Source organism: Sinohyriopsis cumingii, chromosome 10, assembly GCF_028554795.1.
Source record: "Sinohyriopsis cumingii isolate HCF-2022 chromosome 10, ASM2855479v2, whole genome shotgun sequence".
In the NCBI taxonomy this organism is placed as follows: domain Eukaryota; kingdom Metazoa; phylum Mollusca; class Bivalvia; order Unionida; family Unionidae; genus Sinohyriopsis; species Sinohyriopsis cumingii.
Window position 1 is genome coordinate 68443742 of NC_142970.1, and position 216169 is coordinate 68659910.

Below are 216169 nucleotides of genomic sequence, written 5' to 3' on the forward strand. Positions count from 1 at the left end.
ATCAAACCCCAAATCTACTCTCCCCACACGTCAAACAGCAAAAAACATCATCATAATCTACTATCCACACCAACGTACGTGAGCACTTACAAACACACAATCATATACACAAACACATACACTCACACTATAAAAAAAGAGTCAGTGTTTATATTCACACTACTCTACCTACACACATTGACAAATGGATTGCTATTTCTTTTCTAGAGTATTGGGTAGCCCTGAAAAGGGCTGGGTTTTTTTTGTTTGCTATGGTTTCTAAGAATGCGATGTCCTCTGACGATAGACTTTCTGACGATAGGTCTGCTTCTTCGGAAAGAGAAGAAGAACTCTTTGGTGTCGACACGACAATCGACAAAGCCTCTGTCAGGTTCAGGTTGCTGATGCTGCTATTGCTGCTGTTGCTGCTCTCTCTGCTGTTTCTGAAGTCTGTACTTCTCTGTCCATTCTTCTTTCTCCCTGTTCACTTCTTCTCTGAAGAGTTCTTCTATCAGGTCTTCAGTGACGTTTAGCATTCTCACATTCTCTATCTCTTCTGGCTTCGGTATCAGACTGTGTCTGACCCTGTGCAAATTCACGTAGGCTTCGTTTAGCTTAGCTAGTTTGGAGCACATCTTCGTAGGAGGATGAGTCGACAATGGATGGTTAGACTGGAGGCTACCCCAGCTTTAAAGTCAAAGCGCGGACGTGACGGAAAACATCCCTCCACGGTTTTCGAGCCGGAGCGTTCAATGAGTGCTATGAGAGGGATAGTAAGAAGTCAAAGAGCATGAATCAAAATTCTTATAGCCAAACAAACCACAAAGACATTTTGTTCTTCAAAACAACATTTTTTAATTCAAAATCACTTAACACTAACAAACAACTCTAACATTTTTTAACAATAACCCAACAACATAACATCAAACATTTTTTTCTAATGACAAACATTTTTTTTTTCAACTCACACATTATTTTGGACAAGGCTGACAACGTTGTGAATGAAATTGTGATTTCCACTGTTGGAAGTCATTAGGCCATTGATGGACACTACGTTTCCTAGCTTGAGACAAAAGATAAGCATAATGGTCACAAAACCCTCGATTTACTTTCACATCATTTCTAGAAGAAGAACGAGGATCAAAATGAGTCACTAAATGTTCTAAGGAATAGCCCAGGCTGCGATGATGCAGAAAATACACACAATATTGTCCACACACCAAGGAATCTGTGCCTTGTAATTTCACATTATTGAATCGGGTGGTCTGAGCATTTCTTGTCATAAAGTCAATGATATCGTCTTCCAGAGGAGGTAATCCATACGAATCGAAATATTCCACACATCCTTCTTGAGGAAAGTAGACGGCTACCCAGTGGGTTCTTGGTCGATGACTGTCGTCCGTGTTGATCACATAAGCTAGATGGTCTTGAGGTTTGCGATGAGGGAGTTCATCTTTAGCACAGACGACAGGATTCCATGAAGCCGTGTACGAACTGTGGTTCAAAAGATAATAAAGTTCCCAGGTATCCATTGATTTGTGTAGGTTTTTTTCTTCTTCTTCACAGGTAATGATAAGTGATCAATTCGATCCTGACCTTTTGCTTGAAAATGTCTGACAAGTAAAAGGTGTTTAGATCCGACTTCTTACTCTGGTCAAAGAGAGATTCGATGCGACGGCACTCCAAAGACGTTAATGCAGGAGAAGAATGTTTATCCAAACCTTTATATTACTCGTTCAACACGAATTCTATCTCGATGTGACCCCAAGCTTTGTCCAGATATTCGTCCAATTTTTCTTCTTGACTCAACATCAGACATTTGTCGTGTTGAATTTGACTGGGATGATCGTTGTGACATCCATAGCACTCTTCCTTGATCAGTTCTTTCATTATATCTGCCAGGACTGTAACAAAACAGGAGACTAAATGGGCTTCTTGTTCTGGCCATCTTGACTTCATCATGATAACTTCTTCGTCTTTGTCTTGAGATTCTTCTTCCCCGGTCTCCTCACATTCCATCTTCAAACTTTCTCCACTAGGCAAAGAGGGATAACAGTCTTCCATGGCGTCTAATAGTCTAGAATGACTTCTCTCAAACTGTTGATTTCTATGGTATTGTCAAATTCTGCATACAGGAGGACGTTCACTATGTGATCTGGAGGTGGATTTGCAAACTGAAGTTCCACACGAATCTGACCCGATTTTATAGGGTGGAAATGTCCCTCGTCGCTGCCTTGGTCTGGAGTGAAATCAAAACCCCACAAAGCATAGCCTCCTGCATAATCGTCGTACGAAATACCGTGACTGGTGTTGGTTCCTAACTGTCCCGTGGCTTCGTACAGGGACAAGTATGATCTCGAATAATTCTTCGCGACACCAAAGATGGGCTCAAAGGGTCGGGCACACAAGGTCTTGCCATCGCGACTGACTTGGCTCATGGACACACTGTAATGTTGAAACTCAAAAGAATTTTGATCGTGGGTTCCGTTGAAGGCTGAATTCCTGACGATACCAACAATCAAACGCTTGGGTAACTGTCCTTGTAACAGATGATCTTCGATCATAGATCGCTGTCCAGCGGGAATGGTGAACGTTTTCACTTCTACGCGTCGTACCGGATACTTGGCGGTCGTTCTGCTCAACGTCTGACTGACGTCGTTTCCCACTTTAGGTAACACTTCCACACGACGCACGTAAAGTCGGGCTTCTTGAATGATAGTTTTGTATTCATTGGCATGGGCCATCAAATGGAAAGCGGCACTGCTACGATTCAGTCTCAGACGGATATCCACCCCGTTCAGCAAATACTTTTCTTGTAACCACATGTCCAAATGTAAACGATCCATCAGTTCTAAACTTCGCCCTTGCAGAATTTTCTTACGACGGTCGTTAAACCCCACATTGTGAGGATTGTCATCTTCTGTCAGGACTGTGTCGTTAAACGTGCCTACACCTGCCGTGTCAGGTTTCCATACCACGCAAGCATCCAGATGAGTATTCTTGGCTTCTTATTTGGTGTCCAAATACGACTTGCTGACAGGCAAATAGTGAGGATGTACAAATTCGCGGTGAACGTGGTAAGTGTTTCCACCTTCCTCGTCAGTGATCGTGGCAGAATCCACTTTGAAAGGAATGACACGCAGTAACGGCACAGAGGTGTGTCCCACCACGTTATACTCCACCACATCGGAGTACACAAACATCAAATTCAGTCTTTGGTTCAGTTCTACCGGGGCACGAAATAACTTGCTAAAAGACTCGTTGTCGTAAATGACTGGTAATTCGTTTTTCTTGAGCATGGCCTTTCTCATGTCCATGTCTCCGCCCAACATGTCAAATAATTCAGGACAAAATAAAATGGACACGATTTTATCCCCGTCAAATTTCATCAAGAAGCGACGAGCTGCTTTGTGGTATTCCATGGTGACACTTTTTTTGCACTTTCCAAAGCTTTCAGAAACACAACATTAAACCTGGAGGTTATGGTTCTCACCAAATGTTGACCACTAAAATAATAGCCTGGGGAAACGAACAAGTGATAGGTGGTGTACTTTTGATATTTTGTGCCAGGGGTTTTCTTGTCATATTTGCCATAGGTATCCAAGTACTGTTGCAATTGTTCGTCATGAACTTCCACATCAAAAAAAATTTTGATTGGGAAGGACATTGAGGACTTGAGTCGGGTGAATGATTTCTACTAAAGCCACTTCCCAATGGGCTTCGTGGTCTAATGGGATGGTCTGAGGTAATTTGGCCGTGTAACAGCACAACGTGTTCTTGGGAAACACCTCCATGGAACTGTCGTTGGGTAAGGTTAAGTAAAATTGGTTTTGGTGACTCATAATTCCAGAGTTCTGTGGCTGTCCGAGGGGTTACTGGACGTCAGAGGCGTGTCTCCGCCCAAAATAGGGTTGTTGTTGTTGTTATTGGAGTGGTGACTGACACTGGCACTGGACACAAGGTTCCCGTGGTTCCCGTTGGAAGAGAATTTCAGGGAGGGATTGGGAAGCAGGTAACCGATGCAGCTGCTCAATAAAATGGTCCACAATTGTTTGTCTCCTTGTTGCAAACTTAAATTGGCGATGGCTGCCCCGATGACACAATACACCACGAAGATTTGGCACAAAAAGAGGATTTGTGTTTTAGGCACACGTTCTCCACACCACACCCACAAGGGTTGTTTTTGCAAATCTTGCAAAGAAGAACTGGATGAAGGAGTGGTAGCAGTAGTAGCTGCGTCTGTGTGAAAGGGCATGATGGTCACTTCTTTTTATAGTCGATGACTTGCGAAGCGTCGATCCAAGAATCAAAACTGGGTGGATATCCTTTCCAACGTACTTTGACTTCTTTGACACGTCGTTTGCCCACTTTACGGGTTCTGCGTTCGAGAATGCTTTCGATGTCGTACACGTCGTCTTCTTTTTTGGTGACACGTTGTAACTCGGGTAAGTAAAACGTTCCTTTGAGCACTTCTCCGTTCATGTCTTCCAATTTATAGACGGCAGGATGACGGCCATGCACTCGTTCAGTGACACGAAACAATTCGGTCGTCCAGTTAGGTAAGTAACCTTTGTCGAAAGTGCGTTTGGTTTTGCCAATGCGCACCCAATCTCCTACGGTCAACACTCCACTTTTCTTGGGGGCAGCCCTCGTCGGGGACGTACCAAACAGGCGCTCGGGAGTCACTTCTTGCGGGGCACGTCCGATGCTTCGATGCTAAGATTGGTTGTACGCTTGCACCAGGTGCGGTAAGATGTCGATGTACTTCAGAGTGTGGTGATGCGTAAAATATTTCCACATACGTTCTTTCAAAGTGAGTTGAAAACGTTCCACGATGCTGGCTTTGGTTTCGGGATTCTCGGTGGTAAAAAATTGAATGCCACGTTTCTTTAATACTTTTTGGAAAGCTTGGTTCAGAAATTCGGTGCCTTTGTCCGTTTGCCATCGAAGAGGGTGACGACCGCTTTGTTTCAACACTCGTTGCAGGGCTCGCACTAACTCGCTGCTCGATTTGGAAGTCAAGGGTACGTCCCAGGCAAATTTGGAAAAGGCGTCGATGACACAAAACAAATATTTGTAGCCACGATTGTAGCTGGCCAAATGAGAGACATCGGCTAAATCGGCTTGCCATTGATGATCGATGCCTTCCACTTGGGTGCGACTTCTGGCAAACTTGCGTCGAATGGGTTTGTGTAAAGTGTAGGTAGCTTGTTCTTGTAACCATCGTTGCACTTGAGGTAAACGGAGACTTTTCAGTCGCATTTTGGCAGCACGATACAATTTTTGAACTCCTGCGTAACCTGCAGGATGAGAGAGATCGTAGTAAATGCTGGCTAACACTTTTTCCATTTTGTGTTTGTGTGTTAATAAGATACCCACTCTTGGAAGATGCTACTCTTTTTCTCTTGGGGTACTTTCTTGGATTGCAATGCTTTGCGTGTGCGACCAGCAATGGGTGTCGCAGAGGAGGATGTCGGAACAGGGGATATCGGTTCTTGTTTCACTTCTGTCTTCACTTCTGTCTTCACTTTCTTTTTCTCTTGTGATGAAGAAGGGGTGGTCATCATCTTTTTAATCCATCCAATTCTGGAGGTAGGTGGTGTTGTTAACTTGCGTACTTTTTCTGGTGGAGTTTGAAACCCTTCTTCTTCTTCTTCTTTTTCTGTCTTGGTCACTGGTAGTGGTGGTGGTACTGGTGATGGTGCTCGACTTTTCATCAAGGTCTTAAAATATTTCAGAGTGGGTAGAACTGTTTCGTAAAAAGCTTTCTGGTGAAAGAGTTGTAGTCGTTGCAAGAGCTGACCGTAGTTTTGCGATTTTTCTGTTTCGGTCAAATCTTGGCGATCCATCAAGGACTGCAATTCGTGTTGTAACTGGGACATTTCGCTCAAATGGGGATTAGGAGGTAAATGCGGGGTGCGTTGTTCTTGCCAACGATGGTATTCCATCCATCGTTTGTAAGGCACTAAAGCTAGTTTTCGTCCTTCCATGGGGTTGTCAAGGGTCGATTCTGAGATCTTGGGACTTCAGAGGGCCTTTTTATCTTGCTCCCATCAGTCCTCCCAACATGGTTCCCAAGACTCCTTTCAGCAAGGGGCCTAACAAGAGGGGTAAAATGCCTCCACGTTGGACCAACATCTTCTTCTTTTGATGAAGGGGGATTTTCTTTTGAACCATTTGTCGAAGAACGTGACGGTGTTTGCCTAAGCATTGTTTCTGGTGTTTGGACAAAGGGATCGTACCTTTCAAGACGTTCAAACAACATTCGCACACGGTATCGATGACCTCTTTGGAAGCTGATTGAATGAGGTTTTTTTAGTAGGGGTGGAGAAGCTTTGGACAGGACAGATAACATGTCCCCATGTTTGACTAAACGTGGTGGCAGTCCTTTCCTTTTCTTTCCTTGGGGTTGTTTAGAAGAGGGATGTTTTTTGGAGGGTGACATCTTTGAATCTTCAGGAGCACGAAAACACTGATACCCCGACTTGGTCACACACCTTTTTATACTGGAACGCGTCGTCACTGATTGTCTTTACGTCGTATCAACTTCAGGACAGGCATGACACGTCGTGCAGGGGTACGCAACGGACTAAATCGAGCCAGTTCTTGCTTGGACAAATCCAGTAAACTTTGTAACATGCCCGATCTTTCTTCGACTTTGATTTTGGGAGAAGGTACTTTGTAAGCAGCAGCCACTGCCACTAAATTGGAGGGTCCTGGCACTGGGGAAGTTCTTGGGGTCATCAACGGAGAAGTTCTTGGTGTGATCAACGTCTCCAAGTACTCTTCAGTTCTTGGTGTCATCAACGGAGAAGTGGATGAACTTGAGGCTGCCGGAGACGCGGTCACCGCCGTGGCAGGTCGTGATTTGCGAGTGTAAGGTTGCGTCCTGGCCGAAGTGCCTCTCTTGCGACTAGTTTTCTTCTGTGGACTTTTCTTTTTCTGGGGACTTTTTCTCTGTTTGTTTTTCTGGGGGCTTCTTTTCTTTTTCCGGGGTGGTGTCTGGTAAGAGGAGGGTCCCGCCACTGGAGAAGTTCTCCTTGGGGACCTGGTCTTTTTCTTCTTCTTGGAGCTTCGTTTGACTTTTTTCTTGGGGAGAACTTTGGGGGCATTAGGATCCCATCTTAAGAGAGAGCGAATGATGACCCCTCCTAGAGTACCGCTCCCTCCAGGTTTCAAAATGATTTGTTTTTTGGTTTGAGTGTCGATGCGGCGATCGGCCAGTTGGGTCAAAGCGACTTTGTTTCGATCAAAAAAGCGTTTGGTTTGATGAGGAATCTGAATGATCCCTTGAAGTAATTGACGTGCCGTCACCGTGAACCATCGTAAGACTTCTTTGAAACTAGCTTCTAAGACACGAGCTCGTGTTTGTGGATTTTTTTCTCGACTGATGCCATACAAGGCACGAATCAATTTGACGGGAAGATGCGACTGAAGGGACGTGATGTTGACGTTGTGTGAGACAGACGAAAAGGGTCTGAGGTTTTTATAGATTTTTTTTGTGGAATGAAGTTAAGTCGAGGACGGAGACGTGTACAGGACAGGCCCTCCGTCTTGGCACCAGTGGTGAAACAAGTGGGTACGAAATCGCAAATCATCGGGGGTCGTAGGTTTCAGATCGACAAGTAAATAGGCGTGTGGAGATTGAGTGGCATCGTCGTACGCCTGAGTTAGCCAAGGCGTTCCTAACTGTTTGGCTAAGACTTGCACTTGAGATTTATCTCGAGGGCTTTTAAACAAGACCACGTACGTAATGCGCATTGAGACTGATGGTGCGATGGGCTTTACTTTGTTGAAACAAATTTTGAGTGATGTAAACGACACTGGCATTACGATGATGCCCTTTGCGCGTGAACCACAGTTTAATTTCTTCTTCGTCTTCTCCTAACATGTCGTCGAAAATGACCAAATGGGTTTGACGGGAGTCAGAGACGATGTCGTCGTCTTCTTTAGGAATGCCTTCCACAAACACGATGGAATCGCCTTGACTTTCTCGCAAGAGGCTGTACGTCGATTGCCACTCTTTGTAACACCACACGATGCGCTGAGGTGGTCGATCGATCAAATGATGTTTATGTTGGATCAAACGTTTGACGAATTCGGTTTTGCCTGAACCGCTAGGTCCAGCAATGAGCATGTTAAAGGGATGGCGAAGATACAAAGCCTCCCAACTGGTACGATCTAAGTGTTCGTCGATGACTTTGACAGTGGAGGAAGAGGGAGCAGAGACAGCAGAGGTAGCCATAGTGAGGAATGTCACTTGTGATACGAAAACAAACAAGACAAGAGTTTATATACTTTTTTCAGGACACGTTTATTGAATGTTTTAAACATGAACACGAAAGACAAAAATACATAAAAGCCAAAGGCTTAAGTACAACGATAAAAGGCACATGAAACCCATCAACATGGAATAAAAACAAGTGTCTGTACAACATGTTTTGGGTAATGTTCTGACCAGTTCTATAAGGGGTAAGGTCACACAAGTGTTCTCCCGAAAGGGTCTTTCAGGGATGTCCACGACAGTCCTGTCCTGGGTGACGGGTTCTTCTGGTACTGTCACTAACACAGGTTGAAAAGTCGCAAGGCTCACAATCGCATTCCACTTCAGAAGCCCCACACTTGAATTGTGCCCTTCTGAACTTATTGTGTATTTCTCTGAAAGTATTCATCTTGTTCACTTGGTCCTGGTAGTCACAATGAACTATCGATCTTGCCTAGGGTTCCTTTTTTTATATACAGTCCAATACCGGCGTGTCCATACGCAAGGTGAAATGATTGGGAAGTCGCACTCGCTTCTGGTACACGATTTGACAGACTTTTTCCAAGGGTCGACTGACGATGTGGTGAGTGGGTAAACGTACAATCTTGTTCGGTTGATAGGTGGTCACTTTAAAGTGTTCATCCTCTCCAGATTGCACGGCTTCTTTCAATACCCCAAAGTTGACCACACGACTGGTACGATAATTCAGAGTCAATACTTTCACTTTACACTTCGTGTGCACTTCTCCTTGTGGGACGCGGTATTCGTAGCCGTAATTTTTTGGACCGCCACTGACGAAACTTAGAATCTTGTTGTCGGGATGCTCGTCTGTCCAGGCTCCTAAACGGTCTCCTTCGATGTCAGGGTGCTGTTGACTCGGGTGATGGATGTAAATGCAACTGTCCGTGTCAAAGTACAGGACGCGTTCCCCTAACAGTTCTAAAGCTTCGTACAATTTTAAGAGAGCATGAGCTGTCACGTAAGCCGCAATGATGACATTTCCAAAAGGGTCGTCTTGTACAAAGTCCAGATCTTCTTCGTAATTGACCAAGATCAAATCCTCGCGAACGAAGTCCACGTGTTTCATGAATTTGGTTTTGTCGTGAATCATCTGAAAGTAGCGGGAAGGTTCTGTCAAATATTCCGTCTTGGGTAAACAGGGACGTTGTACCATTTTACCCCACAAGCAGTTTAACATCACTTTGGGAAACGATCGCCTGCCTTCGTTTTTCTCGATGTGATCTAAAGTAATGCCTTCTTGTGCCCAGTATTTCTCTTTGAATGTCTTTTGGTCTTCGGGAGTGTGACACCAGGAAGGATAGCCACTGGCTTCTTGTTTTAGTTTCAAAAAGGCATCCACGTAGTCGGCGAAAATGCCTTTCTGAGTAGGGTCACCCTTGTGATATTGTTGTGTCTTGGGAAAGTGCCAAATTTCGTACACTTCTAACAGTTGGTATCCCATGTCCAGAGCTTTGAACAATTCTACGCTGACCCAGGTTCCCGTCAAAGCCCGTTCTTCCTGGGTGTGCTGACAAGGTTGATCTTGGTTGTACGTTTCGGCACAAGTACGGCACAAAGGAAACATCAGTTTGCCTTGGCAATGGTGAGGTAAGACGGGATGGTACAAGTCCTTGGGAGGCAAAACTTTGCACTTGATCAAGCCTTTGTATTGTCGAATGTTTTTCAGGTCGATGTGTTCCGTGAACAATTGTGGGTGCCCTACAGGAAAGCGACACTATTTGCACACGTAGGGATACAGCGAACACACGTACAAGTATTTGATTCTTCTCCTTTCTCTTCGTCGGCTTGGTACAGCAAACAGGTGGCATTGGTCCTTCCTCCGTACAAACTATCCCTCGGGTTCAGCGGGTCCATGAACTGGTAACTTTCCACGAGGCGTTTAAACTCGGGATCGGTTTTCAAACGGTGATCGTATTCGTGTTCCCACATTTCCACCACTTGGTATCCTTCCTGTTCTAACTTTAGGCGTCGCTGACAAGTGGCCTGGTACAAGTCTTCCATGGTTCGTTGTAAAAACTGATTTTTAGTGCCACGGTCAGGACAACAGACGGGACATCCGTGAAATAAGCAGCCGTTAAACTCGTACACGATCTTGAGGTTTTCTAAGTCCCAGCCATCGACCGAATGCGTTCCGATGGTCTTTTCGCCCCCTCTGTTGCCGGAATGCTGAATCCACTTGTCTTCCTTGTCGCACAAGTAATGTAACCAGCGTAGGGCTTTGACCGAGTATTGACGTTTGACATAGTTGGTCGTTTGAGGACTGATAGCTACGGTGTTTTCAGGCATGAATCGTTGCCGGTACACTAAGGAACACGCTTTGGCAATGGTGCAAACTTCTTTCAATGGATCGACCCCTCCGTGTTCCATGAACAGTTCTCGAAATTTTCCACAGCAACGTCGTAAAATGTCCACGTCGGAACGACAATACTTTAACATTTCTTCCTGAAAGTCGAAAGAGTCGGAGGCGAGAGCCTGGTACCAAGCGTAGAAAGCTTCTCGTTGTTCGGTACGCATGTTGTCGGGGTTGTAATAGTGAGCCTCAGGTAAATGGGGTAGAACGGCGTGATGATTGGCTTCCGTATTGAAAAAGTGTGGAAAGTACCTTTTAGCCATTTCTGTCATTCCAAACGTTTTAGGCATTCGGCTCAAAGGCATGGCCAAGTAACTCATCGAATCTTTAAACTGTACTTGTCCCACTTGCATGAAAATGATTTTGGCTCCGTTCAAAGTCACTTTAGGACGCTGGGTGCCTTGTTCCGTATAGTATCTCAAAAGAAACTGTCCATCGTATCCGGAGAAACTGTGAGCCATCACCGTGGCATGACGATGACAATCTCCGTAACGTTCGATGTTCTCTTGGCTCCACGTCTTGTCGATGGGGTCACGTCCTCCAGAAATCTTGCTGCAGTGAGGGCAATGACTGAAGATAGGTTCCTGAATGCACTTCTCGCACGCGCGATGAGCCACGCAGAAATTAGGAACGTGAATGCCAGTCTCTTGGATGCATTCGAAATCGAAAAAGATGAAATTGCCTTTCTTCTTGCGACCGTCCTCTTTCTCTGGTGGGGGTTGGTATTTTTGCACGTAGCATTGGTGTTCCAAGTCCACGATGTGGTGACAAATGTGACATTTTTTCTTTCCTGAACATACGTGTGCCTTGGCATTATTGGTACGTATGCCTTGCCCACACGTAGGGCACAATCTCAGCAGTTGACAAGCACATTTCTGCTGTGAACCTTGCGTCTTCAAATGTTGTTGGTAACAGGTAGGGCTGACAAACGTGCGCAGACAAGTTGAACAAGGCACTGGTCCTTCGCTCAGACAGGGTGGAGAGGCCAAACATCCTAAGCATTTCAATCCACAATGCTTTTGTTGCTCTCGATTGTTATAACCATGGTCACATTTCTCACAGTAATAAACATATCCCAGGAATCCGGTGATACTGGTAATGGTATCGATATGGTCATCGTGATAATAGACATGAATGTATTTTCCGTCCTTAAAGTCTTTCCCTCGAAACAACAGAGGTCCGCGCACTTCTTGAGGGTGCACTTTCAAGGTGTATCGTGGAGCTAGGGCATCTTGCAATTTTTGCATCTCAGGAATGCCACAGGGTTTGTCTTTGGACAGTCCGGCTTGTTGTAACAGGAGTTCTGCTTCACTTCGTTGTTTGGCTCGGTCGGATTGTTGAATAGTTTTCCAGGCTCTTTTCCATTCTACCGTGTCATTCTTGTTAACATAGGTTCGTCCCACCACGATGGCCCTGGCTAAACACATCTGGTCTTGAGGGTTGTGAATTCGGACGAGACTCTTTTTGGTGTTGCGAAGGTCGTTCATCAATAAGACTTTTTTGCGGCCAGTCCCTTGAGGAGGAGAGACGTGGGTCATGTCCAGTGTGGCTTTTCCATCGGTGATGTCAAACTGGTCATTGGATTGTTGTACGTGTTGAATCTTGTCCATGACTTTGGAAGCAGTCAATTCTGCAGGAGTGCTAAACTCGATGCAAACAGGGGATTTCAAACCGTCGTGTTGTATGGAAAGTCTCAACCGATCGTCTTCTTTGGGTTGACATTGTCGCTTGAGTGTGGTGAGCAAAGAATCCCACACCCCGGTGATGAACCCTTCTGCTCTCTCTAACGGCATTTCGGACTTGAAATCTTTAAACTTCACCGTGTATTTGTAAGCCGTGGTTCTAAATTTTCTAGAGGAGCGCTTTTCTGTCTCTCGAATGGAATAGTACTTTTCAGGGTTAACTAAGGGTGGTGAACTTTGTTTAGAGGGTTTGGATTCTGGTTCACTCATGTCCTCTTCAAAATCACTGGCATGAATTTGTGCCAAGACTTCAGCTCTGGTACGAGGCGATAGATCACGTTTCTGCCTCTTACTTTCTTCTTCTTTCTTCTCAAGTGAATTGGATCGTTTCATCTTGAAAGCAAAACGTCAAATGACTAAAGTTTAAACACCATGGACTAATTTATAGTCCTAGCAAACCAGCGTATATAAAAGGGTGTGTGTCTTGTCCTTTCACTATTCATTTCACTCTCAAACCGAGCACAACGATGGAAGAGACTAGACAGATCGAACGTTTCATCAGAGCTTTGCTAGGGTCATCCGAAAATTTTCTTCAGACCAGCCGACGGACTAATCTCCTTCCTTTCGAGATAAAAGTGAAGATACTTGCTATATCTGTCAAAAGAAAGGGCATTGGTCTTCAGAGTGTCCAGACCGTCAAAAAAGAAAAACAGGGGTTAAAAGAGACAAAAGTCAAGATACCTGTTATTATTGTCAAGAAAAAGGACATTGGTCTCCAGATTGCCCAAAATAGAAACAAGAGGAGTCAGAAGAATAGAGGGATTCTTCAGAGGAAGAAGAGGAGGAAGATAGCAGACAGGTGAAGAAAAAGAAACAGGAGAAGAAAAGAAGAAGGGAAGAAAGTGAGGAGGAAGAGGAGGAAAAGACTATGACGGTGAAGAAATTTAAAAAACAGAGAAACTAAACAGTGAGACAGAAGAAGTGAATGTACTTTTTAAAGTGCTCTGTTGTGAATTGTGAATTGGATTGTAACTATTGATAAAAGAATAAATTAGGTATAAAAAGATAAGTGTCTTTGAGTTTTGATTTTAAATAAGCAGCTACACTCACGCACTCATATATACGTACTATAGGGGTAAAATGTTTTTTTTTTTTTTTTTTTTTTTTTTGAGTTATTGGCAATTGAAAGTCTATCTCTTTTCGAGAGAAGTGGGTGGCCCTGAAAAGGGCCTTTGGTTTTTGGTGTAGGGGTGAGTTTAAGCAATCAACTTTAACTGCCTTAAGCCTTTGCCACGGCCGAGGCCTACTTCTGATGATGATGATTGGGTTGAAATCACTAAGGGTGGTACGGTAGGCTTAGTCACAGGGTTGGCGTGTTTAGCTCGGAAAGGTCGTATTCTCTTCGGTCGTGATAAAGAAGTCTGATACATTTGTTTCAGACTTCTTAACTCCGCTAAAATGTCTAACAGTACCGTGACCGTTTGATTTTCACCCTCTTGTTTCTTTGCTGCTGCTTCTTGTTGTTGTTGTTCCTGTTTTTTTCTTACCTCTTCTTGCTGTTGTTGCTGTAAAAGAAAAGCTTGTTCCGCTTCCTTTTGTCGTTGTATAAATTTCTCCAATTCTTCTTTCTGTCTCTGTCTAAAATTCTCCACGTGTGGTAATGAAGGTGACGAAGGTTCCGGAACAAATTCTTGCGAGGTAAGAAAATCCACAAAATCCCAACGTACCTCTTCTGAAAGTAAGTCCGGGTTCCCTTGTGTGGTCTCCACTGCTGGTGCATCCCAATGGATCGTTTTCTGAGTTTCCTTCATGTTGAATCACTGTCTCGCATCGATTGACTGCACACAGGCGGTAGCGAATCTATATAGACCACGTGACGTCACAGACTGTTCTCTTCGGATTGGATGCGAGCTGACTGAATTTTGTAACGCGTGTTTGGATTGGTCAATGAACTCAATCCGTTTCAATCCTTCCTCTACCTATAAATAAGCGCAGTTCACTGCATTGATTTACCTGTTCTCGTCGCCTCAGCATGTGGACTGACGTTGAATCTTCCACCCTTGTGTCAACAATGATGTTCAGGACGGACATACCGATGTATGTCCGATCCGAATGGACAGTTGTCCATAGGACCGCCAGCAACCTATGGATACGTAGGATTTACGTGGAGAGGCAAGGATGCCTCAAAAGAGTCCTGATTTACGGTCCTACAGTGAGACGAAGCCTAAGGACAAGAAGAAGTCACAGATGCCCTTCATGTTAAGGGCATATATAAACCCAAAGGCCCTTTTCAGGGCCACCCACATTTCTCGAAAAGAGATCGACTTTTAATTGCCTACCCCTTTTTTTATTTTTTTTATTTTTTTAAAAAAAATAAAAAAATCCCATGTTCAATTCCCCTTGTCAATAGAATTGCTTTTTTTCTCCCATGTTAAATTTCCCTTGTTGCTCAACAGACCCACGATTTATTCCCCATGTTAATTTCCCTTGTCGCTCAACAGACCCAAACTCTATTCCCATGTTAAATTTCCCTTGACGCCAAAGTGACCCAGGGGTTTTCGTAATGTTAAATTTCCCATTGACGCCAAAGTGACCCAGGGTGTTTTTTAATGCTAATTCCCCTTGACGCTAAAGTGACCCACTTTACTACTTCCGGTATATTTATTGGTGCTGTTGTAAAATAATTTTACACTTACATGGGTTTAAAAAAATATTAAAGTCTTCACCATTTTTTAAATACTTTTGTGACATTTAGAAAAACATCAAACGAAATAGCTTGTTCTTGCAGAAATTTATTATCATTTTTCTTTATGGTAGCGATTGCCATAAGGGAATGTATCTGGTACTGAATGTAGTTAGAATTCGATACAAATATATTTCAAATCAAATATATGGATTGTTTTAATGTAACTATTTTCTGTGTGCAAAGAAAGTGGAAAAACCTTCACGTAGTAAGTGAGAATTGACCCTCTCTTGCTTCTGTACTGTCGATCCATACCTTTTTCACTTTGTCCAACTGTCTTGTAAGCGAGATGACTGATTAGTTATTTAAGAAAAGAAGACAAAATGTTATATTTAGATGCTATGGATGGATCCCATGACCTCATTTTGTTTAAGTATCGTTGATTTTACTTTTCAAGCCTTTATATGTATTTGAAATAGTATATATTTTTATTTTAGTACTGTTGAAATATTTGGTTTAAAGATATTACGGTCTGAAATGTTTCCTTACATCTTATCCTCTATTTATCTGTAAAATGATATCAAAATATATTTGGCGAAAACTATCCTGAAATCGTACAGCGATATTTTTAATGGTTGTCGATTTGATGATCCATTTGAACTTGAACAGTAATTAAATAAAAGATACATCTCTGCGTATGACAAACGTATAGCTATAATATAACAAAATTCGTTTAAAACTAACATGATTTCCATTCTTTCCTTTGTTGTGACAAGATACCGAGTTAGATATCTTTCATGTATGGGAGATAAATCTTCCATGCTTTAAATGAACTATTACTTCTCAACGGTATGATTTCCCTTAATTGACTTGCCAAAATGAAGCGACTGATCGTCATTCCAGTCCAACACCATCCGTGTGAGGCATTCATAGTATATGCTCATAATGAACACTGATACATTTGGCAGTTATTTTATATTTAAATTTAGTCCCATTCAAGAGTTAGTTGAAAATAATAATAATAATAATAATAATAATAATAGTAATCATCATCATCATCATCATCATCATCACAAGTAAATAAATGAATATGGTTACTCATTACTTACTAACAACGATTATTTACATTTGAGAGGTATCTTAAACTAGGAAGAACCTATCATACTGCATTATTACCAATAAACAGAGACATAAGACTAGAGGAAATCTGGCTAAATAAACAAGTAACTGGTCTTTACCGGACGACGTCTGCGACAATCTATTGAGAAAAAAAAAATATTTGATCAAAGAGATCAAAACATTAAGAAAGCATGAGAACAAATAAAACGTAAATAAGAGATTTAAAATGGTTAGAGGCAAGTATGGCAAAAGTCTCATCTCGTACAGATACATCAACGGCTGAATTGTGTTCATATGCAGTAGCTTCTGGTATAGCCTCATCTCGTACAGATACATCAACGGCTGAATTGTGTTTATATGCAGTAGCTTCTGGTATAGCAGTTTTGCCGCTAACAATGACACGATTCAACACAGCAGTTCTAATAATTGTTTCAAAAGCCCTAAATGAAAAGATCATTTGCAATAAAGTTTTAATAAATTATGGAATTGTTACGTCAGCCTTCGCTAAGCTCAATTGCTACGCCGAATGGCTCGTCACAGAGTGACGTGATAAGCACTCAGGTAATAAGTACTGATGGTCACTGAGAATTATATACTTTCTTCGCCACCTGCGGTAACAAGGTCTACCGAAGTGGTGATCATACGCCTTGTTATTCAGCATAAAGCTGACGTATCCTGGTGAGATGGCTTTTTCATCATTCCTTTGGGACGAGTCTCGTCACGAAGAGACGATGTGTAAAATGAAACCAAGGATAGATTCTCCACTCATTTATTTCAAACCGGTGTTACGAGTATGCAGACGTGATAAAACATGTCAGGAAGCAAACAAAAATAAAAATAAAAAAAAATAAAAGAAAAAGATAAAGAAACTGAAACACAATCTTTCATAAAAGCGATCTGAAAGAGAAAAATCTATACAAATAAACTGCTTAAATCAAGAAAGCTATATTCTCATTTGTTCACATCCTGAAAAAAAAAACTTTCTTTTAACTCACTCGACAACTCTAGCTTAAACAATAAACAGGGACTGAAACCTACAGCGTAACTGTGTCAACAATTTACATGACTCATATAAACAAGTTGATCCAGCAAATAAAAGATTTGAATAAGGGAAGTTGATAATCAAATACTGAATGCATTTAAAGAAAGCGGTTTAAAATACATCAGGAAGTGGAAAGAATAAATGTACAATTAATAATCTGATATTGAACATAATGGCAACGAAACAGCTGGCAAAATCTCAGAGTTAAAGAAACAGATCGACGAGAACATAAACATTTTGATGAAACCTACTACATGCTCAAATAGAGATTGGTGATGAAGGTGACGCAATATGTCGTGGACATTGCGCTCTTTTCACCGCTCGTTATTATGATGAAATAAATCCAAATTCGACAGTGTTATTTAATTCTGATCACATAACTTAGATTGAATTGGGGTTGCCTCTGTTAATTATTATTGATTAAATTTTTTTATTTTTATTGTCTAAGGGGGTTCGTATTGCATTATTTCTTCCCAATAGCCTTTCTGAATTCTCTGTTGAAATTCTGTCTTTCCACTCCCACCTGGCTTTAGTATAGAGGGAGGTCATCCTCTAGATAACGCCAGCCAAATCCAATTAACCACCCCTCTTACTAAGAGGGTGACATTACAATATGTAACAATATGTTCCTACTGTTCTATCTTTATGTAACCAGGGAGACGCGAACATACTAAAAGGACTGGAACAACAACAACACAAAAAATCCTTCAGAATTCAACGAAAGCAGAACTTAGACACCTAACTGTTTGAATGAAGGATTGCGATCTCAAGTCTTTACTGACTCAAGGCATAAACAAGCTGGTTGGTGCTTTTATTCTCTGCATGCGTCAGCTCTTGGTTATGATGGTAGAAATGATTTAAACAATGAGCCAAAAACTGGAATACAAGACAACATAAAATAAATGACGGTTACCATACATCTAATGACCAAACAAAATTCACTTTCATTGTACTTGTGACGACGATATATTCAGAATCACGGGAAATAACGTAATTTGGTTTTAAATGATAATGGCAGTTTCTAAAGACAACTGATCTCTCTCTTGGATTTAAGTCTATTGACCTGTCTAAACTGTAGCATAACCTCGTGTGGTCGTGAACAAATTTCTAGTGTACTTGGTATTGCTTTGTCTGTTTCATGCCATCAATCTGGAGAGACCTTTCATTCCAACCTAATGGTACTTTCCACGTGTATAATTATTAGGATCACTAGAATCGAATATAGTCGGCGTGTCAACTTGTCTTACTATCTCAGTCTCAGTTGCACTGTTCAGTTTGATGTAATTTCTTTCATTGCCTATATTAATTAGGGAATTATTTCCTGTTGCTGTTCTTCGACTGGAATAACCCTCTCTAAATGTCATTTCCAATATTGGCCGATATATCAAATTCATTTTCAAACTTTATTATGTCTTTAATTTTTATCTAACGTCGTCTGTCAAACCAAAGACTATATCGATACAAAATTGTATTTTGACAGTCAATCTTCATGATCACGATATTTTAAAATGATTAATCCAGAGGATTGTTACATGAGTTTTCGGTACTACTTTTGAAAAGTTTTATACTTAAATTTATCTGCATTCAGCAGTCGTGATTAATATTTGTGGTGCTGAGTTCCAGTCTTTGGATGTTTGTGGCTGAAAGCTGAATTTGTAACACTCAGTTCGTGCGTGCGGTATCATAAGTTTATTCATTTAGATTTATTATTCTTTTTGGTTTGGTGTTTTTGCTTTTTATCTGATGTCATTGTACAAAATATGAATCTATTTTTAAATTTATATTCTCTTTTAATGATTTCCATATCAACTTAGTTATTATTAAGGTCGTACTTCCGGGGTATAGCCATAATTGGATAATACAAACCTGGCTCTTCGGTTTTGGACTTTGTTTCTTCTTCTTCAAATTCGCGCACTGTTTAAAATATTTCTAACTAGACTCCTGAAAGATAATTCTTTCGCATCTTTTGAGCAAGGTGATAAGCTGAGAATTAATAGGTCTAAAGTACGATTTTCTTTTGTGCATAAGTTTTGAATTTGAAAGTTCCATTTCGGATCACAAGGTTTTTTCGACCCCTAAATATTGTATTTTTATTGATTTCTAAAGAAGAAGCTTCTGCTGAATACAACATATTGGTTTTATGACATTTCGTTCATGTTCTTTGCATTATGTTGCAACTTGCACGTTTCAGGCTCTATCACAAGCACAATTTGGTGCCCGCTGTCCTAGTTTATTTTCGAATAAATTTAAATCATTATCATTAATAAGCAACGAAATATGAAGAAGAAGGGAGAAAAAGAAAAAAAAAGACCCCCCCCAACCCCCCCCAACCCCCCTCTGGTTTAAGTACTATGCCTTAATGTACTGAAAGGGCTACTGTGGACCAGCCATATGTGGAACCGTTTGTTTAAATTTTTAGTCCAGTCGTCAATAACTCAACAGAGTTGTGTTTTCGCAGCTGTGTAATTTCCGGAAGGCATGTTGTTGATCAGATATGTAAGAAAATTTATTCCGGTGCTCTGTGATGTTAGAACATACAATATGCTCAAAACTTTGCAAATAACCCTGGTGAGTAAAATTGGGCGTTCATACCTGACCATTGCAAGATGAAGTTTTCAACGTGTTCATATATTAGCTATAGACCAGTCCAAAGATTGTGTATAGAAGTGTATAAGCACTGGTCCAAATTTTGAAGATTGTTCCTAACGTAATGTATATACTTGCTCATGAGTCGACTCAAACTGCAAACAACAGAAATCTTGATATACCGTAGCGTATTGCGCTTGCAGAATTGGGTCTTTGTTCTTTGTTCTAACGATTACTTCTAACAAACTGCACAGACCCAGATCTGCCTTATCAGTATGCAACGGCAGATCTGGGTCTGTGCAGTTTGCGGTTAGATTCCTCTTATAAGCGAGTACATACGTAAGTATAAGCTTTTGATGTGTTTAAACAGTGTACACATTTTTTAATTTCCACACATATTACCCATGTATTATTCACTCTTTTGTTCTTTTGGAAATATATATGGTAAAGCCCTGCCACTCAAGTGGTACAAAATCCCAAACAACACCCCTCCCCAGACCCCACTCCAAATCCCAAACACCCTCCAAAAACAACAGTAATGGGCATTTAGTGTTACTGCTTTCTCTGCATCTGTTTTTTTTTTTTTTAAATTTGGGATCTGTCTTAATTGGAGAGATGCACAGGAATTAGTGTTTTTGTTGTTTGGTGTTGATATATTTTCATAAAGTTTGGAATCGGAGGTTTGGTTTCCAATCCTGAAGTTAATATAGTTGTTAGGAGAATTTTAAACATTTTCTTGAATCTTAGTTCCATACTGTTTCCGCTGTGTTGTTAACTTTCCACTCTGATACGCATTGATTTAGCAGAGACTGTTTTGTGTGTGCTAAGGGCTATTGTTCTGATGTTGTTTGTAATCCAGTGCATCGAGACTACTAATTGACTCAATTCTGAAAGAACATTTTTTTTTTACTGTTGAAGTTTTAAAGATTTTATGAACTTCCGGTTATTTTCCAGTCTACATCGTTATTCCTCTTATTTTCTAGATCGTTAAAATAATTAAATTGTTACAAAGGCGTTAACTTTCAATTGCAGTGCATCAGCATTTCCTTTGGCAAACATATTTTTGGGTGATACAGACTTAATATTATTGCCACTTATCGCAAGATTTACTCAGCTACAATTTTGTCCTGATTTGTTATAAGCAATATATTATATAATTTATACAGTGTGATAGGTATACATAATGTATTAGTATACATAATCCATGTCGCGAAGTAAGGGTATAAAACAAACACTGTACGAAATAACCCTTAATATGGAACTCTGTAGTGCATAGGCTATTTATCCTGGATATAAATTATAAGGCAGGTTTCTTTATAAGCACTCGAACTGTTCAGACTGGAAGTCTAATGATCTCCTTAGTCAATTAATTCATAAAAAAAGTACAGAGAAGGCGACAAATTACATCTGTTCATAAATCGGAAATATTCTGCATGAAACAATGGTGACTTACTCATCGTTATGGTAGATTTCAGATACAGTACGAAAAAATGAAGAAGTCGTTGTACAGTGTATGGGGATTTTAACAGACAATTATGGCAAGTGACAGCAGGAAAAGCTGTGGACGTTCGAATATGAAAGAAGGTTGGTTTCACAAACATGCTGAAATGATTAATTTTGATGTCAACCAAAATAACAATGTCTACTGAATTTATACCCATTAACGTCCCCATTTTATTAAATAGATATGTGAAATACAATCAGATATAAAATACAGAATATAAAATAATAAACACAAAGGAAGACAAGAAATGTAGATTTGAAGATACCATTATAACATTGTAGACGAATATCATCGTTACATTATGATAGTTTCACTTATATCCATCAGTGCCTGTAAACCTAAAGGAAAGAATTGTCGGTACTTTTCAGGAAATAGTATTTAATAACATCGGGTAATTGTCAGGGGTGACTGCGACGACGTACCAGAATGACAGACCTAGATAGATATCACGTTTGTTTTCCTGACATGACTGGTGGCGGAGAACACAAGTCTAAGACATGATTTGCTATGGAGTATCAGTATGGTTATTCAAGTAGATTATTGGACGGTTCACGACTAATTAATAAATGTATTTCGACCTCTGTATACAAATGATAAGTATAATTCTCCTCTTCTTTTTAGCTAGACATAAATTGTTTAGAACAAACACATATTTTTTATTATTATTAATCCCTTAGAAAAGAATCCAGTGGCTATTGACCTCAGGTATGCATTATGTGTGTGTAAAGCAGAATAACACGACAGCAAATGTTAATGACGTAACTTTCCCATGCAATGGTGTGCCCATGTTTTGATAGCGGCTTTGCTATTTGGTTGTCCAAAAAAATAAAAATCAATGCCTGGAATATGATGAATTCAAATCATGGAAGGCAGGGCAGGTAGATAATGACCACAGTGATTAATGTTTCAGATTTATTAATGGTTTTAAAAAATATTCATTTTATAGCATTATATACACCAAATCAGTTGTTGAGATAGACTGTCAAACGTTTTTCTACAGTTTTCGTTTTCACTAAAATAATTGTGTGCTGAATAGTGCAGAAAATTGTGGAAAACTAATGTAGTCTGATTATTCAATGACTGACAATATAATACTGTAAATTTTAATATTTATTGCAGAAATTAAAAAATTAATGACACAAGTGCATATAGTCATGACATGCCTTTGAATTTCTTGACTAAATTTAAAACAGTTAAAGATATATAATTCATGTAGCTTTTTATTTATGACCCTGCTTTTTGAACAGGAAGGGATCAATGAGACCCACTTAGTGAGGGTTCATTGGGTGAAAGTAGGTATCACAAATTCATTCATTTATGAAGAAACATGGTGCTAAATTTATCTTTTTAAAATGTAATTATCAAAAACCAAATAATAGAAAAATGTATTGCCTTCATTGAGAACCAGTTTCTTAGGTTAAGTAAGACATTACTGTAGTTTAATATCCGTTTCTATTGGTAATATGTTAAATGTTCTGTGGTCAGGCATTCCAGTTATTTATTGATTTATTATGAAACATTGAAGAAGAGAAGCTGTTTACTCTTGGTACTTAAGAAGTGCTTGATCTTGTATTATAATATGGTTTGATATTCTAAGGAAATTGCTAGATAAACATGCTTGACCATTATTAATCGTAATGTCGTATACATGTATAGAGTTTGGTCTGGGTTGTCTAATTCCATTTTCCACAATTATAATCCTTGTACTTAACATTCAATTCTGAAATCTTTGATCTTTTCAACTTTGACTTTTAACCAAAAAGAAGAATATACGATGGTTAATTATTAACTAGCCACTGGTTACACGAGCCAAGTTCTTGTCAGTTTTGAATATAATGATTTTTACCCTGATGTCAGAGAGCATGGTCGTATGGGGTGTTTCCAGGACTGGCTGGCAGAAAGACCCGGAGGCTTACTCCATGTTTGGTGGCTAACTGCAATGTTGTTTAAAGGATTATAAATCTCCTTTTATAACAATAATTCAGTCGGACTCTGATAAAATCCATGATGCTGATTATGAAGATGTCAATGTTCCACAATAAGATTCAAGGTTTTCTACTAATGCTTAAATTGATATGCATCCATCCTAAATTATTATCATACTTGTCAAATAATTTTTAATGGGAGTTTTAATGCCAAAACTTGTGACATCAGTGACTGTTTGGAAAAGATGAATTAATTCTTAAATATTGAAATTTTTGTGGCAACTGCATTAAGATTTTCAATGATACAGTGGAAAAAAATCTCCATGCATTTCAGTTTTCTCAACAAACAAGCATCACTAAATTAGGACTATTTATACCGCTGGGAAAATACTGATCGACAGATATAGAAATAATAATCTTAATATATTATGTGCAAGATCTGGCAATGATACAAGTTTTGTTCTTCAACTTTCCAAAATATATCTGTTATAGACTGTTCATTTTTTTTTCTAGCATCACTCTGCATACTTGAACATGATCCATTTTTTTACAGTTGGTCACTCCTTGTTAATCTCTTGTTTTAGTTTTTATCACACAGTCAGATTTTGCTTGATGACAATGATACATTATAACAAAAACAAAGATGTCAAGAAAATAGGAAGGATGGTTTTATATAAAAATAATGATAATAACAAATTAAAAGAGATAGTAAAGAATGCATGGGATGAATATAGTAGTTTCTAATGTACATATCTTAAGGTACTAGGAGTCTATAATCACCAGTCTCATTATTTAATGATACTGATTTTAAATTTGCTTAAATAACAGCAATTTGTAATAAAAGCAACATGTGACCATATAACTATAAATGCCAAAAGTCTCACAGAATAGATCACCATGTACAAGATCTAACTAACAGCAATCCAACACAGACAAATAGAAGAGATTTGCCTAACACAGACAAAAAGGACAAATCTTATCAATCCTGATTTGTGTTTCCAAGGATTAAGTAGTCCCTTGTAATTGTGTAGCTGGCATACAGTTCGTTTTGGTAATTATATTAGTTTACATAGCATGAGTTTGGCTCATTCCTTCGCTACCATAGTGGTTCTGCCAACCATTGATTTGCACATGCTTAATTGTGATGTAATACTTGGATTCTTTAATGATTATTATTGTAATTATAATCTCAGTGTGAAAATATTTATTGTACTTTTATTCATGATACAGAAGTATGAATTGATGCTCATAACCATATCGTTGATGTAACAATGGATGGACGAAAAATGTTTCTAGGATATTGCACTGAGGCATCCACTGCATCCCACAATGGAAGACAAATGTCCCTAGGATAATGCCCTGAGGCATCCGCTGCATCCCACAATGGAAGAAAATGTCCCTAGGATATTACCCTGAGGCAGCTGCTGCATCCCACAATGGAAGAAAATGTCCCTAGGATATTACCCTGAGGCATCCACTGCATCCCACAATGGAAGGAAAATGACCCTAGGATATTACACTGAGGCATCCGCTGCATCCCACAATGGAAGAAAAATGTCCCTAGGATATTACCCTGAGGCATCCGCTGCATCCCACAGTGGAAGAAAAATGTCCCTAGGATATTACCCTGAGGCATTTGCTGCATCCCACAATGAAAGAAAAATGTCCCTAGGATATTACCCTGAGGCATCTGCTGCATCCCACAATGAAAGAAAAATGTCTCTAGGATATTACCCTGAGGCATCTGCTGCATCCCACAATGAAAGAAAAATGTCCATAGGATATTACCCTGAGGCATCCGGTGAATCACATAGTGGAATAAAAATGTCCATAGGATATTACCCTGAGTCATCCGGTGCATCCCACAAGTACAGATAGTATTCCAACTATTTTAACAATTTGCAGTGTTTGTTACTGTGTATCTAAGTATGAATAAAACCAATCATTTGAATTTACTCACACGGATAATTTCTTGCACAAGATAGAATGATTATAAGTGTAAATTGCCTCTTTGTTTGTTCAATATGATCAACCTCATTGTATTTATATAAAAAAACTTTGTAAGTCTGTTCTGATGTAGCAGTTTGAATTTGATTTTAACAGCTGCTGTACTGTCCACAACATCAGTTATGAGATGGATTGCTGCTAAAGAAGGATGGTTCAAAATAATTGAGTGTGTGTTTTGGATTTTTAACATAAATTTGTTAGTTTTTCAGTCATATTGCTACAATGTTTGCAGTGTGGCAGTTTATAGTGACATATAGCACTGGGGAATCATGTTGCAGACATGTAGTGTAATGTCCCACCCAATCAAGTTATTCTGACACCAAGCGAGGCAGCTGCTAGTACCATTTTTATTAGTATTTGGTATGACTATGCTGCAGTTCAGACCCACAGTATATTAATATGAGTCATTAAACTTTTTCCAGAATAACTGAAACTGTTGTACACTACTTTAGATCCTAACTTTTAGTATTTGGACCATCCATGCATGACATGAAGCTGTCTGTTTTTTTGTGCAGTGAATCTCGGCTTTGGCCAGTGATGTAAGAACATTATTAATTACAGGGAACAGATTGTTCTCCTGTATTCCTTGGATCTGCATCTTTGCACACAGTATCACTGCACTATCAGTTTAGAGTAATTGGATTGCAACAGCCAGAAGGACCATTAAGGCACAAGTGGCTTTAAGTGGTGGCAGAAGAAAATGAAGGTTGATGCCCCTTATCAGTCATTCTAATATCAGGCAATATGTAGAGATGCTTTAGATAATTCCAAATAGGAAAGTTGAATGGCTGACGCAGATGTGAAGCAGGTGTTGACAGTTAACACTTCTTTTAGACAATTCCAAGTAGACAATTTGCCATAACTTCAACGTTCACTTTATGTCATCTTCTACCATTAATTCCTGACTACATAAGACCACCTAACTTGTAGGCTTGGTGTTCTAGTCTTCAATGGTCACAAACATTTCTGAAGTAAACTTTTCTTAGCGATGTTATGCCATAATAATAAAGAAGTGTGTGTGTGTGTGTGTGTGTGTGTGATTTGGATTATTAACATAGCTTTAAAAAAATTTCAGTCATATTGCTATGATGTCTGCAATGTGGCAGTTTATAGTGATATCTAGTGCTGGGGCATCATGCCGCAGATACGTAGCATAATATCCCACTTTGTCACATTATCCTGATACCAGGCTGAACAGTCCTAAGACTAAGCTGTTAATGCTGAGCACCTGGCGAGGCAGCTGTTTGTACCATTTTTATAAGTCTTTGGTATGACTTGGAGGGGTGGTCGAACTCGTGACTTCCTGCATCCAAGACAGGTGCTCTAACCACTAGGATATGATGGTCCATAATAATAAGGGAATATTTAAAGAAAGATAATAATCATAAACATGAAATAAAGAGCTGTCAACTAGAATGTACAAGTACTGAACTATTCAGATATTTAAGGTATCATACATTTTTGTTTTCTGTATGCCACTCAGTGTATTTAGCACGGGCTTTGGAACTTGGACTCTGTAGATCACAAAACAATTCTTTTTTTGTTTAGAGTTGATTTGAGTTTACATAACAGGAAACATTACCTCATTATGGAACTATTCTGTATTTTGATCCCTTTTGGGAGTTGGGGTTATTTTCTGTTGCATATATTGAGGTTTTAATATTTCGTTCTTTCTTCATTTAGTCGTTACTACAATGCATTTGTGTGTTAATATTATGAACAGCAGCTGTAATCATACACTCATCACTAGGCACGAATATAATACCGTGTGCATGACAAATATGGAAAATATTTGCCTCATTGGGGAAGGGGTGCATATGCTTCTGTTATGTCAAACATTGCATTGTATTTCATTAAGCAATGTAGGACTCATGGTGATAATTCAGTCACCATAGTAAACCTTGCCAAACACCATGATATTAAAAATTCAATAACTTTAAATTTCTGAGTGCTCATGATCAAACCTTTATTTATCTGTATAGATGAAACCCGGATGTCAGCTTTTATGTAGAGGAAAGGATATGAGTCATGTCATTTTCTGGACCTAGATGTGTTTGAAGCAAGTGCTTTCAATTCCGCACCAAAGAGTTATTCAGGTGCTAATTTCAGTAACGATTGTTCCAAACTCCAGACTGTTAAAGGACTGAAATTCAATCAAGAAAACAATGTCTCTAATTCTTTTAATTTACAACTAGGATAAGCTCTCAAAGATTCTTTTTCCTACAAAAAAAAAATTCATTATCAAACAATCCTGGCCACCCAAACTGATATATACTCTATTTTGTGGCACCCCTGCCCCCTATTTCCAGCCTTGTTGCCATTTTTAGATACAATTATTACTGCATGTCCTACAGAACTCACTGTACGTATATCAAGGACTTCAGATGCTAGCCCTGGACTTCATTATCCTCAAACTGTGTATCCAGTGGACTGATAGTAACTATAGTCCTTGATACTTGAATTTCTGAATTGTCATTCATGTGGATGTAATTTGTTCTCAAGAGAGATTATAGTAAAACTCTTAGTTCAGAAAGAAATGAACAGAAATAGTGAATTTTCACACTTACAAAGTGATGGAAGTTAAAAATGTAAATGAATACAGATCATAGTAATAAATAAAAAAAAAATTTAAACAAAAATTCCATTTAATTGTAATGTTAGCAGACTTCCTCATTCTCAACTGGTGGGCCCTGAGTTGTCTAAAGCGCTTTCCGTTACGGATCACTGCCATCTCACCTCTGTCTGCGTGTGTTCTAGTCTCGGATTCGGCCAATGTGGGTATGTGAGAAAGCTTGCCAGTAGCTTCTCGTGGGTTGCTGGTTCTTTCCAGGGTTTACCCGGGTTCTTCCTCCACCATTAATACTTGCTGCCATTTAAAGCCGTGTGCTGAAAAATGGTGTTAAACCCTACAACAATAACAACAACATTCTTAACTGGACCACTGGTCTTTTTATTAGGGATCTCTGTTTCTGAAGACTGAGATTCCATGTCTACCACTTCTTTGTCAAAAGTGAAAAAAAGCTTTGATCATGCACTCACGCATTATATTATGTATGGAAATTAAATAGCGATCAAAAATGTAATATTGCAGTTTAAACATCAGTGCAAACTGTTGATATTAATATTGTCTTTTTCAGAAAGATATGCTGGACGTGCATTGTTTCTCTTGCCCATACTCCTATGTGTTGATGCATGAATTTCATATTTGACCTGAAACTGACACTTGTGCATTCCCCTCATGTATCAATTTCACTTGTATCAGCACTACCTTATAATTCCAATGACAATACCTATACACCTGTTTGATCAGCTAATCAGTCAACATTACCCTCACCAGAAGTTGTTAAGTCACATGGGATTATCTATTAATTGATATAGATGTCCACTCTGATCTTAGTTCTGAGAAGATAAACAGATTACTTAACTGACAGTAATTGAGATAATTGGAAGTTAACACTTCTTCATAAAGTAAGATGGCTAATCAGCCCCAATGACTAGAGATCAGAAATAGCAGGTGGAAATCAGAGATAAGTCTTATGGGGTAAGCACCACAGTCTGTTTTTTAATGTTATACTATCCTTGATTTTTTTGTTGTAATTTACGATTTAAACAGATTATATGTTAATTGGTTGCACTTATTATATAAGTGAATTAATTCGTATCACTGCTTAATTAACAGTTGCACATCATTGTATTGTTGATTGTACAATATATCAAATTTATTTTTATAAAAACCATGGCTTGGGAATATTTCAGATTAATTTTAATTGATATACCAGTATGCTAAGGATGGAGACATTGAAAACGTAGTAAGAAATGAAAGTAAGACACTTCAAAATGCACACACAAATTTGGGGATGCTTGGAGGAAGGAAAATAAAGTTGATAAGTGATCTTATTTATTCACTTGTCATTAGATAAATTTTGTTGTCTCAATCAAACCTTGTGGGAAAAGTGACCAGGTAATACCTAAATATGGGGTTTGTAAATACAGCATTTCAGTTTTTAAATTTCCTTTTTGGTCTCGTTGATGTTTTATGCTATAATTTTGTTGCTTGTTTAGTAACCACGACGCTTGTGCTTTCTGTGGTTTGTCAGTAAAAGTTGATGAGTTTTAAAAGTGTTGTCTTTTGACTCTTTGTCTTTAGAGTTTGATTCTTAATTTTCAGATCGTTCCTCAGGTTTTGACTTTTTCTCTTTAGGTTTTGACTTTTATTCTTTAGCTTTCGACTTTTATTCTTTAGGTTTTGACTTTTACTCTTTAGGTTTCGACTTTCATTCTGCAATCTTGACTATTAGTCTTCAGACTTGACTACAATTTGGGGACCAGACATAAACAAGAATGTATGGTAAAGTCATACATATACAGTCAGAGAGATGTAATAAATATGCATGCCTGACGAGGCATGAAAGTCATATAGCTTTACTGTGCATCAGATTACTCACCATCAGATTCAATTGCATACAGTGTAACTGATTTATTCCAGCACAAGCCTTGTTTTTGAACCTCAGGTGTAGGAATCGTGCTAACTGGGTAGTTAATTTATGTGTGACATAGCTTTAACATTTTTGGTGCATTTAATGCAGGATATTGGATATTTCATCGTTATTTTTCAGATTGTTGTTGTTGCTTTTCTTCTTGCAACCGGATAATAATCCATGCCGGAGGGAGGTTGCAGGTTCAAACCCTGGCTGAGTCATACTAAAGACCTCTAAAAAAATGGTATTAACAGCTGCCTCGCTAGGCACTCAGCATTGAGGTTAGTGTTAGGACTGGTCGGCCTGGTGTCAGGATAATGTGATTGTGCGGGACATCATGCATGATGCCCCATTGCTAAACATCATTTTAAACTGCCAAACTACAGACATAGCAATATGACTGGAAAATTGTTAATGCTATGTTAAAAATCTAAATCACACACACACACACACACACAACATTGTCTAAAATCCACTACATAAATTCCTTTCTTCCAGAACACCTGCTTTTTGTAGAATTGAATGTGCTGTTACATATTTGTTCACATACCATGGTCATGTCAGTAGTTGAAAGGTCAAGGTCATTATAAAGGATATTTTGTTTTGATATGTATAAAGTGTCATGTACCATCAAGTCTAACTGCAAACAGTATGTTCCTAAATCTGCGATTGTACAATATGCTTGCAGCAACAGAATCACTGTTGTTTGTTTTACTGATTGCTCCTCACAAACTGCTTGCAGATCTGCTCAGGTACAGTATTTAATGTCAGATATGGACTTCAAGACGTACAAGTTAGTATATACAGTACTTCCCATATTCGTTATGCAGCCATATTTTCATGTACTGAATGCATTTATACCCATTTTGAAATTCATATAGACATTTTTTAGATGAGCAAGGTCATAACATACATTATATACATGAATATATATCATCTAATCTTTTGTGTAGTTTTTAATGTGTTGAAAGATTATGGTAACTTGAATGAATCATAATGAAGCAAAGACACATACATATGATTTCTTTGTCAAGGTCATGTTCACAGAAAATTGGTGCTGAGATGTTTTTGTTTTTCGTTATATTTAGTAAAATCCATGTTGGATTCTGTTCATAATGGTATCAATCTACTAAGCAAGATTATTTAGTCTTGAACACATTCAGCGCTTTAGACCACTCGGCCACTCGGGGCCCCCTTAAAATTTAATGAAAGTTGCACAAACATATCACCAATACTACAAAAGTCTATGATGCAGGATGAGGAAAGATGTTCAATCTTCCTGGACCACTCCAGTGGCCTATTATTTAGAGCATCTGCCATGGAGGTTGTGGGTTCAAACCCTGGCCGAGTCATACCAGAGACTTATGAAAATGGCACTAAAAGTTGCCTCACTAGGTGACCAGCATTAAGAGGTTAGTGTATTGGACTGGTCAACCTGGTGTCAGGATAATGTGTAGGACTTCATACTACATGTCTGTCACATGTAGACATCACTATAAACTGCCACACTGCATACATTGTAGTGATATGACTGAAAAATTGTTAAGCTACGTTAAAAATCATAATCACACCCACACTTATTACTGATCCACGTGTATTAAGCCAGTAAGTCGTCTTTGTGATTGTCTTCCATTAATTATGTATTCAGTTGTTGCTCAAACAATAGCCAACATTTGTTTCTTCTGTAACTGCATATACAGCCAAGCAGCAGACAATGTGGTCGTTGATAGTGATACAAAAAAATAAACGTGTTGATTTATTAATTATTCTTACTGTAGTCATTCAAAAGAATAGGCATACACATGTTAATTATTGGGAATTTGCAATTGATAACGGTACACGGAAACGTATATGAGAAAATTTTAGCAGTGTGAAATTTATACAGACACCGTTCATAGATCCTGGAACATAATGAACCTTATATGTGCTTCGTCTTTCTTAACCTAATTTAGCTACATTAAAAATCCAAATCACACACACAGTCTTCCTATGTTCAGTTTAGTAACTTGCACATGCTATAACATATTAACCCCTAGCGACGAGTTAACGTGGCAGGAGGTAGAAGTCTTAGCAAATGTCGAGCTCTGTAGTGTCATGGTCATGCATGATACACTAAAGTGGGTGGTATTATAGAAAGGTAGACAGATGTAGCTCTACAGTAATATCAGATAATCTGGAATTTCTAGTTACACTACAAAATACAGACGGTAAAATCTAACTTTTACCCTTCTGCTCATGCGTGAGCCAAATAACCAATGAAAAACAATGTTTATAACACAACTAGGCAGTATGTTATTGAAAGATCACCTGGGATTCTGGGATTTGGTCTTTTTGGATGCATTTAGAAATAGCTTTCAAAATGTGTTTCCTACTCGAATTTCAGGCAAAAAGGATATCAGATAATCTGGAATTTCTAGTTACACTACAAAATACAGACGGTAAAATCTAACTTTTACCCTTCTGCTCATGCGTGAGCCAAATAACCAATGAAAAACAATGTTTATAACACAACTAGGCAGTATGTTATTGAAAGATCACCTGGGATTCTGGGATTTGGTCTTTTTGGATGCATTTAGAAATAGCTTTCAAAATGTGTTTCCTACTCGAATTTCAGGCAAAAAGGATAAAAACCTCCAGGGGTTAATGTGTTAATAAGATGATGCCCTGTATTTATTAAAAATCCATTAAAAGCATGTGTTGAGTAAACATACATCTATATCCCTGTGTGTCACATCAGAGCAAGGGTAGAAAATCCATTGTCTGGGAGCCTGAGACAACTAAACGTGAATGTTGGGCAGCCATTGTTATAATATGAAAGTTCAATCATGCAACTTAAAAATGACATGGTAAAATATTATGCTGAAATTTATACATTTTTCTATAAAAAGTATTAGTTTATATATCAATTTGCCGTTTTTTTGTTCCAACATTAGGTTTCCAGAATTATATATGTTAGGAGTACATTGTACAAATTATGTTGAATATGGTATATAAAGAAGCTGTTATTGAAAAGGATATACATGATGTCTTCATTAATATGTCCAAACACTGGCATGCCATGTGCATTACAAAGTTAGATGGGTTTATTTTTTTCTCAGGAAAAAGGTCCTCAATTAAAATATGATGTGTCTTTTAGAGAATGTTGTCATTGCCTTATTCTGATGGAAGTGTGCTAAGGGGAAATAGTCACATGCAAGCAGGTCTTTCTTTTCCACATTAAATATATAATCCTAACGCTGACTCCCTGTCCCATGTTTCACCCTAGCTTATAAACAATCCTAGCCAACTTCAGAGAAAGCTTTCCCTAGAGCTGAACTTACGGACTGATTGTGTTAATTGCAGTACCTTTATCTGACCCCAGTCTACTCAACAAAATGCACAAAATCTAAATTATATAATCCAAATTAAGCGGTATATCCATGCGCCACACTCCTTTGCAATTGTTAATGTATAAATAATAGTATTTTATGTTAAGTAGGTAATTACTCGTAAAATTTTCCTTAGTAGCTGATTTGTTCCAAATTAAACTTTAACTACCCAACTTTAGTTTAATTCATTTTATATCTACTAAAAGACCTTCAAATTTCCCAACAACTGGTCAGTAATTTGAATGTTAAGGAACAAACGTTATTGATTATTAGTAGGTTTACAATCACACAGTTTCACTGCTTTAATGACTTTTTTATGCCTCAGCTAGCACTGTAGGACTTGCGATAATAACTGTATAGAAAAATGGGAACCAGTCTGTACTTATGCCTAGCTTAAATTGGATGTGTTTTGGTGGAATGTTAGGTAATTTCTGTCATTTAAATCTCTTGTTCTATGATCATAAATGCACATATAGATGGTCACCAGCTGTGTTATTAGTTACTTATATAAATATGACAAAATTGGCAATAATATATTTCAATCTTAAATTGAGTGTTTGTGTGTGTGATTTGGATTTTTAATGTAGCTTTAACAATATTTCAGTCATATTGTTATGATGTCTGCAGTGTGGCAGTTTTTAGTGATGTCTAGCACTGGGGCAGGCATCATGCTGCAGGCATGTAGCATGATGCCCTACCCAGTCACATTATCCTGACACCAGGCCAGCCAGTCCCAACACTAACCTCTAAATGCTGAGCACCAAGCAAGGCAGCTGTTACTACCATTTTTGTAAGTCTTTGGTATGACTCTGCCAGGGATCAAACCCACAACCTCCTGCATCCAAGGCAGACTCTCTAACCACTAGGCCATGACAGCAGTTCAGTCTTAAAATGAAGAGAGATAAATGTTTAATGTTGTTGTTATAGGGTTTAATGTCATTTTTCAGCACAAGATAGGCTATACATGGCAGCCACTATTAATGGTGGGGGAAGAACCTGGGAAAACCCTGAGAAGAACCACTGACCCACGACAAGCTGCTGGCAAACTTTCACACATACCAACATTAGCTGAGCCAGACATTCAAAGCCATACAGACAGAGGTTAGATGGCAGTGATCTTTATTGGTGAGCGCTTTAGACCACTCCGCCACTCAGGGCCCCATAAATGTTGTTAGTAAAATGGTGAATATCGATTGGACAGCTATATTTTATTATTTTGTCTGATTTTCTTAAATTAAACTCACATACTTAAATGTTTCCATAATTCCACCATAGCTATATAGGTGTACATTAACATGCAGTATATTTTTGATATTCACTAATGTAATCTTTGACAAGCTAAAATATGCACATTGTTTACTTATTCATTGAACTGTTCCTCAGTCCGTCAAGTAAATTGAGGGTGGATATAGGACTCGTGATACTAATTGTATGGAAAAACGGGAACCAGTCTGGAAATGGGTGAAGATAAAAAAGAGTATATATGGGTCTGGCTGGTCAGATTTTGTTGATAATGGCAGCTGTATTTTTGTTAAAAGAATCTTTTGAGAGCTTATCCTAGTCGTAACCATAAAAAAATGGAGACGTTGTTTTTGGAACACTCATTACTGAAATTAGCACCTGACTGGTGTGGAATTGAAAGCACAAGTTTCAACCACACATAGATCCAGAAAATGCTGAGGTTCGTAGTTTTCTCTGGGTAGAAGCTGTTATCCAGGATGCATCTATGCTGATAAATATAAGTTTGATCATGAGCACTCCAAAATTTCAAGTTATTAAATTTTTAATATGGTATTTGCATAGGTTTACTATGGGAACTGAATTAGTACCACAAGTCCTATAGCATAAACTCCATTGGCCCCCCCCCCCCCATCAGTGGCTGCTTATACTACCAGAACCACAGCCCCTAATTTTAACAGTAAAAAAAGATATATACTCCTCTATCATAGATGTACAGTTATTAAATTTATGAAGAGAAATTAGAAAATGTATGTATAAATATCTTCTCGTCAGAACCATGATAAATAGTATACCACATTGAATAACTAAATTAGCCCTATAATACTGCTGGCTTGGTGCTTTTTCTCAGGCATTAGCTTATACAATCATACAAGTTGTGATACAGAGCTTATTACTTGCACCTAAAGGTAGTTACTGAATTGATAGGCTTAATGCTTTGAAGTTTATTTGGAGATTTGAATCTAAGAGTGTTTGAATAAATTCAGGTTCGTTATCAGAAGCAGGTTTGTTTTTCTGATCTTGCCTGCAGTATGTATCATTTTAACAGTGGCAGTGCATCTTTTGAATCCCATATGTGAACTGGCAGTCACTGATAATCAGTTATGCATAGGCATTCAAATACAAAGATTGGTAATGGAATTGATATCATAGTGAGTTTCTGGCATTAAGATGAAGACTTTTTCTTAAAGGTTTATGTTCAAGTTTATGTGAATCAGATGTGTTAGGCATTATGGATAGATTTTACGACAGTGTGCATGCATGACACAGCACTTTGCTCAACCCTTTTCTACAGGTAATAGGATAGTGTGGAGGCACATCACTGCATACTGCTGAACCCTTGCCTGGGTGTAATAGGACATTATGCAGGCAGAACACTGCATACTGCTGAACCCTTGCCTGGGTGTAATAGGACATTATGCAGGCAGAACACTGCATACTGCTGAACCCGTGCCTGGATTTAATAGGAACGTGTGTAGGCACAACACTGCATAATCCGGCACTTTTGCCTGGATGTAATAGGTATCTGTGCAGGCACAACACTGCATACTGCTGCATGTTTGCCTGGATGTAATAGTACATTATGCAGGCAGAACACTGCATACTGCTGAAACCTTGCCAGGATGTAATAGGAATGTGTGCAGGCAGAACACTGCATACTGATGCACATTTGCCTGGATGTAATAAGGCATTATGCAGGCAGAACACTGCATACTGCTGCACATTTGCCTGGATGTAATAGGACATTATGCAGGCAGAACACTGCATACTGCTGAAACCTTGCCAGGATGTAATAGGAATGTGTGCATTCATAACAATGCATTCTGCTGCACTTTTACCTGGAGATAATGTGCAATGTGTGGGCACAGCACTTTATTCTGCTGCACCCTTGCAATGATGTAATAAGACATTATGCAGGCACAACAATGCATCTGGCTTAGCAATTGCTTCAAGTTAATGGGACACTGTCCAGACATAATACAGCATCCTGCTCAACCATTGCCTAGAGGTAATGACACATTTGTAAAGGCACAACACAGCATCCTGCTTAACCCTTGCATACAGGTAATGGGATACTAAATTTTGCAGTACCTAGCCAGTGGGTGATAGGACAGTGCAGGAACAACATCATATGAAGCTGAACCCTTCCCAGGAGGCAACACAACAGTTTGCAGTTATGACACCCTATTCTATGGAACCTTGTCTTGGAGGTAATGGAATGGTGTGCAGTCAAGACACCACATTCTACTTAACCCTTGCCAAGATGTAATAAAGCAGTGTTGGGGCAGAGCTTTACATTCTGTGGAACCCTTGCCTGTAGGTACTGTTACAGTTTTGCAGGCACATCACCACATTCTGCAGAACCAATTTTTCAAGTTCTTGGTAGATTGGATCTACACCAGTGCTTATGGGGAATAATCCATTGAGAATAAAACATTAGAAATTGCACATTAGTTTGGACTGTTTAATGATTTGCAAATTATTTTGTTTGGAGACTGGGATCCATTTGCAGTGGGGATGTTATAGTGGCTTTTTGATGTAACTGTGCTATGGAGAATTAGTCACAAGCAAGAGGGTTTCTTCTTTTCTACATTTAATAGAATTCTGTTACCTGTAGTTCTTCATGCTGACTCCCTGCAATAGGGTAGGTAAGTTAAATTAACATAGATTTCACCCGTTAGGTTCATGTTCAATGGCTTATTCCAGCACAGCTGAATGTTTAATTACTCCTGGGGGAAGGAATTGGTGCTCATGCCCCAGGCATTTATGTGTTCAAAGAATACTGATTAATTTGGCCATCAGATCGTGGGACTAATTAGTAATGACCAGAATGTAGGGCCGTCATGAGTGGGAATGAACCCAACACGCGCTCATGATTAAAATGTTGGAATTCAGTTGCGATTGAATGTACCAGGTGTCAACCCAATCATTATGTAACATCCACTATGATTGGTCGGCAGCGATGATGTCACGTTAGGACACCTGGTTTTTTGACATGTGGAAATGGTTCCACCTCTCTGTCAATGTATGGTGTCTGAGAGAGGCAAGGAACTCAGCAGGCCAGCCATAGATGTTGTGTACTCCCAGAAACGCCAGCTCATACTTATTGGAAATCTAGTCCAGTTATTCTAATGGACAATAAAAAATACCAATAATGTGTTAGCCACCTGTGCAATTAGATCAAATCCAGCAAGACTAAAAAAAATCCTGCTTCTTAACAAGTCTAATTCTAGTACATAATGTACATAATAAATGGCCTAATTGTCCTATTTAATTAATATGTCTAAGTGACATATAAAACATTTGTTCATTATTAGGTCATAAGAAGTTTTAAGTTTCGTTGTGGCAGTCCAGTAGATCAAATTTGTGTAAATATAGTGGTATCAAAATGGGATACCAAGCCAAAATGATTCCCTAAATATAAAAGGCAATTCAAGCCCTTAGAAGGGCTATTTTTGTGGCTAGAAGGTGCCACGGCGGTCCTCTGCAATCTTGAGCTTTTCAGCACTTCGTCTATCTTGTCCTTTAATTTGCTTGAAAGTGTATTGATGCAGGGTGGACACGATGCAGCTTCTACTAGTTACCAGAGAGGATAATTGGAATAGGCGTGGTGGTAGTACGGCGTGAGTATCTTGACACCATAATACCATTGGTCAGGATTTGGTTTGTTGGTTTCCAAAGATTTATAGGCAATGTATTTTACAGCATTAATGAAATGTTCTGCTTTCTTTACATCCTTCATCGTTCTGGTGCTAGGCCCATTTCTTTGTATTTATTGATTAGGGGGTCAGTTTCCTCTTCTTCCTCCTCCACTTTTATGTCTATTTCTTCCTCTTCACTCTCATTGTTTGTGATATAAGAATCTTCTGGACTATTGTTGGAAGTTGAAGACATGTCCAGGTCAGCTCCAACTGCGTCCTCTGTTTCGCTCGTGGTTTCTTGTTCTAGTGGAGTTGCCTGTATTACAGAAATACGTGTTACAATTCTCGCAAAAGTCTCCTGTGGTGTTTGTTGCAGTCGAGCTGTGACATTAGTTCAGGCCCCATGTTGTTGTACCACTCTTTCTGGAGTAGTTTGTTTGGTTGCTACTATTGGCTGTTGAGTTGACCTAGGTGGGCTGCATACTGGCTGGGTCTGATCTGACTGCTTCCTCTGCTGTTACACATTCTGCAGACCACGGCGACTCCTGGGCCTTATTCGTTTATCTTCTTTATTCTCCCAGATTAAGAAAAGTGTTGCTCTACTTTGTTGGTCTCTTAAACTGTAACCAGAAGCAACAAATAGGCCTTAGCTTTTCATTGTCTTCAGTGCCCCCCGGGGGGGGGGGGGGATTAATTCCATCATTAGCTCCATTGTATGTGTTACCTCTTGCTGTTTGCTGCACTCCACTCCCTGCCCTAGTTAGTTATTAGTTAATTTAGATTGAAGTAGTTTTTGCATAGTCGTGCATGTACCACTGTTTTGTGCCTACACGGTAGGCTGTTTGATTACTCATAGGGTAAGGAATTCGAGCCACTTCCCCCAGGCTTTTATGTGCTCACAGAGCACTGTTTGATTGAAGCCATCAGGCAGTGGGACTAAGATTAGTCTGAAACTGTCTGAATGGAGGGCTTGATGGTGAGTGGAATAGACCCAACACACACTCGACCTATTCAGTTGCTACTACTTGGTGCATTTAAGTATGTACGATGTTGGAACTGAATTTTCAGTAGTATTAAGGGCGTGCAAAGCACACTATTTATTTTGGGGTCTCGCCATGCAAGGCAGGATTAGGTGGAAAGGTGGCTCCAAGATTACAGGTGCTCCTAGACTTAAGGGTATTGGGTCTAAATTGTCCTCCTGACTCCCTGCCCTAGGTTTGACCTGGCTTTTTAAACAATCATGTTGGACTTCAGAGAGAGCATTCCCTGAAGACCTATTCAATAACTAAACTTCTTGTCTGATTATGTTAGGTGCAGACCCTTTATCTAACTCTAATCTACATATCAAAATGCACAGAATCAAAATTATGTAATCCAAAATAAAGCCATATATGTACTCTCCATGCACATTCTTTTTGCCACTGATACTGTATGTTAGAATTTCAAAAAATATTATTTTGAGTAGGAAATTACTTGTAAACGTTATTCTTATGAGCAAATTAATTCAAAATTAAACTATAATTACCCAGCTCCATTTTAAGCACTTTATACCTACTAAAAATTATTCAAATTTCCCTTCAAATGGTCACTTAAGTTTTAATGTTTAAGTTATAAGGCAAACTTGCTATAATTGATTTTAATTAGCTTTACAAACATATTATCCAACTGTACTGCTGACTCCTTTGTTTCAATTCTGTAAGCTGACACCATAGCATTTGAATAGCTGCCGATAACATATTATTGACCACAAATCTCTTACCTCTAAATCTAACAGCGGACTGTAGAGTTACTCTATCATAGGCATACTGTTATTAAATCTATGGAGAAAATTTAGAAATTTATACACAAATTTATCTTTTCTTCTAAAAGTTATATAAATACCATTGCACCTAAAATAAATAAATTTAGCCCTATAACAGGGATATGGCACAACTCAAAAAATTCATTGATTGTCTCTTTTCTTCCCCTATCAGATTGTGACCTATTTACTATTGCAGTACACTGGTGTCTAAAATATAGACAGAATCTAATTTTTGTATTAGCTATTGATTAATATTTTGGCAATGTTCAAATGTTGGCAGGGAGTTTAGCTGGCTACAGATACTGTTTTAGATACAAGCCTTTACAGTTGTAGATGGATAATGAATGTGTAGTGTGTGTGCTCTTTCCACGTCCCAGTACACAATTTATTACCCAATTTACAAGCATCTATCAGTTAAGATCATAAGAGCACATTCTACTGCCTACTTTTTCTCCTTGATCTAACATAATTTTATAGATTTTGTTACAGGACTTATCCTATTACAACCTCTTTTGAATTGTCTCACTTTTTTCTAGGTGGAGTTTTGGTTACAAAGTCACAGATTTTGTTACAGTTCATATCCTATTACGACATCTGCTATATTGTCACACTGTTGTCTAAGGTGGAGTGGTGCTAGTCAAACTGCCTGGCCTGTTGTCAATAACAGCTTTCTCAATTATTATATATTGTCATTCTATTATTCTCCAGTACAACTGCGAGCAACATAGACCCTGATCTGCCGTATAGCGTTAATTACAATTTCAGCAGATTCTTAATGTTAACAAAATCTCCAAAAGAGTACAATATTCATTAGTCTTTATAAAATTAAGGGACTGAATGTACATGTAATTTAGACTGGTTTAATGGGGCAATGTGACAAATTGAGAGTAATTTTATAGTCTTAATGGTCTGCATGGGTTCGAGTCTCTGATTCGTCCAATGTGGGTATGTGAGAAAGCTTGCCAGTAGCTTCTCGACGGTCGGTGGTTCTTTCCGGGAATTTCCCGGGTTCTTCCTCCACCATTAATACTTGCTGCCATGTATAGCCTATTGTGTGCTAAAAAATGGCATTAAACCCTACAACAACAACAACAACAACAGTCTTAATGGTCTACATTACAGACAGTACAGGCCTTCCTTTGAGAATAGCATGTCAGATTTTAAATGTGAACTTTGTAAAAAAAAAGAAAGCAGTAGAAAAATCATAATAACCTATCAATGTTCATTGGGATAACGACTTTTTAAAATGAAATCTCTCCATTGAACTTGTTAAGACTTTTGCATGATCAGACATTGTGCTAGGAGATTTTACTTGACATATATCAAACAGTTTGTAAGCATGGACTTCAAATCTTATTTATATGAACAGTCAGAAAATACACATAGCTTTACAAACACCATCAGGCCTCAGCTAAAAGTTATTATTTGAAGAAAAAGATACAAGTTAGTAAAGGTTCCGCCTCTTTTTAATGAGGTTTTCACAATATTTTAAATATATCCCCACAATTTTGTGATATCCCCTGTCCATTACCAAATCTCCTAAATTACTACATTGAAAGTCAAGAAACTTTCTTTTTATGTTGTTTTTGAGTAGACCATCTGCACTTAAGGGTTTTATATACGCCTGGGATCAGTTGAGAGTCAAATGTCAGAGGTACAAACCCTTCATCAAGACCAATGTTTAGTCTTAAAACAAGTTACAAGACGGCAAATTCTACCTGCGTAGAAACAAATGGTCATCAGTGTGTGTCAAGTCAGATCCAAGTACTGACTGCATAGACCCAGATCTGTTGTGTTGTCATATTATGCATCAACATTTCTGGGTCGATGCAATTTGTTAAAATTAATTAGGACTACTTTTACATTTAGCCAGATAGCTGGCAATGTGCTGGCATGTCAGGGTTTGCAGATGGATCTGATTTACATACAAGTATATGCAAGTTTGCCAAAAACCTTGAGAGCTGCACGATCATAGAATCTGAAAATGGAAGCAAATTCTGTTTCTGCTTTTAGTTTTAAAGGCCCTCCATGTATTTTAAATAGTATTGATAGAAGCTGTCAAAAGTGCTTGAGAGTATGATTAATTGTTGAAGTGGTCACAAGGTCGTGTGGACTGAGAGGCTGATAATTTCGCTTCTTGTTTTTCAGGTAAAGAAAAGAGCCAAGTCAGCAGAATTAAGAAGCTGAAGAAGAGATTGTCGGCCAGCTTTGGCAGATTGTGTAAGTATTGATTGAGTTTGATCAAGCATCCATGCTGCAAGCAACCAGTAGAAATTACCAGTACAGACAACCAAGAATGGAGAAAATGTTTTTCAGATATGTTTGAGGCAGTTTGAGGACATGAACGATCCCATTATCACTTACTTTGTTAATTGCTTAAGACTAGTGGAAAGCTAAATCCATCAATTTAGTTATGAACTGTCATTGATAGAAAGTCTCGGTGTCCTGGTTAATGAAATCAAAAAGCAATGGTGTTCTAATTGGATAAAAGGTTTCACTTTTTGACTTATCTTTATATGTCATTGCCATATTCTGTGGTTGGGGATTATAGAACCATATTGGTCCATATGTGCGACAGAAGTAATTTCTTGTGAACTTGATGAAAAAACTTTACAATGTACCACTTGAAAAAAAAATTGTTTTGAGGGAATGCGGTATATATATATATATGTATATATATATATTAAAAATGTTTTATGGATTTTATGTGTTACTTTTATCTTGTATTTTTTTCTCCCATTTCTTTTAGGATTTTAAAATCTTAACTATTATATTTTACCTTGTTATTCGTCGTGTTTACATTTATTTGGAAGGGATCATATTTCTAAAGATTTGGTGCATTTTTCCTTATTTTTAAACTTGATCTCTTGTTGGTGCCATATAGCCACTATTTGATGAGGTCTGTGTGTGTGATTTGATTTTTAATGTAGCTTTGACAGTTTTTCAGTCATATCGCTACGTTGTCTGAATTGTGGCAGTTTATAGTGATGTCCAGCACTGGGGCATCATGCCGCAGACATGTAGCATGATGTCCCACCCAGTCACATTATCCTGACACCAAGCCGACTAATCCTAACACTAACCTCTTAATGCTGAGCGCCAAGCAAGGTAGCTGTTAGTACCATTTTTGTAAGTCTTTGATATGACTCAGCTGGGAATCAAATCCATGACCTCTCGCATCCAAGGCGGATGCTTTAACCACTAGGCCACTGGAGCGGTGCTGAGGTGCAGTTAAACATGTACAGTGCACTACATATCATCTGCATTTGTCCATCCTTTTGCACTGGTCGGGGGGCCCCGAGTGGCCGAGTGGTCTAAAGCGCTCTTCGTTACGGATCACTGCCATCTCACCTCTGTCTGCGTGGGTTCGAGTCTCGGATTCAGCTAATGTGGATATGTGAGAAAGCCTGCCAGTAGCTTCCAGTGGGTTGGTGGTTCTTTCCGGGGTTTTTCCGGGTTCTTCCTCCACCATTAAGACTGGCCGCCATGTATAGCCTATCGTATGCTGAAAAATGGTGTTAAACCCTACAACAACAGCAACATGCACTGGTCAGGTTATATGTCAGTTGTTACTTAAGTACTTTGGACTTTCAGTTTGCAAATACAGTGCAACCTCACTATAACGTGCCCCGAGATAACGCGAACTGGAGTTTGTGGGTTCAAAACCCCGACCGAGTCAAACGAAAGACTTACTAAAATGATACTAACAGCTGCCTCACTAGGTGATCAGCATTAAGAGGTTAGTGTTAGTACTGGTTGGCTTGGTGTCAGGATAATGTGACTAGGTGGGACATCATGCTACATGTCTATGACATGATGCCCCAGTGCTAGACATCACTATAAACTGCCACACTGCAGACATCGTAGCGATATGACTGAAAAATTGTTAAAGCTATGTTAAAAATCCTAATCAAACACACACTTATTGCTGATCCACGAGTAAAGCCAGTAAGTTGCCTTCATGATTGTCTCCAATTAATTATGTATTCAGTTGTTGCTGAAACAATAGCCGACATTTGTGTCTTCTTTAACTGCATATACAGCCAAGCAGCATACAATGTGGTGGTTGATACAAAAAAAAATAAATGTGTTGATTATTAATTATTCTTGCTGTAGTCATTCAAAATAATAGGCATACACATGTTAATTATTGGGAATTTACAATTGATAAAGGTACACAGAAACACATGTGAGAAAATTTTAGCAGCATGAAATTTATACAGACACCGTTCATAGACCCGGGAACATAATGAACCGTATATGTACTTCGTCTTTCTTAACCTAATTTTGCTGTTAATTTTTCCCATTGAATTCAGGCACATAATGATGTGTGAAAAAATTATTGAATAGTTTAAATATGTATGCAGTTTTTGCAATGGAATTATGTGTATTATGGATTAACTGCATGCTACGACATTATGATGTCAGACAGTAACTAAAAGGTGTTAATACTCTGTTCACGACATCAGTAGACATTAAATTCCGACAATGATCAGTGACAAAATTATTGAATATTTTATATCTGTGTGCATCTTTTTTTTGTAATTACGTGCATTATGGATGAAGTGCATGCAATGACAGCAAACTGTGTTGATACCTATTCATGATATGCATTAGACATGAATACACGTATATGTGCCAATGCTTTGTTCTCTGAAAAAGTAAGTTTATACTGTAAAACCCCACATTAACACATCCCCGCTATTACGTGATCCAATTTTCTGGACCCTAATTATTGTGTTATAGTGGGATCACACTGTACACCTCTTCCCATATAACTCAAGAACCCACATATAAAATGGGATCAGGTTTGGATCTCATATTTTTTAGAATATAGAAAATACCAAAAGAACTGGCCCCATTTCATTATACTTGAAGAAAGTCGCAATCAAATCTTTAAATGAAACATTGATATATTGCTTATTTACTTCTAGAATTAGCAATTAGTTCCTGGAAATTTGTTGTTGAAACATGAAATTTGCAACTACATGTATTAATAACAAGTTATGCACAGGATCTTATTACATTATCTTGAGGATAAAAATTATGACTAGAATGGAAGTAACAAAATTCAGTGGAACTTTGATCCATGAGAATGTCAGTAATGCCCACTAAATACCAACTAAATAAGTTATGTCAAGTGAAACTTGTGTTTTAGTTCTATATTTTAATTCTGTTTTAGTGGAATCGTAATAATTTCAGTGTGCCCCATACTCAGGCCATAATTGATAGTAGTCATATTAAGTATATAGTCTGTGGTTTTATTACCTTCAGTGCAGATGCTATGAAACCAGCACAACAAGTGGATTTATTAAAAGATTAGATCCTTCTTATTTATCCAAAGGATTATGATTTCAGTGCATTTTGTGAGCATTTAAAACAAACCTTTTATCACAATCTCTCTTTAAACTAAGAAATACAGTTAAGGAGAATGAAGTTTGTTTTTCCCGTAATTTAAATCGATTGCTTGTAAGTTAATATGCATTTCACTAACTATTCTAGTTTCTAGAGGCACATCCTGTTGTTGAGTACATGGTCTTATGACTAATTCAGATTTTATTTAGAGAATCTTGAAATGGAAATTTCTTTTGATCTTAACAACAACTCCTATTCTGCACCATGGTTTTTATTTAAAGGTTATATGTAAACCTTGAAAAACAATCTGGGATATAACCTGTAAAAGAAACTTCAACATTTGTGTTTCAAAAAGTGTTTAACCTTTATTTTTGTTTTGTATGCCATTTTAGCAAATTTTGGTTATAGACCAGAAGAGTTTACAGGTTGGTCTTTTGTTGGTCATATGTTTCTTTGTCTGTTTCTCTGTCTGTCATTTAGCACAAGTTTATTGTCACTGTTCCTTGCATGGTTATAATGTAACTTTACACGCTTATCCATCCCAAGGTCTGGTTGAACCTTAATGAAACTGGTGGCACTAGGATATCCAATATGGCTGCCACATTGGCCATGTTTAAGAACTTGTTATCTCTACTTCTTTTAAAAGCCTGTTCATATCTTCATGGAGTTTTCACTGACCATAGCAGCCATCTTGAAAATGTTATTGCTATTAAGTAAGTCATATCAACACACAGAGACCCACTCATGGTGTCTGCCACTGTAGCAATCTTGAAATTGTTGTTATTGCTACTCCTTCTATTTGGAAAGTCATTTCAGCATGTGGTTTTCACCAGAAAACTTTGTACGCCATCTTGTTTGACATGGAGGAAGATGATCTGACCTTCTGGTTGTTGCTGCATCTCCAGAATTGATGATCACATCATCGTAGGGTTTTGGCAAAAAGACTTGATATCTAGTTTGTCCTAAATGCAAATTTTGCCAGTCCTGTATCAAATATGTCATGATGGGCATCCTGAAAATCTTGTCTGATTTATCCTAAGGGAAACTGGTACTCGGCTTAATATCCAATATGGCCACCACAGTGTCTGATTTTAAAATCTTGTGTCTGAAGAATATTGGGTATACACTTAGCAGATATAAAGAAGGAATGGTCTTTTCTTGAATTCTTTGAAATTCATTCCTGACTGCTGTATGGGGAGTCCCAAAGAAAATCATGGGAGTCCCAAATAGATCACATGGTGCTAGATCCAGCATGAGAATTAAGTTTGAGCTATGCTGGAAAAAAATACAACATTTTAACACACTCATCATCAGCTTTTATTTGAAGTAGAATCATTATTTACATATTTATTCCACCGATTCCTCACTGCCAAGTCATGTACATGATCCATTTTGATTTTATGTCAGGTAAATGCTCAAAACTGAACATTAGTACATGTACTTTCATTAAGAGAAGAGTTCATCAGTATTGAGGAAGAAATGGTACTTAATCTGTGACATCATTTTTCCTTCTTAGCTAAATTAATTTCTCTACCCAGTCTAACTGCCATTTTTGTTGACCCTCTGACCATCATGTACCTTGTGTCATTTGGGACTCTTTGACCCTCAGGCAAACTATTTGCTGGACATTTCCCAAAAACACTTAGAGAGAACTGTGTCTTATGACCACTTTGGATCCTGAAAAGATAATAATGGTAAAATCAACTAATTCATGTGGAACTCCTGACTTTATCAGTTTCTTGTCTGAAAGTTTTTTTAAAATAGAAACTTCTTGTTGTCTGCCTTCAAGATAGGTTTGAAACCAAGTTATGCTTTCATGATTAACTTTATATAGGCAGAGGTTTTCCAGCAGGATTTTGTAATTTGCAAATAGTTGGTGGTTGTTTAATGGCACATCACCCCATCAAAAAACTATCTAGTGCTAAGGTAAAATGAGTAGTGCAGCATGGCATTATATTGGTAAGGGATAGGTTGAAATTTGTGGTGGCGAAAAATGCTGATCACGTTATTTACAAGCACATTTGAGCCAGGGAGGTAAAGTGAAAGTATGTGTATGCATTTATAAATTAACGGAGAAAATTATTTTGTAACTTAATGTACATCCACTGCAGAGCGGAAAACAATCGGGGAGTGGGTATAATTTCTAAGTCTGCAACTGTGCTCTTGTTGTAACATTTTTTCTTTTATATTTTTTATTAAAACTGTTCAGTTCATTTTGAGGTGACACTGTTTGTACATGTTTGTAAGTCTGGACCAACTTCAGACAGCATAGAACCTGATCTGCTTTTGCAGAATGTGCTAGCAGATCAGGGTCATTTTTGCTTGTTTTACTTTTTACTCTTTTCAAACTGCATAGACCCAAATCTGCCAGTCATTATATGATGGCAGATTTAGCTATGTGCAGATTGTAGTTTGACTTGACTGATAAGTGAGTGTACATAGTTTTATTATTTTTGAATGATTGGGAATAATTTTTCAATTCTTGTAGAAAAATAAGATCTACTGAAATTATATTTTCAGATTAAATTGCATTTAAATTATTTTGGGTGGGGTCAGTATTTAAAGTGCCCTCTTTGCATTGGGGTTTAGTTTTGGGCCTGTTTTCATCCTCCACTAACCCATTCATACACCCTGACTGGAAACACATGGAATGGATCCTAATTCCTAAAAATAACCTTTTTATTTGCCATCAAGAGTCTTTTAGCATTGTACATAAATATTGTAAATTCTTGCAGCGTAGTAAGGGTTTAAAGAAATACTACTTTTGCATATGATAATAATAATTCATGGGAGATTTATATAATGAAGTTTACTTTTCCAGTAGAAGGTGATGATTTTCAAGATAAATCATGGGATTCAATGGTCTTTCCAAATAAAAATGATGACAGCACTAACAATACTAAAAACTGATCTCAAAGTTAAACTTTCAGAAATAACTGACTTCTCAAGCAAACAAATGTTGATACCTTCATGAACTTAAATCACAGGAAGTTTTGACAGGAGGAATCTTGTGCAAGTGCTATACATTAAGGCTGAGAGATAATTTCAAAATTTCAAGACTATTAGCCATTGACTTCTGTTGACGAGTTGCAACATGCTACATTGTGGAAATCCCTTTAGGCTTTTCTTAATTACCTTAAATCTGCCAATTTAATTAAATTGTCCAAGTGTTTGCAAATTTCAGAGCCACCAAGACAGCAAAATCAGCTGAGATAAATAGCTGATATTTCAGTTTCTTTGATGTACTGGATGTTTTTTTACTCCTCAAAAGCTGATGCTTATTTGAATATTTGAGGCCAAAATTTGTCTTGAATCATGTGTGTCTTATGCTGGATACATCCAATTTGAAACAAGATTTTGTTTCCCCAGTCATTTTAATATCAGCCAATTATTTTTCTTCCCAAAATGATATAGCCCAACAAAGACAGTGAAGTTTTAGAGTTCCAAGCTGATTTGATTATCTGAACAGCTTCATGTACTTTCACTAATTGTTGCCAGATACATGTAGGGCCAGTGCAGTAGTAACCCAGGTATTCCTATCATAGAGGTTGTTAGGATTCCCTGGGTTGGCTTGGTGTCAGGATAATGGGACTGGGTGGGACATCATGCTGTATGTCTGTGGGATGATGCCCCAGTGCTAGACATTGTAGCGATATGACTGAAATGTTTTTAAAGCTACATTAAAAATCCCAACACACCCATGCTTGTGACAGTGGGGATGATGAGAGTGTATACAGGCAGCAGCATCTGGGCCTAGTATTGAAATAGCACACACAATATTCAGTGCTTAGTCAGTACAGCTGTTTTCAATTCCAGTTCAGTGGGAAAGTTGGAAGCCACTAACCCAGTTGGCTTCATTCATCCTGTACACAATTTGAGAAACAAATGCCAAATTATAAGTTCAGGCCTACCTCTGTAAACTGATAACATGCACATAGCCACACACATAGCCACACACATAGCCACACACACACACTGATCATAACTCTGCTTATGGGAGCCATAGTTTGGACTGTGATATTAAGATAGTGTCTTATAATGTAGCAGATAATGCATTAACATGATACAGTACTCTTACAATGGAATATTGAACGGGAATTCATGACAATACTGTAACTCCCTTATAACAGGGCTGTGTTGTAATGAAGGGCCTTATAATGAGGGGATTCTTTGATAGGTTTTGAGTTCCTGATATTTTACAGCATTCCCTATTTATTTCTGATTATTAGATGTCAGTGAGGTATGTAATACTAATAGAAAGAGCTCATGATGGTATAAACTTAATCATCTGATGGTATAACTTAATTATCTGATGGTACAACTTAATCATCTGATGGTATAACTTAATCATCTGATGGTACAACTTAATCATCTGATGATTTAATACTAGTATACTTTGTAAGTAAGGTACCCATTTTTTGTGGTCAATTCCTTGTTGTTATTTTTATACAAATCACAATATTAAAACCCAGCAAAAATAGTTCTTTCTATAAGTTTTGAGATAGGCAGTATATCTGCATATTTTAAGCAAACCAATGTACTTAAATTATGTGCCAATTTTTATTCATTATAATTAAGCAAAGCAATTTAATTTGAAGCAAATAGTCCAAAATTGTTGTTGTTGTTCTAGGGTTTAATGCCATTTTTCAGCACAAGATAGGCTATACATGGCGGCCAGTATAACTGGTGGAGGAAGAACCCTGGAAAACCCAGGGAAGAACCACCGACCCACGAGAAGCTACTGGCAGGCTTTCCCATGTACCCATGCTAGCCGAGCCTTGGACTCGAACCCAAGCAGACAGGTGAAATGGCAGTGATCCGGAATGGTGAGCGCTTTAGACCACTCAGCCACTCTGGGCCCCCCAAAATTGTCAATCTGTAGCACCAGCCAGCCATAAGCACAATCCATGTTTGCTACACTGCATCTGATCAGTATAAACTGGTGGTATGCTATGTGACAAGTTCAATGTTTAATTCATGTTTGAAATGATTGTGTTTGATATCTTTAAGAACACTCACTCACTGAGACAAATCAGTGATTGCTACCTCAGTTAGTCTTGGTCACAACTCGGTTTTTCACACTACATGTAAAAGACGCAACTAACAGCTTGCTGATCCATTGTCAGTCTGTTATTGGAACTTGTGTTTGTCCTTGCTCAGTGAATTAGAAAAATATTGGCTCCTAACCATGGATTTCAATTTGGTTTCATCATGTACAGCACATAAGCACAAGTAGCTCATGGAGGTCATGCCAGAAGCAGAAAAAGGTGGGCCTAATAGCCTGAACTGGGAAAAAACAGTAGGGAAATTTAAGGGAGAGAAAAGCCAGGGGCTGTCAGTACCACTCCTTTGTCTAATGTTGATTGAAGAAATGTCAATATTTTTCATAACTGGTATTATTATTATTTCCTTCATGTAAAAAAATTCACTTTTCAGCATTGTATATATACTTTGATTCTGTCAATGAAGGGTCAGACTGTATAATTGCTTTCTACAGTTTCTTTGTCCTCAACAGTTTTAATGTCTCCTGTTACGTCATACTTGTTTTGACCACAATGGACTTTTTGTTGCAGACTGTGTTATTGTCTGACCCAACCATGACTAATTCCAAGTATGTAACACTGGAAAAGTGAATATAAATTGCAGAAATGAATAAATCCATGACCCAGACAACTGTGATCATTATCTGCCTTACCTGTCATGAGCCTTTCATGCTAGGATTTGAATTCCTCATGCCTGAGTAACTGTTACCCCCTCTAGAATTTATTTTAGACATTTGCGTCAGCATTTTTTCTTTTCTGTACACTACCATACTTGGAAATAAAAACTGTTGTTTTAACTGAAGATTTCATCTTATCTTTACATTTTCTGCCATTGATCATGGACCATGTGCTCTTGGTGAGCTGAGGCACAGGTAACCAGAATGTGTACCATCTATACTTGCTTATAAGTTGAGTCAAATTTTGTTCAACATAGATCCTGATCTACCAATGTATAATGAGCCCGCAGATCAGGTTTATGTTTTTTGTTCTACTGATTTTAACTCTTAACAAACTGCACAGACCCAGATCAGATGGTACAGATCTGGGTCTATGCAATTTGTAGATGGACTCAAATTATAAGTGATTATATACAGTAAAACCTTTCTCTTAGGCAATGAAATGTATCATCTTGTGTTTTTCTTTGGCAGTGAGCAAATGCAGCAAGCTTGAAATGAATACAGTTCAGTCTGAAATGGGTTGTAATGATCTTTTATATTTATTTTCTTGGATCTTTTTTTTGTTGCCCTATAGGCTGCCTGTTGAGTGAAGTTTCTTGCAGGTTATGTAATGCTAAGGCAATCACAGTCAGTTATTTTGCCAAAGGAAATGTCACTGTTGCTGACCAACATTCAACCTGCATCCTTTCAGATGCAAGTCTGCATGCTAACCACTGAGCAGCACAAGCAAAATCATTTAATTCTTACTGTATCTGGAGCTCTTCTTATCCACTAGGATTATCTCAACTGTAATACACTATTATTATCTCACATGTCCAGGAACCGATTATGATGCAAATTGTTTCAAAATCCATAAAAAAAATTATACTAGTTTTAATAAATTCAACGTATTAGTTTGTTCATTTAACACATTAACCCCTGGAGGTTTTTGTCGTTTTCACCTGAAATTCGAGTAGGAAACACATTTTGAAAGCTATTTCTGAATAGATCCGAAAACACCAAATCCCCATTAATCTTTCAATAACATCCTACCTAGTTGTGTTAGAAACATTGTTTTTCATTGGCTATTTGGCTCGCGCATGAGCAGAAGGGTAAAAGTTGGAGTTCTTTTTTTGTGTTGTTTTTTCGCTAAATGGAGCCATTATTTTTGTTTTGAGACCACTCTTTATTCCAAATGCCCATCTTGTCCTACTTTTTTGCAAAGGTTCATATGTCTGTTTGCAGTTCATACTGGTTTGCCTTAGATCTGAGAACAAAAAGTCTAAAATCTGGACACAAAATCGTATTCCAACCACGGGCGAATTTTAGGTAGAAATAAATTGGGTCCAAAAAACGAGGGTTTTTCCCTCTGTATTTTGTAGTACAACTAGATCAGTGCTGTCCCACCTGCGGCCCGCGGGCAGATTTCAAATGGCCCGCCAGACCTTGAGCAATGTTTTTGCATTTATGTTAAAAAAAGTCAATGGCCTGCATTCATAATATATCTTCTTAACCAGGTAAACAATTGTGAATAATTTTTATTGTCGTTGCTTTTAAGTTTTCTGCTGCAGCCGTCGGCTTCAAGAAAAATTGTCATTGGCACATGGTGTCAAAATGGTTGGACAGCACTGAACTAGATATTCCAGATTATTTGGTATCATTGTAGAGGTACATCTGTCTACCTTTCTATAATACCACCCACTTTAATGTATCTTGCATGACCATTAGAGGCCGACCGAAATTCGGTTTCGGCGCTGAAAGTTGGCAAATGGCCTCTTTCGGCATAGTTTCTGTTTCGGCCAAAGCCAAAAGGTTAGCTTTCGGTTTGCTTTCGGTTTCGGCTGAAACTGATACTGACTTTCAGTCATCAGCCAAAGATCTATCTTAACTTTCAGAATGCAACGCTAGTGCTGCGTCTCTTACTCTGCTTGTCGGCCGGTCAGTCGGCACTAGGCAATTCTTGGCACTGTTGCATTTCAGTCTACTCGCGTGTTGAATACAGAGATTTCGAAGTCTGACAATATTGATAATTTCAGTTAGTTAAACTGTAGCGAATTAATCTGTGTGAAGTAGAAAATTGAAGTTAATAATAAACGGAATAGTTAACCACCGCAAAGAATGTCGAAAAATGCAGTGTGGGATTACTTCACAAAAATCTATTCTGATGCAAGCAAGGCACAGTGCAAAGAATGCAACAAACTGTTATCACTTGGCAGCGATAAACCAAGACTTCAGACAGTTTCAGGCTTGAAAGGTCATCTGGCCAGCTGCCACAAGGAGCTCCATGGTACGTATCTCAAGAGGTCCATGAACGATGGAGCAGAGTGTGCCTCGGAAAAGATGATGATGGAAGAGAAAGCGACTAAACATGCATTACCGAATTTTGTGCAGACGTCCTTGACATCAATGGTCGAGAGCAGAATGGTCTGGCCTGATGACCACGTTGCAGTTCAGAGAATTGATAAGTGCATCATGGACTTGATCGTTGTCGACATGTTACCCTACTCAGTTGTTGAAGTTTAGCATTGCATCATGACCCAGGCCTATTTAATAAATCTTGTGTTCAGCAACTTCGGTTTATCTTTCGGTTTCGGCCAAAGGTGTAGTCAAACTTGTGGTTTCGGCTTCGGTTTTAGCTGAAAGTCAATTTATAACTTTCGGTCTGGTTTCGTTTTCAGTCGAAACCAGAAATTTAGTTTCGGTCGGCCTCTAATGACCATGATGTTACAGAGCTCGGAAGTAGGCTACTTCCTCTTGCCACGTTAACTCATCGCTAGGGGTTAATTTGTTAATGAAAGCTTTATTTACAGTCGTCCCTTGTTATAAGATGCCTCATTATAACATGGACCCTTTTATAAGACAGATATGGTCATGAATCCCATGATATCATGTAATAGTAATATTATTATAATGTAGTGCATTACTAATGTAACATGTTCCATTTTCATTATTCGGGTCATGGAACCTGTTATATTATGTAATAGCAGTACATCTCATTATAACGCACTTCTGATATAACATGCTTCTACTATGGACCCCTTGACGAAATTAATACCAATGTTTAGAAATATTGGTTTATGTTTTTGTTTTAATGCCATTTTTCAGTGCAAGATAGTCTGTACATGCTGGCCAGTATAACTCACTTACCCAGTGGAGGAAGAACCCAGGAAAACCCTGGTAAGAAACACCAAACCACAGGACGCTACTGGCAAGCTTTCTCACATACCCAAATTGGCAGAGCCTGAGACTCAAACCCACATGACAGAGGTATACCTTGGTTCAGTATATTACACTATTCACAATATGTCATGGTTCTCAATATAACACTGTTTGTTATACAACACTGTAAGCAGTTATGGACCACAACTTCGCATTATCATGAGGGAGCAGTACTACATAAAATATACTGCAGTATAAGGCATCTCACTTTATAGCTCAGTATAATTTTATGGCTCCACAGGGAAGGGTAATTTCATTATATTTATGTACTATTGATAAAGTAAAACCTGTCCTGAAAGACCCCCTCCTCCTTCTGCCTAACAACTATTGTCTCTTAGTACAGGTCATACCACTGTATTATCAATCTGTGCTCTGGAAACCTGGTCTCTGAAGAGGGGTGGCATTTCAGGACAGTTTTACTAGGCTATGTATAATGATTTACTATACTATGTATAATTTACTGTATAAGGTGACCTCTTTTGTAATGCTCTATACTTGCAGGGTTCCACTGAGCACCACAGCATAAGGGAACATTGTTTCTATTATAAATTCTGTTAATGATTGCCAATGTATACCATCAATAATTCAGTTATGTACTGTATGGTGTGCACCTCAATACATGCATTCACAGCTTTAATACTGTATTCTATTGTTGGATTCTCATGGGTATTGGCTTTCTTTTTATGTACTGGAGATGAGGCTTTATGCTGTCATTAAATTCTGCATACTGGTAATAAACTTTCTAGATAATGCGAGTTTACTTTTGTCAGTATTCGACTTTTCATGTGAAATATATGGTCAAAACTATTTATCTTTAATCACATGTACATAATTGTTGACCATTTTATTTCTTCACTCCAAATGCCTTCACACTTAATGACCTTTTTTGTTGCTTTTTTGGAGAAAACCCAAACCAAATTAACAAAACTTGTTATATACGATATATACTTATAAGTTGAGTCAGACTGCAAACAACAAAGATCCCGATCTGCTGTAGCATAATGTGCCTGCAGACCAGGGTATATGTTGTTTGTTTTCCAGATTACTCCTGACAAACTGCACAGATCCAGATCTGCACATTATGTGATGTCAGATCTGTGTTTTTGCAGTTTGTAGTTGGACTTGACTTAAAAGCAAGTATATATGGTATGTATAAGGTTTTGATATATTCAAACAGTGTATATTTTTTTTTAACTCCTAAACATATTTCCTCTACATCTTATTATTATTATTATTATTGTTTGAATATTGGTTTGGTGGCTTCGTATTTGTTGCCAACAAATTGTTTAAGCAAAAACTGAATTGTAGGAATTAGATCGAGTCTTTCCTACACACAGGTACATATTTTTAAGGTAATTTTATTAAACATTTATTGATGGCTATTACATTTCTATATTGGCAATGCTAGGGAACAGTCCACATATAATGTCAAAAATATGCTCACATAGGAACCTTCCACACTGGAAAAGTTTTTCTTCAAAGATCAGGGGTATTTCCTGTCCTTTCCATCACTCTGCAATTTCCCACATATGTAAAAATTATAATTGCAAACATTATATTTTTTTAATATTTTTGTTTCGCAACTTGGTTTGGACACAATATATCTATCGTAATACTACTTGTGATCACAGACTGTGAACTGGCTTAAACAGGGCAAGACTGTTACCAAATTGCTATTTCACCCTTTGATCATGTCAGCAGGGTCATCTGGCTTAAAAGAGTGATAAACATTACAATACTTAGATTATCTCCGCATGGTCTGTTCTGCATTAGTGCTTAAAGTTTTTGAGATCGATCATAGTCTGTACTGTGTATGATCAGTATAATTTGGACAGGGTTATCTCCTAATGCCAAAAGCACAAAAATCCAAGGAACTGAAGCATTGTTAAAGCTACATTAAAAATCAAAATCACACATGCACACTTTTCTCTTTTGAGGTCTGAACTCTTTAATTTTTTTTGAGATTTCTTGATTTATCCTGACCTGACCCATCTTTACTGTCATGCGCATGAAGTTGGGGGGGGGGGTAGGTGGGTTGAAGGGAGTGGGCTTATTCTCAATGATTTCAGTAGAAAATATTTGTACAAATAAAGTGAGGTTATTACCAAGCATGGGTTTGTCATTAGTAAATGTATTAGTATGTTTACCATTTAATGTGTGGTGGTGGCTCAGTGTTTAACATTTTGGACTTGTGACCTAAATGGTACAGGTTTGAATCCTATGATCAGGCTAGTCTAGGTCAACTAACATAGTGTGTCCTTGGGCAGGGCACTTTGCTCCAATTGTGTATGCACTAAATAACTTACTTGTGTTGCTGTGCCAGAAAGTTCTAAATCAGACCAGAAACTATTTAATGTGAATTAACCACAATTGAGTAGGTGTCACTTTTAGCTAGAAGTAAATACCAAATGCAAACTTGCGTGTTTTCCATTAGTAATATTTCCATAGAAATATGTTCATGAATCAAAATATCTTCAAAAATGTAATTGGATCACTCCAAGTTGTGTCTAAAATGGTCACATGAGTGATTACAGAAGTTAAGAATTGGCAAGGGAAATGGGTAAATTAATTGTTTGCCCTTTGGCAACTTTGATAATGAATAATAATGTGGCAAATAGAAAATGGCATCAGAACTTCAAAATTACATTAATTCCCCTCTTAGTGAACTTCTGCTGTCTGTGTCTAAACTGACAAACTTAATTAGGGCTTTGTAATGTAAACTAGGAAATGGCTGCAAGAAATTTCAAAGTAGGCCATACCACAACATGACTTGCTAAGAACTTGAGCTTTTACTTCCAATTCATCTGACCTGGTCCTGTAAACAGTTCTGATATGAGCTCATCTAAACTGTCCTTGGGGCAGTTTATACAGCAGATTGTTGTAAGGCAAAGAGGTCAGGTATTAACAACCTTAGTTTCACATATTACTTAATTGGTTGACAATATTTAGATCTGATTTGTAAAGTCCTTTAAGTACTTCTTTGGGAGAGAGCCCATTGTGTTAATTTGCATAAGTAAAGGTAACAGCGTGGAACAACCCAATTCATTTTAAGTTACTGGTAAATCAAAGTGATGTATGATGTGTGTTGATGAACAGAAGTTATTACACATCACTGCCTTGAATGAGAGGTTTTAAGCCATCTGTATTAAAGATTATTTAAGCAAGTTTGTGAACAGCGACAGAGTTTCTTTGAAGTTGAATTTACTCCATATATTAAGCACAAAGCATGAAAGTTTCAGCTGTCGGAATAGTGTTAAGTATGATTCATTTGATTCAAGAAGTAGTAAACTATCAGCAAAGCAAGCAGAGCCCAGCAAAAATACATTTTAGAGCTCCTGGCTGATGGAGTTTTACTTTGTGAAATACAGCAGTTAAGGGAGAAAGTTTAATTCTTTGCACATACTGCAAGCAACATAATAGACATAAGTCATTCTGGCATGTAGGACATCTGTCAGAATAGGAACAGCACCTGTATGTAACAATTCTTTGACATTCAGATTAGTTCTTTTATTATTATTAATAGGCTTTTGTAGGACGATTTAACCATGAAATAGATTGATTGAGTGACAATAATAAGCAAAAACATTTGCATAGTTAATTTGTGTTGACAAAGCATTAAAACCCTGCAGTGGACAGAGATGTAATTCTAATGACATTTGCATTACCTTCAAACCTGCTATCATCTGTTGAGAGCAGTAAAGACCGAATATACATATAATTAAGCTTATTATTTGTTATCTAATGGATTTTAAAGACAGAAACTTGGTGTGTGGTTTTATTTAATGCCTATATGGGTGTGATTATGTGAGTGTTTGCACTTTACATGTATGTGCATGGTGATGATATTTGACAATGCTAAGTCATCCAACTGTCTTTTTCTCTGTTAATGTATAAAATGCTTTGGAAAAAACCCACTGGACAAGTTATTTCTATGTTAATGTATAAAATGCTTTGATAAAAACCCACCAGACAAGTTATTTCTATGTTAATATATAAAATGTTTTGGGGAAAAACCCACCAGACAAGCTATTTCTATGTTAATGTATAAAATGCTTTGATAAAAACCCACCAGACAAGTTATTTCTATGTTAATATATAAAATGCTTTGGGGAAAAACCCACCAGACAAGTTATTTCTATGTTAATGTATAAAATGCTTTGGGGAAAAACCCACCAGAGAAGTTATTTTATTTATTCAGATTTGAATTTCTGATAAATTTCTATAGGTGTGTATATAAAGATAACTTATTTTCAATTGGATGACATTGTTTTGTTGGGTCACGTACAATGACCCCTCTAGGGATGTGAAAACACACTTTTTAATCCCTACCCCCCCCCCCCCCCCCGAAAATATGGCAGGTATGCATAGGTTGCCCAGTGGCAAAAGAAATTTGATAGGTATTTGGAACACTAAATTCTTGACAAAACCAGGAAATAAATGAATTTATTGTAAGCTTAAAATACTGCAATTCCTCCTTGTGAGTTTGCGTGCCTGTAATAATAATAATAATAATTTCTTTATTTTTAGAGGATGACACAATTAGTTTTGTAGAACTATATTCTGTTATTATACTGCTAATATTAGAACTGTACTAATAAAAATAATAATGGCTATTTTTTTGAGGATGACAGTTTCTTTGTGATCTGATCTACCTTGTGTTCCACAATATGGATACATATAGGTTACTTTAACACCTCTTGCATACATTTAATGGGACAAAAGTGAAAGCATATTTCTTTCTAAAATAAAATGCATGCAGTGTTGTGGGAGTGGGTTTATTTGGTACATGATGTTACGAAAAATACAGTCACATTCTTTTATATTTGTATGTGAGCACAGAATGTTAAGTATATACAAGTGTTAGACCATGCTTTAATTTTGCAACATTATTTATTTAGTGTTGCTTGGCAACATAAATGAAGGAGGTGGTGTTCATACATAATGGAGGTATAAACTTTTGCCAACAGGAAGCTTAACTTGTCATCCAATTTGTAAGATAAATTGTGAAATGAAATTTATTGTTTGAACTTTTCCTTATTTCCTTTGCATTACACTGCAACTGAGTGAACATTATAGTAGTGAAAACTTATTTGAGTAATTTAGTTTGTAACGACAATAGTTGGCTGATGACTGTAAATTAGGTGTGTTGACTTGCTGTTTCACTTGACATGTATGCAGATATATTAATTGTTAGTCAGTTTTGAGATTAATCATTTCTTTTTTAACAAGGATTTGGCATTCAAAATTAAAAAAGGCAAAATACAGTATATCCATTTCCCATACAAATAGATTTTACTACTGTGCTGTAGAAACCATGGTTAGTGGTAACTGGCATTGTGATGAAAATGCATTTGGATTTAAACAGACTGGTTCTTCATTTGCTATATTTAGCTTCCATTTCATCACCACTTTGTGTGCTAAGTGAGCTTCATGAAATGGATATTGCATGTGTATTTTGATAACACCAAAGAGTTTTGGCTATGGCCACCAGGGTCAAGGATGTACCCATCTTGAAGCCAACTTCTATCAAAACAAAATTCCAGAACCTCGAAACATGTTTATTTTTTATGCATACATGTACATAACTAATCAGAGAATGTACGAACAAAACCAGTAAAACATTGAAACTACAAAGCTGTTCCTTCTGAAATTCTGTATAATGCCTCTTTCAGAGCCAGAAATGTGGGAATATCTCTAAAGCTTGTAAACTTCAACTCTGTAAAGATCGGACAGATTTAGTTATATAAGTTGGTGAGAGTTGGGTCCATATATCATTAAATTGAAGAGGGAAGAGAAACATGAGCAGACTGATGCTCCACAAAATCAGTTATGAGCATCTTAGAAAACAGAAACAACTCCAGTAAGATGTGCAGTCAGTCATTTTTATTGTGGGCCAAAACATGATTAACATAACTAGCATAAATGTGTGTACTAGAACCATCCTTTTGTGTGTATGGTATCAAATAATGCATTCCTGACAGACCAGTAAACATGAAGGTAAAATAAGAATGTATCATCAATCAAAAATTGATCCCTGAAGCCAATCATATTAAACAGTGTAGGCTACCTTCATGGAGATTTGACAGTTTGTCAGATCCCCTAGACTCTTCCTACAGTGTGATGATACATACTCTACCTGTTATTTTCTGTTGCTGCACAAATGAGCTACATGCTGGCGCAGCTAAGAACAGTTTAGGAGTGCATAATGTACATGTAATATATATACATGTATGGGAAACTTCCCAAGAACAAAGAAAAATTGAAAAGCAAACATAAACACAATTGAAATAGTGCACTGGATATTATTTGAACATAAAAGATAGAAAGAATTTTTTTTTAAAAGTGTACAGTAATAGATTTCTGATCTGGTATGCCTCACATTTGAACCTAAAATAGTGACATATGCACATGCAATTTATTACTTTTCACCTGGTAGCCATGTTTTATGTTTATTTAAATGGATTTACCTTTCTGAAGTGTTTTGCAGTTCTTTATATTCACATTTCTAGACTTTAGATTCTAAAGTGCTGTATAGTTTTGCAGTGCCAGATGAATTGTTTGAGAAAAGAAATGAAAATTGCACTCTGTTTTTACTATACCTATAGCTCAATTACTGTTTTTAATAGATATACAAACCCCATATGAAAAACTTGTTAAAGTCTGAAATTCATTATAAGCATCAAGTCATATGAATACTGATACATATATACAACTTTAACATAATTTTGCACTTACTGGTGCACTTACAGGTAAAATTACAAATGAACTTTTTATTTCATCTGTATTTTTTTTAATAATGAAAATATGCGTGCATGTCCAAAAATGCTGTTATTTATTCAACTATATGCACATATACTGTTGAAACTGTTTTATATTAATCAGTAACAGCTAATAGCGGCAGCTCCAATTCAGTCTAAGTTATGTCAACAGAATTTAATAGCAGTGTCTAGTTTGGATTTATTTCATCATAATAACGAGTGGTGAAAAGTGCGCAATGTCCATGACTGATTGCATCACCTTCCTCTTGCAACCTGTGTGTCACATGTTCCTATTCTCTAGTCTTCCTATTCTGAACGTTTCAACTCTTCCTGGACCTCCTAGTCTTTTGTTCTGAAAACATCATCAGTTTCCTTACTTACGTCATCGGACTGACCTGTCTCTCCCAGAAAGCTGTTCAAAAGGACAAAATTACCCATAACCACTTTCCACACTTACATAAAATCCCTCACTTACGTTACTAAGAATCATAGAAGCTATCCACACTGCATAAATTCTGATTTAATCTGATAGAACATCACCCTTGCTTCGCAGCGACTGACCATAAATTAACACTGAGTGGTATATCTAACTTGACCATATCTCTTTACCTACGCTACCACATGCTCGATTACTATTGCATAAAGTTCACAGAATTCTAGCTCACAGCAATACCATACTTACAAGATTATTTAAACATTACAAAATCAGATATAAATATGCGATTATCGTTAACTCACGATAATTAGTATCGTCCTAACAAAGGAAATTATTTCATATAACCCTATGAAATCCTACACATATGAAAATTTGGAAAGAGTGCACTTATCAGTTGTATAAATGAACATAAATTTATTACAATATGGGTTTATTACAAAATTATTACAGTATTTATTACAACCAGAAGCTCATATCTTTATTGTTTGTCTGCATTATTGTTGTTTGACAAAATTTGATCGATTCTGTGCTTTTACTTTGATTCTGCACTAAACACAGTCAGTGGTTATTGACCACAGCAGACAATTGTTATAATGCGAGTTGAAATTCCATCTTATGGAGGTATATGTAGTTGATACACCTAACAAGAGAACTGGTTTCAGATTGTGACACTGTACCATGCATGCAAAGGTTGTTGTGCTAAATGTAAATGGTTTTCTGAAATGGACAGAAATAAGATGATTTATTTTGATGTTTCTTTCATTGACTCCTTTTTGCAGAGTTTAGTTGTTGAGGATTTTTGCATTTTGAACCAATATTGCTTCTTGGCATCTCCTAGTAACCTTTATGGCAGGGCCTTGAGTGTCAGACTGGTCTAAAGTGCTCCGTTCCGGATCATTGCCATCTCACCTCTGTCTGCGTGGGTTCGAGTCCAAGGCTCGGCTAGCGTGGGTACATGGGAAAGCCTGCCAGTAGCTTCTCGTGGGTTGGTGGTTCTTCCCTGGGTTTTCCAGGGTTCTTCCTCCACCAGTAATACTGGCCGTCATGCATAGCCTATCATGTGCTGTAAAATGGCGTTAAAACCCTAGAATAACAACCTTTATGGCTGTTTCCACCAATCAACTTGTCAGATAGCAGTGAGACTAATGCCAATCAAAATAACCACCTTGGCTGTGAAATAAAAGTCATATTTTGTCCTATTAATATTCCTTATATCATATTTTAGCTTTAAAAGTGCCATATTGATTACAGTATATCCATACCAGAGCTCATACACCAGAGCTCATACTTAAATACTGAAGCTCTTAATACAGGTTGTGCAAGAGTCCTGCAATATGTCCATATACCAGAGCTCTGAATATAGGTTGTGTAAGAGTTATTACAATAGAACCTGTCTTGAAAGACCACCCCTTTTGCCCATAGTAATGGTCTCTCAAGACTGGTGGTCTTGCAGAACTGTTAATAACACTATATAATAAATAAATCTTCATTGAGATCCTGGTCTCTCAAAACAGGTTGTATCTCATAGATGGTCTCTTAAGACAGGTTTTACTGCATTCATACAAGAGTTGTGGATAGCAAGTGTCGCACAAAATATATACTAGATTCCTGCAATATGTGCATATAACACTCAGACTAAGTGAGAGTGCCACAATATAGAGAGTGTCTCACAATATAGTGAGAGTCCCACAATATAGTGAGTGTCCCACAATACACATGGACAAGAGCTTTTAACAGTTTCAAGTTATGCTGGTGGGAATGAAAGTTCCTGATGTTGGACTCGCTCAGGTTTTCAGAGTTGGACTGCTGTGTAAAGTTTTTACCTGGTCTTAGATACCAATCAATGAATTACATGGAAGCTATGGCATGCATTGAAGTGCAGAGCATTTATTGCATGTTGTATATATATTCCAGCTCAGATGAAATTGAATTTTTAGCAGCAGTGGGTATGAGCGCTTTAGACCACTCGGCCACTCGGGGCCCCATCATGTGCTGAAAAATGGTATGCACTGTTTAGGGACCAACCATTTAATTTTAAGGTGGAACCAAGTAATTTTCTTTTGTGCCAGGATATTGTTTTATTTTATCTCATACATACATAATAAAATAATAATAATGAGGACTTTGTATAGCGCCTGATCTTTAGAAGCTCTAAGCGCTTTACAACATTAGACAACACCTATAAGATAAGAAACATAAAAATATCATTACTAAAACAAACAACACGAAATTAGAAAAACATTAAAAAATAAAAAACATGCTGAGAATATTTCAGGTAGGAAACATTATTAGGCCTTTAAGTTTGTTCTTGCAGTCAAAATAAGTGAGTTTTGAGAGCCCTCTTGAATGTGATCACTGTGTCTTTGTGTCTGAGTTCAGTGGGCAATTCATTCCACATTGCTGGGCCCTGGTATGCAAAAGAACGCTGTCCATATGACTTTGTTTTCATAGTGGGAATAATGAGTATACGATTGTCAGAAGAGGAGTGTAAGTATCTTGCTGGTGAGTACACATGGGTGAGGTCAGATAGGTATGTTGGACTGGAGTCTGACATTGAAATGTAGCACAGAGAACAAATTTTGTGTTTGATTCTGGATTGAATGGATAGCCAGTGTAGGGTACAGAGCAGCGGGTAGGTGTGCTCTGATCGTGGTACTCTAAGTATGATCTGAGCAGCTGTGTTTTGAACTTTCTGAAGTTTCTGGAGTAGATATTGAGATGAATCAGACAGAATTGAGTTACAATAGTCCAGTCTTGAAAGTACTAATGAACACACAAGTGTTTTAGTGACATCAACTGAAAGATATTTGCGAACTGAGCTGATGTGTCTCAGCTGAAGATATGCAGCCTTGCATATGTTCATGACATGTTGGTGCAGTGTGAGAGTACTGTCCAGAGTAACACATAGGTTTCATGCTGATTGTGTGAATTTAATGTTGGCGTTGCTGATATTTATTGTTTGAGGTAAAGGATGTGAATGAGAAAGTCTTTGTGTTGTGATCAGAATGACCTCAGTTTTATCATCATTCATCTGCAGCTTGTTACAAGTCATCCATGATTTCACATCAGAAATGCACCTCTCTACACCTTGGATGGTGCATCAACTTCAGTTGGGTGGCTAGATTTGTATATTTGGGTTGTCATCAGCATACAATTGGTGAGACACTGGATGATGATCGATGACACTAGAGAGCAACTGAGTGTACGGAATGAAGAGAACAGGTCCAACAACAGACCCCTGTGGAACATACATACATACGTACATACGTACACACACACACACACACATTTATTGCACTCTGGAGAAACCTGGTGTATGTTGAATTTGTGCGCTTCAAATCCATCCATCAATGGTGAGCTGCCTCTCCATCCTGGTCAAACACATAAAATACGGACGTTCCTTCTTGGAATCCCATGCTGCATTTTAACATGTATATACGAATGACATACCTCTCTGTTTTTTCCTCTCTGGTGCAAATATTAATTCACATAAACATGATTTAAATCATTGCAGGAATATTGTTTTCAAGCGTTTTGGGCCAAAAACAGTTTTGTCATTAAAAGCACCCAACTGTCCCAAAATTGAAATGGTTGGTTTGTTAAAAGGTACTAAATTTCAGTTTAGCAGGGTTTGGCAGTTCTCATGCTGGATTTCAATTCTGAACAAGTAAAATCATTGTTGGGTTATTATTAGTTTGATGTAACAAGCCAAATCTTTATATTAAAAGAAAGATCAAAATTATAAATTTGAGATAGATTTCCAGGTATCTGCAATGCAGGTCCAGTACAGTAGGTAAACATTTTTACTGCAGCAATTTTGTTAAATAGCACTAAAGCAGAATTTCTGCTTTGTGTCACATGATTGATGTCAAGTCAAAGTGTACAATGGCAGCTTTATAAAACAGTAACAGCTAGTGTCAGATTAACTAAATTATTGATTCAGTTGAATAAAAAATAAGTTGGTTGATATGCATATAAATGCCCAGGGGATAGGTGTTTAATGTTGCAAATGTACGTAGTCAGACTGTCAATTAGAAAATATTGACAGTTAAGACTGATGGATAATGAACTGAGTAGAGTAACAAATCCCTATACATTTAATTTAAACTACAGTTTTAGACCATTCCTTGGTTGCTCAGTTTCCTGTGTCATTCTCCTTAGTAAAGGGAGTTATAATCAATTCAACTTAACATTTGATTTATTTAGGTCACAATCATTTATCAATTGATGTTTTTGTACTTTAAATACATGTAGTTATTTGTTGATTAGTCAGTCCATCATGTCTTTTGTCCTGTACTACTGGTCACATACATGTAACTGTTTTGCCAGGGTCATGTAAAATATTTTTTCTAATGGTCAGCAGGCCAACTTGAATAGAATCAGCTGTCCCTGCAGAAAATCAGATGACACTTTCAATCAAACAAAAATAATTTTCAGAAATTGTTATTGGTCCCACTGGCCTTCAGCTTTCAGTGCTTTGAGTGATAATTCAAAACCCACAGGCCATGGACTGTTGGGCCAGAAGCTAAATTGACTTCACATGTTGGTACCTTATTGTGAGAGTAACAGTATTTTCCTCAAAAGTAGGTCACTCAGATGTATATTTCATGCTGTGCAGACTTCAAGTTTTGCATTATTTAGGTCAGTCATTTTTGTGTGTATTGTTAGCTGCAGTCATGCATTATTTAAATGAATGCATGTGTTTTAATTTATTTCACTGACTTGGGTTATATTTTTTTATCCTAGTAATTTTTCTGACTACTGTAAACTGTTGGATCATGCAACTATTGATGTATGCATTGGCATGAATCTTAAACAGATGAATGAAAACACTCTTCAGTTGTTATTTGGGGATGGGGGCCATTCATGGTTTTATGAACATGCTCTAGTCTCAAAATGCAAAATGATAAATAAATGTACAGTGTAACTTGAGTCACTCATGTTCATGTGCTCATATAAATAGACACGAGAACAGCTCATGTGGTAATGGAATTGATCTGTTTGTAACAGCTTGTTATATCAAATAGGATTGCGGCTTCCAGATCTAAACTTGATATTCTTAGATCCCCAAAATCCAGCGTGCAGTTGAGCAGAGGAAGACTTTTAATTTAGGCATATTATTTGGGAGTTTTTACTTGTTTTGGAAGGGTCTCCTCTTAATGCTGAAGATCACATCAATAGCAGACATTTTACCGTACTTATCTAACGATATGTCCATTGTTGATTATAAACCAATCCCCCCGTTTTTATAAATAATTTTAAATTATACCTCTGTCTAATAATAATAAACCCCCCGCACCCATCTTTTAACAAATGTAATAAACTGTTCCACTAGTTTCACCTTTGGAATAATCCTGTAATAGCCCCTTAATGATATATAATTTGAATTTGCCTTAAAAGGTAAGCATGTCTATCTGTTTAGGAAAGAAGCCTTATCATTCATGCAGTTCATTTTGTGAATCAAAACAGTTTGAAATTGAGAAATTTACAAACTAATTATCCTCCCAATTACACTGAGAACGCTTCGGTGGCCTAGTGGTTAGAGCATCCAACTTCGATGCAGGTGGGGGGTTGCAGGCCAAGTGATACCAGGCACTCAGCATTAAGAGGTTAGTGTTAGGACTTGTCAGAATAATGTGATTGGTTGGGACATCATGCTACATGTCTTCGGCATGATGCCCGAGTACTGGACATCACTCTAAGCTGCCACACTGCAGACATCGTAGTGATATGACTGCAAAATTGTTAAAGTTGTGTTAAAAATCCAAATCCCACTCAAACACACTATCAAACACACACACACACACACACACACATCGAATCATGGGGATACTTTCATTCAGATTGTCTCTGTGTAACATAAATTGTACATGCATTGTATGTATATAATGCATTTTAGCTCCTCCTTCACCTTGGGTGTAGATGATATTCCAAGGGGTGGGGATAGTGGGGTTGGTGTAAATTTACATAGAGCTGTAAATTCAAGATATGTGACAGAATTCACATATGCAATAAATGACCCAGATGTCGAGACCAGTGAGATTGGGACCCCTGGGCAATGCCTAAAGGTCTTTTCCAGACCACAAAAACAGCTCCTAGTCATAACATAAAAAACTCAAGATTTCTAGTTTGTTGTTTCATATATACTTCGTTGAAAAGACAGATCTATACATGAAACTGACATTGACATCGGTCCATCCCTAAACATATGGAACTGTCTTCTTCATATTTGGAAACTGTTAAGACCCCCACCCCTTAACAACATGTACTGGGCATAAAAAACAACCTTTTGCATGCAGCTGAATGGCCCAGGGGTTCATCCTTACCTACCAAGGACTTTCATGTAGCACCCAAATCATAGCTTGAAAATTACCATGATCTTTGTGCTATAACCATGTACATTGTTTACTGGTTTTCTTGTACAATATGCTCTAAATTTTCATTATCTAATGGTATCATAATTATTGTGTATGTACATGTACTTTTACAGATCTGACGTGCTAGGTCATGTTTGTATGTGTTCATCAGTCAGTTCATCAGTCCACCTGTCCATGTATAACTGTTTTTTCCTTGTTAACTGAACTTTATGTGCACTGACATATAGAGGATGGTCATGTTTCGTATTATGTTTCTTTAGCAAAATAACAACAAAGGTGTCAGGTGCTAGATATAACTTGCTTCAGGAAGGGAGTAGACTGGATTAGAAAAAAGGGATAGGGAAGCAACAAAAACATGTAAAATGGGGAAAATATATGTGAAGGCTTCCATCTGTCTTGTATAAAATAATTTCTGTATAATTACATTTTCTTGTCTTCAGAATGAGTTAAAATATTTGTAGTTATAGCTGATGAATCAAATAACAGAAGGAAGAAAAAAAAAGATAAAATATGTGTAAAAATTACATACAGTACAGTCTTGCATTTTTTGGATAAGCCAGGCTTTAATGTGACTGATTTGTAAGATCAGTTTTAAATATACATCATGTGTGTGTTTGTTTGTGTGTGTATCTGTTTGTGTGTGTGTGTGTGTGTATATATATATATATATATATATATATATATATATATATATATATATATATATATATATATATATATATATATATATATGGGGGGGTATAGGAGCACATCAATTAATTGAGCTTGCATGAGACTGTTACTTGTTTGTTATGCTTTTGCACTTGTCCTTCACTATCAAGTGCTAGAACAGATTAAAATTCAGAACAGGACCTGTATATAGATGACACACATTGGAAGACCATAAGAGTTTCACTTATATTCTTTGATAAAAAAAGTTAAATTTGCAGGTAAACAAGGAAAGAGTTTGTAAGTGTTGTCATCTATGAGCATGTGTTCCTGTTATAATGGAAGTGTCTCTTAATAGGAGATTTCACTAGCAAACAGATTGTTTGGTTTAGTTTGGTTCTTTATGTCACAACAACACAGGTAGGTTATTTAGTAGTGGCAAGGCGTTCAAAGTAAAGGACCTTGCATTAGGAGATAGCAAGGTAACTGACCCAGCTTGGTCCAATGGTAGGATTTGAATCTGCACCATTTTGGTGTGTGTCCAGCATGCTAACCAGTTAACCACCACATCTCCCCATACTGAGTACAACACTAGACACTATTACCATCATTATTATAATTAGTTCGTTATTACTTTATGGTTGTATCTGTTACAACATCAGAATATATTCAGATTAAAAGAAGTTGATTTAGTGCAACCTCAGTAATCTACTCGCAGTAACACTGTTAATGGAAACCATACATATGGACTGCCTTGTAAAGGAGTTTGTCTTTATATTGAGGTATTTTATACATAATACATATTGTATTCCAGTGTTGAAATGGGATCTATGACCATACCCACTGTATAAAATGGACAAACAATTAGTGAGCAACTGTTATTGTCACTGAAGCATTTTATGGCATTGCTCAAATGTTATTGCTTTTAAAAAAGCATTTCTTGCAGAAATGAATGATTATTTTTCATTTTGGTTCAGTCAGCCACTTGATTTTAAACTGGTCCTTGGTATATCATTGTCATTACATGTAGGTACTGTTAAACATGAAGAGTGACATCCTTTATGTACCTACTGCTTCTTGCACATCCTGGTTGGAGACAATTATTGAATTGGTATTAACAGTGATAAACAGAGATAATTATTACAGCCTTAAGTGCTTGCCAGAAAGTGCTAATGGGTTGGTACTAATGGAAGGTCATTCCAGAAAACTTGCAGCCTCTGACATTTGGCATTCCTCAGGAGGCTGCAGATTTGTAAACATACAGTAGCAAGTGTTTTCTGACCTTTTTCTAAACCTTTGTATTGGCTCATTAATTCAGCACAGAAATAATGTAATTGAGACCAGTTATGAAAAAGTAATTGGGGAGAGGGACTTTCTGGAAAGAGACAAAGACATGTCTCAACATTTGTAACTACGTGTAATAACTGATAAAAGTACATTCTTTTGTGTTGAACATACGTGTATTTCAAGAAGCATAATCAGAGATTTTCTGAATATTCAACATTTAAACAAACTTACAAAATCACATATCCCCCTATCTTGTCCCCATAAAACCTCTTCAGGCTTAAGACTGCCTAACCAAGGCTGTAGTGGAGATGCTTTTAAAATTAATGCAAGCCATTGTAAGACCCCAAAACCCAAAAAAACCTTTTGATATCTTTTACTTGTTTTCTGTTAATTTTGCTGCTAATCTTGTTCTTGATGCTTGGAGTTTGGTTGTATATATTTGGTCAGAAAGAGGTTAAAAGCAATGTTCCCAGAGATTACTGTTAATGCTGAAGATATACCATTAAAGGTACCATATATCATCACTTGCAAGTCAACTTCACCTGCAAACTGCAGAAACCCAGATCTGCCATCGCATAATGCATTGGAAGGTCTGGGTCACATTGTTAGGAATATTGAGTAGAACAAGCAGGATATACCCTGATCTACTGTATTATTTTGTCATGGCAGATCAGGGTCTACATGGTTTACAATTGACTTGTAAGTATATCTATATGATATAACTGTATGAATATAATGAAGACAGAATTATGTTGTTTTATTTGGTTTGCCATCTCACTCCACAGCCAGGGGACTTGTGTAAAATATGGGAGATCTCTCATCCCTGATAAGGGAAATCATGTAAAGGGTTTTGATTCAAGTTTGTCATTTTTATATATCCCCTAATTTTACCCCTTGATAAATTCTCACCACTATTTCATGGAATCATTATGAAGTTCAGGCTTTTCATGCAGCTCTTTCCTTTCTGATGGGATCAAGGACTTATTCTTAGAAAATGTTTGTTAAGGTTTGGTTCTTTTTTTTTTCTTTCTTTTTTCATTTGCTTGTATTTCTTAAACTGAGGATATATTTTGTTCATACTCTTGATGAATCATTACAAGCTAAGACAGTTCATTGTACCAGATGTTCATTACTAATTTGACCTTGGGATCAAAGACAGAGTCAGAGAAAATTTGTGTTGAGGTTTAGTTTTGAAAAAAATATTTATTTCCTTATATTTCCTAAAGTTTTCCAAGATGGATTTTGTTGTGATACTGGGTTGGATTGGATATAAGGATCACAAAGTTGCAGTACAGTAGTTGGAATACATGAATGTGCTGGTGGTATGACAATTAATGAATCAGAGGAATCAAAGATTGATTGGAATGACCAAATGACCTAATTACTGCATTTATTTGTAATTATAATTAATTGGTTATTATGATTTTCATTAGTCAGTTATATATTATCAGTTAGAGAATCTTGGTAACTCTATCAGTAGAGCATCATATTTGCAAGGCAAAGTGCCCTATCCCACCCCCCACCATGAACTGATCACAAGGAAAAAAATATTGCACCAAACTATTTTATGGATGTATGTAGTGGATTTATTGGCATTATAATACTGACTAATTATAGTGCTGACTTACAGGTAACTTTTAAAATATAAATACAAAAAATTATTACACAGTCCCAAAAACAACTAAAAATGTATCTCAGTTACTATTTATACATATTTTCTTAATTACCTCTATATAACAAGTATTGTAATGAGATACCATGCAAATGATCTCATACATAGATTCATTAGTTTGGTGCATTGTCTTTTGCCTCATGTATTATTAGTTCAGTGACCATAGGGAGTTAGAAGGAATGGCGTTGGAAATGTTTTTGTTGATTTTGCTAAAATCAGTACATAAAATTGTATGTTACATTTTTTGAGACTAATTAATCATTAACATTATTTTATCTTTTATTTTTTTGAGAATTAACTCTGATATTTTATATTTCAGCAATAGGAAAGGAAGACACAATAGTTGAAAGTGATCAGGAGGTATGGTACATTTATGACTTTTTTTAGTTGTTAAATTTGACAGTAAAAATGCATGCTTTCATTGTCTATGTAGATGTGGTTGCTTTTGAGATTAAAACCACAATCTTTCCCAAGATTGAGTTCTATATGCCCACTGCTAGGCCACATGTCCAAGAGTTTATTTTATGCTGATTTGTCTGTCCAACCTGTCAGTCCATCCATCTGTTAACAGTTTAATTTAGCACAATGTGTTCTCCACTGTATGCAGTTACCAGACTTTGTGGATGGGTTGCACATGGGTAAGGATGACTTACGTTTATTATTGGGTTCATAAGGTCAAAGGGGTCATGGTCACTGATGGAAAGAAGGCAGTTGTTTTGTGCAAAATAACATGCATTTTACATCACCTACATTTCAAAGCTTTGCTTGTGGCTTGCACTTAAGATAAGGAAGAAGCCTTGGATTTTGAGTCAAATGTCAGGAACGAACATGGTTTCCAGATGAAAATTTTCATTCATTCATACATTTACATAACTGTGCCAAACTTTGTAAATGACTTGCATTTGAGGTGACTCACACAAAAAATGTTATCTACACAATGACTAAACATATCAGACCTGCTATATGGATGGGTTTGCACATGGGGTAAGGGAAAAGCCAATTGATTTTGGAGTCAAAAGGTTAGAGGTCAAGATCACTGTGACTGGATGACAAATATATTTTTTTGCACAGTTACTTTAGTTTCTGACAATGTATCTTGACTAAAGTTTGTGTAAGGTATTCAAAGGAGATGTGGAACTTGCCTATCAGTTTCTGGTTAAAAAGGGCAAATGTCTAGGACATGTGGCTCAAAGACAAGCCTGATTCTTCATAATAATTTTTGTCCTATAGTAGGTTCTTTTACAAGATGGTTTGCACATAGGGTGGTAACAAGGAAATAATGATTTCTGTACAGTAGGTTTAGTTTAAGATCACATACCTTGACCAGAGGTCAGTGTCATCAAGACACATGGGTCAGTTTCTGTGCCAAATTAGTGCCTACATACAGGACTGTTAAACATGGGACAGGTGTATAATGTACCTTTCATGGTACTTTTGTTTTCTAATATTATGTAATATAAAATGATGTCTTATCTCTAGACTGCGCTCAAATCACTCATTTTGGCTTAATTAGTTTTTGTCTTAATTAGTTTTCAGATAATCCTTTTGTTGTGGTCCAAATATGGATAATCATTGACATAAAAAAATTCTGATTTTGACTTGCTTTCCCAAAATTGTAGACATGCACTGTGTTCAGACGAGTGCCTGACTAGAAGAGCTTATCTTATGGCTAGTCAGTGGGCTCAAAATTAGCAATAGTCCACTAGTCTGAGGCTGGTACATGTCCAGTAGGACTAGTAATCTTCATAATTTCGATAGACTGATGGCTAGTTAATCATGATCTGTGTCTTTGTTTTATGGGAAGGACTATTGAAGATTCAGCAGGACAAGTACATTTCTTAAGCTACTAGTCCTTCTGGCTGCAAAGAAATTAATGTTAAATTCAAGGCCTGCTGTTTATCTGTTGTCTGTCTGTCTGTCATTCAGCCATTACTTAGCATTGGTTTGTTATTGTTTCTTATCTGAAATTGATGTATGATGATTGCCATAAAAGTGTACAGACAGATTGTAAGGGCTTGTTGATCCTAAATGAAAATGGTTCTCTTCTGGAATCCAGTATAGTAACTACAATGACCCTAATAAAAACCATGTTAATGCTACTCCTTCTGAAAAAAGATGGTCAACATGGGGTTAGATGTCTTTTTTACTTTCAGAATGAAAATGGTGCTACCTGTAATCTATTATGGTCACCACAATATCACTCTTGAAAACTGTGTTAATCCACCAGAAAAGATGGTGATATCAGCATGGGGTTGTCACCAAAAGACTTAAGCTGTTTAATTGGTCATGAATGAAAATGATGCTATTCTGACACCCAATTTGGCTAGTAATGCAGATGACACCCAATATGGCTAGCAATGCAGACATTTTGAATTTTTTTTAGTTGCTGCTCTTAAACCAAAAGTCATATTGATATTGGGTTTTCACCATAACTTCTGATAGTGTCTGTTTGGTGTTAAACGAAAATGAGAGTTTGTGACATCCACTAAAGGCATTCTTGAAAACCTTGTTATAGCTGCTCCTCCATTATGGATTGTCTTATTATGATATCTACTTGGTCCCAAAAATAAAATACTGCTGATCCTACATCCAAAATGGCTGCCCAGAGGGCCTTCGTAAAAAATCTTGTTGCAGAACAATATCAGGGAAGGCTTCAGCACTCTGCAGTTTGAAAGAAGAATCAGTTTTCCTGGAAATCTCCTTTAAATAAAGGACTATTGCTTATTGAGTGTATTACAGTTACGTAGGTGTATGTGTGTGTGTGTGATTGGACTTTTAACATAGCTTTAACAATTTTTCATTCATATTACTATGACGTCTGCTGTGTGGCAGTTTGTAGTGATGTCTAGCACTGGGGCAGTGTGCCGCAGACATATAGCATGATGTCCAATGCAGTCACATTATCCTGACACCAGGCCAACCAGTCCTAACACTAACCTCTTAATGCTGAGTGCCTAAGCGAGGCAGCTGTTTATACTATTTTTATAAGTCTTTGGTATGACTTGGTTAGGGTTAGACCCCATGACCTCCCATATCTGAGGTGCATGCTTTAACCAGTAGGTCACCTGAATGGTAGTTCATAGGTAGATGGTGTTTTAGTTTGGGCATAAATCATCTTTAGAGACACTTAGATTGTAAGAACATCAGCTCTCCACTTTGCTTTGCCACCCCTCAAATGAATCGTGCATTGTTTGGATGTTTGAGAGTTGAGCTCAATGGCACTTTTATTGACAACTTGATGAGTGTGTGACAGTGTACTAGGAAAACCCCACATTATTTTTAAGTGCTAAATCATCTGTCCTATCAGACATATTTGTCCCCACACTGATTCCACCTTTTTTCTAGACTTTGGTGTACCTTTGTTCTTCAAAATTTTAGAGTTCTATACTGTACCATTTATAGCAAAGGTTGAACAATGAATTGAACGTGTTGATCCATCCTTCTGTCCATCTGTCCTTTGTTTGTCTGTCTGTCTGTCTGTCCCTCTTTTGTTTCTGGCCAGTTGTGGTCTGAATTATTAATAATCTTAATTGGATTTCAAACAGATTTGGTATGCAGTTATGACATCATATGACCTTGGCTGAGTTAATTTGGTTGTTAGCATTCTATGTCATCGTTTGGCAGTGTTCTGTTCCTATTATTACGTCTCAGGGTTTGATGGCACATTAGCACATTGCAGTTTATATGGTGCTGAGTTAGTTAGGTGCTCAAAAACACTTGTACAAAGCAAAGATGATGGCAAAAAGGGTAAAATCCTGCTAATGCAAAGTCAAATTCTGATTTTGAAAAAGTCCAAGATCTTTAAAGAGTGAACATCATCATAAGAAATAGGATAACTTCAGTGTTCTAGTGGTTAGAATGTCTGCCGCTGGAGGTTGTGGGTAGGAACCCTGGCTGAGTCATACCAAAGTCTCATAAAAATGGTACTAACAGCTGCCTCGCTAGGTGCTCAGCATTGAAAGGTTAGTGTTAGGACTGGTTGGCCTGGTGTCAGGATAACGTGACTGGATGGGACATCATGCTACATGTCTGTGGCATGATGCCCCAGTGCTAGGCATCACAATAAACTGCCATACTGCAGACATCACAGTGATATAACTGAAAAATTGTTAAAGCTACATTAAAAGTCCAAATCACACGCATGCATGTGCACACACACACACACACACACACACCACAGGACATATCCCAGGACAAAATTGTTGCCTCTGTTTGCCACCAATAACAAATACAGAAGAGTGCATTGTACATGTTTTGCATCCCCATTCAAGTTATGGCTCCTAATTGTTGGACCCACCAAGTTTAATTTCTGAACATTTGCTCCCTGGAATGCAGCTTTATACTAATGAGTGTTCACAAGTGCAAGCCATTGTAGATCACTGACATCCCACTTCTGTCTGCACGAGTTCGATCCTCGGCTCAGCTAGCATGGGCATGTAGGGAAGCTTGCCTGTAGCGTTCCATGGGTTGGTGATTCTTCCTGGGGTTATTTTTCATCAAGTAGAGTGGCAGCCATGTATATCATATCATGTGCTGAAAAATGGTGTTAAACCTATACAGCCCGTCAACTTGATTTTTATCAGGCCTTGATCATGAGATTGCTTGTCAGCATTCTGTGTAATCATTTAGTGGAGCTAGATGTATAGCCCTTGATTGTAAGATCATTTGTCAACATTCTGTATAATTATTTAGTGGAGCTATGTTTATAGCCCTTGATTGTGAGATCATTTGTCAACATTCTGTGTAATCATTTAGTGGAGCTACATGTGTAGCCCTTGATTGTGAGATCATTTGTCAACATTCTGTGTAATCATTTAGTGGAGCTACATGTGTAGCCCTTGATTGTGAGATCAGTTGTCAACATTCTGTGTAATCATTTAGTGGAGCTACATGTGTAGCCCTTGATTGTGAGATCAGTTGTCAACATTCTGTGTAATCATTTAGTGGAGCTACATTTATAGCCCTTGATTGTGAGATCATTTGTCAACATTCTGTGTAATCATTTAGTGGAGCTACATTTATAGCCCTTGATGGTGAGATCAGTTGTCAACATTCTGTGTAATCATTTAGTGGAGTTACATTTATAGCCCTTGATTGTGAGATCATTTGTCAACATTCTGTGTAATCATTTTGTGGAGCTACGTTTATAGCCCTTGATTGTGAGATCATTTGTCAACATTCTGTGTAATCATTTTGTGGAGCTACATGTATAGCCCTTGATTGTGAGATCATTTGTCAACATTCTGTGTAATCATTTAGTGGAGCTACATGTATAGCCCTTGAGTGTGCGATCAGTTGTCAACATTCTGTGTAATCATTTTGTGGAGCTACATGTATAGCCCTTGATCGTGCGATTAGTTGTTAACATTCTGTGTAATCATTTAGTGGAGCTACATGTATAGCCCTTGATCGTGCGATCAGTTGTCAACATTCTATGTAATCATTTTATGGAACTACATGTATAGCCCTTGATTGTGAGATCAGTTGTCAACATTCTGTGTAATCATTTTGTGGAACTACATGTATAGCCCTTGATTGTGAGATCAGTTGTCAACATTCTATGTAATCATTTAGTGGAGCTACGTTTATAGCCCTTGATTGTGAGATCAGTTGTCAACATTCTGTGTAATCATTTAGTGGATCTACATGTTTAGCCCTTGATTGTTAGAACAAACATTTACTGAATATAACCAAGAAAAAGGATATTAAACCTTAAGGTAATGATAAAAATGTATGACCCATCTTAAATCAGAATGTCAAATTAAAAATAAAATTTTAAACTTAAAGAATTGTATTTGTCGTTGTATTTGCTGATTATTCTACTCTCTTCAATACATTCTTTATAGCAAAGAAAGTAACACACTTGTTAGCACACCATGTGGATATAGCAAAGAAAGTAACACACTTGTTAGCACACCATGTGGATATAGCAAAGAAAGTAACACACTTGTTAGCACACCATGTGGATATAGCAAAGAAAGTAACACACTTGTTAGCACACCATGTGGATATAGCAAAGAAAGTAACACACTTGTTAGCACGCCATGTGGATATAGCAAAGAAAATAACACACTTGTTAGCACGCCATGTGGATATAGCAAAGAAAGTAACACACTTGTTAGCACGCCATGTGGATATAGCAAAGAAAGTAACACACTTGTTAGCACACCATGTGGATATAGCAAAGAAAGTAACACACTTGTTAGCACACCATGTGGATATAGCAAAGAAAGTAACACACTTGTTAGCACACCATGTGGATATAGCAAAGAAAGTAACACTTGTTAGCACACCATGTGGATATAGCAAAGAAAGTAACACACTTGTTAGCACACCATGTGGATATAGCAAAGAAAGTAACACACTTGTTAGCACACCATGTGGATATAGCAAAGAAAGTAACACACTTGTTAGCACGCCATGTGGATATAGCAAAGAAAGTAACACACTTGTTAGCACGCCATGTGGATATAGCAAAGAAAGTAACACACTTGTTAGCACGCCATGTGGATATAGCAAAGAAAGTAACACACTTGTTAGCACACCATGTGGATATAGCAAAGAAAGTAACACACTTGTTAGCACACCATGTGGATATGCTTAGGATACATCTTATCAAAAGATCAGAAAAAATTAAATGCCAGACACAGATTTGTATTCCACTAGCAATGTAACACTTTTCCAGCATAAAATATATCTTACAAATGTTCGTTTTTTTGTAAACCATTAAAACAAAGGAGGAATTATAAATCAGCTAATTGTATTGTTTCAGCGTACACGTACATGTATGTATGCAATATCTGGTTGAAGTCTTTTCCACTCAGTCACTGCCATAAATACAATGTTGTAAAATCAGCTAGGATAGAGAGAAAGTAGATAGAGTGTGAATAACTTAAAAGTAATAGAAATACCAAAAATTCAAAGGAAACATAGTATAATATAATATATAATAATAATAATAATAATAATGCTTTATTTATAGAGGGTGACTCATTAGTCAAGGAATATTCTCCCTTGAGGCCCTCTTAAGGAGAATAATGAAACAATATACAAAATAATAGATTTAATACTTATTTATTTACATCAGTCCTTCTATGAAGTGACACTGCTGTCAAAACTACTTGTATAACAAAATTGCAATTCTGTGATACAATATTTTTTAAACTATTGATCTATAGAAAGCATGTACATGTATGTATGCTAAGACGTGTATTTTTGTAATTACTGGTAGCTAGCTGTCCTCCTGCAATCACATCTAATTTATCTGTACATTGTTAATCCAAGAGGAACAAGACTGTAAAATCTTGAAATTATTCCTTGAGGCACAAGTGGTAATTAAACATATGTATACTTAGTAATTATGACACAGTACTAATTAAACATTATGTATACATACTAATTACAACACATTACAAAAGTTCACATCACAAATTTTAAGACAAAACGACTGAGTAAACATTCGGGCAATCAAGTCTGTGGGTACATACGAACAATGGCTACATAAGTAATTGTACTGTTGCAAGACTACACCAATTCAGCTTTATTAAAGTCAAGCCTAATCAGGGATGCACAAATTCCTTTTTTACCAACTTGTCCTGGACAAGTGGTTTTAAAAAGTTTATTTGACCGACCTACATTTTCACTAGTCACAGAATTTCACTCAGTTGCATAAATTTGATAAGATATACATATTATAATACGTATCACTCCCACCCACCCCACCAAGTAATATACAACATATTTATTTCTTCAAAGTGCCTAACTTTGTATTGTCAGTGTATCTTATATACGCTGTTTCTTAAGGAGGGGAATTACCGCCATAACTCTCATAGTGCATGTATTTTCTAATCTTCCTTAATGCATTATTGTAAATGGCTGCTTGCAAGTGCTACTTTCACAATTCTGTTAGTGTATATTGTATTCTTCATTGATGCAGATTGTATGTGGCAGTTTGCAAGTGCTATTTTCCTTCTGCATTATTGCTAATTACATTCATAATTCTAGTCATGAATTTTCTATTCTTCGTTGATGCAAGCTGTAAATGGCTGCTTGAAAGTGCCTAGTTCTACTTTCCTTCTGCATCATTGTATCTTGCAATTTGCCAACTACTGAATTGATTTGTAGTTTGTCATATGGCAAATGCTATGTCAGTTATTACAAGTTTTAACATTCTATTTATAAACTTGCTATATCACAAGTTACACAAATTGCACCTTCCATAATCATGACTATAATGTAGCATCAAGCACGTTACAAGTTAGAATCAAGGAAGTTAGCATAAAATAATGCCTCATTATGACAACAGATGGAGCTATGATACATAATTTTTCTTAGAATACAACTACTCCCCTGACCCTAGCAACAAGAGGTTATACCACTTTACAGCATGTTTGGGCGTCTTATTTAAAATATTCTAATTAAATTACAGCAGCTGATGTCTCAGAGTATTAACATATGGAAGAGAACTGTCCTGCAAGTAGCACAAAACAAATTAAATGTATCAAATTGTATACAATTATATGTATTTACACAACATTATCTTTTCGCTGTCCCTTCCCACCCCATTTTATTTAAACATTTTGTCTGTTTAATTTACCGCTGCCGCACGGTGGCAGAATAGGGTTACTGAGTCGCTTACAAGCAAGATTTAAGGCCCTGATTTGTTTATATATTCTCATTCACAATGTTATCAGTTTAGAGCATATTTTTTATTTTAGAGTGCAGTAAAAACCTTGTAGCCTCATAACATTTGGATATGAAATTAATGTAGCAGTTAAAAAAAGCAATACAAATTTGAACATGTATCTTCTACGGATGTGATTGTTTTCTAAAAAACTTGTGAAGTTTTTAAGGCTACTCACAGCTCGGGCTGTTGTAGCATCCACCACCCGACATAAACATCTTCATTTTTCTGTGATTTTATCATTATTTTATCCTGTTTAAAATATAAGTTAATATTGTCACGACACAAAAATATCGGCACAATACAACTATGCAATAAAGCAAAATAAATAAATAAAAATAATATACAGTCCTATGTTTAACTTTTCATAGGAAATATAAGTAAAAAAATGTTTAATTTAAACCGGCATTCATAAAAACAATATTGTTAGATGAATTAGTCTGAAACAAAAATTGTCATACAGGTAGGCAGTTATAAGGAACAAATACCTGGATTGTCTTGTTACATTGTTCTTATAGATTTATTTGTCAATCCCTTTTGTTTTTCACTTTCACATGAATAAAACATGAATGAAGACAAGCTTTTCACACACTCTGGCTTTTGGATTGGACATACACTCATCATTGCAAATTCTGAGGAATTAAAACTGTAAAATCTGGATAGGCCAAGATACATTACCTTTTGTATACCACATACATTTGCAAATTATGACTCAAAAACGGTCAGGTTATATTCCCTAGTGTTTGTGTCAAGAATTAATCCCCAAAACATTACCATTACTGGATCTGTATTCAATATATACAATGCACAAAACTGCTCACTTTTTGGAGAATTTATTTTGCGGGCAATAAAAAAAGTTGTTTGCACTTGCTATGAGCAAAAAACCATGAAAAGGATTATATTTTATTTGCTAATTTGTTATTTCTGATACTTTGACCTTCACAAAACTATTATATTTATGAACCTGAGATGAAATTTAATATTTGGCCTCTTATCCCTAATGTATGTGCCTTGGAACAATGGATAAGGTAAATTCCATAATTTAAATGTCTTAATCACTTAGCACAGAGAGAGAGAGAGAGAGAGAGAGAGAGAGAGAGAGAGAGAGAGAGGAGAGAGAGAGAGAGAGTTTCTTCATAGAATAATAGAAACCACTAGTCAATTTATGACTGCAGTTGTAAGATGTCTGAGCAGAAAGCAACGGCTACTTTATAAGCATGTAAGTCATTTTAATGTGAGTTATAGGCCCACAATTGCTATTCCTCAGAGAAGACACAAGACTGGGTTTTAGAAATTAAAGTCACATAAGTACTAGTTTGTTACTTTGTGTAAAATGAGGTCATTATGAGAAATGGAAACACCAGATGAGTGGTCACTGAGCAATCAAATTGTTGTTCCAAAGTCATATAGACAGGAAATTCACAGTCTAGCCCATTTAAGCTGATGTTATAAATACAATAGATCTTGTCACACTTGTCAAATGGTTGGAAATCCCATTCATATGATATCTAAGGCACATTTGCAATCTATTCCTGCATTTGACCATTTGACAAGCCATTTAATAGAAGAATGGTAGACTGTTGGTTCTTTACATAATACCAAGTGAAGCAACCAATACTTGTTGACCATAATGTACGCGTCCTCAAGATTTCCATAGTCTATTCCTTTTGAAGAATATTAAAACAAAAACTGTTCTAAATGTTTAGGCAATGTTTTTAACACTTGTTTGCCTCCAAAAATCTGTCCAGCAAATTTTGTGTTTGATTATTTCCAACAACATATGCATGAATTAGACATACAACAGTTTAAGTTTTCTATCTGTCACCCTGAAAGTAATGAGGCTAGCTCAAGACTGTCCGAAAACACTCGCCTACCCAGGATACATGTATACCATTATATTGAATCAAACCTTAGAAAAGACAGTGATCAGTAAAATCCTGCATTGTATAATTATTGAGTAAGATCAGGAAAGTTTTTTCCTCCCATATTAGTATTTATCACCAAATGAAAGACCCCATGACGACCCTAAAACAACAAAAGACTGTCCCAAAACACCCTCAGCTACCCATAATTATCGAGTAAGATCAATAGAGTTTATTCTTTTGTTGATACTTGCTGAAGATTCTCCCAAAACACACTCATCGACCCAGGATACATGTATACAATTACAATAACTTAATGAAATGTGCAGTTTTGGTGCATTCTCTCTCTTTCTTTCTCTCTTTCTTTGATCATAGATAATTCACTAAATGACTTTCATATTGCAAAGAGCAGCATAATTAACAATTCAGAGTCATGCATCACTACATTCATATTTCAAGAATTCTTTAAAGCTCTTTTTTAGATCTTTAATGTGAAAAAGAGCAGCTGAATAATTAGAACCTAAGGGTGCTATATTTATATTTATAAAATTCTTGAACCAAATTATTAATTTTAATTGGTTTGATAATGGTAAGAATTGCCATAAATGAATGTAAAATCTCCTGGATGCAAACCAGTTTTAAAACTGATTATTTTTGTGGGTGGGGGGGTAAATACATTCAAAGGTTGAGGTTCTGTACATTAACAATGCAAATTAAGTATTGGAAAACAATCGTATACTAAATCTTATACTTCTAATCACAGGTAAACATTTTTATCATGTAAAAACATGATTTTCCACAGTTTGATTATTTCGGTTTTTGCAGCAAAATATGTTCCAAAATAAAGATTGTAATAAGAATAAGAACACCTTTAAGGAATGCTTAATTTTTTTAATGTCATTTTACCTATAAACTTTTTTATGTGCTATTGATGTTGCTCTGAAATATTTTATGTTCGCGGGAGCTTATGTACAAGAGTATCACAGGAAAAGATAGATGTCTGTGAGGTGCGTCAAAATGGATGATGTACAATACAATCCTTACAACCAGGGTTCATCTGATGAAAGCTCGGTAAGAAGAGTACGAGGGAATATATCATTGTCATTTCTGATCCTAACTAATGTTTCCAAAGTAATGAGTGATATCACTAAGAAGTAGATTTCTTAAACGGTGATGATAAATACTTAAGTGCATCAAAACTGGGGTTGAAAAAGATGGACCACCCCACTGTAGTGTATGCGTTTTTTGTTTTCGTAAGGTAATATAAATCATTTGGATCTTCGAGAAAGCATACGGTTTTAGAGACAATTAAAACTTTGTTGCTGACGTACACCTTAAAAAATGGACTGAAAGAGTTATTGACACAAAATGAATGCCATAAAGCTGCGTGGGGAGCATTCATTATTTGTGGTAAACAAAATCTTTTGAAATTTAGAGCACCGTTTGTTGTCATAATGCCATGCTAATATCTTGTTTGACATTATGACAACAGATGGCGACACTAGTTGGACAACAAAGATGATACTGATAAAACTTAGTATTTACTTTGTTGCAAGGTCAAAACAGCAGTTGGAATGATGTAATTGTAAAGTTTATAAATAGAATATACAAAACTTGTAATAACTGACATAGCGTTTGACAAACTGCAGAATCAGTTCAGTAGTTGGCAGATTGCAAGATACAATGACGCAGAAGGAAAGTAGATCGAAAAACTTGCAAGCAACCATTTACAGCTTAGATCAATGAAAAATAGAAAATTCATGACTAGAATTATGAATGTAGCACTTGCAAGCAGTCATTTACAATAAAGCAGAAGGAAAGTAGCACTTGCAAACTGTCACGTACAATTTGCATCAATGAAAATACAATATACATGATAGAATTATGAAAGTAGTACTTGCAAACAGCACTGCTCTGGTGGTCTAGTGGTTTGAGTGTCCGCCCCAGATGTGGGAGGTTGTGGGTTCGAACCCTGGCCGAGCCATATCAAAGATTTTTAAAAATGGTATTAACAGCTGCCTCGCTAGGCGCTCAGCATTAAGAGGTTAGTGTAAGGACTGGTCAGCCTGGTGTCAGGATAGTGTGACTGGGTGGGACATCATGCTACATGTCTGCAGCATGATGCCCCAGTGATAGACAGCACTATAAACTGCTACACTGCAGACATCGTAGCAATATGACTGGAAATTTTTTAAAGCTACGTTAAAAAATCAAAATCACACACACACACACTTGCAAGCAGCCATTTACAATAGTGCATCAAGGAAGATTAGGAAATACATGCATATAATTATGGCAGTAATTTCCCTCCATAGTTTCTTGCTCTTTGATATGGCAGCATCTGTACTTTCATCAGAATGGAAGGAAATGAATTTACTTGAAATGAGATTTTCCCTAATATTTGCTCACATTATCAATTGACGGAGCATTACTGGCACTTGCCCTGAGTTAGTTCTTATAGCTAGCACTAAGTTTAACACTGTTCTTCTCATAACGCTCACACAGCATTTCCATATCAGAAAATAGTTTTTCATATTGGGCTAGGATGTTGGCTAATTTAAAGAGAGCCTTGTATTGTTTTATTTTTCATTTTCATGCTCTGATTTAATTTTAAATGGCTTTTCCTAGTAGAGTGTTAGCAACTCTAACTTCAAGGATTTTCTGCACATGCTGCCTAGTGACAATGCCTATCCTATGCTGTACAGGCTTTATGAGGTTAAAAACTCACCAGACATGATTGATTGAACCCTGAATTTGTCAGTTAAATTGACAAATACACTTGTTGAATATCCAACCCATGTTTGGGATATTGTTTGCAATAGCTGCAAGACATTTTTCCTTTAGAGTCAGTGAATTCTAGACATGGATAACTATCAACCCTATGTGACTGAAATTTTTTCTTCTCGTTTATGTGTGATATTTGATATTTTTTGCTGGCAGAGAGTCTGATTGGTGTCTTTTGGGAGAAATAGTTACCTCAAGATGCAAAGTGACAGTCTTTTTTTTCCCCCATAACTTATACATGAATTTTCCTTCTCTGTGATTTTCTCATGACCATCATTGCAAACGTAATTGAGCAAACTCATTTTATCCAAAATAGAAAAGGTCATCTCATTTGACAGATACTTAAACTAACGAGATCATGATATACATTTAGTTGTTTAAATGCAAATGCTCCTCCTTAATTAGCGAAATTGATTTTCATGCAGTTTTGCATGTTGAAGCTGATCTTCTGCATATTTTGTTAAAAAAATAACTACTCATTGCTACCATTTAATCAGTTCTCAATGGATGTGGAGACCTATGTCAGTAAGTGCTTTTCAATCCTTTCATTGCATTTATTGGTCGATTGAAATCATCCAGTGGTCAGCTCACATGAATCTGGGTTGAGAGATGCCAGCAAATTTCAAATACTTCTAATTAATGATACCAGATTTTTGTTTTGTGTGCAGTGTTTTGATTGGTGGATAATTTGGTCACTTAGCCCAATATGCAGTCAAGCAGTAGTAGAACATGTGATCATGAGATAGTTCTCAGTGGCCACTTATAGTATTATAACAGGATGTGAATGAATAAATGGAAAGATGTTAGATTAAAACATTCACAATGGCCAGATAAAGGTAGATAAAGTAATTAAAATTAGCAATTGCTCAACATGTTTTAAAATAGGAAAAAAGCACTTATCCTGCACTAGCGCTTTGGAACATTTGACCTTTCCAGCTTCAAAAATGAATAATCTGGGACATCAGGCTATGGGATTTGCATAGTTAAACTGATCTCATGGACAGTTTATTCTGAGCTCTGTTCCTATGCATCAAAGGTTGCTAAAGCATTCTAATTGCATTGAGCAAGGGGCAGTTGGTCACATTTTTGTTCATATATGGAATAATGACCTTCCACCTAACATGATCATCACAGCTTACTAATGGCACCACATTATAGACATTTGATGAATTGAATAGATTGTATAGATGTGCTTCAGCAAATACTTGTTTTTGTTTGCTGTGTTGGTTTCATTTTCATGTTTTAGAGGAAAACTCAGTGTAAGTGATTGATCTTGTGCTTATACCAGCAGCAGTACTGTTTATAGCATTCAAGCAACCACCAGTTGTTTATGGCATAGTTTTGTTCTTTTCATAGTTTGTGTTCTTTTACTTTTGGTATATTTAGAAGTAATTTCATAAAGTAAAATACCTAGCTATTTGCAGACTGTGATAAAGGAAAATCCACAGTTTAAAGTACCCATGAAAATGTGTATTTTTTAAAATCACAAAAATTGTTATCCATGAAAACAGATGAAACCACTGTAATCAATGCTCAAATGCTGGACAATTTATGCCCTATACTCCAACACGCAAAGTTAACAAACAGTCATTTGAGTTCATTATTGGTTATGTCCAGCAAAAAATACGGCCATTTTAGGATCCCTGATTCCAAAGTAGAATCTGCATAATAAGGATATGAATTTATTTGTGTATGGAAAATATGTGACTTGGTGCTTTAGGTACTTCGATTGTAAAGGTTTTTGTTGTTGTTATAGGGTTTAACGCCATTTTTCAGCACAAGATAGGCTATACATGGCGGCCAGTATAACTGGTGGAGGAAGAACCCTGGAAAACCCAGGGAAGAACCACCGACCCACGAGAAGCTACTGGCAGGCTTTCCCACATATCCACACAGCCGAGTCTTGGAATCGAACCCACGCAGACAGAGGTGAGATGGGATTGTAAAAGTATTAGTGAATAATTGTGAGCATGTAACTATAATGAGAACATCATATAATTACAGATCCAGCATTGCCTAATTTTACCACGACTGCATTTAATTTGCATTTCATTTGCATTAGAAATGCATTTGCATTCATTGTTTTTGCATGCAATTTGTATTAATTTCAGGTTTGCATTGCATATTGTTTTTTTCAATTGTGTCTCAGAAATGCATTCTAATTGTAGTTTCCAACCATCTCCTTTCATTTTTATTCATTTTGAACAAAAAAGTTATTTACAGGGTTCCCATGGGGGTCCTGGAATCCTGGAAAAGTTTGGAATTTAACAAATAAATTTCAAGGGCCTTGAAATTTCATGCAATTTCTCAAAAACCTTTCCGAATTCTGGATAAGTCAAGGAATTTCTGACCATTGTGTTAAAAAATACTGATAACTGCTAATTTCATAGAGCGCTGATTGTCTGTTCAAAAACTCTTTTGAACATGACACAATCATGATTGATAAACTGTTACATTTCAAAATAGTTTTTGTTCCTTGAGTTTTGTGAAATGGTCCTGGAAAAGTTTGGACAAGTCATGTAATTTCATTTTGTTAAGTTAGCAGGAACTCTGAATAAGAAAACATCAAATGCATATAAGCAAAACACATTATTGAATTATGATAAATAAATGATGCAAAAGTATAATTAGAGTATTTTTTCAGTAAATTCTGTTTCTTTTTCTATTTTTAAAATAAAAATTTGACAAATACAACCACTGATCATGATGCCATCACTTCATTGGTAGTTATGTTTGCCTCATCAAGAACAATAATATTGGCTTGTCAGGAGTGAAAATTATTTGTAAATGTAAAAGTTAGCAGTAACTTGAAAAAAAATTGATTTTTAAATCCATAAATGCATTTGTGTTGTGTTTCCATCCAGTTTTATTTATCATTCATCCTGCATCTATGATTTTTTTTTATAGCTCTACTGGTCGTAGAACAGAAGAGCTTATGAGATGGCATGTTGTTCATTGTCCATTGTCTGATGTCAGACCATATGTTAGTTGTTACCTGTAAACTTGTCCATTTCAGGATCTGTCTGTAGCTAGAACAATAACAAAATTTGAGACTGAAAGTTAGCTCTTTTTATTTGATGTGCTGGGTTACATATCTTATATACCTTGTAAATAATATCTTACATCTATACCTTGTAAATAAAATATTATATACCTTGTAAATAATATCTTACATATATACCTTGTGGCATTTGGTAGGGTTGGGATGGAGTACTCCCAATATATGATTTAAATTACTATGAAAGTCCTACTCAGGCTCGATTTTGTAGGAAGTGAAATTAGTGATAGAGAAGGTAAAGCTCTGAGCCCCCAGCCAACAATGCCGACAGTTAAATTATTGAGAACACAGAGGTGAAATTCAAAGGAATAACAGTTTAATACAATTCAGTATTCACATGATAATAATTTCCTTATCACTCTTCTTCCTCTTGACCAAGTGATAGTGTATAGTAAGAGATCGCTTTTCCACCTGTCCTTGTTTTCTACAAATCTGTATCTCTCCCATCCCACCAATTCCTTCTCTCCTTCCCACTTCCCTCCTGACTCCTTCTTCTTGACTACTCCTTCTCCAATTTCTCCTCCTCGACTCTTTTTCCTTCTCCTCCTTGTCTCTGGTCTCTGACTAGCCTTCAATTCACAATCGACTTCTCCACTAGTCTTTATTCTCTCTCATAGAGACTCGGGACTAGACCAAACCGGAAGTCTGACCCCTAAAAGCTTCCATCTCACACTGAACCAATAATCCATCATCAGATAAAGGCTATTACATTTTTCTGTCACCCATTCGTGCACATCGAAATACCCATACACTCTTGTATGGTAACACTGCAACCATTTTCCAAAGCTACAATTCAATTCAACAGTTGCAAAATCTAGAATATCACATGAATAAATGCACTAGTTTACTATCAGTTAACCAAATAGCGAATTAAAATATTAATTCCAACTATGAACTAGCAATCTATATAATTCTTTACATAATCATTGCTCATTTCTCAAATATGCATGTAAATTAAACACTACAAAGGTAATTTTACGTACTAATGATTCTATTAGTGAAGTATACATACTGCATATAATTACAATTACAATGCCATAATATTCTGCAATAGTCGAGCAAATAACTCACTGACCTTTACAAAGCTTTGTCTTTCCTTAGAATTTCATAAGTTTTCTGCCAATTCGCAAGTGGCTGCCTGGAGTAACTGCAACAACTTCTCAGCACGATGTTTCACAATGACTGGGATTTCTAGTCTAAAGTACTCAGTTAAATTTGGGTTGAAATGGTGACAACACCCTCTCTCAATTCCGAATGGATATCGATTCTACCCCATTCTGTTCAACTTAGCAGACAATGCTCTTGCCGTCTTTCAGTGTGGTGAGATTTATGACGCCAATAAAAGTCCATTGTTCTTGAACAAAGCTTTCAGTGTCCACATGTGATTTTTGACACCCAACAAAGGTGGGCTCTCATAACAAAATACGAACAGGACCACTATAGCTGCCGGGTCTAACATATATACATGGCTTCTAACCAATTCCTTTTTTCTTGACTTATGTTATTGCGGGCAGGCAACATGACATACCTTGTAAATAATATCTTATATATCTTACAGACCTTGTAAATAATTTTTTACATATCTTATTACCTTGTAAATAATATCTTACATGTATACCTTGTAAATAATATCTTACATGTATACCTTGTAAATAATATCTTACATACATACCTTGTAAATAATATCTTACATGTATACCTTGTAAATAATATCTTACATACCTTGTAAATAATATCTTACATATCTTACATACCTTGTAAATAATATCTTACATACCTTGTAAATAACATCTTACATATATACCTTGTAAATAATCTTACATACCTTGTAAATAATATCTTACATATCTTACATACCTTGTAAATAATTTCTTACATATTACCTTGTAAATAATATCTTACATATCTTACATGTATACCTTGTAAATAATTTCTTACATATCTTATATACCTTGTAAATAACATCTTACATATATACCTTGTAAATAATATCTTACATACCTTGTAAATAATATCTTAGATTTCTTGTAAATAATATCTTACATACCTTGTAAATAATATCTTACATATCTTGTAAATATCTTACATATCTTGTAAATAATATCTTGCATATCTTGTAAATAATTTCTTACATCTTACATACCTTGTAAATAATTTCTTACATACCTTGTAAATAATATCTTACATACCTTGTAAATAATATCTTACATGTATACCTTGTAAATAATATCTTACATACCTTGTAAATAATATCTTACTTATCTTGCATACCTTGTAAATTATATCTTACATATCTTATATACCTTGGTAATAAGGTGTCGACATGTATAATTACTTAAATACTTCTTGTTTAGGATATTGAGAGTTAATGGACAAAAGAAGTATACATTGATAAGCTTGCATATTTATTAACCCTTTACCTCAAGCAAGCGTCTTTGGATGCCTCTACTCCTTTCACATGGAAGCGCCTTTTGACGCCTGCTATACACATCAGCCATTTTGATCTGGTTTTCGTAGCGCCACCTTCGGGGAAAACCCCAGATTCTATTCATTTCTGTGAATGATCATTACGTAAGAGCACGTGGTCACTGTTTATGCACTGGTCAATATCTGCTATTTAGAGTAACTGGGTCGTAACCTCCACTCTCCAAAATGGCGGTCACTGATTTCATTCAGTACTTACAAAGTTTTCACGAGTAGAATCACAACCTTGAAAGATTCAATAACTTAGGTAAAGGCTCTGAAATTAATGTAGCCAGCAATTAGTTTTTATTAATTATCAAATTCAGATGACTTAGTGATGTTGATGCAGACGAAAAACTTGTAAATTTCAAGTATGAGAAATGACAGCTACGGTTGGTCATGCGGCCTGATTGACATGACGGTGAACGGTTCTCTCAAGATTTTAAAGCACATACAAATTCTTCCGTGAAAAATAATTACACAGCTATAACAATCGGACTTTACTCTTAAAGTTTTCCACATATAATAGATGTGTACCAAAAATGTAAAATGGTTAAAATTGCTGTTAAATGTAACATACACTACATTGCTTAACAGTTCACAGGCAGGCCTATGCATATGGGGTCGACTAGGTAACAAGTGTTCTGTTTATAGTGCGCTGCACTTTGTAACTATGCTTTATGAGGTAAAGGGTTAAAGATCACTCACAAATCACACCTCTGTTATTTCTGGGTTCTTCTTCAGAAATATACCGGCTGCCATGTATAAACTATCTGGCATAGAGAAATGTCTTTAAACCTTACAAAACAAAATCAATCCCTTACTGAAACACCGTTGATTGGAGCCATAAAAGTACCCCGCTTTGTAGCCAAGATTACCTTATATTGAGGTATATGATTTATAATATTTTTGTTAAGTTATGAAATGACATCCTTTACCATATCAACTTTATAAATGGGACTGTTTTATACTCAAGTATTTTGTAGGGAGCACTGTATTACATTAAATCTTTACTTAGTCTAATGGGGAGTCAATAGCTCAGTTGCTCAAGTGCCCAATTAAGTCTAATGGAGATTAAGTTGCTCGAGTGCCAGATTAATAATCTAAGATTTTGGGTTTGATACCTGCCCAGGTCAACTTCTGTGTCCTTGAGAAAGACTCTTGTAAGCTGCCATTTCCCTTGCATGATATTGCCTATAGTGTCTTAAGACTGCTGTTAAAACCAACGGAAAACACATTTGTATGGTTTAATGTTTGTAAACAGTATATGCTTTTTATCTAAATTGTACAGTATATGCCTTTTTATCTATATTGTACAGTATATGCCTTTTTATCTATATTGTACAGTATATGCCTTTTTATCTATATTATACAGTATATGCCTTTTTATCTATATTGTACAGTATAATACTCCCTCATTATAACGCACTCAGTGGGAGCCATAGATTATACTACCTTATAACCAGAGCACCAAATAATGAAGTAAATTATACATATTGTTTTAAATTACTATAACTTAATGAAATTGGATCCATCAGCGTACATGTACCTGCCTTAGCACAGAAACTGCATTATAATGGAGAACCAAATAGTGAGGGAGAACTGTACTGTTACTCTTCTGGTACTGATTTTGACTGTTTTGTAGTTGCCACAATCCAAGAATTTAAAGATACAGTGGAACTGAATAATCATCCCCCCATGTGCCTTCCGACGTGTTGCATGGGATGACTTTTTGGAGGCAGGAACCATGGTGGCAAAGTGGCTAGCTTGCTGGACAACTGACCAAAATATGTGGGTTCAAATCCTTCATTGACATCAGCCCATGTCAGTTACCATGGTGTCTCTTCAATCAAGGGACTAGACTTGAATCACAACAGCTCTAAATAACCTTGTGTTTATGTGCAAATAAAACTGATCACTCATCATGAAGAGACAATAGGACATCCTTCCACAAATTGAATTACAACATATATTCGCTTGTAAGTTGAGTCAAACTGCAAACAACAATGATCCTGATCTGCTATAACATAATGAAACAGCAGATCAGGGTTTGTGCTGTTTGTTCTACTGAGCACACCTAGCAAACTGCACAAAGATCTGCTGGCGCATTGTGCGATGGCAGATCTGTTTCTGTGCAGTTTGCAGTTGGACTCATCTTATAGGCGAGTATATAATTACAAACAAAAATATAATTTTGTGTAGACCTGTGAAAGTTGATAATTGTATTTTCTCCTTTCAGAGTGACATCCTGCTGACAAACGGTCTGTCCTCAAAAGAGGGTTCTCTTTCTCCGCCAGACCTGGCATTACAGAGGTGCTCACACAATGGAGACTACAACATACACAACCACAACCATTTGGACATGTACATGTACAACCAGCATACAGGAGGATACCACACACTAGGTCGGACTGGAGTCAAAATCAGAACAAACACCAAGAGTAAGATTTTGTAGAAAAATAGCATTTTTTTTTTTTTTAAACTCACTCATTATCATTGGAAGAACACTACATAAAGTTCCCAAATGAGTCTTTTGTATAGAAAACAATTTAGACCAGATTTTGAAACAGAGTTCAGTAATAAAGAATAATTTCATTGTTGCACAACAACTTAAGCTGGACTGCATGTAATACAACTAACTTAGCATTTGGATGATCTAGGACAATTTTGAATTCCATCATGTTCTTTCTACATTTAATGGAGTTATGGGGTTTTTTTGTAGCCCTGAAATGGTATACTAAGGAAGATGTAATGAAGTTAGGTCTCCTTTTTTGTGACCCTGAAATAGTGTAGTAAGGAAGAGGCAGTGAAATTATGGTTTCTCTAAATCTAAATATGGCAGGAAATCCATCTGCCAAAATGGCAACAAATTATGTACAAGGATTGCATAGCTTCAATGATTACAAGAAGTTTAGAATTAACTAAACAGATGATCAAACGGATGGATGGAAAAGGTGATTTTAGTGGTGCTCTTACCTCTGGAGGCAGGGCAATACTAGTTGCCATAACTTCACTATGGCTTCCTAACTATACTATTTCAGGGCCATACAAGTGACTGTAACTCATTACATGTTCCTTATTGTACCATTTCAGAGCCATACTAGGGACAATAATATCATTACATCTTCCTTACTATACCATTTCAGGGCCATGCTAGGGACCATAACTTCACTGCATCTTCCTTACTAAACCATTTCAGGGCCATAAAAGGAGCTTAAAGTTTTGGTCTTTTCAGGTCCAATTTTTATGGAGTTTTTGCTTATTTACTGTAAGTTTTAACTCTTGATACAGTATATTCTTCTAACTAGCATGGCTTAGGAACCATTCAGCATATTGTGATGCAGTTAGTTGTGCTCATTGGCTAATAGACCTAGATGTACCTTTGAAAACCTGTGGTTTTCAACTCCATTTGGGATAGAGTTGTGGCCCTTGACAATTTAGTGTCTGTAAATGGGATGTTGCTTGTAGCCAAGAACTATTGAATGTATTCAGACTGAGTTTGGCATGAACATTGTCTCAGAGATAAGCATGTGCATTTTATGGCTCTTGTCTCATCAACTCCATTCAGGACAGAGTTATGTCCCGTTTGAAGCAAATTCTTGTCTTCACATGGAAACTCAGAAATTCATGCTATTTTAATGATCTTAACTCAAGAACCATTTAACTGTTACTGATTGAATGAGGTAAAAACATTGTCTTTTTCATCTAAATGTGCTGTTTTATGGGTTTTGTTGTATATAAACAGTTTTGGACAGAGTTGTATCTCCTGTCAATTTGATATCCTTCCATCGGATATTGCTTATAATCAGTGAAACTCAATAACCATTCAGCGTATTTAGATGCAGCGTGATGTGAACATTGATACAGTCTTAGATGTGACATTCATGGGCTTTCATTTTGGACATCATCATGGTCCTTGTCGACCAACTTGTATCTTTGTGATGCATGTATTAACAAGTCCTTGAACGAGTTGGATTTAATCAATTCTGTATCATCATGTACCCTGAATACTTATCTTCACCTGTCTTGGTTTCTCTACACAAATTTCTTTGTTGTTTTAGGGCCCTACAGAACCATATGTTGTGAGTAGGTCCCTGAGCAAAATAATTGCAAAATTTCTTAAATTTCTTTGTTTACCGGTAGTTGTTCTCTTGGGTTATACACATACAAAATGTTTTCAGTGTCTAATGCCAGAATGACTGTTTCAATTGTTTTATATTAAAAAAACTGTTCCATATTGGAAATATATTTTTAAGTAGTGGAATGAACTATGCACTATGAATGGAAGAGACTCCATTTAGACCAGTAAGGGCTTTTTTAGGTTAAATTTTTGACAATCTTATTTAAAAGATAAGGTCCATGCTTGTCATTGCCAATTTAAACTGATCTATGCTTGGTTGAATTATGTCATATTGGTGGGGGCATATTTACTGTATGTGCATATTCCATGTTTCCACTGATAACGAGCCTAATCAAATTTGTATCTATCTTTGTAGCTACTCTTGCAACACATGCGTCAGTAAAGAGACACCATTCAGCAGGTGACATGTTGAACGACCCCGTTGACGGGGAGACCTCTGACGTGACCACAGGGGGTAGACCAAAATCAGAGGGACACAGATACCTGGGTCACTTTTCTCCAAAGAGGACATCCAGCTACGGTGTAAGCAATCTAATTAGAATCAAGAGATCTTCAGCTTTGATTGACACTGATATGGTGTAAATGTTCTTTTGATCTTTTGATTTACTGATCAGGTTACAGCTTTCAAATTTCTGAAAGGTAAAAGTTTAATTTAGAAGATACTTTCTGACAGTAACTCCCCTAACATGAAATTTGATGCTTTGATAGATAGGCTGCAAAAAGTTAGTGAATCTGGAACTCTAAAGGTTACCAGAACATGAATCTTTTTCTGTGTGTGTCAGATCTAATGTATTGAGTAGATAGTTTTAATATATTAACGTTTATGATGCATAATTCATTTATAATAAAACTAAATATTCATGTATATCAATGTCATATATCAGAAACTTCTAGGAAAACAACATGCTGACTGGCTGATACCATGGTAACATATTTGCATTGCACCTCTTTTTGTTCCATGTTTGATTATTGTAAAATTTGACTAAAATTTGAATGTTTGATTGATGTCAAATCATGGACCAATGAGATGTTAAAATATTGATGAGTTTATATGTGAAGATTGTTTGTAATCTTGGAGTCTGGTTGTGGCTTTAAGAAGACTGTCATTTGGGGGAAACTAGTGAATTGGGAGAAAACAACTGGCTTGGATGAGCATTTGCATGTAGCTACATTATACATACTGGCACTGAGAATTGAACTTAGGACTCAAGTGGTGCAAGGCATATATGTTACCATGGTACTATCCAGGTCATTTACTATGTCTTTGTGGAAGTATTTGATACACTTTTAAATAAATATTTGATTAGTGTTCGATTTTGCATAATGATTATTTATTTTGATGGATTTCAGTATTTTTTGGTTCAGCAGACTAATGTCATATAAGCTTATGCATCTGGCACATGTGTTTGGTTATCTATAATTGAACAAATTTGTCCTATCTTTGACTGATTCAGCCAGTGGCTCAGTTTGAATCTTGTTATTGTTGTTATAGGAATCTTGACGTTGTTGTGGGGTTTAACACCATTTTTCAGTACATGAAAAGGCTTTACATGGCGGCCAGTATAAATGGTGGGAGGAAGAACCAGGGAAAACCTCGGAAAGAATCACCGACCCATGAGAAGCTACTGGCAAGCTTTCTCACATACCCACATTGGCTGAGCCCGTGACTTGAACCCATGCAGATAGAGGTCAGATGGCAGTGATTCCATTGATCTATCTTAAGATCTGACTGCTCGTGCAGATAATAGAAACCATTTTTGAGGTCCTCTTTATGCAAACTGTTGCATTCTGGATGTAAAACGGACACATTTCATGCAAGTAATTGACCAAAAATTGGCACAGAAATGCAGCAAGATGGCAGCTTGCATCAAGATTTGATACAGTTGTTTTTAATTCTCAATAAGTCGTAATAAAGTGAGAATCGTTACCAATACTACCATGAGATTCAGGTTCTTATTTAGATGGTTTTCAATTTTATTTTAGACCAACTCATGTGATCTACGTCTATGGTAAGAGGACATGTCTGCTTCCTAATCTTTTGTAATCATGGGAGGTGATAAATTGAGGCAGAAGTGGAACAGGATTCATTCAGCATGCACATCTCATGACATAAAGTGTGTAGATTGAATCCCTCCTTTGATCACCTTGGCTCAGCAAACCTTGTGTCTTTGAATAATGCACTTTACATCAGTTGCCATGGCAACCTGCTTGTGTTGCTGTGCTGTAAGGCACTAGCTCCAAGTAATGTTTACGTGGCTGTTTATATTATTCCATATTTATTGTATGCAGAGGGCAAAAGTCAGACCATTATACTGCATGTGTTGCATTTTGCGAAACAAAATGATGTATCATGAACTTATGGAAAAGAGGTTCTGCAGTATCTATGGCTAATCATGTGTTATATTTGATTGAGGAACCAGACTTGTTGAAAATGACTACTTGCAAGAGCTTTAAGAAATTCTCACCATTATAGCTGGGAGATATACATTTGGACTAGCCATTAGTTACAAACTTACTTAAAATGACTAGTTGCAAGAGCCTTAAGAAATTCTCACCATTATAGCTGGGCGATATACATTTGGACTAGCCATTAGTTAAAAACTTACTTAAGGACCTTACTCCATGCCATTGACTGACAGTACAGAATTTGAGTGTGTGCATTTTGTGACCTGTAATCTATGACCATTAAGCAACATCTGAAGGACCATGGCCTTTCAGGTTTGTTCAGCAATTTCAATACAGCACCAGATTTAACTGGCATAACTTATTAAAAACTGCTGAACAGAATTAGTTCAGTTTGATTGAGAGCATTTTCATATTTAGATCTATAAAAATGAAGCCAATTCAGCATTAGATATGGCTTCCAAAATGTGTAATTATATTTAACTTTAAAAGGCTTTTTGAAAACAAAAAATCACTGAACAGAATTTGACAATAATTGACAGAAAGCATCCCACTTATGGTCTAAATAGGATGCCAAAAATGTTACAGCCACTGAAGCTGTCCAAGATATAACTTGAGTCACTTAAGATGACTGAGATGTAACTACAGCCCCTTGAGATGTCTAAGATATAATTACAGCCACTTGAGATATCTAAGATATAACTACAGGCACTGAAGATTGCTAGGATGTAACTACAGCCACTTAAGATGCCTGGGATGTAAGTAACTATAGCCAATTAAGATGACTAAGATGTAACTACAGCCAATTAAGATGACTAAGATGTAACTACAGCCAATTAAGATGACTAAGATGTAACTGCAGCCAATTAAGATGACTAAGATGTAACTGCAGCCAATTAAGATGACTAAGATGTAACTACAGCCAATTAAGATGCCAAAGATAGTACTTCACACCTACCAAATGTTACCCTGTTACAGTAATGCTAAGAATGACTACCAATAATCCTTTGCATGGATTAGTATCTCATGTGTATCCATATTAATTTTTTAACCCTTTACCTCATAGACATAGTAACAAAGTGCAGCATGCTATAAATATAACACCTGTTACCTTGTCGACAGCATACGCATAGGCCTGCCTGTGAACTGTTAAGCATTGTAGTGTATGTTACGTTTTAACCATATTACATTTTTGGTACACATCTATTATATGTGGACAAATTTAAGAGTAAAGTCCTATTGTTATAGCTGTGTAATTATTTTTCACGGAAGAATTTTTTATGTACTTTAAAATCGAGAGAGAACTCGTTCATTGTCATGTCAGTGAGGCTGCATGACCAACCGTAGCTGCCATTTCATATACTCTAAATTTACAAGGTTTTCGTCACTAAGTCATCTGAATTTGATAATTTATAAAAATTAATTGCTGCCTACATCAATATCAAAGCCTTTACCTAAGTTATTGAATCTTTCTTGGTTTTGATTCTAATAGTGAAAACTTTGTACATAATGAAATCTGCGATCGCCATTTTGGAGAGTGGAGATTACGACCCAGTTACTTTAAATGGCAGATATCGACCAGTGCATATTTAGCGATCATGTGATCTGACATAATCATCATTTGCAGAAATTAGTGTAGTATCTAATGGGGGGGGGGGGGGTCCCCGAATGTGGTGCTATAAAAACCAGCTCAAAATGGTTGATGTTTACAGCAGGCGTCAAAAGGTGCTTCCATGAAGGCACTTCCATATGAATGGATTAGAGGCATCCAGAGATGCTTGCATGAGGTAAAGGGTTAAGCAGAATGCATGTGTGTTGCAGAATTGTGAATTTTATTTGAGCCGAAATTTTAATTTGTTATCTTCTGTGACATATCTTATTTGGTAAAGATCAGTGAATGAATTGTGATAATCTGTTGTGAAGATGCTACCTCAGGATTTGGAGGTAAAAGGTCAAGGTCACAGTGAGTTGGCTCAGGGTTTTGGATGGGCATCAGTCCTTGAATAATAATAATAATAATAATAATGAGGTCTTTGTATAGCACCTAATCTTTAGAAGCTCTAAGCGCACATTTGAACCAAATGTAAAGGTCTGTATCAGCATTGGAAGTACCAGTGACAAAATAACCATGTTCAGCCTGCCGAGAAGCTTGTTGTTTTTCCATGGATGGGTTTTTAAGGTTGCTGGGTGCTTTTCTAATACCATTCCATGCTGTGTTCACTCCAAGGAGGTAGTTTCTGAGTTGGACTTGAAATTAATTTCCCCATTTCATATTTTATAACTGGTGGTTTTTTTAAGAGTTTGAGAATGTGCATGTTTTGACATGTTTTGACATTTTGGCATGACCTGCAATTAAATATGAGCTGCCTTCAGATTTTAAATAAACCTCTCAAACGATCTTGAATATTGCAGTAACAGTTAAATAATACAAATACTCAAAAATCCTAACTTTATTTTTTTCAGCTGAAGTCATATTTTGGTTGGTCTGATTCTCATTTTTATTTCACTGCTTCTGAGGTTGGCTGATTTTTTATGAAAAGTCTCAACAGGCATAATGAACCTACTTGGATAATTTTATAACACCTGATGAAAATTCAACATTTGGCTTTCAACTTACCATTCCAGATTACAAAAAAAAGTTAGACCAATTAACAGCTTGTTGTGTACATGGTAAGCTTCTTAAGCTTATTGCTAAGCTACACATCACTGCACCTGTTTAAGTAATTTGTGGATAGAATGCAAAAAAAATCCGTTTCTTGGATAATTTAAAAAAAAAAAGAAATCTTGTATTCTTCAGACACTATAGAGTTGTAAAATGGGATGTGCGTTTGATGGCCTTTAATATAGTATTTATGTCCTGCCATCGGTAGAATCACATGTATGCTGGTTATGTTGACATTGTGATTTCCCCAAAAACATCTTATCACATGTAATTGGGTCTAAATGGAAACGGTGTTAATCTGATATCCTATATGGACATAATGTCAGCAATCTTGAAAATCCTGTTATTCCTTCTCCTCCTAAGTGGAAAGTATATCAACATGGCACTTACCAGAGGGCTTCTTTCTGATGTCTTGCTGGGCCTAAATCAAACTGTTACTGAGCTGACATCCAGTATAGTCACTTTGAAAATCTTGATATTGTTGCCTACATTGAAAATTATGATTTATTGTTTTTGTCGGGGCCCTGAGTGGCCGAGTGGTCTAAAGCGTTCTCCGTCACGGATCACTGCCATCTCACCTCTGTCTGTGTGGGTTCGAGTCTCGGGCTCGGCCAGTGTGGATATGCGAGAAAGCTTGCCGGTAGCTTCTCGTGGGTCGGTGGTTCTTTCTGGGGTTTACCCGGTTCTTCTTCCACCATTAATACTAGCCGCCATGTATAGCCTATCTTGTGCTAAAAAATGGCGTTAAACCCTATAACAACAACAACAACTTATTGTGTTTAGTTGTTCCTAAATGAAAATTACATAAATTGACCCTCAGTGTGACCACCATGAAATTATTATCTTTACTTCTCCCCAGTGGATAACTATATCATCATGGGGTTTTCACCAGTAGACTTCTTACAATACCTTGTTGGTCCTAAATAAAAAAAAATGGGTCCAGTCATACAGCTATAATTACTGTCTTGAAAATCTTGTTGTCATTGCTCTCTCTTAATGTATGCCATATTAACATAAGACATCAAGATATCCACCACATCATCTAATTTAGAAATCTTGTTAACACTAAATAATATCAGAGATGGTTTCAGCTCTCAGTAGTCAAAATAAAGAAATGGTCTTATCTTGAATTCCTGGAAATTCTTGTCAGATAGTAGAGTGTGAATCCCTTTGAGGGATTGGAGTCGAAATGTTGAAGGTCAAGTTACGATGGTGAATTTGCTCAAAGCTTTTCAACAGAAAATTCATTTCATTGACAGGCATCAGACTGGTCCCAAACTCACCAGAGTACATGAATCATTTTGTGGAATGAAAAATCAGAAGTCAGTCACAGATTTGTAGTTGGTTTTTAGCTTTTAAAATAATTATTTGGAATTTTTATTAAACTCATGTATATTATATGTTTCCTCTATCAGGTTATTATGTTATTTGGCACATAATTTTAACAGTTAAGATGAGATGTCACTAGCACATGGTTGGTCAGATGCTGAAAGGTCATATGGGTCATTTGGTTGTGTGATACTAAGATCATGGCAACATTTTTGCCGTAAGAATAAATTAATTTGTTTTTATATCCAGGTGTTTTACCTTGCCAGTGAATAGGAAGACATGGGTGTCAGTGACAACAATGACATGGTTGTTGTTTGTAATGTTAATGTCCACTGTTTTTTTAAAGTTTTTTGAAGGTCACTATCTGATACATCTGCATCTTTGTTAACCAAGGGTCATTGATCAATTTAGGATATGTATTAAGATTACACAGTATTGTGAACAAGGACCATCATACAGATAAAAGAGGTACTGCCTACACCATGCCTAATCAGTTGAGAGATTAGAGGACTCGTTATCTGTGTTGGGGATTCAGTATGGTGGCTTGATGTCCTGTGAATAGTTTAAGTTTGAAAATCTTATTCAGCATGTATTGGTGGCACTATACAGTTTCGAATTTTGCATAGGGTTAGGAATTTAAAGAAAAAGAATGTCCCTGGCTTTCCTCACTGGTTATACTGGCTATTTAAAAAAGACCTTGTATATCTTAGGTATAATGCAAAGAACCTTTAATTCCCTTTATTTTGGTGTATGATTGACGGGTGTACTATGGGTTATAGAGTATACAGCTTGGCCTTACTTCAAATGTGCACGTTTCAAAAAAGTGCTAGTTCTACTTGGTCATTTTCACTTCCTGAACTTCAGAGGTCAATTGTATAAAAAAGAGCTGATAACTTTTTTTACATTTTATATATTTGGTAATTCATTCATTGCACTTTCAGAAGCTGGTATTGTCTAGTCTGGCAAAATTCATTTTCCCTATTTTAATAGCTGCTATGTATAGTGTACTTTAGACTAATTCAGACTGATTTTTTAACACAAGGGAGCAGTCATTTTAGTTAGCAGTGTGCTTAAATCATGTAAAATTTCCAAAAGTACAATATCCAAAAGAAATATTATCCACATTACATTAATGTAGCATAGAGGTATGCAAACGTTCTCTCCACTGTGCATGTTTTAAATGCGAACTACTTCACCTTACATACGTCACTCTCTCAAAAGTACATATTATCTGGTGAGCGCCACCATAAAGAAGATGTAGGTATTATTTTTTTATGATTTAATTATGTTTATATGGCTGAAACATTTAAGTCGCAAGCATCAAAACAATCCTTATGAATAATTCTCCTGCCTTTTTCCCCACAGAACAGTATTTATGAGTGTCAGAGTCTCTAACAAGTCCAGCCTACCCACCCCCCATGATAAAAGTGAGCTATTTTAAGAATGCACATTACATTTTGTAAACATAGTAACCAATGTTATGCTGAATGACAGGAACATGAAACTAGCCAGAATTATTTCTGAAGTATCAACAATGAATTTTACAATTAGAAAAGGGAGGTAACTCATCAGCTTCATAAAGGTCAAAGGTCAAAGTGTAAAATATTTCCCTATTGTTTAATATGGAAGAAGCGAATTCACTTTCTCTTCATTTATTTTTTTATTTCATTGCAAATAAATGAAAAGAAACATTTTCACCATATATTTCTGTCACTTATTGCAACAGTTTTAAATTTATGTTGACTCTATTCCTATATTCTAAGTCTTCTAATTTCCCCATAATTAAGGTCACTACTCACACAAACATACCTCATGGCAAATTATGTAAGCAAGAGAAAAATGATCATAATTAGCTTATTTTCATGCTTAAATGCAATATGAATGTACCATTTTATTCAGAACATCATACATAATTATATGAAAATAAAAAAAAATAATTGCAAACATTTTTTTATTTTCTTTAAGGTGGCGCTGTACAGTTTCGAATTTTGCATAGGGTTAGGAATTTAAAGAAAAAGAATGTTCCCGGCTTTCCTCACTGGTTATACTGGCTATTTAAAAAAGACCTTGTATATCTTAGGTATAATGCAAAGAACCTTTAATTCCCTTTATTTTGGTGTATGATTGATGGGTGTACTATGGGTTATAGAGTATACAGCTTGGCCTTTCAAATGTGCACCTTTCAAAAAAGTGCTAGCTCTACTTGGTCATTTTCACTTCCTGAACTTCAGAGGTCAATTGTATAAAAAAGAGCTGATAACTTTTTTTACATTTTATATATTTGGTAATTCATTCATTGCACTTTCAGAAGCTGGTATTGTCTAGTCTGGCAAAATTCATTTTCCCTATTTTAATAGCTGCTATGTATAGTGTACTTTAGACTAATTCAGACTGATTTTTTAACACAAGGGAGCAGTCATTTTAGTTAGCAGTGTGCTTAAATCATGTAAAATTTCCAAAAGTACAATATCCAAAAGAAATATCATCCACATTACATTAATGTAGCATAGAGGTATGCAAACGTTCTCTCCACTGTGCATGTTTTAAATGCGAACTACTTCACCTTACATACGTCACTCTCTCAAAAGTACATATTATCTGGTGAGCGCCACCATTATTGTTTATGGGGCAGCAGTTACTTTTCTAGATTATGTCCCTTGGTAAATAGGCAGATCAATCTGATAAGCTTTATTCAGTAGTTATTATTCTAAATTATCTCCCTTGGTACATAGGCTGGTCAGTCTGATAAGCTTGATTCAGCAGCATCCAGTCAGATAGCAAAATGCTACCATATCAGTTAGTTACTAAGTGAAAGATGATGTGTTAGAAATTGGATTGACAACCTTTTTGCTATAAACATGCCACATCTGTGAGTGAATTCAAGTGCAATATTAGCCCAATATTACTGTAAGTTTGAAATTTGTACCCAAATATTCAGTGAGTTGTTGTCTGGCCTGGGTCAACAGAATCATGATGTTGTTCCCAGACCAAACACAGAATTCCTTGGAACCCTGATTCATATCCCAGTGAATTTGGATAAAGGAGATTGAATTGCATGACTGCTGCAGAGTTTTGAATGTTAATTTTCATTTCAGGGCAGTTGTCCGTTTGGAAGGGCCGAGTCCTACCAAAAATTAGAACAGCTGGGAGAAGGGTCTTATGCTACTGTATATAAAGGTATTAGTAGGTAAGTATTTTAATCTGTTCATCGGGGTCAAAGGGGCTGTGTGCTTGGAATAAGTGACAAAAATAGTAGCTTTGTCTATTCTGACGTAGTTTGTAACATAACCTTGTTTTTTATAATATATTTGGTACTTGTACCAATTTCTATATTCAAAAGTTTGTAAAGTTGTAGGTGGACATTTTGAGTAGTTAATTCATAAGGCTTTTTATTTCATAGATTCCATTTTCCTCACTTTCTTGGTGAACAGTTGTCCAGATGCGTCTTATTGATCCTTGACCCCATTGAATGAGGGGTGGATAGGGCATGGATTTGGGCATATGGACACTGCTTCAGCTTATTACATTGCTTCAGCCAACAATGCATATATATATATATATATATATATATATATATATATATATATATATATATATATATATATATATATATAAATATATGCACTGTTGTCTACTGAATTAACACAGGAAGTAACTGGACACAAATTTACACATACATGGTGTTGTCAGTCATTGACAAGAATATATATTATCACATTATTACATAATGTTTTACATTATGCCATCATATGTTTTACGATATGATGTAATCATGCTTGCCTAACTCATTTAAAGATGCCATGAATGAAATTATAAAGTCATTGAAATTAAGTGAAGAATAAAAAAATATTTTTATTTAAACGTTTGTATTGTTTTTACTTATAGTTAAGAAATATAGTAACTGTGACTGATTCAGTAAAAAAAATATTACATGCTTACTGTCTGACAGCTTGGGTGGACTCAGTTTGGCATAACCAGTCTTGCATGCAAAGACTGCTAATCTGTGCAAGATATCAAACTCTATACATTCAATAACATAACTGTTTGATGGGGCCCTGAGTTTCTAAGTGGTCTAAAGTGGTCTCTGTTACGGATCACTGCCATCTCACCTCTGTCTGCATAGGTTCGAGTCTTGGATTCTGCCATTGTGGGTATGTGAGAAAGCTTGCCAGTAGCTTCTTGTGGGTCAGTGGTTCTTTATGGGTTTTTCCCAGGTTCTTCCTCCATCATTAATACTGGCCGCCATGCATAGCCTATCATGTGCTGAAAAATGGCATTAAACCCTACAACAACAACAACAACAACATAACTTTTTGATACCTGTAACTACACAGGAAGTTTTGTAAAATTTAAAATATTTTACCAGGTTTTGAGAATGACCATACCTTTCATTTTGAAAACAATTGCTGTTTCATGATGTCTTTCACTGGAATGTCTGTAATATCAAATGCTCAGAGTTTAAGCTTTGTAAAAATTGCAACATAAACTAGTTCTACTAGCATAGAGCAGTGTCATAAATCAGAATATATATAAAATTAAGAAATCATTGCTCAAGTCTCACATTACTTAGAAGTGGTGTTATTTTGTGCTTCAAGTTTTGGCCTATTACACACTGTATGATGAATGGTTATAGAATTCGATGATAAATGACTTGTACGTACTTGCAGATTTAAAGTGTTAATGTTAATTTAAAGGTCCACCATTATAAAAAAATGTAGAGATTTGTGAGTCTTCCCTCATTTGTTGGTGTTGCTTAACTGTTCATTGAGAACCATTGTGTCAACATAAGCTGTACATAAAATTCATTGCAAGTTGGAGTTTGTAGTTTCTCTTTGTATTTCTCTTCTTTTTTAACTTAAATTTAATTTTAGTAAGTAAAACTTTGTATTGGTCACGACATATTTATTGTAAATGTTTCCATCAAATTAATATGTCAGAATGTTTGATGTCAGAAACATAAGTGGGTTACAATCTTTCTCTTTATTTACAGTCTTACTCATCAGGTAATAGCACTGAAAGAAATCCGAATTCAGCCGGAAGAGGGTGTCCCATTTACAGCCATAAGAGAAGGTAAGTTGAGTGTCTCCCCTGCCTTTGAAAATTATTAGATAATTATCACTTTTGTTGCATTGATGGAAGTGGTAGTGACATTTTGTCACATTTCTAGCATTGAAAGCAGTGGCATTGACATTTTGTCACATTTCTAGCATTGAAAGCAGTGGCAGTGAACTTTGTCACATTTCTTGCATTGATAGCAGTAGCAGTGAGGTTTGTAGCATTGGTAGCAGTGGCAGTGACTATCACATTTCTAGCATTGATAGCAGTGTCAATGAACTTTGTCACATTTCTAGCATTCTTAGCAGTGGCAGTGACATTTTGTCACATTTCTAGCATTGATACCAGTGGCAGTGACATTTTGTCACATTTCTAGCATTGATACCAGTGGCAGTGACATTTTGTCACATTTCTAGCATTGATACCAGTGGCAGGGACATTTTGTCACATTTCTAGCATTGATAACAGTGGCAGTGAACCATGTGACATGTGTAGCATTGGTAGCAGTGGCAGTGACACTGTCATTTCTAGCATTGATAGCAGTGACAGTGAACTTTGTTACATTTCTAGCACTGATAGCAGTGGCAGTGACATTTTGTCATATTTCTAGCATTGAAAGCAGTGGCAGCGAACCTTGTCACATTTCTAGCATTGATAGCAGATTTGGTGAGATTTATCACATTACTAACTTAATGGTAGTGGGAGTGAAAGTTGTCACAATCCTAACATTGATGGGATTGAGAACTGTGTTCCTTTTCTGCCAGTGATGGCAGTGATGGTGAGACTTGTCATATCTGCTGCACTGATATCAGGCATTGTGACATGTCACTTTTATAGCATTAATGGCAAAGGTGGTGAGACTCATGTCACATTCTGTTATTGAGGGTATTGATGGTGAGACTGGTATAACTATTCTAGCACTGAATGCTGTGGTGATTTCAGTGCTTAAGATTTTTTTTTACATTTTTGCAAATCAGGTTTGGTTGGTGCATATGAGGGTCATTATGCTACATGTCTACGGCATGATGCCCCTGTGCTAGACATCACTATAAACTGTCACACTGCAGACATCTTAGTGACATGACTGAAAAATTGTTAAAGCTGCGTTAAAAATCTAAATCACACACACACACACACATGTGCAGATGAGGGAATACATCATTGCATGAACACTCGTTAACAGTGTCAAGATTTTGTGCCAAGTTATTGACAGTTATTTAATATTCCTTACAGTGTTGTTTGTGGCAAAATATTGTGTTCTGGGAAGGCCTTGGTAATTATCAATTATTTGTGTTAAATATCTTTTTACTTGTAAATCTGCAATGTTAGATACATTTCTAGAGAAACAGTTCTGTAGAATTTTTGGTCATTGAAGAATGCAATTGAGACTTTAAACAGCTTGGTATTTCAGTATGACACTAGGCAACACAAGGTCTATTCCAGTTTTGCAATGTTGGTAGGAGGGGCACTGAGTGGTTTAAAGCGCTCTCCATTACGGATCACTGCCATCTCACCTCTGTCTGCGTGGGCTCGAATCTAGGATTCGGCCAATGTGGGTATATGAGAAAGCTTGCCAATAGCTTCTTATGGGATTGTGGTTCTTACCAGGGTTTTCCTGGGTTCTTCCTCCACCATTAATACTGGCCGCCATACATAGCCTATCGTGTGCTGAAAAATAGCATTAAATCCCACAACAACAACAATGTTGGTAGGGTTGAGATAATTCTATGTAAATCTATTTAATTCCAATATTTAGTATTTATGTCCAGAAGTTCTTCTCAAAAAGTTATTTTCTGCAAGTGTCAGATCAAGTGATTTATTTTTAAAGAAGTGCAAGTTTGTTGAGTCTTTTGTATATTTTACAATGTTGAGAATTGTGTAAAAGATGCTAATGCCATATATGATGAGACTACTTGTTTGATATCATAACATGGATGTTTGTTTATTTGTTTCAGCTTCCCTTTTGAAAGGCTTGAAGCATGCAAACATAGTAACTCTACATGACATCATACACACAAGAGAGACATTAACCTTTGTATTTGAATATGTGGTAAGTATTGCTTGCTTACAAAAATACCATCATCATTTGCATTGATCTTTGTATTTCAGGCCTTGATATCCCAGGTGTGAGTATTATTTACACCATTAAAAAGGTTACCATGACCAATTTATGATTCTTTTGTATTTATTATATGTCTTTCCTAAGTCAGGCATATTATGTATATGGTGTTTCCTGTCTGCTCATTTAACATTTCACCTGTTTTGCCCATAATTTGGTAAAGGAGAAATTTTAATGAATCGTAACTCATGTATATGTTTGACTAGAAGGTTTGTCAGAGTTGTATGGTTAGTGTCACAACAGGGACAATGTGTAATTATGTATCCTGCAAGGTATAATTTGGAACCAATGAAGATATCTTTTTGCAGTCACACTGCATGTATAGACAGTGTGCTGCATACCATGGACATGCTGCCTGTGCAGGGGTTAAGATCACAGCTGGACATGTCTTGATTAAGGTCACAGCTGAATATGCCTTGTTTAAGATCATAGCTGGAAAAGCCTTGATTAAGATCATAGCTGGACATGCCTTGATTAAGATCACAACAAGACGGCTTGATTAAGATCACAGCTGGACATGCCTTGATTAAAGTCACAGCTGGACATGACTTGATTAAGATTGCAGCTGGACATGGCTTGATTAAGACCACAGCTGGACATGTCTTGATTAAGGTCACAACTGGACATGTCTTGATTAATATCACAGTAGGACATGCCCTGATTAAGAACATAGCTGGACATGCCTTGACTAAAATCACAGCTGGACATGACTTGATTAATGTTTCAGCTGGACATGCCTTGACTAAGATCATAGCAGGACATGCCTTAAATAAAATCACAGCTGGACATGCCTTGATTAAGATCACAGCATGACATGCCTTGACTAAGATCACAGCTGGATACGGCTTGATTAAGATCACAGCAAGACATGTCTTGATTAGGGTCACAGCTGTACATATCTGAAGATCACAGCAGGACATGCCTTGACTAAAATCCCAGCTCCACATGCCTTGATTAAGATCACATACTGACATGCCTGGAGTAGAAATTTTGACGTAAAAGACATTTTAATGACACTTTCATAAGTTATCATGAGTAGACTGTACCTTCTGTCTTGGGTCAAGGTCATGACAAGGGAAAGGATAAATCAGTGCTGATCATGTATGGGACAGTATAACCTTTGAACCATTGAAATTATTTGATGACATTTCAGCCTTTTATATTTACTATCTTGAGAGCATCTTGAGTTTTCAGTCATACCCTTTGCATCAAGGTCATGGTCAAGGTCACATACAGTGCTAATGTAATATGGTGGCCTGTTTCTAATTTCAACCTTGACAGATATTTTGATGGCACTTTACACAGGTCCACACCTGATAATTCAATGTCAAGTCTTTCGCTTAGAGATCAAGACCAAGATAATCAATAGAGAAAAGTCCACAAGTCAGGCATATTATTTGCCATTTGTGGTACTGTTACTTTAATCGTGCAGTAGTTGAACATGCATAATGTGTCATTTCTTGGAGTTCTTGTGATACTCCATTACAGAATGTTGAACAATAAAATCTTGTTCTTTTTGAAAGCTGAAAATGTCTCACATGATTCTTCTTGCATGGAAATAAAACCACTTAATTTAGAAATCTTTAGCATTTATTGAACATTTTGCTTATTATAGTTGTACATAACATGGAACTAATCTGCAGAAATTTGTTTGAAAATAACATTTTTTTCTGCTGGTAGGATTAATACTCTTGTTTTTAACCAGCTTACATGACATGTGAAATCATTATCATATGCTAAAACAAAATTAAAAGTGCTTCAACAGAACTTGAGTCGAAATTAGTGTAAATACTTTGTCAGGTGCAAAAAACATAGATTTTGATCTCCCATCAAATAAAGCACCAGTAAGTTAGGGTCTGTGTTGTTTGTACTGATCACTCTTAAGAAAGGGCACAAACCCAGATTTGCTGGTGTATTATGCAATAGTGGATCTGGGCCTTTACATCTGGCAGTTGGACTCAACTTACAAGTTTATAGTATACATATTTTTCAGTGTTCTAGATAAGCACATTATTTGCATATTTTATTAATGCAACTAAGCATGTATAAAGAAATTTATAAAAACACTCATATTGAGCGAAACAGTAATATTTATAAGTTTGTCAGCATATCACTTCTGTTGTAAGCACATGTCCAAGTTTTATGATGATGTGTTGAATCCCTATAGACATTGGTGTCAGCATAATCTGCACAATCCCTGTTTTATGATGGTGTTTCAGTCGGTAGAGACATTGCCAATAGGACAATCCATGTCTTATGGTGTTTCAGTCGGTAGAGACATTGCCAATAGTACAATCCATGTCTTATGGTGTTTCAGTCGGTAGAGACATTGCCAATAGGACAATCCATGTCTTATGGTGTTTCAGTCGGTAGAGACATTGCCAATAGTACAATCCATGTCTTATGGTGTTTCAGTCTGTAGAGGCATTGCCAATAGTACAATCCATGTTTTATGGTGTTTCAGTCTGTAGAGACATTGCCAATAGTACAATCCATGTCCAATGATGGTGTGTTCAGTTAGTATAGACATTGCCAACACCACAATCCATGTCCCATGATGGTGTGTTCAATCCACAGACTATGCTGTTAACACAATCCATATCCTACAATGGAGTGCTCAATCCACAGAGACTATGCTGTTAACACAATCCATATCCTACAATGGAGTGTTCTATCCACAGAGACTATGCTGTTAACACAATCCATATCGTACAATGGAGTGCTCAATCCACAGAGACTATGCTGTTAACACAATCCATATCCTATAATGGAGTGTTCTATCCACAGAGACTATGCTGTTAACACCATTCATATCCTACAATGATGTGTTCAATCCACAGAGACTATGCTGTTAACACAATCCATATCCTACAATGGAGTGCTCAATCCACAGAGACTATGCTGTTAATACAATCCATATCCTACAATGGAGTGTTCTATCCGCAGAGACTATGCTGTTAACACAGTCCATATCCTACAATGGAGTGCTCAATCCACATAGACTATGCTGTTAACACAATCCGTATCCTACAATGGAGTGTTCTATCCACAGAGACTATGCTGTTAACACAATTCATATCCTACAATGATGTGTTCAATCCACAGAGACTATGTTGTTAACACAATCCATATCCTACAATGTAGTGTTCAATCCACAGAGACTATGCTGTTAACACAATCCATATCCTACAGTGGAGTGTTCAGTCCACAGAGACTATGCTGTTAACACAGTCCATATCCTACAATGATGTGTTCAATCCATAGAGGCTAAGCTGTCAGCACAATCCATGTCCAATGATGGTGTGTTCGATCCACAGAGACTATGCTGTTAACACAATCCATATCCTACAATGGAATGTTCAATCCACAGAGACTATGCTGTTAACACAATCCATATCCTACAATGATGTGTTCAGTCCATAGAGACTAAGCTGTCAGCACAATCCATGTCTTACAATGGCATGTTCAATCCATAGAGACTATGCTGTCAGTACAATCCATTCCCTACAATGGCATGTTCAATCCATATAGACTATGCTGTTAACACAATCCATATCCTATGATGGTGTGTTCAATCCATAGAGACTATGCCATCAACACAATCCATTTCCTATGATGGTGTGTTTAATCCACTGTCAGCAAAATTTGTGTTCTGTGATAGCATGTGTAATCAGTAGAGAGACTGTGCAGTAACCACAATCCATGTCTTACAATGGCATGTTCAATCCTTAGAGACTATGCTGTTAACACAATCCATGTCCTACAATGGCATGATCAATCCATAGAGACTATGCTATCAGCACAATCCATGTCCTACAATGGCATGTTGAATCCATAGAGACTATGCTGTCAGCACAATCCATGTCCTACAATGGCATGTTCAATCCATAGAGACTATGCTGTCAGCACAATCCATGTCCTACAATGGCATGTTCAATCCATAGAGACTATGCTGTTAACACAGTCCATGTCCTATATTGGCATGTTCAATCCATAGAGACTATGCTGTCAGTACAATCCATGTCCTATATTGGCATGTTCAATCCATAGAGACTATGCTGTCAGCACAATCTATTTCCTATAATGCTTAGTCAGTAGAAAATATGATGTAAGCACAACCCATGTCCTAATATGGCATGTTCAATCAATTGCAACTATGTTATGATCAACAGCTTATGTCCTATTATGGCAGATCAATCAGTATAGACTTTGCTGTAAATACAATACACTTGGTTATATAATGTATTAAAAAAATATTATTAATGTCTTGATGATTACTGTCAGTATTAATGTCTTTGTGATTACTGTATATATTAATGTCTCAATGATTACTGTCTATATTAATGTTTTTGTGATTATTGTCTATATTAATCTCTTGTCTGAATTAATGTCTTGCTGATTACTGTCTCTATTAATGTCTTTGTGATTACTGTATATATTAATGTCTCAATGATTACTGTCTATATTAATGTCTTGAGTACTGTCTATATTAATGTCTTGATGATTACTGTCTATATTAATGTCTTTGTGATTACTGTCTATACTAATGTCTCAATGATTACTGTCTATATTAATGTCTCAATGATTACTGTCTATATTAATGTCTTGAGTACTGTCTATATTAATGTCTTGATTACTGTCTATATTAATATTTTGATGATCAGTGTCTGGCTGATGTTTTAATGATTAATATCTGGATGAATAATGTCTTGATGATTAATGTCTGGATGATTAATGTCTGGATGATTAATGTCTTGATTAATGTCTTGATGATTAATGTCTGGATGATTAATGTCTGGATGATTAATGTCTTGATGAATAATGTCTTGATTAATGTCTTGATGATTAATGTCTGGATGATTAATGTCTTGATGAATAATGTCTTGATGAATAATGTCTTAATGTCTTGATGATTAATGTCTGAATGATTAATGTCTTGATGAATAATGTCTTGATGAATAATGTCTTAATTAATGTCTTGATGAATAATGTCTTGATTAATGTCTTGATGATTAATGTCTGGATGATTAATGTCTCGATGAATAATGTCTTGATTAATGTCTTGATGATTAATGTCTGGATGATTAATGTCTGGATGATTAATGTCTTGATGAATAATGTCTTGATGAATAATGTCTTAATTAATGTCTTGATGAATAATGTCTTGATTAATATCTTGATGATTAATGTCTGGATGATTAATGTCTTGATGAATAATGTCTTGATTAATGTCTTGATGATTAATGTCTGGATGATTAATGTCTGGATGATTAATGTCTTGATGAATAATGTCTTGATGAATAATGTCTTAATTAATGTCTTGATGAATAATGTCTTGATTAATGTCTTGATAATTAATGTCTTGATGAATAATGTCTTGATTAATGTCTTGATGAATAATGTCTTGATTAATGTCTGGATGAATAATGTCTTGATTAATGTCTTGATGATTAATGTCTTGATGATTAATGTCATGATTAATGTCTTGGAGTTTATTGTCTTGATTAATGTTTTGATAATGTCTTGATGATTAATGTTTTGATAACGTTTTGATGATTAATGTATCGGTTATCAGTATCTGGATGATTAATGTCTTGTTTGTGATTAATGTCTTGATGATTATCTTGATGACTTATGTCTGGATGGTTAATGTCTTGTTTGTGATTAATGTCTTGATGATTATCTTGATTATTGTCTTGATTAATGTTTTGATGATTAATGTCTTGATGACTGTCTTGGTGATTAATGTATTGATTATCAGTGTCTGGATGGTTAAAATGTCTTGTTTGTGATTAATGTCTTGATGATTATCTTGATGACTTATGCCAGGATGATTAATGTCATGATGATTGATTGTCTTGATGACATGTACCTGAATGATTTATGTCATGATGATTAATGTTTTGTCTGGTAGTTTACATTTTTGTTTTTGCAGTTTCCTCAAAAAACCCTAAAACATTTAGAAATTTGCAATTAATTCCAAATCAGAGAGTAAAAAGCCCAATTAATTAATTATCATCTGGAGATCTGGGACTAAAATGTTTCAAAATCTTTTTGTCCTGCAGAACTTTATCTGCCTTAAAATACATTAGCTCACATTGAAGTGTGATTACTTAATGTAATTTATAATTTTTGCTTCTTGAAGATGAGAGAATTCTGGTCCTTTCAAGTGTTACTAGTTGGGAAAGAAGAGTAATCGTACATGAAGTTGACTAGTCATTAAGTGCAGATTGTTCATATAGTTTATAACTTGTACCTTTACAAAACAAAATCTAATTGCTCTTTAGGGTTTGAGAAAGCTGCCACTAGCTTCTTATGGGTTGTTGGTTCTTACCAGGATTTTCCATAGTTCTTCCTCCATCATGCACACATGTATTTCCTATCTTGCACTGAAAAAATGGTGATAGACACCAAAACAACAACAGCAACTATTATAAATATGTATGTTACTATTAATAAATATATCTGTTATTATTAATAAGTATGTCCTTTACTATTAAAAATGTCTATTATGATTAATAAGTACATCTTTTGCTATTAACAAGTATGTATTTTACTATTAATAAGTTTGTATTTATTAATAATTTCAGCACACAGATCTAAGTCAGTATTTAGAGAAACATCCTGGAGGATTAAATACTTTTAATATAAAGGTAAGTTTTCAGAGGATAAAACTTCATCATTATGCTGACACACACATTTCCTCTTCTTTTTAACCAGAATTTATTGGATTTCAACCATGTTTGGCATTTGGCTTCAGGTCTATATTACCTTGATTGAGTTTGATTTCCAATATCCCCGACATCATTTCCCTGACATTTACAAGAGTTATGGCCCTTGTTCTTACCCATTTGTGCAGTAAATTTTGACTTAGATTAGCTGTATTGGCATGCAGTTTTATTTGGATGAGACCATGAACAAGTTCAATTTCATATGTTCTGCATTATCATTTAGAAGAGAGATGGTCCTGGTGTGACTCTTGTATTCACTTTGCTTTCCACAACATAACTTGGTATGTAATATTGCATTGTAGCCAAACTTATTATGCAACTTTGTATTGATATGACCATGGACGAATTTGATTTCCAACATTTCACATCACCATTTATTAGTGAATGGTTCTTGAACTCCCATTTTCTCAAAGCTTCCCTTTTCTGAAAGAAATTATTTTGTTTGAGCTCTTCCAGGTAGATTGTAGATACCTGCAGCCATTTGTGATGCACTCATTGCTGCAAGTTCTACTTTGTAATTGGCTTGAAATAAAAGGTCAGGGAAAATTGGTAAAATATGGAAGTAGACATTATTAATCATAACGTTAGCAGAAGTAGTGGCTGTATTACATTGTACATCAACCAGTGATTTTTATTACCCAAAGATGTTCTGTATATGTATTTAATTTGCAGTCAGATTTATCTCCCTTTAAAGTAGGTGTCAAACAGCTTTTGGGTCAACTGTATGAAACACTATCATAGACAGAAATGGTATTTTGTGATTTCAGAGTGAGACATGGCCAAAGACAAATACGATTAATCTTTCATACTTTTCTTGTTACACACCTAATAAAAAATGGTACTTTTTGTTCAAGACATAGGTTTAATTGAATGTATTTGTAATAATATCAGTGTATTTGTAATAATATCAGTGCCTTAATATGGACAGAACATGCAGAAGAAGGCATAGGTTTAATTGAATGTATTTGTAACAATATCAGTGTATTTGTAATAATATCAGTGTATTTGTAATAATATCAGTGCCTTACTATGGACAGAACATGCAGAAGGCAGACAGTGGTTTCAAGTGAATTAATTATGACAGTTATGCTGTCATCAAGATCTAGCTATACTGCAATGAGATGGCACATACTCAGTTTTCTAAAAAAAAAATTAATTCACAGAATTAAAAACTAAATAGTGATAACATTAATAAGTGTACCCACTTTATGTTGGAAAGGAAATATGAATACCATGAGAAGTATGAATCATAGAGCAAACAGAGTTCAAATTTTTTGTTGAAGCTGGTACAGTATGATACATTGATTAACTCACTCCTTAAAAAAAACTCAAAATGTAGCCTGATACTAGTCCTGGGCTTATTTCCTTATAGAAATGTACCCACTGTTTGCCTTCCAAACATGCCCTGATTTGTACAGAAACCTTCTTTATTTTTTCTCATCTTTGACAAATAATATTTTTCGCTATATCGGAATTCATTGACAGAACAGTTTGATACTTCCAGAAAGCTTTTGGTGATTATTAATAATTTTGTGACGCTTTTTTTCAGAAAATTTGGATGATGTGGCGACTTGATCTGATTGAAATGTACTTTTCTTTTATTGGTAAATAGTTTAAAAAAATAGTTGTATTTTGCAGCAAACTTTTCAGTTGTACTGCAATCGCTAGAAATTAAAAAAAAAAAAAAATATTTTAAAACTTTTTTCTTCTCCTGTTTCTTGCAGTTATTCTTACTGCAACTTCTCCGAGGTTTGGCATATTGCCATCAGAGAAGAATTTTACACAGGTAAATATACCAATCCTTCCAATCAGGAAACAGGTCTTAAAGGTCACTTTTGGAGGTTTCTGTTTAAACTTATTTTTTTAACCTTCCATACCTGAAAACTCCATATTCATTGTTTTTGTATATTACATCAAGGGAGTCATGGTGGAATGGTTGGTAAAATTTCAGAGTTATAATCCATGGGTTGATGGCTTCATCCCAGGGTTAGCAGCCTCATTATGCCAATGGGAAAAGAACCTAACTTTCATTTTCTTTAGCAGGATGTAGCTAATAATGTGTTGAAAGTGCGATTAAAACCAAAAAGAACTGAAAATATATTGCATCAATATGCAAATAATTGCATTTAAAAGTATGTCTCTTGCAAAAGTTGGCATAAGTTTTACCAACCTCTGATATGTATGCAGGAGTGACACATTTCCAAGAACAAAAACTCATTATGTAAATTTATCCTCCCCATCAGAGAGGATGACCTTATATATATTCTTCTTCATCTTCTCCACTGATTTTTCCTTGCTGATTGCCTATATGATATGTCTAGGTTCTCTTTTTTATTGGTTTGATGGATTTGTTATGATTTGATAGCTTGCAGTATACTTTGGAAAAAGCAAAGGTGAGCAGTAAGACCAGCTTGGAAAGCGCTTCATAACACTGCATGGTTTGACAAAATATAATCACGTGATCCTTATTTCAGTGTGTCTCTTCTTTGTATTGTAATGTTTTATACTTGATCTTTTTAATGCTTAGTAAAAAAAAGTAAAGTACATGTCCAAGGAAAGCAGTATTTTTTTGTTTTGATCATTATTTGTTAATGTGTACTGCACAAAATCAATGTTTCTATCATTATACTTTTACATTAGTTGCTAGTTACTTGGCCTGATAAGTCACATATAAATCAAACCAAGTCTTAATGAAGGGAAGCAATCCAGTCAGTCATTTTGGACAGTCATCATTAATTTGAATGGTAAATGTTGGGAATTGAGCTGGAATAAATGTTATGAGAGAAGGAGAGTTTTAATCTACATGTAGATATGCTTGATAAATTAACACTTTGAACCTTTTCTCTATAATTGACCTTGTGTTTAATCTTCACCGTATAATTTGTGGTTAATAAAAAACCTATCAATTGTTCTGCAATATCAACTATTGCATGAACCTGATCAATGTCAATAACTGACAGATGTAATTTAAAACTATTAGTTAGTTAAAGATGGCTGCTGGCTGTTATGAAGGGAAAATTGTTTTTCCCAGTGGTAGTATTTAAAACTTGTTATAGTACTTTGTTTTTTTAAACTCATTTTAGGATTAGGTGGTGGAATATAGGAAATTAAAAATATCAAGACAACAGGTTATCTTGAGAAATAACAAATGTATATGTTGAGAAAGTTGTCAATGGGAGGTTCATTTTATCTTCAAGTAAACCTTTGCTTTCTATGATAATAATTTACTTGATCGTTTTCAGATAAAATACTCCATTAGAGCCATGTGATTGAACGCGTCCTGTTTTAATTTTAGTTACAAAGTTTCTTAAGAGCCTTTTAATGAATAAGACTTATCAGATATTTGTGAGAAAAACAATATCAAACCAGGGAGTGAAATGGCCAATATACTAAATTGTCATCTATGCATGTTTTTATGTTTTCTTACTTTGATTTTATTCATTTTACCTTGCAGGGATCTCAAACCACAAAATTTGTTAATAAGTGAATCAGGAGAACTCAAATTAGCAGATTTTGGTAGGTTCCTTTCCTATTCACTTTAATGTCCTAGTTATTATCTTCTGGTAAAGTTATCCTCTTGAAAAAAAGGTTATATTTATGAATATCCCCAGTCATGTTCAGTAGTATGCCCATTGTGTCCTGTGCATGTTGTTAGAGGCCAATAATGAATACAGGAACCACAGTGACTCAGTGGTTAGCATGCATGACTTGTGACCAAAAAGGGTGCAGGTTCAATCATACAACTGGATCAGTCTGGGTTGAATGATATTGAATGTCCTTTACCATGACTCTTTATCCCAATTGCCTTGGCAATAATCAACCTTCTTGTGTTGGCTTGGTGCTCAGCATTAAGAGGTTAGCATTAGGGCTGGTTGGCTTGGTGTCAGGATAATGTGACTGGGTGGGACATAATGCTACATGCCTGCGGCATGATGTTCCAGTGCTAGACATCACTGTAAACTGTCAAACTGCATGCTTCGCAGTGATATGACTTAAACATTGTTAAAGCTATGTTAAAAATCCAAATCACACACACACACACACACACACACACACACACACACACACACAAAAAACACATATACACAGCACATGCACACAACATAACATACACACACACATACACACACATATACACACACACAACACAACACACACATGCACACACACAACACAACACACATATCCACACACATACACACACACTCTTCTTGTGTTGATGTGCCATTAAAAACTCCACCAAATCAGGGATGGAAACCAATAGTCTTTCAACTACATAGAGATGTGCCATCTGATGCTAATTACAATATTAATTTATTTTATGTGGCATGTCACATAACATATGTCCAAAAAATTGTATGTATGGTTGACAAACATTATAATCATAATTTTTCCACACAATATAGTATGTTTATTTTACTAAAGAATGAAGTATATCCCCCATAAAATTAAGACAAAAACAATATCCTCTGTTGTCTTGTCTGTCTGTCTTTCTCTCCCTCTCTCCGTCCCACTGTGTGTGTGTGTGTGTGTGTGTGTGTGTGTATATATATATATATAGAGAGAGAGAGAGAGTCTTATTCCTGTGTTAGGATAACTTATTAGCAGGTGTGCTAATTATGAAATTGGATATCCTTAGCCACTATTTGCTAAAACGATTTAAAAGATGGGTGGATGACATATCGTTCTTTTTACCAGATAAATATGGTAATTAAATTACTTTATTAGGTGCTAATAATGGTGCTTGTATTTTCAGGGTTGGCACGTGCCAAATCTATACCTAGTCATACCTATTCCAATGAAGTGGTCACACTATGGTATCGGCCACCAGATGTTTTGCTGGGGTCGACCAACTATTCCATATCACTGGATATGTGGTAGGTAGTCTCGATTTTTTATATCAATTTTCATGATGGATGTTAAAACAAAATTGAATACAAATGTCTGCAGAGGAATTATTACAGAACTCAGTAATAGTTTTCAGAGTTGCTTCCTTTTGATTACTTGTGAATTTATTGTCTAAGGTAATTATTTCTGATTTTGATCTTATTATAAGGACAGGGACATTGTTGGAATTTTGTTGTTGAAACAGTGGTACAGTAGCGTAATATAATGTTTTAAAATTGTGAAACAAAATGTGAACTTGAAATGTTAATTTCATCTTTCTAACTTTTTTAAGTTTGGCCTGAAAGATTTATCTTATTCATTTTAGGGGAGTTGGCTGTATTTTTACAGAAATGCTATCTGGGATAGCTACATTTCCAGGGATGAAAGACGCCTGTGATCAGCTGGATCAGATATTCAGGGTAGGTTTTTTAAGATCATATTTGTTGGTAAAAGTAGATATGTTAAGAAGTTGATTCATAATAGGTGATCTTTTAGCGTCCATCAAGTAATACATAATCTGTGAATCATTTGAGGCACTTTGTAGCTTAATACTAAGAAAGTACTCAATTTGTGCCAGCAGTTTACTATTAAGTTTTTTCTGTCTAGGTTTTGTTAATGATAATCCCATATTTTTCCCCATGATAAGAGGGAAATAGATGGTATTTTGTAGATTATAATAAAAGAGTCATGGGTTGTGGTACCTGCCCATTGCAGCCTGAAATGGTTGCCAAAGTGTTTTGCTTTCATATCCTTGGCAGGACACATCCACTAATGTCTTACAAATGCAATTAAAATCCTCCCCAAATAAAACAAACCCATGACAAGACCAGGGGTCAGCCTAATAAATTTGTCATATTGTAGGAAATTGGCCTAAGATGCACATGGTGTGACGTGAGACACAGCAGTCATTTTTTCCAGCCTCAGCACTAGTGCAGTCAATAGCCTGTGAAGCTTTTGGTTACATTTTGCAATTTTCCTAAACCTTGTGATAAATTCCCATCATACTTGACATGAATAATTATGAAGCTAAAACCTTTGATTTTTCAGCTCATGTTTGTTTGCTTCTTTTACTGTGGGGTCAAGGTTTCAAGCAAAGAAAATTTGTGTAAAGGTTTTCCTTGAAGATTTTTTTTTCATTTGGTAACACAATTACCCTTAATAGATTTTTGTCCTTGGCAAGAATCATGATGATAAGATAAGATAAGAATTCTTTATTTCAGACTACTACAAAGTCCATACCTCTAAATTAAAATATAAAATAAAATTATAAATTAAAAAAAACATTGTAAACATAAAAGAACATATATCTCATACATACAAGTATACAGATACATTTAACACAAATAATTGTGCCATGCAGTGTTAAGAAAGAAATTAAACAGCACATTTAAATATTAATTTGTTCCATCTACTAATAATTTGAGAATTTAAATGAATGTCATGGTTCCAAAGAGATTTCAATATACAGTTCTTACTATTAGATATTCTTGTCATCATTGAGAAAACATACTTTCTCATTACTTCATCAAAGCCGAATACATTATGATTTACAAACATGCTGGAGGCACTATTCCACCTAGGAAGACCTATTAGAAAACGAAGACTATTATTATAACCAATAACTAGTTTTCTTTTCATAGATTCACTAAAGTTTGTCCACAGAGGAGCACAATACATAGTGCAGCAAAAAGATTTGCTGAAATTAAGACCATTCATTTTATGGCAGAGTCACTCCACCCATGATCGTGGATGCCAGAGCACTGTCCATAAATTCGCATTTTAAAATCAGTTAAAGTTTTGTAAAATGTATTGATGATTTTTATACTTGGGATGAATCATTACAGCTCAAACAATTCATTTTGTGACGTATTCTTATACCCCTTGGACTAGAGGTCAGGTGACAGTCATAGAAAATTGGTCTTGAGGTTTTGTTAGAGATTTTTAATTTGTTTATACTTTCTAAACCCCTTGATGCATTTTCTTAATATGCTGGATTAATCACTATGAAGCTAAGAAAGTTTATTCTTTGACATGCTAGCTTGAACATTTGATCTTATTTTTAAGATCACACATTTTATAGCATTATTTTGATTGTGGGCTCCACATGCAGCCCCTGGCCGTGTTGTCAGACCTAAATATGCTCTGTAAATATTTGCCAAAGTTTCATAATTTATAGTCAACAACATAGACCGTGACCTGACATTGCATCATGTGTTGGCCGATCTTGGTTAATGTTTTTTTCTACTGATTACAAACGGCATAGACCCAAATCTTCTGGCATATTATGCAATGGCAGAGCTGGGTCAATGCAATTTGCAGTTGGACTTGACCCATATTTTTATGGCATCCTCAGATAACTGATATATGAATTCTCAGTTTAGTGTGTGTGTGTGTGTGATTTTGATTTTTAACTTAGCTTTGAAAAAAAACTTAGTTATATTGATACGGTGTCTGCAGTGTGGCAGTTTATAGTGATCTCTGGTACTGGGGCCTCATGACGCAGACATGTAGCATGATGTCCCACCCAGTCACATTATCCTGACACCAGGGTGACCAGTCCTGACACTATCCTCTTAATGCTGAGTACCAAGTGAGGCAGCTGTAGGTACCATTTTAAAAAGTCTTTGGTATGACTCGACCGGGGTTCAAACCCGCAACCAACCGCATTTGAGGTGGACATTCTAACCACTAGGTCAATGGAGCGGTGAATTTTTAGTTTAAACTATACACTTAGTGTGTATCGATGGTAGTGTGTAAGAAGGATATTGTTTATTTGTAGAGAATGCTCAGTGGTTACATGACTTCTGTATGTAAATTTGATGTAAATTTTTTTTCTTGTATGTTAATTTCATCGTTTTTTTAAAATTTATATCGCTCGAACTTTGTAGGATTATCATACAGATCTGCAAAATATTAACTTCATATAATCTGATAAATGTTTTGCTTGTAAGACCTCAATGGAAACACTTTTGCTTTGGGGCATATGTATCTCGTAATCTTTACTTTTGGGAATATATTAAAGTTATATCTGCCTGTCTGACAATATGTTCATGAATCCACTACATGGGTTGATGGCAAATTTTGTTAAAAAGTTTTATTTTACAGGCAACTCAATTTCAGTAGTATTAAAAACACATGCATTGAATATTTCCATTCGTAATGAAAATAAAAATATTTTGCAAGGTATTAAAAAAATATCTGAATTACTTTGTCAGCACCCTCAGATGGTACTCTCAAAAGCTCATAAATGTTCTTGGAATTGGTGATCACCATTACATGTGAAAGGCAAATATTATTTTGGAATATGATTTGTGTTTCTTATGTTAATAGTCCTACATAATATTTTTTATATTATGTCACCAGTGTATGAACACCTTACGACATCACAAATGATGTAACATTTTGCAGAGTAAGGGATAACAAAAGAAGCATCCAGACTCATTTCATAAGACTATTCTTTGGTTTTGTCAAATGAAATCAGTTTTCATTGTACAATAAATAGAATATTATTGCACACTTCAAATGAAATTTTTGAAACCCATCAAGTTATTTCAGTGCTTAGCTGACTATGGTTTGTAGAAATTATTCCACTTGTTTTATAAACTTCACTTCAAACAAGCACTTGTGTAAGAACCTGTATATCACACAATGTTCTAAAGTGAAATATTGGATAAATTTATGAATCTTGTAATATTACAAACTCGGAACTTCATTAAAATAGTATTTGGTTTATTGGGCTGAAAGAGCACAATATTTCATTAAAGCAGCATTTGGTTTATTGGGCTGAATAAGCATGATATTTCATTAAAACAGTATTTGATTTATGTTGCTGAAAGAGCATGATATTTCATTAAAACATTATTTGGCTTATGGGTCTGAAAGAGCATGATATTTCATTAAAATATTATTTGGTTTATGGGGTTGAGAGAGCATGATATTTCATTAATACAGTATTTGGTTTATGGGGCTGAAATAGCATGATATTTCATTAAAACAGTATTTGTTTTATTGGGCTGAAAGAGCATGATATTTCTCTTGCTTCCTAAAGTCACAACTCAGTACATATTTTAAGGGATCAGAAGGTAATAAATTAGTACAGAAGTTAATATCAAAGTTGGTTTCTGCTGTTTTGTAACTTGAAACAAAAGTTTCATGATTAAATACCATGAAAAATTCACTTTGTAAATGGGTTCAGATGGGGGAAAAATTCACTTTGTAAGTGGGTTCAAATGGGGGAATTACACTCTAGCATGACCCCTGTACTATTTTGTCTTTGTGACCTGAATTGCATCTGCACAGATTGGATGAGGGTGATCAAGATATTGGGCCATTATAATGAATACATTAAAGCAAATGTTTCATATCTTGGATGCATCCCACATGATGGGGCAGTGAGTTCTAGAGTCATACTTTAATGCAATATGGATTTGACTTTGTAACTTGAAATCCATCTTAGTTGACTTAGAGGGAGGAGTATTTGATAATATGTTCCTTGTTCCTGGAGATGAGGAGGACATACGTAGTTGAATCTTGAATGCAGCATGGGGATGCTGTGATGTGTACTTGGGATATGGGGATGCTGTGAAGAGTCCTCAGAGCAGAGTATGGTGTGGGGAGTACCCAGGGTATGGGACAGTGTGAAGAGCACTCATGGTAGAGGGATGGTATGGGGTATACTAAGTGTATGGTCTGTAGAGTACTCAGGCTAGGTGGATAGTATGAGGAGTACTCAAGGTAGGGGTATAGTGTAAGTACTCAGGGTAGGCGGATGCAGTGAGGAGGAGTACTTGGGGTAGGGGAATGGTGTAAAGAGTATTCAGGGTAGGGATCTGGTTTGATGAGTACTCAGGGTAAGAATATGCTATGAGGAGTACTAAAGGTAAGGGCATGCTATGAAGAGTACTCAGGATTGCCCGAAAATGTATGAGTGCAGATATTTGTGATGGTTTTCATTTGTAGTTTCTTTATTAATCTAGCTTTTCCTTTATTCTGTGTTTACAGGTGTTGGGCACCCCAACAGAAGAGACATGGGAGGGAGTATCCAAATATCCAAACTACAATTATAGTAAGTGTCAATCTAAACTTGATTGATTAAATAAAAGAGCCTTGATTATTTCATATACAGCTATCCCCAGTGTCAACAAATCTGAACTATGGAATAGCTCATGACATACCATATCATAGATCAATTCTTGGCATCTCCTTTATTTTGTAAACAATGTAATGTAGGCATTGACTGTTTCTCCATTGAAAATATTCCCCAATCACATTAACATTGGGGAAAGCATTATGGTTATGACTGGTATTAGATTTTCCTCTTTTGCAAAATTTTCATTTCTGTTGGGGGTCAACAAGGTAAAGTTTGACTATGTACTAGTTTAATCTACACTCTTTTGCAAATAGCTAGCTGCCTTGCTGGTTGGCATGGTGTCATGTTAATGTGACTGGGCTGGACATAATGCTACATGTCAGCTTCATTGACTGTAAATTGCCACACTGTAGGGGGCCCCGATTGGCTGATTGGTCTAAAGCGCTCTCCATTACTGATCACTGCCATCTCACCTCTGTCTGCATAGGTTTGATTCTCGCATTCAGCTAATGTGGGTATGTGAGAAAGCTTGCCAGTAGTTTCTCGTGGGTCAGTGGTTCTTTCCAGGATTTTCCCGGGTTTTTCCTCCACTGCTAATACTGGCCGCCATGTATCGTGTGCTGAAAAATGGCATTAAACCCTACAACAACAACAACAACAACAAAAGCCACACTGCAGACATCATAGCATAATCACTAAATATTTTAAACTTACCTTAAAAATCCTAAGACACACACACATGCCCTTCCAAAAAGACACACGCCCTTCCAAATAATTACCCCCAATGACAATATGTCTGTTTTGTACAGAAATGTCTACATCTGGCATTATCTAATATATCATGTGTTTCTTATCTAAATCAAATTAATTGAAGTTCTCCTGTTATTAGACTGATAATGGCTTGTTTTTTCTTCCATGTTCCTTAATTCTCTCTTTTTCCTCTCTTCTGTCTAATTATAAATATAATTGGAATTGGAAGTGATTACATTAATCCACTTGTAACTATTGAAATTCAAAGGACTGTATCCATAAACCTATAACTTTGTTACCATCTTTCTAGCCATATGAAAATATTCATATCATCTCCCTGTCTCAATCAGTGTTATGGGCAGTTTCACATTACTTATGAAAATGAAGCCTTTTACCCCCCCCCACACACACAACCTCCATGGAAACTACATATAGAATCAGAAACCTTGTTTCATATCCTTTTGAGAAGGTGAAGCAGAAAGATCATTAGAAATGTGATCATTCTCTAACACAGAATATACAGCGTTGAGATTACACTGAGAACCTCCTGACAGATGCACTAACAGACACAGCTACCCTAGAGATGTACACATTGGTAGATAAGAAATGTGATCATTCTCTAACACAGAATATACAGCACTGAGATGACATGAGAACCTCCTGACAGATGCACTAACAGACACAGCTACCCTAGAGATGTACACATTGGTAGATAAGAAATGTGATCATTCTCTAACACAATATACAGCATTTAGATTACATGAGAACCTCCTGACAGATGCACTAACAGACACAGCTACCCTAGAGATGTACGCATTGGTAGATAAGAAATGTGATCATTCTCTAACACAGAATATACAGCACTGAGATGACATGAGAACCTCTTGACAGATGCACTAACAGACACAGCTACCCTAGAGATGTACACATTGGTAGATAAGAAATGTGATCATTCTCTAACACAATATACAGCATTTAGATTACATGAGAACCTCCTGACAGATGCACTAACAGACACAGCTACCCTAGAGATGTACGCATTGGTAGATAAGAAATGTGATCATTCTCTAACACAGAATATACAGCACTGAGATGACATGAGAACCTCTTGACAGATGCACTAACAGACACAGCTACCCTAGAGATGTACACATTGGTAGATAAGAAATGTGATCATTCTCTAAACAATATACAGCGTTGAGATTACATGAGAACCTCCTGACAGATGCACTAACAGACACAGCTACCCTAGAAATGTACACATTGGTAGATGTGATTGATATCACCAATTACAGCATATTCACTAATGTGGGGAAAAGATGAAGTTTTCTTGACTTAATAATTTATTGTTCAGACAGTATACTTTATAGATAAAAGTAACTAATATTAGCACTGCTTTAGATTTGAAGAAGAAAATTCATATAGCAGTGTTTATGATTTCTGAAGATACAGCTTAATCTACAATTCTTGAGTTTCAGTTACTAAAACTTAATGAGAAATATCAGAAGCAATGAAACTGTCATACTAATGCATCACTTTAATATTCTGTTTCAGAAAAATTTGGTTTGTACACGAAGCAGCACCTTTCTTCTTTGATTCCAAAGTTAGCTTTCATTCCCCATGCTGAAGATCTTGCCAACCAGCTACTTCAGGTAGAGTTATGTCTGTGATGGCCACATATATATTTATTACAGTCAAGCCCATAAGTTCATCATTGTGATCAATCGGTTTTCTTGTTTGTGTCTGTATATCCTCCCTAGTATCGATCCATATGTCTGTGCACATCTGAGGTTATCTTCAGTACTTTTTGTTTTCCTGTTTATTTTAGTACATTTTGTTCCATCCTCATCATATTTGGAATACACTTGGGGGTGGGCTTGATTGCAGGTTATAGCCAATTCATATATACCTTTATAATGTGATGTGATGTGATTTTGATATTTAACGTAGCTTTAAAAAATTTTCAGTCATATCGCTACGATGTGTGCAATGTGGCAGTTTATAGTGATGTCTAGCACTGGGCCGTCATGCCGCAGACATGTAGCATGATGTCCCACCCAGTCACATTATCCTGACACCAGGCCGACCAGTCCTAACACTAACCTCTTAATGCTGAATGCCAAGCGAGGCAGCTGTTAGTACCATTTTTTAAGTCTGTGGTATGACTCGGCCGGGGATCGAACCCACGACCTACCGCGTCCGAGGCGGATGCTCTAACCACTAGGCCATCGGAGCAGTTACCTTTATAATAATCTAATGAATATTATTTTTTAATTTTTTTTTTAAATTTTTTTTTTGAATATGTCTCTTGGATGGAGTTAATGATAGATGTTGCCACATTACATTAAAAAAAAAATCCTAATGATTGTCATGTTGCAAAAATAAGCATATACCCTTAGAGTTTGTAACTGCAGTTTATTAACAATACTGCCGCTCCGGTGGCCTAGTGGTTAGAGCATCCGCCTCAGATGCGGTAGGTCGTGGGTTCGATCCCTGACTGAGTCATACCAGAGACTTAAAAAATGGTACTAACAGCTGCCTCGCTTGGCATTCAGCATTAAGAGGTTAGTGTTAGGACTGGTCGGCCTGGTGTCAGGATAATGTGACTGGGTGGGACATCATGCTACATGTCTGCGGCATGATGCCCCAGTGCTAGACATCACTATAGACTGCCACATTGCAGACATAGTAGCGATATGACTGAAAAATTGTTAAAGCTACGTTAAAAATAAAAATCACATCACATCACATTAACAATACTGGAGGCAGTTAAGGTCTAAGTATATTTTACAAAACATTTTATTTAAACATACTGTCTACCTTCACAGCAACAGCCTCAGTTCACACTTTTAAAATGCATGTTTTCCAAGCCAACAAGAGTTATACAAACTATTGTCTTCTGCCTTTGCGAAAATTGGTCTAACTTACAGAATAACATGAAATCCCATTTTGAAAAATTCTTTTTAAGCCTCGACAGGTCTAATCTTTTGTTGTGAAACAGACTGATAATGGGTTTTTTAACATGATTGAGACTCGTGCAATTAAAAACAAAACTATAATAACCTTGCAGTATTATTAGTTACATGGTTTGTGATGATCTTGTACAAAAGGGATGTAATCAGCGTAAGTTTACTGCTGACTCTGCATTTTCCCCTACAAGTTCATTAACAAACCATGTTGCAAATTTACCTTACCATACAACCTCAGCTACATCTTTTCACATTACTTACAAGTAAATGTTAAAATTGGAGACAAGGCAAAAAAAAGTTAAACAGTGACCCAAAATATTGATATTGATTACTGCATAACAGACTGACATAGGATTTTTTTTTCTAGATCTCAAAACACACCTCCATGTGACAAATAAAACACTGGTACTTCTAATAGGTATTTCTTAGCTGTACATTATTATAATCAAATTTCATATCACTTAACTGTTTGTACTTGCTTATAAGTTGAGGCAAACAGCAAACAACAAAGATTCTGATCTACTGTAGCATGAAACACCTGCAGATTCGAGTCTTTGTTGTTTGTTCTATGCTTACTCCAAACAAACTGAACAGACATAGATATGCTGGTGCATCATGCGACAGCAAATTTGGTTCTGTTCAGTTTGCAGTTGGACATTATTTACAAATATGTATAGGTGGTATGTAATACTTTACTGTAATGGCTAAAAGATTTTATAGTGGAAAATATAATGGGTTGTGAAGGAATTTGCAGTCCAAAATACTTGCTATTTCCCAATGCATAAGTAACCACATTGAATTACTTCATGAGCATACATATATTAGGGAAAGGTCCTGATTTTATCTTATTCACATCAGTTAACATTTGGACTTTTTTGTGCTCTTAACACTCATAAAATCTTGGAAAGCCTCAAGATTAAAGTTCTAATACACAGGTAATGTGGTTTTGATTGCTTTGAAAATTTGAAGCACTAATGTTTCTGTTGCAAATTTTGACACCACTTTTATGTTGTGACTCGCCCAGTAGTGTGTGGTGCTACAGACAATCACATTTTTCATGGAGGGATTTCAGTACCACAAAGCATATGGCACAGTGTCCATTCTCTTTTACCAAACAGTTCTATTACTAATAATAGCAAACTTACAGTCATACTAAAATGAGCAACAAAATGCATATTTATTGGCCTTTCAAGTCCAGATTGTCAGGGGAGACAACTCAACTTATGCTAACATTTAGAGCTGATAGTAGACTTCTTCTGTGGTTACATTCCATGGGTGGTAATATTTGAAACAGAAGTAGAAAATGCTTTCAAACAAAGGAACTCGCATCAGTTTTTCAAATAATTTTCAAATGGTATTACAAATTATTCATGAAAATTTAAAGAAATTTTAGAAAAATGTAAATATTTAGAGCAGTATGTTTATGTTAGTTAAAGGGATGATGGAAATCCAAATCTTGGGTTATTCCATCAGATCTGATGTAAACTGGTATCACTTCAGTGACAGAAGCCATCAGTTCTGTTGGTACTTTGTCCTTTTTTCTGGTTGCTCTGTTTGGATAAAAGTTTGATTAGAATGGTGATGGTAGTTGAGCCCTTGAGGATTTTAGTATATTACTGGTAGGTTTTCTGTCACTAATATCCATTTTACTGGCTTGGCTTATGTGTCACTGGTAAAACTCGGCTTGCAACAATGAACCCATTCATTAATAATCTGACGTTCCAAAACAATATACATTTATTGCTAAATTGTTCCGTATTGTAGTAATGCCACCCTAATTTTTATTTAGATGCCCCCAAACAAGAGAATCTCAGCAAGGGCAGTAATTCCACCCTGATTTTTATTTTAGATGCCCCATAACAAGAGAATCTCAGCCAGGACAGTAATTCCACCCTGATTTCTATTTTAGATGCCTTCAAACAAGAGAATCTCAGCCAGGGCAGTAATTCCACCCTGATTTTTAATTTAGATGCCCTCAAAACAAGAGAATCTCAGCCAGGGCAGTAATTCCACCCTGATTTTTAATTTAGATGCCCTCAAACAAGAGAATCTCAGCCAGGGCAGTAATTCCACCCTGATTTCTATTTTAGATGCCCCCAAACAAGAGAATCTCAGCCAGGGCAGCTATGAAGCATGACTACTTCATGGATCTTCCTCCCAAAATACATGAGTTACCTGATGGTTTGTGGATTTTTTTTCTCATTTAAATTATATTCAGTTTTGTAGATAATCATAGGTGGCATGTTTAGGATTTTTTCATGTACTGATAAAGATAGATATTCAGATTTCAGGAACATCATAGAAAAGTCAGGATTTTGTGATATGGCAGGAAAAAGAACTGAAATTTTGTCAAAACTGAGAAATTTAATTTTGTTATCTTATTCAGGGAAATTTTAAAGTGGAGATGTTTGCATGGTAATGTATAGTATGATTGTTGACTTCTAGGACTCATTTATTGTTAATGATTTCTAATGACAATGTTTTATTATGGCTATAATTTTTTATTCAGTTTGGTATGGTCCTGCCTTGAGAAAAATGATAAGTTCTTTTGCAAATTATTTTATATGTTTATCACTTGAAAGATTAGAGCCAGTGATTGACGTGAAAAGTTGGGTATGGGCATATCTACCTGTGATAAAGGAGGTCAGAATTGCAAGATAATTCTGACAGCCCCTTTCCAATGGGTCAGGTCCCAGGTCAACAATGTTTTCAGTATAGCGATTGACCTACCCAGGAATATTATGGTCAAACCAAAACAGTTCAGCAGCTATGGCCATGGTTATTTTAACTTTGGATGCAGGGTGAGCATTTTACACGCCTTTTCACTCAACCGAACCATCTTCAGTTCTGATTGGATGGTTTGGTCATTCTCGTGACACAACCAGGTTTAATAGCCTATAATCTGTCACCATTATTGAGCAGGAAGAGTCATCATATGGTCCCTCCCATCTGTAGATAAGTCAAAAGCAGTGACCGTGCAAGATCATGTTTGTGCCCTCAAGCACTACTTGAAGAGACAAGTTGTGGCAATCATAAATGTCTTTCTCCCCTTGAAGGCAAGAAAGCAAGACATCACCTTTCAAGCCCAACCCTTGTATCTTAAGTGGGTTATATGCTTGGCTTACTCTGATGCCTCAAAAGATCAGATTTGCCTAATGAGAATCTTCGCTCATGAAATTAGAACAATCTGTGCAAGCCTCATGTTTGAAAGCAATGTTTTGAACTGAGACATAAAAGTTCTAGGCTGACATTTCGCTTCAACCTACTCAAGTTTTATCTTTAGGATTTAGCTTCAGTGAAACAAAAGCTGAATATGGTAGGTCCTGTGGCTGTAGCCCAGATGACCATCTGACCCTATTAAACCAACACCGCCTCTGCTGAATGCTCCAGTACATTTTGATGGTAAGAAGATTTCAGTAATCATCTTCTTAGCCTGATAGAGCTGTCATGGATCACTTGACCAAATGCTGTATTGCTTCAGGTAGGAGAGAAGTCTATAATTCCTCTAGGGAATCCAGTCTTTATTCTGTAGAAGTATGCCCAAGGATGTCTATAATTCCTCTAGGGAATCCAGTCTTTCTTGTCTAGAAGGATACCCAGAGATGTCTAATTCCTCTAGGGAATCCAGTCTTTCTTCTCTAGAAGGATAGCCAGAGATGTCTATAATTCCTCTAGGAAATCCAGTCTTTATTCTCTAGTCGTATACCCAAGGATGTTTATAATTCCTCTAGGGAATCCAATCTTTCTCTTGAAGGATACCCAGAGATGTATATAATTCCTCTAGGGATTCCAGTCTTTCTTCTCTAGAAGGGTACCCAGAAAAGTCTATAATTCTTCTTGGGAATCCAATCTTTCTTCTCTAGAAGGATACCCAGATAAGTCCATAATTCCTCTAGGTAATCCAGTCTTTTTTCTGTTGAAGGATACCCAGAGATGTCTATAATTCCTCAAGGGAATTCAATCTTTCTTCTCTTGAAGGATACCCAGAAAAGTCTATAATTCCTCTTGGGAATCCAGTCTTTCTTCTCTAGAAGGATACCCAGAAAAGTCTATAATTCCTCTTGGGAATCCAGTCTTTCTTCTCTCGAAGGATACCCAGAGATGTCTATAATTCCTCTAGGGAATTCAGTCTTTCTTCTCTAGAAGGGTACCCAGGTGGTATATGCATTATGTTCAGCATCCCTCCTGTTACTTGTTCTCCTAATGTTAATGTGATAAGGAAATGTATTTGAAAGATAAGAAATTTTAAAGTAAAGTGTTTTCTTTTCCAAGATTACGTACCTAATCACATTACTTAAAATCCCTCCCAGTAACCCCACCTTGCAAGCACCCTTGTTGGTATATAACGCTGCTTAAGAACTAGCAACACTGGTGGTGGAAAGGGAAGTAATGTGCAAGAGCTATTCCTCTGTATTAAGGAGTTAAAAAGTACAAATTTTGTCTTTTTAATAGAGTTGAATTCAGGAGGTAGCAGGCTCATATCCCTAAAGTTAATGTGATCAGTCGAGTATTCTCAGATGAACATAATTTACCAAATTTGATATGTTGGAATTTCTGAAGGTTGCATTACTGAGCAATCAAAAATAATAAAAGTACAGAAGAAATAGTTTTAACATGAATTACGGTAAATTATTTTTCACCAATAAAGTGTCAGTTTCATTTGAGAAACTTGTCCACGTATGCATTACCTTAATTTGTATGTTTAGTTTTTAACATTTTTTCGTAAAAGTAATTGCTTCTTTTCAGTTTGCTTAGTTAATTAATGCAGTTGCTTACTGTCTTAAATGTTAATCTGGGGATCATTCTGTACATTGATAGTTTAGAGAATACTGATGTGAATAAGTGTTTTTATTTGTATTACCAATACCTCTTGACAATTAAATTGGCAAGACATTATAGGGCTGTTTATAGCTGTCTGCCTTTATAGACTTTCACTCTTGTATTACATTTTTAGTTGCTTCCATATTCAACATTCCTGGCCTAAAGCTGCTTCCGGAGATGGATGAACTCTTAAACCAGTCTCTCTCTCCACACAGGCCCACAGGGCGAACCAGGATACGGACCACTCTAAAAGTATGAAGAATTCAGGTCAATACACCATGCATTCAGTTATGCCTTACTTTTTTTTTACATTTGTAATTGGGGCCACCATATAATGAGGTGTGATTTAACAAAGTTGTGTTCTAGTAGTACATACAAATTTGTAAAAGGTATTTTAATGATTTCAACAACATTATACTTAGTTCTTGTTATATAAGAGCTAAAAATAATTGAAGCAAATTAGGTAGGAACTGAAATTAATCAAAATAATTTAGGTAGCAATAATAAAACAAACAATAGCCAGAATTTAAAATGATCACAGACCACATCTGTGTTATTAGAGGAAGAGTTACATATTGAGGGGTATTATAGTGAGTAATTATTGTACACAATGATCATATCTGTGTTATTTGAAGAAGAGTTACATAATGAGGGGTATTATAGTGAGTAGCTATTGTACACATTGATCATATATATGTTATTAGAGGAAGATTTACATACTGAGGGGTATTATAGTGAGTGGCTATTGTACACAATGATCAGATCTATGTTATTAGAGGAAGATCCACATACTGAGGGGTATTATAGTGAATTGCTATTGTACACAATGATCATATCTAATCTTATTAGAGGAACAAGGGTATACTGAGGGGCTGATACAGAGTTTGACAATAACTTTTTAAGTAGGTTTTTCTGACTGATAGGCGTTCATTCTTGTTTACGGTCATATTTAATGCAAAAAATGTGTAATCTATGCAATAAAATAAAACACTCATAAAGGTTGTTATTTTATTTCTGTTTACAATGAATTCATAAACAGTTTATATGCTTTTTGTAATGCTGACATGTTGTGTGTGATTTGTGTGTGATATTTATCATCATCATAATCATCATTGTCATCAGCAGCATCAACATAAAAAATGCACCATCTTTTCCCATTGCAAATATCTTTTTCATCCATTCATTCCCATATCTCTCTGACACAAGGCCTGCTATAGCACAGATGATGGTTTCACTGTCTACCTTGGGTACATTTTTTATACCAATAAATGACTTGAAACCGATAAAGAAATATTAAATTGTTGAATTAAGAAATTAAATAAACTAGAACGGATCTAAATTTATTTGGGTGGTTGAAGAGTTTACAATATTATAAATGGAATGGATCTAAATTTAGAACGTTCAGAATATATTGCTTCAGTAAGAATGTTTTGAACCAGGGGTCATGTAAACCTCACTGCATTGTCTCTGCCCATTAGTACACAAGCTTGTTGAGTGGATCCTACATTGCCCGTCTTAGCCCAACTTGAAAGCTATCAAAATCAAGGGGAAAAGAACCAGACTATGTATGTCATCAAATGTAATTCATTGTGACACCATCTGTATAATGTCTGCCACATGCTTCCTTGTAATATTAACAAGTCTATACTCTATTCTTACCAGTATGTAATTCCTGAGTTTTCTTCTAGACAAACTCTTCACAGTTTACACTAAAGGTATTGTAGAGAAAAGATGGCAGCAATTGTTGTCTAAATTTAGTTATCAAAACTTTCAGTTTTCTATGGGTGGCATGTTACCATCGAATTGGCATTGTTTTGGCAGTTGTACTATTCTCCACAAGGGAGGTAACCCACACCGAGTACAAGAATCAATAAGTACACTCACATGGGATAGGCATATCCAACATGCTGTTCTCATATGTGGACACTATATTATGTATAACTCGTACAGAGGAATGAGATACAAAAACTGTATTATTTATAACACACGTATGTGGAATGAGATACAGTACATTTGGTGTCAGTAAGTACTCTCGTGGGATTTTATATCACATATATGTACAGGAATTAGAAATAGTTCATTACTGATCAAGAATGTCCATAAGTATGCTTGTTTGGGATAGGTGTATCTCACAGGAATTTCTTACTTTGGCAAACTATATTACATGTCACTTACATATAAGAATGAGAAATAGTTTATCACTCAAAAAGAGTGTCAGAAAGTATGCTTGTATGGGATAGGTGTATCCCCTGATGCCTTTCTTACTTGGGGAAACTATGTCACAAATCACACATGAAAAGATATAAGAGAAATGGATCATTGCATGAAAATAGTACAAAAATCATGCTGAGATGATGTGTCTTTGAAGCAGTGTGATGCATACATGTACATATTACCATAAACATTTTTTTACCACGGTCTAAATGTTGGATTTGTTAATATATCTGGTATTAGTTACATACTTTGGCACTGTTAGAGTAAGAAGGGTTACATACAGTAAGATTAGCGTACAAGTGAGTACATTTAAATACATTCACAAAATTATATCCGTCCTGGCCTTAATAGAGCAGTGAAGGATGTCAAATAATCTCTTTTTCTTCTTTCCTTTGCAGGTTTAGAGTGGCCATTTTCATTCTTCAAAAATACAGAATCATGCTTCATTCCAAGGATCTATCATGGTTATTGATTAAACTTTCAAGATTTCAAAGCAACTCCGATTAAAAAAGGCTTGTACTCATTATCTTATCACAGGTTTATATGTTTATATAAGTTAATTGTTACCTAGTCATTGAGTTTCTTTTGATAATTTTTTTTATGTTAGTTTTATGTTAGGCAAAGGAGATGTGAACAAGAATTCGGCAAGTTTTGCATTAAGTCATTGTAGAGATAGATCGGGGAAAAAGTGTTGACAAGAAAATTTGAAAAAATGTAAAGTTCTAAATACTTCAAAAGATCCAAAATATTACTGTAAATTTATTTTTTTGGTACAGTTTTTCATCTTTATTTTGCACAAACTGATAGTTTTTGCTTCAGTATTTGAATTTATTACTATGTCAGTTGAGTGTGAACCAGAGTCCAGATTTCTTTCTAATGCTCACTGTTGATTGGACCACATATAAGACCATACCTCTGTGGTGTGTGTATAAAGTTCAAAAATAGTTTACCTGTGTGATGCTCATATATGTATTATGAGTCATAGCAGTCATTGTAGAGTCCAGAATAGACATAGCAAATGCAGGGCCTGGTTTGGATCATTTTGTCATGGTCCCCAGTATTCATGTGCAGGGCCCTTTGTGAGCATGGCATTTGGAAATAAACTTTAAACAAGTTTGATATGATATTGAGCTGAACATTTTCTTCCATTGCTTTAAAATTACTTTCTCTCTTTAGATATATTTTGCTGGGCTAGACTGGTCCAAATCAGTCCAATTGGTCTAAGGCCAGCCCTGTGTAGAGTATTTCTTTATGTCTTTCTTCATAGGTAAACCATATTTGGTTGGGTCTTTTGATTCTCTAGTGAAAGCATCAGTTAAATCCCTGAAAAATGATATTCTGATATCTGACACATAAACACACACACACAGACACACACAGACACACACACAGACAGTATCTTGGGCCATCTTAATCTGATATGTTAGATATAAAAGCAAATAATTAGAGGAAATTTTATTTTGACTTTTTTATATTGTTGCTTTGTACTCTGGGAAATAATACCTTGGACAAAACCAGAATAATTTAAGCCTTTTAAATTGTATAATAAAATTGATTTTTTCCATACTTCAAGGTTTGTTTCACCTACAAGCAGAAAGATAATTGTAGAAACATAGCTGCCAACCATTATTGATTTGCGGAGATATGACATATATTTAGTGCCAACTCCTCATTCCAAATTATATTCACAAAAGATTTTGAACAGGAGTTTTCTACGTGCACACTAGTATTGGCATAAACATTTCAGCACCAATATCATAGACTGGTACATTGAATGTAGTTTCTCAATACAAAAATCTATATTTGGCCAGAACCAGTTTGACATTTATTTGGCTAGAAACAGCTTGACATTTATCATAGATAATTGTAGAAACATAGCTGCCAACAATTATTGATTCATCGAGGTATGACAAATATATCTAGTGCCAATTCCTTATTCCAAATTATATTCACAAAAGATTTTGAACAGGAGTTTTCTATTTGCACACTAGTATTGACATAAATATTTCAGCACCATTAACATAGACTGGTACATTGACTAGTTTCTCAATGCAGAAATCTATGTACATAACAAGAAACCAGTTGATTTGACTAATTCTGTGAAAAATGGCAGTAGCGATGAAGTAAAAAGATGTGGATAGTTCGTGAGGACTATTGTTAATGTTTGGTCAAAAAAATATTCAAGGTCCTTGAATGGGAGAATCGGATTCAACAAAATAATATCTAAGGACCTTCATCTTTTCAGACTGTGTAAAAGTATGTACAGGCTTGTAGAAAGATGTAATATGTGTGTATTGGTTCATTAATATGAATGAACATGTTATCTGCTCCAGAAGTGATACATACATTGTGCAAAATTGATGCTATGATTCCTGATGTGCATACCCAGGGATGGTATTTCGGATCAGAGTTATTTTAGATCTTGTTTAAAACTAGAGTTTCCATCCTTTTATGTTTTAAGTGTACTTAAGCATTGTAACAAAAATAGCATGAAAAATAAAATGAAATAATTAACTTTCAGAACCAGCTTGACTTTTATTTGGCTAGAACTAGCTTGACATTTATTTAGCCAGAACCAGCTTGACTTGTTTGACCAGAACCAGCGAGACATTTATTGGGCCAGAAAATATTGAAACCAATTTTCAATATCCTTCAAAAGGTTATTCATCTATTGTAAAATATGCGGGGCTTGGATCACCATGCAATCTAAAAAATAGCCTCACCTTCATATTTAGTACAAGATTATTGCCATTTCCAAATTGGTCTATATTGTTCAGCATTTATGTGTTGGCATTGAATTAGAAAATGTATTGGTTGGTTATATTAATATATATGGATCTATGTATTGATGTTAATGGAACCTTGTCACAATAATGGCTACTTGGTACTTTTAAATGTAAAGTTTTAAGGCAGTTTTTGCATTTAAGTTTTTTACATTGTGATCTGAAAAAAAGTCAGAACTTCCCGTCATATTGGTTACATTTCAATCTTGGGGACTTTCTGCAAAAATGATTTGCATGACTTTTGATTCCAACTAACCTTTATGTTTTTACATGACCTTTGATACCAGAATTAGGAGTCTCTTCTGTGCCACTGGCGTTGTTGTCATCAGCAGTTAATTTTTTTTGTTACATACTAGTTTGATTTGGGCTCAAGATCACATTTTTGGCAGCAATGCTTTGATCGTTTGTTCAACATACAAGTCCATGTCTTCTTCTAAAGACTTGGCAGTCGTGAAGGGGCTCAAGAGTCGGTTAAGATTGCCAATATTTGATTCACTTGGCAGTCATGAAGGGCTCAAGAGTCAGTAAAGATTGCCAATATTTTATTCACTTGGCAGTCATGAAGGAGCTCTAGAGTCCGTGAAGATTGGCAATATTTGATTCTCATTTCTTGGTGTTATCTTTGTTACCATGCTAAATTACACTGTATGTGCATGTATTGGGATACAAAATATAGAGCCAAATTAGTGAAAACTGGTTGGCATTAACCCTTTAATATAATATAAAGGCTGCAGCTTGATGTTCAGCATCATGTATTCTTGATTTGCTTTTGAGCTAGTTTTCATTCAAGGTAGGCGTTATATGTTTAAGCTGGGGCTTTGTGGTTGAGCTAAAACTGTTGTTGCACACTGTCAGAAGTGAAAAATTTTAAACATTTCATAGATTTTGATTAAGTAGTGATAAAGACTAGTTTTATCTGTTAGATTTTTCTGTGTGTGTTTCTGCTATGAATAATTATCTCTCTGCGCATACTGCTACACCACTTGCACATGGCTTGTACAGACTTTGAATCTTAAAAAGTTGTATTTATCCATGATCGTTCTGAAATCAAAAAGTTTAATAAAATTAATTTCAGAGGAAATTTTTTTAAACATAATTTGTGCCATTTTATGGTTTTTGGTTGGCTGTTTTTTATGGCACTTTCAACACATTATTGGCCATATCATTCCAAGAGAATGTGAGCTAAGTGTCTTTCTCATGGACACCAAGACAGCCAATTCTGATTGACCAGGGCTGGTATCAAACCTGTGACCCTTGGAATTGGATGCTTTATTTTATATATTAGAATTTCATTCCTAGTGACAGCAGTTTAGTATTAGTTCTGAACTTTGTAATGATTTTGCTGCACCAAAACAACCAGGTAAGCAGTTTTACTTTTGTTATATTGACAAACTAACTAGCAAAGGTAGAAAGTTAATTTCCTGAAGAGAAAAAAATGTTCCATAAAATATTTTAAAAGTCAGTGAAAGAGAAAGTCATTATTGTTGTACAAACCATGCTCCATTTGCAGTAGAAATTGAATATGTTACATGAGTTACTAATAATAGTGCTGGCTTAATTTTGCAAGCTTGTCATAGGCAGTAAATTACTTTTTTATCCAGCTTGATTTTTCTGTACAGTGTTTGAAATTTCCATTAACATAATGATAGATTTAGATGTGACCTATTTGATAGGCTGTCAAAAAGATGTACTACATTTATTACATTAACTGCATTTACTGAAATATGTACTTCATATATGTACTACATTTATTACATTAACTACATTTACTGAAATATGTACTAAATATATGTACTACATATATTACATTTACTAAAACATAATACATTAAAATAAAACCCAAACAAAATCAAAATCATTAGTCAAATTGCAGCATTAAACTAGCAGGTTACTATTAAAGATAGTGATTGTCTCACTTATATGTTCATTAGATGAATTTATTTATTCTAGTCCAATATTGGTACTGGTTTTTCCATTTTTATTGTGATATTTATTTTACATTTTATTGAATAAGCCATGAAATATACAGGGCTTATATGGTTCCAAAGCAGATTTAAGTTGTCTTTGTCTTGAATCAATGGCCTAATAAAATTTCTTTTGAAAAAGAATTTTGTTTTTCATCCATTTGATATCTGGTAATACATAGTTTGTTCTACACTCTCACTACCATATATACTGTCATATATGTCTGATCCAACTGTAAACTGAACTGACCAAGACCATTGTACAATGTGCCTGCAGATCTGGGACTATGCCGCTTGATTGGAATAATCACGTAAACAAGATGGATCCTGACCTGTTAGTGCATTATGTTAGAGCAGGTCAGGGTATACGTGGTTTGAGCTGGATGTCACTTATAAGTGAATATATACTATATACATTTCTAGATATCTCTTTATTGGTAATTTTTGCACCTTTATAATCCACTCATAGGTTTTGGAAATATAAGATACTTTGTAAAGGGTAAGCTGATCTTACCATATATATTTGTGTATTAATTGAATCCAGCTGAAAACTGCATAGACCCAGATCTGCCATTGCATGATGTGATTCCATTACAAATTCATCCTGCTTACATTTCAAACCAAGTACGAGTTTCAAGGCAAACAGTGAGCCTGCTGCCAAGGTCCATTTTCATTGAAGGTGTGAAGGGTCTATGACTACACATACATAAAAAGTAAATCTTTTGTTGGCTGCATTAACAAAATAAACATGGCAAGTGGTTTAGCTTATATTCTTATGGGTTCAAAGATATGTAACTCGTAAAGTTACAGGAACGAACAGACTTATTCATAGCTTTTTGAAATGTTAGACTGCATCACTCTTGTTGTCTGGAAAAATAGACTCACCCAGGCAAGTATGGATCACATGCTACTAAAGAAACTCCCATTTGGTTTGAAACTCAATCAACACGACAGTGCTAGGGACCCCCTGGCAGCATTTGGTGTAGAAATTCTAAATTGATGCATTTTTGAATATCTTTGAGTCGTTTCATATTTGAAATCAATGGGTGATGTGGGTGGGAAACAAACTTTTGGAGGAGTTGGTAAATACTATAGATTAGTGAAATCCATGATTCATTTGAGGCCTCAACCATAGTAGGTAATCAAGTTAATTACTAATGCATGGATAACTTTGAACAGTGCTGCTGTTATTCCGTTTACTCAAGCCAGTGAATTAAACCTGTTAAAGCTGTCTTGAAGAGTGGGACAATGACAGTAGCTTCTGCAGTTTATTTTAAGAACCATGATTTAAATGAACAGAAATCATTCTTACAAAAATCAACTTATACTTGTACCTGTACTTGGATAACACAGAAAAAAAGGTGCTTTTATGTTGTTTTATTTTTTTGTGCCCAGTTACCAGAGGTAACATTTTGTTGTCAAGATCACTAATTTATTACCTGCTTAAGAAGCAATATTTTAAATTTGAAATGGCTGCTGATAAAATCTTCATTGGCGAGCTAATGAAACAGTGGCTGTATGATGAAAAATTATAATCAGTTCTTGAACCAGAAGTATTTCGTTATGTTTTCTGCTTACCAATATGAGTATATAAAAAAAAATATCCAGAATAAAGCTATTACTCTATATGATATTGGTTATTGAATAATAATTTCCTCAGAACACAAAAAAGAAAGTATACATGAATTTGTAAGTACAGCAATTCTTGAACCTATAAAATTCCTGAAAATTTTCAACCACTCAAAGATGATCTAACTTGTCATTGGAATAATGTCTTATGTCACTCACCAGTATTATCACAGGTGTATCATGATCACAGGTGAAAACATTCACATGTGTATAGTATTCACAGGTGAATAATATTCACAAGTATGTAACAGTCATACCTACTTTAAAAGAAACTGTACAAAAGTTTGATTTTTTAACATGGAGATTACATTTAGAGAGACAAAAAAATTTGTTTCCATTTTTTTTGTTTAATCATCAATACCACACTCTTTTTATAATATAATACATGCTTTTGTGAATTGATTTATTTTTTCAATAGTGCTACTGTCAAATGCATTTATTATTGAGATCAATTGTATTGATCAATAAGAACATCATAATTTGTACATGCATAGATATTGTACATAGAATTTTAATGATGAAGAAAATGACGTACACTTCTGAAATATGCATCTTATAATTTCATAATATAAAAGTATTGACAGTATTATTTTATGTCTACATATAGTTTTTCATGTGTAATTTTGTTTTGGCTTGGACACTTTTGAGCACATCAAATACATTTCATTTATAGAGTTATTGTATATTTTCCATCCTTTTCCTCTTGTGTTAGATTTTTGCAGAAGCACATGTTTCCATGGTTTTCTTTAAACAGAAATGTAAAATTTATAATCAGATAAATTTATTTAAGATATATTGAGTTGGATAGATTGCAAAAATACATTTTAACCACTTCAGTAGGCTGTTGTATCATTTATTTAGATCAACAGTGCACTCAATATAACAATGCAAAACTTTTACAACATTCTGTTTTTAAATATATGTCCCATATTATTTAAAGTATTTTTTTAAAAAAGTGACAACAGTACTTGCTGTGATTTTTTTGGCATCAAATCATAATTTAGTATATATAGTATGTATATATGTATTAGGGTTTAAGAAAGCTGGGTTTTAATTGTCGACCAATAAAATTGTAAGTTCTAAAACTATTATTATAAAAAATTGCCAAAAAATAACTCTTCCAAGTAAATATAAACTAGAACTACAACTAAAGAAGGATATTTTATTCGTTGGAGAATTACAGCAGTTATTGCATGATTACTGAAAACCAATCATTTGTTAGGAAAACAATGCTTTTAAGAAGTAAAACCCAGGAAATATAATATTATATACATAATGGTTATCCATCAAACAAAGTTATGAACAATATCTGTTACACATTATAACTTTTGTGTTATTCTCAGACTTCCATAAATAATTGTAAATGGAAATCTGCTTAAAGTAAATGAAGAATCAAACGAGTGTAACCAAGAAGAATTGTAGAAACGCTTTATACATATGTAAATTATTAACTTTGGGCTCTTTGCAAAATGATAAATCATTTGTTGAGTTATTCATAGTTTTATATTTATTATTTATAATCTAATCACAGTTTTCTTGCAGAAGGTTTTGAAAGTAGGGAATTACTTTTAAATACATTGATGTGCTTGATATCCTACAGTTTTCAAAACTTTTTTCCCCAAGGTTATCTTCAGAAGCGAAAAGAAAGCTATACTGAGTTTGTAATCACTAACCAGGTTTCTCAATATATGGAATTTAGAAAAGGTATCTTATTAATTTATGCATTATAATTTGCATAAGCTCTGTATTCAAATCATGCTGTTAATTGTTGATTCCACCTTTGGGGAAACTGTACATAGTAATAATTTTGGCACTGTGTCTACTTACATCCAAGCATAATTCAGTGCCATGAATTAACCTGTGTTTTACTTTTGTTATATTGAAGCTCTGGTTCAGTTTTGATGTTTGGTTATTGCCTGCATCATGCAGTGTATGGTATGATTAATACATTCAAGTGAGCCGAAAGCAAGACTTTATGATCATCGTTTCAAATTTGGAATTTGTGGAGAGGAAGACAGGGGAAGATAATTCAGCTTCACATCTTGGCAAGCAAATTGAGTTGAAAGTATTGTGTCTGGGTCTGTCTAAATGAGTTCATCCCATTTCAGATTATGAAGTGTAAATATTCACAGAATCTCAGTTTGATGATTTTTGTGTTTAGTACGGTGTTTAATTTGAATGCTGCTTGAATGAACCTTTGTTATTTATGCCTTTAAAAACATCTTTAGAATACACCATAATCAAATGTCAGTTTACATATTTAATAAAACAGTATTTTTTTTAAAAACTAGGTATAATGAAATGGGAAACATTCATTTACTATTTACTCTAGGTCATTATTTTTGCATCATTAATATTTCAGTGAGCCAGTTCAGTCACTTGATAATATCAAATTTAAATACATTATTATTATAATAGCATTTTTGGTAAACAATATTTTTATGAAAACTACTTCCTCTTTATAGTCATTAAAATCGGCTACTAATTTAAAATTTTTAAATTATAGTATCTTCAGAAAAGAACCTGGTTTAATTTTGTTATATACAGCATCTATATTGGATATACACATGGTTTTTGGGAGTATTGATTGACACTTATACTTGTATGCTAATGAAAAGTATGAATGCAATATAATGTACATGTATGATAATGAAAAGTATGAATACAATACAATATATATGTATGATAATGAAAAGTATGATAATGAAGAATATGGGTACAATTCAATATACATGTATGATGTTGAAGAATATGGGTACAATATAATATACATGTATGATGATGAAAAGTATGAATACAATATAATATACATGTATGATAATGAAAAGTATGAATACAATATTTTGTAGATATATGAAAGTGAAGTTTATGGATACATTACAATTTACATGTATGATAATGAAGAATATGGGTACAGTACAATAAACATGTATGATAATGAAAGTATGGATACAATATAATATACATGTATGATAATGAAAGTATGGATACAATATAATATACATGTATGATAATGAAAAGTATGAATACAATATAATATATGATAGTGAAAAGTATTTAACAACTTCTTTTAATTTTTATTTTATTTTGTTCTTATTGTTGGAATGTTTTAAATTTTCTTTTGAAATCCATTTCAGTAAATTGCAGTTATTAAGCCAGGAATTACCAAGTCTTTTTTATATCTCTTTTATATATAGATGGAAAACTACCATAGCAGAATTTTGATTTATCAATGATGTTAAATTATTGGAGAAAATTACTCCTTTAACATTTTGTTCCTTTAATTTTTCATACACTTGTTTTCTTCAAAATCTTAGATTTTTAATTCTCATGTAAGTTTGCTAAATTGGTTAATTTTAAATCATTGCCTTAAATTAATATTTTGGAACATTTTTTTGTTAATTACATCTGTACAAAACAGAATAGTTGCCTTTTTATATTTACTGGAAATGCGTAAATCAGCAAATTCTGTTTTAAGTTGACAATCTCATTTCTGTATTTTCTTTATTTTTAACAGTTCATCTACCCACCCACCTACCCCAAAATAATGATACATTGTTTGCTATTTTACCATGATCATTTATCTGGTTATAATTAAGCAAGAGATGGCATGAGCAAATGTGGCATCTTCACCAGATTACATAATGTATTTACACATGAACCTCATGGACTTTTTTATAAATCTGAAATAAGGCAGAGCATATCATATTATGCTAGTCTGTCCAACTGTCTGTCCTCTATCTTATTCCAGCCTGATAGCTTGCGTTTTCTACCGTATGCCATTAACAAAACGTCTCAGTTGCTTGTGTTTGAGGGAAAGAAGAAGCCTTTCGACTTCTGGTCCAAATTTCAAAGGTCAGGGTCATTGGAACTGAAAGAAGTAAAACCATTTTTCACACGATAACTTGTATACAGTGAACCATAACCAAATTTGTTATGTATGTGTAAGATTTATTGGCACATCAGCACAGACCTGGCTATAAAGTTCTGAGAAAGTTTAAGCAACTCAGAAAAGGCTTACATAGATAAAGCCACCAAGAATCTATAAAATACAGAAGGGTCAAATTTTTATATGAACTGCCGTTTTTACAAATGTCAAGGATCTTCTCAGAGTGAATGTAATCACTGAATGCATCCAAGGTCAAAATTGTTGCCTCTTGCAACTTGCTGGAGGTCAAATCAGGTCTATTCTACATCATGTAGCCATACCAAACTTTGTTAATGTCTTGAAATGAAAGACTCTCTTTGTTTTTGTGGTTAAGAGGTTAAGGTCAGAGTGACACTTAGAAGAAAAATAATATATTGAACTCTTTATGAACTACTTTGACCAAAATCTTTGGATAGTAGCACTTTAAACTTGGAAGATGCCTGCATAATTTTCAAGAGGTCAATAGACTGAAAGAATGAAAAATGATTTTCACAGAATTACTGAAAAGGTTTTGTACATACTCTGCCTGATATATATATATATATATATATATATATATATATATAGATTGCTTGCTTCTTAGACGAGTAAGAGACCTTTGGATTTTGTAGTTAAGAGGCCACAATTAAAGTTAAGTGGGGTTATACAAATTTTGTGTTCAAAAGGTAGAAAGATGATGGTTACAGAGACTAAAACATGACTTCCAGAAAGCAATTTGATTTCCGTGACTTTTAGCTCAATTTCGTGTTTTACGGCTGGCTTGCATTTGAGACTGACAAGAAATCTGACTTCAGATTTTGAAAGGTTAAAGTTCGAGGTCAGGGTGATGCAAGAAGAGTAGTTTCTATACTGTAAGCATTGTCCAAAGTCATTAGTACCTAGTATCTTTGGCAACATTTATGGCTGGCTTTCATTCCAGTTAAGAGAGAAACCTATTGATTATTTTAGATCATAGGTTAAGGCCACAGGAACGGTAGCATAATACACAAGCGAAACGGGGTACTATATTCTTAAGAACCCAAGTATCTGACCAAAGACGAAAAAGGGTTTTCCATAAAAGAAGTATAATAATAATATTTACCACAGGCCATAGTTATATAATGCATAATATACGATACTCGTGTAACTTTCTTCTGTCAACGACGTTGTTATTTTTACTTTGCCCTTTTTTAATTATTTGTACATGAATCTTATTTACAAAAGAACTATATATATATATATATATATATATATATATGGAATTATGTCATCATTGTAAAACGAAATTTCAGTGTCATCTTTATGAATTGTATGTTTTGATGTTTTATCTCATCCTTTATGTTCCTTTTCGCAATCATTGATAAAATGATGCTGAATTACGTATATTGTATTTTGTATGAATGTGTTGAACATTCCGAGAATGTGATGGTATTGTTAACAATTCTGTATTGCCAGGTCTTAGCATTTATACCCAGTCATAAGGCTCCCATCAAAGTGATCTGTTAAGCAATTTATTGTAAGAGCCAGTTTACTTTTCAAGTTCTTGTAGTCTGCAGTCATTGTGAGAAAGGGGGAAGGGACTAGGTAAAGCTTCTTTGTGTGAAATGATTTGTCCACTTCCAATCCTAATCAGCGACTGTTAATAGATAACTTAAAAATGAAAAAGCGGTTATAAACTTTTCTCAAAATGATGGGCTTAGGATCCAATTATCTCGTAATTCACAGTTACCTGTTCAATAACTTGAACTATAATTTCATTGATTGTCATTTTTTGCTGTATGTGCTACTTAAATAATTCCTACTTGCCCAATCCATCATTTATAATTGATGTCATTAGCCAGTTTTTGTGCATGTCAGTTAATACAGTGCTGGTATTTTTTTTGTATCCCGTATGGATGTTTAGTTGCTGATTACATAGATCAACGTAAAAGAAAAAGGCCAAACTTGTTTCCAGTGTACTGTTTAAGTTTCTTTTTTACAGATCATTTCTTGGCCACCTGCGCGAAGTTTCACTGATGCTATGTAACTATTGAGACTGAGAGTGGATGCCAATACTTCCGGTGTCACGCAGTGAACCAGCTACATCTCAGATTGTTGGATACTCTATTACTTTCGACTTAAACGATAATGATCAGAATTGAATGTAATATATTTAGCTGCCTGACACACCAGAAGTCTGACCCTCATATTCAAAACAACTAAAAGTGGTAATGCACTTAAATCATACAGATCAGGAATGTCATTCATAATCCAGTCCTTTCGCTGAAGTCTTGTAAAATTCATTTTTTACGTTGGTTTCCTGTTTTTATGTTAAAATAGAAGAAATAAAAACATCGGTATAATATCATCCTGAACTCTTGAAATATTGTTCCTCGATTTAAAGATGTGGTTTATTTGTTCATGCGGGCACACGATTTTAAGTGATGTATGCAATGTTGAAACATCGCCGTTTTCAATTTTGTCGAATTGTACACAAAATAAGCATGGTGTTAGTTTTTTCGCTGATCTTATGAACTTTGTTTCTAACAGTTTGAAAATTATTGCGGCTGATGACTCGCGGGAAATGAGGCTCAAATCCGTATGTTAAAAATATGGTTACATATTTTAAGACACGTGCTGCATGCTACTTGGGGGTTGCATGTGAACTAAGATAGTTGAACTTTTTCTCCATTGAAAAGCATATATCTGTAAAATGACATTCAGAAATATTTGTTATTGTTTTGTTGTGAAGAATGTGCTAAGAAAAGATACATTTGTATTAAACATGTCCCGATTTTGATAAAAGTGTTACGACTTGTAAAACTAGTGTTGCTTGTTGAAAGCTTAGCCTGTAGCCGAAGCCTTTGCCATGTCCATGTCATGCCTTTTGGTTTTAATAAGTTAACATTTTGTTTATGTGCTACGTCACTTGTTTGTGACATAAACTTAGATTAAAGTCATTTTATAAAATCTTTTAATGATTGTTACTTCATTATTTTGATAAACTGAATGACGATACCCACTTTCTTGGATTCCATCAATGATTTGCAGCATTCTAAGGTAATATATTCAGGACCATCGCAAGTTTGCGCTGACGAAATGGCGCCCCTTGTGTGAAAAAAATACCGCAAGTTCAGAGACATATCCTTCCCCGGGCTTGACGCTCGAGCGGTCGTTAGTATCGTCCGTCCCTTTCGACGGTCCTGAATTTATTTCCATTTTTACTTTCGTCTCGCAGTTTTTCTAAATGTTAGGCCTACTTAGTAACAGTTAAACATATTTCATAACACGATGCATGCATTCTAGTAATCTGGCTATAGTTTTGGCAGAGTTTCTATTAATTGTCTCATTCACAAAGGTATTGTCCATCATTTTCTTCAACTCATTATTTAGACAGACATTCTGGATGCATTCAGTAAAGAAGGCATTAGGCATTGTTAGCGCAGAACTTAATTTATCACTTCTGAGTGGCTTTTCCTCATGGGAATTTTCAATTTGGTGGACCCGTGCTTGCAAAAAGCAGAGTGTCACCGTCTGATGCTGAGACGGCTTATGTATTCTATGGCGTACCATTACTGCAGCTGTTGAGAATTTCCTAGAACCGCTGAAGCCATGCAAACAAACTGATGCTTAAGTCATCTTTTCCAGCATTAAGAAAACATTCGATTTCATGCAGCATTAATTCTCCATTGTTTAAGAGAGATTTTGGATAATGTTGGTAGACTTTATCTTTGTGTATGTTTTCTAAGCGGTAACACGGTAATAGATGTACCGTCCAACTGAACGTCAAAAACTATTATTTGCCTATATGTCGATATCCTATTATAATTATAGTCATTCTGTAACTGCAGATTTAGCCAACCATAGGTCAGGAAACTGTCATTAGTAGTTATTTTTAGTATTAGCTGAAGCTGACTGCTATGCTTGATTACATTCTCAATGTGTACCACGAAGTTAAACTTGTCAAATATCAAGTGAGTGCAAAGCCCACCGCTGAATATTAATATGACTTTAATTTATATTAGTTATAATCCAATCAGAATAAAAATACCCGAAAGTTGGACAGTTCACCCCAGAAAGTCTTTAAAATATGTTTTAAAGCCTCAAATTAGGCCTCCTACTAGCAGCGTATGATCAGTGGACATTAATTCTGCTTAGATTTGTGCAAATTTATAAATTCGCGTAATCAGTATTCTTAATACATTAACGGATGGCAACAGTGCAACTAAAACCATTTCATTTGAATTAGCAAATGGATATACTCTCAATTCGCTGATTTCTTTTCAAGCTTAGGGTTTTATTTTTCGGTAGAACAGAAAATACAACCATTTTGGTGCAGAAAAATTGGGTGATCTGAAGAAAGTGTTTATTGGTAAAAGGTATATGAAAGAACATTCCGTGCTAATTGTTTCAAACGACTACAGCATTATTACAAATAATTTTCTCAGCAGTTCTAGTTGCTGTTGAGTATATAACATAATAACAAAAACATTGGTACTGGTCAACGCATACACTCTTTTCAATGTTGTTTTATTGTGTAGCACTGTAACAACAATACATCAGGTAGTAATTCGAGATAGGAAAACATCTACTACATCACTAGCATATAACTGAGACTGCATGGAAAATACGATTTAAATCGTAAGAACTACATGACGTATATAGCGCGTAGCAGTTTCCACTAGTCTTAATCACCGAGCCTTGTACATGTTATACTGCTATCAAAATGTGGTAGGTTATATCAACACATATGTATATTTCGACCCAGTGCCCCTAAGGCAATTATAGGGATGATTATCAATACTAGCCTGCATTGAACTTTTAGTATGTAGGGTAACTGTGCAAATATTTCAATGAAAAAAAGTATAAGCATTTCTAACTTGAAGGAAAGGATTTACATGTACCATGCATGATCAGTCCCCGTTACATCTTACTAAGAATTCCCATACAAAAGACATACAAATTTTTGGCCAATTTTATACTTGTCTTGTACAAGAGCAGACACGTCACATATTTACCGTCTTACTTTGCATTACATTCAAGATCGTTTTGTCATCTTTTATGACCCCAGCTCAAGTAAAATCTGTGCTAAGCTGATCTTAGTATTCGAGGATATTTTGGGCTGATCCCATCTTCAAGAAAATCTATGCTAGGCTGATCCCAGCATTATCGTGTATTCTGGGCTGATCCCAGCTCAAGTAAAATCTGTGCTAGGCTGATCTCAGCATGTAAGTTTTTTTTTTTCTGGATTGATCACAGCTTAAGTAGATTATGTGCTAGGCTGATCCCAGCATGCTAATTATTTCTGGGTTGCTCCCATCTTAACTAAATCTATGCTAGGCTGATCTCCGCATAAGAGTGTATTCTGGATTGATCCCATATTCGTGGAATAGAACTAGGCTGATCCTAGCATGAACAAGATTCTTATATTTTTCCTATTTTAAACTGTAAAAGAAATGTATCTAACGGGCATGACCTTTACGTTATTAGTATAGCATGTGAGTATCCGATTGGGAAAAAATGCCAAATTGAATTTGATATTAAAATATATCAAATGAGAGCCCCAAACATGATGCCAGTTTGGAATGTGAAAAATTATTTGGAAGGACCGATGTCCACATCACATGATACTGAATGCATGTACACAACTATTCCTGAGCAGAAAGGAGTCGGTTAGTGTATATAACACGACGAAGACCATCGTCGTAAGGGCCTAATTAGATGGTCCTCTATACCAACTGTAGCTGCAGTTGTGGCTGCTCGAATACGAAACGAACGTTTTGCCCATCAGAGCCCATGCGTGTCAGGAGGTGCTTCAAGTACGACAGAAAATGTTCCCTACTAAATGGGCGGCCCATAGAATACACAAATAAATAAGCTTATGTCCCATGACCTCCAGCCAAATCACATTGCCACCGCTGACTCAAATACTGATCCATACAGGAGATGGGGCACAACTGCGAGTTCCAAAAGAATGAAATCTTGACACCAACACAAAATATGTCCATTTTTGAAGATGGCAAGGTCAGTAGAAACAGATGTATCTGTTGAAAATGTCTCATCTCCAATCCTAGGGTACTTGCCTGAAGAAATGCTCTGCAATGATCGAATTGTGAATTCACCACATCGCAAAAATGCCCCCCCCCCCCAAAAAAAAAAAAAATAATAATTTTTTTTTGCCACCAGACACATGTACTGCAGCGGCAAATCCACCTCTGGTGAAAATACTTCCTCACTTAACATTGCTGACAACTGCACCACCATCCTGTATGTAATAGGAACTCTGAGCTTACTATTTGAAATGTTTTTGTTCCTTTTTATCCCATGAATTACACACTGCAGCCTGTTGGACTCGTGGAAAGGGATACTATGCCCTGTCTGTAGGTAAATGAATCAAATCCCTGCAAGGTATAGCTTAATTGTGGAATACTACAGCTACAGCCTGGTGTGACAGTATGTGACGAAATCACAACATCTTCTGAAAGTACGGGCAAAGATTAAGCATGCGGAAAAAACGCTTGACATGGCCAAACTATTCACCAAGAACTGGAAGCCATTTTTGAACACTGACCTAGTATTATTGGAAAGTGGTAAACACCACAAGTCCTGTACACCTTGTGTCAAAATTGCATCAACTCTGTAGCCGGGGGGGGGGGGGGGCACATAGCTGTAGTAAGATCTGCTTGGGGCACCAAGTGTCGGAACTTCTCGTTCTGAAATAGAAAAATAGTATCAGCTGTACTGTTATCCTTACCAGGTATATAGCGAGCATGAATAACGAATTGCCCTTTGGCAGCACACCATATTAGTCTTCGAACATATTTCATTATAAGAGTATTTTGGATCGGCCTTTGTTAATGATTTCACTGGTTGCAGAGTTGTCACAGTTCACCAGAATTCTTTTCTTGGTCCACTGATTTCCCCATTAACACCACCAGTCCTGCACTCGTTATGTCAAAATGGCACACAATATCCAGAAATGTTTGTATTCCATGCCACTGAACGACAGTGGAAGAATGAGATAAGATGGTCATGCCTTCGATGAACCCAATATGCAGTGCTCTCCAATAAACCTATATGAAGAGCAGTGCCATATGATTTGGACGGCTGTATCAGTCTGTGCACCCACGAGGCTGCCAAGCTGTGCACACACTACCACAAACGTGTTTGTATTTCCCTGTCAGAGAACTCCAGTGGAAGAATGACGTGTTGTAAGATGGTCTTGTCTTGCATAAACCCATATGAAGTGATGTGCTCTCCAATGAACTCATCTGAAGCGCAGTGTCCATATGATGTTGACGTCTGTATCGGTATATGCATCCACAATACCTGAAATAAGAAAGTTTAAAAGCAGAACCAGGCAGTAAGAAGTGCTATCGTGATGTGCAAAACGACCTAAAGTCAACACAAAATTACAAACTGGAAATTGTATCACTCAGACAGATATATTTCTCAAAGGGATATGACTGGCACCTACTTAAGACCTGAATAATACTGTCTGATAGACAATGTTTAGCATCCTGTTGCTGCTCTTATCCTGAAAAGCTGTGAGTTTTGATTATATGAGGATTAAAACCACATAGCAAGAGCGATGTGCGAAAGGCTTGTTTGAACTCCTGCCTAGTTATAGGACCACCACTCCAAGAGGTAAGAAAGAGTGGTTCCAAAAGCCACCCCGGTAGTTGTAAATAGTGACACAGTGCATGGACAGAGCACTGGTCTTGTACATTTTGGGGCACTGCACTTAGCAAAAGGGGTACCCTGGGAGTGTTTGTAATATGTAAACTCGACAACTTAACCAACATCACTGACCTGAACCCAAGGGAACTGAAGTTGGGTCTCCACAACCAGGTTGTCTGTCATTTCCCCTAACCGGAACTGAAGTTGGGTCTCCACAACCAGGTTGTCTGTCATTTCCCCTAACCCCAAGAATGTATGAAATGCAAGGAGAAACATGGTCTTAAATAGAGACCTACGGACGGCGTTGTGCGTAAATCTAGGCAGGACCAGAGCAAGTCTTTTGTTTTTTGTGGAAAACATTTATCGATGGTAGTATGTGGCAAAAGTTTAAGAATTGTTTGCAGAAGTTTTTGAATATGAAGGGACTGATTCGATCAAGGATATTATTCAGTTTCTGCAAATAGCCAATAGCCGAGACATGTGTATGGTAAATACCGCATAGTATTTTTCCAAGAAGGTATGAAATGAAAATTGCCAAACTGGTACATGGAAAAAATGATAGTGCTGTGATGTTTTAAAGTGGTTGAAAAGTCGATGTAATGTTTCCAACTGCGCATGTAAATTCTATGGGAAATGCATAAAGAGTACAATTTGATTACTCCCAGTCATTAAAAGGTAGTCCCGGGACCTGTACTGGAATTTCATTTGCATAAGGTGAGAGCTGTAGGAATCTGTTCACCTTCTTGAATTTGTTGGCGAATATTCTGATGCACTGTCTCCATGAATGACAAGGACTCTGCCTGGTATATTGCAAATTTCACTGAAGGGATGCAAGTTGTCTATGCCTAGCTCTACATTGTTGTTCATGATTGTGACATCTGGCAGCACTGATTCTGCATGCCCTAAAAACAGCGTGTGGGATTGGTCCTTGCTTACGAAAAATCAGGAAGATGAGCACAAAGTCAGTTTGCACAAGGAAAACCACCAGATTCATATCCACCACAAATCAAGACAAATCCGTAAGAAAATTTGATGCGGAGACTCTAAATCCCTTGTATGTACCTTTGAAAAGCCAGAAAGGTGAAACTCTACATTCATCGTCTGTACCTTTGCAAAACGAGAAAAGTGCCTGATATCATTGTACCCTATATGATCATGCAAAGTTACGTTAGATTATCTAATTTGATTGGCACTTTGAATTCTGCTGCCGATGCCAACTGATAGGAATAGTTCCGCTCATGCTTCCCCCCCCCCAAGTGATCCTCCAATAAGCCCAATGAAGACAGCAAGTAAGAGGCTATTAACAGTCCATTGCATAATTCCCTGTCTGCATCTCAATTTCAAGGTACATGTACATCCAATTGTTAGCTACTGACTAAGCCTTATAATTTGACATTACATCTTTTAACCACACGACCAATTCCTCCCTTAAATCCCATTACAACACTGTAACGTGTACCTACACTAACTCAAGATCATCAAGTTGTGCATAAACTAAAATTTAAAAAATTATATTTATAGCGCTATCTAGCAGCCATTCTTCACTATTCTCAATAACATCCATTTCAACATGTTCGTGACAAGTTATATTATTTGAAGAGAACAGGATGGATGTGACAAGAGTTAAGACAGATAGCGTATATACACACTTATAAGTCGAATCCAACTGATTAATTTTAACAAACTGCATCGACCTAGATCTGCCAGCGCATTGTGCCACGTCATACCTTGATTTGTGCAGTTTTCACTAGCAGGTGATTCCTGAGAACAAATGGTAATCTTACTTGCAAATTGGTTGAATATTTTAAATGTCATTTTGAAGTGGGTTAATGAGGCAACGTGCCAATCAACAACTGCTCACCACAAACAAACCAAACTTTATGATGGCAACATGCAAGTCCAGTAGATGCTTGCCACAACCAGGACAAGCTTTAAGTCAAGTTTATGTTTTCCAATCAAGCCAGACGAAATGATTACTTTACCTGCACTTTAACAAATGATTATAAACTAATCCTCATTTTATTTGTTATGATAAAGATTCACTTCTGATTTCTGATTTTAATCTATTTTCTCTATATTTAGAAATTCAGGTGTTGTTCTTAGCAGCAAAGAATTTTTGTATACCATCTAATTATTATCACATAAAGTTGTAAATGTCTGATGACGAAGTTGGATTGATGATGATTTAATTCAACGAGTAAAAGTTTTAGAAAGAACCGTTAGCTACACAGACCTTCTTAAAACACTTTTGCTGAATGCCATAGAAAGGCAGACTGGGCATGAATTGGTATGGCATACTCTCTTCTTTAAATTAAAAAAAAATCATTGATACTTGCTGTGAACCGAAAGTGCTTTTCAGTTTTATGTATTCATTGTCATTCAGCAAGAAAACGCTGTATACAGTCAGTAATTTATATTATCACTGAAAGATGCACACATGTGAAATAACGTTCTAATTGATCAAGACTGTTGATGACAGGACTATTTGCTGTTCTGTTCTATGTATTTGGAACTTGTATCATAAAGTACGCCTCAAAGAATAGGCAAAAAAAAAAACGTGTCATGCATTCACTCCCTCATGAGCAAGGGAAATGCACGTATTACCAGCATGCCAACACAGCATGATATCAGGTCAACATAACAGTGTCCTCTGAGACAGTTTCTTTCTCTGTGAGCCACTCTGGGTAACAATCAAGCAGTTAGCTCCACCAAAATCCAAAACGGTATTCTTTTAGGACAATATTTAAGGAACAGATTTTGTCGTGTTTGTTACGTATCATAAACAAGATGTAGAAATGCCAACAGCTTTCAAACACCTACATGCACACCCAGTTGTAGACTTAACAGAATGTTAGATAGCTGCCAGTGATGAAGCATGCAAAATCTATATTTCCGTACGTATGAGGTGTACATAGTTTGTGGTAGCCGGGTAAAATATCCGCATATCATAACTTTCCTTACTTCTATTTCTTTAGTTTTCTTCCGAATATGCCTGCTTTTAAAACTTGACAGTAAAAACAAATAAAACACGGTCATATTTTCAAACGTCAGGCAAACTAACATTGAATGATAAGCAGTGCATGGATACATACAAAGCATGCAGGTGATTCTAAGCAATCATTCTCGTGACTTTTTAGCAGTTTAGATACCACAAATACCACAAACAGTTAAAGGATGCCGTTGAACAGACTTGTCTTCTACTTCCACTTGGAATATTAAGGTAAAGGTAAATGAAGCTTTCCTTGCATTTAAATAAAGTTCAGGACAACATAGATTATTATATTCTCATTTTTTTTCTCCATTAACTTTACATTATCAGAATCGTTCAATATTTTACGATATTGCACAACTTCATATTGCACTCACGCGCAGGACATATGTGCCCAATATTGTATTATGAACTACTTTGTAAACAAATCATGTACATTCGCATAGTAGACGCAATACGTTTTGGTTGATTAAATTTGCTTCTGAATTAACTAAAGCAGATGTTTCATGGACTGCACTTACCAACTGTTTCGCTACATTCCACGTTAACATTTTAATACATTGTTTCAGATTTTATGATAGATACCAGATTTCATAAACTTGCTTGGTACCTACAAATAACATGCAAGCTATAAAGGCATAAACTGTCTCCTTTAGCTGGAAATAAGAATGGCAAAAATATATACTTACAGTTTTACATCCAGAATTTCCTCAAAATGTACTTTCTCAGTTCTGCAAATCCGAATTATATGAGCCATGTCATGAGTTCTCAAGCTTGATTACACATTTCGAAATTGTACTGTAATTTCGACTATATTCCAAGTGCAATTACATCTTCCTTACTGTACTCAAAATGAAATAAACATTAAATTCAATAGCGTCTTTTTGATTAATGCAATTGAAACACTTCATATTTTCCCCACATAATGATTTCAAATAGTCAATGACAGAACAAACACACTCGCAGATGTAAAAACGCTTTTCCCGCGCCGCTTCAATCCGATGCATTTCATTATAATTTGAACAGATGAATCCAGTCCAAAATCACAAACTATCGTTGAATCGGATCTAAATACCAAAATATATTCATTCCAGATCAAATGTAAAAGTAGTTGCAATGCGCATTCATTCATAATATGATTGCAAGTTTCAATTTTAACTAGACACGCCATTTTCTTTCAAAAGTTATGTCGAGCGCGCGACTAAGTTCAAATTTATCTGGGCTTAGTTATGTGCGTATTAATAATAATGTGGTTGTGTAATGATAAATCTGCGCTTGTGTATTTGGTTTGGTTATGGTCATTCATTCATTTACGTTGTTTCTTGTAGTGCATTACGTTTATATAATTAAGTCTGAGGTAGAATAAGAAAATGAGCATATAATTAAAAGGTTACTGCATTTGTATAGGAAAATATGAACTCGTTTTGTCGGATGGATATACTTCACTCCCAAGGTCGTGCAGTATTCCAGCCAAAATTCTCGTTCATATTTTCCCATACAAATGCAGTAACCTATAAATATATAGGTCTATTGGGAAATTTTGCACACTTTCAAATATGTCGCAAATATATTCATTGATGGTTCTTTGTTTGATTGAGTCTACAAGGTGACTCAACGTCTTAATATCTACATGGGTGCTTTGCACACTAAACAGAACTATGGATGTCTGTCAATTCTATGTTGAAGGCGCAGTTTCAGGTTTAGGTACGTAGTGATATAATCATAACATAGATATTGTTACAATCCTTTCTTTAAACAACTATTTTAATCGTTCACCTAATGGTACTTTTTCTTAAACTTTGTCACTCATCCGTTCAATTATTTCCGTGACAACTCTCTACATCCGTGTTAGACGTACAACTAACTACTCAAACTGTTGTTTAAATCATTTTATGACGATGTTCTTTTTCAATATTCAGTATGTTTTTCGGTCACTTAAACATTAGGTTTAATGGCTGATAATATCGAATGTGTACGATGTAACACTGTTTTAATATTGATATCCCTTTAGGTTTGAACAGTCTTATTACTAGTATTACATAATTCTTTATTTTGCTTTGCAGTGCATGGGTATATATCCCCACGTGACCTTTTCCTTTACAAGTGCAAAGGAGTTTCGTTAGCTCCTGGCAGAAGTCGAGAACTTGGCGTGTATATCTTCAATGTCCAATTGATTTGACACCATTAAGACGTTCTATTCCTCTGAAAACGATTAGAAACGTCGATAATAATTGTTCTGGATCTGAATCACTGTCTTCATGCAAAATGATTTTCAAATGAATAGTAAAAAGATCCACACCCTAAACTGTTTTCCAGTTATTAAATAGTGAATACAGGACAAAGACATAATTGATTGAAGACTTCAGTAGAAATAAGTCCGTAATTGAACATCATTAATATTGCTAATGAAAAAAAGAGATGAATGCTAAACATTTCTCTTAAAAGATCTGGAATGATTGACGAGAACTAAATCAATATAAACATATGCATCATTTGTAAAGGCTAAACTTTCCAAGTCATTGTCAGATATTGTAGTCTAGTCTTGTATAAATTATTAAAAGCTCTTTCCATTTACATCTTAAACAGTTTGCATAATTCACAGATGGATTGCGGAATGAAATGAAACGGAATTTGATAATAAACTGGTATTTTTATCTTCAAATTGGGACTATCCCCATTTTCATTTAATGACAGTTTTATAACTTTGAAATATCTCAGTTACAAAGCTACAAAGGGAACTATAAATCTAAAAAAGACATACATTATTTTTGATAAATGTACACAGGCTGTGGTGTGTAAATAAAATGTAAGACCTTAGCCACAAATCTATGAAAATTTATCATTACAGAAGTAACTCTTCACTCGTCCAATAAATTCGCACACGGAAATAGAACATACAATGCCTTTCAAAATCATTTCAAATTTTGACGTACGTTCTTATATCTCTTATTTCATGTAAGTTTATCATTTTTGTGATTGACCAGTGAAAACAACGTCTTTCTTATTTTGGATCAGACAGATGAAACGAAGAGCTTGGGGAGAAATGGAAGAATATGAAGATCATCTCTATTGGCACCATTCAACGTAATAAGATTTATCCATCTACTGTAGAAATCGAGTCATAACACCTAACGTTTTCATCGTCGCATCCGTTTTGGTGCTGTTTCTTTAGTGCAGATAAAGTAATTTCTTCCCATTTTACTTAATGTGAACGTTTTATAAAGGTGATATCTGTTTCTAAATTAGTAATTCTTTTACTCATTTCGTAGACTAAAAACCTTTTTACTTTATTTTTTATCATTCTTCTGCTCTTTGATTTTTTAATGGAAATTAATGTACACGTAGGAACTGCAGTGCAAAAATGACAGTATTTGCTAATTATATCAAAGACTCTGATAGCCTATTTCATTTAAGGGCCTCTCATTCCTGAAACTCAAGCAAAATTGTCGCTGTTCCCAGTTAAACCGGGGAAAATTAAATTTAATTTTTTTCATTCGAGCAATTATATTAACCGCTCTTGCTTCCTCAATACGTTCTGGGTCTAGCAAATCAGCACCAGCTGTTTCAATCTCCTTTTTCGGGTTTATTATAAAATTATAAAACTCTTTTGCGACTCTGATCGACGGAGGATCAATAGACATAATATATTATAATTACATTAAATCACAGCGGGCTAGTACGCCAGACCTTTTCTAGATCATCGAGTGTATATCTCTGAAATATCGACAAACCAGGGAAAGGACCTCTAGCGTTGAAAACATAAATCCGGAAATACGAGTACTTTCTTGTGGTTTCTTTAGGATCAAGTGTAAATTGCCGAGAAGTAGTAAGAACATTATCCCGACAAGTATCATTAGAATGATAACCCAATCCCCTTTACAGCTCATCCCATGTTGTATTATCATTAGATCGTTCTAATATCCAATCATACATGTATCAGATATCAGCATTTATTTGACCTCGTAATTGAAATTGCCATATTGCTATGGAAACTGGACATTGCATTTTAATCCAAAAGTGTGACATTTCTCCGTCTGTGATCCACTCTAACCCACTAGATATAAAGCTGCTAAAAGCAAACGCATAACTTGGATTATTACCCGAATACTAACTTGATGCCGTTGCAATAAAACCATAACGATTATTATCAGGATCAACAAGATTTGGGATGTGACCGACACTATTTTTAGCTCGTTTTGTACTACCACCAATCACTTGCGATTTGGTAACACTATCCACGTACTATTTATTGGTAAGATCGGAATTAGATACAGACACGCACGTAGAAGTTATCTTATAATCAACCATATCGATTGCACCCGTTACCGTACCACCGGATTGTTTAAGATAATTGGCATCTGCAGAAATAATTGCACTTGCTGATCTGCACTTATTTCAGTGATAACATAAAATTGATTTGTTAGATTAAATGGGGCGATCGGATTATAAGTCGTTGGTATTTTATTCGAGCCCATGTCTAACATACCTGTAATTGTTCCACCGGTTTGCTTAACGTAAAGTGCATTGGCCGCTCGACCTGATACATCAATAGCACTCTTTATTGCATTAATTCCTCTCAGGTCAACATACATAAGATCTGCTTGCAATGTCATATACACCAGTTGCGATATATTAAGTTGTAATCTTATTCCATGCCATATCAGACGCGCCAGTCATCGTATCACCGAATTTTATTTCGGCGTTGTCCTTGACAAACTTTTCATTTGTTACAGAATCGTTATCGGTCAAAGTTATATTATTAAGTTGGGAATTAAATATTAATTTTCCACCCATATCTAAAACCCCAGTCATCGTCCCACCAGATAATGACCACTTAGAATTATCTACCGAGGTAAGTTCTCCCGAGCTAAGATGTGCATAGCTTACCGCATGTGCATTATTTATGTTCGGTTTCAAGAGTTACACTCCTTGTTGTGCTCATGTTGATATTTCCAGTCATCTTTCCACACGATAAAGATAAGTTACCACTAAAGACCACGATAAGTTGGGCAAGGCCAGAGGCCTGCGAGTTATTTGGGTAGAATGGTGGGTAAGTTGTTTCAAGGTCTTGCACTCGCTAATCTAAAAAACTTAAGTTCCCTGCCATTGTATCCCCGGATTATTTTAATATAATTTGTTAAATCTACACCAGCCTGAGTGGTCGAAGTTCCTCTTTTGTCGGTTGAGCTGTCAATTAACGTACCATATTTTGAGTAATAGCTCATTCTTATTTTTTGCTGTGAGATAAAACTTAACTTTGACTGCCTGATAAAATTTAACATTGACCGTGAGATAAAATTTTGTGAATGTCTGATATAGAATGAGCATAATCAACTTTGACACGGATCGATTAATCAAACATCAGCATAACCACGACCTACCGGACTGCCATTATTGATAATAGGACGAAATGGATCGAGCAAAAGTAATCTTCTGATGAATATATTACTTAACGACCTATTCAACAACGATCGAGTTTATATCTACACAATAAATCCACATCAAGATGAATATAAACTGTTAGGGAATATAACGAAAAGCTGAAAATGAACTTGGCGTAGGCGACGCTATATTTATCATAAAAAATCCGAAGATCTAATTCCTATTTCCGGTTCTGAGAAACATACAATGATTGTGTTTGATGACATTCTAGCAGTGGAGAAATGAACATGATAAAATCTTATTTTTCTCTGTCCCACAACAGAAAATATAATGCAATATACCTTGCTCAGGGATTTTATAACTGGACAGATTTATCAGGAGGATTGCTGGCTGCTTCATAATATTTGCCGGAATAGACAATATCAACGTACAGAATATAGCCCGAGAACAGTGCGGGTGTGTATTAAAGAATAAATTTGCCGAACTTTATTATAACGTTACTGGTGATAGCGGATACAGTTTATTTTTATTTGATAAGGTAGCAAGAGATCAAAATCGTATTTTCAGATGAGGAGTAGACAGGTTTTTACACTGTAGTAATTAATCTTTCAGTAAGCTGGTCTTACGGCTACAATCTAAAAGTAGTCTAACAAAAGAAATAAAACGAAACAAATAGACGCAAAACGAATAGAGGCTCTAAAGACATTTGTTGTAACCACAGCAGCTTTCAAGAGCATCAGGGTCTACCGCAGATGGCAGAAGAAATTTCTAGACTTTTTAGACCAGTCACCTAAGCAGTACTTGGCTAAACAGCCATATAGTCTATGGCATCACCGGAAGATCTTAAAAAGTTATAAGGGAAAGGATAACGAGGCATCCTTGAAGAGGTGCAAAAAACAAGGTTGCATAGCAGATTATTGAGCGAAGAAGAGATCAAGCTGTACGACAAGCTGCAGTGTTACAAAACATTAAAGAGCAGGTTAAGGGTAATGAAGAACATGTGGCCCTGATGCAGGAAGCGATCAATAAATTAATAAGGGAAGCTAAATATAAAATAGATGTTACTGAGTAAAGAGAGTTTGAGGAGAAACATTTTGGCAAGAACAAAATGACAGTTGATGATGTAAAAAAATGGGTTAGATAAGATTGATAATTACACTGAACAGCTAAGAGTTGTGAAAAAAAAAATAAAGTGGTTCTCGATAAGATACTAATTACGGTGACACAAAAATATTTCAATATGCACAGAGAAAGTATTATTGCTGATTTTTATGATATTATATTATCATAAGAAAAAAGAAAAAAGTTTTAATTACAAAACAGCATTATTAGAAAACTTACCAAAAAATTTGACGAATTTAGAATAGAAAAGAAAATAGCATATGCTCTGAAGATCTTTATCTCGACTGCTGAGAGAGTCGATAGACTGAAGTAATTAATAGCATCAAAGTAAGCTGGAAATACGAGCACATAAATTGACAACGAAATTATTTAAATTTTAGATAACCTCAGCCCAAACAGTTCTTTAACATTCGACGAATATTATATTTTACATAACGATCTGATTCGCTAACCGCAAAGAACAAACTGCTAGCAGTTCAGTTTTATCTATCAAATAAACTAAGAATGTTATCAACTACATTACTGCTAGATTCATCAAGGACTGCAGGGGACAGTTCAAATGTCTCTGTTATTTATAATCCACCAATCGAAATTGAATGCCATAAACAATATGAAATAGGTTTAGTTTCAGCTATTGTTTGCAACGTTATGGCAAATATCAGAACTATAGAAAATGAAGATTTCACATTTAAATTAAATCATCAAGCTGGCCGGACTTGGATTTCGGTGAAGATACCATAAGGCGCATATAACATTACAGATCTTTATAAAGCAATACAAGTATTAATTACAACTAAGGACAGACTTACATTCACTGGCCTTGATAATAACATTAATTATACTCTTCGTGTTGTTGTTATCGCGCACTCTCTCATCAAGTTAAAACTCTTAACAAACAGAAAATCAAATTTTATATTTTGCCGACGGTAACAAACTTCTAATTGTACACGGTCCACCAAGGGCTTTAATAACTCCCAGTATATCTGGTTTTCAGAGACAGCAAAAGTTAAACTTTATTTTATCTTCTTAGTTAGGTGACATTTGACAATGAAACTCGATTTCGCTGCAATATACAATTTCTCCTCTTGATGTACCATACCTGGTTAATCTGCAAATTTATCCTCAGCGATAGGAAATACATATATTTCTAGGCCAAATTGGGCATGTTTAACATGCTGTCTATTAATAGTGTTGGAACATGGCGAATCCGAATGATCTGGCTGATCTGCTGTATCGCGATTAATATCGGTGTAAAAATCTCTCTGGCTGATCTGCTGTATAAAAGCTAGGTCTTTTCGCAAACAAGAAATTTGTTTGAGACATCTTAGTGTAATATATTTATCTAAATTACTGTATCAAAATGCCAGAAGAAGAAAGAAAAAGCATCAGAGCTACAATCTTAAATATGAACTTCTTATTCGACGCTGTCAAGCTGTTTATGAATGATCAAAAAATAGAATAAAGTATGATAATTTTCTCGTCGAATACGATCCTTTCTCTGCGTTTGACGTGCAATTGACCGATTATGAGGTATCAGAACTTGAGGAATATATACAAATATTTGTTCGATTTGATAGAGACAAGGTTTTAAAATGGACCCATTGCTGTTTGAGATGGGAAAATCTATAGATTCTGAGAATTGATATATAATAATGGGTGCAATTTAATGTTAATTATTAAATATGAATATATTTATTACTTGAGCTAATATTATAAATCCGTTTTATCTGGATGAGGCTGTAAGATATATGTTCCACGGTGACAATAACATGGTAGCTCGCTTTGAAGTAGAAAGAATAAAAAGTAATTTAAGATCGTTAAGCAGGACAGAACTTAATCATATGCTGAAATACGGAAAGATATTTGTCGAATACGACAAATAAATATTAAATAAATATCTCAATTTCTAGTTGACGAATCGCGACGTTGCAAATATTTTAAATAGGAAGTAATTCATATTAAAAGAAGATTCTAACATTAAATCGTCTCGATAATGCTGATTTATAGACTCCATGACCAAGAAATTGTATTGCTCTTGGATTATTGTTAAAATATTTTGATTTAGCATAGACTGACGTGAATGACATTTCTTCACCTGTGGCAGAATTAGTTGCAATAATAGGACGGATTGATTGTTTAAAATTAACACCACCTCCCCTACCACGACAAACAATTTCTTCCTGTGTAACAATTTCCAAATTGTCAAGTCTATTATCGATTTTAATTATGTTCCTGTGGTCAGTGACACAATCTCAAGGCATCAACCCATAACATATTTCAAATATAAAACGATGTGAGAAATAGCTAATACAACCGGTTTGTGTTCCCTTGTATTAATGATATTTCCAATAACCTTCTTTATTGTTACATTTCTAACACTATCTCTGATATTGGCCTCGTATAGGGCATAGACTGGGTGTTGTTGAAACGCATCTTGCAACGATAAATTAGCGATATTATTGTCAGTGACACTTCCATTTATATGGCAAACTCTCATTCCGTCTGGAATCTCCTGACCGCTAAATAAAGTCCAGATAAAATCGTGTAAGCACGTCCCGGTGTATTCACCATCATTAGCGCCTTTCACTTTCATCTTATAACCAGCCGGTGTTAGAATTCCAATTGCATTTTTTGTTTTTATATTTATCACAACGCCAAGTTCGTTACCATCAAAAAGATTATATATCAGGTGACACCAGAAAATCTCTTGATGTTTAGCAAGATCGTTAACGATTATCGGCATCTGGTCTATATTTTCCATCTTTTAATAATATATTTTCTAAATCTCTAATTGACAAATTTCACAGCACACTCAATTAAAGAAATATAAAACAGTAGATATATGAATGTTAAAACTTGCCGATATAGTGAGAAAAAAAAATCTGTTTTTAACAGAAGATCTCAACCAACGAAAATCGCAACCTCATTTGCTGGTTTTGATAACAGTTGGTTATGTAATAATAAACGTTTAATTACAATTTTCTCTGTCACAAACATATATCATCTACTTCAGCCAACAATCAAATCCCAGCTTGCCAAGCACAAGGGCTTGGAAATAATAGTTTAGTTCGATATAAGCTTTCTAAGCTATATATATCTCTGGAATCAGATTAAGATGGTTTTATGCATCAGACCCCAACGTAAATGAAACGTGAGAAATTTGCTAATACTTATATTACATCATAAGCTAATCTAATCAGGTAATATATTCAAGAAGTACACTACATCTGGGTCCGGCTGGATGTTTTAAAAGATAACGGAAATACTTTTCAACGTTATGAAATATAGTCAATTTCCATGTAACTCGTTTGTCAAACTCCCAACTAAAATAAAAAAAAACAAAACTTAAAATGTTGCATTAATATAAAAATTATAACAATAAATGTTTTTACTGAGCCATACTGTCGGTTTTATTTCCTGCACGAGACCATCCTAATCGAGTATCAAATTATATTGTTTATGTTAATAATCTAAACTTTATCCGGATTGACTTTCTCGTTGCTGAGAATCACATTCCAAAATTTAAAAAAAGAACAATCTCTGTTACCTGGAAGTATTAATGTATTTGGTGTTGATGACAAACAAAAGATATATCCTAGATATATCAGCTATCTAGCATCACAAAAACAGTAAAGTTAATATTTTATAAAGATCATTACGCATGGATAATAAACTTTAATAGGCTATTCGGAGATCAATATAACATGCATAAGGGAAAGAAATATTTCTGTGTCAGATGTTTGCATGGCTGTATTTCCCAACACGTACTTGATAAATACCTGGAATATTGCTCTAATATTCAGAAAATCTCTATGCCTGGCAACGATAGAAAAATATTACAATTTACAAACTTCAGGCATAAGATGACAGTGCCTTTTATAGTATATGCAGATTTTGAGTCTATTCTACTTCTTGTGGAAGGAGTAGATAATAACCCTGATAAATCTTCGACAAGGAAAATATACGAGCGTATTCCCTGTGGCACGACTTACAAGAACGTGTGTGCAGTTGATACATCTTTTTTAAAACCAGTAAGGATTTACCGTGGAAAGGAATCAGTTATCTGGTTTCTAAGGAACCTTATCGACGATATTTATCTCATCATGAGGTTACTCAGTAAGACAAAACAATGAAACCACTAATACTATGGCAGGAAGCTGAATTTTCCAAAGCAGAAATATGCTATATTTGGGAGGGCGCACTTTCGCGTCAAGATAAGGTAAAAGATCACTGCCAAATTAATGGAATATATCGTGGCCCACCATATGACAAATGTAACTTAAAATATACCGCGCCTGATTTCGTCCCTGTTGTATTTCATAATTTCAGAGGATATGCCACACATATTATAGTTGAAGCGTTCGGTAATGAAGATATAATAAACCTCCTGATAATTAGTAACAGCAATAAAATAAAGTGCATCCTAATTAATACTGAAAAGTATATATCAGTGACACTAGGCAAGTTGAGATTTATTGATAGCCCGAAGTTTATGTCAGCGTCGCTAGACGAGCTTGTGCGGGGCTGTAGTCAATTTAATAATTTGATTGAGCAATAGTGGTAAATCTGTTGTTGAAAAATTAGTTCCTAATCTGCTTGACAAACGGAGATACGTTTTACACAATAAAAGTCTGAAACAAGCAGTTAAGCATGGTCTGATGCTAAGAAAAGTTCATCGTGCCCTAAAATGTAATCAGTAGCTGTGGATAGAGTTATATAGACTTAAACAGACAGACAAGCAGCTGCTAAAACAGAATTCGAAAAAAAACTTTTCAAAGCTTATGAATAACGATGTCTTTGGCAAGACTATATTAAATATCCGAAAACGAGTCAATATTGAGATAGTCAATAACGTTGAACTTCGCAATAAGCTTGTAGCATCTGACGATTTTATCAGTATGAAAATATTTAATGAAAATGTAGTAGCCATTCAACTAAGAAAGACAAATCTGAAGTTGAATAAGCCAGTTTATGTCGGTATGGCAGTGCTTGAAATATCAAAATTGCTAATGTACCTATTTCATTACGATTTTGTCAAGGTTACGTTGCCTGATTATGAGCTTTATTTACTAAAACTGACTCGCTTATGTATAAAATAAAATATGATGATACTTATCAAGAATTTTACGATAACCAAGAAATGTTTGATCTTTCAGATTATCCAAAAAAAAAAAAAAACCCAGGATGATTCCACTGTGACAATAACAAAAAAGTAATAGGAAAATTTAAAGATGAGACCAAGTTTGTTACTATTGTAGACATTATCAGAGTGCGTAGTAAAGTCTATTGCCTTAAAGTATCAGATAATAAAGTTAAGAAACGAGGTAATGGAATTGAAAGATAAGTGGTAGATAAGGTGATAGTCTTTGGTCATTATAAAGCTGCGTTAGACGGATTTTCTAATTATGTTGAGTTGATGGCAATAAGATCAAATTGTCATAAAATTAAACAGCTGTTATCATAAAATCTAGTCTTTGTAATTTTGATGATACAAAATGATGCTCCGATGGAATTAATACATTTACGTTAGTTTATAAAAATCCTGATAGTGTTGACTTTACCAAGGTGGATTTTCTAGATTGGTTAATGCAGTAAATCAGTAGAGATTTCATATAAATTTGATGCGAATATACAAAATATCTCGGTTGTGTGTGTAAAGTATTAATTATTTTGTAAAATCACACCTAGTAATTAATAACGCATTAATAACATGTGGCATGTGGAAACTCCCAGCGAGTTATTAAACGCAGATTGGAAATTTGTGACAATGATAGAAATGGTAATTTTTATGTGAATGTTAGGTTAGTAATGTTTTGTAAAATATAAATATTAATTGCTAGCGATTTAAAGTAAAAACCCCAGTAGTAGAGTATAATATGCGTTTCTAAGCCAAACATTATTTTGTATGACGACGATGATGATTCAGTGGTAGGTCCTAGAGCTTGGTAGTCAATAATAACAATAAAACACGGGGGAGGGGGGTCCTGGGAGTGGGTAATCAAGCTTTTGTCCTAATACAAAATAGGGGTTTGGCAGAGAAACCTCATTATAGTCTACTACTCCATACTGCGGAATACAGGATGGCCAGGATAATTCTCGCGAGTTTGGCGTGTGTCACAATGTTGAACTCGTGCGAGAATTTCGCGGCTCGTGTAGCTGGCTCCGTAGTTGCTTCTCTGGATGACACAGTCGTAGTTGTTGAACGTCAATTCAATGGGGGGGGGGGGGGGGCGAGTGACCGAGTGGTCTAAAGCGCTCACCGTTCAGGATCACTGCCATCTCACCTCTGTCTCCGTGAATTCGAGTCCAAGGCTCGGCTAACGTGGGTACGTGGGAAAGCCTGCCAGTAGCTTCTCGTGGGTCGGTGGTTTTTTCCTGGGTTTTCCAGGGTTCTTCCTCCACCAGTTATACTGGCCGCCATGTATAGCCTATCTTGTGCTCAAACCCTAGAACAACAACAACAACAACATCAATTCAAAGGTCATATGGTCTTACAGGCTGCATTGGTAAAAGAGCATGTCCTAGTGCAAACGTTCGATGGATCCATGGGGTTGGGTAGCTGTTACAGCATTACTAGTACACACACCAATATAGGCAGTGTTTAAAATGCATCTAAAATCGTTTTTGGTAACCGCGACCTTCCGTGAATTGGTGGTCTTTGACTCCGAAAGCATGGCGGAGGTAGTGTAATCTATGATCCATATAAGTTTCGGCTAAGCTATATCTCTTAGGTAAAAGCCTTCATGTGGCCTCTAACCACGTAAACTACATACCTTCCAAGAAAACATCTTTCTAATCGAGAGACCATCTCTAGCGCACCACTATCGGTGTGCGATGCAGTTGATACACATAAAATATCGCGTTGCCAAGGCGTATTTTTGTGCATCTTTCGGTGTCTCTCGTTCTCAAAAACTGTCCATTAGAAATGAGAGACTGGTCCTCAAACCTTTCCAATCCCGGGATAGGGGTAGGGAGGGGGAGAATGGAAATTTCCGAAACACGTATCTTACATTTACTGTATTAAAAGCTATTACCAGAACATGTGCATCTCTACTGGATATTAAAAGTCTAAATGCACAAAACTTTAAAACTACTTGACTAACTCTGATGATAGTATTACTATATCAGATCAAGTTAATCACACTATTAATTCATAACACACAAGTAAAATTTCTGTTTCACTTTAATAGTCATTCAAACAATGAATTCCTACAGATGTACATATTGATGAAGAACGTATTTACTCAACAAGGATGTATCTAGTCGATGAAATCTTCTTTAGTTTTCTAACTGCACCCAGAGAAAGGGACGAAATTGTGTATCAACACAAAAAGTGTATTTTTTTATGAATGAATGATCAAACGTATTCTACAAGTATTATGTTTATATAATTGTATTCACAAATAATTGTATTGAGTCATACATATATCATTCTTTGGATGGGTAAAGGTAACATTGTTTTGTGAACAAAGGTATTGGATCACTGTTTTGTGAACAAAGATATTGGATTACCTATTGTTTCCAAGTACAGACTTCTGTAAACGAAGTTACACCATAACATTTCCTTTCCAGGTATGCCAAATTGGGATTTCTATTTTATTCTAAATCGAACGAAATGAGTCACGCATCTTTCTCAGGTGGGCATACACGAAATTCGTTTGTAAATAAAAATACTGAACCACTTATCTTTTCCAGGTAAGCTAATTATAGCCATTTATGAATAAATAAACTAACTCGACTTGTTTTCCAGTTAGGCTAAATGCAGACGTCCTTATTTACTAAGTAGGTCGTAAATCATACATTTATGTATCAAATTCAATTACGTCTTAGCTGGTCATAAGTGACACTTTACAGCGTATGCTGATTTTAAAACAATGTATGTTCTCTCTCAACAACATAACATTACTGGAAACAAATTTATAAAAGAAACATACTCAAACAAACAAAACAGTTTATGAGCCTAGCAACTCAATGCACAATAAATTATATATGCCCATGTTGTGACTACGATCTGTAGAGGAATAATTATGGACATGACTATTGTATGCAAATAACTGGGTCGGTTACAATTTGAATAAGCTTTACAATCGTTTTTTTTTTTTTTAACGGAATATCAAATTGACATTTTATTCATTTAAGTTGCCAGTTTGGCGACGTATGAAAAAAGAAAGAATATATATATATATATATATATATATATATATATATATATATATATATATATATATATATATATATATATTCAAAGGAAGCGACGCACATCTGCTTTCGATTCAACAATAGTACTAAAATATATATTTTCTTTTCTTATTTTAGCAAAATATCCTAATTTTCCCACCTTCCTTTCTCAACCTGATATATGTCTATCATTTTACGGAACTTTCTTAAAATTATTATCTACCCCTATGATCACAGAGAAAAAGGCAGAAAATATTCCAGCCGATGAAAATATAAATGGAAGACTTGGTATAAAATATTCACAGACTAAAAGGGTTATATATTCATCAAAATGAGATTTGAATTTGTGGCAAAAACAACAATTCTTATAGCTACTATGTGGAACAAAAACCACAATCCCAAAGATAGCCCATATAGCACCCATAGTTCTTAATCTCAAAAGAGGTTCATGAATTTAACTCTTATACGTCCCTCTTACTCGTTCGTAAATTTACGAGGTGCTAATAAACTGAACAGAAACAATTAGAAATGTAAAATAAACGTTTCACAGCCGGTTAAGTCGATTTATATTGAAAACTCTTCGAAGTAACTGATCTTTGTGGTAGCAGAAGGGTGGTGATGGTACTGATTCACCTGTATCGCGGTTCATGGTGCGAGACAACATATCGGCTGATTTATTTAACAGCCTTACAGTGTTTGTTAGATCATTTTGTCTCACCGATGCGCCCTGTTAAAATGTTTTTCGCTTGTGGCTCCATAAATGTAGTCTCTCCTCATAATATATTGTCGACTTTTCTCCCTTTGACAAAGTTGATCATTTGACTATCGTGTTTTGTTCGTTTATCAATATTGTTTTCGCATGTGTATTGTAGCCGTGTTTCGTGCTTACGTGCTCTTGTTACTTCCGGCTGGCATATTCCAGATGTTTCTGGTATTCAATGTTCTATCTCTCTCTCCCTCTCTCTCTCTCTCTCTCTCTCTCTCTCTCTTATGAATAAGTTGTTTATCATTTCCCACTACCTACTGTGGCTTATCCAATTACCGCTGATGACTTAAATGCATCATACACGGGCTAAGGTTTTCGATCAGTATACTTATTGTTCGAGCTTCATGTTGATCAAGAAATTTTCACAAAGTCGTATTTACTGAGAATAAAACAGAGTGTGCACATGTACTTTGCAAATTGCAAATCCATAAGTTGAGACAATGGCTATAGTAGGTCCTTATCAAAGAATTTGTAGTCATGTCGCCATTTTAAATTCTGGTTATGATAAAACTTGTTTACTATTAACTACATGTATATACTGTTTGACTTGTATTTGAGCCAACTTCCCTTTTCTCCTCACTCTTCATGTCACAAACGTTGTCAGAGTTAATATACTTGAGCCAGAGGACATAACATTGTTGGCCTAGTAGTGTTATTTTATTTATCACATAGTAGCATAATCATTCTATGTGTGTCAAAACACTAAGATAATAGGTTCAACCGTTTTTCAATAATCGGTTTTCTAGGCTTAGTTTCAATTTCATTATTTGGAATTGCTTTGTTGTCTGTCTCTTTCTTGTGTGACGAGGTGACGAGTGTTCCTGGAATATCCCCCACACTCTAAAATATCTGACTGGGATTTAGTGACAGCATTATGTAGGGGTGTCTGGTTGCTCTTCGTACTACTTCAGTGCCCCGGTTCGATTTACCGATGTAATGCTGAATGTCAATAGTTTTTTACAAAAGGAAACCATTACTTTGGTTTTACATAGGGTTGTGAAATAGTTTAATGTTTGCTTTTAAAAACTGTTTTGTATCAACCTTGGTCAACTACATCTGACATTAGACTTGTCCAAAAGTTTATTATTAACCAAACCCGGATGTGCAGGAGAATTTTGTTGCCTCGTAAGCGCACAGCTAAGAGCTGATAGGTAAGTGTTTTACTTATTTCGTAACAACTGTTCATTAGTGGAGAGATTTATACACAAGTGTAAAGGTTCATGTACATGTAACTTGTGACCCTTTTTATGGCAAGTAAAACATTTTCCTCTCTGATTGCAATATTTTGACTATTTAGGGTTGGTATTGCTGCTATGAGATATTTGATATCCGCAGAGTCTGGAACCATTTAAGTCTAATAATAAATATAAATAATAATGTAAATTATTACTTATAATAATAATATTCAATACTGTTATTTCAAATTTAATTTCTAGCATATGCTAATACTTCTGCTGCTGCTGCTATTACTACTACTACTACAACTAAGAATAATAATAATCACCGCTGTGGTGGCCTATTGGTTAGAGCGTCCGCCTCGGAAGCGGGAGGTTGTGGTTTCGATTCCCGGTCGAGTCATACCAAAGGCTTATAAAAATGGTACTAACATCTGCCTCGCCTGTCGCTCATCATTAAGAGGTTAGTGTTAGGACTGGTCCGCCTGGTGTCAGGATAATGTGACTGGGTGGGACATCATGCTACATGTCTGCGGCATGATATCCCAGTGCTAGACATCACTATAAACTGCCGCACTGCAGACATCGTAGCGATATGACTGAATTTTTTTTTTAAACTACGTTAAAAATCCAAACCACACACACACACACACACTAATAATAATAATAATAATAATAATAATAATTATTATTATTATTATTATTTTATATTATTATTACCATGTTGAAATAATTGACATTGATTCTGGAATTGTTTAGCTGATACTTGTATCCTGGCTTTCATCCTTATAGGTACAGACTAAGCTGGATTGCATACTCTTACTGATTTGCCCATACGACTAACACTTGTATCTAAATATTGCTGAATGTTCGGGGATTCAGGCGAGTTCCTGGCAAGTCTTCCAGATTGTGCTTGTCATTGTCCATCGAGGCTGCGAAATTTATTATGAGATATGTAGACTACTTTCGTTTACGATACTTGTCTATTTTACAGGACAATTTATTTTAGAGAAGAAAACAATGCCGATTAAAATTTACGTTTGGTTACCCCGCCATGACGCTGTAGGTCACGCATCAATGACACTCAGCGACGGAACTCATATTAGCTGGTGGCCTAGTGACAAGGAGCTTAAAAAGAAATCGAACATGATATCTGCCATAAACTCTCCAGCCAAACCCAGCCAAAACTTGGACGAAGACATTTATTTAGAAGGTAATATTCAACCAAACGGAACGTATACTTTACCAGACGGTTTTATCGACGAAGATGCTATTAGTAAATGGTGGGGGTACTTCAGCTCCAATGGGCTTTATCGTGTGCTTGATCAGAACTGCTGCCACGTGGTTTTTAAAGCCTTAGATGCGGGCGGCGCTTGGAAGTTCATAACAGACGAAGATGTGAAAAGCCGTGGAAAGACATTACTGAAACCTGTTGATATAGATACATTAGTGAGGAAACTTGAAAAATCTCTTAAGGAGAGGAAAAATAAGCACCGTTAGAGCAGTCACATTTTCATGAGCAAATGTATTTAAGAGTACAGAAGGCCACAAGTAAGCTTTGTTGTAAGAAGCCATATTCTTTGATGTAAATAATGAAGAAACAAACATATGTTACATTTCCTTACTTTCTCTTTAGTTCTCTGTGAAAACAAATGAGAATATACGACATGGGTATTCACACATTGTGATTAGATTAGAGTTAATAAAATACACGAGGAAGCATTTAGCGTGTGCGTCACCACCAATGATATGATCAATATTGACATAAAATTGAAGGATAAACGTGATACCTACCAATCACTGTTGAGACAAAATGTACTACAGGCCGAGTAGGATATCTTTGACTTAAATCTCGTTTATTGTGTTTGTTATATATTGAAATGAAGATGTCGAAACATTTTATTGTCATTGTTTTCATTTTTTAGTGTACAGGCTTTATTTAAACCATCTATTTCTTCCCCTCTCTCTCTCTCTCTCTCTCTCTCTCTCTCTCTCTCTCGCAAGTGTCATAGACCATCATCAAGTGTATCGCCAATTATACGCTGATGACACTAAAATATACAAATCTAGCCACCCAACTGAAGTTGATGCTACCATCCAATGTGTGGAGAGGTGCATTTCTGATGTGAAATCATGAATGACACGTAGCAAGCTGCAGATGAATGATGATACCACTGAGGCCATTCTGAACACAACACAAATACCTTCTCATTCACATCCTTTACCTCAAACAATAAATATCAGCAACGCCAACATTAAATTCACGCAATCAGTACGAAACCTAGGTGTTACTCTGGCTGCATATCTTGAGATGAGACGCATCAGCTCCATTCGCAAAAATCTTTCAGTTGATGCCACTGAAACACTTGTGTGTTCATTAGTACTTTCAAGACTGGACTATTGTATCTCAGTTATGCCTGGTTCATCATAATATCTACTCCAGAAACTTCAAATAGTTCAAAACATAGCTGTTCGAATCATACTTAGAGTACCACGATCAGAGCACACCTCCCCGCTGCTCTGTACCCTACACTGGCTATCCATTCAATCCAGAATCAAACACAAAATTTGTTGTCGGTTCTACGTTTCACTGACGGACTCTAGTCCAACATACCTATCCGACCTCACCCATGTGTACACACCAGCAAGATATTTACGTTCCGCTTCTGACAATCGTATACTCATTATTCCCACTATGAAAACAAAGACACACGGACAGCGTTCTTTTGCATACCAGGGCCCAGCAACGTGGAATAATTGCCCACTGAACTTAGACATAAAGACACACTGATCACATTCAAGAGTGCTCTCAAAACTCACTTATTTCGACTGCAAGAACAAATTTAAAGACCTAATAATGTTTCCTACCTTAAATATTCTCAGCATGTTTTTATGCTTTCTTATTACATGATGTTTTTTTTGAAATCATATAATTATGTTTTTTATCGTATAGGTATATATACTGTTACAAATTGAGAACGAATAGTCTGTACTAAGCATAATAAAACCAAATCACTTACAACACTATCACAGAACCATTCATGAATCCCAACCCTCTTACCACCAGAAATTTTCTTGTTACAAACCAGGGGTCTTTACTTGACCGAGTGGTGTCAAACCCTGGCGCGAGTCACGCTAGAAGTCATAAGATTGCCCCACATTTCCAAAGACTTCCATGCAACTTTAGTTGTAAATTAGAACGTCCGACGTGTCCATTCTGAATATAAATTTGTACTCTAATCAAAGCAAGACTACAGATCTTACAACATTCCAAATATATATCAACCGCACATCTGCATGGTTTCGCTTCATCAGGTTTCCTTACCGCCAGTAGTTCACGCCGTATAAATTATATAACTATTCCCTAACACATGGAACTATTTTAACTACGCCCCATTCAGCCAATCAATCCACGGTTTCCATGCACATTTCGCCATTACAACTGCATCACATTTGCCTCCATGGTGTCATACACGATATCTGCCGAATCCTTTTTATTTATTCCTTTGTTTAATTTACCGGTTTCCTACCGTAAATATTGCTACTGCAGTCACACCACCAATGTATAAGTGGTCTTATGTTACTTGTTTAGGCTCGAATAAATAGTGACAAAAGAAAGAGTGAAAACAAAAAGCTTTGAAAAATTTAATAGTTTATTTCCCTGAAAAAATACTGTAATAATTATTTAGAAAAAGTCCTTACGGTTTTAAGAATTATATCCAAAATTAATCCAAGAATAATCCACGAATTAAATTTTAGAAGTCCTAATAATGAAATGTTCAATGAATTCAAATTCGAGTATCGACGAAGAATCTAAGACGGAAAGCGATGACGTGTACTGTAGCTATTATTGTGCTGATCATTCTACAGTTCTATGTTATTCACAAATATAATCCGATGTTTGAATTTCCCAATAAAATTTAATGAAATGTCGTGGTCCAAGAATTCTGTATGATCACTCATATAGATCCAGGAAAAGGAATTAAACCTTTTGAATCTAAATAATTCAAATAAACATTAAAATGTAATTCCCAGACTGCTCACAAACAAACGAACACCTTGCCATAAATTGTTTTAAGCCCAAACTGACGAAACATCTCTATACAAAAATAGTATACAGTAACTTGAAACGCAAAACAGATTCCCGGATGAAGGTCAACTTTCCTGAACATTCGAGAAGTTTTACGCCTAAAAGCACGTAGTCGCCGTATGACCTTGACAAAAGCCAATCATTTTAGCCTAAACATAGGATATAAATAAAAAGTTATTTACTTGTTCCAGTGATTTCTGAAATAAAGGTGGGGAACTAGGTCAGCTTTAGGTGTTTACAACTGCAGAGTAAAGGTCAAACTATTTTCCTAGTAAACAAAACTACATTATTTTGACATAGAATGAAATTTAAAAAAAAAGATTTTAAAACTTAGCAACAATTGAATTAAATCAAATATACATAACACCAGGGACTATGGTATTACAGGGTCACTCATTCGGTTTTGACCTCTATTCACTACTAGCGAATCATTGCATCAGGGAAACTCACTAACACTTCACTCCGTAACGTTTGCTCCTAGCAATTGGCTACTCATTTGGGGCTAATTAATATTTCCATTGCACCGACAAGTAATCACAAAAATCTAAGAATTTCTTAAAACGCGTAACTGAAAACATTTTGAGGACGCATATTCTTGAAATATCGCTTCACGATAGATAGAAAAAAGTTAGAAAATATATTTTGGTACCTTTAGGCCATTAGTAGACTTTCAGGTATTAAAAGAGTGTCTGACATCTTTGCGTAATGTCGTTGACATATATAGCCGAATGAGTGGCGATTCAAGTCATTTCCAGGCAAACTTTCTCAGTTGTCCTTTTCTTCTACGTCGGAAGCATATAGATATGTATTATGACCTACTAAGACCTTTTTCTTTAATTGTATTTGTCTTTTTTACACAAAAGTTTATACCGGACAAAAGAAAACATGACGATTAAAATTTACGTTTGTTTAGCTAGCAGAGGCTCCATCGATCACCTATCTATGCAACTCAGCCATAGAACGTATATTAACAGGAATCTTAAAATGACATCTGTAATGAAATCGGTCATATCGTCACCACCCCGCCCCGGCCAAACCTTGGTGGAAGATATTTCATTTGAAGATAACACAGAACCGGATAGAAGGTATTCAATGATAAGCCATTTAATCGACGAAGATAACATTAAGAAATGGTTTAAGACATTCAGCAAAACTAGGAAATAGGAATTGTTTTCTAATAACTGCTGACATGCTGTTTTTCTATCTTTGGAAGCAAGCGGTGATTTGCAACACCTGAAACGAAGCAAAGTTCTAATGATATCCGAGGGTATGAACAAATTTGTTAAGCAGGTTCAAAGACTGAGTTAAAAGCTAATGTTATATTAATAGCTATTTCACGAGATTATATAGCTAAGAGGACCGTAAGCCACATATGACTTTAGATGCAACAATCTTTTGAGAATTTGTAATGTTAAAAACAAAAAAAAAGCAAACCCCTTTCATTTTCATTCTTTTTGTTTTGATCCATTGTGAATAAAAAGAGATATACTGCTTGAAGATTCACAAATTATGAGTAGTCCTGATTATTTAAATGTTAGGAAAGTTTAAAGATGTTGGTAAAAGTAAAAAGTAATATACAAATACATGAATATTTATCTGCGTCATTGGTAATTTGAAAAGTGCAAGAAATAAAAAACAATAATTTGGATATTTTTTCCTGGGCTTAATTGAAACGAAAAATGTTCAAAGACTTTCTACGTGACATGCTTAAGTAAACTGAATTGTATCTCATGATTATACATACTATGGAACTACAAGTATAACTTAATCCAATATTTAAAATTTAATAATAAATTATAGAAATAGATAGTTTTGACCATTTATTATTACGTCTGTTAGGATATAATTGACATATAAGTTTTTTGACTCTTCATTTAATCTTGCTTATTTACTCTCTTTACACCTTTGAGACATCTTTAATAGTACGTAGATTTAAACATTTCGTTAACAGACGTATGTGGAATGACAAAATTCTTAAATAGTACTATTCCGTTAGCACATGTATGCACAATACCACATATATTGTAGAAAGATGAAATAAAAGCCTTCCTAGTTCAAACTGAACAATTATGCTGTTATGTCCCAATTTAAACCAAATGTAAACATTAAAGCGAGGGTTTATGTTATTGGGGTCATTACACACTCACACACACACACACATTGGACAAACAATAATTGGGCATATGAAATTAAATGACTGTTACCGTTTAGACGTTTTGATTATGTTAGAAAAAATGTTTGAAAAATACGAACTTACCTTGCATAAAATAAAGGCGTATGCAGTTAATGAACAATTCTACGAATGACAAGTAAATGTTCTGATTATTCGAAATGTAAACAAATCTTTAAGCATGCTTTCATCCTATATATTTTATAATTTAGATTTAGGACTGGAGCGATTTGAAATAAAAATATATTATGTATTATTACAAACATTTCTCTGAATATCATTATTTACTAACCGTGTGCGTACGTCTGTCCATATTATTTATGTGTATTAATGATGTTTATTTTTACATTCCTAGTATTTCAATGCACTAATTCACAGTATTTATACTTGTCGGTGAAAGTTGAGTACCTTTATTGTATGCAAAGGTTTTTTTTTTGTTGTTCTTTTGTTTCGCATAACTGTTTGCAATGTTACCTTTCGTATCCACAAATAAAAAAGTGAATTACAGAAGCAACCATTTGGATAAGGCTCATTTTTTATGCCCGGTACAGTATCTGTCTTCCACAGATGCATCCTGAAGAGAGACCAGCGATTTTCGTTATTTTCTAACACTGATCCATTATTATTGAGATGTTAAGACACAAGTTTTATGGCATCTGTACAATTATTCAGGTTCACGAAGACAGTCACGTATACGATAATACCTTTGACAAATTTTATTTGCTTGCACATTTATTTCAGTAGAATACAAAAAGTGCGGAAGCAGCACACCCATGATACCCAAAGCATAAAGAATGATAATAATAATAATAATAATAATAATAACAATAATAATAACAATAATATTAATATCAATAATAATTATGATATTACCATCCGCTGTTAATACTACTGCTACTTTACTACAACTATTATTATTATTATTGTTATTATTATTATTATTAAATACGTCTGCTTGAAATTCAGTACGTACTTTCATATAGAAAAGTCCTTATTTGGCTCACCTAGAAAGGACAAGTGACCCAACTACCTCTATTTGCAAACCAATGTTATATTCAGCGCACCTGGGAAAATTATGTAACTCGGTACATTCATTTATGAATGCAGTTATTGAATCAGCCTACGTGGAAAGGAAATGTCATCATCCATTCACGAAAACACATATAGTGCGGCGATTATAATCTGCTTAATTCCTTAGCATGTACTCAGTTAAAGAAACTGTAAACGAAATAATAAATGTGCTCCAGCAACTCAAACTGAACTCATAAAATACTCATATATTGCATATGTGCATATAACTGACAATACAATTTAAATACAGTAAGCTGTATCTTCTTCTTCTTTAATGTAAGTTCGGTTTCAGACTAAATACAATCGTGTAATATATTTGCTTCCTACTTTGTTACTAACAGTGCGAATCGCTGAAGCAAAACTCTGTATACTTATGTTATGTGCACTGTCTCTGTGCTTGTCTTGTCACCGGATACGTATTTACGAGCTAAATTGTACATCTCTTACAGAAGTAATGTATACATTCAGGGAGTAGTCTGAGTAACAGGAGTTCATCACTGTACCGTAATCAATATGTGAGCGCTGAGGGCATTTAAACTGAAATACCTACAAGATTTCGTATTTTCTTGTACGGACCAAAGACAAACGTAACCTATAAGCAGATAAACGGAATAAATTTCAGTTATTTTACTATTCATAAATAATAATAATAATAATAATAATAATAATGTATAATAATAATAATAATAATAATAACAATGTTCTAATTTTGTGTTCAAGTTTAGCGCCATTTCTCAGCGCAAGTTAGCCAATATATTGTGGCCAGTGTAACTGGTGGGTGAGAATCCGGGAAAAGAGCCACTGACCCATGAAGAGCTAATGGCAACTTTCTCACATACCACAATGGCAGAGTGCGAGACTCGAATCCACGCAGACAGAAGTGAAAGGCAGTGATCGGTAAAGGACATGCACTATAGACCACTCGGCCTCTCCGGGCCCCAATAATAATAATAATAATAACAATAATAATAATAATTTTAATAATAATGTTAAGAGTGTCTTGTTTTAATTCTTTGCATCTTAATGCACTCATTCACACTTTCACACTGTTCAGTGAAATCTGAGTATATTTTACACCAAGAATGCAATACATTAACAACTATTTTCTTACATAATTGTTTGTAGTTTACGTGTCGTATCCACATGTGTAAACACGTCAGTGCAATAACCATCTGGACATGAACCAAGATGTTTATAGCCAATATACTTTTCAAAAAGTTATAGCTTGATATTGACCAAGTAGGTAATTTAATTTATTTTCTAACAGTTACTCCATTACTAGAAGTTGACACACGTTTTTACTGCGTCCGCGTATGTATGATCCCCTTTCACATTCAAAACCACGTAAAACAGGTTGAAAACATTTGCACGCACATGTACTTCTGCAGAATGCAACAAACTCCAAAACAGCACACATATTGGTACTTCCATGATACTCAAGACAATCAACTAACCGCTCACCATATAACTAACCAACTAATGAATGAATGAATGAATGAAAGATTCCAGTTTTCTTTGCTTACGGAAGGTTATGTGGACATAGGACACAATTAATTTTACTATATGTTATCTACATTGGTTTCTCAGTACTGACCTTTCCACTGTGTGACAATCAATACAAATCATATGCTAATCTAAACTACCTTCAAAGATGACTTCACGGTGAAGTTCTCGTCAAAGGTTGACCTGCTCTTTTTTTAGATGCTGAACTGTCAACACATCACCATGTAAACAGAACACAGATTTCACTTCCGGAGCATCACCAAGGCCTTATTACTCACTGTGCACTGTCGCCGAAATACACACATACAACAACACCCTGAGCTCATATTATGAAGAATAAACAGTTACCTTTAAATCCCTACCAAAAATGCATAAATAAAACTCTTCTATCACCACCAAAATGAGAGAGGAAAAAATGTTCTAAAAATAGACTAGAACTACATTCGTGGGTACTGAACTGGAAGTATTAATTGTGAACTGATTCCTGACAGGGTTAGACAATTTCACCTCCATGGATAAAACTTCCATCCATGATCAAATCAATGTCTCTTAAATGCTGCTGCAAAGTTTTAAGGACTTTCATCCATGAATAGGACAGATACAGGCTTTTAGCTGACACCACTGTAACACAGACACAACTCAATTCCAAATGGCCGAATTTCAAAAATGCACAAAACTTAAAGTTTAATTGTGATTTTGCTAATCAAGATAAACACTTCAAATAAACTGTAATTAGTTTTTAGTTCTAACACCAATCTGGAAATTACTAGAAATTAAACTAGACTGTTTAACTTTCTTAGAAAATTCAATTTTAAAAAATCATACATATTTTGATATGAAAATTTAAATTTAACTTAAATTTTAATGAAATTTTAAAACCTGAAGTTGACAAATTTTGTTCTATGGCAAAGTCTCTCCAATCCTTTGTCATAAACATCAATGGTTTTCCTTATCAGGTGTGAAGCAATTAAACCAAAGCTTGTCAATGAAAGGTAACACCTGAAATCTGGTAGCATCTAAATACGCAAGCTAGGTCTAACCAAGTACATGACATCATTTTCACCCATGAAGGGGAGGAGTCTTCAGATGACAGGCTTCCAGTAGTATTGAAGAGTTGGTGAAGTTCTCTGAAACCAAGCTAGCATGCCTTCTCCTAACTATATAAGTGAGAGAGAGAGGATGATTCTTGTATTTTACATGCAGTTATCGTAACTGAAACCATGAAAGGGTACAAGAAGAGGAAGACAACTTTTTTTAAACCTGGATATATTCCACATAACAAAGGAGTCACATATCTGACTGATAATACTCTACCAAGTTCCAGTGCTGCATCTGTTCCAGTGACAAGAAGAATGGATGCAGACAAGTTCTCTGTCACAGCAGTGACAAAGCCGACAAATGGGGGTCTCAAGTCAGTTCAGGCACCAGACTGTAATGGCACACCTGGGACTGCAAACATTCTACAACCATCATCCAAAGCAAAACTGGACCTGAAAGAGACAAATTTGAATGAGCATGATGGGACACGTATGATCTGTATGAAAAAAAATGTTGAAATGTGGAATGATATCATTCATCGCCATGGCAATCAAGTCAACATATGTGGTAGACCAGAGTTCCAAATTGCTAATGAAATAAAATGGGGACTTGCTTGGAAGCATACTATGATGTGTAAAAACTGCAGCTTTAAGTCACCAGAGTATAAGTTGTATGATGAGATAAAAACAAATAAACCTGGGCCAAATCCTGCTGCTGTAAATATGATGTTTCAAGCTGGATTACAAGATACACCAATGGGCAACACCAGGGCTAGATACTTGCTTGCAGCCACTGACATTCCGCCACCTAGCAGAACATCTATGCAAAGGGCCTCCAACCTTGTAGGCAAAGCAACTGTGGAGATGAATGAAATGGACATGACAGAGAAGCTGAAACTAGTCAGACAAGTTAATGTTATGCGTGGTGTTCAGCATCCTGAGCAAATAAATGTTGCTTTTGATGCGAGATACAATGCCATTAGCTTTGGACATGAAAAGAAACCTGGTCAAAGTTCATCACAAGCTGTTGGAATTGCCTGCGAAACTGTTACAGAGAAGCGATACATTGTGGGAACTACAATAGAAAACAAGCTGTGTTGGACTGGAGCATGGCTGAAGGGAAAAGGTTTTGATGTGAAATGTCCAGGAGGCCATGTTGACTGCACAGCAAATCTGTCACCAGTTGCACCACATTCAGAGTATGAAATGGCAAGAGAAATGGGACAAAAATTTGTTCTGCAAGAGATTCTCATCAGACATGCAACAACAGATGGAGATGCACAGGCTGCTGCTGGCTTCCAAAATGCTTATACCATTCTGCATCCAATGTGGAAAGTAGAAAGACTGTCGGATCCCATCCGTTTGGGTCGTTTACAGTTCAAACGGTGTAATTCTGCAATATTTAGTGAAAACATGTTTCCAGGAATAAGAACAAGAGAAGGAAAAAGGCTCAAACAGAAAATTTTCAGCCAAGACATTAAAGCACGTTGCGGTTTAATCTTCAAACAAATGATGGAGGACAATAGTGGTGATGTTAAAAAAATTAAATGTCAACTTCCCCAAGTATTGGATGCCACTCTGCGCTGTTATTCAGGGGACTGCTCCAAATGCCGGCAGTATTCAAAGGTCTGTGGGGGAGGAAGTACTAACAGCTGGTGGATGCGATCAGCATACCTGGGCCCTCATCAAATGACTCATCTCAACATGACAGAAAATGATAAGAACATCCTGCTAGAAGTTCTGAAAATGAAACTCTCCTGTGATGTTGTAGAAAGATTGCGACTGAACACAAACACACAGAAATGTGAGGCAGTGAACAGATCAATCAGTGTTTCATTACCTAAGAATGTGAACTATTCCACAAACTTTGAAGCAAGAGTGCATTCAACAATACACAGACTCAATAACAGCCTGGGATCATCACTGAAAAAAAAAGTAACACACTTGGGAGGTAAACTTTCAACAAGGACTCTGAGATCACTGGAGACAATGGATAAAGACTGCACTTACCATCAGTTGTATCAAAAGCATCCCAAAACCAGGAAACGTATTCTAGCAAGACGAGGAAATATGATACAGGCCCATCTGAGGTACAGGACACAGCAAGGCAATAGGAAGTCTGACTACTGCAAAGGACTGCTAGATACCAAGGGCGATCACTCCTATGCAAAGGTTTAGCAGGAGCCAATGGACACTGCAGACAGAAAAAGTTATCTTAATTCCATGTGCAAAATGAAAGCGCTCAAATACACCATGAATAACACATTGTACAGAAGGGAAAACTGTAGTGGGGAAATCCGTAGGTAACACAACGCATGTTATGTGCAGTTGTGTTACTTACTACCACCTGATGAGACCTATGGAGAGGTCGAAACAGTTTTCTCTGAATATGAAGACACAAATAAAGAAATTAAAAAGCAAAATAAATAAAGATTAAAAAAATCAAAATTAAAATAACATGACATGACAAGACATGACTTACTAGACTAGCTGAATGAATGAATGAATGAATGAATGAATGAATGAATAAAAGGAAGGAAAGAAGGAAGGAAGGAAGGAATGTATTTAAGAAAGCACTGTCATACCAGCATGGTCTACTAAAATAAAGACCACACTCTTTCCTTTCTCCTTGTTACTCAACACATACATACATCCATCCATTCATCCATCCTTCCTTCCTTCCTTCCATGCCAGACATACATTGATATGGATGTGGGTGGGTGTAAAGGATATATCATGATACCTGAATTTATTCCATATTACAATTTCAACTTCAACATGCAGTCAGGATAGTCACCATGGCCAATGCAATGACCATAACCTTTGCAATACTGTCTATTATTATTAATGGAATGACACTCTAGAACCAGATGATCCACATTCACACACAGACTTTTATGGCATAAATGGGATGCATCTAGCTCCTTTGGTATAGTCAGACTTCTCAACTTCACCATCAGTGCCAGTCTGTGAACATGTTTTTTCTTCCACGTGTTTGTTGTGGGATCCTTATATGACAATAGGCCATATAATCCATTGGCTGTTACATTTCCTGTCCATATTTTACAAACACTATTATGTGCTATTACAGAATTCAATGAAATTTTTGCTGACAGGCTTTCAAAAAAATCCTCCATTGCAACTTCAATATGGTGTAGGAATACATTGCTGCTAATAATAATGAGTGTCATCTCCAACAGATACCATTTCTTTGAATTTATAGGGAATTTTTTTTTCTTAATTTTTAAATTTTTTAAAATTAACTTTAAAAAAAAATTAATTAATTTTTTAAAATTTTAATTATATTTTCGGATTGCTACAGTCAATATACACAAGGTGTGAAAATCTCATGTGTCTATCATTAATAATAAAAATATTATAGCAATTTAAAGTTGAATCAATGCTTCCCTGACAGGACATAGGACACAATTAATTTTACTATATGTTATCTACATTGGTTTCTCAGTACTGACCTTTCCACTGTGTGACAATCAATACAAATCATATGCTAATCTAAACTACCTTCAAAGATGACTTCACGGTGAAGTTCTCGTCAAAGGTTGACCTGCTCTTTTTTTAGATGCTGAACTGTCAACACATCACCATGTAAACAGAACACAGATTTCACTTCCGGAGCATCACCAAGGCCTTATTACTCACTGTGCACTGTCGCCGAAATACACACATACAACAACACCCTGAGCTCATATTATGAAGAATAAACAGTTACCTTTAAATCCCTACCAAAAATGCATAAATAAAACTCTTCTATCACCACCAAAATGAGAGAGGAAAAAATGTTCTAAAAATAGACTAGAACTACATTCGTGGGTACTGAACTGGAAGTATTAATTGTGAACTGATTCCATGTGAAACCAACGGAAGTGACTGTTATAACCCTTTCAAATGACTGCTCAGAAACTTAGCACGTGTAATAGTACAAAGTGAAAACTATTTCCCTTTCTCAGCACTTTTGAATGAAAACAAAAGAAAGCAAAGATAGGAGAAATTATGATTATTGCAAAATAGATGAATACAGATGTATATACACTGCAAGGGGTTAAATTAATGAGAGCAGAAAATGTAGGATTTTAGTCTTAACTTTTACTTATGTGGACATGGAAAAACTATCGCTTATAGTTCGGAGGCTCTGCTGATTACGCGAACCCTAGTGTTTCTTACGTACATTGTTGTTTGATTGCTTTCAAAAAAAAAGATATTGGAACAAAAATGTCAAATGAAAGATACTTGTTTCCTCAGTAGATGAAAAAATGGGATCGTATTTATGTCATAGAGTAGTTTTCATCTTTAAGCTTATAAAATAATGATTTCATGTTTTAGGACTTCAATTACTATTACAATTTTTGTTATCTCTACGCAATGTTTACACCATGGATACTAAAACAAATACCATTACAATTGCTACTACTACTACTACTACTACTAAAAATAATCAATAACAATTATTATTATTATTATTATTATTATTATTGATGTTGATGTTGTTGTTGAAAAATTAGAAGTCATTAAATGTATTCAGTTCCTGTGCTTCAAACTGTACATGTAAAAACATAAACGTGTGAGTATTTTGGTTTAGATGCCCCAGCTATTCATTTCATTCAGGATGAACACGTACACAGTATGCACAAAATAAGAATGTCAAGCCTTACTTCCGCAATTGGAGGTGATGTAGGAAATAAGTAAACAAGGAATTAATTTTGCCTGATAAAGCAAATGTACTAATTCTCGCACGATATTTTCATTTTGTACCCGAACAAACATTAGAGAAGAAGACGCTACGGCTTAATATATTTAAAACTGTGTTGTTAATTCAATATGCATCCACCACATATGACCAAATTAGTTGATATAAAATCTTTCTTGAAATACATTATCAAAACAAAGGACTTCTAAGATTGAAGACATAACACTTTGAAGTAAGCTGCATAATACCTTTTCTTAAATGCAAAACAAATACGAGAGCTAAATGTAAACGCTTAACCTAATCAAGTGACGTACATGGAATGATTCAGTATCCAGCAAAATTTCGCAAGTGTTTCATGGCTGTTAATGTGCCTTGTATCCAGCAAATAAAGCTACAAGAAGAAATATTTTATATCTTCGTTACTTATACATGTAAAAATGTTTCAAAAATGACATCAGTAACTATAAAGTGTGATCTTTCAACAATATGTAAAACTTAAAATTCCGCACGACAGGGGTTGAGTATATTTGATATAAATCGCTGTTGCATAAAAATATTATGTGTGATTTAGAGTTAATGGAATAAATTGTATATTTTAAAATTTTGCACAGGCGTTCGACTGAAATCGCTATCAATACTGAAAGATCGATATCTAATAATAAACATTTCTTTAGCAGGAAAACATGACAATTTTCATAGTTTGAAATAAAGATAATTATCTGCTGTTTTCCCGATGCCAACCGATTTTTTTATTATTGACATGAGATTATTCTCCCCATATTTAGAAATATAAAATAAACATACCTGATATGTGATATTACCATATCTGAATCTTCTCCACCCACTATCCTGCCATCTTTCTCTCACAAATATATGGTAATAACTAGCAAAATATGTTTCCTGATTTTGATCACAGTTTACTGTTTTGGGTATTCTCTTAGTTATATGACATGCTCAGTCTATATCAATAGTAAACAGTTTGCTCAATTTCTAGATCTTTTCAAATAATTTTTATTTAAAGCAGTCCATATTATGCTTTCAAATTATCAATGCAATTGCATATTGTTGCTTTCATAAAGTTTTATTTTCAAAAGTAGATTTCTAGTGACATTGTAATTGATCTTTTATCGTGAGCTATGAAGCAATTTTAATCTTTTCATTATTCAATGGTAAATATTTTTCTGAATAAATCCTGGCCTTCTCAGCGATTGGGACAAATTACTGATTATGATCTGTGAATAAAAGTGTGCTCTTTGCATGTTTATATCTTGTGACCGATATCAAACTGAAATATCTCATCCACGTTTTTTTCACACAAAATGACGTACAACATATATCGACTTCTTCAAAGGTTAGTATATCTATCTATCTATCTATCTATCTATCTATCTATCTATCTATCTATCTAGTGATAAAGAGAGATGGAGGGTCGGTTGGCTGGTTCGAGGTCTTGCCGTACAATTATTTTATTTATTATCCGTCCGTATGTTTCTCTGTTGGTCGATTAGTCTTCTGACTGACCAATCAACACAGCCAAAGAACAAAAAGGGGGAGCTATATTTGTACATTTTAGAACCCTATTATATGTTTCAAAAACTAAAATATAAGCGGTGAGAAGAAGGGAAGTTGTGTACCATTTTAAATTTATTTAGCTAACGAAGATTTTACAGTAAGTCTTTCTCGTTTTCTGCTTATGTCGTTTATGATTCACCAGTGGAAATTCATTACTGGTCTAGAGTACAGAAACGATAACCTACTCTAGAAACAATATTTACATAGATTTATTCCGGCGGATCACGATTTGATACACGGAGAGTATTGATATATAAAATTGCTTCATACCAAAACTTTAAAACCTATGACAATTAATGCATCTCTGATTTGTATATGTATATGGTATCTTTGAGCCAAACTTGAGACTCGGAGACCATGCTGTATTTTGAAGTCAATTCGATGAATGGTATCAATATGGAAATTCTATGGAAGTCACTTGTAGAAAATATTTGCGAAAGTTGCAGCTCTTGTATTTCAAATATATATATATATATATATATATATATATATATATATATATATATATATATATATATATATATATATATATATATTTGATAATAAAATGAAGTCGCCTTTCTAAATTTTATATTATTCGAAAGATTTTTCTTTCACATAGCTCTAAAGTTTGGTCTAAATCTAGAACATGTTAGGGTATGAATGAAATGTGCCTTAATACGTGTATTGTATTAATATAGCCTAACCTTATATGATCCAATAGTTATATATCTTCCTTAATTTTGTTTTACAAATTTGTAAATGTTTTTTTTTCTTTCTTCAGATCGTAGGATGATCTTCCGATGTGTATAAAGAATGATGATCGTTGATTTTAATATGCAGAGCATGCTCTACTTAACTCTGATCTTTCACGTTATGTCGCTATAACTTTAAAAATATATCGCGTTGGGCGATGCATGCGCTTAGTATTAACTATTGTCCAAGAGAGTATATTTCTGGCTATAATTGCGTTTTACCAACGTTCCATTACCTTTTCTTCAAGTGACGTCAGAATGTCAGGAATCAGGCCACAATTAATATTAGTGTATATTTGCTGCATTTGATTCTTGTGTTGGTTGTTTCTAAATAATAATAAACCAAATTTTATTCTAAACAAGGTAAAAAAATAAAAACACGGTAAAGTTATTGTCATAGGTTATTCGGCATTTTTGTGAGAGGCTGGATTATAAACAAAGCATCATGCAGTGAGTCACTAATTTCATTAACAGATCATCATGAATGCCCCATTATTCACCATGTACTGTGTAAACACAAACATTCACCTCTAAATGAAGACTAGGAATGCCTAAAAACAACTCTTGTATCTCACCAAAAGAGAGGAAAGATGCTTTTAAATTCGACATTGTCTACATTCGTGGGAACTGAACCGGAATTAATAATTATGACCTGATTCCGTCTGCAGGTGCATGTGACGTGATATGAGTTTAAAGTTTAAAACTTATAGAATTTGGAGTATTATCTGGTAGAGATTAAGTCTATGCATGAAAATATATATATATATATATATATATATATATATATATATATATATATATATATATATATATATATATATATATATATATATATATATATTGTTATTTACAGTCAGTGGTGTACTGTTGTGGGAACGCGTGAGAACCGCGATCTCTTACGTTTTAATGCCTTACTTTTTTGTGCGCTTTCCATCATCACCCCGCACCTAAAAACACGAGTTCCTTGAGTTCTTTATTGAGTTTCCTCACTTTTATATTTAGCGCTACACCACTGTCTGTATTTAATTTTTTTTTTGTTACTTTGTGTTTTTCTTCAATATTTATTTGATGTGATGTGTAGTTGTCAATTGTAACTGACTTTGTCCAAAATCAAGCTCAGTGTTAACCTCATTAGAGCTAAACATTATGTGAGTGTAGGTTAAATATTAGGATCATTGTTTTAGTTTCATGTTCTTTATTATAATTTTAGTATCACACCTTGTTTTCTTACAACTGCGAGTATTCTGCTAATAAATGTTCCACCCACATCCTAACATTTTTTAGTCACATTGTTTTGAATATAATCTACCTGAAACATTATTCATTCCAGCCATAACATTTGAGGCTGTATCATTTTTACTATACTGTTCCGTGTTTGATTTGGATTTATCAAAATATTATTCTCTGGATTTGCAAAGTACTTGATAACATGTTTAAGGCAAAAACATTTATTTAGAATTATAGTGAATTCAGACAAGGACATTCTGGAATATATTACTGTGATTCATCAAAAGACTGTTTGCTCATCATCACACTTCAGGCCACTGGTACATTAGTAATAGAGACACATCAACACCTTTAGCGTTGGATCTTATCTGAAATATTACTTAAATGTTATTAGAATTTGTATTCATAAGGACTGGTTTGTATGAGTTATTCGGCATGACAGACGATATGAGCTTAATATTATATATTAATAGGAGGCAAGGGACCGACACAGTCTACCATCATACTACTAAATGGTTCATTATGTGCAGACGAGCTTTAGGTATCCTCTGGTTGAGATCACTAACTATCTGAGAAGTGTGATAAGATCTACAGTATTTACAAAACATCACCTTTAATTTTAGGCAAATAAATTCTTGTGGAAAGTCTTATTGACCCCTAAATGCATTTAATGGACTAAATTAAGACTGTCCTGTCTATATGACTTAGGAACAACAACGTCATAGCTCAATGACCATTCGTCATCACTAGGTACCTCAGGTGACATCCATTTTCTCATAAGGACCCTATTTCTGTACAAAATAACAAACAAGTATTCTGTGTAATCAGTTTCGCCAATAACCCTGTGACACAAACAGGAGATCTCATGATCTTTCTTCCTGTTCAAAGATTGTCATTAGTCACCATAATCAGAATAAAGCGAATGAGTAGTTAAAAGTAGGATCACTGTGATGCCTTTTGATTTATCCAACCGAGGAGTAAAAGAAACCTCATCTAATGCATCACCAATGCATGTGTCAGCTAAAGGAATAATTTCTTTATCAACATCATTCTCTTAAACCTTTTCCATAGCTCTAGTAACTGCACATGCTGGGTATACATCAGGAAATTGAATTTCAAAAGGATTGACTTTCTGATCCAATCAATGCATGTCAGTTACAAGTTGATTAGCCATAATCTAACGTGCAGATAGGTAATTGACTAGAGAAATAAATGAATAACGTCGGTGAGAAATTAACACAGTCGAGAGGAATATTAACAAAGCCACAATCAACTCCCTCAGTATGGAATACATTCATTAAAAGAAGGCTTCTAAATAAAGGCAAGGTAGCTCATAATAAAAGATTTTGAGACCCTTGAACGTTTAATAGGATTAGGATAGGCAGAATCATACATAAGTGCTATAGAATCTTTCGACATCAATGGTTCGAAATTCTCCATGATACAATTGGACTTTGGATTGTCCTACCCAATAAATATTTTGCTTTCAATACATGACTACGACCTTGACCTCTTAGAAATAAGAGCATTTGGAATTTGTCTGTCTTGATTTTGCTGCTTAGTTTTCAATTGGAGGAATTATAAATAATGTGCCATTTCTTATGCAATAAATGCACGTAGGATGTCTTATCTGTCTGATCAGAAACATGGTTCCTAAACGTTGTGTCAGATTGAGATTTGGATGTGCTCAAGTGAGACTGAAATGGCTTTTTACCGAAAATAATGCTGAGTAGACGACTTATTGACAAAAGGAACTATGTGAATCAGTGGATAATCGTCGTCTGCCCGATCATCATTATCTAACGTTTCGACCTTCTGTTTATCAATTTAGGTCTTAATGTCAGTATTATAAACCAAATTCGTGAACTCTTTAACTTTTCATTTAATTAAAACAAGTCTTCTTCTTCGTCATGGTCTTCCATATAAAAACGTAAAACCATTGAAGTATCCTTTTCATAAACATCATGTTGTCTGGCAAGCTGAAGCATTTCATTTTGCTGGGACTCGAATCATTGATGTGGGGATGTTTAAAAAGTGCTTTTTTTACTGGATCTGACATTGCAAAAGGTTGATGGTTACAGTACGTAAAATAAAAATACAGGGTCTAAGAAACAATTACATCTTATGTATATTTCATTAAATTTATATTGGTATTAAGTTAGTTGTTTGTAAGTTTTAGAATCTTTATATTTTTAACTTCTTTACATTTCAAAATAAAATTTTGTTTATTAGGAGTTTCAATTTATTTAAGAAAATAGTTTGATCTTGACTGTTCAGTTGTAAACACCTAAAGCTGATATAGTTCCCGATCTTGATTTCAGAAATCACTAGTATAAGTAAACAACTTTTTACTGGGTCTACGTGCTTTAATACGTAAATACTTATTGATGGTTCTGGAATGTTGATCCTCATCCGGGATATAGTTTTGCGTTTTGAGTACTGTGCAATCATTGTTTATAGAGATGTTTCTCAGTCTGGGCTTAAAACACTTGATGTCAAGGTGTTCGTTTGTTTGTCACCACTTTTGGGAATTACTTTTTAATGTTTATTCGAATTATTTGGATGCAAAAGGTTTAATTATTTTTCCTGGAAATGTTTGAGTGCTCTTCCAGAATTCATGGACAAAGACGTTTCATTAATTCAAACACCGGATTATTGTTTTGTGAATAACACCGAACTGTAGACCTTACAACACCGCAAAGTTTACAGCATACGTCATCGCCTTCCATCTTGGATTGTTCGACGGGAATCGAACTTGGATTCCTTAGAACATTTCATTATTAGGACTTCTAAAATTTAACTCGTGGATTATTCTTGGATTATTCTTGCATTGATTCTTCAAATCGTAAGTTCATATTGTTTCATTTTACAGCATTTTTTTAGGGAAACAAATTATTTGTCAAATTTTTCAAAAGCTTGTTGTTTTCACTCTTTCTTATGTTACTGTTTATTCAAGCCTAAGCACGAAACAGACAAAGCAAAGTGAATTTTAACTTAAAAAATTAGCTTGTAAAACTATTTTGAAGAAATTCATGTCCCCGTTGAGCCCCCAATTTTCTTTTACAACTCTATGGTATTAAGGGAAGTAAACAAGCGCATAAGCAAACAATTTAAAAAAATTAAACTAATAAATTATTTCCCTAGAATACAATGTGAAAATGTAAGAGTAACTTATGTTATTATGAATTTAATCCAAAATAATTCTTGAATTTCGGACACAAGTTCTAAATAGTAATGTTCTGAATAAATTTTATTGGTATTTCAAATAAGTTAAAACACTGAAGGTGTTGATGTGTCTGAAATGCCATGAAGTAGCATGATGTGTGAACATTATTTTGATAGATCACAGTAATTTAATCTAAGGTGTCATGCTCTATCAATCTTGTTTTTCATCCTTTACTTGTCGAATTTGCCAGAATCCTTTCAAATGGTTAAACTTAGCGACATACTTTTCATTTCCATTTTTTTAATGCAGTCATTGATTTTTTACAATGGAAATGAATCTGTTTTTATATTGTTTGCACATGCGCAATAATACACGTTGAACTGCAGATACATGTGCTTGGTTATATTTAAAAATATTGAATTTCCTTCTAAAAACATTCCTGTATGAGTGGGTCCATCCTGTACGAATACTGTTATGCAGCCATATTTTTCTTTGTTAATAGAATACACAAGAAATAGTTTGATAAACGTTTTAATGGAAAAGAATATTTTCTATTTAAATCTTCTAGTCGTTTTTGTTAACCTGTATGTGGCTTTGAAGTGAAAGTAGCATAATTGAAATAAAAGCCCCTGGCAGAAATATAAATTATAAAACTTCAGATGCAAGAAAAAAGAAGAAAGATATCTGCAGTTAAAGTTGCAAAAGCAAAAAGAAGAAACGGTGATGTAAACATAAGTGCAAATGCAAAAAAAATAAAGGTGCTAAGAGTGAAAACGGCCAATGAAAATGCAAACACAAAAAATAAAAAGGCCGATTCAAATTAAATTGCAAATACGAGAAGAAATAGACATGGAACCGGAAATGAACTTAAAATAATTAGAGGTATCAACTAGAAAGCACCTCTGTCATGAAAGTTTAAGATTTGATTATACCAAATTATGAAACAAGTTCACCGTTTAAGGAAAAATAAGTATATCGATATTTTTTTATTTTGGAAAGAAAAAAGCTGTAAGCTTGAAACCCCGAAGAAAGCACCGCTACAATGGGTCTTACTCGCAAAGCTACTTTACTGTCAGTAGAAGCAATTGCTGATTATGATGTTATTAAGAAACATATGCTTGAGGCATATAGTTTAGGGACTGTAGAAAAGCAACTTACCAAAAGATATGTTGATTTCGCTTTAGCAATGCGCGACAATTAGATAAGTGGTTCTCCTTTAAAGTTTGATAAGCATCATGATAACATTAGACAACTACTATTTGTTGAAGACTTCAAGAAATATATTAATTGTGACTTCTATACATACCTTGATTAACATTATGTAGACACGTTCTGATGACTATTATTTGACTGACAGTTTCATTTGGCAACGAGTTTTCGACTCAGCTGATGGTTAGCAAGAATCTACATCAGTCTGAAGCAAGTACCTAGGCTTTCTATCTGGTACAACTTTTAAAAATCAAAAGTCTGATAAGACTGATCAGAAATCCTTATATCTTCCGACGCGTATTGTTTGTGAGAAAATAGGGCACTTTTCGGATTGTTATATATTAATAAACGGTATAATAAAAATAGAACTATTCTACATGGCATTGGTTCTGGTGGTCAGGGTCAAGGTAATGTATTGGAAATACGTGATTTAATGGGTCAGATAAACCAATGACTGCTTTTACAATGGGGACTTATGAGCCATTCATTTTGAAAGGTTCTGTGTCACTTTAGCCAAACGTATCCCTAATAAAACAAAGAGACGCAGGAGCGTCTCATAGTCTTTTATTGCCAGGTACTTTATCTGAGAAGCGTTTTATATTGAAAATGTTCTTATTCAAGGAGTAGAGTGCGCTTTGTTAATGTACCTCTCCACTGTGTTAGTATGTCATCAGACTTGATACCAGGACCTGTGACTGTATGATTAGTGACTTACTTTGCCCATTGCTAGACAATGACCTAGCTGTAGACAAGGTTGTGTTGTTCCATTTGTAACTGACAAGCCTCATTGGATTAAACGGCTTATCCTATTGGAATAAAAATCCACGATTTGTACCTTGCTTGTACAGTTGCTAAAGGTATGGTAAAAGGACTTGATGTGAATAAAGTTGATCCAGAAAATATTCCTTAGGCTGACATATGTATTGGTCAGGCTTTTGATGACGTAACATTTGCTCCTAATACTGGTCAATCAAAAGGATTGTGATCCTCTGTTTACTACCCATTTCATCATGTCTAATTAGGGTGACACACGACAAGTACTTGTCGTCTAACTGGACCAATAACCTGAGACCTCATGTGTATTTCAATGGGTTATGAGATACAGTGATTCCAAATAGTTACCAACTGGTTATTTCATACAAATTAAGTTCATGTAAGAAAATGGAGACCACTCAAGGTCTCATCCAGTGGGTTATCAAACTGTAATTCGTAGGTCGTATTGACAGAAAATTATAAGTTTATCCCATGCAATTCCCATCGCGGCACGTTTCTGAGTCAATAATACTTGTCACTAGATAGTGTATACTTTCTACTGGAAGGAAATTAAAATTGTAATTTCCAAATACTGTGGATCTTACCTTATTTGTAAAATGACATGTTTTTCTCCTTTCGACATGAATGTTGGACATATTTTCTACGGATCACTGAAAATGAAGGAAGGTGTTTTGTATATCTATGCCCTTTGTTATTTTTTCATGACTGTTACTTGAAGTGATTATCTGATGCTAAATTATTTTGACGTGTATAGGTTCTATTGTAAGACACTAAGAGTGAAGATTGTTTAGGATCTATAAATAGATGTTTACGTAGGTGTTTATAATTATTAATAATAAAACATTGACAAGTTTGGGTTTGTTTCCCACTGGACTGGTGAGTCAAGTAGGTTCTTAGAATTCAATTATTTCCTTCTGGATGGTTTAGGTCATTGTGTTATTTTACGATGTAAGATATCAAACTGTCACGTAAGAGTAGAGACCAAATGCGTTTTTACACCATTACGCTTGTATATAAGCACCTTGATCTATGAAATTTTTTATTTCTTATTTCTTGTGTTCTTGTAGTAACGTTGCATTTAGATATTATTTGAGAGGAAACATTTGTCTGGATTATTTAGTGCTGATCGGATTACAATATTATTTTGAACGATTGTGAATTATTGAAATGAATTATGGACAAGGCCATCTGAACACTTCAGGATTGCTGGTGAATGGATACATTCGAGGATCTCAGCTTTCTATGGAACATTTGAATATTTTTGTACGTCAAAAGAACTCAATTTGGGATAATTTATTTGGATTCAATGTAAAATACTCTATGTTCCTGTTAAACTTTGATGATTAAATTGTTGAGATTTACAAAATTTGTTGCTGTTGCCTGTAACTATATATATATATATATATATATATATATATATATATATATATATATATATATATATATATATATATATATATATATATATATATATATATATATATATATATATATATATATATGTTTGTATACAAATCCTACTGGTGTTGCTTGTAACTAATATATAACAATTTAATAAACTATGTCAAGGTATTCTACAATTACAGGACAATTTTTCAACGCAATTTCTCTCAATCAGTACAAAGACATATTCAAGTTGCCAGTTACTTCATCACGCGAAATTAAAGGTGAGGGTGTCTCCTTCACGTGTTACTTCCATGTTACTCATCTGAAACTTCCGCCTTGTATCCTCATTCGATACTTCCGGTACCTTTGTTTCCGTTCTCTAGCCCTCCAGACTATTACGACAACAATAATATCACGACTTCTGATACATAATCACTTATCCCTAATTGTCGACATAGCAAACAATCAACATTAACAATATTCATATGCATGTATTACTTTACAATTAATAAAAAATACATACAAATATTAAAAAAATTCCTAATTATACGTGCACGAGGCCAACAATGTCTAACTCTGCACAGTGCACAACTATATATTCAAATACAAACAAGTAAAAGTTCTAACATTATTCACTATTAAATTCAGTCATGCACCACGATACATTATCGTAGTAGATTACACTTCCTAACAACCAGATACATTAAGCTTGAATATTAATAATTCACTATACGCTACGTTATGAAATGTCGATAATTCAGCTCTACATGTATGATTAAATTTCTGTTCAATTAAATGCAAATAATAAGGTATAAATCTTAGAACACCTAGTTAAGAAAGTTAGACAGATTCGGGCGAATATACTTTATCTCAGAAGCCTTTGTTCCCAATCTCGTTCGAACTCCTTTTCTCACTAATATTTTCGAGTGCACAATTTGCTCTCTTAGTACCGTGACGTTTCACTGGTCACATCAAAACCTGTACTGATTCTTCCAAAATGAATGCAACACGATAATGTCTTGTTGCGTGAGAAACAAACTTTTGTAATACATTTTGACCATACCATTGACACTTACGAAACATCTAGTATCAGTTAATGGACGAAATGGATTGGAATAGCGTTTTACATTCGGGTGACATTAAATACATCCTCTGGGCATCGGCTGTCGCTGTCACCTAATCGTTAAACTAAGGGAACACACACACACACACACACACCACACACACAGATTCTGAGGTGAAGAATACCCAATACGCATACACTGGTCTTGTAAACATCTATTACATATTTTGATAGACAAAGAACAAAATCAACTAATACCTTGATATGGTCTACACCGTATAGAAATAGTGAAACAATACATTGTAAAGGACAAAGCCTTATGGGCGGAGGTTAAATAATAATCTCTAACTCATATTTCCAATAATGTCTTTTATTAATCAACTACATTAAATATATAGAAAAGGAATCGCCACTGACATAAAATATTATCAAAGTAATTCGTTAGACAAAATTTGTTATTGCTTGAAACTGTTTTAAGTTACACAGAGATGCAATGAGCTGCTAATGACTGACAACTATATGAAACATGAAGAATCAATGTTAGAGATTTAAAATTCCCCTGGCATAAGACGAAATCATCGTGTCGGGAAAGAGCAGGGCAACATTATATTCTTTACAAGAGGTTTATATACGTTGTGTAAGAAAGGCTAAATAATACGCTCCCAAAATGGTTTCACTCAAGCAATAAAATCTATATTTTCAACTCCTATGTTAATCTGAATAAAACTGTCTTTAGTCATTTCAAATGTCAGGAATAGTTCTGATGGTCGTACTTTAAATTGAATTATTCGTAAACGACGAAATAGAAAGTTGCTTTTGTATATTATCTGTGAAACCGATTTGTCAGGTGTGAAAGATTGAGAGTAAATTTAGGTATGACATATAGACATATATGAAAATCGCCTCCTCAGAATATATATAGCCAACCAGTGAAAGAAGTCTTGACGAAATTTCTTCTTGACGAATATGTGAAATAAGGGGGAACATATAGACACTGTATATAAAATGAAGGTGTCAGGTGATTCAATTCTAACAGCACTTGTACTTAATGAACCGCTATTTATGGCATTATTTTATTATTTAAAAGTCTCTTTTAGTATTTAATTTAAAGTATATGCTACAAAGGTCGTAAACGTTCAAAGAAAATTCGTTAAACCGATTTCGATAAATAGGGAGCTAAAGATAACGTATAGCAAAGCTTACAAGGAGAGCGCCTTTTATGTCCATATATCGAGCTTACAGTCTATTCCTTAATTATTTTATATTAATCGTTGTTTTGATATTTTTATCTAGGAACCGAAATACATGTTCGATCCCGGAAAGAAAGTACTGATTAAACTATCAGAGTGATAGAAGGTTCTTTAAGGGTACCGGTAATATTAAACTGCTATAGTGTTGATTGATCATATCAAAACGTTAGAATGCTTATGTCTCTAGTTAGAGAATTTTGATTCTATCCCTGTTTGATATCCCTGTTTGATAGGTTGTAATTAGTAATCAGTTCCAAGAGTAGCGAAAGTTAGGAAAATTTGTATAGCCGATTTCAAGAGGCATGGGGTTAAATGTACGGGTTTGTGTGGCTCGGAACGTGTAATATAGGCCTATAAGGGGATTACATCTTACATATGTAAATTAGCCCAAACTCCACATCCCTTAATACTATGTAATTTGACTTTTCTTTCAGATCTGATTACAAAAGTTCGAAATAAATTGGTCTGGCAGATATGTACACATGGGGGTAAATGACAGTCTGTCTAAAAGAACAATGCGAAATCAGACTATCTTTCTAACCCGACGAAAACTATTTTGGTCCGGTTGGTCACATCCAGGGGAAAACTTCGCTTGGTGAGAGAAGAGGATCCTTACCTTTACTACAATGTTTAGTAGACCAAAGCGGCAGTTCATTTTTAAACTAAAGTCGACCGCGCGACTAAGTTCAAAGGTCGCGAGGCGGTGCTTTGTGCACATTAATATTGTTAATGTGTATTAATGAATCTACTGTTGTGTATTTATTTCTGTACACATCATAAATTCAATTACTTTGTTTTTTGCAGTGTAAATTTGTATACAATAAGAAAATGCGCATATTATAAAAATGTTACTACATTTATATGGGAAAATATGAACTCGTTTTGTCGGATGAATACTGAACTTGCAAAGGTCGTGCATTATTAATCCAAAAAGACTCGCTCATGGTTTCCCGTACACATGCAGTAACCTATAAATATTGCCCAGAGATGCATGTATGCACGTATGTATGTGTGCATGTGGAGGCACATATGTGTGTGTATATGACTTCATATTAATTTTTTAGTCTAATATAAATCACGTACATATACATATTTGTCGTTCCGTTCGTATGTAGTGTATGTATGTATGTATGTATGTATGTACTTGTCTGAAAAGTTCCTTAATCGACCACCTGTTCAATCGTTAAATTTTTTATGTGTTGATTAGTTATATTTATCTTGTCAAGTCAAACCTTTATAAACCAACTGTATAAACACGTACATATTGAATATCTCCATGTTATCAACATAAACCTTTAGCGATAGTTAAACATTCGGTCATTGTACATTAAAGGTAATAAAATATGACATTATCAAACACACACATACACATATTTGTGAACGAAAGACTTTGTTCGTCGGTGGTGATGAGCAAGGGAGGGGGTTCTAATTAGAAAGGTATGTGGTTTTCATGGTTAAAGCGCAGATTAGGCAATAGATGCAAAGTTTGTCATAGCAAATCCACAAATTTGGAGGGATTCAGCGGTGCTGAGCTTGAAGATGTTATGTTTGTAAACTTTATCAATCATTATTAACGCCATAGATAACGAGGAATATATGTTTTATTCAAGTCCGTTCAGTAACGACAAGTTAGTAAATAATGTTATTTATATTTAAATTACGAACAATTTTGAAAACAATACAAAATATCTTTTTATACATCAGTGCAGTCAAAAAGATCGAGTAAGTGCTAAATTTAGTAACAGCTGTTCTGAAATATACAGCATGAACGTAAACGAAAATTAAAATTATATTATATTAAAAAAAGAATGTTACAGATGATAAATTCATTAAAGAAGGAACAAGTCAAACAAATAGTTTTAGATTGAATGAAAGATGAAATGAACGAATAGGAAAACATTTTAGGGACATTAAATACAAATACCTGGGAGAATAAAAATTCCTTACCTGAATAAATGGTTTATTGAAATCTCTATGCAACCCACCGACCCCAAAAGCTGTATTTATATCGAAACAATTAAAACATGCCAAATTAAGAACACAAACATGCAAGTGATATGGAATATTTTAACTTTCAAAGAGTTGGAAATCTACTTGAATATTATGCAATTAAATATTCTTTAGTAAAGTTTTTTTTTTTTTTTTTTTTTTTGAGTAAATTGTAACGTCGGTGCGATGTTTTAACGAACCGGACTTTGCTCATTAATACATTGTTCAAGTTAACGAATGATGCAACATTTAAAGATATTTGGTATTAAATTAGAGTTATTGACAGACAACGTTGATCAATGAGATCGGAATTAGCATGGCACCATTAGACAAATCTTGACTAATAAGTATGATACACAAAGAGAATATAGTTATGTCCATCGCGTACAGGACAGGAATACCAATAGTCAATATCAAGGTCAGTTTGCCTGACAGTATGGAAATGTCTGGTCTCTGGGTTGTAGTTTTCATTGAATTAGACTTGTGCATTAAATAACAGCTAATTTCAAGTTAAGAAATGCGTGCACTTTACACACACACATACATACAGATAGGCGTATACCTTTTTAACTCTTTTCTCTTCCAACATACAATTGAGGAACTTATCTCTGAAACACAAAACAAAGGGTGGTCAGTGCTGATAGCCACATCATCTTCTTAATAACATATATCCATTGTTACCTCCCGGATATGCACCTGCAAAAAAGTTTCAGGACTCTAGGTATCCGGTTATGTGGACATTTTGTAAAGACCATTAGGTGACCTCAGAATAGTAGCTAAGAATGTATATATAATATGCATGTATAAAACACGGGAATAAAGTTGTAATATGCTCTGCAGCAATTGCAGAAGGACACCTTCCACTCGAAAATAACGCATTTCATTGAGTTTCGGTGGAAGTGGATCAACTGTACCTTTTGCTTAACCTTTAATTAGGCGTAACATGTAACTACAATCTTAGAATCTTCACTAGGACTATACACAGAGACTGCATATATGAATATGCTTTAATAACATGTGAACACCGAACCAGACAACGGCGTTAATGTAGCAGCTCGCCTCAACTTCTAGTGGTGAGTTATATTTCGCTGACGCTGTAAATTATCACGCATGCCTATCGTAGGACATATTTGAATACAATGTGACCTAATAACTTGAGGAATTTAATTTTGCCCATTGGGTTTTGGTGATATAATCTACTATTTGATCAGTCTGATGTCAGATATGGGTAAGAAAGGATAACAGTTTTTGTAACAACTTTCATATGGATCTACAAAACATCATATCGATTGTCGCAGAATTGCAACCGAGTGAGTTTTTGGACTAAATGAACAAGACAAACAATGTGGCAAAGATGGAAATTTATGAATGAATTAATAATGATAACTATATGATGTAAAATTACAATGATTTTCTCACGCTCTCAACATACGGTTTACTCAAATCACTCTACACAACATTCACACATTGAAAATAAACCAAACAAATATTAAATCAAAATGAAGTACAGATCCAAGAACCCTCATGGACTGCACATACACCTCAAACAGTATTTTACACAATAAGAGATTCACATAATCTGGAACAAAAATGCTATTAAGATTCAAAATAATCTTAACACAACTAAGATTCAAAATAATCTTAACACAACTAAGATTCACAATAATCTTATGAATATAAACAAAAACAAAAAATGCAATGGAACAACAATTTATCCAATCGTATGCTGCTAGACCCCTTGTACAGTCGCACGATTCCTTGGGTTGGTCCACACTCTTATCGACCGCTTGCACCCTTTATAAATCCACTACGAGTACAGTCATACGTTACACGTACAGACAGCATGCAGCCCTTTTTCAATTTTGCTACCTCTACGTCCGTGGCACAGACATACGTACATACGTATCGACAGCAAGTAGCATTAATTCTGGAAACTCCAGATAGCTCTAAGCGACTTTAGACGGCTTCGGACAGCTTCAGACCGCTCTAGTCATATTCACAATCACATTTCATAGACAATCACAGCTACAAACACGGTCAGCTACCATAACAATCAGCCACCATAACAGTCAGCTACGAACACAAGTCAGAATCAAGCAGTCAGAATCAGCTACAATAAAACCAAATTGGACATAATAGTTTCTGTATAATCTCTAGATATATGATAATACTTTAAATCTGTGTTGTAATAAACACATTATTACGCGATAAGACATTACAAACCGAATAAGCTTCGCATATCAAATAAAAATGTAAATTTAACACTTACCCCTATGGCTGGAGAACAATGGAGAGTGTATACTCCTTGACGTGATCCAAAAATGACCAGTGTGGTTTTTAGAAATTGGTCTTACTTAAATCCATGGGAGAGTGAGTACAAGTCAAAGTAGAATACCCGTGCATATCATGTTACTCAAGATACCTGTCACAAGTAATCTGTGGCTAGGTATATGTTAATACAGTCACTTACCTGGAAAACACATTCACCCTAGATAACGTTGTACGCATGTACAACGAAAAATAGTCGAATTGTTTTAAGACAAAACCAAGTTATTTCTTTGCCTAATTCTGTGACATCGATTCTTTGTAGAACATAATGATACTCAGCTTCTCTTTGGAACGCCTGAAAGGGGGAATTGAAATGCTATGAACATTGACACAAATATTGGACCTAAAATATTGGACCTAAATAATAACAGCCATTAAATCCTGGTCAGTTATTTTAAAAGAGTGTGTGAGATTCCGGGACCATTTATCACAGATACCCTCAAGAATACTATTCCATATAATGAAAATGAAGCTAAATCTAGAAAACGCACAGTTTTCACAAACCCTGAGATTATATATATATATATATATATATATATATATATATATATATATATATATATATATATATATATATATATATATATGTGTGTGTGTGTGTGTGTGTGTGTGTGTGAGCGGACGGTGATATGTATGACATTTATACTGCTCTTAGTCACTGAATTCATGAATTCAGATCATATATATCTGTCTTGTAATGCTGCAGTACTTAGGTTTCGATATGAGTTAGCAATTACAACGGCATTTTATGTACTCTTACTCTCATGTTTTAAAGGGCGAATTGGTTGTATTTGATTGGAATAATTACTCGGTAACCTTGAAATGTTGTAGCGCTGTTTCGATTTATACTCTGAAACTTGGACTTGTAGAGCTTACGCGGTAGTCATAGCGGCGATAGCAACTGTGAAACGGCTAGGCCCTTTTCATAATCTGTAACCGCACGTGTGTTTTCGGCCCGCCAGGTTCCTGAAGAAATCTTCATATGTAACCATAATGCAATTGTACTAAAACGTCCGACGATCGGACGCAGCTCATGCGGTAGAAGTCCAGATACTACAGTAACACTTTCCTATCCTGTACCTTTCGGTATCCTTATTACTGCGCGGATTGCTTGACCTGCTTGACCGTTACATGATATTGGCTTACAAACTTGCCGTAGCCTATCAGGCTGGTGTCCGAACGTACGTGGTTCTCTATTCTACGTTCTGGTGGGAATTGCTTAATCTGATTTACACTCAGCATGCCGTTACATAATGAAAAAATATTGTCTAATATTTGTTTGGTAATAATATATATTTTAGCATTAGGATCAGAAACATTAAGAGTATATTTAATAACATCCTATACGGCTTTCTTCGTGACTGGAGCCGTTGTCAATTTTTAATCGTCGGTGACGATAATAACTCAGGACAGATCCGTATTTTCGAAAAAACCTGATTACGTTACTTGATCATGATACCACATTAAATGTATATTCGAAATTGATTTCTGAGCTTTTGATTTCCTGGATTCCTAACATTTTGTTTCCGAAAGAAATTTAGCTATTAACCTCGATTTTTAAATATTTTCAGAGAGCTCTAAATACTGTCCATATGGTGCATTTTAAGAAAAATCTCCGCCAAAATGGAATATAATCTTTCAAAAAAGAAGACGAAAGAGGTTCAATTTCGGCATTACGGACTCAAAATATTCTTTGAACAGATTTTTTCTTTTACTGTTTTACTGGTCGTCTATGAACATATATAGCATGCGTCATATCCTCACTATGGACGTTCATCGACATTGTGCACAAATATATTTTCTGAGTTCCATAATCAGTCTACAATTTTAAGAAGGTAACGTTTATAACTTGCGACTTTAAATTTGAAACAGGCCTCCTTAACATTTTTAAGCAGTAACTGAGACACATGGTATTATACTTTCAACAATGGTACTTGTTAGCATTTGAATGAAATGACCGGAATACTTTTTAAAATCTCCAAACAGGCCGAATCGCCTATGGTAGATTGCCAATTTAAGCAAAACCAAGAAGCTACATATTATAAACCGTTTTATTTGTTGTTTAGACTCCGACACTGGTAAAATGAATATTATGAGCAAGGCAATAACATTTTATTGGTTCAATTAGAGTCGAAAACATATCTCATTTTTACATAACACATTAGTACTTATTCGTGCTTTACCAATATCTGGGATAATGTAAATATAATATTCAATAAGAATCATTGATAGGTTGTGTATCTTTCGTTCATTTTCGATATTCAAGTAATTTTAAGAAATTTCAATATTATTTATTTTGTTATTTTTTTTAGCATTTATACATCCCGTTGTCGTTGAGCACGGTCCCGCATTTTTGCCCTTAAATTCGATATCTTCGAATGTAATCAGACTTGTACTCAATATAGAAATGCCTATAGACGTAATACCATTTCAATAGGTAAACATGTCGAAAAGTATATTCCTTCTTGAAGTCGTGTTTCAACGATTAGTTAATGTGGTATGCAACAATTACAATTCCAGATTGGAAATAATCTACTAATCGTCGATGATGTCACAGTCAGATTGCAATATCTGCTTATGACATGGAAATTTTAGCAGTTAAATCATTGACTGCGATTGCACGTCTGCATGATGTGTTTCGCTTCCTCTTCTACCAAGTCTTACTGAGTTATCATTGAGGTTATGACATTGTAATTTCCATTTGAAATTGTTATGCTCAGTTGATGTTTATGCTCTGAAGAAATGGGTATTTCTATCATCGAAAAATCTGTATTCTCTTTAAAACTGCTCTGCTGATTTCTCGGAGTTTTAAACAAATGAAAAATCCTAAGTGTGATGATGACTTTGGATTATGTATTTGGAAATATGTAATTATGGCGACGCAGAAAATGAATATAATGGAGGTCAATTTATATAGTTAGCGAAGAGCATTTGCCACTAGGTTACAATAAGAAAGATTACAAGGGAAGATGTATATCTTGTTTACGTCTTCAAAAATTAAATACACTGGAGGAATTATATCAAGGCAAGAGCAATCCCCAAATGCCATTTGGTGATTCTTTCAAAATTCTTCAAATTCTCTTCCCACAACAGGTCAAAACTCTTCAGGCATAATACGAAGGTTGGCTTTATGCTAAAGTTTTTGAAATGCTCTTAAATCCAGAAAAGCATTGAAATGTTTTGCGAGGAGCTTTAATCGTGATTTAAAAAAGATATTATTAAGAAAGATCAGTATCCCTTTGACATTTTCAAGTGTTAAAATGATTGGAAGAATTATAGTGGAGTTACAGCATAATAACTAACCCTTCAATACGATAACGGTATAAAAATCTTGCTTGCTTCACATAGGTATTGTAACGTATTGGCTAATACGTTCCAATGATCTCAGCTAACGGAGACAATTGAAATATCAAATAAAAAAGGTTAGATATGTGGCTAAAAATAGGGGTTATCTTAATTCGCTTCCACAATTCCCTCGTACGCTCGTATATTGCGAGGACCATTTATATAGTTGGCGAAGAGGATTTGCAAATATGTTACTAGAAGTGAGATTCAAAATGAAGATATGTATCACGTTTACGTCTTCAAGAGATGAATGACCTGGCAGAATATCATCAGAGCAACAGCAATGCCCTTTGGTAATTCTTGCAAAAGTTTTCCAATGTTTACCCGAATCGGGTCAGTTGGCAAATTACCTAAAAAATCTTCAGGCATAAGACGAACGTTGGTACTTATGAAAAAGCTTTGGAAACGCTCTAGAAATCTTCTTAACTCTAGAGGATGATTGGAACAGTTTGCGAAGAGATTTAGTTGTAATATAAGAAGAAGGATATGTATCGCGTTAACAATTTCAAGTGCTAAAATGATTGAAAGAGTTATACTGGAGATACAGTCTAGAAACAAACTCATAAGACGATAACGGTATATAAATAATCCTTTCTTCATTTAATTTTTTTAACGTAATGACTAATGTTTCCAATGATCTCCAATATTGGAGTCAGTTGCAATATGAAATCGAAACAGTTCATCAGTGCCAAAAGTTAGAACCTATTCTAATTTAATTTAAATTTCCCTTACCCTCTTAAATCTTGAAGAAATATTACGAACGTTGATTCTTATGCTAAAGCTTATGAAACGCTCTTGACATGCTCTTAACTCCAGTAGAAGATTGCAAGAGTTTGCGAAGTGTCAAAATGATTGGAAGAGTTATAGTGTAGAGCCAACAAAATAAAAACGATAACGGTAAATAAATAATCCTTGCTTCACATAAGTCTTGTAACGTATTAAGTGATAAATGCACTTGAATAAATATACCAGAGCAACAGCAATCCCCAAATATCCTTTGGTAACTCCTATAAAGGTCTTCCAATTATGTTCCAAAATCTGGTCAGTTGATATATTACTTCAAAGCTCTTCACGCATAAGTCGAATATTTGTTCTTTTGCTAAAGCTTTTGAAATGCTCTTAACTCCATAGAAGTATCGGATGAGTTTGCCGTTCCTGTTGCTCTGATATAGTTATTCCAGTGCATTTGTGATTTGAAGGCTTAAACAAGAGACATATCTTCCTTTAGAATCTTACTTCTTGTAACCTATTTGCAAATGCTCTTCGCTAACTATATAAATGCTCTAAAAGACTTAAAAGTGTTAGGGAATTCAGGACGAAAATTAGGATAAGTCATATCTTTTGTCACATACCTGAACTGTTTTAATTTGATATTTCAATTGACTCAAATCGGAGGATCATTGAAAACGTATTAGCCGATACGTTATAAGAATTAAATGTAGCAAGCAAAATTTAGTAAACGTTATCGTCTATAAAGGTTATTTATTATGGTGACCTCCACTAAAACTCTTCCAATCATTTTAACACATGAAAGTGTTAACTGGACAAAGATCTTCGTTAGAAATAATAATTCTTTTTCAATGATGATTAATCCTGCGCGCAGACTCTTCCAATGCTTTTCTGGAGTGAAGAGCAATTCAAGAGCATTTCAAAAACTATAGCATTCGACCCAACGTTTGCCTTATGCCTGAACAGTTTTGAGGTGATATGCCAACTGACACGATCTGGGAAGAGAATTGTAAGACTTTTATAAGAATTACCAAAGTGCATTTTTGGATTTCCTGTTGCTTTGCTATAATTCTTCCAGTGCATTTATCTATTGAAAACGTAAACGAGATGCATGTATTCATTTGGAATCTTGCTTCTTCTTGTAATATATTTGCAAATGGTCTTCGCTAACTATACTAATGCTCTTCAAGATTTACGAACGTTAGGGAATTGTGGAAGAAAATTAGGATGCGTCCTAACTTATGTCACATACATGAACTGTTTTGATTTGATATTGCAACAAACTCGAGCAGGGGAGACCATTGGTGACGTATTTGAAAATACGTTACACGAATTTAGTAAAGCAAGCAAGAGTTATCTACCGTCATCGTCTTTAAGGGTTAGTTATTATTCTGTAGCTGCACCATAATTCTTCCAATCATTTTAACACTTGAAAATATCAAAGGGATACAGATCTTTGTTAGGAATGATACTCTTCTGAAATGACGACTAAAGCGTTTCGCAAACTGTTCCTATTCGCTTCTAGAGTTAAAAGCATGTCATAAGCATTTCAAAGCTTTAGCATAAGAAACAGCCTGATGAGTAGTGTGGTAAATTGCCAAATGACACGATCTGGAAGATAATTGGAAGATTCGTGTTTGAATTACCTAAGGACAATTGAGTATTTCTGTTGCTCTGCTATAATTCTTCCAGTGCGTTACAAGAACTAATTAAAGCAAGCAAGATTAATATGCCATTATCGTCTTTCAGGGTTAGTCAATTTGCTGTATATCAACTATACCTCTCCCAATAATTTTAACACTTGAAAAAGTTAACCGGATAATAATTCTACGAATTCTCCTAATGCTGTTCTGAGGTGGAGAGCATTTCAAGAGTATTTCAAAAGCTTTAGGAAACGAACCAACGTTCGTCTTATGCCTGAAGAGTTTTGAGGTAGTATGTTAACTGATCCGATTTGAGAAAAGAATTGGTAGTCTGTTGTAAGAATTACCTATGGGCATTTGAGGACTGATATAGCACTGCTTTAATTCGTTCAGGTCATTCATCTCTTGAAGACGTAAACGAGATACATATCTTCATTTTGAATCTCACTTCTTGTAACATATTTGCAAATGCTTTTCGCCAACTATATAAATGTACTTCAAGATTTAAGAGCATTAGGGAATTTTTGAAGAAAATTAGGACATATCCTAACTTTTGCCACACACCGGAACTGTTTTGATATGATATTTCAACTGACTCCAACAGGGAAGATCATTGTAAACGTATTAGCCAATAACAGGAGGCAAGCACGATTTATCTACCGTCATGGTCTTTATGGGGTAATTATTCTGCTGTAGCTCACTTATAACTCTTCCAATGGTTTTAACACTCGAAAATGTAAACGGAGTACAGATATTCGCTAGGAATGATATTTCTTCTTAAATGACGGACACAGCTCATCGCAAACTCGTCAAATGCTCTTCTGGAGTTAAGAAGATTTCAAGACCATTTTAAAAGTTTTATCATAAGAACCAACGTTCGTATTTTGCCCTGAAGAGCTTTTAGGTAAAATGTCAACTGACACGATTTGAGAAGACAATTGGAATACTTGTGTAAGAATTACCTTTGGACATTTGGTGATTGCTGTTGCTCTCCCATTATTCTTCTCTTGAAGACGAATAGATTGATTGATTTTAATTTAACGGCGCATCAGCACTGTAAGGCTATTTAGCGCCTAACAAAATGTTATATGTACAATTTTTTAAAGTTTATAAAAGGTCTCATATCGACCAGCGATATAAAAAACAAATGCTTGAAATTAAAACGGTGAGATGGTAACGGTGTAAAATAAAGCTTCCCGATGAACGGGGGAATGTAAATGGTGTAGCTTAATAAAAAATGATCAAAAATTATTAAAAAGGGACGGTATATATATTGAATAAAACTGCACAAGGTGATAACATAAAAGTTAGAGTTTAGAGTAAATGTTCACTGCTTTCAAGTACTCTGTAATACGAGTAATGTTTATGGTATCAAAAAGTTCCTTCATGTCAGGCACATTGTAATACTGATCGCGCGTAGGTTGCAGGTCAAAACACTCTATCATAAAGTGCTTAACAGTGAAAGGTTCATTGCAAGAAACGCACTCTGGTGGATCTTCACCTTTTAGTATGTGGGAATGGGTGATATGAGTATGACCAATTCGGATTCTTGCAATGACTACCTCCATTCTCCTAGACTTTGCTTAATTGCATGAAGTTTGTTATTCACTGCATCATTCCATGATGCCTGCCACTTCTGACGTAAGGACGTTCTGACACTAGGCTTAAAATCAGTATACGGTGTTTTAAAATCGGATGGTTCTTAAGTAAGGGCCATTATAGCAGCGCTAACCGCTTTTTCGTTACCTTTAATACCAATATGGCTAGGTAACCAACAGTATATTATATTGTGGGAGACATTCAAATTGGTATTTTTAATAAGTATGTCTTTCAATAATGGATTTTCCAGTTTTATATCGTGTAGTGACTGAAATACTTATAGATGATGCTGCTTAAAATACTTTTGTTTTCTACATGTTGCAGAGCAAGGTCTATTGCTCTGATTTCGGCTGTAAAAATTGATGTTCCATTTGGTAAGCGAACTTGCCTTGTGTGATTTCCACAAACAAAGGCCGCAGCAGCCTTTTCCTCATCCTTTGATCCATCGGTGTAAATTCTTATGTAGTTCTTAAATTCGGTGAGGAGTTCATGGTACGAGTTGTGGAAGACAGAACGGTTTGCTGTGGATATTTTTGCGTCATGGAGCGCAAAAAGTACTTTTGGTCGTCCAAGCAGCCAGGGTGGTGTTGCGGAGATGGACATTTTCTGTATTGTAGAAAGATCTACGTTGGCACTGTCAAGGCTGGATGATATTCTAATGCCAAAGGAAGGGATGGCTTTTGGTTTATTTTCGTATAAGGTTTTGTATTCGGGATAAAAATCAGCCGAAAAAGCAGGCTTCAGAGGGTTTGATTTTAATTTGAGAGCATACTGTGCGGAAAGCATTTCTCTGCGATGCGATAACGGTGGTTCGTTCGCTTCAGCTAGTAGGCTTTCACACGAGGATGTTTTAAATGCTCCCAGTGCCAGTCTTATTCCTTGATGATCAATTGGATCAAGCATTTTAAGATATGACGTTCTGGCTGCACCATACACAATGCAGCCATTGTCCAGTTTGGAACGAATAAACTTTCTATAAAGATTGAGTATGACTTTTCTATCAGCACCCCAGTCAGTGTGCGCTACTACTTTAAGTATGTTAAGTGCTTTTAGGCATTTGGCTTTCAAGTTCTTTAGGTGTGGAATAAAAGTCAGTTTTCTGTCCTTAATAATGCCTTCAGATTTGGTTTCCTCAACAATGGAATATCCAGTGTGAGTTTAGGTTCATTGTGGTGTCGTCGTAACTGAGAGAAATGCATGCACACCGTTTTTGATTTCGAGAATTTGAAGCCGTTCGTACTTGCCCAATTTTGTACCTTGTTTATATTTTTCTGTAGTTGTCTTGCAACTGGATGCATGTGCTTTGATATGTAACATAAGAGAAAATCATCAACATATAGTGAGCAATCCATACTAGGAGTCAAACACTTGGTGATGCTATTGATTTTGATATTGAAAAGTGTCACAGATAAAATACTGCCCTGGGGCACACCCATCTCTTGCTCGTGCAAATCTGAGAGAGTAGAGCCCACTAGTACCTTGAATTTTCTGTCTGAGAGAAAGTTTGATATGAAAGAGGGCAGACGGTTTTTTAGACCTAGATCGTGCAGGTCATTTAGTATCCCGTACTTCCATGTTGTGTCATAGGCCTTTTCTAAATCAAGGAGAAAGATAAAGCCGTGACTAGCCGATTTGTCGGAACCGGGCCCATCCCGACCACCCAAGAGAAGTAGAGGCCAAAGTAGTGTATTGCATGGAAAGCCTCTGCTCAACTACCAGGATCCTTTCCTCCCACGACACGGGACGCAATCCACGGCAAACAGGTTGCATCTGCTTTGTCGCCTTTTAAGACACGTAGCGAGGCACGTCGGGCCTATTCTACAACCCTGGACCGGCACGGGGCTTGAAGACGTAAACGAGGTACATAGCTTCATTTTGAATCTTACTTCTTGTGACATAATTGCAATTGCTTTTCGCCAACTATATAAACGAGATTCATAGCTTCATTTGGAATCTTACTTCCTGTAACCTATTGGCAACTGTTCTTAGCTAACTTTATAAATGCTCTTCACGATTACGAGCGGTAGGGGAATTTAGAAGAAAATTAGCATACATCCTAACTTTTGTCACATACCTAAACTGTTTTGATTTGATATTTTAACTGACTCCAATAGTAAACATCAATGGAAATGTAATTTCGAATACGTTACAAGAATTAAGTGAAACAAACACGATTTATCTACCGTCATCGTCCATAAAGGTTAGCTATTCTGTTATAGGTCAACTATAGGTCTTCTAATTGTGTCGACACTTGAAAATGTTTGGAATAATACTTCTTTTTAACTGACGACTAAAGCTCTCAGCAAAGTCTTCCAATGCTCTTCTGCAGTAATGAACATTTCTAGAGCAGTTCAGAAGCCTTAGGATAAGAACCAGCGTTCGTCTTATGCCTGATGAGCTTTAAGCTAATATGTGAACTGAACCGATTTGAGAAGAGATTTGGAAATCTTTTGTTAGAATTACCTAAGGGCACTTGGGGTATGCTGTTGCTCTGATTTAATTCTTACAGAACATCTGTCTCTTGTAGACGTAAACGAGATGCATATCTTCATTAGGAATCTTACTTGTTTTAATGTATTGGCAAAAGCTCTTCGCTAAATATATAAATGCTCTTCAAGATTTAGGAGCGGTGGGGAATTTCGAAAGACAATTATGATAAGTCGTAGCTTTTGTTACATACCTGAAATATTTTGATTTGATATTTCAACTGACTCAATCGGGTTAGATTACTGTGAACGTATTAGCCAATACGTTACAAGAATTAAGTGAAGGAATCAAGATTTGTCTAACTTCATTGTCTATAAGGTGTAATTATTCTGCTGTAGCTTAACTATAACTCTTCCAATGGTTTTAACACTTGAAAATATTAACGGGATACGAATCTTTGTTGGGAATAATAATTCTTCTTCAATGACGACTAAAGCTCTTCGCAAACTCTTCCAATGCTATTGAAGAGCATTTCAATAGCTTTAGCATAATACCCAACGATATGGAAAACATCGCAGATACTTTAGATTAATTTTATTTTGCACACATCCTTCCCGCCGAGTCTGCATCGGATATCCAAAACATTGTTTTCATTTCCTCAATATAAATATTAACGGGATACGAATCTTTGTTGGGAATAATAATTCTTCTTCAATGATGACTAAAGCTCTTCGCAAGCTCTTCCAATGCTATTGAAGAGCATTTCAATAGCTTTAGCATAATACCCAACGATATGGGAAACATCGCAGATACTTTAGATTAATTTTATTTTGCACACTTCCTTCCCGCCGAATCTGCATCGAATATCCAAAACATTGTTTTCATTTCCTCTTACAAATTGTCCCATATATAATAATATTTTCAATCGGTATAAAACTAGTTTAGTTTGCTACTGGGCAGACGAATGCTTGCCTTATAGACAAGTAGTTAGAGACTTACAACGACTAATAAAAGCAAATATTCTGCACCCTGGATAGAAAAGAAAACGCTGTAATTGTAAAAGTATTAAGATAATAGCCAATTAAGTATATGGTGTTAAAAATTGTTTGTGTTGGTTATTAAGTTTTAGTCACCTTAAAAATATAATGTAACTTTTCCATTTTGTACACTTGTGTCGAGTACTGGACAGACCGTATTGAACAAATGGAATTTGATGGGGTACAACACACCTTCTAGGCAAACACACATACAAAACTACATACCTGTGTTGGTCAGGTGGAGAAAACAAGTTTGATATGGAGTATGGATACGTATTCATACTCCATAATATCAAACTAATTATTCATCAAGATTCATAACAAAACGCGAGTGTAGATTTGGATTGATTACATACCCCAGCTTTGAAGTTCTGCAAATACTTAATTAATACAATGTGATTGACATTGAATAATACATTCGGGTCTATACAGGCATTATAACATTTCCAGATTGTGTGTGACACACGGCCTTAAAGGTTTAGTTGGATTTTATAATGGCCGTCAGGTAAAGACGAGTATGCGTTTCATTCTTTATCTAGTTACACCGAAAGATGTTATGATAGGAGTAGTAATTGAGGTAAGCTTATTGTGATACTGCAACAGCAGCAGATATGTCAGTAGTATACGTATTAATATTAGTGATATAAACATAAATCTAAATATAGTAGTGCAGTTTGCATTTTAGAATAAAACGTAGTCGACGTGGTGTGGTGATGGCAGTGCTGACTTCCGCAGTAGAGTATCCTTTATAATATTAACAAGTAGGATTAACAAAAGTAGTTGTAGTAGTAGTTGTTTGTTGTGGTGATGGTTGAGGCTGTAGTGTTAGTAGCAGTCAGTTTAGCTATGAAAGCCACTAAATACAGTACCATCAAAGCTCAATTCTTGTACTATATACAGTCCGAGTTTCCTCTGACCTTTGCTACACCATGTTTTAAGTTTGGACATTTATGTTGGAGTGTAGGGTCAGAGACTATTCCCTGTCTAAAAGTTGGAATTCGAATTAAAGCTAGCTGGGCCGGCTAGTAAGCGGCTACCCTATGTCGATACCAAATGTTTTCGGTGAATTCCACCTTTTCGGTAGGGAATAGACTCTGACACTAGACCCCAACATAAATGTCCAAATATACAAAATGGGGTGAAAAGGATCAGAGGAAACTAGGAGTATGTATACAGGTGGTATAGACAAGGAACAAATTCACAAGATACCTTGACTTGCTGAACTCGTTTTCTGCCTTTTTTGTACCTCCAACTTTTTTCATAGATCTTTCAAGTACTTGTAACCTCACTAATGTGCACGTACCCTAAATGATATTGTATTATTGTGTGGTAATGAACCTTCACCCCTATTGATTTTTCAATAGCCTTAGTCTATATTCTGTCAATGTATCGTCTGCTTAATG

The 216169-nt window shown here is 35.6% G+C and overlaps 1 protein-coding gene and 1 long non-coding RNA gene across 6 annotated transcripts; one reads left to right on the forward strand and one right to left on the reverse strand.

Annotated features, from left to right (window-relative positions):
* The first annotated feature begins 21062 nt into the window (after positions 1-21062).
* Positions 21063-148398, forward strand: LOC149790345 (cyclin-dependent kinase 14-like). Of its 5 annotated transcripts, none has more exons than XM_089972388.1 (18): positions 21063-21309; positions 41837-41908; positions 71458-71498; positions 92228-92429; positions 94485-94651; positions 103619-103710; positions 105514-105593; positions 107534-107628; positions 114288-114350; positions 116153-116214; positions 117883-117944; positions 119185-119305; positions 119641-119734; positions 124317-124380; positions 126709-126806; positions 130214-130304; positions 133078-133211; positions 135557-148398. In XM_089972388.1, the coding sequence occupies exons 1-17, from the start codon at positions 21261-21263 to the stop codon at positions 133200-133202; spliced, it is 1578 nt and encodes a 525-aa protein (XP_089828514.1). In that variant the 5' UTR covers positions 21063-21260; the 3' UTR covers positions 133203-133211; positions 135557-148398. The 5 variants fall into 5 exon arrangements, with proteins under 5 accessions (XP_089828514.1, XP_089828515.1, XP_089828517.1 ...); XM_089972389.1 differs by having other exon boundaries at positions 133078-133196; XM_089972391.1 differs by lacking the exons at positions 21063-21309; positions 41837-41908 and adding an exon at positions 50908-50957.
* A 34462-nt stretch (positions 148399-182860) lies between these two features.
* On the reverse strand, positions 182861-186147 carry LOC149790346 (uncharacterized). The gene is made up of 2 exons (XR_016424045.1): positions 184594-186147; positions 182861-183036 (listed from the first exon to the last, which is right to left on the reverse strand). It is a non-coding gene; the product is annotated as an uncharacterized LOC149790346 (long non-coding RNA).
* Between the last annotated feature and the right edge of the window lie 30022 nt (positions 186148-216169).

Coding starts and splice junctions, on each gene's coding strand:
- LOC149790345 (XM_089972388.1), top strand. CDS start 21,261: ATGGCAAGTGACAGCAGGAAAAGCTGTGGACGTTCGAATATGAAAGAA. Junction 103,711..105,513: donor GTATATAAAGGTATTAGTAG/GTAAGTATTTTA, acceptor CTTTATTTACAG/TCTTACTCATCAGGTAATAG. Junction 119,306..119,640: donor TCCATATCACTGGATATGTG/GTAGGTAGTCTC, acceptor TATTCATTTTAG/GGGAGTTGGCTGTATTTTTA.